The sequence below is a fragment of the Ambystoma mexicanum genome, chromosome 2q (assembly GCF_040938575.1).
Source record: "Ambystoma mexicanum isolate Mex_15411 chromosome 2q, UKY_AmexF1_1, whole genome shotgun sequence".
NCBI classification, from domain to species: domain Eukaryota; kingdom Metazoa; phylum Chordata; class Amphibia; order Caudata; family Ambystomatidae; genus Ambystoma; species Ambystoma mexicanum.
In genome coordinates, this window is record NC_090924.1 from 919342804 (window position 1) to 919631161 (window position 288358).

General features: G+C 46.8%; 1 long non-coding RNA gene across 1 annotated transcript; it reads left to right on the forward strand.

Moving 5' to 3' along the window:
- Positions 1–40522: 40522 nt before the first annotated feature.
- Positions 40523–205013, forward strand: LOC138569838 (uncharacterized). The gene is made up of 2 exons (XR_011303343.1): positions 40523–41195; positions 198891–205013. It is a non-coding gene; the product is annotated as an uncharacterized lncRNA (long non-coding RNA).
- The last annotated feature ends 83345 nt before the right edge of the window (positions 205014–288358 follow it).

The window sequence follows — 288358 nt, forward strand, 5'->3', positions numbered from 1 at the left end:
GCTAAGAAGGATGGCAGTGGAGCACAGTGTTGTGATGCAGGTTGTCATCACCTTTGGCTCCTAGATTGACATCCTCTGGTGGTCTGTCTGTTTAGTAGAAAGGGTGCATTGGTCGATGGAGAGGTTGCTTGAGAGTTGGTGTGTTTTCTGTTGTTTCCAGTTAGTTAATTGTGCATTGTGTCACTGGCAGAAGGAGAAAGTGGGACATCTGATGTTGATCTAGGCAGCTATTTCAAGAGGAATCTGGAGATGAAGAGCATTTTATGGGAGATGATGGGGCCACCTGCTATGGTTTTTGTCGATTGATTTGTAGATATTCTGATATCGTACATCTTTGCTTCGGGCAATATATTTGGACAGTAAATTGCACATTTTGTAGGCCATTTTTCCAAAATTTTCGCGGGGGGAGAACCCCGCCCCACACCCCCCTTTGAGTGGGGGGGGGCTAGCGCGCTGCGCTCGCTCGCTACTAAATTCGCTCTGGAAAATTTACGCCCCACCAACTTTCAAATTCACCAGCCGCCACTGTGTGCTCCCCTCCCCAATGCAAGGGATAGTTCAAGCAGTGCTTTGTTAAATGTTACCCCTCAAAATCAAGGGGATACCAAATATTACAACACTATATTAGCTGTAATATTTCGTATCCCCTTCAGAAAAAGGATGAGTTGGCTTCCAGAAGCTGTCAGAGTGTAGGCTTATGATGTTATCCCCTCCCCAATGCAAGGGATAGTTCAAGCAGTGCTTTGTTAAATGTTACCCCTCAAAATCAAGGGGATACCAAATATTACAGCACTATATTAGCTGTAATATTTGGTATCCCCTTCAAAAAAAGGATGAGATGGCTTCCAGAAGTGGTCGCAGTGTAGGCTTATGATGTACTCCCCTCCCGAATTCAAGGGATAGTTGAAGCAGTGCTTTGTGAAATGTTACCCCTCAACATCAAGGGGATACCAAATATTACAACCCTATATTAGCCATTATTTTTGGTATCCCCTTCAAAAAAAGAATGGGATGGCTTCCAGAAGCTGTCACATTAAAGGCTTATGATGTGCTCCCCTCCCCAATGCAAGGGATAGTTAAAGCAGTGCGTTGTTAATTGTTACCCCTCAAAATCAAGGGGATACCAAATATTATAGCACTATATTAGCTGTAATATTTGGTATCCCCTTCAAAAAAAAGGATGAGTTGGCTTCCAGAAGCTGTCACAGTGTAGGCTTATGATGTACTGCCCTCCCCAATTCAAGAGCTAGTTCAAGCAGTGCGTTGTTAAATGTTACCCCTCAACATCAAGGGGATACCAAATATTACAGCACTATAGTAGCTGTAATATTTGGTATCCCCTTCAAAAAAAGGATGAGATGGCTTCCAGAAGCTGTCGCAGTTTAGGCTTATGATGTACTCCCCTCCCCAATGCAAGAGATAGTTGAAGCAGTGTTTTGTTAAATGTTACCCCTCAACATCAAGGGGATACCAAATATTACAGCACTATAGTAGCGTATCCCCTTCAAAAAAAGGATGGGGTGGCTTCCAGAAGCTGTCACAGTGAAGATTTATGATGTGCATCCCTCACCAATGCAAGGGATAGTTAAAGCAGTGCTTTGTTAAATGTTACCCCTCAAAATCAAGGGGATACCAAATATTACAGCACTATGGTAGCTGTAATATTTGGTATCCCCTTCATAAAAAGGATGAGATGGCTTCCAGAAGCTGTCGCAGTGTAGGCTTATGATGGACTCCCCTCCCCAATGCAAGGGATAGTTGAAGCAGTCCTTTGTTAAAAGTTACCCCTCAACATCAAGGGGATACCAAATATTATAACTGTATACTAGCCATTATATTTGGTATCCCCATCAAAAAAAGGATGGGATGGCTCCAGAAGCTGTCACAGTGAAGGCTTATGATGTACTCCCCTTCCCAATGCAAGAGATAGTTCAAGCAGTGCGTTGTTAAATGTTAACCCTCAATATCAAGGGGATACCAAATATTACAGCACTATGGTAGCTGTAATATTTGGTATCCCCTTCAAAAAAAGGATGAGATGGCTTCCAGAAGCTGTCGCAGTGTAGGCTTATGATGGACTCCCCTCCCCAATGCAAGGGATAGTTGAAGCAGTCCTTTGTTAAAAGTTACCCCTCAACATCAAGGGGATACCAAATATTATAACTGTATATTAGCCATTATATTTGGTATCCCCTTCAAAAAAGGATGGGATGGCTTCCAGAAGCTGTCACAGTGAAGGCTTATGATGTGCTCCCCTCCCCAATGCAAGGGATAGTTCAAGCAGTGCGTTGTTAAATGTTCTCCCTCAAAATCAAGGGGATACCAAATATTACAACACTATATTAGTTGTAATATTTGGTATCCCCTTCAAAAAAAGGATGGGATGGTGTCCAGAGGCTGTCACAATGAAGGCTTATGATGTGCATCCCTCCCCAATGCAAGGGATAGTTCAAGCAGTGCTTTGTTAAATGTTACCCCTCAAAATCAAGGAGATACCAAATATTACAACACTATATTAGCTGTAATATTTGGTATCCCCTTCAGAAAAAGGATGAGCTTCCAGAAGCTGTCACAGTGTAGGCTTATGATGTTCTCCCCTCCCCAATGCAAGGGATAGTTCAAGCAGTGCTTTGTTGAATGTTACCCCTCAAAATCAAGGGGATACCAAATATTGCAGCACTATATTAGCTGTAATATTTGGTATCCCCTTCAAAAAAAGGATGAGATGGCTTCCAGAAGCTGTCGCAGTGTAGGCTTATGATGTACTCCCCTCCCGAATGCAAGGGATAGTTGAAGCAGTGCTTTGTGAAATGTTACCCCTCAACATCAATGGGATACCAAATATTACAACCCTATATTAGCCATTATATTTGGTATCCCCTTCAAAAAAGGATGGGATGGCTTCCAGAAGCTGACACAGTGAAGGCTTATGATGTGCTCCCCTCCCCAATGCAAGGGATAGTTCAAGCAGTGCGTTGTTAAATGTCACCCCTCAAAATCAAGGGGATACCAAATATTACAGCACTATATTAGCTGTAATATTTGGTATCCCCTTAAAAAAAAGGATGAGATGGCTTCCAGAAGCTGTCACAGTGTAGGCTTATGATGTACTCCCCTCCCCAATGCAAGAGCTAGTTCAAGCAGTGCGTTGTTAAATGTTACCCCTCAACATCAAGGGGATACCAAATATTACAGCACTATAGTAGCTGTAATATTTGGTATCCCCTTCAAAAAAAGGATTAGATGGCTTCCAGAAGCTGTCACAGTGTAGGCTTATGATGTTCTCCCCTCCCCAATGCAAGGGATAGTTGAAGCAGTGCTTTGTTAAATGTTGCCCCTCAAAATCAAGGGGATACCAAATATTACAACCCTATATTAGCCATTATATTTGGTATCCCCTTCAAAAAAAGGATGGGATGGCTTCCAGAAGCTGACACGGTGAAGGCTTATGATGTGCTCCCCTCCCCAATGCAAGGGATAGTTCAAGCAGTGTGTTGTTAAATGTTACCCCTCAAAATCAAGGGGATACCAAATATTACAACACTATATTAGCTGTAATATTTGGTATCCCCTTCAAAAAAAGGATGAGATGGCTTCCAGAAGCTGTCACAGTGTAGGCTTATGATGTTCTCCCCTCCCCAATGCAAGGGATAGTTCAAGCAGTGCTTTGTTGAATGTTACCCTTCAAAATCAAGGGGATACCAAATATTACAGCACTATATTAGCTGCAATATTTGGTATCCCCTTCAAAAAAAGGATGAGATGGCTTCCAGAAGCTGTCGCAGTGTAGGCTTATGATGTACTCCCCTCCCGAATGCAAGGGATAGTTGAAGCAGTGCTTTGTGAAATGTTACCCCTCAACATCAATGGGATACCAAATATTACAACCCTATATTAGCCATTATATTTGGTATCCCCTTCAAAAAAAGGATGGGATGGCTTCCAGAAGCTGACACAGTGAAGGCTTATGATGTGCTCCCCTCCCCAATGCAAGGGATAGTTCAAGCAGTGCGTTGTTAAATGTTACCCCTCAAAATCAAGGGGATACCAAATATTACAGCACTATATTAGCTGTAATATTTGGTATCCCCTTCATAAAAAACGATGAGATGGCTTCCAGAAGCTGTCACAGTGTAGGCTTATGATGTACTCCCCTCCCCAATGCAAGAGCTAGTTCAAGCAGTGCGTTGTTAAATGTTACCCCTCAACATCAAGGGGATACCAAATATTACAGCACTATAGTAGCTGTAATATTTGGTATCCCCTTCAACAAAAGGATGAGATGGCTTCCAGAAGCTGTTGCAGTTTAGGCTTCTGATGTACTTCCCTCCCCAATGCAAGGGATAGTTGAAGCAGTGCTTTGTTAAATGTTGCCCCTCAAAATCAAGGGGATACCAAATATTACAACCCTATATTAGCGATTATATTTGGTATCCCCTTCAAATAAAGGATGGGATGGCTTCCAGAAGCTGACACGGTGAAGGCTTATGATGTGCTCCCCTCCCCAATGCAAGGGATAGTTCAAGCAGTGTATTGTTAAATGTTACCCCTCAAAATCAAGGGGATACCAAATATTACAACACTATATTTGCTGTAATATTTGGCATCCCCTTCAAAAAAAGGATGAGATGGCTTCCAGAAGCTGTCGCAGTGTAGGCTTATGATGTAATCCCCTCCCCAATGAAAAGGATAGGTCAAGCAGTGCGTTGTTAAATGTTACTCCTCAAAATCAAGGGGATACCAAATATTAAAACACTATATGAGCTGTAATATTTGGTATCCTCTTCAAAAAAAGGATGGGATGGCTTCCAGAAGCTGTCACAGTGAAGGCTTATGATGTGCTCCCCTCCCCAATGCAAGGGATAGTTCATGCAGTGTGTTGTTAAATGTTACCCCTCAAAATCAAGGGGATACCAAATATTACAACCCTATATTAGCCATTATATTTGGTATCCCCTTCATAAAAAGGATGGGATGGCTTCCAGAAGCTGTCATAGTGTAGGAGTGTAGGCTTATGATGTACTCCCCTCCCCAATGCAAGGGATAGTTCAAGCAGTGCTTTGTTAAATTTTACCCCTCAAAATCAAGGGGATACCAAATATTACAGCACTATATTAGCTGTAATATTTGGTATCCCCTTCAAAAAAAGGATGAGATGGCTTCCAGAAGCTGTTGCAGTTTAGGTTTATGATGTACTGCCCTCCCCAATGCAAGGGATAGTTTAAGCAGTGCTTTGTTAAATGTTGCCCCTCAACATCAAGGGGATACCAAATATTACAACCCTATATTAGCCATTATATTTGGTATCCCCTTCAAAGAAAGAATGGGATGGCTTCCAGAAGCTGTCACAGTGAAGGTTAATGATGTACTCCCCTCCCCAATGCAAGAGATAGTTCAAGCAGTGCGTTGTTAAATGTTACCCCTCAACATCAAGGGGATACCAAATATTACAACACTATATTAGCTGTAATATTTGGTATCCCCTTCAAAAAAAGGATGAGATGGCTTCCAGAAGCTGTCACAGTGTAGGCTTCTGATGTACTCCTCTCCCCAATGCAAGAGAAAGTTCAAGCAGTGCGTTGTTAAATTTTACCCCTCAACATCAACGGGATACCAAATATTACAGCACTATATTAGCTGTAATATTTGGTATCCCCTTCAAAAAAGGAAGAGAATGCTTCCAGAAGCTGTCGCAGTGTAGGCTTATGATGTACTCCCCTCCCGAATGTAAGGGATAGTTGAAGCAGTGCTTTATGAAATGTTACCCCTCAACATCAAGGGTATACCAAATATTACAACCCTATATTAGCCATTATATTTGGTATCCCCTTCAAAAAAAGGATGGGATGGCTTCCAGAAGCTGTCACATTGAAGGCTTATGATGTGCTCCCCTCCCCAATGCAAGGGATAGTTCAAACAGTGCGTTGTTAAATGTTACCCCTCAAAATCAAGGGGATGACAAATATTACAACACTATATTAGCTGTAATATTTGGTATCCCCTTCAAAAAAAGGATGAGATGGCTTCCAGAAGCTGTCACAGTGTAGGCTTATGATGTACTCCCCTCGCCAAGGCAAGGGATAGTTCAAGCAGTGCTTTGCTAAATGTTACCCCTCAAAATCAAGGGGATACCAAATATTACAACACTATATTAGCTGTAATATTTGGTATCCCCTTCACAAAAAGGATGAGATGGCTTCCAGAAGCTGTCCAAGTGTAGGCTTATGATGTACTGCCCTCCCCAATGCAAGGGATAGTTCAAGCAGTGCTTTGTTAAATGTTGCCCCTCAACATCAAGGGGATACCAAATATTACAACCCTATATTAGCCATTATATTTGGTATCCCCTTCAAAAATAAAATGGGATGGATAGGATGGCTTCCAGAAGCTGTCACAGTGAAGGCTTATGATGTACTCGCCTCACCAATGCAAGGGATAGTTCAAGCAGTGCGTTGTTAAATGTTACCCCTCAACATCAAGGGGATACCAAATATTACAACACTATATTAGCTGTAATATTTGGTATCCCCTTAAAAAAAAGGGATGAGATGGCTTCCAGAAGCTGTCACAGCGTAGGCTTATGATGTACTGCCCTCCCCAATGCAAGGGATAGTTGAAGCAGTCCTTTGTTAAAAGTTACCCCTCAACATCAAGGAGATACCAAATATTACAACTCTATATTAGCCATTATATTTGGTATCCCCTTCAAAAAATGATGGGATGGCTTCCAGAAGCTGTCACAGTGAAGGCTTATGATGTGCTCCCCTCCCCAATGCAAGGGATAGTTCAAGCAGTGCTTTGTTAAATGTTACCCCTCAAAATCAAGGGGGTACCAAATATTACAACACTATATTAGCTGTAATATTTGGTATCCCCTTCAGAAAAAGGATGAGTTGGCTTCCAGAAGCTGTCAGAGTGTAGGCTTATGATGTTCTCCCCTCCCCAATGCAAGGGATAGTTCAAGCAGTGCTTTGTTAAATGTTACCCCTCAAAATCAAGGGGATACCAAATATTACAGCACTATATTAGCTGTAATATTTGGTATCCCCTTCAAAAAAAGGATGAGATGGCTTCCAGAAGTGGTCGCAGTGTAGGCTTATGATGTACTCCCCTCCCGAATTCAAGGGATAGTTGAAGCAGTGCTTTGTGAAATGTTACCCCTCAACATCAAGGGGATACCAAATATTACAACCCTATATTAGCCATTATTTTTGGTATCCCCTTCAAAAAAAGAATGGGATGGCTTCCAGAAGCTGTCACATTAAAGGCTTATGATGTGCTCCCCTCCCCAATGCAAGGGATAGTTAAAGCAGTGCGTTGTTAATTGTTACCCCTCAAAATCAAGGGGATACCAAATATTATAGCACTATATTAGCTGTAATATTTGGTATCCCCTTCAAAAAAAAGGATGAGTTGGCTTCCAGAAGCTGTCACAGTGTAGGCTTATGATGTACTGCCCTCCCCAATGCAAGAGCTAGTTCAAGCAGTGCGTTGTTAAATGTTACCCCTCAACATCAAGGGGATACCAAATATTACAGCACTATAGTAGCTGTAATATTTGGTATCCCCTTCAAAAAAAGGATGAGATGGCTTCCAGAAGCTGTCGCAGTTTAGGCTTATGATGTACTCCCCTCCCCAATGCAGGAGATAGTTGAAGCAGTGTTTTGTTAAATGTTACCCCTCAACATCAAGGGGATACCAAATATTACAGCACTATAGTAGCGTATCCCCTTCAAAAAAAGGATGGGGTGGCTTCCAGAAGCTGTCACAGTGAAGATTTATGATGTGCATCCCTCACCAATGCAAGGGATAGTTCAAGCAGTGCTTTGTTAAATGTTACCCCTCAAAATCAAGGGGATACCAAATATTACAACACTATATTAGCTGTAATATTTGGTATCCCCTTCAGAAAAAGGATGAGTTGTCTTCCAGAAGCTGTCACAGTGTAGGCTTATGATGTACTCCCCTCCCCAATGCAAGGGATAGTTCAAGCAGTGCTTTGTTAAATGTTACCCCTCAAAATCAAGGGGATACCAAATATTACAGCACTATATTAGCTGTAATATTTGGTATCCCCTTCAAAAAAAGGATGAGATGGCTTCCAGAAGCTGTCGCAGTGTAGGCTTATGATGTACTCCCCTCCTGAATGCAAGGGATAGTTGAAGCAGTGCTTTGTGAAATGTTACCCCTCAACATCAAGGGGATACCAAATATTACAACCCTATATTAGCCATTATATTTGGTATCCCCTTCAAAAAAAGAATGTGATGGCTTCCAGAAGCTGTCACATTAAAGGCTTATGATGTGCTCCCCTCCCCAATGCAAGGGATAGTTCAAGCAGTGCGTTGTTAAATGTTACCCCTCAAAATCAAGGGGATACCAAATATTACAGCACTATATTAGCTGTAATATTGGTATCCCCTTCAAAAAAAGGATGAGATGGCTTCCAGAAGCTGTCACAGTGTAGGCTTATGTTGTACTCCCCTCCCCAATGCAAGGGATAGTTCAAGCAGTGCTTTGTTAAATGTTACCCCTCAAAATCAAGGGGATACCAAATATTACAACACTATATTAGCTGTAATATTTGGTATCCCCTACAAAAAAAGGATGAGATTGCTTCCCGAAGTCATTGCCTTCATTTGGCAGTGCTTCCATCTCCTGTTGTGGGAGCTCAGGTGGTGCTCTCTCTGGTTGTGGGCGACTCCTGTCGATGTCTTGCCTTCGATTCGGCCTCCAGTCACCCTCTAGGTTTCTTTCCACCCAGCTCCACGCTTCTCTGGGATCCGTGAAATGCACTGTCGTACGGTTGTGGTATATTTTCAGTTGTGCTGGGAACAGAAGTCCGTATTTTATGTGAAGAGCTTGAAGGCGTTTCTTGAGTGGGTCGAAGGACTGCCTCGCTTTCTGAACCTCCCTGGTGAAGTCTGGGAAAAAGGCGATTCTGGAGCCATTAAATGTTATGGAGCCCTTAGTTCTGGCCATCTGCAGTATGGCGTCCCGATCCCTATAGTTCAGGAGATTTGCTATTACCGTGCGCGGGGGAGCTCTGGGTATTTGTCTGCCCGTTGGTGAGCACGTTCAACTGAGAAGAATTTTGATAGGGTCTTGGGAGTGAATAGATCCGCAAGCCATTGCTCTAGGAATAGCACCATGCTCGGGCCTTCGGAGTTTTCAGGCAATCCAAGGATCCAGATGTTGTTCCGTCTTGCTCTGCCCTCACTCTCTTCCACTCATTCTTCCAGTGCCTTGAGGCATGCCAATGCTCCTGTCATTTGGTGATTTACAGTCCTCAGGCTGTCCTCTGTTTCCGACAGGCGGCCCTCTGCTTCCCCGGTACGAGCCGTGAATTTTTGCAGCTCATGGCGCAATAGCGACACCTCAGTACTTATGCCATCCATCTTTTTTTCCATGGAGGTCCTTGAGTTGGTGATAGCATTCATGATGTCTTTAAGGGATATATTGTCATCCTTCGGTCCCAATGCATCGCCATGGTGCCCTGCTCCTGCGGGGGCACTTGGGTAGTGATTGTGTACTGCTCCATTTTGCTCTGCGTTGTCACGTTTTTGCCCTGTCTTTCCCCATGGTGGTCAAGCCAGTGTGGATTTTCAGTTGCTCCCTTCCCTCTCAGCCGATGTTTGTGCAGCTGTTTAGGTCAGTGGGGTGCTCGCTTCGGGCGCAACGATTCGGCAAGGCACCATCCAGTTGTTGCTGTTGGTTCAGGATCTTGTGGATACTGGTCAAGTGGTTCACCAGAGACACTTGTTCCGCCTTCGCAGGTGCACTGTCCAGCGTTTATTACCAAATGGTGCTGTCCGTGACCACTCGGCTGCGGTATTCCGAAGACAGCAGAGCCACAAGCCTTGGCTTCTATCTCGCTAGGGAGGTGCCGTTGTAATCTCTAACACCTCTTCCCTCCTTTTGGTTTCTCTTACGGTTTATATGCACTGTCCACTTCGTGGTTTTCTTCCCAGAGGTCCGCTGCGTAATCACCTATGCCCTCTCCCTCCTTTGTATTGTTGGCCTGAGGATTGGCTTGGTCGGCACCCTATCTTTCGGGAAGGAGGTGTTTCTATTAGTCTCAGTTCAAACGTGTGTCTTAGACTCGTACAGTGCAGGATTAGGGGCCCTGTTGCCGCTTCACGCCACGGACAAGCAGGCCAGTACTCCAGTTGCCTCCTTTCCTGGGAGACCTGCTTGTTTCAGTTGTCCTCAGTAGTAGTCTTTGATCGGGGCCCGTGATATCAGAATGTTGTTTTGCTCTCTCAAATCCCTTCAGCTTCTGAAGTGCGTGCTGCCACTCAGGTCGGCGCACCGGTTGTGTACAAGCTCGCCTCCCAGCAGGTGGTCGCTTTTGATAACGGTCTGGGCTCACAAGCAATTTTAAGTGTGTAAACCACGTTTATTGCTGCGTGTTATGGCGGCTAGGTGATGTATTCACAGGATATTAGTCTTATTGGGTTCACCTTGGACACTCAGCGCTCAGCCACATCACTACTTTATTGGCAGCTCGGAGCGTTGTAGATTCAGTGCGCAGTTCTCATTCACCTTATAACAGCCATGCCCTCAGCGTAGGCAGCTTACCTTCCATTCGCGGTTGCTTTGTGGAACGTGTGTTGGAATCCACGATTCGCGTTCCACTTTCAGGGTCCCACTGTGAGCGGTTGGGGTCCAGGGATAATTCTGCTGCGTATCGTTGTTGGTAGGCAGTTTAGCTTTTTTGCACCGTCTCTGGGTAGGAGACGTGTTTGATTTGGTTGCCCCCGTTCACTCCTTGTCGCAGGCGCTGCTCGCTTTGCTGTCGGCCTGGCTCTCCTGCAACCGGAGCGCCTTCAGGCAACCTTCCTCAGTTTGCCTGCTAGCTCGGGTTGCGTCGTTCCCAAGGGCCCACAGCAGCTTCTCGCAGCCTCAGGTGGGACCGCCCCATCGACCGCCGGGGCAGCAGGTAGGAGCCGAGCCTCGCTGGCACTTGGAGATCCCATCAGGGGGAGGACCCATAGCGCGGCTCATCTTGTTGCTGCAGTGATCAGGATCGTAACGTCAGCTGGTCCTTTCTGTCGTCCTCAAGCAGGGTTGCTCCACCTTGTATTGGAGCAGGGGATGCCAGTGCCCGCCTGCTTTCATGGGCGCGCTCGCCACCTACTCGAAGTTTTGTTTGGGGTGTGGATCACTGTTTAGTCTTCATGATTTCGGCCTCAGCGATGTGATGGTAGTTGCTGTCGCGGGGCGCTTGGTTCAGTGGAGCCTTTAACGTAATGCGCACCTTCCTCTTAGCTTGCAGTCCCGGCAGCCATCTTGTCTGGCATACGCAGTCAGCCGCTTCTTGATTCCCCAGCGCGTATCTCCGGAACCACACGTCGGTTCAGGTCCACAGTGCAGCGACCCGTTGCAGAAGGGTTCCGCCGCTTTTGGAAGCTATTTTTGTGAGTTTAACAACATGAACTGTCAGGATAAAGGCAGGATCTAGCTGGCGGACTGGGAGCAGTGAGGAATCATGTCCTCATTGCCCGCTTGCTGGCCACACCCCCCTCCAACCTTGGTGATTATTGAAGGTAAGGTTACCCGGTATATCGGGTGCTTTGCATCCGTTTACCGTGCGCAGCCCCTATTCGATGAGCCATAAACACATTTGGAGACCCTTTGCACACACCCGTCCATATTTCATTGTGGGCAAGGGGATGTTCAGTGACCAGTCCTCCAGTGGATCTGACAGATCCTTTGGCAGATCTACACCCATTTTGAGGTTAAAATCTCCTCCCCATATGCATTGCTCATTACGATTCCTCCTGTTTAGAAATAACTCATCAATAAACGCCTTGACTTTGGCTAACCTGTCTGCCTCAGCCTTATGGGGGTTGTTATAGAGGTTCAAAATGATTAACGTGTCCCCCCGAGAGGGTAAAATACGGAGCACCTGTAGGTAGTCCATGTTAGTCTCCGCTACCCTAAACCTACAGGTTAGGGAGGATTCAATCAAAATCGCCAGACCCCCATAACATCTTGCTCTAGCATTTTTTTCGCTGAGATCCCCTACGATGTGTAGCCATCTAACAGTGTGGTCTCCAAGGCCCAGGTCTCTTGCAGGAGAATGACATTGTGTTTTTTTTTATTTTATTTATTTTTATTGGTTTTATGAAACAACAGAGAACCTTCGGAGCAAACATGAAAGGGACTTGTGTCCCTATAAACCTTACACAAAAACAAATTAGATAATTCCCTGGTGTATACACCCTCCCCTCCCTCCTCCTCCCCACCCCCTTTCAAGGCACAGTCTCTGATCGCTGCTTTCACTTATACTGTTCAATCCATTGTCGGCAGTCCCGACCGGGCACTAGATCGTCGGAAATGGGACGATTCCTCTGAATTAAAGTCTGTGTTTTCCAAGTTAACTATTTGGTGGGGCCGAGTCACTGTTCTCTGGGAATTTCAACCAGTACTTTCCATGTTACTAAAAGCACTAAAGAACCCGAGCCATTCAGTCTCTATCAGAACGCTGGATCCCTGTATAGCTTCTGTGATCTTTTCCATAAGATAAATATCCCTGGCCACTGCCACCCATTCTTTCTTCATGGGGAGGCAGGTCCTTTTCCAAGTTCTAGCTCGACAGGCTCTGGCCGCTAAAAGTAAACAATGTGACAGGTGTGGAAGATTGTCCAACCGCTCATCCCTTCTTTCAAGTCCAAATAATACTAAGATTGGGTCTAGTGGGTGGGATCCTCCGTCCGCCTCTTTGATCCAGCTCAACACTTCTGTCCAATATGTGCACACTTTGTGACATGTCCACCACATATGGCAATAATTGGCTTTTTCCCTGCATCCATGCCAGCAACGGGGAATCACCGCTGGAAACATCTTGGAGAGTACTACCCGGTCATATTTCCACCTGTGAAGCAGTTTTATGGTGTGCATCTAATATTGACACGAAATTGAGGTCTTAAATGACCTACTACAGAGTCGCACCCATAAACCGTCCCCAATTTCACAGCCCATGTCCCTCTCCCATCTTGTTCTTAGACCCCTGGTTGCTCCTTCACGGCGGGACAAAAGCGCCGTATACAGGAGGGAGATGAGACCTTTCATATCTACATGCGTGTCCAAGACCTCCTCTACTGGGGTGAGTGGCCTCTGTATATGCTGCTTCCATTTCCCTGCCATGAATACCCCCTTCAATCTTAGATAGAGGAGTGGGGACTGCCTGACAATGCCCAATGCTTCTTCCAGTTCCTGGATGCTTATGAATGTATTTTCTTTCACCAACTGACCCACCCTGCAAAGCCCCGCTTCAAACCAGGACTGAATGTTTGTGGCCAGGGATCGCGTCCCTCACCGGTGGGGACCAAATGTGCCCATATTCACCTTCAATCCTGAAAAATGCCCGAACTCCTCTATCACCCGCAAGGCGGCTGGGACAGATTGGGCTGGCTGCCTCACATGGAGCATTATATAATCTGCATAGAGACCGAGTTTAAAGGTTCTGTCTCCCACATCTATACCCATCTCATCAGGGGACCCCCTCAGATATTCCACCAAAATCTCCATGGTCATTGCAAAAAATAGGGGCGAGAGGGGGCAGCCCTGTCGGGTCCCTCGCTGAAGATTAAATTTACATGATAGCCACCCATTTACCGTAACTCTGGCTGACGTTTCTGCGTACAGAGCCTTGATCGCTTGTCGGGCACCTTCACCGAAATCAAATTTCTCTAGTACCCCATGTAGAAACTCCCAGTTGACTCGGTCAAAGGCCTTTTCAGCATCTATGGCCACCAAGACTGGGTTGCCCCCCCGGGTGCTGCCTCCCTCATAAGATGGAGAGTCTTCTTGAGGGTGTCTGCTCCCTGCCTCCCCTGTATGAAGCCCACCTGATCAGAATGGATGAGCCTCGGAAGGAGGCCCTCTAGTCTTGTTGCAATTATTCTGGTGAACAACTTTGCATCCACGTTCAGGAGGGAGATTGGTCTATAAGATTGGCAGTCTGCAGGGTCTTTTCCTTCTTTGGGGATGACCGTGATTAATGCTTTCCCAAACGATGGAGGGGCCCTCCCTGTGGACATAATATTCGTGAACAGATCCGCCAGGAATCCGCCAGTTGGCCTGGAAATGCCTTATAGAAGCCTGCCGTGAACCCGTCCTCTCCTGGGGCCTTCCCCAGCTGCAAACCTGATATTGTCCGGAGGATTTCCTCATCTTTTATTGGGGCTTCTAGGGTGAAGACTTCTCCAGGTCTAAAGGTCGGGAGGGTCACTCCCTGCAAATAGGATTCTAATGTTTCCCCTCCTATAACTCCTTCCTTCTCGTACAATATCTCATAGAAACTGGCAAATTATCCCGCTATCGCCTCTGGGTCCGATCTTTCCCCCTCTTTCCCATTCTTGATCTTTGCCACCCATCTATCTGGCCGCTAGGCACGGAGCTTCGCCACCAGCCTGGCACCCGCCTTATCCCCTTTTTTGTAATATTTCTGTCTCAGGTGTTGGAGGCCTGCTACAATTTTACCCATCTCCATTTCTCTAAGTTCCTGTCTCTTGGTTTTGGTGATCCCCAGGTCTCTCTCCTTCTCTTCCTCTTCCTTCCCCTCGACTCTCTCCAATAGGCGTATCTCAGATCTTAGTTTGTGGGCCAAGAGCGTTCTAGTTCTCTTCTTGGCCGCCCCTTCACTAATCAATCTACCCCACCATGTAGCTTTAGCCACCTCCCATACTGTCTCCAAGTGAACCTCACCAGTGTTGTTTAACTCAAAGTACTCTCTAATGGCTGAAAACATCATCTGCTCTCTAAAAACCGCATCCCTCAATAGGAGGTTGTTGCACCTCCACAATGATTCCCTCGGTTTTAAACCCGATATAATAATGTCTGCCCAAACCAGGTCATGATCTGACCAGCTAACCCGGTGATGGTTACAAGCATCAGTTCTGCTCATATGCTGGTGTTCCAGAAATATATAATCAATCCTGGTTCTGGAGCCTGTAAAATGTATAGCATTTCATAATTGGGTGAGTCTTGTAAGGTTGTTTAGCGTGTTACAACACAGAGTACAGCACTACTGCACAGGATCAATGTGTAGCATGTTTTTTTTTTATACAGTACCACTGCATGGGTTTGGTGCATTGCTATGATGCAATTGTTTCAAGCTATGTGTTGCCAGTGTAACATGGACATATAAGTGAGGGCAGGTTATTCAGTCAAAAACGATTTTTACATATAAAAAGCAAATCATTTTTTTTTCACAGTTAAAAGCACACATTTGTACATTCAAAATGCGCACTATTTTTCACCTGAAATGCCTATGTTGCAAGAGACACATTTGAAAATTAATAAACTATCCTCATTAACAACTAACCTGATCATAACCCACTAATAATAATGTGTTCTTCAGTGCAACATGAATGGAAAATGACAGGCTCTGAAAGTCATTATTTAAATGCACATTCAGTTTTTTTTTTCTTTTTGCTCTGCTGTTCTGTCCACAGTAACTGCAGGAAGCAAAGACCTCGAATAAGCAGGAAATCAGTTTGGTTACAGTTGCAACTGTACAAGCCAAGCCATTGTGTGCAGAGGGTGGTTAGGGCATGATAGAATTGTATTGGTTAGGATCCTTTGGTAGGAGGTAACCAGAGTTTTCTTGTAGAATCTCGAGGAAGGAGCTAGGGAGAGACATCTTGACACAGCTCGAAGAAGGACTGGGTTGATAGCTGGGGATGCTTGATTCCTAAAGCAGATTCAACTTGGTTGCAGAGACTGGGATTTCCAGTCAACAAGTCCCAGTTTGAGCAGATGCTTGTCCTTGCTGGGTGAACCCCTCCAGAAGGCGACCAGCCAAAGAAGTTACATACTGAATAAGCCTGGTAATTATCTCACTGAGGTGTGGGGGCTGAGTGTGTACGAAAATATTCAGTCAGTGTAGGAAAGGAGATTCCTGTGCTTTACCCACGTGTTTAATGTTGCAAATTGAATTCTTGTCTCCGCCACTCTCTTCTCAGTGTATCACAAATAATGCTGTTACTGTGCTATTTCATTTATTTCTGTAAAGAGTGAGATCGTGTTTAAATGCAACTTTTATAATACACAAAAATATCTAAAAGCAGATGGGTGGTGTGTTTTATATTTACCAATACAGTGCTGATGATGTGGGGAGATGTTTAGACAGTGCAATTGTCATTTTTAAGGTAGCTAAAAATAAGATTTGGCTGCAGCTGTGTGCGCAATGTCATTCAGTATGAGCAATTATAACTAACTGTGTGTGTTATAGCCTTTTTGCTGAAGGTACATGAGTCAGCAAAAATAGAGACCCGGGACATAATTCACTACCGTATATAAGTTAGTGAAAAATACCACATGATAGCTCGCTGCCGTAGATAAGACAGCGAGAAATTGCCCATGGTGGCACACTAAAAATGAAAATGTGGTGTTCCTGAAATGCAAGCCTGAGCTCTCTATAGTGATTACACGAAAAATCTAAACAAAAATAAGGGGTTCTGGATATTGGGGCCACAAATAAAACAAAGGAATTATGCTCACCAAAATACCACCAACCACGCATGTCTGTGTACTGAAATAATGCATATCCACTGTATTATTATTATTATACATAACCCAATCTGAATACAAGGAGTGATTGTTGCTAAATTAATTTTGGCGGTAAGAAAATACCGCCAGGCCCCAAATCTACACAAAATACCCAACAGTCTCCCTCCAAAAATCTACCAACCTGTGGTTCCACATTAAGTCCAAGAACCCTCTGTATGGCTGCCCCCCCCCTACCACCTGTGGGGATCAGCTTCCCACTATGATCCAATCCCCGGTCCACCCACATGTTAAAACCGCCTCCCAAGAGGAGGAGCCCCTCAGCCCTATCCAATACCTCCCTCAGTACCTCCTTGATGAATTGCATCTGACCCATATTTGGGCCATAAATGGCTGCTATGGTAATTCTGGAGTTTTCCAGGTTTCCCGAGACCACCACCGCTCTTCCATCTGCTCTGCCCCAAACTGACGACTCTAGCCTAAGGTTTCTGCGGAGTAGGATCCCAACACCTCCCTTTTTGGTGGGGCCTGATGCCCAGAATATCTGGCCCACATGTGAACCTGGAATGCGCCTTTCTTCCCCTTTCACTGTTCTAGTTTCTTGTACTAGGAGTACACCCAGACCTGCATTCTTCGTTTCCCTCCCCAGGAGTGAGCGCTTTGTTGGTGAGTTAAGGCCCTTTACATTAAGCGATCCTAGCCTTAAAGTTTCGACCTGGCCCCTTTTCTCATTGTCTGTCATCGAATGACATTTTTGGATTCACACCTCTTCCGGCCATGTGGAAGCCGCTCAGCTCACTTCTTGAGTCCGATGAGCTGCCCTCCCCTCCAACATTGGGGCCCATGCACACCGAAAAAGAGGGTCTGGGAGAGTTCTCGGGCCCCCGCTCCCTCAAGCGTGTCTCGGAGTGTTTATATATGCCAGGTGTGGGGGGGGAGCCTGGCTTGTGATTTGGCTTCCTCTGGGCCTCCTCATTCCCCCGCGACCTCCTCACCTCTTCTTCTGGATCCTTCCGAGGCGAGGCGGCATTGGGCCGTGTGCTCTGTGTGCTTTGAGGCCCCCCAGCCACCGCCCGTCATCTGCCTCCCTACTCCGCAACAAGATGGTTTCAAGCCCTCTCTCTGCCCCACGGCACTGAGGGGTCCCCCGGGAAGGCCTCTCTCACTAACGAAGCATGGGGGGCACCTTTGCCTCTGTTCAGGGGGAACTCTCTTTCTCCTGTAGTCGGGTCTCGCTCTCGTGATTTACTTCTCCTCCAGGCACCGGGCTACGTGCGCCTCTGAGGGTCAGCGGAAGGCCTCTGGGCCACGATGGAGCCCGCGGGGTACCCTGTTCCACTCTTGGGTCTTCTAGTTGTGGGTTTTTTAAATCTCCACAGTGACTTCCCCTTTGAATTTTCCCCTGGTCTGGCTATATTCCAGGATAACAAGCTAGCTACCAAAGGGGCTGCTTTAGATAACATGTGTACCCCCCAATCTCAGGACCCGCCCCCCCTCACAAAGCTCCCAGTCAACTGGGCTGGGCCGGTCAGCCGTACGTCAGTCCAGATCTTCACAGGAGGTTAGGGCCTCATACCGATTAGCTAGCTCAACCCCAATAGCATGCGCCTCTCCCTTCTGTGGGGTCAATCTTTCTAACCCAAGGGTAATCTGTGTCCAAGAGATGGATACAAAGGCCCCTGTGCGTGGGGTAACTCTGTGCTTCCCTCCTCCTAACAAATTTGCTCAAGTGGTTCCCTGAATCAGCTACCCTCTCTGTACAACCGTAAAACAAATCCTGAGAGACCAGCCTACTATGGTTTTAGGCCTCTGGATAAATTAGAGTTGAACAAATAACAAACCATTGTTGCATCCGAGAAGGAAACCACTATGCAGTGCCCCTTCATACATTTGGGTTTTTGGCCTACCCTTCCTACCCTTCTTGCCATTAATATAAGGCTTGGGTCAATGCTCGGTCCAATCAGGTTGGTGTTGATCCAATAGGTCGTTTTATTCATTAGTGAAATAGTTAATTCAAATCCACACTTAGGGAGCCCCGGTACACCCATGATAATCCCCATAAGAGGGGCTGCTGCAGGCAGTACATTCAAAATGCTCTTCTACAGCCCTTCCATATGCATGTTAGCCCCAGTGTCCCCTATGAAAGTCCTAAAGCTTAAGTCGGACCTCCCAGTACCCGTAAAATTTGAATTAACAGTTACTGAGCTTAACTGTGTGGTTACTGCCTTATCCTTTGCCGGCATCACCAGCCCGCCAACCTCAGTGACCGGGCCAGGAGGGTCACCACTCAACTCCCCCACCCCGGATAGTATCTTACTGGCTTTGCCCCAACCCCAACCGTACTTATTTCTGCCACTCTTTTTGTTAGAACTCTGAGTCATCAAGGATAGCCAGTGTGTTCATTACCCCAGACTTAAACATCTGCAATGACTCTAGGATGGTCTAAAGGGGCTTGGGCTTTACATCTAGAAGTGATTCTAGCCAAAGCTTATCCTCCTCCCCCCTGGAGGAGGAATTTAGATCCTGTCTCAGTTCCCTCTCCGGGCTCCCACCCATATGGCTATTCACCAATTGATCCGTTACTACACACCCTCACTGTTAAGACACGTAATGATGGGTCCACACTGTGCAAAAGTTATAATTAACTCTTTATTGAGTTAGTAACAGCAACGACCCCCAGCCAGGGGAAATCTTCACAACTGACCTAGTGGAATGTGGAGTCCCCCAGATCCTGAGACTCCACATTCCAGGAGGTGATGTCAGTGAACATATTATGACAACGGTAACCAAGTTATGGATGCACACACAAGCCCATCAATACATAGACATTTAAATATAATAACTTCTAATATGACAAACTGTAACCTCTAACACTCACCATCCGGTGCCCCATCCCTAGTCTCACCCCCTCCCCTTCCACTTCCTTATCTGCCTCCATACCAGGGTGTAGAGGATCCTGAGGCATACACACCCCAGCAACTGCTCCTGTAGAGCCATTGCCTAACCCACTGTGCCCCCTAAGGCCCCCATCCCCTCAATACAACTATTTTTTTCAGTGGTGCAACCTTTGGGATTCCCTCCTGAACCTGAAATAGCATCCCATGTTGCTTTTCCAGTAACAGTAACGCGATTCACTATTTTGCTGGCCATGTCTTCCAAATACGAATCAAGGGAGTGTTGCAAAAGATGGGGCTTAACCTTGGCAAGCTCCTGGGCCGTTTTAATTTGTTTCGTTTTTTTGCCCTTTCTGTCAGTGCCCCCGGTCTCTGATCATCCCTTGCTTATGGTGGAAATGCACCTAAGAACAGTAAAATTGAGCCATTATAAAATTGGTTAAAAAGAGTAAACAGACTGCTAAAACGTCAATGTCTAAATGGTGACTATGCAGTGGGACCTTCTGGCATGCGCCAGAGCATAATAAACAAATGGTAATGGGTTGTTGGCCACAGAGGACCACAACCATCTGCGGGACAAATACAGCCACCCGCCACCCTGGATTGATAGCTTAGTAAGGACTGTTTGGCTCCAAAGGCAGCCACAACACCCACGGTCACAGATGGCCGCCGGCATCCAGTCCCCAGGAAAAACCTCCAGAGACCCAGAGAGGGGGGACAGGGAACGCCCGATGGCTCAAGGAGCAGCCTTAGTCTGTCTGTCTCCCCCTAACCCCACTCTCATAAACACAAAACTTGAAACAGTCAGAGGCATTGGAGAGCGATAGATTTCAGCGGCAAATCAATAGTCAACCAGTAGCACGGGAGAGATTCTAGCTTGGCACACTCCTCCTTATCCAATTGCCGGAATAAGTAAATAGCCACTCAGTTGTCTGGACGTACAGTAGCAGGCAAAAGTGGAGGGCAGTACAAATATATTTAAGTACAGTTTTTCAACAGTCTAGCTTTCACTTTCCCACTTTCGGGTTACAGGTTTTCCGCACTCCACTATCATGCGGAAGTACCAAAGTGCAGAGGGGTGAGGAAACCTGGGTTACCAACGGAGGTCGGCCAATGACTTACTTGTAGACCTTAGTGACTGGAGTAACCCCCTCCATGCCGCTCCACCACGAACCACCAATAACCACTTGTGCCTCCACTTCACCTCTGTGCAGCACTCCGCACTCATGTTAGGGTTAAATGCTCCTCCTTCACCTCACATGAGCATAGGCAGCAAAAACAGACTGGAAAGGCTGGCAGTCCCCCACCAATAATCACTTGTGCCTTGCCTTGACTTCACCTCCGCACCACGCTCCGCACTTGTGTTAGGGTTAAATGCTCCTCCTCCTCCACCTCACGTGAGCATAGGCAGCAAAAACAGCAGTAAATGTGCTAATCATCTTCATACCCAGTTTATAAAGGCTGGAGATTTCAACACTATTTTAAGCACCTCCCTAGGTAGATCCAGCAGAGTTGCTAGAGCTCTTTCATTCTCTGCACAGGAAATTCACAAGGGCATGTATGATTTTGAGCTTTTAGACCTGTGGAGGACACTCCATCCAAGTGATAGGGAATATTCATATTACTCTTCAGTCCATGAAATGCAGTCACGATTGAATGTATCTTAATCGGGACGGGACTGTTACATAGGTCTTGAGAGTGTATTCTGCTCCTCAGGACTCTATCAGAACACCCCCGCTTATTGTGGGCATTTCTTCTTGAGGAGAATGTGATTGAGCAACTTCTCTGGCATTTTAAATTGCATGCACTGTCGGTTGTAGCATTTAAAAGTGACATCAATGTGGTCATTAACACCTTTTTTTAAACTAATATCGGCTTGGTCCCCCTGAATATTTACTATCTGGGACACAGTCAAGGTTTATCTTCATGCTGCATATGCATAGAGAATGGAGTCCATAAGGCCATAAGGAGGAGTTTGACGGAACTCGAGGTAGAGATCAGACAACTTGAGATTGAAATGGATCAGGTCCAGCAATAAAATCCTGCTTCCATCCATAAAAGTTCAACTCGACCAATTCCGCTCACTGGCAGATCAGGAGGTGAAATTAGTTTCTGCCCTGACACAGACCCGAAATATGGAGAGGACGGAAGACCTGCCGCTTACTAGCCTTACTGTTGTGTTCTGAAAGAGCCATCACCTCTTTTGTTTTGCTGTAGTCGCCCCCAGTGGGACGGGTATGCACAGACATGGGTCCCGTGACTGCTGGGCCGAGAGACCCAAGCTACTCCTCACTGATGAGGCCTAACAAGACCAAAACATGTTTGTGGATGCTTGTGGTCTCGTGCAGAAGGGATGTGACCTAGTAGTTCAGGCTAGACTGCCCCTTTTGGGGTAGGACCAAGCCTGATTTGCATATGGTCTTTCCCCTTTTGTAATGGCTTGGCAGGCAAAGAACAATGGCCTGGAGGGTTGCCTAGAGCAATACCAGAAGTTAAGATTAATTCTAAACCTTCCAGCCATCACCCCTTTTGTTTTGCATTCTGAACCCGGGCCTACCAACATAGCGACCATATTGAACGATGAAGGGACACTTATGTCAGAACTGAGTGATAGTGTATATGTTTCATACTTCTAGCAAGACACTGTATGCTAGGAAGCATACACAATTCCCTATGGAACTCAAAGCAAACCTATGCGATATGCCAATGCGTAAGTTAAATCAGAGCACCCTATACTTTTAAATTCCCCAATCACGGAAAAGGATATAATGAATGCCATTGCAGCGCTACCCACCTCAAAAGTCCTGGTGTCGGATGGTTTAACGGCTGTATTTTTTTAACAAATTTAGTCCTAAAGTGTCCAGGCACTTGTTGACAGTCTGGCAAGAAGCTTTCCAGCAAGGCTCCCTCCCTCCTTCTATGATGAAGCCATGATTACGCTAATCCTGAAGCCCAGGAAAGACCCCACTAATTGTACCTCCTATAGACCCATAGCACTACGTGTGGTGGCATATATCTAGTTGGCAGATATGAACTCTTGTCAGGAAGTTCTGTGGATGAGGGGGCAGATAGAAAAAGGGGGAGGGCGGTGTAAGGAACTCCTGGTGGCAACAGTAAAGACAGACACTAGTGATCACAGTTCCAGGGTGTTTATTAAACTGTATGCAGGTTGGAAAAACGCCTAATCTAAACCTAAATCTAAGATAGGAGCAAGCGTCGACCATCAAACGAAAATAAGGCAGTCCTAGTGGCATTGTGTCAAATGAAAAAGGGCCTATACTAAGAAACCTATTGCCAAGCCTTCCAACTAATCGAAAAAGGGTGTGGGATAGTTTTCAAAAAAAGAAAGAAGTGTCACAAATAATATGTCAGGATATGGTAGCCTGGGTCTTCCTTGCCCACGTTTTGAGCACGGATTAAGGTGGGGTCTTGGAGCACAGCACAGTCTCGAGCTCTCCCAGCATGAGACGACAGTTCTGTTTTAGTGTATCAGGAGCCTCGATGGCCAAGTCTCTTATATCTTCAAAAAGTCTCTTGCCTTCTAGGGTGAGTAAAATAACAAACACAAAGTTCCTTTTCAGGTACCAATCGTTTCCACAAATCATATATACAGTCCCCTTTCAGTGGGTCTTGGGTGATGACTTCCACCCCGGGAACCCCTTCTTCTGGGCTTGGATCCTAAAACAGTTCCTATCGATATCAAGGACTTCAGTGGTTGAGTCTCCTGTTTCCGAGGGCCTGATAGGTTTACAAAAATGACCAACAAACGCAAAGTTCTGTTCTACGTATTCCTCAGGGGATGGCTTCACCCCTGGGTCCCCCTCTTCCGGGCGCAGACCCCTCGCTGCTTTCCGTCTCCCTCCACTGGGTTCACTATGGCTTATTTTTCAGGTGATGGCTTCACCCCTGGGTCCCGCTCTTCCGGGCGCAGACCCCTCTTTGCTTTCAGCCTCCCTCCACCGGGTTCACTATGGATTTCTCTTTGTTCCCAAATCTTAATGTCTTTTCTAACAGTTCATAGTGGACATCCCTCTACCAGGTTCACGTTTGTCAAAGCACTGTTTTTTGGGACTTTAGACTTTGTCCCCTCTTAGTCAGCATCACTCTTCCGGGGTCACTCTGTCCAACTTCACATTCACATTTACTTTCAATGTTTGCAGGATTTCCCCAGCATGGGGTCTGGCATGGATTCACATGCTCATGAATATTCCCCGTCGTCAGGCTGGGAATCCTCGGTAACGAAAAAATCTGTTTCAATTTTGTTTCTGAACTGTCTTTCTACTAGTAACCAATCACTGGTCTCTGGGTCATGCTGCCCCCAAACAATGACTGCCCTCTACCTAAGCCCCTCCTCTGGCAGCCATCTTCAGATTTTTAGCGCACGTTCAAGAGTCCTTGTGCTATAGCTCTCGAGCTTTTACTGCATTTTGCGTTTTTTCGAAGAGTTTACTTCCGATCAACGGGGACCCGTTTCGGAATTTTCTACGCCCCTCAAGGGCGAATTTTCATCGAGTTTTCACTTCTCGGAGGATTCTGGAAGACCTTTGAGGCCTACGCCGCGTGGTCATGGCCCAGGACAAGGGAAACACGACTCCAGGACCCAAGCTGTTCAGAAGCTGCCCTGGATGCGGACTACAGAATGCCTTCAAGGAAGATAAGCACTCCCGGTGCGTCTACTGCCTTTACAACCACAAATCGCACGTGGAGAAGGACTTTGCGTTTTGTAAGAACATGTCGGAATGGACAATGAGGGATCGTCGTACCCGACTTGCCAACTGGCTGGAGGGGAAAGCCCCGGTCGAACCAGACGGCGATAGCCGAGGGGGAGCGAGGCAGCGATCCTCCCCACAAGGTGAAGGCCTCAGGCGCGCCCAAAGTCACGAAGGCCCTGATTCACCCGGCTAAGGCCTCGATCGAAGGAGTCGTGGCGGCCCTGTCGAAGCCTGTGGAGGCTAACCCAGTAGAGACGACATCCAGGCCTAGAGTTTCCCTGCCACCCCGGAGGGAATCCTCTTTTCAGCCTATCAATAAGACCCCCGTGAAACCCCGGGTGGAGAAAGAGGGGGGGCACGGTAGCCATAACGGACACAGATACTACGTCTGAAGATGAGCTGGCTGGCATCGCAAAGATCCTGGACAAGAGATTTGAGGAAGTCCGGTCCTACGGGAGGGATCCCGACGAGGCGGACGTAGAAAGCGACGGTGGAGCCGACGAGGAGCCGCGGACTGTGGAGGAGACGGAGGACCCTACTCCCCAGCCGTCGCTCCCGTCGCAACTGGTGCCTATGCCACAGGACAACTCAGGAGCAATCTTGATGGCTATCCAGGCCCTGTGTACGGAGATAAGGACAAGATTGCCCTTAACCCCAGCGGATGATCCAGCAGCACCTGGACCGTCGGGAAGCCCACTGAACAAGCAGAGGTGAATCCATCCTCCCCCTCCTTTCCAGCCTTCACCTCCTTCCCCTCCACCGAGGGATGAGACTGGAATGGAGACAGTGACAACTGGGACGGACAACGACGGTGGTGACGACGGGACGGATCTCCCATCACCTCCTGCCCGGGCCTCCCCTCCCGACAAAATTGGCTCTTTCCACGCCATGATCGCCAGGGCTTCCGAGCTCTTCCAACTTTGTACCGAAGAACAGAAGAAGGAGGGCTTCCTCTTCCAGCGACGGGAGGTCAAGAGGGATTCTGTCCTCTCATTACCGTTACTAGACGACATCTGGGACGAAGGACTGTCGCTACTCAAGAACCCGTCCACGGCTCCTGCGAAGAGGGACCGTTATGAGAAGAAGTACCGGATCCCAGATTCCGCCCGATGTGCCTCAGAGCTCAGCCGTCCCCGTATTCGGTGGTCTGCGCAGCGGCCAAGAAGAAATCGGCAGGGGCGACGGGATCAGCTTCCACTTCCCCACCGGACGGCGAGGGGAAGAAGCTGGACGCCATGGGGCGACGAGTCATCTCGTCGGCGGCGACGACCCTCAAAGCGGCCAATGCCCTCGCGATCGTAGTGCGCTACAACAGGGAGCTGTGGTTCAAGATCGCTTCCCTCCTGGACTTCCTCGCAGACGACAAGAGGGCAGAAGCCCTTGAAATCCTGCAGAAAGGTGAGGTGGCTTCGGACAACGGCATCCCAGTGGCCACGGACATCACCGACACCGGCTTTCGCCAGATGGGCAACAGCGTTTGCCTTCGTCTGCGCGGTTGGCTTAAGGCCACCGATTTCCATCAGAACATGCAGACCAGGGTACTGGACATGGCCTTCGACGGGAACAACCTGTTCGGCAAGGCAGTGGACGAGTCACTGCAGGCCATCAAGGCGGACACCGAGACGGCCCGGGCCTTGGGTTCTCTCCAACAACGACGGCCACCCTTTCAGACCTCCAGAGGCAAGTCTCAAGGTGCCTCCAAAGGATTTGGTGGCGGTTCCGCGTCGTACCGCCAAGCGGACCATTCATCGTCACAGGAGGCCTACAGAGGCCGTGGCAAGGCCGGAGGACGTCGTCGTCGCCAGGGAGGCCAAGACGCCAAGGCCTTGGCAAAGCAGGATTGAACCGGCCACGGGATCGGGCCCCCACCGAAGCACCCCGGTGGGAGGCCGGCAGGTGAAATTCGTCACCGTGTGGGAGTCCATCTCCACCGACCGTTGGGTGCTGGACGCGCTGGGCCGCGGGCACACTCTGGAATTCCAAAGAAAGTGTCCCCGTCTACCACCTGTGGCCAGGAAGGAAAACCACGTCCCACAGCTACTTCGGAGGTACAAGCAATGCTGAAAAAGGGCGCGATAGAACTCGTCCCAAAGAGGCTCTAGGGGCTCCGGAGTGTACTCGGGGTACTTCCTCGTCCGAATGAAGACCAGTGGTTGGCGACCCCTCCTGGACCTTCGTCGTCTAAACAAATACATCAAGTCCCAGAGATTCCAGATGGTCACCCTCCAGCACGTGTTGGGACAGCTGGAGGAAGGCGACTTCCTATCGTCGCTGGACTTGGAGGATGCCTACTTCCACATCCCCATTCTCAAAGGACATTGAAAGTTCCTACGATTCGTGGTCCAAGGACGACACTATCAGTTCAAGGCCCTTCCCTTCGGATTGAAGTCAGCACCCAGGGTCTTCACCAAGTGCCTGGCACCGGTGGTGGTGGCGCGGCTGCGCCTGGAGGGGATCCACATTTACCCCTACCTGGACGATTAGCTCATCCGAAGCAAAGTCAAGGAAACTCACCGTCGATCACACAGCGAAGACCGTCCAACTGCTCACGGATCTGGAATTCTCGATCAACTTCGCAAAACCCCACTTGGTACTGTCGCAAGACGCCCTGTTCCTGGGAGCTAGACTCGACACAGTGGCACGATTGGCTTCGCGGTCGGAGGAAAGGACGAAGGCCATCTTGGGCAAGGTACAACGGCTGTTGACCATGGACGTGGCTAGGGTGAGGTCCATCAAGTCCCTACTCGGCATGATGTCATCGTGCATTTACTGCATGCGCCTATGCAGGTTGCTGATGCAACCACTGCAGGAGTTTCTCGACGCCTGTTGGATGCAAGCGGAAGGCAGCTTCAAAGACAGGATCTCACTCAGCGAGACTTTCCGCCAAGCGATCTGGTGGTGGGGCACCTGCGCGCATCTAGCGGCGGGCATGGACTTCCAGACCCCAGCACATCAGGAAACGGTGACGACGGACGCCTCCCTGGAAGGATGGGGAGCGCACACCGGAGATCTCCATGCAAGAGGCCTTTGGCTCCCGGAGGAGAGGTCACTACAAATCAACGTCCTGGAGCTCGGAGCCATGTTCTGGGCCCTCAGGTCGTTCCTTCCGTCCCTCAAGGGCAAGGTGGTAAGGGTCTTCACCGACAACACCACCACAATGTTCTACATCAGGAAGCAGGATCTGTAGCACTGGGCCGTTGCCCAAGGGATGTTCCTGGTACCTTTCCATCTGGCAGGAATAAAGAAAACCATTGCCAACTCACTCAGCAGGGAGCTGCGCTCGTGCCACGAGTGGGAGCTTCGGCAGGATCAAGTGGATCTCCTATTCCGACGATGGGGCAATCCCCAGATCGACCTATTTGCGACGGTGATGAATGCCAAATGCCAGAGGTTCGCCAGCAGGTTTCTCCAGCCGGGGAGCATGGGCGATGCCTTCTCATTCCCCTGGGTCGGCCTGTTCCTGTATGCGTTCCCCCCGTTGCCGTTGCTGCTGCGACTCAGTCAACTCAGACGGTCCAGGTGCAGGATGATCCTCGTCGCACTGACGTGGCCGAGGCAGATCTGGTTCCCGGATTTTCTGGACATGTCAGCGTCCCCCTGGTCAAACTACCAACGGAGGCGGATCTTCTCGCCAGGGAAGGAGACGCCATCCTCCATCACGACCCAGGATCGCTGAACCTGCAGGCCTGGCTCCTGCAGCACTAGAGTTCGGAGGGTACAATAACCCGGCGGACTGCAAGGAGGTGCTTGCTTGCAAAGGCAAGGGCGTCCTCGACTCTCAAGTGCTATGGACACAAATGGAAGAGGTTCTCTGTCTGGTGCCGTGCACAGAAGATTAACCCTCTGCGGATTACGGCCCCTCAAGTGCTGCCGTACTTACTATCGCTGGCCAAGGCGGGGCTGGCATATGCCTCCATCAAGATCCATCTGGCGGCTACCTCCCACTACACCAGAACTTCGGGGCGGTCATCTCTGTGGTCTCATCGCCTGGTGAAGGAGTTCATGAAAGGACTGTTCCGGTCGTTCCTGCCGGTGAAGGCCCCGGCCCCGGCGTGGGAGCTCAACATGGTGCTGACCAGGCTCATGGGGCCGCCATTGGAGCCTCTGCATTTGGCACCGTTGAAGTTCCTGTCGTGGAAGACAGTGTTTCTTGTGACCATCACCTCTGCACGACGAGTGGGAGAGATCCAGGCCCTCTCCTGTAAACCTCCATACCTGACATTCCACGAGATGAGGGTAGTGCTGAGGATGCACCCCTCCTTCATGCCCAAGGTGCCGTCGGACTTCCATCTCAACGAGCCTTTGGTGTTACCTGTTTTCTTCCCGTTGCCTTCGTCGCCGGCTGAGAGGACTTTGCACTCGCTGGATGTGGCTAGAGCGCTGAAGTTCTATGTGGACCGCACGAAGAGTCTTTGGAAGACATCACAGCTGTTTGTGAACTTTGGACCTGTGAACCAAGGGAAGGCTCTCTCGAAGGCTTCCATTTCCAGATGACTCTCCGGCTGCATCATGCACTGCATCATGCTCTGTCACCGGTTGGCAAACCGACCGTTACCTGGCTGTCCGAGAGCCCATTCAACCAGAGCGATTGCTGCTACCATGGCGTTCCTGTCTGGTGTGCCCCTGCTGGACATCTGCAGGGCTGCTACGTGGAGATTGACGCATACCTTCACCAGATTCTACTGCTTCGACCGGGATTCCAGGGAGGAGTCCAGAGTCGGCCAGGCAGTGCTGTGCAACCTGTTCGCCTGAAGGTGAGCCTGTTGAGGCGGTAAGAGATGCTTAATGTTGAGTTGTTGAAATGCTTAATGTTGAGCCTTGCCACCTCCCGTGGTTCTGCATGTGTGTACTGCTATGTATTCTTGTATTCATGAGCATGTGAATCCATGCCAGACCACATGCTGGAGAAGAAACAAGTTACTTACCTGTAACTGGTGTTCTCCAGCATGGTTCTGGCATGGATTCACATGTGAACCCTCCCCCAAACCCCTCTGCGGCTCTTCTCTTGGTCATACTGCCACTTTACGTGCTACCAAATCTGAAGATGGCTGCCAGAGGAGGGGCTTAGGTAGAGGGCAGTCATTGGTTGAGGGCAGTATGACCCAGAGACCAGTCATTGGTTACTAGTAGAAAGACAGCTCAGAAACAAAACTGAAACTGATTTTTTCTTTACCGAGGATTCCCAGCGAATCCATCCCAGACCCATGCTGGAGAACAACAGTTACAGGTAAGTAACTTGTTCCTTACTTCCCCTGCTTTCTTATAGTTCTTAGGTCAAAGGCTTTTGACTGTACAGGGATTTTGCTTGACCTCCTGTATGACCACTTTGAGCTATCTCGACAGCTCTCCTACGGCCTTCTGGTATCTGTAGTTTCACTCAGGGATCAATCAGAGTCGACCAGAGTTTCTCGAAACAGCACCCACGTGGTGCTGGTCCCCTTCTCCAGCTGGTCTCCCCTTTACGTATTTTCTTTGAACTTCTTTTACTTTCATTCATCACAGCCCGGTTCTTATCAGATTTTCCTTCGACTCACTGGCTGTGATGAACCGCTTGGTTTTCTTTGCAACTGGAGTCAAGGCCGGTACCATGGTAGCAGGAGTCTCCCTCGATCCAGTTTATCAGCGTCCATACGCTCGCTGTACCTTTGACATCTGCTGCAGGACACTTGGGCTATTGTCCTCGGTCTTACGATTCCTTTTGCAGAGGTTTCGCTGGGTTTTGTCAAGAAGGGCAAGGTTGTGTCGCTCCTTGTCTGCCTCTCGATGTTTGTCGCTTTTCTCCTCCTCTTGAACTGCCTGGTCTTGATAGCTGTCTCATTGTGCGGTCTGCCTCGCTCGTACTGTGCTCTCTATGCTCTCTTGCTCCCCTTTTTATCCCTCTGGAGTAGGGAAACGGCCGTCAGGTGTGTGTGATTCTGATAAATTGCCTGACTTTTGCCTGACCCTGGTATTCAGGTAAACGGCTCTGGTGTTAGTCCATTGTCTTTCATGTTGTGCGAATGTGTTCGTGTAGGAAAAGGGGGGGGCAGTGTTTTTGAATGTCCTACGGAAGAGGATGGGGAAAAGGTGTTGAAGGAAGGGGGATACCACGTCTCACCCGTCAGTGCCCCACTCCCACTCCCCGAGGACACCCCATCCAGGTGATCCTCCCTCACTAGTCCACACACAGGATCCAATAGCGATGGCCATGTCCTGGTCACCTGGACGACAGATCTCTGTGATTTAGCCAGGGTGACACCTTCCAGTTTCTCACAGAGGTTAAACAGGCATAGGGTGCAAGCTTTAATCGGCCACTGAGTGACTACTGTATGTTTTTTATGTTGAAGGGAAAGTGTGAAAGGGAATTGTATCTGGGCAATCACAAACAATGGGGGCTCTGCCAAAACTAAGGTGAGTTGGCAGTTAGTTGACAAGTTGTCCCACTGAGCTTGATCATAACCCTGGGGAGTGGCTTCATCTGAGGGTTTGACAACTGAGAACTAGGCCTGCCTCCCATCACAGTCTTCAGCTACAACCCAAACAGGCTCGTTTTGGGACACTGAGAATGCTAGGATCCCTCACTGATTGTTTCAATGTGTCCCTCCTCAGCACACGATGGAAGCGGCTACATCCCCCATGCACAGCCCCCACCCACTCACACAAAAACTAGAGCAGCGTCTTCTGATTCTAGAATAGGAATCTGAAGTACAGGCAAGTCCCAGTTCGGTCCAGAACCTTTCTACCACCAACCTCAGCAAGCTCTACCCCATGAGGCAGACGGGCAGCTGTAAGCCCAGTCTGCCGCAGGGTGTCCCTCTGTATCTGGTGGGTGATAGGGCACCGCTGCCACACTAGCTCAGGGAAGCCTTTCAGAAGCTACCCTGTACTGGTGTAGCAGCAACGTCCTATTTAAATGAAAAGCTCCAAGCTGCTGTGTACGAGCGGAGAGCTTATCACTTAAATAGTGCGCCGCTGCCACACCAGCATGGGCAGTTTTTCAAAGGCTGTCCCATTCTGGTGTAGCAGCAGTGCCCTATTGAAGTGAAAAAAGTCCTGCTCCCGTGCTGGAGCACCCAGAAGAAGGGACATTTGTTTTTATGAGGAGCAAATCGTAATATATTTTTCTGTTTTTCAGGGGTGGGCTGCAGGGGCCACAGCTCTTCCATTGTTTGGAATGGTAGGTATGTGCAGTGCATGTAACAGACAAATCAGAGCAGGCATATTAACCCTTTGTGCAATCTAACTGGGAATGGGAAATTCGGACCCCTAGGATACAAGTATTTCTTTGTAACAGAGACATTAACACCCCTGGCTATATTACAGGGACTCAAACTTACTTTTATCTCTTATTTGATTCATTTTTTATTTGACTTTTTATTTTAGTAGAATTATTTGAGTAATGATTACATTTGAATTTATAAGTTTTGGCTCCATGAGGTGGTGGTTTAGTTCCCCTCTGCATATGAGCCAAAATGAATGCCCTAAATGATGACTAGTAGATAAGGCGTCAGGTTCAGTCCTTACCTCTTTGCTTCTGGACTCCTTTGCTGGGAAGAGGTAAGGCCTGTCCTTTCAGGTAGCCACCATGCAACCCGATTACAGGATAGCAGGTAAGCACTACGGCTACCACGGGAGCCAGGTCCCAGGTGGGAAAAAACCTTGAGGGGGAAAAAAAACAAGGTGCTGAGAAGACGTTCCAGGTACATTTGTTATTCTGGGAATTTGTCTTTACAGGAACCAGGAACAAGTAGAAAACACGAGGTTGCAAGGAAAACTAGCGTTCCGCAATACAAAACAATTGCAATGTGAGAAGCCTTCTGAAAACCTCTATTTATTTATTTCCGGGTATCAGATGTTGCCGAGCATGTGAACGCGTTGATGTCACCGCGTGGCAAATGCGTCTAGGAGCCATCTTGGATCGGGACGCAATTTGAAAGCGGTTCCAAAATGAAACCTGATCAGATAAGCGCCAAGTAGGCGAAAGCATGACATAAGGGTTGGCAGAGACAGATACAGAGTCTGGCTTTTGTTTGGCTGAACTGTCTTTAGTCTTGGTTATCTGCAGTTAAAAGGTTTTGCATTTTGCATTATTCATTTCACCAAACGTTTTTTAGGATCAGACAGCAGGCGACCATTGCCAAACACAGTTTTCCATTGCTGACATTCGCCAGCGTCCAAACCAACCACAGTTGCCTATCCCCAAGTCAATCATTGCCAACCATGGCCCACCATCCCCAATCATAGCTAACCATTACCAAGCATCGCCAATCATGGTCAAGTCTTGCCGATCATGGACAGCGATTATGGACCACGGCCGACTATAGCCATCTGTTTAGCCAGTAAGGTTGTTCTGTGGGTTGAGTCCCCACCACAGAGATCTGAGGAACACCTCTAGACTGCACCTTTTATACTTTCAGGGTCTATCAAAGACCTTGAAATTATATGAGGTTAATGGTCAAGGTGTATTATTGAAGTGGCAAGAGTGCATTTAGTTTATGGAGGGTGTTTTGTCAAAGATTGTGTGAGAGAGACAGGTAGAGAGAGATAAAGACAAACACTTATGATGATGATAGTTTATTTATATAGCGCCTATACACAATGTGTTTCAAAGCGCTTCAAGGCAAGGGAGGGAACAAGGGAAAATACAATGACATTCTTACAGGCCATGAACAGCAAGGATGTGATATTAACTATCGTACTCGGCCTGACGACATTTCAGATAGTGCAAGAACTAAGACATAGATAAGGAAGGGAGGGGGAGAATGGGAAGGAAATGGAAACAGACAGGCGACTACCATACTAGGCCTGACGACATTTCTGGTAGAGCCGGAGAAAAACAAAAGGTGAGGGAGAGGGGTGCAGAAAGGGAGGGGAGGAACAAAACAAGCGACTATCATACTAGGCCTGACGACATTTCAGATAGTGCTGGAGGTGGAGTGGGGAGGAAAAAACAGTAATGGAAGTGTGGAGGAAACAAACGAGGTTGCTATCATATTAGGTCCAGGGACAATTCTGATAGAGTAAGTTCATAGAAGAAAGTAAGGGGAGGAGATAGGAAAAGGGAGAAGGGAAAAGAGGAGAGAACAGAGAGTAAGTAGCCAAAAAGAGTGGAGAAGCAAGAGTGGAGAGCGAATAGAATTGCAGAAGTCAGTAGTAACGCATAATGTTGCAAGCCAGAATACAAGATGAAGATGGGAACAGCATGATTCAGGGCCACCATGAGTACAAGATGCAAAGGAAACAGAGCGCAAGCAGGAAGGCACCAGGTGGGCGGGGCTTGCTAAGTGGTGAAAAAGAGCAGCAGGCAGGAAGGCACCAGGTGGGCGGAGCTTAGGCCAGGTGACCGAGATCCACTTGCACCTGCTCCCCATCTGCTCCCCACTTACCATTCCAGCACCCAATATGGCATCCAGAAAATCATCATGGAAGGGATAAACACATGTTATAAATATAATCCCCACCTGTGGAACACCACCAATCACTGGGGCACCCTTGAACGGCATTAATAAGCATGCCAATTAATCTGTTTTTACATACTGCCTGCGCCTGCTGAAGGCTTCTCCTTCTTAACAAATGTATGATATACACAGCCTATAAAATAGCTAGACTGGTAATATTGCTGTGGAGAGGATTAATACACTTACTACCGTGATCTCCATGTGAGCAGGAGTAGGTACAATTTTTATTTTATTTATTTAAAATATTTTCATGGTGAAACATATTCTAATGAGGCCTCACAGCGTTGACAACATTGGCAGCTTCCACTGCTGCAAGGTTGATGAAATAGGAACAGTTCCACTTTCTAAGAGTATCATCTGGTATGGAAGACTTTGCTAAACCAGGGGATTACACCAAGAACTGCACCAGAAGCAGAAAACTTTCTTTAACAAGCTTGTGGCAGTGGGGTTTGAAAGGGAAGGCTGTATCAATCCTACTCACTGACAAATAAGCCGGCAGGGCTTCTGTATTGATCTGCACAAAAGAGGAATACATCAGTACAGTACTCCACTCATGCACATCTTCTGAACTAAGGACGTGAGACCAAAGGACAAGCAGGAGAGAAGATGTGGCACTTTGCAGCAGCACAACATCTCTCTTATCTCCTGACTCAGGGTTTGAGCCCAGGCCATTGTAAAAGGGAGGCAACATAATGCGTGCCTGCTGCACCCATGCACCAAAGCAGTATCCCACTTGTGTTCGGAACTGAGGGCTTCTTACCTGCAGATGCTGTAAGGGGTGAGAAGCACAACCATGTATGCCTACTGTGTTGATGTTTCGGCACAGCATACTGTGTTGCCCGCAACGCTCTGCCCGACGCCACAAGGGCACGCCGTTCGTGGTTGAGGAGGCGTGTGAGCGTCTCGCAGGGCGCTGCACAGAAAAGCAGAGCGGCAGGCAGAGCCGTTGCTCCCATGGGGCTCTCCTGCTTGTGGAATGAACTACACTATGCACACCAGCCGGGTGTGATAGCAGCATAGGTACTTTATGAAGAATAATACTGTATCTTGTTAACAATAACAAGACTATGGGCCTCATTACGGGTCTGGTGGTAACCCTGCCGGTAAAACCAGCGGGTTTCCGCCAGACCCGACAAAAATTACCAGCACCTGATTTCCAGTAACACCAACCCCGGTGGCCGGGAAGTCAGGCGCCGGTAATTCTGTTTGTCCCCATTCCCATTGAGTCCAGTAGGACTCAATGGGAATGGGGACCAAGGAAGCAACATCACCGTTAATAACGGTTTTGGTGCTTCTGTGAAACTCTGCGGGCGGGACGGCACCTGCCCGCAGAGTCATACTGTGCCGGTCCGGTAACAACAGTGCCGGTAGGCTTACCGGCACCTCTGTTACCAGGCCGGCACAGTCGTAAGTCAACTTTATGTGTAGAAATGCTCATTTCTACACATATCTCTCAGGCATATTACCTCCATGTTCCTCTTCCTTGTCCCAGCACCTACTTTTAAGATATCAGCCTCTTTGACAGAAACCCTTCAGGTGTGGGCATATGAGGAGGGTCAAACAGCTTGCAGACTTAATTGCTGCTGTAAACACGCTACTGGTGTAATAAAAATGCTGAAGCCAGGTCTGCAGTCAGCCACTTAATTTATAAGCACTCTGTGTTGATTTCATTGAAGTGCTGTTAAGCACAAGCATTGGCAAAGCCAACAGTTTTGGCTTGTGTATAATATTAGGAACTTGCCGGGCACTGCTTAGATGCCCAGGTACTGCCACATTTTGCACCTGCAACTACCAATGGGCAGTTAATACCAATACGACTGTGCCTGAAAAGTGCCTTTGCCATGCCTACAAAAAAGACCAAACTGTTCGCATTGCTAATGCTTGTTGTATCAGTGTGCTCCGTCTTGTCGATGTTCCTGTTGCTGTCTGTCACAAACACACCTTGTACCCACCGACTTTCCTTATGTATTGCTGTTTGTGGTTGTTTTTATTAGTGCCTCTTTGATGGAAAATTGTATTTGAAAGGTTGCATTTCTTGATTTATGTAAGGAATCTGTGGCAGTATATGATGAGGATGTATCACTTTGTTGAAATTACTGTTCATGCTCTTTCTTGAATATAACATTTTGACAAAAAAAGTGTAGAACCTAATGGAGGAAGTCTTATGTGGTGTGTTAAAGCCCTTCAATCCGTAGGATGGGTGAAATGCACAAGGGTGGTTCATAAACTCATAGATGTGGCACCAGGGACTGTAAAGCTTCATATCTTGATCGGCTGGAGAACACCTGGACACAGTGGCGTAACGAGCGGGGGCTGGGGAGGGCACACTGCCATGCCACCCCACAGGCTCTTTTGAGAGCCTGACCGGGACTTTCGTCAGTGGGCCACCTCTCCTGTTCGGCACCTCAATGAAGGTGCCCAAACGGGAAAGGTGTCCCCCTGGCAGGACAATGTGTGCTGAGTAATTCCTGCTCAGCACAGTAATTGTCCTGGCAGCAGGACACCTTACCCTTTCCGAAGCCTTTGCCAGGATAATGTCCCAAGGAGCTCCAGGCAGCAGCAGAGGGGCTCGCAAGTTGCTCTGTGTCAAGAGCATTTCAATGTGAACCATTAGGCACTGATGGAAGGGAGGGTGGACTATTAGCAGGAACATTTGTCCATTTAGAAATATGCATGGGAGGGAGTGATCAGGTGTGAGACGGTTGCATATTGCTGCAGGATTTATGAAATAATGAGTATGGCTTTACCCAAGGGGGGTTTGTTAGGCTCACATTAATCTGCATGATGCTATTGTGACTTTGCATGCAGGATGGGGACAATAAAACTAAATCCATCCTCTTATTCCTCAACATATTTCTATAATGATGTATAGTTAAAGTTAATAATGAAAGGGTAGTTTCTTATGTAATGTGCTTTGCTTCCAAGGCATTGCTATAAAGTATTATGTAATGTGTGCAGGTTTACTAGGAAAACAACATCATTCCAAATTGAAGGAAAGGAATGGAAGATCAAACATTTCTCAAATTGTAAAACTACAAATGTGGTCTACATCATTGAATGTCCTTGCGGACTCAGATATGTTGGCCAGACCCAGAGGCAAGTCAACAAAAGAATTGGCGAAGATCGCTCTAGGATTCGATGTCGAGTCCACACAGCACCACTAGTCTCGCACTTCATGGAGTATCAACTTAGTGCGGATGATATATACTGGTGGATTGCAGATACAGTAGTCAACACCACCAATGCATCCAACGCGTTGAACAATAAGGAATCATGGTGGATTTTTAAACTTAAGGCTACTACTAAGGGTCTCAACGAGGCCATGCCAAATACCTTCAGATGACCGGTTATTCCCTACCCCTTTCACTAAACTCGTGGGGGGACCCACCACTTCTTTTCCTTCACACAAATAGGACAGTCCACTATGTGGCTGTACTCGAGCAATATGCCAGGTGTGCTATCAACGCCTGACCGCACAAGTACACATCATGTCCTCGTATTGTTAGGTGCTTTACATTTTCTATAAAGTGGAGCACTAACTAGCAATGTGCTTCCTTATGTACCATTCGTGAAAATGTACACGCAATCATTTCATGCAAAGCAATTAATGTTATGCACAATAAGAGTTTATTTGCTAATGGGTTTCATCCTGTGCCAACTTTGTCTTTCCTGCATATGCCATGGTTCTCTCCTATTTGGTATCACTTGTACATATATATACTGTATCATCATACGCACACCAATTGATGCTGAGCATAATTACTTTGAGTTTTGAAATGCTTGTGTCACTGTCTATTTTGTAAACAACACGCAGCCTACAGTCATCGCGGCAACAAACTGCCTTACTATTCAATCCATAAGAATCTACCAGTATGTGGGGGATGTACATCTGTGCCCTCCGTAATCGCAACCAACATCTTCCCTATTCAATATTCCCATTCACAGCCCACACGATAGAAGCTCTGATTCCACCCCACTACTTTAACGCCATATTACGCTTCGCGTAAACTGTTCGGTTACCATGCCAACCCTTGGACCGGAATGGTTTGTGCATGCGCAGGGGTACAGACACTTCTTACCTGCGCCTGCGCTGAGCGTACTTGCGACACAGCTCTGACTGTCTCTGTTCTGACGCCGGCTCTCGCAGCCGACCTCCACAGCCCAAGAAAGCGATCGACTCACTTTTCGGACACATAGGTAAGAGCGCCCTGCAGGGCTTGCCACAAAGGAGCCTGGGGTTTACTGCCCGTGCCACGGAAGCTACCCGTGTCCTAAGCTCCTGTCTTCTCACGACGGCACGATCCAACCCAACACGGGCGGGCGCCTTCCGCTCCTTGCTTTCTGAAGTCTCATAGCATCAGATTTTTCTGAATCTCTTTAGAGCGCCTTCTTGATAAACTGTACCCTGGTTTCTCATTTCCACGGTCCTGCAGCCACATTAAGGCGTGGCAAAATTCAGACCCCATAATCCTGGGAGCCCCACCAATATGTGGACCACCGCCTGATTGCCTTTTACAAACATCATTCATAAGGTCCTCGCACAACTGAACAGAGCCAAGAATCTCCAAACGGCTGCAAAACTGTGCCAACAGGTACTTGTATGTCAACTGTTTTAGTCAAGCATTCCACTACACATTAGTGACTACCATTTATTTACTCATACATATATGCTTTCTGTGTTTTTTAAAATATTTTTCCCAATACCCAAGTGCATCCAGCACACCAGTTACCTAGCGGCAGAAATCCCCTCCTACTGCTTGAAGAGGTCTGCCACTCATTTTTCCCAGTCCCCTGGTACCACCAACTGGAAGAAAACACCACTTTCTGATTACTGTCCAGGTCAGTAACCAAGTGCCAGCAAGCCAGTGGACAATGACATATTGTTCACTCACATGGTCTCAACTAGATTTTATTGCATGCCAGTATAACTAGCATCAGATTTTAACCTCCTAGACGAGCTCTACAATATTTTCTGAGCCCATTTCCCTCTTTTTCTTTTCTTTCCTTTGTTTTCCATATAGGGGAGACCAAGTCAAGACCCATGAAGAAGGCTTTCTGCCGAAACGTCACAGGACTACATCATTTTGAGGGCTTTATTCCCCCATTCCCGCTTCACAACTCGATCCGTTTCTAGTCGTTGACCAACGACTAGGTCCCTTTCCTTTAGGAGCCAGTAACAAATCTACCCAGTCTCAGAAAGAAAGTCTTTTCTCTGACACATGGTCTGGACTCCACACATCCCACATAGGTGTTTGCCTTGTGTTTAAATAATACACCATGTTTTGCTGCATCCATTGCATATCTAGGCAAATCATCAACGATTGTGCATTAATTTGCCTTGTTTGTTAATTTCCCTTAAGCATTTGCTATCTTTTCTTTGTTGCATTTGTTTAATAAGATGACTGTAATTTGATCCTTATGTACACCAGAAAATGAATTAGTTTCATGTTAGACTTAAATGCGGGAAAAAAAATCCCCCTGCATTCACTGACAATGGCTAAATAAAAAGCTAAAGTGCACCTTTGAATGGCTCCAAAGCTCGTCTTTTTTGTATATGTATGACAGTTAGCTTAAAGAAATAGCTTTTGCCATACTAAGCATGCTGAATAACTTAGCCTTGACCAAAATGTTTAGGTCAAGAGACTAAAAGTAAGTGGCAGGACGCCATCCCTTTCGTTTCAAGTATCATTAGCTCTTAAGTCCTTTCACTTGTTCATGAGCTGACCCTCCAGTTACATAAAGTATTATTTAAGCAGATGAAATGCAAAGGGAAACATTAATAAAAATCTATATCAACTAAAACTGTGAAGAAGTGCTCAGTTGCTTAAATTGTCCACATCCCAGTTTCACCATTTAACCAAAGTGTGTGATCCTGGGCAGACCATGTAATCAGACTGTGTCTTATCTGCAGCTCTGTAAGTGATTCACTTCAAAGCTTTATTATATCATGCTGTTATTTTTTTAAAAAAGCCTGACTTGCTCCATATATAACAATGCAATTTAGGTATTTTGCACCAGAAAATTATTTGCCACTTGGCTTACTTATGACAACTTATTCTAAAGTCAGTTGCATGGTGCCTCCAAGTATCAAAGACTGATGCTCCTTGAGATTTGCTTTCTGTGAAGTAATTTCTGTTGGTGCAATCCATATGCAAATTAGTTGATGTGTATGTATTTTGCCCCAGAGCGCCTGGACAGAGCTCTAATAGATGAGTTTCCTGCATCTGTAATGATTCTGCTCTTTTTCATTTTTGTTGTGTTAAAATGTGAGAGGCCACTAGTAATGTTAACAAAAAAATAGATTGGGGCAGGGGTGGGCGCGAATGAGACAACCTGGAATTGCGTGCACTGCATTTGAGGGGAAAGTAGCAGGCGTTTCACCCTGGCTGTCCCCCTCACCACATCTTGCAATGCTGAATACTCCACTTACAGGATAATATAGGGAGGCTTTTCATAAGATGTAACTGTCTTTTTTTTTTAAACCTTTATTTTATTTTGCTTGACACTGCATAGAGGGGTGCGTAGGGGGTACATACATCAACTTTTACAAAGATTATACAAAAAACCATGTACTTGCAGTAATATACATCTTCATGACAAAATCATAGTCGTTAATGACTGTTTATTATTCTGAGAGAAAGCTTTACATCAGCGGCTTCCTCAGAGTCAGCCTCGAGTTTTAATGCAAAGCTTTCTCTCAGAATAAACAGTGTTTTTATCTATTACAGCAACGTGCTCGCGCGGTGCTCTGCTGCTTATGTCCGTGACAGCTCGGAAGAGGGGCCACTGCTCAGGCGTAATAAAGCCAATCACCGATGAGCCGAAGACCGGATCGGTATGGGATACCAAATATTACAGAACAGGGGCACCCAGTCAGCACACAGGCTCATACATGGCCTTGGGGGCACCCAAGCCTATTCAATTGGGTAGCGCCAGTGTTGCCCAGTAGGGGCACTGTCGCGTTGGAGTGCCTGACAGGGCAGGCCCTCAACCGCATGGTGCTGCTGAATAACGACACAACATTCCATGGCTTCAGTCACTCGTAGACTGGAGAGCGGGAAGCCGCCGAGTCCTTTTATTTAGCATAGTCACAGGGCTACTGCCACGAACTCCTGGGAGATACCAAGCTCCCAACAGGGGTGACAAATTACACCGAGCTCTGTGTGGCTGTTCCCTACTTCCGTTTGCCTTTCTTCTGTGCCCACAGCCCGCTGCGTTGGCTCATTTAGTAAGACTGAGCCTGTGTGAGGCATGCACCAGAGTCTGTGGCTCCAAGGCAGGTGAAACAGATGAGCTGGCGGGTGTCTGGATGCTTTTTGCGGGTGACATCCGCCGAAAGCGAGTGAGTTCAGAGCTCAGCGCTATGCATGGCTATACAGTTCCCCGGATCTGGAATACACTTAAAGGCACGCGTTCTCGGTCCTTATCGACGACGCTTACTCTTTATCCTGCCTTCCAGTTCCATAAATGATCAAGGACATGTATGGGAGCATATTATACTCGGTGGGGCATCCTCTGCATCTGCTACCCAAAGGCGTAACGTGTAAAGACTAGTGTTGACGAGGCGTCGGTGGGTCCTTTCCTCTAATAGAAACTCTTCTCTACAGCGCATCAGAATAGAAACCGAAAAAAAGGTACGTTTTTTTTTAAGCAGGGTTTGAATTCAGGGTGGGCATCTTAAAGCAGTTTGTTTCCTTCTCAACTTTAACTGATGCCGGGCGGTTTATAGCAGCTAGTTATTATTTGTATGCCCGTGCCGCTGATTATTCTCTTTCTTGTTGGAACTAATGCTGCCACGCATTACTACTGAACTGCAAAGGAATCCGTTTTATTTTTCGACATAGTGAATTCAGAAGGCACATCATGTGAGCAATTGATATTGAGGAAAAGTTAATATGCTAGGGATTCAAATACCAAATCGCGGATCTGAAGGTACAAGACATGGCTGCTTTGTCTATAATGTTCACGGTCCTAACCTATTGGTATGTTGCTAATACTTTACATCTATAACAAATAGCTCCTTATATTTTTAGTCAATTGCCCATATTATGATTTCCAAAATCACTGGTTATGTACATTTTAAAATAGTGCATCTGTAATAACATGCACCAACTCATTTCAATTGAAACTTCATGATGGATCAATGTTTCACAATGTAAAGATTGTCATTACGACATTGTTGTGAGAACTGTAGTGACGCAGCCTCGCGAGAGCATGGCGTCAGGAGACAGCAATACGCATGCGCTCATCTTCCCGCGCGGAGACAGAGACGGTAACGAAAAAAAAAATGGAAGAGCAGGTGCTCCCATGAGTTGCTCCTGTTTGAATGCTTGGGCCTTTCTCTAAATTACTTAAAACTGCCATTGTACGGATTACGTTGTCCCTCGTAGTTCTTGTGAAGCAACAATAAAGCCCTTAAATTAACACCCCGTTGTGTTATAAGTGCAGCCACAACAGTACATATCTAGTCATCTGCATTCTGCTCTTTATAGTTTTCATTTCCATTATCAAATTCAGGGCTGAAAGTAGTAGAAAGCTGATAAAGAGCGTGTTGGCTACTCACATTACACATTTGCAAATGTAACATCTGTGCAAAACATGTTTTAAACCCCCCCCCCCCACTATCCCCCTTATCCAGTCCTCACAATGCATACCTGTCTACTCACCCGCTTTTGGTGGGTGACACATTTTCTGTCCATGGGTGTTAATGCAGATTTCACCCACAAAAGTGAAATCTTCATTTTTATCCACCATTTCTATTTGAAAAAGGTTGACAGATGGGTATGCTGAGGTAAACCCAAGTGTTTGGGCAGAATTACATTTTTGGTGTTCTGGGTACCATTATCTTTTTGCTGTGTAATGTGTTGCCTATTTCGGCCCTACAGTGTTTCTATAGCCCTAGAAGGGTTTTGTGGATTAGCTGGTGGCAGCTGTGATTTAGTTTTTCTACTCTGGGGTTCGGGGTTGTGTGTGTGTGTGTGTGTGGGGGGAGGGGGGGTTGGGAGGGCGGGTGGAAGAGATCTGCTTAACCTAGCTGTTGTAATGTAAGCAGTGGTGGAAATGGAAAAAGTGTGGTGGGGATCCCACAAAACAAGGGCTGGGGTGGAGGAGGAGTTGGGGGGGGCAGGGCAAGAGGGGGCTTGGTCTAGAGGGGGCGGGGCTCGTAGTGGACATCCAGCAATGCTGGAATACTTAAAAAAAATAAAAATAAAATAATAAGCGCCTGCGACGGCAGCATTGCCTTTTACTGCGGCTTCGCTACATGTACAATTGAAAGGAATCAGTTGTACATGTAGCGAGAATTGTGCATTACACACCAGTGCCAAAGCCACTGTAAAAGGCAATGCCTTCGCGGGCGCTTTTTTGTTTTTTTAAGTATTCCAGCGTGGTTGATGGGCTTGGGTGGCTGACTCTAGCCGGATCCCGAGATCCGGCTCCATATCTGGTGCCGGATCCTCCGAGAACCGGCCCAATGACCAGCACTGAATGTAAGTCTATTCTGGTCCTGTTCTACTGGCCATGGATGCATGCTGTTAGAATGTTGGTGAGTGTTATGATTGGCAGCTCAGGAGAATATTGAGTGAGTGTTGTGAGTGAGTGTTCCATGTGTGTAAGTTGGGGGCCTGAGCTGGTGATGTGAGGATGGCCGGTGGGTGTCTGTGTGACTAAGTGTCCTGTACCATAACTACAAGTAACTGGATCTGTACAATTTTATATATATATATATATATATCTTTCCTGGATTTACCTTTGAGGCTCCACAGCTGGTCTGCGTGCTAACCATTGAGCCCTAACCAAACTACGACACTAACATGCATAAACATGTATTGTTTCAACACTGTAATACAACCAGAGCAGATTATAAGTACAGTGGCTGTAACAGCTCAGAGTCCTGCTGGATCCAGACCAGTACTGTAATATGCCACAAGTCTAGGCGTGCCCCTGTGCTCTTGGAGTAAGACTCCCAAATCAATACCCTGTTTTTCAGTATAGACTGTAATGAGGCAGACCCAATGCAGGAGCAGAGCAAAGAGTTTTGAAAGCAATTAACTGAGGGTAAAGCTACAGAAAATTATCAGGGGTGCCGTCCGTGATAGCCTCTTGCAAGGGCTGCGTGATAATGGCATAATTCTGGATCCAGTTATGGCAGTACCTGCTTATCTCCAGTAAACTGCAAGAGCAGAAGTCCAAGCAAAGGGCAGGTGACTTGACAGAAACCAGAACACATGTTTTGATTCTTATCTGCATGAACCATGAAGGAGAGCGGTACAGACTTTTTTCTCTAAACTGTTCTCTGATCCTGTCGGAGCAAACAGTGAGATGAGAAATAGCTTATTTCTGTTCATCTGCTGCTGTATTTTGTGTCTGGGGAAGGGCATTATGCATGGATGTTTATTTTATTAGCATTTTATGAATGCAGAAGTAATAATGTTTATAACTTAGTTTCATTTGGGAGGTAGCCTTTTAACAAGACAAGGGATGCTTTTTCAGTGTTTTCTTACTTGCATTGCGCTAAAGTATTTTTGGGAGTTTCTGTATTGTGTTCATTTATCATAAAGTTGCTTCTATGTGGTGTATCCATACACCATGTGTTGGAGAACATTTTCCAGAAATGTAATAATTTGTTTGAAGCCAGACATCATGCCACACAACTGTTTTGGTTATGTTTTCTATTCATTTTTAATTTAAGTAATGTTCTGGTTGCTTTTGCATACTATTTACACTCTTGCTTGGGCAAATAATGTTCCCTCTTACAATTTAATTGGGGCATGGATTAGTATTCAATGTCTAGTTCAAACGTCCATTAAACCTTGACTTGGAATCAATGTCGTAAATGGTACTGTAAAGGGTCAGCAGCAGCAGGGCTCTTGCTCAGTGTTGAGTGATTTGTCATTACACCAGTAACGGTAATTACAGCAGGTTTCAAATCTTCAAGACTACACTTAAAACATCCAAGCCAGTGGAAGCGCTGTTCCAAAAGAACAATGAAATGGTTGCATTTGCAAATGAAATAGAAACTCAGCAAATAGAAACTCAGCAAAACATGTCCCTGCAGTGATAGTCCAGATAGGTATTTCAATTTTTATGTAGCGCTTCATGCAGGATTCCTTCAACTTCTAAGCACAATGATTTATTATTAGCTCAGCCAACAGTCAGTATACTGACTTCTGAAGAAGGATGTAAGTCTAATTTGGGTTAGCCAACATTTGACCATGAGATTAGATCTAGATTTGAGCATGTGCCTCTCTGCGTATCAACACTTGCATACCGTTAAGCACTACTAATTGCAGTCAATGAGGACTTTCATTAATCATTAAGAGACAATTCTTCTATCCAAACCTCAAAACACACAATACAAGTCATGTTTGCGTCACTGTATAATTGGCCAGGTTTGTTTGCATCTTAAAATTTAAAATATATACAGAAGAGCACAAATGTGCAGACCTTTGTAGAGAAAAAGGAAGGGCATATTGAGTAACATAGCCTTCTGTAATAGTAACATCCCCTTCTGCAACATGCTTTGGGAAGTGGACAAGCGGCAGCGTGGCGGGGAAATGGTGCACACATCGTTTGTTGTTCTAAGGTTGAATTACTTCTAATTATAGTTTACTAAATTGCTAATGTGCACAGTTTTTCAGATTTATGAAGCAATTAGCCTTCATATTTGAATTAGTTGATATTAGTGCTATACTAGTTATATCTATGAGCAGCTTGCACTCCGGAGGCAATTAACATTTCCTGTTCTATGTGGGTGGTGATTCCACTGCTGTTATGCTATTCTGTTCCTATTCTATGTTAGGAGAGCTTGGATCACTTACCCTCTGTTGGGCAAGTTCTTTGTGAGGGGAATTTGGACTGCTAAGCTTATGCTGTTTCCATTCTAAGCAAGTGTAGCTTGCATTTCTGATGCCCTTCATTTACCTGTTTAGTGTGGATGTGCTTGCACTGCTCTATCCCATGCAGTTATTTCTCTGTGAGTGGAACCTCTACTGCTGTGACCGACTTCTCTGTGGTAATCTTGTACTGTTGAGGCCTATGATATTCCCGTTACATGTGAGGAAAGAATGATCTACAGAGGTTCATGGCATACCTTTTCTATATTTGGAAGGTAGTGTGCACTGAATCCTATGTCGCACATGTTCTGTAGACCCATTCCTTATCTGTTCTCTGTGTGGCCATATTCTACCGTTGCTTAACTTGCGCTGATCCACTCTACCTGTTCTACATGATGGAAGCTTGCATTGCTGGTGCCATGATTTGCTTTTTCTGTTTGTGTGAGGGAAGCCTGATCAACTCCTACTCGGATGACCTGTTCTGTGTGAGCGAAAAGTTAAAATCTTTGTATTGCTCTTGTACCCATTCTTTGCATGCAGGAGAAGCTCACAGTGTTAATGCTTAGCTGTTCCTTTTGTAAGAGGGTGTTCGTTCTACTGCACACTGTTATCTGTTAATTGTGAGAGGAGCCCGCCTTTCTGTAATTTTGTGGACTGCTGCTGCATAATGATTTCCAAACAGTTAACTCTTTGGCAGAGTCGGCTGGATTCTCACATACCTTTTTGTGGAGGACAAAACACATTTTTACTCCTTTTGAAATTGCATTTAATCTCAAAGTTTAAAAATAGGAAGTAGACTACTCCCACCTCAAAATATTATCTGTAGCACTGAGTAAAAGTGACCAGAAAATAGCACTCTTCATGCATCAGGATACTGAAAAAGACACTGCAGAGGTCAATAACTGTAAAGAACGTGGTGTCAGAGCTGATACTTGCAAGAATATTGCAGGCTTTGTGACAACAGATGTCATTGGTTGCACCACAGTGTTCACAGCTCTTAGGTCTTGGACATATCTCCATGTGTTCGAGGTAGGGACAGGAAATATTGGGGTTTTACAGAGAGGTGATGGGGATCAATATACCTTGTTTTAAAATCTTGTTTAATATCGTGAGTATCCCTTTCTCTTCAGCTGGGCTTATGGGATATTGCTGGACGCATGACAGTGTTACATTATCGGGTTGTTACATCCATGGTGTAAGAATCGGTGAGGTGGCTAGCACAGCTTCAAAGGCTGTTCCATGGGCCATAAGCGGCCTGGAAAATGAGACAACCAGGGGAAATGCTGTGTCCTTTGGGTCTGCGGTAGGGGATGTAAGGGTGGGCAAGAAATGTGGCGCCTCAAGAAAATAGAGGGCGTCCTCAGGAAATGTGACGTTAGACTCTTCTTGCCTGCAATAAATGTTTGGTCTTAGTTTGGCCAAGATGTCCATCCCTAGAAAATTGGCCTAGCGTGTAGTTGCTTAAAAGGAAAGTTTGCTGTTAGGGAAGTGGACTAAGGTTCAGACTTACAAGGCCAGGCAAACTGGCAGAGTTATGGCTTAGCCTTCCACTCCCACCATAGAGACTATAGGCCGAATGGGATAGGGCAGGAAACTCAACGGCCTGCACAGTGTTGCAGAAAGCTCCAGTATCTACAAGAAGTTTGGCTGGTTTGAATAAAATACTGACTGGTACAAAGGGTGCTTTGTTCTGCAAGGCTAAGGTCATTGCAGTGATCAGAATCTCTGGGTCAGCAGTTTGCCATTATGGAGGAAACTGGAGGTACCCCTGACCTGATGATGGTTGCAGGGTTATCGGAGGGTACTGATTAGGGTTAGCAGCACCTACCACTGGCATTATATGGGGCTGAGACTGAGTTACTGTAAAACTCTTGGGCTGAGAAGTCATGCATTGTGGTTGTAGTCCAATTGGTTGGGTGTTCAATCAGCCAAGGTTAAGCGTGGAGGCCTGATATTGACGGCAGTTAGGACATTCCTCTTTCCAATGGCCAGGCTGTTGGCAATAGTTACATACTTAACCTGCTGAGCTATTGTACCAGCTATTTAAGCGCTCGCTGCTGCGATCCACTGGTCGCAGGTTTGAATCCCGGTACGGCCGACTCAGCCTTTAATCCTTCCGAGGTCAAAAAAATGAGTACCAATTACGATAGGATAGTAATAATTGTATATAAAATGTTCTATGTAAAGCATTTTGGATAAATGTGCTGTATAAATAACAGGTTATTATACTTGCAGGGGGGGGGGCAAGGTGTACTTGGGCTGGAAAGGATCTGAATTGGGTTGGGGTCTATTATGATCTGGGTTCAGGCCTCCAGATAAGGTACCTGGGAACCAGGCCTTTTTACGCATGAAAATCTTGTAAATACGACAACTTTATTATTTTCCTGTGTACATTTACACACAAGTTTAGAGCAGAGGGCAGAGCAACGGTCCGGTTACTTGACAGAAACCAGAAGGATTCTTTTGATTTTTATCTACATGGATGTAATTGCAAGCCATGGATAAACGCCTCTGAAACAGAATGTATTTCTCGGAGTCTTTAAAAAAAAAAAACTGCACACTGTGATAAAAGGAATGGTTTATATCCATTCAGCTTTTGCTGTGTTGCTGCTCATGGAGCAAACAGAAGCACTGTGCATATTTAGTTTCCTAATATTTTAGGATTGTAACATTAATAAGATGGAAAACGAAGTTGCAATTGAGAATTGATATTTTGAACAAATTATGCTTTTTTTCCCCTAGTGAAAGTAACCCAGTATTGCATTGCACAATTGTATCTTTCAGATTTTCTGTGCTGTGTGCAAAATCATGCGCAGTCAGATCATTTTTACACTTGTAATTTATGCTCTAATTATAAAAACAGTGTGTAGAATGATGACTATGCACAGTCTAGTTTACATCCATTCAAACTTGCAGTCAATGTGGTACATTAATATAAAATGGTCAGTGGCAGCAGAGTCTTTGCTCAAGGGTGAGTGATTGTCATTGCACCAATCTCAGGTGTTCTAGCATCTCACATCTTCAAAACTACAATTAAAACATCCAAAACCAGACTCTCCAGGAAGTGCAAGCGCTGTTCAAAATCAAACAAATTAAAATTACATTTGTAATTGAAATAGAAACTCAGCAAAACCGGTCCCTGTGATTATCCAGATAGGTATTTAACTTTATGTAGCGCTTCATACATGGTTCGTCCAGCATCTAGGCAATGTGATTATTACACCTCAGTTGATACTCAGTTAACCGACCTCTGAAGCATGTTAGCCAATAAGATAGCCGAGCCGGTTGAGCATCTGTTGCTGCAATCTGTGTGTGATCTGTAGGTTGCAGGTTCGAATCCCGGCAAGGCCAACTCAGCCTTTCATCCTTTCAAGGTCGATAAAGGAGTACCGACTTCGGTTTGATGATAATTGTGATAAATATGTTCCATGTACAGCGCGTTGCCAAAACGCGCTATATAAATAACCATTTAACCTTGACATTAGATATAAAATTTAGCATGGGGTCCTTGCTTCTCTGCACTGTTGTATCATAACATTGGCTTACCATTAGGTAGTAATAGCTGCAGGAAACGAGGACTTTCATTAAACATCAAAATACAGTTCTGCTCAAAACACGTAATACAATTCGTGCTTTACTATGTACTTGGCTAGGTTTTTGTGTTTTCAACATTAAAATATATACAGGAGAGCTCAAATGGCCAGACCTTAGAGAAATAATGAAAGGTGTATTCTGTCACAATGCAGAAAGCTGCTGCATAGTAATAATTTCCATACAATTTTTGCACACGTCGACTGGATGTCACATACATTTTACTCTCTTGCAAAGGAGAAAAGTCATTTTTACTCTCTTAAAATCACATTTACTCTCTGAGTTTAAAAATAGGGAGTAAAATACTCTCACCTCAAACTCTTATCTGGAGCACTGTGTGGGTTGTACAGTCAATCCCTATTGGGCCGATGATGGCCCTGCCCCGATAGTACAGGCCTGCAATCTGCATCTCGTGAAGAGTTAAGTCGGGGGCTCAGCTGGGTCCCCTTTGGCCCGAAATTTATTTTCTGGTGCTCATCTCATGACGCTATTGCGCGCACCGCAACCCCGTCCCCATTTCCTGATCTGCATTGTTGCCTCTGTATTCCCGCCCCCTGAGCGCCGTGAATGGGCCTTCAGCTCTATTTAGCCCCAACCCCCAGGGCGGACACCTTCCCAGCAGTCCCTGCAGCTAAAGGCCTCAAGACAAAGGGAAGGTCCTACAGAAGCAGCTCCAGATGGTGTCTACTGGTGTCAGCCGGGGAAGCAGGCAGCCGTCAACCAGTAGCGCCAGACATAGTAAGTGGGGTGTGGACAGGGCGCTGAGCCCCACTAAACTGGCCCCCCTCTCCGATATCTTATTTAATCCAACGCCCAGTAGCTTGTGGCCTGCGTGTACCCATTTGCATTTGGCAACTTTCCCCAGCTAATACACCCACCAAGGTGTACCGTTTTGCCAGCCATGTATCACATCTAGGAGAACTGTTGGTTGGCGACACATCACAGCTATGTGGATGGCACTCTAACTGTACTGGCAACTCTGGGCACATTTGTGATTGGTTGCTTGCGTCACATCTATACTGAATTGTAATTATTAGCTTGCATCACATCTTCACAGGAGTATGAATGTTAGCTTGCATCACATCTAGATAGAAATGTGAACATCTAGCTTACAGCACACCTAGATAGTAAAAAAAAAAACTCATCCCTCTGCATACACCGCTCAAACTCTGAACTAAACACAACCATATCTTCAAACCGCATTCACTTCACTACTCCAGTCCGCACATAGCCCCGCACAACAGCACACGAAAACTAGCAACCGAAAAAATACACCTCAGCAAATGGTGAAAACTGAATGGAAGCTGCCAACAGAACATCACAGCTCTTGCTCTTTCTCCCGCTATGTCCTACTAACTTACCCTACCACCTTGCCTTTCAGAGCCGCCAGGGGACCACTCCCATGGTGATAGTGCGCAGTATAAATATTATTTAACATTAACATGCTGCCGGTCAAGTGGCACAGCGAGTAGAGCGCTCGCTTTGACACCCGTGCAAACTCAGCCTTTCATCCTTCCGAGGTCGATAAATGAGCACCACACACCGTGGGTAATAATAAGCAGCGCTCAGATACCTGAGGGTTTGTAGCGCTATATAAATGCCAAATTATTATTATTATTAACATAACATTGTAGTGGTGGGCTCTTCCGTTTTTTGAAGCTGCAGGGCCATGAGTCTTTTGTTGACATCTGATTTATTTTTACTGTAAACATTCCAATAGTGAACTGCTTGAGATAGTATAGAGGGGTAACGTCACCTGGACCTGGCCTGGCTTGTAGGGGCTACATGCTTGTCACCTAAGTGACCCCAGAAATAAAGATTCGGACACCAGGGTAATAAAAGTATTTTAATAAATGTAGTGTGTGCTTTATTTATTTATGTGTTGTGTTGGATCAAACCATCCAGCCCATGTTGGGCTGGATGGAATATTTAATAGACAACAGAAGAGAAAACAAAGGAATAGAACTTCCCTCCCAAGAATGCACTGGGCAGGGGTGAAAAGAATCCAGTGCAGATTTGAAAGAAAAAGACAGTTGAAAAAAAGACACAGAAAGGAGAAGAAAAAGGGAGAAGCAGGGCCAGGAAGCACCAACAGTGGGCGCAGATGCGCAGCAGTGAAAGCGTCAGAGGCCGTCTGAAGTCAAGACGGCCACGGGTGTGGCAGTTAAAGCAGCAGTGTCACCACAGCACAGGGGGTGCTGCTTGAAGTAAAAAAGGTAGCATGGACCGCATGGCCCCCACACTAACTGGGTCGCCCAATGATTTTAAAGCAGGCCGCGGGTGCATGACGAGTGCGGGTGGGCTCCCAAGCCAGCAGGGCCCACCCACAAGATTCATAAAGGCCAGCGGGTGCCGCAATGATTATGGGCGGCCCCCACACCAACAGGGCTACCCGGAAGAAATCGGAGGCTGCGGGGAGTGGCGGCGATGGTGGGCGGGCCCTCCACTCGTGCAGGGGGCTGCCTAGAAAACAAAACAGCACAGGCTGCGCAGTGAGCATGGGTGGTCCCACGTGGTGGACGGGGCCACCTTCAAGAAAGAAGAGGGAAGGCCCCCATCTAGCATCAGGGGGCAGGGTCCAGCCAGCTCTGCAAACATCCCTGAAGCCAGCCTTCAGTGGGCTAGAGCCACCAGAGACAGCCCTAAAAGGTAATATGGAAGGGGTGACCGACTGGAGCAGGCACTCCATTGTGACATAGTGTTGTATGTAAATTTATATATGTATTATATGTATAGATTTAATTATTAAATGTTAACTTGGGAAAAGAAGAATAGGGATTATATAGAGGGCAGTATGTTATGTGGGGTTAAAGTTAAGTAAGGGAAGGATGATAAGTATCTGCAATGATATTAAATAGATAAAAGGGTCTACAGTGGAGGTACCCTGGCATGAGGTAGCAGGATAGTGTGGCGACCTGCCTGAGGCCAGCTAGCGAAATGGGACCACCCACAAGGGCCATCCTATGGCCTCACACTGCATGTGGGTGGTACCTGAGTTTAGGTAAGGGGTCTGTTGCATCAGGCTCGCTCACACTAAGGATCCTTGAGACCTTTCCAGGGAAGGGTGAGCTGTTGGGGAGAACTCCCAGGTATGCCAGAGGCATACTGGAAGTTTGTGGACTTGGATGGCTCAACACCCTCCCCGAGAATACATAGAGGACTCTGTCAACGGCAAGTTAAAACTGCGGTTTATTACTGACAAAACCAACAGGGATCAGCACAGGAACAGAGAATTATTCATGCACTTCTCGCTCTTCCTCTGCTCGCAGGCCGGTTTTACCCTCAAATGGCGTCAGCACTTTGTCACAACCTGGGCCCTTCTCGCCCTTCTCCAGAAAACCTATCGGGTCAGGTCAGTGGGTACTGATTCTATAACCTATACAGGGCACTATAGATGTTGTACTGCCTCTCGCATGTCAGGGGCTGGCCTGTTCCATTCCCAATTCACTAAATTCGGGAGGATAGCTCATGGACAACGTGCTTGCCTTGGAAGCAAGACAACACGGAGCAACACATGTTCGATACCCGGGTCCGCACTTAGAAACCTCTGGGTATTAAGCGTGTTATAAATAATCTATCATATTTTTGCAGTGTTGTGGGCTTATCATTGGTTCCTGCCCGTTGCTACCCACCCCTAGGGTACTAAACTGTGATTGGCTAGAGCTGACAACCCCAGGCCTGGGACTCAAAATGGTTCTCGGCGTGCTGTGTACCTTTTCAAGGTGATGAGACTTACTATGTGTCTGTTTTGTAACTTGTGTGCACCACCTTTGCCTTGTGAGAATATTCTCCTGCTCGGCGCAACACTTTTTGCATACTTCTTGCAGTTTGTGTCGGTATGCCCGAGTCCGGCTCTCCTTTCTCACCACCGATCACTGTCCATTGTCTGCTTCAGCTGTATCACATGTTCAGAGACCACGAATTTGAGCTCTGCAGCTCTGAATTATGAGGATTCCCTTTTTCTGCAGCTGGTCCCTTTGTCGTCTGGGGATTGGAATGTCTTCCATATTTCTTGACCTTGGCTGCGGTTTCTTTCCCACACGAATGGCTCCTTGTGCAGCCTGAATTGGCTCAGGTCATCTCTTACTCCTCAATTTGAGGCCTGCTGTAATGTTTCTAAACCTTATAATGCGGTTCCTACATTGTCCATGTTACACTACATTCTCTGAGTTAGCTATACACGGTTTGATCAGGTTCTATATATATATTCCTGTATGTCCATGTGACTATGTTCTCTACATGTTAGTCACACTTGGCTCTGTCGGGTCCTTATAGTTGCTTTTGCAGTTCCATAGTTATTTGCGTTTAAGCATCTGCAAGCTGTTGATCAGCATCTCTTGTCTGTTGCGGTTTCTGTGTTACTGCGTTTGGCTACTGACAAAATAATAAAAGCAATGACAGTATGTATATTTGTCTGTCCTCTAACTATAGAACTGTACACTCGTGTTCTTCATGTATTCGAGTGTGTGTCACGAATTGCGGATGGGCACTTTTGCTTCATGTCTAACCCTGCTATGTCGTGGTGTCTGTAGCGACTTCAGCAACATGGCTTCTTGGTGCTTTAGTCCATGCTGTCCATATAGGTGTCCCTGACCATGGGCTGCAGTTCTTCGTACACTCATGGATAGATCTGTTTCGCGCCTGGTCTGCATGGCTGGCTGAGGGGATACCTCTAAATGTATTTATCAATCATAGGCGCACTCGGGATTTGTCCAAAATAAAATGGGTGATTATAGTGTTTTCTGGCCTTCCGTCTTGTCATTAACTTGATGGTAGGGGTGGTGGTGGCAGGATGCCAACTCCCTCTTCAGTCCCTCCTCTGGTCGACCTGTCAACCACATCTTTATATGCAAAGTCCTTTTGCTCTTGGCTGCCATATCTTCATCATTCCTCCGAGGTGCCCATAGTAGTTTATATGATCATCAAACAACCAGTTCATGTAATGGCATACTCATTCAGGGTTACACCACACCCACTTTCCTTCATAGTACTTTGCATCGAATGGGTTGTCCAGCTTCATTGGTCCAAGTGGGAACAGTTTGCATTGCGCAATTCTCTCTTATTTTGTTTCTTTCCGCCACTATCTCCTCCTTTGCTCCTCCTATATTTACATGCATCAGGACCTGCATCCCGAAAGCCTTCTCTGCCGTTTTTCTTGCTCCTTGCCATCCATATTTATATCCCACACATTGAAATTGCTGCTAGTATTGATGCGCCCATTATCACCTTTAGTCTGTCTGACAGCTATGACGGCATGACCAAATGTATGCTATCCAGCTCTGATCCTTTCCAGTACCCTTTGCTGCGGCTCCCATTTTGGCTTGCATCTGCGATAGTTGCAGTACCGCTTTTGACAGTGTACTATTGTCCTCATCGTTGGCAGGTATTAACGTGCAACAGGAACTCCCAATTTTTGCGCAAACTCCTCCTTCCATAGCTGTGAGCCGATCCAGAACTTATCTATTCTGGAGTGCCACCAACCTTATTGGCCGGAGCTCTTCTTTTATTGCGTTGAACCCCTTCACTGTGGAGTTGATCGTCACCATCAGCTACCAAGGGGTAATTTGTAACCATTTCGCATTTGTTTACGTCTGTACGGATGGTATTAATGATGCGAAGAACATCTGTGTCCTGCTGAAGAGTCTGTGTTCTGCTGGTACTTCATTTACTGCTGTTTCTGATGCTTCTGTCATGATGCCTGCTCCCGAGGAGCCAGGTCAGGCCCAGCGTCCCCGGAAGCAGACTTCATTCTCACCAAGCAGGACCCAGCAAACCCCTATAGGGGCTCTTTGGACCTTGTCCTGGCGCCTTTGGCGCCAGGCTCATAAAAGGCAGAACATTTGGTAATGCTTGGGTGAACTCACCTGAGGCAGACCATGCTGCATACTCACCCGAGGCAGACCATGCTGTCTGAAGCTCCAAGCCAACTAAGGCTGGGGAGGAACTACTTTCTTTCAGGAACTCTTTTCTTACTCGGGTGGGGCCAGTGGAAGAACACTCACCTGAAGCTCTTCCAAGGCTATTTAAACCACGCCCGGATGGCCACACGTGCTTCGCGTTATTCTGCATCTGCAGCAGGACGCTCACCGAGTCGGCTCCTGCATCCTGGCTCCTGCCACGCCCGCCAGCACCCGGAACACCTGCAAGGAGAGAAAGGCAAGCATTAGGACATTACCTACCTTCATCCAGCATCCGGATCCTTCACTCCGTCGATCCTGCAAAAGAAAGTCAAGGGTTAGAAACGCATCTCATCGCTCCTGCAGCGTCGCTTCCACTTACCTTCACGTGGCGCTGTCTAGCTCTTCAGCGGTCATAGGCGACATCGGCTGCATCCCAGCACCTACGGAAGACAATAGTTAGAAGCGCTCCGCTTCTCATGCTGCCGCGCCGCTTCCACTTACCTTCACGTGGCGCCGGCAACCTTTTCTGCGCCCATAGGCGACATCGGTCGCATTCAAGACCTACGGAGAAAAAGGACAAAACAAGGTGAGCAACGAACTAATTGCAAAAGGACAGATTACTCACCTTAAGTCTTACCTGAATTTTGTTGGGACCTCAGTTCCCTTTTCGGGTCGGAGCGGCTTTTCTGGCTTTTCCGTACCCCGGCCCCTATGGGGAAATAAGACACACTCATTAAGGTGTCGGAGCAAACCACTACGGCACACCTTCATTAAAAGTACTCACCTGAGCTTACCTCGGCGAATCCATTCCTCCACACGGATTCCTCACCTAGTCCCTGAAAATTAAACAAAGGCCAAGGGACAAATAAGACTTGATCTGTGAATCTACGCGCCCCTGCGTCAGAAGCAGGATGGAGAGCTCGTCCATACAGAAATTAAGGGGAGAGTCTGCGGAAGGCACAGCTAGGGTTCGAGGAGGGTGAGAAGGGGAAAAAGGGGGGAATCTCACACACAATCTAGCAGACAGTTAACTCCCTTTTCCCATCTACAGAAGGATTATTCTACGGGCCAGACAGACGAGGTTTGGGGGTCCAGTCCATCTTCCAAGCACTACGCTTTACCGTGGAAGAAGTTGTAGCAGTCCAGAACGGGTCGGCACCTCCGTTGGAATCAGGGGAGCGTTACAGAACGCGAAGCCTACCAATAACTTCCTACCCAGGCGCCATGGAAACTTCCGAGACAGACCAGCTGGCCCAGCTATTAGGGGAATTACGGGCCGAAGTTCATTCCGCTCGCCAGGAGACGAATGCCCTCAGGAGGGAGTTAATTGTGTCAAAGGAACGAACTGAGGATCTTGCCCGCCACTGTTGCAGAGTCAAGCTGGTCAAACTCCTCTACCGAGTTCAGGGGGTAGTTTCACCCCCGTGGCGTCAACTAATCCAGTGCAAATCAATCTACCTGGAAACGTGCCACTGGCCTCGCCTGAACGTTTTGCTGGAGATCCCAAAAGATTCGCAGTATTTATGAATCAATGCCGATTGCATTTCCTCTGCAGACCTCGGGCCTTCCCGAATGACCAAACCAAGGTAGCCTTTGTACTTTCTTATCTCAGCGGCAGCGCAGCTGATTGGTCAATCCCATTGGTTACTCAAGATGACCCGATCCTTCAGAACTTTCAAGCCTTCCAGACAAGTATGGAAAGACTTTTTGCGAGGTATTCTCAGGGACAGGCCCTGGACAACGAACTCCTATCTCTACGACAGGGTAATCTGGACCTCTTAGCTTACATTGTGACCTTCAATAGGTTAGTTGTGGAAACAAGATGGCCCGAGGATAAGAGAATTACGCTATTCCATCGAGGTCTACGTGGAGAACTTAAAGATGTCTTGGCCCAGGTCGTAAATCCACCCCAGGACTGCTCGAACTATATTGACTTAGTGGTCCAACTGGATCACAGGCTTCAAAACAGAAAAGCAGATCGGTTCAGGTTTGAAACCCGGGTTTTTTGCCAAAGCCCAGGTTCACCCCAAGGGTGTCGATGCTACTGAACCTATGCAGATTGGAGTAGTCAAGGGACCTTTGACCCAAAGGGAGCGTGAAAGAAGACGGCAAATGCAATTGTGCCTCTACTGTGGAACTTCAGGACACTTCTTGCGAGACTGCCCTGTAAAACCGCCCAAAAAGGCGGTAGGAGCCATGGATAAAGATCTTGTAGAATCTGAGCCGGGAAACGACCACGCCCGACAAGCGTAGAGGTCCGCTTGCCGAGCTTAAAAACCAACTCTTTGACCTCGCACTTCACCATGCCAATGGTCCTCGGAAATCCAAAGCAGCCTGAACGTTTGCATGCAAGCATTGGCCTAGCTACCGTAACTCCTGTCAGTTTGCAAATACCGCCAGAGTACCAAGAGTTTCAAGACGTCTTCCAAAAGGAACAGGCCAATACTCTACCGCCCCACAGGTCATACGATTGCCAGATAGATCTACTACCCGGTGCAACACCCCCTTGCAGCAGGATCTATGCCCTTACCGAGCCCGAGAATCCTCATTTACGACAATATCTGGACCAGTACTTAGCCAATGGTTTTATTCGCCCGTCTAAGTCTCCTGCATCCTCGGCTTTATTCTTCGTACCAAAAAAAGAAGGCGATCTCAGAACTTGTATAGACTACCGCGCACTGAACCAGATAACTGTCAAAAAAAGATACTCTTTGCCTTTGATCCCTGAACTCCTTGACCAAGTGAAAGATGCCTGCATATACACCAAGCTAGATCTCCGGGGGGCTTACCATCTAGTGCGAATCAAAGAAGGCGATGAATGGAAAACTGCCTTCCGCACTAAATATGGGTTGTTCGAGTACCAAGTTATGCCTTTTGGACTGTGCAATGCACCGGCTGCCTTCCAATATTTCATGAACGATGTCCTCAGGGAACTCATCGATGTTTGTGTTATCGTATACATCGATGACATTCTTGTATACTCCTCTTCAGAATCTGATCATCGAAACCATGTCAGGGCAGTCCTCGAGAAATTGCGCCAACACAAACTATTTGCTAAACTTGAAAAATGTGTTTTCCATGTCAAGGAAGTCGAATTTCTAGGTTTTATCCTGACACCTAAAGGAGTCCACATGGACTCACGAAAAGTGGATGCTATCCTCAAATGGCCATCACCCAGCTCTGTAAAAGGTGTTCAAAGCATGCTTGGCTTTGCCAATTTTTATCGCAGGTTCATTCCGGAGTTTTCACGGGTGGTTCAACCCATCACTGCACTCTTAAGAAAAAATAAACGTTTTGAATGGTCTAAAGAAGCTGAGCAAGCCTTTCAAGAACTAAAAGCTAAATTTACTTCTGCACCCGTATTGAAACACCCGCGCCCGGATCTCCCTTATATCGTCGAAACCGACGCATCCAGTCTAGCTATGGGAGCTGTCCTTTCTCAAAAGGACCCAGAGACTAACCAACTGCATCCTGTTGCGTTCTGGTCCAGAAAATTCTCGGCTCCCGAGATTAACTACGCCATCATGGACAAAGAACTGTTAGTGATTAAATCTGCTTTTAAGGCCTGGCGACATTATCTCCTTGGCGCAAGACATACCATCACGGTGATCACCGACCATTGGAATTTACAGTACTTGAAAACTGCCAAGGCTCAGTCATCTCGACCGCTCCGTTGGGCTCTGTTTTTTGCTGAATTTGATTTCATAATCACCTACCGTCCTGGCTGTAAGAATGGCAAAGCGGATGCTCTATCCCGAATTGGAATGGGGGACACAGTCACTAACTCAGAGCCTGTGCCGATAATTCTCGAACAGAGGATCTTAAGTATGACTTCTTCACAATCGCTAGAAAATATCCAGACTAGAGTTAAACAACTCCTGGACCCAACAGACTTGCAGGACTGGGTTCAAAAGGGATCTGATTTTACTGTAGATAACGATTTACCTTATTTCCGAGGACGATTATTTCTTCCACACACGGATTTACAAAAGCTAGTTGTTTCCTGTTATCACGATACACTAATAGAGGACACCCCGGCATTGCCAAAACTAAGGAAAAGGTGAAAAGACAATTCTGGTGGCCTTCTTGGCGAAAAGATGTAAAATCATTTGTGATGTCCTGTGGTGTGTGCGCCCAAAATAAAGGCCAAAAGAAAAGACCAGCCGGTCTTCTTCAACCGTTAGACATTCCACCATCGCCCTGGCACACCCTGTCATTGGATTTTATTACGGACCTACCCCCCTGTTCAGGATATAACACTATTCTTGTTATTGTGGATTTATTCTCCAAGATGGCACACTTCATTCCATTAAAAGGTTTACCTTCAGATTCGGTTCTAGCTAAAGAATTCCTTGAAAATGTTGTCCGGTTACACAGATTTCCGTCTGTGCTGATTTCAGATCGAGGAAGCCAATTTATTTCCCACTTTTGGCGTAGATGTTGTCAATTGGCACAAATCGATGTAAGACTATCAACCAGTCATAACCCCCAGACCGATGGTCAAACAAAAAGAACGAACCAGACTCTCGAACAATATTTACGTTGTATGCTGCAACAATCTGAAAGTAACTGGAAAGACATTCTTTGGATAGCTGAATATGCATATAATAATTCTGTACACTCTGGAACTGGGCAAAGTCCTTTTTACACTTTATATGGGCTTCACCCTCGAACCTCTGACCTGGATCCACCTCATGATCTCGGAACACCCGCAGTGGACCAGCTGCATACCGCAATTACCAAAGCCTTCAAAGAAGCAACTGAACATTTACAACAAGCCAAGAAAAGATACAAGAAAAGTGCTGATCGGCATCGAAGTGAGGCACCTCAGTACCAGATTGGGGACCAAGTCTGGCTGGCTACCAGACACTTATCACTCAAAGGACCTCGAACTTTTAATCCCAAATACCTGGGACCATATTCCATTACGGCCATAATCAATCCTGTGGCCGTTAAACTGGATTTACCAGCTCATATGCAAATACATCCTGTTTTTCATGTGTCACTTTTGAAACCTGTGCAACCTGGAACCAGACTAATCAAGCCTCCAGAACCCATTCAAGTGAAGGGAGAACCTGAGTTCGAGGTGAAGAACATTTTAGATTCTAAAATGATAAGATCAAGGCTTTTCTATCTAATCGATTGGAAGGGTTACGGGCCTCAAGAGAGGTCATGGGAACCCCATGACCATGTACATGCTCCTCGGTTAATTAAAACATTTCAACAGACCTTCCCAGACAAACCAAAACCCCCGGGGAAAACAACCTTGGGAGGGGGAGTGCTGTCATGATGCCTGCTCCCGAGGAGCCAGGTAAGGCCCAGCGTCCCCGGAAGCAGACTTCATTCTCACCAAGCAGGACCCAGCAAACCCCTATAGGGGCTCTTTGGACCTTGTCCTGGCGCCTTTGGCTCCAGGCTCATAAAAGGCATCTGTCCTGGCGCCATAGGCGCCAGGCTCATCATGGCAGAACATTTGGTAATGCTTGGGTGAACTCACCTGAGGCAGACCATGCTGCATACTCACCCGAGGCAGACCATGCTGTCTGAAGCTCCAAGCCAACTAAGGCTGGGGAGGAACTATTTTCTTTCACAAACTCTTTTCTTACTCGGGTGGGGCCAGTGGAAGAACACTCACCTGAAGCTCTTCCAAGGCTATTTAAACCATTCCCGGATGGCCACACGTGCTTCGCGTTATTCTGCATCTGCAGCAGGACGCTCACCGAGTCGGCTCCTGCATCCTGGCTCCTGCCACGCCCGCCAGCACCCGGAACACCTGCAAGGAGAGAAAGGCAAGCATTAGGACATTACCTACCTTCATCCAGCATCCGGATCCTTCACTCCGTCGATCCTGCAAAAGAAAGTCAAGGGTTAGAAACGCATCTCATCGCTCGCTGCAGCGTCGCTTCCACTTACCTTCACGTGGCGCTGTCTAGCTCTTCAGCGGTCATAGGCGACATCGGCCGCATCCCAGCACCTACGGAAGACAATAGTTGGAAGCGCTTCGCTTCTCACGCTGCCGCGCCGCTTCCACTTACCTTCACGTGGCGCCGGCAACCTTTTCTGCGCCCATAGGCGACATCGGTCGCATTCAAGACCTACGGAGAAAAAGGACAAAACAAGGTGAGCAACGAACTAATTACAAAAGGACAGATTACTCACCTTAAGTCTTACCTGAATTTTGTTGGGACCTCAGTCCCCTTTTCGGGTCGGAGCGGCTTTTCTGGCTTTTCCGTACCCCGGCCCCTATGGGGAAATAAGACACACTCATTAAGCCGTCGTAGCAAACCACTACGGCACACCTTCATTAAAAGTACTCACCTGAGCTTACCTCGGCGAATCCATTCCTCCACACGGATTCCTCACCTAGTCCCTGAAAATTAAACAAAGGCCAAGGGACAAATAAGACTTGATCTGTGAAATAACTGGAAATCTACGCGCCCCTGCGTCAGAAGCAGGATGGAGAGCTCGTCCATACAGAAATTAAGGGGAGAGTCTGCGGAAGGCACAGCTAGGGTTCGAGAAGGGGAAAAAGGGGGGAATCTCACACACAATCTAGCAGACAGTTAACTCCCTTTTCCCATCTACAGAAGGATTATTCTACGGGCCAGACAGACGAGGTTTGGGGGTCCAGTTCAGTCCATCTTCCAAGCACTATGCTTTACCGTGGAAGAAGTTGTAGCAGTCCAGAACGGGTCGGCGCCTCCGTGGGAATCAGGTGAGCGTTACAGCTTCTGAGAAGTAATTTCCACCTCTTTACTCTGCTCCGTTCAGCTGGCTTGTCTTTCTTGTATGTTTGTTCTTCCTTCAGTGGCCTCTTCTTTCTTTTGTTAGTGTCCATTTTCAGGAATTCATCAAGCTTCACATCTTTTTGTGTCAAAACCAACAAAGGCATGTTGATGTGCACCAAAGAGCAAACTCATCCCCAATTGGGTGGCAGCTTGTTGTATGTCTTCAATCCGCATTCCCAGTAATGATCCATCCATACTGCTGTTCCTGTCTTCATAGCTGCGTTTCTTTTGATGCTTCTGCACCCAACATTCTCGCCAACTTCAACTTCACTGTTGTTCTGATAGCACAGTGCTGGTGTCTTCAGAGCTATTATCGGCATTGGTCCAGCTTCATTCTTCACCCATGTCAGTAGCTTGGCACTCGCCTCCCACTCCTTCAGGCACTTGTCGTTTTTTTGTTGTACCTTGTTCACTGGTGATTGTGCTAGTGTCAGTGCCTTGCTCCCTACCACTCCATCATTCCATCCATCTTCTGTGTACACTTAACCATACATGTGACGGGCTCTTTGGCCAGTATAAAAAGAAGGGGGGAGAAGGGACAGCCCTGCCTGGTTCTAGAGGAGATCCCGTTCACTCGCATTACCGCCTCGGGGGCCGTGTATAGTAGTTTGACCCACGGCATGAATTTTGGACCAGCAAACTCCATGCGGCCCATAATATCCCATAGGGCGGTCCATCCAACCGAATCAAAGTGTACTAGGGAACGGATGACCCCCATCATTCTGTTGGCCAGGACCCGGGCTAGGATTTTAGCCTCTCCATTAATGATTGAAATTGGTCTATATGAAGCGCAGGTGTCAGGGGGTTTCCCGGATTTGGGAATTATGATGATGGTGGCCTGCCTGAGGTCGTGTGGGAGCATTCCGTCAGTACGGGAGCATAGCAGCATATGGTGCATATAACCCACCACTGAGTCCCCAACTCGCCGCCAGGTCTCGACTGGGAAGACGTTCGAGCCTGGGGTCTTCCCAGCTTGAAGCTGGGCCAAAGCAGGGGCGGGTGCCAAGGAGATTAGAGACATAGGCATGGGGGGGCCACAGGGTGGCTGAGTGGGAATGGCTGGGGGGGGAGAAGGAAATCCAGTAGGCCGTTGGCTCCTTGGGTTTGTGTTGTGGAGGACCGACAGATTCCTAGGCAGCACAAGCTAGCACTGGACAGTTCGTAGGTCCGGCTGGGCAGCTGTCGGTGATCCACTTGAATAGAGGGGGCGACAGAGGTGGCCTCTCAGTGAGTAAGTACCGGGGGCAAACCCCTTCTCCTGGCCCTCGGCGGCTTCTTTTATGTCAGGGGTCCGACTGCTATGACGGCCCGTTCTTCCTTCTGTTTGAAGGGAGAGGTAGAGCAGTCCTGAGGTCTGGTCCGTGAGCCTATTGTTCACCCCCTTATTGCCCGCTGTGTTGTAGCTCTTTATACCAGAGTCTTCAGTGTGGGGGTGCCCGCCGGCCTGCTGAGCTTGAGGCCCGGGGCACTAGAGGCATGGGGGTCCGCAAAGCATGCCTGGGGGGCACTGTCTGTCTCTTGGCTTGTGGGTATCCAGAGGGGGGATGCCTCAACTCTGGTCTGACGTTACCCTGTGCTTGGGGTCTGCCAAGGCGGGGCCGCCCCAGCTGTAAGCAACTTTTGAGCAAGTGTTGCCGGTGTGCATGCCACGTGGGTTCTGGAAGGCGCTCCAGGCACATATGTCCCCCTGAAGCCGGTCTGTTAGCCCACAGTTCACCCCCTGTTGCCCGCTACAGCTATTGCCATTTGTGTTGGAGTATTCAAAGTGGGGGGGCGCCTGTTGGTAGCCGAGCCCAGGGCAGTGGAGACAGGAGGTCCGCTGTGTGTGCTCGGGAAGCACTGTTTGTCTCCTGTTGTCGCGGGTGTCCGGGAGAGGGATCTGGCAATGCGGGGTGCCTCCACTTAATCCGGCGCTGGTCCGTGTTTGGGGTCAGCGCAGGGAGGCCTCCAGGTCTTAATGGCTAGTACAGCCGATGTCGCATTCAGCTTGGGCTCCGAAAGGCGCTGCTGTTCGGGCGGGAGGAGGGGTTACAACAGCCCACAAAACCTCTGAGGGTGCGGGTGCCTCCGCCTCCCGCGACTGATCCCACAGCAGTTGTTCGTCCTACCCGTTCCGTGGCACCCGGGTCCTGGGTCTCGTCCTCCTGGGTCTGCGGGCGCTTGGAGCGTATGGACGGACAGGATGCCTACCGCCTTCAGTGCTAGTTCAAGATGGCGTTTACTCCGCTGACGTTCGTCCGCCCGATTTATTTATTTTTATTATTTTTTTATTTTTTTCACCTTCAGGGCCCTGATTTCGATCAGGATTGTAGCTGGCCTTGCCCAAGAAGTTCTGCCATAATATTGTGTTGTTTTCCTTCCGAAACGAGTGCTGGGGCTAAGGATATTTAAGGGTAATGTCGGCAACCGCCGAGCGCAAGCTCTACTAGTTCCTCATGCGCAGCTTGCGCGTGCGCAGTCTATGCTCGTATTCGAGTGTGTGTTTGTGTCACGAAGTGCGGATGGCACGTGTGCTTCATGTCTAACGCTGCTATGTCGTCGTGTCTGTAACAAAGTCAGCCGCATGGCTTCTTGGTGCTTTAGTCCAGGCTGTCGATATAGGTGTCCCTGACCATGGGCTGCAGCTCTTCGTCCACACATGGGTAGATCTGTACCGCGCCTGGTCTGCATGACTGGCTGAGGGGCTACCTCGCGACATATTTATAACAATCATAGGCGCCCTTGGGATTCGTCTGAAATAGAAATAGAAATAGAATGGGTGATTGCAGTCTTTTCTGGCCTTCTGTCTTGTCATGAACTTGACGGTGGGGGGGGGGTTGGTGCCAGGATCCCGACTCCTTCAGAGCTGATGTAGCAGGTCCGCATGTAGTTGGAGCTCACGCCAGAGGAATCCTATGGAATTAAAAAGGGGAAGTATTAAAGGGTGATTTTCTTTTAGATATTAAGAGGTGTCCTTGTTGGGATCCCTATAAAATTTACTCTGGTGTCTGTGTCCATTGGTATTCTAAGAACTCTGGGTGTAGCCCATCTCCTGTTAAAAGTGATTTTATTTGCTAGGTGCAGCACCCCTCCCTAAGCAGCGGGCCTGCGGGCAGAGCTGGCGGATTCCATGGGAACTGTCCCTAACCTAGGCCAGGAATGGGTGCTCCTTGGTTTGGGTTGGAGCCGGTAAACGGGGTTTAGAGGATTCCAAACCACATAGTTTTTCAGGATATCCTGAGATGCTCTGGGAAGGAGACCTTCCACAAAGGTTCTGACTATCAGCTCCTTTGACATTGTGAGTGGGTCTGTGAAATCTGAATGATCAATTTATACCTTCTGGGCATGGTCCAAGAAGTCTGCAGGGTGCTCATCTTTCCCTTAATTCAACAGCCTAACACATCAATGTCCAATAAGTGTAACTCGCCACCTGCTGCCTTACCGACTTGGAACACTGGGCCGCTAGAGTGGGTGCTGCAAAATCACCTGGTCCCTCTGCATCCACTCAGATCCCTTTAATATTAGGTGAAAATTGGTATGGTGTGTGCGTAAGGGAAGAAACCTCTCTAAGTGCTAAAAGGTCTCCTTGAGTCCAGGGGGTTAAAATTGTCTGCGGCAGGAATCTGTCTCAAAGGGGCAACAATATTCTGGCCCTTGGAAGGAGAAGGTTTTCACCCGTCATCCTCATCTGAGGCAGAGGAGCCCGGAATGTGTTGGCCTGACTAGCTGTGAAGGAGGCTGGGCACAAGACTGCAGCCATGTTAGGATTTTCCCTTCCTTAAGATGTCTGCGTCTCCGGTTAAAATCAGGGTCCTTCTCTGCAAATCTTATCATGGTCTGGAGAGCTTTGTCCGTTTTCTCATAGTTATGTAACCTGCTTTGGGCTTCAGCAGCCTTGCCCAAATCCCAGCGGGGCTGAATTTAGATGGCTTTGTTATGTGCTAAAAAGGCCCTAGCTAGCAGCCTACTGGCTTCAAACCTCAGAGCCTGGCTTGGCAGGCGACAAATGGTAAGCAGACATGCTATAAAGAGTCACAGAATAGTAGAGGTACTCAATGACTCCCCTGCTCCAAGTGCACTTCAGTTGCACTTGCGTTTGCTTCTGTTGCTTCTCTCTTCTTGTCAACAGACAACCAAGCGAAACAGCTCGGTGTTTTCCACATGGAGGCAATACGTGAAACTGCAAAAATCAGAGCCAGGATCCGAGAGGAGGCAAGCACTTGTGATGAAACCTCTAGGCCACACTAGAATGTAGTCAAGTATCACAAAACCTGACCAACAATAAAGGACGAATTAAGAGGGCACGAAGAAGAAAATGCTGTTACACTGGCAACAGGCACAAACTCTACCCATCCTCCCTGCCACTCAAACACGTCTTGCAGTACACCAACACAGGACCAAGAGGAAAGGAGGAGAAGGTAGAGTGTAGTCAGGTATCCAGTTAAATTATCAAAAAAATATTTTCGACATGCCATTTTGTAAAAAAAGAATTGCTGAAGAAAAAAAATTCGGAATGTTTTTTTTATTTTGTGAGTAAAAAAAAAGTGTCTATAAAAACAGGGGTTTGGGGGGGAACCCCCATTTTAAAAAATCAAAAAAAAAAAAACATTCACATTTCTTTTCCCGCCATTTTGGTGTCGGAAAAATGGCATTTCGAAAAATATGACATTCGAAAATGTCACTAGGAACCGTGTAGTCAGTAACTGTAAACCGTTACGTGCCGAGTCATGTGTTGTATCCTCGATCCACGGCACTGCAGCAGCTGCAACTTCGCGCAGGTTTCCCGGCAGCTTAGCTGCATTCATGATCCATGGCTCCACACAGCACTGTAACAGTGGCTGTGGCTTGGCGCTGCTTCTACCCTGTTCAACTCGGCGATTTGTGAGAGGTCAGAAATGTGAGACGGACACAAAGTTGTAATGTTTTTATGTTTTTAACATTACACATTTTATTGAAATAAAAGGGTTTGGATAAAGGCATTCCTATCCAAATGAGGGCTTCCCTGCCGATGAAAATCAAAACTAGGGAAGTCTGTGTCTTGTCCAATTTAAGCAAACTGTCCATGTGTCACAAACATATCTGACCCTCACACTAAAAATGAACAGCAAAATGTGCAAGGAAAATCTCTGCTTTAAACTCATAAAAATAATTGCAAAAATGAAGTATATGAATCCAACGGAACAATCCCTGTTTCCAGGGGAGGTTCCCTTTCCCTGAACTCTTTCAGGTAAAATATTGGAAAGGTTCAGGTGACACAATAGTTCTTTAAGAGCGGTAGAAATGTCTCTTTCATAGAACACTTGAATGAAACTTGATGAAAGTGTCTCTTAAAAACAAAGGATTCTTTAAGGATGGTAAGGTATCTCTTGGCAACTTAAGTAATGGTGATTTAGCACCTCTTTAGGGATGATGAAACATTGTCCTTTCAGACAATGAGTCCCCAAGGGTAGTGGAAATGTCTCTCTTGTACAACCGTTTCTTAAAACTGACAACAGATCTTTTCAAAGCAATTGTGGTTTTTGTGAGGATGCCCGAAAAAGTGTGTCTTCCACTTAGCAGCTTATTGATGAGGATTTCCTGGTATAATCCCCTGCCAGGAACTTGCTTTACAATGTCCTTTCATCTTTCACATACTTTGGCTGGATTACCTGGTATACTCCCCTTCCAGGCATCCCCCACTCTGGGCTTGGTAGATCTCTGGTATACTCTCCTGCCAGGTATCTTTCCCCTAAAGACTCACTGCCTGATGGAACACTTTCAGCAGGTAATTTTCAGCTCCTTTTGCTTCTGGGCTTGATAAATCCCTGGTGTACTCTCCTGCCAGGTATCTTTGCCCCCAAAATGCTCACTGCATGATGCTACACCCTCACCAGGTCTTCCTACAACCTTTCATTTCTATTTTGAGTGTAAAACAGTTCTTACTCCTTCACTGTTTTATATTCCATTGGCTTCAGTTATTACTTGTTCCAACTTCCCCCACATTGGCATCCCTTACATGGAATCTTGTTTGAGTGTTGCTTCTTAATTTCATTAGTAATGTTCATTGGCTTGTGGCAATGTTGGTTCCAATCTTCCCCATATTGACCTTTCATATATGAAGAGATTTACAGATCTTGCCTTTTAATTGCTTCATTGGATTAGTAATGTTCATTTGCTTTTGACAACATTTACTCCAACTTTCCCCATTTTGACATCCCTTATGTGGGGACTTGTGTAAACGTAGTCTTTCAATGTTACTTGGCGGGTATTCAAAACAGCTTGATAACTGCTTGTACGCCTGTCGGTGCGCCCCGGGCCTTGCAATACGCCAGGGCAGCCTCACCAGTGTTTCCTGGTGTTCCCGATCCTTGGTGTACTTCTGCCGCAGTGTTCGTGTGATGGGAAAGCTTCCCTGCTCTGCAGACATTTCTCATGTCTTCCCACTCTCTTCTCTCTCACTTGCTAGTGGGATGGTTGCTCTGCAGCATGACCACACTCCTGACAGCCTTCTCCTGGCTGCCGACTCTTCAGGGGTCCCCTTTCCGCACCTGGTATGTTGTTCTCTGTCTCTTTTCGCTCTGGTAGGAAACGCCTGCCTCCTCTAACATAGCTTGACCGCTTGTGTCTGCCTTCAGTTCTGCGTTGCGCTGCAACCGCTCTGCATTTCTCCTCTCATTTTCAAAAGCACGCCTTTTTTAAATGTCCTGCATAGCTGACTGGTATTAGCTTGGTGTGCTTTCTGCTCCACATTAACGCTTTTCTTCTCTTCCTCATCCCAGCACTTTAGGTTTTATGGGATTTGGACTCCATTGGAGATTGAGACTCTGTAAAGCTATAATGTTTTGGATTTTTATTCAAGTCAAGATGGTCAGACATAGAAGATCTGTCAATATTATGTGCACATGAAGTATGAATGTTATCCTGCTTAGGGTTCTGGCAAGAAGAGGTCTTTGAGTTTTATTATTAAAAAGATTAAAATACTGATAATGTGCCATCAAGAAATCAGGGATTATAGGATCTTCTTTAAATGGAAGAGGATCATAACCACGTCTCTCCTGATGGGAGCACCACATCTTCCGAACAGCCATCTCCTCCCATGTGATCCTTCCTCATAATACCATCCCAGGGTCAAGGATCATGCAGCCACTGCCGTCCCCTGGCCACATGGGGGGAGATTTTAGGCTTGGGATCAGTGATGACTCCACCGGATTCATCATTGTGTCCTCCACAGACCGATCAATGCCGGGCTTAGAGAAGGGAACCTTTATGGTGTCAAGCCACACCGGTCGGGTAGCAAATAATGAGCAGCAGCTTCTGACACACCAGAGGACAACCAGGCAATTATAGAGAGACAAAGACCGACCTCCTGCAATATCAGGTTTGGTTCCACCCAAAAGGGGCAACTCGGCTGGAACCTTTAGTTCACATTGCTTCTGCCCAAGCCTAAAAGCAGCCACAGGTGTGCTTTGACTTCATTGCACGTCATCAGTGAGGTGTAGCATTGGCCTCTAGGCACAGCAGACTCAGAACCAGGTCTGGGCATACCTGTTCATTATAGGGTGTATTTGATGAAACTGAAGATTCTATGTCAAGACCGGAGGCTCACATTTTGATTCTCTTTCTTTTAATTAATTATATAAGAAAGCTCAGCAGCAAGGTATTTTTGCACTTGCATCTAACAAAACTCATGTTGAAAGTGCATTAAACAAATACATAACCAAAAAACATTAAAGTACATATATGGTTCATAATATTCACAGTACAAGGGAAAAAAACTTCAAATCCCACGATGCTCCGAAGGTCATCAGTGTCCAATGTCACGTGATACTGCTCCTCCAATAAACAGTCTTGAACAAGAAACAGCTTCCTCTTTCTTTGCTGCTCACAGCAAGAGATAAGTCATTTCTTATTCAGAACTGTTTATCCGTCATAATATTTACCTGTTGTTCTTGATTAACATTGATTTCTCTCACTGTATTGAATGTGTATGTATATATATATATATATATATATATAGTACCATATTTATTATACGGCATTTACTTTTCTGTTTATTCATTGTACACCGGCGCCAGCTGCTTCTCGCTGACGTCGGTGTGGATGCGGACGCGACGAACGTTTAGTCGGAACAGATATAAATCTGTCCCTTGTCAGCGCGGCTACGGACAGTAAGCCGCGGTGCCGCGTAACATTTCATCTGCCTCCCTGGCCCGGAATTCTACGTGCGGGCTCCAGAGAGGATGTTTCAGCAGGGCGTGATGCGCCAATGAGGCACCAGGGGGAGCTCCCGCTCTCCCTGGTTCCTTTCTCGAGCTCTGGCGCTCGTACGAGCATTTCCGTCAGAGCGTATGACGGTTAATGCGAGTACGAGCACCGGAGCAAGCTTTTTCCTGTCACACTTCGTCAAGAAGATTAAAAAAAAAAAAAAAAAAAAAAAAAAAAAAGGAACCGTTAGCAGCACCACAGCACTGAGCTTGGTCTGCTTAGCTTCCATTGCAAGATAGTTAGTGGAGGTAATACTCCTAAAGTTTCACAGACTTTATTAATTGTTTACATAGATCTGGCATAATAAACCTCTGGGCCGGTGAGAGAAGGTGGTCAGCCCAGAAGAAAAAAAATAAATAAGGGGTAAGGTGATTTATCATGGCAGCACAATACAGTCCTCAATCAAACCAGGAATGGTCCGAGGGAGAGGAGGACGGTTGTTACATTGATGAAGTGGCTATGGAAAGGAGCCTACAAAAGGTCCTAGGATCCGCTGTGGAAAACAGCGTACAGAAAGCTGTAACGGGTATGCTGCTACCCATACAGCAGCGCTTGGAAGAAATGGAAGAGCGCATGCGAGGTGCTTCTCCAAAGAGAGGTAAAAAGACTCAAAAGAGAAAACACCTTACCCAATGGGGAAGTAGTCCGGCTCATAAGAGCAAAAGCTCTGTGACCCCCCCGAGCCAGTTGATACCTGCCACTGCTGCATTAACTGACGCCTTCTCCAGGCTGAAACATGCCTTAATGACCAGGGACATAACCCCTTCCCTTAAAAGACCCTCTAACACCCGAGGAAGGAAACAGGGGTGTTGGACCCTCAAGCCTGGACGTAGACAAACCGGGCACAGAAGATGAAGCAAACTCGGGATTATATGAAGAGTCATCACACACTTCTTCAGAAGAGAATTCCGAGATTTGGGATTTAAAACCCTCGACCTCGGGGAGTGCGGCAGCCCCCATCCCCAAGGCAAACACCAGGGAACAACGCCCTGCTGAGGGAATGTTCGACCCTGAGGATTTGATACATCCTAGGTCCACCGACTGGCAGCCATCAGTCAGGACAACAGAATGCATGTTTAGCAGGCTACGTAAGCCGCTAGAGAAAGAAACCAGAGCAAGACTCAGAGCTGAATGTCCACGCCCTGACATACCGCATAAGATGGCGATGACACCAGAATTAGATTCCAAGATAATCACCTTCATGGCAAAACATGTGAAAGACCCTAAAAAGAGCATAGACAAAGCCTGGAAGTCATGCCAGGATAAGCTATTGGACGTTGCGGGTCCCCTCGCAAAAATTCTAGATCTGGCAGAAGGAGCCTCCACCTCCTCTACTCCCATTAATCCAATCATCTTCCCCGGGTGGGGTCAGAGAGCCATTTGCTTGCTGGGAAATGCGAGCTGCACCATTTCCACCGAGCGCAGAAAAGGCATACTGTTCAAGATTGACGCGAAACTGACGGAATTGGCGAACACAGAGTCCGGCGCCGCCACGCAAGGGCTACTCTTTGGTGATCCTTTTATGAAGGAGATGACCAGATTCGTAGGCACTTTTACCGCTCCGGATAAGGCCCAGGCCTCCATTAAGGTTTTCTCGTCTAAGGTTTTCACCAGGACCGGTCAAGGTCAAGGTCGCTCTTCCGGCCGTTATGCCTTTGACAGAAGACCTCAGTACCAACATCAGAACACCTGGCAAGACCGAGCCGACACCTTCTTTCCCTCCAGAGGATGTAGCAGAGGGCGCTACTGGAGGAGAGGACCAAGGAACGGAGCTGAACAACCCCTAGGTCAGTCTAGCGATTGCAGCTCCAGCGCCGCACACGCCCATTGGGGGGAGGCTAATATTCTTTTCAGATGCCTAGGACGCTTTGTCAGGAGACACGTGGGTCAGGGATACAGCGCGCGGACTGCGGCTAGAGTTTTTCGCACAGCCTTTTCAGTTCAGTCCCCCTGTCTCAATAATTATGTCAGAACTAGATGAAAGAGCACTAGACAGCGAGATTCAGAGTCTATTTCAGAAGAGGGCGATTCGGCCCTGCTTGACCCAGGAGGGTTTTTCAGTCCAATTTTCCTAGTACGCAGGAAGGAGAAGGTAAGGCCTGTAATAAATCTAAAGGCACTCAACGAATTCATAGTATATCGACATTTCAAGATGGAAGGCATCCACATGCTCAGAGACCTTCGCAGACAGAGCGATTGGCTTGTGCGTCTAGATCTCAAAGACGCTTACCTCGCTGTGCCTATCCATCCGGAGCACATAAAGTATCTTAGATTCTCTTGAGATCACAAAGATTGGGAATTTACAAGTCTACCTTTCCGGCTCTCTTCAGCTCCCTAGGCATTTACCAAACTATTGAGACCCGTAGTGGCGCACTTAAGAGAGCAGGGCGTCCGCCTGCTAATTTATCTAGACGACATTATTCTCATGGCTCAATCTCGAGAGCTACTCCAGGAACAAACGAAACTAACCATAAACTTGCTCCACAGTCTCAGCTTCCTCATCAACTGGGAGAAGTCGGTTCTTTGCCCCGCCAAGAATATGGAGTTCCTCGGGTTCATTGTAGACACTCAGAATTCGCAGCTTTGTCTTCCAGCTGCCAAGATACATTCGACCAAAAGGGAAATTCGCAGGCTCCTACAGAGGGATGTCATCTCTCTACGGGAGCTAGCGAGAGTAATAGGCCTCCTGTCCTCATCCATTCAAGCAATTTTTCCGGGCCCCCTACATTACCGGGAATTGCAAAGACTAAAAGGCCAACACCTGAGACGCAGTCTCTCTTACTCTCAAAGACTGACACTATCGCCTCAAGCAAGGACAGAGCTAAATTGGTGGCTTTCGCACATAGAGGCCTAGAGCGGCAGAGCCATTTTCGGTTCTGCTCCGGATATCATCATAGAGTCGGATGCCAGCCGTTCCGGATGGGGAGCAAGATGTGGCGCAGCAGCCACTGGAGGGACCTGGTCTCCACAGGAGCTGGATATGCACATCAATTGTCTAGAGCTCCTCGCAGGATTCTTCGCAATATGCTCTTTCGCCAAAAACAAAGTGAGCTGTTGCATTTTACTAAAGATGGACAACCTATCTGCCGTGAGATACATAAATCATCTGGGTGGTACCAGGTCTTGTCCGCTAGCAGAACTCACAAAAGACTTTTGGCATTTATGCATGGATCACCAGATCTCAGTGACAGCAGAATATCTGCCGGGTCTCAAGAACGTAATAGCGGATTGGCACTCCCGCCATTACGCCGACTCCAGCGACTGGAGTCTCGACAAGAATGTATTTCTCCGCTTACAGCAACACTGGGGCCCATTATCCATAGGCCTCTTCGCGTCTCGGCTCAACGCACAACTACTAGTGTTTTACAGTTGGAGACCCGATCCGGCAGCATCAGCGACGGATGCATTCCTGCAGCCTTGGACGCAAGGGATACTCTATGCGTTTCCCCCCTTCTCAATGATAGCGAGGACCCTGGCGAAGGTCCTTCAGGACAGAGCAGAACTGGTCCTCATAGTCCCAGTATGGCCTTCTCAGATTTGGTATCCAGTTATTTGGGAACTTTCCACGGATTCTCCAATCCTTCTACCCCGGTATCAGGATCTCCTGTTAGATCTGTGGGGACAAGCTCACCCCCTGCTAGTTTCCAGGTTTCTGACTCTGGCGGCTTGGAGGATTTCAGGGCAAGATGGAGAACTCCGGGCATGTCCAGCAAGGCAATTCATCTCATTGAAGAGAGTTGGGCCCCTGCCACACGCAAACAGTATTCCAATTCCTGGAATACCTGGAGGTCGTGGTGCCAGGACCGAGGCGTGCATCCAGTTTCAGCGCCATTAGAAGAAATACTAAATTGTTTTGCCTCCTTAGTAGAGAAAGGTCTATCTTACAGGACAGTAAACGCATATCGATCAGCGATTTCTGCACGGCACAATTTCATACAGGGGGCTCCAGCAGGAGAACATCACTTAGGTTGTAGATTACTGAAGGGTATCCGTTTTACAGTACCACCTTCGTCCCGTTACAATAAACTTTGGGACATTAATAAAGTGCTCAATCTTTTCCTCTCTTGGCCAGCTAACGAAGAGCTATCGCGCACGGCACTCTCCGGCAAGCTTACTACACTGCTTTGTCTGATTTCTTGCAGGAGAGTATCGGATGTCAGGGCTCTAGATCTAGAGGGTAGGTCTTTTTCTCCGGACGGTATCGTCTTTCACATACGAAGGAGAACTAAATGTGATTCAAGAGTGATCTCTTGCCCGGCCTTTAGGGAACAGCCCAAGCTTTGCGTGTTTCAGTGTTTAAAAGCTTATGAGGAAGTAACATCTCCGCTTAGACTCTCTCCAAACGGGCAACTCCTCATAGCTATTCGCAAGCCTCATAAAGCGGTTTCGGCCCCTACCTTGGCTCGCTGGGTGCGTTGGACGCTAGCCCAAGCGGGGATAGATGCACTCCAGTTCGGAGCCCATTCAGTCAGAGGAGCCATGGCTTCAAAAGCCTTTCAAGTTGGCGTCCGTCTCGAGGACATCATGAGAATGGCTGATTGGGCAGGCAAATCGATATTTAAAGAATTCTACTTGAAACCAGTAGAGCAGCCTGCTTCGATAGTGGTAAGTAAGCTTTGAACGAGCATAATGTGAGCCTCCGCTCTTGACATAGAATAAAGATTTTCTATAATAATTTACTAGAAATTGTTGATTCTATTAAAGACACGGAGGCGAGCATTATCCCATCCTTCAAAGGAAAGCATGTTGTGTACTACTTTAAAGTGATGCTAGTATTGCTACAAACTGTCAGTTTGACCACTTCTATTGTGTAACAATAATAAGATCCTTTTCTCTCCCACCCCTGCAAGGGAACTAGGGTCGTTATACACAAAAGCTAACATATTTTAATTTTTTTCTTGATAGCTTCTACAGACAAGTCCACCTGATTTACGCATTAAGGGATCCTTATCTGGTTGAGCGTGCTTTAAAGTTTATCATCAAAGACAGCAAGTTCGCAGCCTCGGAAGAGGAAGTTGTTTATTGTTCAGGACTGTTTATGTGAACACCTATACACTTATTGGAGGAGCAGTATCACGTGACATTGGACACTGATGACCTTCGGAGCATCATGTGATTTGAAGTTTTTTTCCCATGTATTGTGAATATTATGAACCATATATGTACTTTAATGTTTTTTGGTTATGTATTTGTTTAATGCACTTTCAACATGAGTTTTTTTAGATGTAAGTGCAAAAATACCTTGCTGCTGAGCGTTCTTTATATAATTAATTAAAAGAAAGAGAAGCATAATGCTCGCCTCCGTGTCTTTAATAGAATCAGGAATTTCTAGTAAGTTATTATGGAAAATCTTTATTAATAGCTGGAAGGTGCTGAATGAATAAAAAACAACTGCGGCATTGCAGGCTGAAAAACAGTTGTATGAAGTCTTTCCCAGTGCAATGCCAGAGGCTTTGATTCATTTTAGACCATCCAGCCATCAATCTTCAGTTTTCCTTGAAGAGTTTCATCTGCTTATGTTATTCTTAGGTTCTCTAGATCAGTCGGTTTACCTGCCCTGGCCATACATGTACGTTTTGGTATTAGAAGTGGTATGTCTTCACGGGAAATTTAAAGGAAGATGCAGCATGGGTGAATTAGAGCAATGGTGCTGAGAAGTGCCTGTTTATTAATCTACAAAGCACCATTGGTTGTACTAACCTTTAATTTGGCAGCAAGATGTGCTGAAAGCCACTTTTCTGTCTAAAACCTATTATTGAATTAGTGCGTCTGAAATGCCAGGAGAATTCCGACAGAACAAGTTCCTGTTTCTACATTTTATGTGTGAAGTGTTGCTAATTATGAAAAAAAATCCAGTTTACACCATTTAAATGTGATTCAACCTGCAGAATTCACCTTTTAATGTCATAAGGTATTTGATAGAAAATAACAGTATCCTAATTGGCTACGCCAAAACTTGTTTTTATTGGTTCTTCGGTCTGTCAAATAGAAGTTAAACCTCAGGTCAAGTTACACAAGAACAAAAAAATATATTGGTGCTAGGGGGATTAGCCTACCCATCTGGAAAACTAGATTTCCTTATCAGCAATCAAAGTAACATATTGGACCCAGCCCAAAATGACCTAACATGTGCTCAGGGCTTACCAAAATACAGAAAATAGGCATAGTATAATTTTTCCATGGTCTTCAAGCTGATGAAATTGGAGTTGGTCAAGTCGCAGGGGAGGCCTGGTTTGCAGACCGTTCAACCCCACCAAAGCTTAAGGTTTCAACTTTGACATTATCCTGCCATGAAAGGCACCTGTGCCTTGGAAAATCAAACAAAGGGACCTCTGACAGCTACCCACATGATTCATTATGCCGACACAGGTTTTCATGTGCAAAGTTAAACAGAAATAAATCTGACAATTTAAATGACATTATTTGGTACTTAAAAATCAGATGTTGGCTATAACTTCCCAATAGTTAGGTTTAGCACAAAAAAGGTAGTTGTTCCGACTTCATGAGCGGACTACAAAATGAGGTCAAACACGATATTGAGACATGTATCTACAATTAATAACTTTCTATCATATTATTGCACACATTTGCACATGTATGAATTCAGCTTGATCATGGGAATCTGAAAATCCATATTTCCTTGGAGGCACGAGTCTTCTCAAACTAAGGGCAGTATAATTTTAAATGTGCTCTGCCAGCCAAAGACAAATCTCTTTGAAAGGCGGTAACTTGGCATGGGTATGTTTTTTCCCTGCTTTCAGCTCTTTGGTGTGGGGCAGAGAATATGCTTGGAGATTAATGAAGTTTAAGGTGGGGCTAATGCAATGCAGTCTCAGTGATGAAACCTGGGGAAATCACTCATTGGAGTTTGTGTTTGGAAACCTCTCCATTATTTTCTATGCACCACATATCTTCCAGCCATTTGACCAGGGTGGGGTAAATGAGTCCCACAAACCCAATTATTCTTTTTTTATTTATTTTTTTGTAATTGTATTCTAGCCGCAAGCAGCTTTTTACAGTCACATAACACATCGTTTAAAACACATCTATTACAACTTTTAAGACAAAAAAAATTTATTAAAATTCATAACATTATTATATGAAGTTCATCCTTTTGCTTGATAGACCATTATTGTCAATGCCTGCATTTTAAGTTTACAATTTAAATAAAATGTGATCAGGCAGTGTACCATCCCATTTAACTTAATAGGGAATTTATTTTTGGCTCTTCTCATGTTTCTTTCTTTCAGGAAATAGTTTCAATTCTCTGAGAATCTTCACAGTTTCGGCTCCTGTCCCGTCACTAGTCTTTCCCAGAAGGAGTGAGTTGTCAGCGACCAACTGCTATGCACAAATCTGGTCATCCTCAAAGTTCTGAGTGTCGCTTTTCCTGAACACTCCATCAATACATGTTTCAAATTTTGGACTCCTTGTGTACTGCACCAGGGACAGATGTTATCTGGACAGTCAGCCTTATGCCACATGTGTAGTATCTCTCTCGTTGGTAGGAGGTTAAGGCAGAATTTTAGGAAGTCCATTCTCCATTGTGGATTGGGGAATTGTCTCAAGTAAATGACACGCCAGCCTCTGGGCTTATCCTGAGAAGATAAAGACTGGTATAGATTTATTCCCCTCACCATGTCAATTGTTTTGAACCAGTCGTACCTTTTTAGGGCGGCTTTAACATTCAGAGCGTTCCGTATCAAATCCATCACATCTCGTTCCCATTTTAGGAGGATTGAGAAAACGTGCAGCTTGGGCTTGTTGTGAAATGGGTTGTCACAATTGTTAGCATTTCATTGATGTTCTCAAATAGATCGTTTTTCTGCAGATCTAACCCTATTGACCATGGATTTGCTCGGCTTGGCTCTGCCGGTGAATGGAGCTTTTTGCACACGGAGGCTTCGGCGGCTTAGAAGCAAATCTCTCGAGGAATAACGCAAGCCGTAGAGTGACAGCAGAGGAGTAAGGACCCGTAGACACGTGATTCCTTCCGATTTAGGGGACCGTTTTCCTTTGTCCTTTTCTTTGTCTATTTCCATGTCTATCCCGTGTATCCGACTGGATATGGCGGTTTTGTGCTCTAACAACAAGGGTTCAACTGTGGTGTGGAATAGGAAGACTGTCTATAAGTTTAACCAGCTCCCGTTTTTTCTCTTTGAAGGAAGCAGGTTTTGTTACCCATGATGGTGACTATAGGGATGGCGGCCCTGCCTCTACATGCAATTCTATTCTGTCTTGTATTCGTCAAGTGCGAGTCCATCATAGCCTGGGGAATGTGAGTGATGGCAGAATTTCTCAATCTAAGTCTCGTAAAAGGAGGGAATTGGTTGAGTTGAAGAGATTGGGACTGTCTGCCTTTGAGTATGATCTACACAAGCGCAGACTGCTTTTGAGACATGAGAACTATGTGAAGTATCTCAGGATGGATGCTCATCTTTTGCTTCATCAGTATATGCTGGAGTGCTTGTGTAAGGGCAATGCCGGCCATTTTTGGTTGTCTGTTAACAAGTTACTTGGGAATGCAAAAAGGAGTATGGACTGCCCTATAGATTTGGCTAGTTGGGTGTCATTCTACACTGAGAAATGTGCTTTACCTGATGATTTCAGGGTCTCAAAGGGTTCTGTCCTGGGCAATCCTGTCATGGGTCTATGTACTTGGAATAGGGAGGATATTGTGTGGGCCATTGGTCGGCTTAAGCCGTCCCGGGTGTTAGGCAGAGTTTGTATGCAGTACCCTTTGGGACCACTACACACAACTAATACTACAGGTGTAAGCAAAACAAACCTTTGGTATAAGTCTGTATCACACAGTTTTTGGTAGCGAGCTGAGCAGCCAGGCTTATCTCAAGAGGGAATGTGAGCTTGTAAGGGTGTTACACAAAAGTCAACAATTGCAAGTATTCAGATAGACACTTATACTCAAGGTTTCTTGGTAAAAACACTTATTAATTTATTACACAATCATTTATTAAGCATTCACTAAATGAGGCAACCAATATCACACAAAAAGTATACTACAATACTAATTACTAAGCAGTTGAGCTCCCTTGAAGTAGGAGCAAAATGCAATAGGTAGGCCAAAAATCTATGGGCTAGTGTCTTGTATAAGTAAAAACGGTTCTGGTATTTAAAACGAAAAAGTCTTTGCCACGGTTCTTAGAAGTAGTTCACGGAAGAAAGGTTTGTATGTCGGGTCACAAGCTGACTAGACCTACAAGTTGCCAAAGTTCCACAAACTTTCGCGGTGAGAGCTAAATTCTCTCGGTCGGGTTTTCACAGTACCTTATATTGAAGAAAAAGATGCAGCTGGAGACTTCTGTTCCCGTAGATCTCGCTGTTCCTGAGCCTCAGTCGTGGGGACAAGATGGAGGACGTTGAGGGACTCGTGCACTGCACGGGACTGATCACAAAGCTGGCAAATTGGCAAATCTTCGATTCCGGTTGCTGTTCTTCAAGCACACAAGCTGGTGTCCATCTCCCTGGTTAATCCTAACCAGCTCCGAGAATGGTATCCAGGTGGCTTACGAGTTGATTGGTCCTACCAACTCAAAGGAAGAAGTCGTCCTTGAATGGCTTCTCTGTCGAAGTGAACTTGGTGATTCGGACCTGCATCAGGGCTCCACCGGGCAAACCAACGGTCCAGTAGTTGCAGCAGCCGTCCTCTTCCAGCTCATCTTCTTCGGTTCTTTCGTTCCAGCGGTCGACTCTGCTTTTCAGTCCAAGAGACTCACCTTTTAAACAGTTTTCTCCCATTCATTCCAGCCTAGCTGACACTCACCCAGCAGGGTGGGTGTCCGTGCCGGACAGTCAGCCAGCCAATCACGCCAGAGTGCATTTGTGTCTCCTGGGACTCTTAAGTACAGGGAGTTTCGGGCACCTTCCTCTTCTCCTGCCCACCTTAGACACTCGGGCATCAGAGGCATTCTTCAGTCCTGAAGCCCGCCAAAGGTACAGAAACAAAGGGACCAAACCTAGTTTGGCGCGCAGAGACAAACTCTAGAAGGACCTTTCCAAAAAGAAATGGCGAAAAAAGAAGACCGGGACCTGTGTAAACAAAGGGGGCTTAGGTGCCATCTTGAAAAACATGGCTCCCGTGATTTTTAACTACCGGTGTTCACAGTCGGGGAAAAATCATGGTAGTTTGTTGTAAAACCACTGCCACCAGCCATTTCGATGGGAAAGGGTATCATTTGACTGCTGCATGAGTTTATAGACATAGGGGAGACTAGGTAACCCCTCCAGCAATCTATTGTAAGATAGTGTGTGCTGGATCTAGTAATTTAAAAAGACTAGTAAAGTCAATTTAACTTTACATTCGCTGGGAAACAGTAGTTCATCCCAGAGAAGGTATTTAAACCATGGGACAGCCTAGAAAGGCTTCCCTGTGTTACAGCACTGAGGGTGCTGTGTAACGCATATGAAAAGATGATGCCTATGGAGTTGTCTAAAAATCCATAATCAAAGAACACAAGAGTAAACCACACATCAAAATACATGAGAGAGTGGGGAAAAAAGGCTCACACTCTCTCCAGGTAAAAAAATCAAGTCCTCAAGATCCAGCAAAGTTGCTGGAGGTCTCTAAGGTGAAGGGAATTAGCACATTTTTGAGAATTCTCCCTAACACCGGGCCACAGGTCCGGACGGCATTCCTCCTTTTGTTCTTAAACAGGAACCGGACCTCTGGGCTGCACTCCTAAAACCTATATTGAACCATATTTTTCTATCTCATACTGTGTCTGCTTCTTGGGTTAAATCCATTATTGTACCGATTTATAAAAGGGGAGATAAACTGGTCTTATCTAATTATCGACCCATTGCATTGACTGATGCTTCCAGCAAGGTTTTCTCAATTCTCGTATTAAAGGAACTTTACCATGCAATCAAAGAATGCAATCTTTTTAGTCGATTCCAGGTGGGGTTTCGAGAAGAGTTGGGTACTTCACTCAATACTTCCATCTTGTCACATCTGAGAGACTATGTTCATCACTCTCAGGTGGGGGACGTTTATATAGCCTCACTGGATATGGCCAGTGCTTTTGATGGCATCATTAGGTCCAGGCTTTGGCAAAAAATGCTTTCCTTAAATATCCCCCATAAATTGGTGCAATTGATTGCCTTACTACACACACATACTACTGTACGTGTTCGTTTATCCGAGGATGGTGTCTTGTCGCCAGAGATAGATTCCCTTACCGATGTCAAACAGGGGTGTACCTTGACACCAACGCTCTTCAACCTATACGTTTGCGATGTTGAGGGACTGTGGCAGGGTCCCTCCATCACTCCAGCTAGTTTGGGGAGTGTGACGTTGGAGTGGATGGCCTTTGCGGATGATTTTATACTCTTTGATCGAACTCGTGGGGTCTTAGAGTGAAGATGCAGCTCTTTTTCAAATATGCCCAGGATGATAATCTCCTCCCTAATGCTTCTAAGTCTAAAGTCTTGGTTCTAACTCATCGAATTTGGTCAACTTCCGGTTTGGACTATGGGACCAGATAGTGTGGAGCAGGTCAAGTCTGTCATCTGTTTGGGTTATCATTTGATGAATAGGGTCAGTATTGATTATTGGAAAACCATTCTGGCTGATGAAGCTAAAAAGCTTTGTGCTCAAATTAAGTTTTTAAACCAGAAGGTCTGAAATTTCTCTTTACTGCCTTTGAGGCGTTATTATCTGGCCAAATTTGAGTCGATTATTTTATACAGACTTGACCATTGCTCCCACAATATGGGAGATATCTTAAACATTCTTGAGGGAAGGACTTGGAAGGACGTTTTGGGCCTTCCGATGGCTATACCTAATGTTATCATTAGACATGAGCTGTGTCTGGTGTCATTGAAAGCCAGGTATGTCTAGAGACAGCTTTCATTCTTTCGAAGAATGATTGACCCCCCTCCCCCCAAGAACTCCGTATATGATAACTTGAATTCTGCTATGCTTGATGTTACTGTTCCGTCCATTGGAGAGTTCAGAGATCGGATGCTTACCGTATTGTGTATTAATGGCTCTTCAGAAGTGTCCAGTAACTTGTTTTGGTGTCGATGTGTGGGGCACTAATATCTCTTTGGTTCTAGCTTTGAATTCTTTTCTTATTTTTCTTAGGTCTGAGCTTGATAAGAAAAATCTAGAAATGGGTATTTTTATTTGACTGGATTTGACTGGATTTTATTGATGAGTTTGTATTCCATTGGTAATTTGAATTTTTAAAATATTTTTTTTCTTTTTTTAGAAAGATCAATTATGTTTCTGCTAAAATTCTGTATATATTGAATGTATATGTCTTATGTATTTTATGAAACATGTTGTGTAAGGTTTTTTGTAAACTACATCGTAACAATAAAGTTTGTTTTAAAACTATCTGTCTGAAGAGGGATAACACTTTCCACTCAATCTTTTAGTTCAGGGACTCTTAATCCAGTGCATAGTGCAATGCTGTGATTGGTAGCGATTGGGGCAAATTGAGGGCTCCTTTCCACAGTTTTCCCTCTAATCTGTTCCAGTCAATACTCCCTCTGATTGGATTTATGTCTATTCCATAGGTAATAGAAGGTATGATCTTTCCTGTGTAGAATTTCACCAATGGAGTCAAGGAAAATGGGCAATAGGAGCTGAGAATCATTTTCATTTGTGCTCCCAAATTCAGCAGTTTATATTCCGGATCTTGCATCAAGAGCCCCCTAGTGGGAAAGCTTCTTAGTTTGAAACCCAAGCATATCACATCCATTACAACTGGAATTTGGTGTTGAATTTTACGATGTTAGATTTAGTGGGGTTGATCTGGAGATCGTTTTGTTGAGCATATGTCCCCAAGGCCATTAAAAGGTGCTGTAGCCCTATCGGCGTATGGTCTAGCAAGACAATATCATCTGCATAGGCGATCCATGATAGTTTCTTTTTCGCCACTTTTGGACTTGGCAGTGCCACACCATCCAAGCTTCTCGATAAATCTGCTAGATAAAAATTGAAGCGACAGGAAGCCAACCTGCAACCCTGCTTGACTCTTCTTGCAGTTTCAATGTTTTTGCTCAATCTTCCAGCTTTATACAGTCTGATTTGTAAGTTAGTGTTTTTATGTAGTTCAATCACTAATGCTAGGAGAGCACTTGGTACTCCCCAATTTTTTAGCTTGTTCCATAGTAGATCTATATTAACTGTGTTGAAAGCTTCGGAAAAGTCAATCCACGCCACATATAATGTATTATCTTTTTTTTTTTTAAGTACTTGATGGTTAATAAACTCATTAGAGCACTGTTTAGCATTGTTGACAAACCATTGGGAAAACCAATTTGTTGTTTTAACAAGCTGCCCTTGTCTTCTGTCCAGATTTCAAGTTCTTTCAGCACTATCCCCTTAAAGGTTTTACCGTCTGCATCCAGTAGAGAGATTGGGCGACAGTTCTTCGGATCTTCCCGATCTCTCTTCTTATAGATAGGAATTATAAGTGATTTCCCCCAGGAATCTGGGATTTGCTTTGATTAGATTACTTCACTAAATAAGATTGTGAGAGCTTCTGACCATATTAAGACATTGGACTTTAATATCGAGTTGGTCAGACCATTTGGACCAGCAGCCATTGATGATGATGATTCTTTAATGAGTTCTGTTATTGTGTTTTTGTCAGTGGCTAACTCCCAGTCTCCATTCTGTGAGTTCTCTTCAACGACACTTATAGTTGTTTTGAAATGGTTGCTTTGGTAAATCTGCCATACTTCTTAGTGGATTAAATGACTCTGAAGGTGGCTTTGCTCAATTAACATTGTGTTGATGATGCACCAGAAATTATTTGAATTGGGGTGATTTACTGCCAGCAACATGTGTTCTTCATTGTCTGTAGGCACATTTGTTTGTTCACCTTCGACCAGTTTTTGTATTCGTTTTTCAAGTTATGAAGAGCACGGTCATACTGTATTGTATTGAAATTCATTTTTGTGAGTTCATGCCTCACTTTTCTCATTTCTTTTTTCCTTGCCCATGTCATCAGAACACACAAACATATTTTTTATGAAGAGACATTACTTTTTTTCTTGTTCAGTCGCGTATCTAAATCCTGCAAAAAGTCTACACAGTTCTGAGGATTGCATAGTTTAGTGATCTGTTCCTCACTTAACGTATCAATGCAGTTTTCTAATTTCTTGTTTAACGTGGCCCTCCTTTTTCTAAAGGTGGCCGATCTGTTTCTACCATTGTTTACTTGCATCTGGTCATAGTGACTGTGTTTTGGCTACTTGCCACAGTCTATGGAGCCAATTAGCATGTTGTGGTCACTATCTTCATCTTGGACCCTTAAGTCCCCATGCATTGTTATCCCGACCCTAAAATCACATATGAGAAAGGGGAGTGGACAACATATGATGCATGTAGCCTTGTGGCTGCTTTGCCTAAAATCAGAGCCTTTGGTAACCATGCATTTTTATAGCTGACAAATACCTGACAGATTCAAGCCAGCCTTCTGAGCACCTTATGCGGACCTGGCTTTGCTTCTCTTTTCATTTGTGTTAGTTCTTGCGCTGGAACGAGCCTCTGTGGGCGCTCAGTAAAAATCCTGTAGGGTGCTTTAAATGGGGGATTAAGGGAGCCTCGGATCGGTCGGACCCTGCCGAGACTTTGGAGACTGTCGGAAGTCTGCCCTGGATAGCCATGCCCATTTCAAGCCTTAGGTGGCTAGCTAGTGTGAGGAGGGATGGGTGCAGCATGAAACGACCTTTGTATACCCTACAGGATCACTACATAAGATGCGAATTGGAGTTACAAAAACTTAATGGCAGGACATTCCACTTCAGTGAGGAAGCAGAATTTGCTTTAGTTTGGAGGATGAGGGGAGAAAGAAGAATTGTCGGTTCTTCTAGGCCAGTCAAGTTTAAAAGCGAATTGGCCTCAGTGCTCTAAAATTAGTTTTGGAGATTTAGTAAGCAGCGCAACATATCGAATGAATGGAGAATAACAAAAAGTGTAATACAAATTGCTGCTTGACTCCCACTAAAATGTGCAAACCGTACGCCAGTGTTATACAAATGCTCACAGTCGGCTGCAGATGTCAGTGACACCAACATATACTTTATTTTTCTAGTTGTGAACTAATGGAGTGTCAGGTATGGGTCATGTGAACGGTAGTTTTGCCAACTTACTTGTGTGGGTGCTCTTGGGGATTATGTGTGTAAAAAGGTCTTTGGTTTGTTTATAGGGGTGTCGAAGGGAGACAGATGATACTTTAATAACGTGGCTCTTCAAATGTTCTTACAATCAAATTCATTCCAATTAAAAGTTTAAGTTCTACCCGTTTTTTAATTTCAGACTACCCTCACAGTTTTGAATAACTGCAAGTTATGCATGCTCTTTGCCCTAGATTGCTTGCAACATATTGCATCCAACTTCTGATTTAAGTATGTGTTAACTTACTCACACTTTGGAAATTGAGGCATCAGACAAGGCATTACTTTCATAGAGGCTATTAGGCATGCTAAGTTAGAGGAAAATAGTGCTGTGTGCACTCTACATACATAGGTTCAGCACATATCAGCTTCTTGCTTTTTGTTATAGCTAAACTGTCAACTGTCCTTATTGAAAGTAAGCGGCTTGAAAGTAGCTGAAGCCTAACGCACTTTGAGCGGAGCTCTTAAGTATCCCATGACCATGCGTGCCAAGGCCATCCAGTCCTGCTTAAATGGGAGTTTGGGATTTGTAGTTTTTCTAAAATTCAAATGGGAAACAAAAACTGCAAGTCTCAGAATCCAAGGGGGGAAAAACGGGACTGGATGGCCTTCTCACGCCTGACCTGGGATAACTTGAGAGCAATGTTTGAGAAGTAATGACGCATGCGGAGAGAGTGGATGTGCCTGAAGATTCTTTTAAATTGTGGCTCCTGCTATGTGCGATTGGTAAGAAAAATTCAATGAAAACCTAGTAGTTTTACCATAACTTCCTTCTATAGTCCTGTCCGTTCCCCCTGTTATTTTTCCCTTTGTCAGTAATGGCTCTGGCACCACCTTATGCCTTCAAATCGCACAAGCCACCCTGTCCTTTCCACTCGTTGTGCAACCCAGTGGGACTTTAATAATTTAAGTTTACAGCTTTACACGTGTTTACCACTTGCTCAATGGTTCTCTCTCTCTGGGTGTTGCTCCATTTCCTAAAACGCAGAGCCTTGACAAGCCTTTTAGAACAGTTCAATTATTTCACATCGAAACTAAAACATTTTCCACACCCGCCTCCTTCCTCTTCTTCTCTTAAGCGACCTTTGCTCAAGGAAACGCTTTGATGGAATATTTGACATAACGTCGAAACTTTTCATGAAGTCAGTTTAGGCAGTCCCATGTGTTATATCTATTTGACTTTGTATCGACGGGTGGGTACAAGGAAGGAAAGAGAGGTGAGACTAGTCAATCCTCCATAAAGGCTTGACACTGCATGTCTTCTTCGCCATCAACTATTCCGTTTTGTAGCTGCTGAAGTCTGAGAAGGACTGTGTGGATGTTTAGTGTATTCAAAATTGCTTATTTACTGCATCGTTGTGCATTCCACGGAGGTGTTGACTTCGAAGGGGTTTGCTCGCCATTTGGGAGTGATTTTCGCAGCTCTGTAAATGATAAATGTCAGGGCAGCAGGACATAAAGACAATGTTCTATATTCATGCTTCTGTTTGTGGTGCCTTTCTCCCACCCTGCGTTACATGATCCCTGACAGAAATCCGTGGATACATTTGACAATGTACTTGTGTTGCTTCGCAGCCATTTTACAGGCTACAGAAAGGCACATGCTAATTAAAGCTGTCTCCCAGTTTTACAGCATTTATTTTTTCAATATTTCCATCTGTATTAATCCATATTTATTTTTGGTCCTATTATCTGTATTTATTCACATTTATTTTTTGCTTGTAAAAATAAAAGTTGCAACTAGTATTTTTCCACAAACCTTAAAATGAAGCGCTTGTATGCATGTAATGGCATTCTCCAAGAGCTGGAGAAGGGGTAGGAGCCGAATGTGACATGTGGCACATGCCACAGCGTGCCACAGCATGCCACCAATCTCTGGACTGGCTGATGTAAAATGTACAGTTTAAGGGATGTCAAACACATTCAACAAGTGGAAAATACCCTCTCAATCATTGTGGGATTGTTTTATATTAAAACACTTTCAGCAAATGCATAGTTTAAGCACTTATCATGCTCCAGCATTTCACCAATCTCGGGACTAGCTGATGAAAAATTTACTGTTTAAATGACTTCAAAGACATTAAACAAGTGAATATAAAGCCTCACAACCATTGCGAGATGTTATATATCAATTTTTTTTAAAAAAGAAGAAACAAATTAAATTTCGATAGCTCCCTTGAACTTACTACTCAAGGACTGCAGTCCGAAGTTCTACCATTACACCAATGCTTTAGATGGGAAACGTCTGGTGCTAGTTCTTATGACCTAATCAAAAAGCAGGGCCTGCAAGTCCCTTTACAGTGTCATTTCTAACGTGTTATGCCACCTACATATTTCTTTATATCTGCTTCAAATCCGTTTTTTCATTGCTTCAAATTTACTTCAGGTTTCTCACCTCTTAGGCTCTTGTCTTATATTTCATAACCTACAGCAATTGAATGGTTTAAAGCACTTGGAACTCCAGCATGCCACAGCATGTCACCACTCTCGGGACTAGCTGATGGCAAATGTACTGTTGAAATGACTTCAAAGACATTAAACAAGTGAATATAAAGCCTCACAACCATTGTGAGATGTTATAAATGAAATATAAAAAAAAGAAGAAATCAATTAAATTCAGATAGCTCACTTGAACTCTCTACCTCACGGACTGTAGACCAAAGTTTTACCATTGCACCAATGCTTTAGATGGGAAATGTCTGGTGCTAGTTCTTATGACCTAATCAGAAAGCAGGGCCTGCAAGTCCCTTTTTAGCATCAATTCTAACGTGGCATGCCACCTATATATTTCTTTATATTTGCTTCAAATCTGTTTTTTCATTGCTTCAAAAGTACTTCAGGTTTCTCACCTCTTACTTGTCATATATTTCATAACCTAAAGCAATTGAATGGTTGAAAGCACTTGGAACTCCAGCATGCCACAGCATGTCACCACTCTTGGGACTAGCTGATGGCAAATGTACTGTTGAAATGACTTCAAAGACATTAAACAAGTGAATATAAAGCCTCACAATAGTTGTGAGATGTTATAAATGAAATAAAAAAAAAGAAGAAATAAATTAAATTCCGATAGTTCCCTTGAACTCACTACCTTATGGACTGTAGTCCAAAGTTCTACCATTGCACCAATGCTTTAGATGGGAAACGTCTGGTGCTAGTTCTTATGACCTAATCAAAAAGCAGGGCCTGCAAGTCCCTTTTCAGTGTCAATTTTAACGTGGCATGCCACCTACATATTTCTTTATATCTGCTTCAAATCCGTTTTTTCATTGCTTCAAATTTACTTCAGGTTTCTCACCTCTTAGGCTCTTGTCTTATATTTCATAACCTACAGCAATTGAATGGTTTAAAGCACTTGGAACTCCAGCATGCCACAGCATGTCACCACTCTTGGGACTAGCTGATGGCAAATGCACTGTTGAAATGACTTCAAAGACATTAAACAAGTGAATATAAAGCCTCACAACCATTGTGAGATGTTAGAAATCAAATTTAGTAATAAAAAGCCTGTGCGTCACCTTGCGGCTGCTAGCTGTCTGTCTCCTGTGCATTACACAATATGGCCTGGGTAGAAGTAGAATCCTCTGACAGCAAGTAAAGCAGAGAAGGGCCTTCAAACATTCTGCAGGACCCTTCTCTGGGACAGCTGATGGAGAAAGCAGCATGGGCAGGTCTAGGGCCGTTATCCCATAAGCTGGACTTTCTCCTGGGCTGGGTCGTCTTTTCGCAAGGGCTGACAACTGTGAGGCCCAGAGCCTGCAAGAGACAATGGCAGGAGGAACATAAGGCCAGTGGCAAACCACTGTCCGAATCATGTAAAGGACACACAAAATAGTGGCATGCTAAGGGAAAGGCGTGATGGAAGGGACAAGGTGACATACCCATAGCTCTCAACTCCCATGCTTTTGGCGGGTGTCACCCGCCTTGTAAAGGGCTGACTCACTCGCCAAGCCTCCAGCGCTCCCATTCATTCCAATGGGCGTCTCATCCGCCAAAAACAAAATCGGGTGATTTCACCCGCCTTTGCAAAACAAATGGTTGAGACCTAAGCCTACCCCTTAGCCCACAGGAAGACCAAGAGGGCAATGAATGGGATTCTAGCAGCACTGAGAGTTCTCACCTTTCTGTGAGCTTGGCCACTCCTCATGAAGGAGAACCATGCAAAAGGCACAATAAGAGCGTTTAGAAATGCAGAGATAGTTCCCTGGTCGACCCCTTTCATCCAGACCTGCTACTCCACCCGAGATCCTTGGAGGGGAAGCCCCCACTTAAGGCCAAAAGGTACTTGAGCAAGCGACTGCGCACGCCTCTAAATAAGGAGGGGAGAGTCTAATTGAAGGCCCAATATCCCAGACCTTCTCTGCCGGATAAAGTAGCGGACACTCTGGAGGTGGACTCATTCATGGTGAAGCACACCAAGGACTTGAAAAGGGCATTGACCGCTCATGGATTGCATGCCAGGACACGCTCCCCGATTCCATAGGTCCATTGGCCAAGATCATTAAAATGGTGGAAGAGACCAAAGAGGCCCTGCCTATGGATATGCATATTCTGGCTAATTTGGCACAAAGAGCAGTTTGTTTAATAAGTATTAACAACTGTACCATAGCAGCGGAGTGCAGACGATTTTTAGTAAAGATCGACCTGAAACTCAGGAAGTTGGCTTCCTCTGAGGCCGCTGCAGCAGCTAAAGGGCTTTTGTCAAAGAAATGTCCAGATTTGTTAGCACCTTTGCTGCTGTGGACAAAGGTCAGGCATCGTTAAAAAGAGTGTTTGTGCCCTGTGTATCCGCCAGGGCGGCAGAGGCATCTCCGCCAGTCGCTGAGGAGGCCAGAGGCCCTATAGAGGAAACAACTGGTGACAGCAGGAAGACAGAAGGCTGGATCCTTCTTTCCCCTCCCGTGGAAGAGGCAGGCGTCGGGGCTGGCACTGCAGCAGCAGGTGAGAGTACAGTCGTATGCACACAGCGCAGCAGCAAGCAAAGCATTCCCGCGATAGGTGGTAGGCTAGCGATGCACCTAAGCGCTTGGGAGGAGCTTACCGTGGACTCTTGGTCGCAGAGACTGTGCAGTGGTGTTGTCTGTAATTTTTAAAGAGCACAGACAAACAAAACTGCAGCAACCTTTCACAATTTCAGAGTGTTAGGCATAATCACATGCAGTACCCTTTGGGAACACTACATGCAATTAAGACTACAAGTGTCAGTACAATTTCACCTTTGGTACAAGCCTGTACTACACAGTTATGTGGTAGCATTGGCTGAGCAGCCAGACTTATCTCAAGAGTTTAAGTGAGCAGTAGAACAAGTTACACAAAGGGACCAATAAATACAGTGGTTCAAACAAACACTTACTCAAGGTTTCTTGATAAAAGAATATACATTTATTTACAGTCAATTAGAACATATTACACTAGCAAAGCAGCTTAATATCATACACTAATACACCAAAATAAACAACCACTAAGTTACTGAACAAGTTCAGCTCCCCTGAAGTGGGAGCAAAATGGCACTTAGTTGCTTTAAAAAGGGGTAAAAAGAAAAGGCTATAAGAAATGCAGCCCAAACACATCCATAGGTAGGGTAAAGGGTTTCAGTTAACTACAACCAGCAATTCAATTAGATAGGCCTGGGGCAAAGTCAATGGTTCAGAGTCATTGTATAGGATAGCACAGTTCTTGTAGATAACGGTTACGTCTTTGCCACGGTTTTTAGAAGAATTTGGCTAGGCAAAAAGTTAGACAAATGTTTAGGGGAAGGACCAGCCTTCAAAGAGGGGAAAGTTTCACAAACTTTCTCTGTGGTCGAAAAGATTTCCGGACTGTGTTTGCACAGTACCTTTTTAAAGTGAAGAAGAGCTGTAGCGGAGGCAGTTGTTCCTGGCAGTTCGAGCAGACCTTGCTGTTCCTGTGCTTCAGTCATGGGGACAAGAAGGAGGACGTCAGAAGGTTCCTGCACTGCCCAGGGAAGAGGCCACAAGCTTGGATAAACGTCGGTTTAAGGTGTGAGTGCCTTAAAGACCACAAACTGGTATCCTTCCCACTGGCTATCCGGTTTTCCACAGCACTCTGTAGAAAATTCGATCAGGAGGGGACGGTTTCCAGGCGGCTTGTGAGTTGGTTGGTCCCACCAAACTCAAGGGAAGAAGTTAACCTTGAAGGGCTTCTCTGTCGATGGAGTTTCAAGCAATTCGGACCTGCAGCAGGGCTTCACCGGTAAGTCCCAGAAACCTGCTTTTAAACAGTTTTCCCCCATTCATTCCAGCCTGGTTGTCACTCACAAAGCAGGGTGGCTGTCCTTGGTGGACAGCCAGCCAGCCAATTACGTCAGAGTGCATTCAGGTCTCGTAGGGGAATAAGCACAGGGAGTTTCGGGCACCTCCCTCACATCCTGTCCACCCCAGGCACTCAGGCGCCAGAGGAGGGCTTCAGTACTGAAACCCGCCAAAGGCCAATGAACAAAGGGACCAAACCTGGTTTGGCGCGCAGAGTTAAACACAAGAAGGATCTTTCCTAAAAGAAACAGCGAAAAAAAGTCAACCGGAGTCTGTTTTTATAGATAGGTCTTGGGCGCCATCTTGAAAAACATGGCTTACCTGATATTTTGCTGCCGTTGTTCACGGTCGAGTAAAATCATGGTAGTTTGATCTAAACCACTGCCACCAGCCATTTAAAGTAGGAAAGGGTAACATTTGACTGTTACATGAGTGTTTTGACTCAGGGGATGCTAGACAACCCCTCCAGCACTCATATAGGAAGATAGTGTGTGCTGGGTCAGTAAATATAAAGAGACTAGAAAAGTCAATTTAACTTTACGTGCTCTGGGAGACAGTAGTCAGTCCCAGAGAAAGTGTTTAAACCTTGGGGAGTCTGAAAGACACCACTGTGCCACTGCACTGAAGGTGCTGTGTGACACAAAGAAAAAGATGATGCCTATGCAGTTGTTTTAAAACACCATAAACAAAGAACACAAAAGTAAAACACACACCAAAATACATGGAAGAGTGGGAAAAAAGGCTCACACTCTTCCCAGGTCGAAAAATCAAATCCTAGAAATCCAGCAAAGTTGCTGGGGGTCTCAAAAGGTAAGGGAAATTAGCACATTTTGAGAATCCTCCCTAACACAGAGGACGAACAAAGCCTCATGGACAAGGAAGTAGGAGAGTTTCTAAAGAAAAGGGTGATAAGGCCAGAGTAGCAGGTGCCGCAATGCTTCCTAAGCAATGTCTTACTGGTGAAACAGAAGCAAAAGGTCAGGCCGGTGAAAGCCTCAGACAATTTAACGCCTTTCTCGTGTACCGACACTGCAAGATGGAGGAAATCCATCTCTTTAGGGACATTTTGCAGAAAGGGCACTGGCTAACCTGCATAGATTTGAGGGATGCCTGTCTAGCATTGCCCATTCCTAAGATGCACCAGCAATTTTTAGAATTCCTCTGGTGATGGGAAAGGTGGGAGTTTATGTGTCTCCCTTTTCGGACTAACTTCAGCACTGTGGTGCTTCACAAAGCTACTCAGGAGTGAGACTGATTTTATACATCGAGGATATTTGTCTCATGGCGCAGGATCCGATGTGGCTGCTAGAGCAAATGGTCCCAATGACGGGTCTCCTACAGAAGCTGGGGTTTCTCATCAATTGGTAGAAATCCAAGACCAGGCCACAGCAGAGAATAGAGTTCCTGCGGTTTATCACAGACTCAAAGCTGGAGCACTGTCTCTGCCCCTGTAGAAAATGAAAGACCCTTTGAAACATCACAGTATTGACTTTCCATTAAAGACTAAACATTACTTGACAGTCTTATGTTTGCTCAATCACCTCTTCTGCATAAAAGTTCTTTTAACTAACTGATCAATTTTCCATCAATCATATGTCATAACAAGTTGCATTCGTCAGTAATTTTACAGTCACTTATCTAAGAAGGAATCTGATGAACCTCCAAGGGAACCTGACAGCAGGTGCGGACACTAAACAGGCAGACAACACAGGGCGGATCCCTGCCGGATTTGGAGGCGGTTCATTACAGGTTTTGTTCTTCGCTATACCCTGTTCGAGATGGAGTCATTCATTAGGAAGCTACAGCGAGACAGTGAAAGAAAGAGGAATTGGGGATAAGGAATTGTGAGGTGATAGGACCATAACGTTGTGATTAATGGACCAGTGTCATGCCCGAGGGCAATAGAGTTTCAAACTGCAAAGACTACATTGACACCGAAAATGTTTTTTTCTTTGATTTTTGTTTAATGTTTTTTTTCTTCAAGATTGCTGCTTGAGTTTTAATAAAGAATAGTATGCATAATACCAGCCTCTGTGCCTTTAATAGAATCATGACTTTCCTGAAAGAAAGTATGGACAATCTGGACTCTACCACAGTACTAACTGCCTCAATGGAGTTTACCATCAGACAGCATTTCTGTCTACTCCCTTTTTTCTGGCAATGTATTCCATATTGTGTCATGGAGTGCCCCCTACATTTCTCTGTCAACAGAGCTGCCGAGTCTCCCTAAAATCGTAGCAGTCTCTAGCAAAAGGAGACAAACGCCTGCACTCTCGTATTTGGGCAGGATTTTCTTTCTACATCTGCAAAGATCTTCAGCTGTGCCTCAGATAGTCCCTTTGTTTGTGGCAACACTGGGTTGAAGTAAGTAACACACTGCTGAACACAGTACTCAAAAGCACATGCTGGTCTGACTGGGGCTAAGCTGTGTCCTGTACACCTCGACTGCTGAATTTCCAGCTGATCTCAGTGGCAACTTTGGCTAAAGAGGGATAGATGGGATAGATAAGATTATCATGTGTGTAATTTCAGCACAGGTGGTGTGCGAGAGGCTACAGAGCCCATGTGATGGTCTGACATACATATTCTGGCACACAAACATGACTGTAGTGTCTGACAGGACCTATTCTTGCTTTGCTTCTAAATTTGATTAGAAACCACATCCTGCAGTCTCATATGAAGCACAGGTTAGGGTTTCTAAGCCAGAGCTTTCGTTTTTTAACGTTACATCAGGAAAGGAGAGGACCTTGCAATTCTCTTATTGATTTCATGTGCAAGTTCATCACTACCAGGTCGGTGCTGCGGACCCCGGTCAACGTCAAGGGATAGGCTTCACGGAGGGACTACTTTACCTTCATGTCTACTTTCCTTAAGCCTCAGCCCGAGGAAAATCCAGACACTTCCCAACAGACTGGTCCCTCTGTATGTCGCTGTGGCTCATATGTCTCACACTCTGCCCGACCTCTATTGTCCTTCAAAGGCATGCATGAAATGGACAACTGCCCTCAGGGCCACAGCTTTATGGAAGAAATGGCAGCAATTATATCGCTTTTCCCTTAGTCCATGTTGGCAAGAGAGTAACAATATTCTTATACTGCAGGCCCATGTGAAATATAGCTTTGTCTTAAAATCTATGTATCATATGTTTGTCCTTCTGTAGGCTGTTGATTTCTTGGAGTCATAGATGTGTGTGATGTGTTGCATTTTGATAAGTCGTTCATTTTGTGAGGCCCATTGCTTCCGAGTCACATTTTACATGTTACTGTGTGGGATCTCCGCAGTGGGTCAAAGAGTAGAAGAAAAGCATGACAGGGTTTAGTTAAAAACAATATTTCCAGAGACACATGGGCTAGATGGAGCCTGGGATCCCCTGGTATATTAAACAGGCCAGGCATTCCAGGAGCTACATAAGGAAAGAAGGAAGGCCCTTTACCCTGGAATAGGGGGTGCAGAGATTGGGACCTCCCAAAGCATTGATACGAACAGAAATGCGACATTCACAAATGGAGTGAGAGGCGTTCCTTGGTCTGTTGTGGTGTCGTCATGTCCACCTTTACATTTTTCATAATGCTATCAAGATCGTGATGGATCCAAAACCCCTACTGCCAATTTTCCAAGGGTCATTTCTTCGCACACCACTCCCATGGTGCTTGATTGCAACTGTCAGATTACATGGTCACTGTCCATTTCAAGGCAGTGGCTGGCAACCCCATGGACTACCTGCTGGTTTATCCAGGTCTTCGGGCGTCGACATCGGAGGCAGTGGAAGTTGAGGTGAAAGCTATGGTTAGCATGGTCAGATCGATGACTGCTGCTATTTAAATTCATTTTCAGCTGTGTGCCCATCTTGATTGTCCTGCTCCTGTTTACATTTGTTTTTAGCTGTGTGCATAACCTGCTTTTTATGAGAATGTGTTAACAAGCCCACCCCTCTGTACTTTTTCTAGTCTGCTACCGGTTCCCTCACCGTTGCTCAATCCCATTGTGCCTCTGTGCTGTTATTCCCCTCAGCCCTACACCCGCTACCCCCCTTCCTCTGCGTGTTCACTGTTTTTCTGTGCATATTACCTCCCCCAGCTCCCATTGTTTTTCTCCCAGTCTTGTTCCCTGTCCCCCCCCCTCTACCTTCTGCTCTCGCTGCACCACTGTGGCCTCGGCCTGGTTAAGTGTACCTCACTCTCTGCAGTTTGCTATGGCGCTATCTATCTCTCCTATCTTCTCAAACTGCTTCTCTATCTCTTATCCTTCACCCCTTACTAAGTCTGTCAGGAAGAACCTCAAGAAGGACATACTGAGCTCTAACCCAGGCCTTCCAATTGCAGGCACCAACGTCATTTCATCTGCTAGAGAGACTCTCACAGACATACTCTGTCGTTCCTCACCCGTCCTATGGACTCTCCATATGATTGCTTTTCTCTCTCCTTTCTCTTCTTCGCCCATCAATGGTGGCACCCGCTGGGAGGTCTTTCTTTCCCTCTCCACCTCCAGGGTCATCATCAATGTCTACTGCAATGGTACTATCATGGTCCAGGGTCCTCAACCCAACCTTCTACTCTTTGATCAGCTCCTCCCCCACCTTATCAACCTACCTCCGCCTTCTGCACCAGCTCCTTCAGCTGCCCTGGCTCCAATGCCAGCTGTGCCCACCTTGGCTCGCTTGCCACCTCCTAACTACCCTTCTACCCTCGCCATGGCTTTCTTGCCACGACCCCACACATTGACAACCCGTCTGCCTTCTCCTCTTGGGGGAACCAGTCACCCACTAACATGTATCTGGGCTCCCTCCTCACCCATTATGGTCCCGGCTCTCTTACCGGCCTTGGCTCCTCTGCCCCCTTCTACCTCTGTCCCTCAGGCACTGTCGTCACTTAGGGGGGCCCACTGTCCCCTGCTCCCCCCGGAAGTCTTTCACTGATTGCAATCTGCTCCACATTGCCATGGTAAGCACTCGCTCAGCTGTCAAACACTCCTCTGACATCTGCAACCTCCTTGAACTCCTGGATTGTGATGTTCTTGCCATCACTGAAACCTGGTTCAAGGATTGCTCTCACAAGTTTTGACACACTTCTTCCAGAAGGCTACACAATACTCTCTCTTCCTAGACCAAACAGACCAGGTGGGGGAGTAGCATTGATCTTCCCTGAGTGTTCCCTGTGTCTGTCATTCCCGCTCAGGCCTACTCATCCTTTGAGTGCCTGATCTGCAGGCTGTCCCTCTCTCTAAGCTCTTCACTGCTGCTGTCCACCTTCTATCGGCCACCTGGTCAGCCCTCCCTCTTCCTTTCATAATGGGCTGACCTGGCCTCCTCTCTCCTTTCCTCCTCCTTCTCATCTCCTCCTACTGGGTGATCCCAACATCCATCTCGACTCACCTGATTCCTTAAGACCTTTATGCAACCTTTGCGACTCTCCCTTTCTTTCCATATTACCGTCTGGCCCAACGCACAGCACTGGCCACACCTTGGATGCTCTCTTCTATCCCTCTCACTACTTCTCTCTCCTTGACTGATCATTTTCTCCTCTCTTCTCACTTGAAGCTCTCTTCTCCCCTTGCATAGGTAAGCCCGGCACTGCCTCCCGTCTACAAGGTCATCCGACCCATGAAAAGAGTCTCAGTAGCTGCCTTTGCCTCCACCTATTCTGCTCCTTCCACTCCTGCGACTGACTCCCACCCTGCCACAGCCCTCTCAAACTTTAACCTCTCTGTTTCCAATACTCTTTATATTCTTGCCTCTGTCATGAGGGTACGACTGAAGCCTACCAAAAAGTGCAACTCTTCATACGTACGACTCCAAATCAGCATCCGTTAAACACAAGAGCAGGGCAGCCAAATGGAAGTGGGATTCCTCTGGCGCACCCTCTGACAAACTGGCCTGGCGCCTCCTCCAAGGGCAGTATAGACTCTGCATCTGCTCCCAGAAAAGAGTCTTTATACAAGCCCGCATCTCTGCGGTATCCATTGACATGGACACACTTTTCAAAGTCTGCAACGAATTATCCAACCCTACCGCAGCCTCCTCCACCATTGCACCCACCCAGACAATTTGCTCGGCCCTGGCTGCACACTCACCTCAAAAACAGTGGATATCCTATCCTCCCTCTCTTCGTCACCACCTCATGTAGCAACATCTCTTGTACCGCCCTTGGCCACCTCCACCTCTCCCCTTCGTCTCTCTTCTGTCTCCCCTGTCACACCTGAGGAGGTTACTAGAAAAGTATGGTTTATGAAAGCCTTCTTCAAACAGGTGGATCCCTGTCCCTCCAAAATCATCAAGGACAACATTGACTCTCCCGCTCCAGCCTTGGCTGACTTCTGCAACCTCTCCTTCACCACTGGAGTTTTCCCCACCACTGCTCTTAAGCATTCTCTTGTGCACCCTCTCCTGGAAAACTATCGCCCGTTCTCTATCACTCCTTTCCTGGGCAAACTCCTGGAGAAGTTTGCTATTTCCCAGCTTACCCTCCACACTGAATCTGTTGGCTCCTTCCACAACCACCAGTCTGGTTTTAGACCATCCAGAGGCATGGAAACTGCTCTTCTGAACCCCTGTGAATATATGCTCTCAAATCTTGGTTCTAACTCTCCCTCTGTCCTCATTCTACTTGACCTCTCCTCTGCCTTCGATACGGTGACCCACAACACACTCATCGCACGTCTCTGTGATACCCTCGTCATCATTGATCAGGCCCTGGCATGGCTAACCTCCTTTCACTCCGACAGCCCATCCCAGGTGGAACTGGGATCTTTCCTCTCCCCTATCACTCCCTCTACTTGCGTTTTCCCCAAGGGATCTGACCTACCCCCCTGGATTTTCAATGGCTACATTGCCCTCCTGCCCCGTATCCTAGCCACCTTCACCTCCAACGTTCAGTGTTAGACGGATATGAGACAGCTCTCCTTCAGGCTACCCTCAGCCTCTTCCTCTTCCTCACTAATACCTGACTGGCCGCAATTCAGTCGTGGTGTGCTCCAAACGAACTCTGAACAGCATCCACAGTAGAATCACTCACCTGCGACAGCAATGAGGGTTTCATGTCCGTTTCACCACCAAAGGCTAAGGCTTCCTCAGCGGTGTACTCAGAGACACCCCTGGCCAGGATGGTCTGTAGCACCAATGGATTCTCATGGGCTACCACACCACGTCCTCCTCCACTGCATCCAGTGCCTCATCACCTGCACAAATAAAAAATACAAATGTTAATAGCATAGGCCACACACATAGGTATTACAATGTTGTCAGCCAACACATGAACCTGCCATGTCACACATGACTCAAATTCGGGCACGCACACAGTGTCAATGAAAGGGAAGGGGAGCCTGAAAGCAGATATGGATGCGTGTCAAAGAGCAAAATAACACATATACTGCATAGCACCTGCATCACACACAAGCATGTGACTGGCATAGTCCTTCCACAAACATGACCGATGCCAATACACAGATGGCACGTAGCATAGCCATGCCAGAATTGGCAACCAGCCTCAGATGGAAGTTGAATACTACTGACCATGAGCCATGTACAATGCATGTCAGATGACATTTCATGGAATTCACTATTAGAAAACACACATGTGTCACAGGGTGCAACAACGCTAGGGTGTTGTAATACAGTGAGGGCAGGCATACGGATTCAATAATGCTAGTGAATAGGCATATTGAAGGGGATAACAGGGTTTAGAAGTGTGTGGGTGCAGTGCAGTACATGGGTACGACCTCAACTATGAATAAAAATACAGATCCAGTAATGTCAATGTCGTGGTCTGATGGCAGTGTAAGGGTAAGTGCTGTCATCATGTGTAAAGTGTTGGTAGTGGGTTGTAGGGATACAGTAAACCCCCTCCCCCAAGGGCGGGGGGTGGCTGGGAGGCAGTGCATGGGTTGAAATGGTTGCTCAGAGGACCGTGTCGTAGCAGACAGTGTGGGCAGGTGGCAAGTGCATTCTCTCAGTCATCTGGGACTACAGCAGGGGAGAGGAGGACAGAAAGCACAACACATGAGGAAGCATCAGAAGTGCCTGCAGACCCGGAGAAGCTACACCTCCAGTTACATAGAGGCAGGGAGGTTGTACCAGAGGGAGGCCCCAGCTCAACACAGATGCGAACCACAAACTAATTTCCATGAGGAGCAACTGACCCTGAGGGAGTAAGAAAGGGATGATCAAAGACCATGAGAATGAAGTAAATACTGGAGGTAGAGTTGAAGGAATTGCTGGCCCAGGACCCATAGGGACTTGGTAAGAATGCACAAGGTTCAGGAATGAACACTCATAGGCACTGTGAGCCTGTGCCATCATCACAGTCCTAGAGAGATACCTTGCACCAAGCCTAAAGGACTTTTCACACAGTCCAGGACTGCCAGAGTTGCAGAGGGAAGAGTGTAGAATCACGGAAATCCTGGTAAAGTCCGTTGCAGTAGTCCACCATAGGAATTACCAGTTCCCTGGAGACCGTGAGCTGCTGGGGGATGGAGATGAAAGGGAAAATGCCTCTGACGAGGAGTAACTTGCAGGGTGAACTCACAGAGACGTCAGTCATGTGACGATAGAAGGCGACTGTTGAGTGGAAGATCATCACAGGCTATCCGCGACCACAGGTTGGAGCAAGAATAGGGCCAAGAGAGGCTGGACAGAGAGTGTCATGGAAGGATGGAGCAGGTGTGGTGATGAGGATTGCCTCTGTGTGCAGCACATGGTTTGTATGCAGTCTGCATGACAACAAGCACGTATCAGTCCAACATCACATGGGTCACACATGGCAGTCATGACAATGTAGCCTGAACTTGCAGACAATCATAACACATCACCCAAGCAACATACACATGGCCTGTACACACGCATCATCACACACCGGACATTCCCTCATACATTGGCAGGTCTCCCACGCCTTGGATCTGCTCCACTGCAATGAAATTACTAGCAATCTCCTCATGGCCAGTGAGTTCATCGTCCTCTGGTGGTGACCCACTGCCAGTCACCAGAGTAGAGGCAAACTTTGCAGCCAGCTTCTCTTTTGCTCGGTGTCGGTCATTCCAACGCTTCACAACATCACCAGCTGTGCACCTTTCATAGCCCAAGGCGCTAATATGGTCCGCGAGGCACTGCCAGTGGGTCATACGCTGAGCAGGTGTATGTGTGCTCCCTGCCTGCACCAGCATGCCACAGCCGTGTTCCAACATGTAGTCCACGAGCATGTCCAGTTCATCATCACAGAAACTCCTCTTTCTCGACGTGTGGGACTCCTGTGCCGTGTCTGGGGTCTTAACCTGTACCGCTGGAGCATCGCTTCTGCTTCTTGTGAGGTGGTGCACGCCCTGAGTGGCTTGTACCGCTCTGGTCAGTAGGGGCTGGAGTACAGGTGGACTGGCCTATGGAATCAGCCACCAATGTAACTACAGAAGGTCAGCTTCTGCGCCACACGTGTCTTGGCCTTAGTGACAAGGGACTTGGCCCCTGAGTCACACTGAGCCGGGACCAATCCAGTCCTGGCTGGGTGACCCTGAGCCAGGGTGAAAGTTGCTACAGCTGCCCCTGCAGCTTCCAGACCCTGGCCGGTATGAACAGCAGATGACACCACTGCTCCAGATCCCCGGGTGCTGGTGCGTGGGACTTGCACCGCACGTGTCTTGGCCTTCGGGATATGGAAATCAGCCATTGAGTCACCCTGTCCCTGTGCCGGGACCACTACAGTCCGGGCTGGCTGACCCTGAGTCTGGGTAGTGGTAGCCGCAGTTGCCCCTGCAGCTTCCACACCCTGGCTGGTCTGGACAGCAGATGACACTGCTTGTCCGGGACCACGGATGCTGGGTATGTCAGCAGCTGCTGCATCTCCCTGCCCCGGTTGGGTGGGGGGCATAGTTCTCCCTGCATGGTCCTGGAAACCTTGCCCACGTGGACCACCTTGGCCACCCTGGCCACGTCACCCTCTTTGGCCAGCTTGGCCACCCTGGCCACGTCACCCACCTTGGCCACCCTAGCCACATCGCCCACCTTGGCCACCTCTGGCAAGTCGCCCACCTTTGCCTCCCTTCCCACTTGTTGCCCTCCCAGTCATGGCACTGATGGACTAGCGTAATGGGAGGTGCAGGCAATAATTGTCCTGGGCAATTGGAGTGAGGGGGCAGGGTACGTGATAGAAAACGTACCACTGTGCGCCAGAAAGGCTCTATGTGACCCCTGGTGAAAAAATAACGGGTCGCGCAACGCCCAGGCACCCCAAAAACAAAAATCAACGTGTACGCGACCCCTTGATAGCCCACGTGTGAGTATAAAACATCCTGCAATACGCTGTGTCACCCAGCAACACACAAAATGCATTCACGAGGAACACGTACGCTACTATGAGCTCGAAAATGGGGTACTCGACACAAAGGGGCAACCACAATGGGAAAAATGCATACACGACTCACCGTCTGTCTCGTAGAATGAAAAAAATCACGCGCACGCGCGTGTGTATATAGGCAACTCCCCTCCCAAAACAAGAAGTATGCACTGCCATAGTAGTGAACTATTGGCGTGTGAACCCACAAATATATGAAGTTCAAGCATCCGTCCCCACGAAAACCACATACAGTGCACTGTCCTATGCAGACCTTTAACCCGATACTGAACGGCAATGCCCAACGTCCAGCGAGTGTCTCGTAACTTACGCGCTTAGGGCCTTTCCTCTTATTACACGCTGACGCACTGTTTCCACACGTGCGGAGTCACTCTGTTTCCAGCCGGCCACGCAAAAGAACACGGAAAACCCAAACTCCTGTCTACAAGGCCATTTACCTGCCTCCAACTTCCCGAGCTGCTTCCTATTAGCCATCTGCTGCTGCCAGCCCACTCTGTGTGCCTGCTGCCCATATGCCCTGCAGTTTGGTGCCTGCTCATCAGCCATTGCCAGTGATCCAGTTGTTGTGACCACCTCTGCTGATCCTGAAGACTCCCGACTGCCATACCACCGTTCCACAGCCCAGCCCAGGACCACCTTGCCCACCCACACCTGCCTCGGGTGTTGCCATGTCTGACACCACACCATCAGGGAAGTTGGCATCCTGGTGGAGCAAGTCCTGGGGCACGGAAGAAGATCTGGGGGGGGGCATCGTGGGTGCCATCAACGCGGAGGGGGTGGCACCCCACGACTACCATCATGTCCACAAGCTTAGTGGAAGACTTGAAGTCCAGGACCCACAACAAGGCCCGACCCCTCCTTAAGGCTGTTGATGATCGAGCGAAGCGCCGGGGCCAGTTGACCACCGACGTGATGAGGGTCCTGGAGCGCTGCTGCCCAGTGCTATACCCCCAGGTCTTGGAGTTGGTGCTCCGTCTGGAGTCGACTGGTAAGTGTTCATGTGTCCTTGCCCACCATAGTGCATGTGGACGTGTCGCTGGAGTGTGCACCTTGGACTTATGTCTGGCATGCCTCCTGTACAGATGTCTGTGTGCATGTCCCTGACAGTGCTGCATGTGAGTCCATTCAAGCGCGTCCCTCATCGATGGTGTCTGTGTTGCAATGTGTGAAGCGCACCGTCATGTAACGACGCGCACATGTTTGCATACCTGTGTCTGGTCTGGGGCATGCGAGAGGTGTGACACATGGGTGCTTATGTCACCATCGTGAACATGCATGGTGTGTACATGTGCGTGTATGTGACTGCCCAACACTCCACACGTATGTTACTTGAGTTCTTGATTTGTGAATGCCTCCCGCTGCTAATTTACCCTTGAGTGCACTGTGACGTGATAGCTCCATGGCCTGCCTCATGACTGTCGGGTGATGTGTGTGAATGAGATGTATATGTCCCATGATGTGTGTGATCTGAATACACAATTATGATCTTGTGTCAGTGCCTTGTCCATGGATGTGAATGTCTGTTGTGAATGACAGAAATGTTTGTGAATGTGTATGAATGGCACTTCCCTGTGTGTATTGGAGGGTGATGATGGTTGTGACCGTTGACCGTGCCACTGATGTACATTTGCATTGTGACAAACACACATACCCACATATGTTCAGTAGCCTGATGTTTGTGTTCTATGTTTCCCTATCCCCAGCAACGATGGAAGAAGAGGGTGGAGAAGGCGATGTGGAGCACCGCAGCAGGGTTGCCTCCACCAGGCACAGACGCAGGGCCCAGTCCTCCTCCCAGGTACCGTTACCTTCCGGTAGTGAGGAGACTGGTGCCGCGTCCACGACAACGGCCGCAGCTGCTGAGGGGAGGCCCAAGAGGGTGAAGTTGGTTGTGGGCACCTCGGCAGTGGGAGGGGACAGGTGAGCCCACACAGGGGCAGTCCAATGCGGAAGACAGTGGGGAGTCATCCAGGTTGGTGGTGGTGGAGGAGGAGGAGGCCACATCAGCCCAGCACATGGGGCCCGGCAGGGGTGATGAGGTAGGTGTGACTGGTGCAGTCCAGGATCAGGGGCCGGAGGCAGTGCAGGTCACCGTGGAGGGGCCTGTGACTGATCTTGTCCCTGGAACTGCGACTGCACCAGTATGCACCTGCGGGCATGCCTCAGGCCGGACCCATCTGCATGTGGCAGATGTATCCACGCAAATGGATCTTCCACTACCTGCGGATGAAGCAATTTGTGACGGGGTGGAACCGTTGCTAGCCGGTATTGCGAGGTGTACAGCCAGCATTCGTGATGATGTGCAGGCTTGCACATCACCAAGATGAGGTCCGTTGCCTCATTAACTGGCTAGCTCAGTTCCTGATCACGAATCTGGTACGTGTTCTGGCCACTGCTCCAACCCCCCTCCTCCTTTTCCTCCTCTGTGCATCAGTCGTCCTCCCTGCCGTCTTCTGCCCCAGATACCACCAGGGCCTCCTGTGTTAGTGTCCCAAACCTGGCAGCCCGTCTGGTGGAGATCACATCCCTGCCACAGTCGTGAGTCGAAGGAGGATCAGCAGAGGTTGTCACCGCAGCGACAGGAGCTATGGCAATGGAGGAAGTGCAGGCACCAAGCAGCAGGGCACATGCACAACGGCCCCGGGTGGTATCATCCTGGAGGCTATCCTTGTGGCGCAGGCACCAGGCATTTTGGCATCAGCAGGCTCAGGGTAGGATGCAACAGGACTCGGGGCGTTCATCATCAGAGGGGCAGGTATGGGCCATCGGGCAGGAGGCAAACGTGGACCTTACGACAAGGATGTCTTCCGTGTTGGAGTGTTGGGCCAGCAAATCGGGGCAGAGCAGCAGCGGGCATAGGAGCCATGGCCAGGGCAGAGAATTCACTGCGTTGGGCAGAGAGGCAGGCAGAGGTCCTCGAGGAGACTAGCAGGGAGTTAGAGAGGAGCATGGAGGAGTCCCTGCAAGCCCTCGAGGGGTAAGCCGAGGCATGCTTACTGGAAGTGGACACAGTGTTCATTGATGCCGTGGCGGAGACTATGAGAGAGCATGGTGAGGAGATGGACTAGCCCGCTGCCTTTGTATACAGTTCTTTAGGAGTAGGTTTCATTTGTTTTTTATTTTTATTTGGAGTTCCTGGACTTTGCTCCGCATCTTGTATATACTTATTTTTGTATTGTATTTTTAGGATCTTTCTACATGTTTTGGGACCATGGACCCTGGATCTTTGTAAATATTTGGATTTTAATTTGAACAGTTTTTTTAACCATGAAGGAATGGTTTTCACATGAAATGTGATTTCATTTGCACATACGTTAATGGACAAGGATCAAATTTTTGACTCTTTCCTTTTTTACATCACATTGATTTTGGTTTTCGCTTTCTTTTGGTTTTTGATTTGGTTCATTCATGTTTAATTTGTTATTTTTACTGTGTGTGACTTAGATACATGTTTTTTAATATAATTTTTTGATATTGAAATCGAAGTGGTATCTGGTCTCAACGGTTTTGGTGCATGTTTCACTCCTCCATGACTCATTTGTGTGTCTCTGCTGTTCACCAATGTTGTTCATGTGTGTGCACATGCCTGCATGTGTGATGTTAGGAATCACATGACATAGGGAGCATGACCAATAGATGGGTGTTGAGGTGCACCAGGGGGATGCAGCGTGTGGTGGCATTTTAGTTGGCATGTGCTGCGTGATTGTATGTTGTTCCAATGTGTTTTGGGGTGGGGGTCGGGAACAAGTAGCGGGGCCTGCCTGCGTGGTACGGTCACGGGTGATGGGGTGGTCATGTGGTGTGGGCTGCCTGCGGGGTATGCTCACAGGTGATGGTGGGGGCCCCATGCGGTGTGGGCTGCCCGCAGTGTATGTTCACGGGTGATGGTGGTGTCCCATGTGGTGTGGGCTGCCTGCAGGGTATGTTCAAAGGTGATGGTGGGGGCCCCATGTGGTGTGGGCTGCCTGTGGGGTATGTTCACAGGTGATGGTCCCATGTGGTGTGGGCTGCCTGTGGGGTATGTTCAAAGGTGATGGTCCCATGTGGTGTGGGCTGCCTGTGGGGTATGTTCACAGGTGATGGTGGCGGTTCCATTGGTGTGGGCTGCCTGCAGGGTATGGTCACGGGTGATGGTGGGGGTCCCATATGGTGTGGGCTGCCTGGGGGGTGTGGTCACGGGTGATGGGGGGGGGGCATGTGCTGTGGGCTGCCTGCAGGGTATGGTCACAGGTGATGGTCCCATGTGGTGTGGGCTGCCTGTGGGGTATGTTCAAAGGTGATGGTGGGGGTTCCATTGGTGTGGGCTGCCTGCAGGGTATGGTCACGGGTGATGGTGGGGGTCCCATATGATGGGGGCTGCCTGGGGGGTGTGGTCACGGGTGATGGGGGGGCCATGTGCTGTGGGCTGCCTGCGGGGTATGGTCCACTCTTGGGGTCTGGCTGTCCCGTGAGGAGGCGTCTGCTTCCAAGGGAGTTGTGCGTGTATCACGGGGTACGCGCGGGCCTTTTCACGTGATTTGGCTGGTGCGAGCGGGTTACACTCTGATTTTTCACACGATCACGATGGGGGGGGCTGTGTGCTGAGTCACGGATGGCGCGGGCCTTGTGCCGTATTGGGCATTTCACTGGCTTTTGCCTGCGCAAGGGGGTGTGTTGGGGGTGTTACTGGTGCTGCTTGGTGTTCATTGCGCCACGGCTACTGATGCCTCGGAAAATCAATGAATACGCGTGCCACGCAATTGCTGGTTTGCGCCACAGCTGGTGCATGCTCCTTCTCGGCTCGCGGCACTTGCTCTGCTTCTGCGCTGGATTATATGAATTGGGACCTAAATCGGAAGATTTATCAACATTTGTAAATGATGTTTTCATGATCGTGCATATACTCTGATATATAAGTTATAAATATTATCAGTAGGATATGGTTGTACTGTATTTATCACAGTTCGTACAGTCAAGTGTGAAACACATGAATTAATGTACAAACACACACACTTTACTATTGCGTCCATACTGTTTTGGAAAACATGTACACAACACATGTTTGACATTTACAGCATTACACAGTAATAGGTTTTGGATTGAAATGTTTTTTACATTTAGTATTATGCAAGAAAAGCACAAGATGCAAATACTTTCGGTAAATTGTTTCTATCTTACAAACTGTCATGCAGTTTATTTTAAGATGTAACAGAGCATCATTGAACCATGCGACAGTTCACATTAGAGATAGAATTTGACGCTTCCACGGAGTGAGACGTAGTGGTGTGGTGTTTAATGGGGCTAGTCCGGGAAGCGTGAGGTCTTGAGTTTGAATCCTCCATGGAACCTCTCAACTTTATTTTTAAAGAAGGATTATAATTGGCGCTTCGTATTTTATTTTTAAAAAGGAGGAATATAGTTTGAAAAACGAAGAGACAGACTTACCGTGACACGTGAAAGCTTTTTTGGGGCATGGCATGTGACACCTGCCAGTGGCACGTGTCACTTGTAGTGGTGACATGCAGTGTCACTGGCATATGACTACCCCTACTGTCGCAGCAATTTTACGGGCTAGAGAAAGGCACATGCTAATTAAAGCTGTCTCCCAGTTTTACAGCATTTATTTTTTCAATATTTCCATCTGTATTAATCCATATTTATTTTTGGTCATATTATCTGTATTTATTCACATTTATTTTTTACTTGTAAAAATAAAAGTTGCAACTAGTATTTTTCCACAAACCTTAAAATGAAGCGCTTGTATGCATGTAATGGCATGCTCCAAGAGCTGAGTTCTTGAATATGGATTGTGGCTTCATGTGCATCTTAAAAATCAAAGGCCTGCTATTTCTGCTGACAAGAGAAACATCTCTGCAGTCATCTCTGCTAACGGAACACCGCCCCCTTTTTGCATTGAATCAGCCCACCCCCCTAACCCTCGCAAGTTACCTGTGAACTCTCCTGCCTGCACACCGTCTCCTACCCCCTGCCCGCTCTCCATATGTCTGTACCTTCACTGTCTCCAACTGTTACTTACCTGGGTGCATTTTCCATCTTTGCATTCCTCCAGATTGTACTGATTTCTATGCCGTGTGGCTGTTTTGAAACTAGGTGTGTGAAATAACTCCGGTAAGCATGAAAGAGGGGTTAACTGAAGCTTTATTATTTGACAAACCCCAGCGCCCTGCAGCTCCAACCCCCATGCAACAACTGTAAGGAATGTGGAACCTTGGACATAGGTAAACAGTCCAAGGTTCCATTACAACACATCTCCCTCCCATACAAGAACAAAAACAACTAAAGAATAACAGGTAGACATATGCTAAGACTTAAACTAGTAACTGAATGAACAAAGACAACTACACACATAAACAACACACACAACACATACCCCCAAACATAAACGTAACACTCCCTGACACCTCACCACACCGAGACACCCCCCCCCCTTCAACCAACTGATCTCCACTCTCAGAATCCCACAGCACATAGTCCTTGAACTTGATGGGAGGCAGCCTAATTCTTGTGGGACGAGCACGAACCCCGTCCTCCCTGGGCTGGGCCCCTCCCTGATCCCCTTGCACCAGCGGAATGAACTCTGACTGTACAAGAGGAATGGAACCCAGAACTGGCCCCTACGCCTCTTATGTCACCACCAATGTCACCACCACTTATCCTTCCTTCACTTGTACATGGAACACCGAAAGGAAAACCACCAACTCCATCTAGAATCACAGGGCTGAAATCAGCCCCCCCCTTAATCGTTCAAGTGCCATGGGTCCCCCCCCCCCACTGCCAAGGCCTTTTTTGGTGATTTCGGTATGTCGCCATTCAATGCCTTGTAACTTTTTTGTTACCTGAGATATCGTGGCCAAATTTGGCCCCTTTTTTTCCAACCTGTAGGCGGTCGTAACGCCACCCAAGGCTGTCATGTCATGCTGCTGCTATTGGGACCATCTTGGTGTGGGAAGGGGTGTGGGTAGGGGTGTGGTGTGCTCTTTTGTGCTGCATGTCTCCATTGCATGCACCTGTGCTGATTGTGTCCACCTGTAGTTGATGGGTACACTGCTCAGGTCTCTTAACGGGTGCTTTTCGATGCCGTTATTAGCGCCATGCCGGTAAGGGGTTTTTGGGTGTTTTACATGCCGCTAATACCATGTCCGCATGGCTTGTGATGGCCTGGTATTAGCGCCATGGCGCTAATTCCGGCCTGGGGGTCGCGCGCCCGCGGCCTTGCCGCTATTAGTGGCACCGTAATTAACGGGTGCGCAGATAGCGGTGGGTCCGGGTCGTGATTGGCTTAGGGAATTAACGGTACCGGTAAATCTTTACCGGTACCGGTATTCCATTACCGCACAACGTGTAATGAGGCCCTCTGTGTTTTTTCAAAAAATGCCAATAAAATGATGTACAAAGAAGCCTGTGGTTTTTTCCTTGTAAGAGCTAGGAACAAAAGGTTTGCTGTGCTGAGTTCCCCAATTTCCTGGCTTTCAAAAACAGGTTGAGTGGAAATGAAAAAAAACATTTTGATGTGGTTATCAACCGTTTTGTGAAAGGTAGGCGATTTTGGCCATTTTTGCCAATTGGACATGCGTGGACGGAATGGAAGAAAAGGGTTTGAAAGCCGAATTGGAGGACAGAAAGGCATACATTTCTGAAAAGTAGCCAAAATTCCAAGTTTAGGAAGGGGTGATTTGCGCAGGTCGGGCAACAACTAGGTAGGGGAAAGTGCCATAGTTTGGGGGAAAAGCAGGAAAATTACCCAAAAAAAGTGTATATGGTGGACATGGTTGGCTTGGTACGGCAATGGCTTCTATGAATTTTGAGAAAAACAATGCTCCACTACATTCCCCGACTCTTGCAGTTAGGAAAGCACACATTTTTTGTAGTGTTTCACCAAACAAGCGATACCACAAGCCAAACACTGAACCATGGTACACAGGAGTTTTATGCTTACGGCCTGAACAGACGTATTTAGCATGTGTAAATCAGGAAAAACAATGTGGTGAGGAACGGCAAGCATGCATTCTTTGAAAGAGCACAGCCAGACCATTTCAAGGGTAGGTGACTTGTGCAGGTTACAAAAGGTTATGGTGCCTAAAGCAGCGACTAAATGTAGGGCACATTTGGGAAACGAAAGGGTTGTGTGACAAAGAGCACATCAAATGGGTCAAAACGTTATGAAAACCACACAGACACAATAAATGTCTTACCTTCCCGTGTTCCCACACGTGTCCCGATGAAAACGGTACCTCACATGTGTGGGTGCACCTACCTGGGCGCCAAGGGGAAAGCCGAAAAGACCCCTAACCCCAAGTCTTTTCCGACAGCTGAATTTCACGATTTTTCCAGACAGGCACACCATACAGATATGGCCTAGGGTGTCCAAGCCACCAAGGAAAACAGGGAACCCCATGCATTTCCGAAAAGAGGACACCCGTGGGAATCCGCAGAGGTTTGACTTGCACAAACCGGCCCAGAATGTATTACCCAGAAACCCCGGCAAAGTCCAAAATGTGGCAAAAACCCCCCATTTTCCGCACATTTCACTCGGCTCACCCACCGAAACACGCCATCGCCAACAACACCTGGCCTACCGTCCTTTGTTCCCACACGTGTCCCGATGAAAACGGTACCTCACATGTGTGGGTGCACCTACCTGGGTGCCAAGGGGAAAGCCTAAAACACAGGTAAACCCACTTTTTTCGGCACAGCATCATTTCAGGAATTCTGTGTCATGGTCATGAAGTCAGTGGCACAGGCATGCAGGGGACGCATGTACAGGAGACCTGGGTGGACACTGGCTCATGAACAAAAGTAAACAAGAACATTCCATCCATTAAGCACTTCAGATGCATTAACCTTGAACATTCCATCCATTAAGCACTTCAGATGCATTAACCTTGAACATTCCATCTATTAAGCAGTCACAATTGTATTCTTGGGTGTGTCTGCAAATTGATTCACAGCTATATAAGCTGCCCTGATCCTCAAGATAGACGCTTTGCGTTATTCGCTTCGCGTAACGCTCACCATCACCTGAGGTCAGACCCGCTTACCTTTGAAGACCCTGCTTCCTGGACATCTTGCTTCCTCCAGCATACTTACCAACTGGGGGAAGCTGTTCTTACCTGTACATCTCTTCAGCGAACCGAGCATTCATCTTTACACTTTCCGGAACGCCGATATCTTCATCTTGGCACTGCAGCACGACGCGCTCCATCGTTGACAGCAGCGCCTGCAAGGACAAGCGGAAGACAAGGTTAGACATCGAAAAAACAGTCAGTTTAAGGTCGTGCTTCGCCATACTTTGTGCTTTTCCTTAAACCATCACTTACCTGCTGTAAAACGTTGCAGTAGCATCAATCTTCGATCCGGCCGCATCTCGGGTCTCTCAGCTGCATTGAGGCCCCATTTCCATCTAAGGGAAGAAAACAGACGAGAGACATTATTGTGGGCATAATGAGCAACATATAAAGACATTTAAAAGAATTAACCGACTCAAAAGAGCTCAAGAGACACTTACCAATCAAAAGGAGAAGCCTACCTGCAGCCGGACTGGACTAATCCTTATAAGGGATCAGTGAAGGAACTAGATCCCATTCAACACGCCCCTGCCAGAAGTAGCAGGACGGAGAGCTTACCTTCCATAATTCACAAGTGAGCTTTATGGGCCGGCGTATGCTCACAGAAACCGTACTTTGGGGAGTCTCCACACAGGAGCAGTATCTCCATGTACCACTGCTCACAGCTTTTCTACCGAGGGAGAGGCCTGAAGGGGGTGATTCAAGTTCGGGGAGGGCTGCAACCGTGCCCTAACGCCTCCACAGAGACCAGGTGAGCATAGCATTCTGCTCATGCGTACACCCTACAGATTTGGGCCTAGGGTGTCCAAGCCACCAGGGAAAACGGGGAACCCCATGCATTTCCAAAAAGAGGACACCCGTGGGAATTCGCAGAGGTCTGAGTTGCGCAAATCGGTCCAGAATGTATTAACAGAAACGCCGGCAAAGTCAGAAATGTGGCTAAAAAAACACCCCATTTTCCGCACATTTCACTCGGCTCACCCACCGAAACACGCCACCAACAACACATGGCCTACCGTCCTGCATTCCCACAGGTGTCCCGATGAAAACGGTACCTCACATGGGTGGGTGCACCTACCTGGGCGCCAAGGGGAAAGCCGAAAAGACCCCTAACCCCAAGCCTTTTCCGACAGCTGAATTTCATGATTTTTCCAGACAGGCACACCATACAGCTAAGGCCTAGGGTGTCCAGGCCACCAAGGAAAACGGAACCCCATGCATTTCCGAAAAGAGGACACCCGTGGGAATCCGCAGAGGTCTGACTTGCGCCAATTGTTCCAGAATTTATTACCCTGCAACCCTGGCAAAGTCAGAAATGTGGCTAAAAAAACCCACATTTCCTCGTTTGGGAAATGCATGGGGTTCCCTGTTTTCCTTGCTGACTTCGACACCCTAGGCCCAAATCTGTAGGTTGCCTACATGAACAAAATGTGCTGTGCTGGTGGTTACTAGTGGGTTACCCTTTTCCTTTTGTGCCCCAGGTAGGTGCACCCACACATGTGCGGTACCGTTTTTATCGGGACACGTGTGGGGATGCGGTAAGGTAGGCCATTTGTTGTTGGCAGTGTGTTTCAGTGGGTGGCCAGAGCGAAATGTCTGAGAATTGTCTTTATTTCCAGCCAATTTCAGAGACATTTCCCTCTGTCCACTCACCGAAACACGTCGCCAACAACAGATGTCATACCTTCCCGCGTTCCCACAGGTGTCTAGACGAAAACGCTACCTCACATGTGTGGGTGCATCTACCGGGGGGCAAAAGGAAAAGGGTAACCCACTGGTAACCCCAAGCCTTTCGGCACAGCACATTTTTGTGTGGGAAACCTACAGATTTGGGACTAGGGTGTCAAAGCTAGCAAGGAAAACAGGGAACCCCATGCATTTCTGAAAAGAAGACACCCGTGGGATTCCAAAGATGTCTGACTTACGCAAATCGGCCCAGAATTTATTACCCAGAACCCCCAGCAAAGACGCACATGGGAGAAGGGTGCCCAAGACCAGGGATATTACCGCCGATTTAGCTGGACCTCTGGCTGCCCTGCGTTACAGCTTCTCCCCACCAGGGAGTCCCGGCAGTGTGCCAATACCTCCCTGAAGGGAAAAGCTGTAATGCAGACTAGCCACAACTCCAGGACGGTTGGAGGTGATGTCCCTGGCCTTGGACATCCATGTACCACGTGGGTGTACCGTCCCCTAAGCACAGCGGCAGCTCCAGGGAGCCCCGGCAGGATCCCCATTCCTCCCCGGAGGTGACATCTGTAACGCAGCACAGCCAGAGGTCGAGCCTGGGCTTGCAGACGGACAACCCACATGGGAGGGAACCGCTCCCAGGGAAACACCAATGTTCTGCTGGCATGGGGGGCAATTTGTGGCCTGCCCCTGTAATTGTGTCCCAGCCCACCAAAATATCTGCCCAGACGGCCCATTCCCACCCACACCACCAACAATCCAGCCCCAGTTTCACCCACCCCACTGACAGTGAGCCCTAGCCATAGAATAATAAAAAACAGTACTCGCATAACGTTGCAGCTGCTCGCTTAGAAAAAGCTGTAAACAAAACAAAAAACATATGTTACCTATGGTCACACCAGCAAAAACAAATCAATATTTTTCAAGCATGCACCCCCTTGCAAGCCATCCCTGGTGGTCTACTGAACCTCACCCCCCCCCCGTGAAAACCCATTTGCCCCTCCCTAAGGGCAGATATCTGTCCCCAGGAGGGCTGCATGAGGTGCCCCCCCACACTCCATTTGGGGTGGGGGGAGAAGCCCACCTCAAAATATTGGACAGCCCCCCAATGGATGGTGAAGTAGGGTTTGGGCACCCTGGTGGCAGATTGGCACACCATTGTGCCCATCTGCACCAAGGGAAGTTTGGTAAACAAAGCAACAAATTGAAAATGGCAGGCTGCACTTTAGGGGGGACTGAGAGGCACCCTAAACTGTCGGAAAATTTTGAAATGTAATGGGGGGGGTGCACCTCTCCTCCCCCACCCCAATTGGATGTGCGGCGTGAGGTACACACCCCCTCCATTTGGGGTTGGGGGGGGGGAGGCCACCAAAAATTGTGGGCAGGCCCCCAGTGGGGGAGGCAGTAAGATTTGGTTATCCTGGGGCTAGATTGGCACACCAATGTGCCCTTCTGCACCAAGGCAAGTTTGGTAATCAAAGAAAAAAATTGAAAATGGCAGGCTGCACTTTAGTGGGGGGGGAAGGATCCCCCGACAAAGCTGGGGAATTTTGTAATGTGAAGGGGGGGTGCACCTCTCCACCCCCACCCCAATTGGAGGGGCGGCACATCTCATGTAGCCCTCCCTGGGGGCAGATAAGGGGGGGTTTCCTGCACTACTCCCTGGGCTCAGGTGTCCCTTCCTAGGAGCAGATATCTGGGCCCAGGGAGGGCTGCATGAGATGGCCCCCACTCCAATGCGGGTGGGGGGGGAGTGGGTCAACGCCCCGTCACAATACAAAATCCCCCCTCGCTTTGGGATGCCCCACAGCCCCCCTAAAATGCGTTCCACCATTTTCACTTTTTTCCTTTGGTAACCCAAATCCCCTTGGCACAGAGGGGCACATTGGTGTGCCAATCTGGCCTCAGGGTGCCCAAACATTACTGCCCCACCCACTGCGGGGCCTGTCCCACAATTTCTGGTGGCCCTCTCCCCCCTTGCCCCAAATGGAGGGGGGGTGTATCTCACACAGCCGTTTGTAGGAGGCCCAGGGAGGCCTGCACGAGGTGCCCCCGCCACCCATTTGGTGTGGGGGGGAGAGGGCCACCAAAAGTTGTGGGACATGCCCCCCAGTGGGTGGGGCAGTAAGGTTTGGGCACCCTGGGGCCAGATTGGCACACCAATGTGCCCCTCTGTACCAAGGGGAGTTGGGTTACCTGCGCCCGATCCGGGAGCAGCAATGCTTACACATAGGGTGTCCTTGGAAAGGGGAGAATCTCCCCTTTCCAATGACACCGCTACAAAAAAATCCCTGGTGTCTAGGGTCCCCAACCCCCTCCGCCCCTTCCCATACTTTATTTTTTCCACTTTTTATTTTCATTTTATTTATTTATTGCCCCCCCACCCCTGGGGGTAGATGGTCACCCATCCACCCCCAGGGGTCTCCATACATGTGGCCCTATGCTTTGGGGCCACGGGGGGAGGGGGCCTGCTTACCTAGTAAGCAGCCCCCCTCCCCCATACTACAAAGACATCCCTGGTGGAGAAGCTCCCCTTTCCAACAACACCTCCACAAAAAAATCCCTGGTGTCTAGGGTCTAGGGTCCCCAACCCCCTCCCCTCTTCCCATACTTTATTTTGTCTGCTTTTTTTCCATTTTTATCCCCCACTCCTGGGGGCAGATGGTCACCCATCCGCCCCCAGGGGTCTCCATACATGTGGCCCCATGCTTTGGGGCCACGGGGGGGAAGGGGTGCACTTGCCTAGTAAGCAGCCCCCCCTTCCCCTGCACTGTAAAGACATCCCTGGTGTCTAGTGAGCACTGCTGCCCACGGATCGAGCGCCCTGCGCCCGTTCCGTGAGCAGCAATGCTTACACAAAGGGTGTTGTTGGAAAGGCGAGAATACAGCCGGAGATCGAGGCAGAGGGAGAAGGGCACTCACCTTCTCTCTTCACCGCGGCAGCCGAAAATGGCTGCCGCAGTGAATTTACTTTGTTTCACGCTGGCATGCATTACGCACGCCGACGTGAAACCGAAGGTAATCCAGCCCCCTGGCAGTGAGGGGGGGCTCCCCTCAAATAGCCCGGGGGTTGGATTAAAGTTTTGAGCGATCACTGCTTTGCAATGATCGCTCAAAACAGAGTGCCAACAAGGACAAGCTATCTCGTCCTTGGCACGGAGTACGTAATGTCAAGGACGAGGGCTTAAGTACCACAACTCTCCTAATACTCCACCTGGAGGCATCATCCAGTACCACATACCCTGCACCAACCTTCACAACAACACAAGGATCCATGTACACACTGGCCTCCTTCAGCACAAACCAGGGATTTCTGACATGCACATGATGACCCACAGACACAATGAGGCGCCTCTTTCCTAGCTGCCTCTCACTTGCCCTCTCTGGCCGCAACCGCACCCTTTCCAAAACTTCCACCATGTCCACCTCCGAATGAATGCCGCCTCCCAAAGCAGCAACCCTCATTTTGGAACCAGGTTTCCTGCCCCTCATGAGTTCAAAAGTGAACAACCAGTAACCACCGAAGGTGTGTGCCTGTAGGCAGACAAAGCTTCGGACAACACTTTGCTTCAGCACAAACCATTTGCCACCGCTAACTGTATCGCAGCCTTGACGAAACGGGTAATTCTTTCCACTAAACCATTAGCGGATGGATTATATAGTGCAGTCTTGTGATGCCTTATTCCCAACTCGCTCATAAAGTCTTGCATGCAACCCGCTACAAATTGCACTGTTATCTGTCACACTGCTGGCCGGTACTCCTTCCCTGTCAAAAACTTTGCTGTGAAACGATGCAATCTTTCCGGCAGTGACCATCTCCAATGCCGGGGCCTCCACCCAATGTGATGTATAATCAACTAACAGAACGATGAATCTTAACCCTCCGCCCAAGAAATCCATGGGACCCATAATGTCAACCACTACTTTAGACCATTCATCCTCCGGAATCTCCACAGGAGACACAGCCTGCGCTTTAGGTACCTTACTTTTGTCACTCACAGCACATGCTGTGCAGTCCCTTACAACCATTTCCACCTCCTTGTCCATCCCAGGCCACCAGTACGAATCCCTGAACCTTCTCTTTGTCAATGACCTCCCCAAATGTCCTTCATGCGACAAATTAACTAACCTGGACCTTAAACTGCATGGGGGAACTAACCTCTCTCCTCTTGCAACACCCCACGATCCTTCTGATAACTCGTGCCATACATGCTCTTAGCCCTTTTCTAACACCCTCTCACCAAACCCGGATACTCCACCCCTCAGGCCCTCTGTTCTTTGTCAAAACGGGACCAACAGCACACTCTGTTTCCCACTCATCTTTGTACACTGCAGGAAACACACTGGCCACTTGTGCATTTTCCTCCCAAACCTCCTGGACATCCTTACTCTCACTGGCTGAACTAGGCAATCACAATAAACAATCTGCCACCACATTTTGCACCCCTGGAATATACTAGACTCTGAAGTTGAACTCCTGTAAGTCAGCCATCCATCTGGTAATCCTAGGAGAAACTGAAGACATCCTCTTTGGCGTCAACACATGCCCACACCGCAGCCAAAGTTTCCCTCTCTATGACAGCATACCACTGCTCAGTGTCTCTCAGCACTCTAGAAGCAAATGCTATGGGTTGGCATATCCCGTTCTCCCACTGTTCCAGCTCGGCACCCAAACCCACGTCGCTGGCATCTACGGTTAGCACAGTCTTATTACTGGGACTGAATGACCGTAGGGATGGGGCATGATCCATATCACTTTTTAAATCCACAAACTCTTTTTGGCATCTCTCAGTCCACTCAAATCGGGCACTTGTCTTTAACAATGCTCTCATGTTCACTGTTGTTTCTGCGTACAAGGGAATTAACCTTCTGTAATATTCCGTCATTCCTAGAAATGATCTAAGCTGCTCCTTGTTCACAGGAGCAGGTGTCTCTCTCATCACCCTCACCAACTCTTCCTTGGGACATATTCCCTTCGCATGCAGCGTGTGACCCAGGTACGTCACACTCGGTACACCCACATGGCACTTCGACCACTTCACTGTTAATCCACTCTTCTTCAGCACTCGCATCACCTCAATTACCCTTTTGTCATGTTCCTTGCAATCTCTTCCCCCACACCAATATATCATCTTGGAAATATTCAACACGAGGGACACCGCCAAATAAGGTTTGCATGAGCCTCTGAAACACGGCGGATGCTGATGCTAACCCAAAAGGCATACGACAAAAAACAATACGCCCCAAAAGGTGTGACGAATGACGTCGGGGCACGTGAATCTTCGCGCAGATCTATCTGGTGGTAAGCAGAAGATAGATCAAATGTGGAGAAACATGTTGCTCTTCATACAGATGCCAGCAGCTCGTTGATATTGGCCATGGGATGGCAGTCAACCCATATATTTGTGTTGAGTTCCGTTAAATCCAAACACATTCTTAGACTTCCATCCGCCTTGCGCGCCAATACCACTGGTGACAACCATTCAGAACACTCAATCTCTTCTGTTATACCCGCTTCTTTAAACTTCGTGATCTCACTTTTTAATCCATCCCTGGCCATCATAGGTACACTCCTCACTTTGTGAACTTTGGGCACAGCACCTCTCTTTAGGACGATTTTGTGTGAAAAGCTGTTAAGACTACCCAAGGGAAAGCCTCTCTGAGACTCTCAGCCGTTCTGATCCCCTTGCTTAGTGTTCCTTCCCCGCCCTCTACACATAGCACGGGAACTGGTTTCCCGGGGCGTATCTCTGTCTAAAGATGTTTGCTCTTCCCAACCCAGGACAGTGTCCCCCTTGTGGGCAACATAGAGCTTACCCTCCACAGTGCACCCCCTGAACTCAATCCTGGCCCACTCATACCCCAGCACCTTTATGAGTATGCAACCGTGTGCATAAGGATTTATGTCAGAAGGAATCAGGGAGGACACATCCTTACCATAGCTCTTGATGTATAGTTCTGGAGACATCATGGTGTACGGGGACCCTGACTCTACAAGCATTTGCAGCTGGACACCATTAACCGCTAGAATGGCCCACAGCCTTTTCTTCTGCGCACCGCCCACATGCAATAACCCCCCTTCTCGCGCAAATTATCACGCACTCTGTTGTGCACTCCATCGCTGACATAGCCAATCACACCATCAGAATTCCATTTGGGATCCAACATTCTCACTGTGTGTCTGTTCTCGACAAGTGTTCTGCATATGCGAGCAAAATGCCCCCTTTCCTTGTACCTCCTGCACTCCACATTCCACGCTGGGCCGTCCTTGTTTCCTGTAGCGTGCCCCCTCCAACCACATCTCCTGCACGCTTCTCTCGTAGTAAATGTTCCCTTGTTGTCCCTGGAGGACAAGTTTTGTCCTCTGTTAGGTCTCCCCTTCCCTGTACCAGCACTCTTCTTGGCCACTACCGCTTGCACCACAGTACTTTGGTTCTCCCTTTCGTTCTTTTCAGTCACTTCCTGCCCACTTATTTGCGACTCTTCGATAGCCCCGCTATCTCGATCACCTTCTCAAGTGCCAGATCCTTCTCAATCCACAGCCTCTCCCTCACCATGGCGTTACTAGTCTTCATCAACACATGGTCTTTTATGTACTCTTCCAAAACGCCTGTGAATTTGCAGGTGGAGATCAGTGCACGCAAGGCTGTTACGTATACGTCTATGCCTTCCCTCGCGCCTTGAGCTCTCGAAAATAAATGGTACCTTTCTAGTACTATGTTTGGCCTGTTACCAAAATGCTCTAAAAGTTTCTTGAGTGCGGTCTCATAGACACTTCTCTGTCACCCGGAACACGCACGTCCTCTCCAGGGAGGTGTCTAAATATGTATAGTCCCTCCGTTCCCAAACAGTTCAACAGTGCTGCCTCCTTTTCATTATCATCGTACCTGGCCCCTCCTGCCGCTCTCAGGTACACCGTGAAAGTGTCTATCCAGAGGTCCTATGCTATGGGAGGCTCCCCTGGGTTAGGTAAGAACGCAGGTGGGGGACGGGTGTTGCTCTGCTGCATTCTTGGGTGTGAGGATGCTGCTAAATCCACACCTTGCACTCCTTTTTACTTGCTCTATTGTTGGGATGGTCTGTGCTGTTGTGCACCCGGTGCTCTGCTCCGCTGCTCTCTCTTCGTTGCCCCACTTATCAGTTGCGGCGGTGGCGCCTGGGAGGTGGTCTTTCGCTGTGGTCCCCCGCCTTGTTCTTGTGCGATGACGGGGACCCCTTGTCTGCTCCCTTCTGCTCCCTTGCCTCCACCGATCAGCAGAGCACCGGCTCAAAGGCAGTCTCCCAAAGCTGCTGGGTGAAACTTGTTGAACGGCTGCAGGGCCCTGGTCGTGAAATGGGGCTGCACGCATGGTTTTCTTCGGCTGGGGTTTGTCGCTGTCGTCGTCCAGGTCCTCGCCTCCAGTGAAATAAGCATGAAGGAGTGGTTAAATGAAGCTTTATTGTTCAACAAATCCCAGCGCACTGCAGCTCTAACCCCCAGCCAACAACTGTAAGGAATATGGAACCTTGGACATAGGTATACAGTCTAGGGTTCCATTACAACAGTGTGCGTTTGCCATCTTTGCATTCCTCCATCCTCTATCTCATATGTGTGCTCAGACTTCCTCTACTACCCTCTTATTCTATATCCTGTCCTCTCCGACCCTTTTCCTCCCCCCCTCTCCTCTTATATGTCACAGCACTTGCACTATCTGAAATGTTGTCAGGCCTTGTTCCCTCCCCTGCCTTCAAGTGCTTTGGAACACTGTTCCTTGTGTATAGGCGCTTTACAAATGACCAATAAATAAATAAATGTAAACATCTTGAAAAGGAAAAAATTACATCTTAAAGATTTTACGTTTGTTACGTTCCACAGCCACTGGCCTGGAAGGGATGGTTGAATGTCTATAGATGTAAGCCAGAGACCTTAATTTCTGCTTTTTGTCTGTTTCCTTTCCATATTTATTTGTTAAAAAACAAAGTAATTTACATCTCTATGTATAAAAAAATTAATAAAAAAGTAAAACCGGGTACCTTAATTATAGAACACAGCGTTTTAAAGACTGCCTGGTAAGCCCCCAAAATTACATAGAGGTTCTGGTGCTAGAGCAAAGGAAGCACAACAACGAAAATAGACAAAGTAAAGGCAAAACCCAGGTTTATTGACAACAAAATAAAGCAGGGACAGCTATACACTCAGACAAATCTCGAAGCTCTCAGCATGCTTATCAAAAACAACAATTTTTAAACTATGAATGTGTCATCAACAACGTCATCATACACTTACCGTTAACCAATCCCCTCATCCCGTAGGTTTTGGTCAGGGGATTGACTACATATACATTCTATAAGGGTTACATTTATGATTGGGTAACAATCTGATGGCTCCTCCTGAGACCACCTGTAATTGATAAACGTAAAAATACATCTGTATAATGGTCTGTTGGTTGGCCTAATACACACTAGGTGGCTTAACGGTGGGGGTTTTGATTGGTTGGCTTTCTCCTGACCAACCTTCGACAAATGACAGGTCGTCAAGACATACGCCAGACCGGAGTGATTTCCTTTCAATTAAATAAGATACCATCCCTTATTCCTAGGCCATGAGGCAGAGTAATTTCTTTGCAGTTGGCCTTGTGTGGTGCCTCGTGTCTAGGAATATGCATGAGGAGTGAGGCAGATGTCCTATTTGTGTTAGTTGCTAATGAATAGACTGTGTTCTTCAATTATGGGTCACGTGTGATGAGACCATGTTTGGAATTATTTCACCCTGCATTTATTGGAATTCTAGCTAATATTAGTGCAAGCGTTATGGTTCCTTTTACCACTGGGGATACTCTTGAGTTATTCATTATGGGGTCTTGGGTTAATGATTCACTTTCACCTTGCTCACAATGGTCGGTTGTGCTTTTCCAAACTTGAATTAGACGGGGAATTGAATTGAATTGATATTTTTATTTATATCGCACTCATACACAGGTGTTTCAGAGCACGACCAGGCAAAGGGAAGGGAACAAGGGAGAACAAAAACAGCGATCTTACTAGGCCCAGTGAGATTAAGTGCGCGCAAGTGCATGGGGAAGGGAAAAAGGGGGAACTATTATGTCCTGGGAACTATTATCTTGAGCCTTTTTGTGCAGCGTTCTTATCCTCCCTAGTTTCTTAAAGGTGGCTCTGATTACCAGCTACTGCCTGAACTCTGCACATATCTGTATTTCTGTGATTTAAGCATCTTAAATTCTCATGAAGTCTTGAGGCCTTTTTATTAACTTAAAAGCGTGCTGCGGATTGGCCACCAGGTGGCGCGTGATGGAGGACATTGCTTAGAACTCCTCTCTACCCGAGGTCCCTCTTTCAAGCAAATGTGCCCCCATTCATTTGCCCCTTAAACAGGGACTCTGCAACAACGTTCGAGTAGTGGACCACTGAGAGTGTACACTGGGCGAAAATCCGGAGACAATTGTGCAGAGTAGAAGGAAGAAACCCTGACCTGTCCGAGAGGCCCAGTCTCCGCGGTGGGAATGCGGTTTGCTAACTGCCCACATCAGTGAGATAGACTTCTGGCAGGACTCGGTCCGGCACCCCCGGTGGTCAGTTCTTGCAGAGGAGAGACTCCTTAAAAAGCCCAGATTGGTGGCCTCAGGGTGCCATCACAGCTCCGACACCGAAAAGGAATTTGAGCGCCCAACTCGCGCACCGCGGTAGCCCACGGCCGGGAAGGCCCTGCAGCGTTGTGTGGTTCATCTCCCTGCTGACCCTGGAACGCGGGCCAAATAGAGCGCACCAGAGGTAAGCGCCAGCCCTACAGGAATAACAAAGATAACGGGGGAGCCCCGCAGTCCCCTCGTACAGGAAAGGGGCCCTGAGAGCCTCACCCGTGATACAGACAACACGAGGCGTAGGCCGTGGCAGGAGCAACCACCAACCAGCAAGAACACACTTCATAGGTCCCGGACGGCCCCGCTGTCTGAGATAGGCACCTGACAGTGCCGGGCCAGCTCGGACCAGCCTAGTCACCCACATTCGGGAGCGGCAGACTCTCCCCCCCACCCTACCTCACCCCACAAAGGCCTGCACTGTCTACGAACTCGCGGGGGTAGACGTTCTCTGCACCCGCATCCCATTGGCCCTTACGAGTGCCCCGACCACCTTTGTCGCTCGTCATGGTAGCCCGCGGGGTGCATGTGGGGAGGGTGCCTGCATGAGGCACTAACGGCACCCAGGTGCTACCAGAAAGATAAGGCGCCCACTAACGTGAACAGCAACTGTGCTTGCACCACAGAGCCACTAATGTTGTGGAGTGCCAAAGTGACTCACACACACGCCAATAACCCACAGTGAAGAACACCAGCCTGCAACACCCCTCAAGGAGAAAGGCAACATCCACAGCCTTAAAGCTTCTGCATATAGCACTGTATATCCGTAATACAAGCATTCAGTGACACTGATAACCCGATAAATCGCTGGCCTAGCACAGTAGCATCAACTAGATCTATGATACATTTACACAACAAAGGGGGTTGAAGGCCCTATAACATGGGGCGCGTGCCGGATTTGCAGCTACAAGTCCCCCACTACGACGTGGGATTTACAGTAGACCGGACCCAGATGAGATATAGCGGTGCTGCCCCCTCCAAACAACTAAGCCCGCTTGCTCCAGCAAGGACGTAGGGCTGCCATACGCACTGTGTACACACTGCAATGTGGGGATGGGCTCCCCCTGCGCCAGACCCCAAGAGGTATACCTGAGCACAAAGCCCCAAGAGACCGGACAGAGCATAAACCAGACCCCCACTCCCACCTGAATGGCGAGGCACTGATAATCCCAGACTGGCCACAGCCCTGAACGGGGTGAGCCACATTGGATCGAGTGGTGGCTACGAGCATAAGGAATAAGCCAATGGTATGTGGCCCCCGCCTGCTACGGGCTGGCAGAGCTGAACAGGGACACCTGAGAGCGACCGCCCCTCACAACTTTTCATCCAGAGTTCAACCACACAACTGACATCTGGCAGAATACACGGCTTCCCACTCCTGACCACGTGCACAGCAACCCCCACACGTAGAAGTTTGGGAGACCATTGCGAACCAGCCTAAGTCCCTGGAATATGCATGAGCAAGATTAATTGTTGCATGGATCCCATAAACAGACTGCCAGAGTTTGCTTATCCAGAACAAAGTGAACGCTACGACCCACGTAGAAACAAAGCAATGGCAGCAAGAAGCCAGGATTCAATGGCTACAAAAGGAGACGTTGCATTACTGTTAGAAGAGATAAGAGGCATGCAGGCCGATATTGGTGGCAAAGTGGACAAGATCAACGTTAGGCTGGACAAGATGGAAGAGAGGCTGCAGGAGGTAGAACATAACCATTCATCACTAGACATCTTGGAAATGCAAATGGATGTATGACTAAATGAAATAGAAAGACGGGAAGCAGAAATGGTCCTCAAGATGGACGACTTTGAGAATTGAGAAAGGAGGAACAACCTTTGCTTTTTTTTTTTTGATAAAACATTTTATTGTTTTTCATAACATGGTCGAAACAACCACAAACCAAGAACACAAAAACCAAAAGAAAAGGACAGCAAAAGCAATTCAGAACAGCATCCCCAGTCAAATCTCTGCGAAATATTAGTGTCACCGGCCCTCAATGTTCTCCCCCCCCCCCCCCCCCCAGGCCTGCTCTCCAGCCGACCATACAATGACCACAAGCGTTCGGCCCTCAAGGCCCATATTCTTCCCATTTCCCCCATATTTTAAATGCTTTGGTTGGGCATCCTCTCGTATTGTAGATCCGTCGTTGCATCATGTCACATGAGTCCATATCCAGTACCCGCTGCTCCAGTGTTGGGGGGTCAGGGACTCCCCACTTTTGTGCGATGTTACATTTCATATGGGCCGCCGCAGTATTCAAAAACAGTTTTTCCCATTTATTGGAGTCAGATTCGTCAGGCACCCCAAAGACTAGGACCCTGGGGTCCAATTCGATGGAGCGAGTGAGTGCCCTGGACAGTTCTGTACAGCAAGCGTTCCAGAAGGCGCGGATCTGGGGGCATGACCAAAGGTTATGAAAGAAAGAGTAGTCCTGGGGTAGAACACCGTGTGCAGGATTTTAAGCTGCACCATCCTCAACCTGGATGAGATGGCCACCTCCCGCGGGTGCATTAAAACCTGTACCCAGTCTTCTGGATCTATTACACCCACATCTCTTTCCCATTTGGTCTTCAGTCGCAATAACTCGGGGGTAGCAAAGGATGTGATGGCTTTATAGAGGATGGACGTGCATTTGGCGGGGATGTATGCTGGCAGTATATTATGTTCTATAGGTGTGTAGTCGGGGATCGCCTCCTCCAGAGGTATATAGGTTCTCAGGGCATGGGCCAACTGTATAAAGTGGCACCGCTCGGTATTTGGGAGTTGGAATTTGTCCTGCAAGTCTTCGAACAAGATTAACTTCCCATCTCTCAGGATATCTTCTACCCTCAGAATTCCCGCTCTCACCCAGCGTGCCCACGGTTTAAAATTCTCTATTTCTTTTAGGTTGCTATTGTACCATAGGGTTTGCGCTGAGGTAATCTTGTTCCCCCACCCAACAAACACGTGTGCCTGCCTCCAGACGATGGTGGTGTGGGACCCAATTGACGGGATAGAGGGCCGTTGTGGGGACTGGTATAGTAGATGTATTGGATTTGTGCATTGCATGGCATTCACCTCGGCCTTCATGTGAGGTAGTGCCTGGTTCCCGTGAAGCAGGTCGTTGACCACTACGAGTTGTGAGGACCAGTAATAGGTTTGGAGGTGGGGTACTCCTATCCCTCCCTCCCAGATAGATCTCTGCAAAGTGCTCAAAGCAATACGTGACTGACCACCCCCCCAGATGAGTTCCCTGAGAAGGGTTTCTATACGGTTGAATTCGGAGGTGGGGATCGTGAGTGGGGCGTTCTGCAGAACATAAAGGAATCGTGGAAGTGCCATCATTTTAAAGAGTGCAGCTCTGCCCATGAGAGTCAGGGGGAGAAGCTTCCAGTGACGGACGTCTGCAACAAACCGGTCTATAATCGGCTGGAGATTGTGCTTTGCGTAGGTGGTAAGGTCACTTGTTATCCAGATTCCCAAGTATTTAAAGCCCTGCCTTTCCACCTGGTACGGGCAGTCCGGTGGGCTGGCCTGTTCTCCCCCTTTCACCGGGAAGAGTATGGATTTCTTCCAGTTAATTTTCAATCCGCTAAACTCCCCGTAATCCACACGCATCTGGGTTACCAGCGGGCAATTCCGAGTCGGTTCTGCCAAGTACAGCAGAAGGACGTCGGGGTACAGGGATATTCGGTCTTCGTGTCCCTCAGGCCATCTAAATCCCATCCATGCCCCGCTCTGACGGAGCCACAGGGCCAATGGTTCAGTCGCGAGGGCGAAAAGGAGGGGGGAGAGAGGACAACCCTGTCGCGTACCCCTGCCCAGGGGAAAGGATCGGGAAGTCCACCCGTTCACCCTGACCTCTGCCTGTATATTTGTGTATAACAGTTACACCCATCCCAGAAAGCCCTCTCCAAACCCCATGCGTGCCATAATATCCCAAAGGCTAACCCACCGTATTGAATCAAATGCCTTTTCAAAGTCGATTGCTAAAAGGGCCAGTGGAGTGTCAAGGATAGGAGCCCGTTCGAACGCCAGGTGGAGTCGGCGAAGATTAATTCGGGTTGATTTATGAGGCATGAAGCCACATTGATCTGGGTGTATCAGGATGTCTGTTACCGGCTGGAGCCGGTTGGCTAAGAGCCTGGCCAAGACTTTGGCTTCGCCATTAATTAACGAGATCGGCCTATAACAGGTGCTTTTCTCCGGGGGTTTGTCCAATTTAGGGATAACTACAATAGTAGCCTTACATAGATCCGGTGGGAAGGAACCCTGGTCTCGGGCGCTCAACAGCATCTGGTTCCCCGGTGCAATTCCCGCCACACATCAGAGTCCCAAGGCAGATACAAAGTTAGACAGCCTCGTAGGGCCATTTGGGTTACGGTGTCCAAGGTGGGATCAATCCATGGTGTTTTATATCACATCATTAAAGTCTCCACCCGGAAACCACTTATCGGGTTGATACTTGCCCAACAGGGTTGTCAGCTCCTCCAGGAGTTCCTGCCCCAGATCCGGTGGGGAGTAGACTGAGACAAACCCAAAGCTCTCCATCCAGAGTGTCCCCAGGACCAGCACGTAACGGCCCCTGGGGTCCCTCTCCACTTCCTGTAAGGCAAATGGGACGCGCTTATGTATAAGAATAAGGGTGCCCCTGGATCCCATGGTATACCCCGCATGGAAGGCAGTCCTGTAGTTGGTCCTCTGGAAAAAATTATAGTGTGAACCCGCTAGGTGTGTTTCGGTAAGCAGGGCCACATCCGGCGAGTATCTACTGAGTAGTTGCTTAACTAAGCTTCGCTTAATCGCAGACCCCATCGCTTTCACATTCCAGGTTAGGACTTTAAGGGATCTGGGACGTGTAGTCAAAGGCGATTGAGATTGGTCAGGTGCCATCTAACAAGAGCGTGAGTGGGACTCGCGAATTAATTACGGGGGTAGAATCCCGGTGTGTGCCGGTGTAGTGTAAAATCAACAGTGATTGGTGACTGAGATGCTGACCGAGCGTGCAATGGTCCCACTGACCAGGAACCACGTCACAAATAACACTTCCCAACTATGCCCTCCATCCCCCTCCCCATACTCCACCCCAACACAAAGTACCTGTCGCCCCAACATAGCTGACGCTCAAAAAAGGTAGGATGTCAGTGTAACAGTCCCCGATTGAATAAGCTAAAGAAAAAATTGGGGGGTGGGGGGATTGATGACTATCCCCAAGTGCGAGGGCTGTGTGCCTCCGCTAGCCGCTTTATGAAAATGGAGATGCCTTACGTGAGTTACTGTGAACTTGCACTGCACAGTCCAGAGTTCAGTTCCTTGCTTGCCGGTAGATTCTGATTCTACGCCGGGGATCCGGTTGGGGGTCAGTCCCCCTCGTCCGCAGGTCGTTCCGGCGAGGGTTGTTGGTCTGGTGCCGGGGGCTGATCTGCCAGAGGTCTGGATCTTCTACCCCTGTTAACTCGAGGTGCCGACCAGTCCCCTTCAATGTGCTGCTCTGCCCATCGCCAGGCCTCATTAGGATCATTAAAGTGGACCATTGTGCCTTTGTGGTATATTTTCAGCTGGGCAGGGAAAAACAGGCCATATTTGACTCCCAGCGCTTGGAGTTGTCTTTTAAGCTTTTCAAAGGACTGCCTCGCTTTCTGCACCTCCTTCGTGTAATCTGGGAAGAAGGCTACCTTAGAGCCATTGAAGGTGACCGTGCCTTTGGTTCGTGCTAGTTGTAACAGTGCGTCGCGGTCACGAAAGTTTAACAGCTTTGCTATCACCGTTCGGGCGCCGGGCACAGGTCTTCCTGTGAGCATTCGATGTGCCCTTTCTATAGAGAAGAATTTAGAAAAGGCTTGCTGGTCGAAGAGGTCTACCAGCCACTGCTTCAGGAAAAGCTCCATACATGGCCCTTCGGTTTTCTCGGGAATGCCAAGAATCCGAATGTTATTGCGCCTGGATCTTTCCTCTCCTTCCTCGACCCTAGCCTCCAGGATCTTGAGCTTGGCTGAGACTCCTTGGAGTTGTTGTTGCATGGTATGTAGCCCGTCTTCTGTGGCAGAAAGGCGCTGTTCTGCCTCTCCAGTGCCTGCTGACAGCTTTTGTAGATCGTGTCGGAGGAGGGATACATCCAGACTTATGCCGTCCATCTTCTGCTCCATTGATGAACGGGAGTCCGCTATGGCTGCCATGACATCCCTTAGGGAAAGCACAGACGCAGAGTCTGCATCCTCAGTGGGCAGCGGTTGAGCTTCAAAGGATTGTGATGGTGGAATCGTGTACTGATTGATTCTGTTTTGCGTAGTGGGCCTCCTAGTTTGGTCTTCCCAATGGCTGCTACCGGATCCTGCAGGCACGCTTTTGTGTCCAGGGTCTTGTCCCACCACTCGAGGGGCTAGCCACACAGGGGCATTGCACAGGACGATATCCGCTTGACAGCGCGCTGTCAGAGTTAAGGAGCCGCTTCCCTCCGAGGTGGGGGGAATTGCAAATCGGCACCTCCCTTATGGCAAGCCTTCAGGCGATGGTTGACCCGGGTGTGATCCCCGCGCCTGCGTTTGCGTAGGACTCATCGCCCCGCACTGCAGGTGTTGATGGACCGAACCAGGGGGGTTCCGTGCCCACGGACGAGTTCTGTGCGCTGGTATTCCACTTCGTTTTCTGACCCCCTCAGCCGGCTCAACTCGGCGGTGGGGGACCCCAACAGTTCCTGTTTATTGCGGCGGAATCAAACCAGTCCCATGCTCCTGTCAATTGTTGGAGGCAGTAGCTGTTGTAGAAGAAGGGTGGCAGTCCATCCGTAGGTTGTGCACACAAACACACCCCGGCACACCCACCGCCCTCCAGCGGTCTCCTGGTGCTGGTAAGGCTGTCCAGAGTGGGGGGGGGGCCTAGAATCTGTTGTGGCCTCCCGTGTGCCAAGTGCGCCCCGCGTTTCTTCGGTGGCTAGGGGCCTCAGTCGGCTCAGTGGAAGGATGTTTTTCGTTATAAGTAGCTTGTGTCATACGAGCGTGGGATACTGCTGGATTGCTCATGGTAAGCTGGTCTCGTAGCACTCGTCGCGTATGGTCTTTATTACACTGTTCTCCGGTTGCAGCCCACGCGGGTGCATCGGCCAGATGCGCGGCGGTTCCTCGGGGTCGGAATCAGGCTGGGTCCCACTCGCTGTTGAGAGCGCCGGAGCGGGGACCCCAACTCCGCGTATGAGGCTTCCCGGGCGGGGAGCCAGCCAAGATACGCTTCGCGCCGGGGCCACTGTTGCAGGAACTCACCGGTAGCACAGCCTTCGCTGCCTACGGGTCGTTGCGGCGGTGCTCGGATGAGCCCTTCCTGTTTCCCGCATCCGGATAGGGTGGCTCCAACCCTTGATTCCACCGGCTCGGAATCCTACGGGTCCTCGCCTTTGCTGCTTCGCCCCACCAATCCTCCGAACACCGCGACCCGGGTCTTCGCCACCGATGGAGGCCGACAGTCGCCGCGGGGAGCCTCGGTGCCCCTGTAGTAGTTGCAGGCTGCCGAGGTCCAGGCCGCCCTGGTCCACACTCAGAGCGCACCCGTCGCTCCGGCGGCCATCTTGGTTGCTTGTCGATGGGTGTCGGTGCCACCTTCCCTCGCTCATATATCTGCTGCCCTGGCGCGTTACGGCCCGATTTTAGTCACAAATGTGCCCCAGGATGCCGCGCACCGGAGGGTGTATTTTGGGGGACTGCATGCGTTATTAAGCAGGCGTCTAGATCAGGATGTCAGGCCATGGCGGCGGGAGCTCCGTTGGCACACGTCTACCTCATCGCACAGTTGGCCACGCCCCCCAACCTTTGCTTTTTCGGAATTCCAGAAAAGGAGGGCGAGACAGAAGTGGACCTCAGAAGCACAATCCACCAAACGTTGAAATGCCTTTTCGAAGACAAATCGATAGATATTACAAAGATTGAGAGCCGGAGGTCTGGCGGGGGGCCCAAGATCGGTGTTAGTACGCTTTCACAACTACCCTGACAGGCTCAAGATGCTAGAGAGAGCAATATCGAAAGGAGCGGTTCCAATGGGTGCAGCTTGCATCTCTATATTTCAAGACCTCTCATCCCTCGCTCTCGCCAAACAACGCTTGTGTCAACCCCTGACAAAGTTGCTGAAAGACAAAGGGGTGCGATACAGATGGGGATACCCCTTCACAATCACTTGTGAAATAGACTGGTGGAAGCATAAGCTGATTACGGAAGCGGAAATCAAAGACACCATTCGAGAACTGATCGGGGAAGTAGATAGCACCCCAGGAAACAGCAGAGGGGGCGAGGGTGACATGAGATGGAAAGTGAAGGGACCCAAGAGAAGAAGAATACCAGGCGCAAGGAAATTCATGGAACTCCATACGTCCTCGCCCAATGCCCCTTGAAGTGGCCTGTGGACCTACCTGCGATGCGATGCAGAGAGGCACGCAAACGAACAATCCCACTTATGGATTACAGAGTGTAAGTGACACTGGGATCAGTGGCCGTTAGACCACCAAACTATAAACCGGCCTGTGTGGGCCTGGTAAGTTGTGATGACATTAACAAATTTGAATGTTTTTGCAAATGTTAGAGGTACTCCTCTAAGGGTTGAATGTGAACAAATGGGGGGGGGGCACCAGTCATTGAGATGATCAAAGCAAGGGCCTGGGTATAGGGCCTAGCTGGTGGCTCTGGCTCACCTAGTGACGCTAACTGGGAGGGACCGGGTACCGCATGGGGGGGGATGGGGATGGAAGGGAAGGGGGTGGTGGGGAGAGGGGAGGTGTCCGAGACAAACTTACTTAGCGAACTGACTCAGGCAGCAGCATACATCACAGTTGCAAACATGGATACCAGGGGACAGAATCTGCATGAGGCTATGGGTGTAGAATGCAAATGACACACATGGCAAATACAATGACAACTCTCATTGGTGGATGTCTCTGTGTAGGCACATTAAATGTAAAGGGATTAAATTCACCCACAAAAAGGTCCTTAGTTGCAAGAGAGTTCAAAAGATCTAGAATCAACGTACCAGATCTCAGAAGGGTGACAAGCGCAGAATACCTAGTCGCCTCATAAGCGGTGCATACTGGAGTTTAGGCATCGTTAAAAGAGCAGGGGTTGGCATCCTGATACGAAAGGGCTTACGGACGGAGATCAGCAACACATGGTCGGACACAGAGGGCAGAACTCTTTTAGTCTCAGGACTCTTACAGAACATAAAGGTCTCTTTTGCCACAGTGCATGCTCCCAACCAGGGGCAAAGGAGATTTTTGCAAAGGGCCTGTAAAAAAATAATGGGGAAGGCACAGGGCCACCTCATTTTAGGTGGGGATTTCAATGTATGGATGGATGCTACACTTGATAGACAGACCGGTGGGGAAACACGCCGCAAACTCACGGCCCAGGGAGAACCTGAGCTCTGTGCAGCCTGAGAGCTTTACGGCATTAGAGGGACAGTTGGAGACACTTGCACCCACAGGAAAAAGGCTTTACTTTCTACTCTACTCCACATGGTACTCTCACGAGGATCGACTATCTTTATGTGTCAAGATCTATGGGAGGTAATGGGGGACTCACACATTCATCCGATCTCCTGGTCAGACCACGACATGGTGTCATTAGATGTAAACTGGGAAGGTCTGTGCCCCCGTACCTCGAAATGGCTCTGCAATAACACATTATGCAAGGATTCAATCTTCAAAGAAGAGGTAGAGAAAGAAATTAAATAATTATTTGACACCAATGACACAGGTGAGGTGAAAAGGACCATAGTGTGTGATTCGGCCAAGGTCACATGGAGAGGTATCATTATTAGAGAGGGAGCACGCACAAAAAGAGAATACACACTAATAGAGAACAGGCTCAGGGAAAAAATAGTCGATGCAGAGACGCGTGCCCAAGCCTCCCCCAAAGACAAGCAACAGCTCCTCCTAGAGGCCAGAGACCTAAGAGAAGAACTAGAGTTGCTTGAGGAAGGTCGCATCGTCCGGAATCTGCAGTTCCTCAAGCAGAAATTTTATGAAAAGGGGGGATATGACTGACACCCTCCTCGCTGCACGACTAGGCAGACAGCAAGCCAAAAGATGGGTGACTGAGGTAGAGGGGGCGGATGGTACAAATAGGAGCACTCCGGAAGGAATTCAGAGGCCTTTGCCTCATTCTGTGAAACTTTATATAGCAGTGAAAACGCAGCACCCGCAGGTGCCATTGACCAATATCTAACAGAATCACACCTCCCTTCTTTGTCCAAGGCAGAAACCACTGCCCTGGAAGCCCCGATTACAGGAGACTAAAAACAGCTATTAGCCGCCTTAAAATGGGGAAAGCACCAGGTGATGACTGTTTCACCCGAGGGTTTTATAAAACATTTTCGGCAACTTTAACCCCATTCCTGACAGTACTTTTTAACGACATTCTGGAGACTGGAGGAGAACCCGATACCTTCGCCCATGCCCTGCTCACGGTGATACCTAAGGGAGGCAGAGACTCCAAATGTTGTGGGTCTTATCGACCAATATCTCTCCTAATATACGCTGATCAGGTGGGGTTTGTAATGGGACGCCAGGGAGCTGACACCATGAGGAAGACACTCCACCTAATAAATGTAGCCCATGGATTGAATGAGGATCCAAACCTCCTCTCCATAGACGCCGAGAATGCATTCAATAGGGTGGCATGGGACTTCCTGGATGCAGTGATTGTGAAAATAGGACTAGGACCAAGAATCTGGCAGGGTATTAGAGCAATCTACTCCTCCCCAAAACCTCTGTAATAGTCAATAAGGGCCAGTCCAGATGGTTTAATTTAAGGAGAGGGACTAGACGGGGATGCCCCCTGTCCGCATTATTATTCGTGCTTTCACTGGAACCACTTGCCCAAAGACTTAAGACTAGACCAGCGGGTGCAGGGAATTACAGTCTGGGACGAAACATATAAGTTAGGGCTATACGTAGACGACATGCTGCTCCACGTAATAAACTCATTGTCCTCTATTCCAGCTACAATCAAAGTGATAGAGACATATGGTCGACTAGCGAGGCTCAAGATAAACACAGGAAAGTTAGTCCTATTCCCCATAGACACAAAAAGAGACAAATACACTTTACGATTTGACCCGCTTGGTATGAAGGTCAATCTACACACATTACGATATTTAGGCATCAATGTGACCAGAGATCTCACAGGGTTAAATGAGGCCAATTTCCCCCCTCCCACCTAATGGTAGACATAGAGAAGGACCTTGAAACGTGGAATCGGCTCACGATCTCCTGGATGGGACGACTTAATGCTATCAAAATGCTAAAATTGCCCAAAATCCTGTGCCTTTTCCAAAATGCTCCCCATACAAATAAACAATGCCTATTTCAGAAACACCAAAACCTCTGTGACACGTTTGCTATGGCAAGGTAAAAAACCCAGGGTCTTGCACAGGCTTCTCCATCTACATAAAGACCATGGAGCAGTAGGGCTACCGGACATATACTCCTACTATAAAGCCGCGCAAGAAAGGGTCCTGATCCCACACCTTAGACTACGGAAAGACTTACAATGGGTGGGTCTTGATAACTTCCACCTCTGACCCGCTACAGTGCGTGAATGGTTATGGGTCCCCAGATAGAAGCTACTGAAGAGAATAAGAGATCACCCCATACTTGGAACCCTATGGAGTATATGGCGGCAGGGTAAAGGCATGAAGGGCGTCACGACATGGCCCTCACTGCTGGGACATCTGTGGGTTCCAGGAATCCGGGACGCCATCCCAGACCCCACGAGATACCAAGCTTGTTACGTAGCCGGACTAGAAAGGGCAGGTTAGTTATGGAAGGCGGACTCCTTCCTAACAGTACAGTAACTTGAGGAAGCATTGGGGCTTGGGTCACACCCAATATTCCTATACCTTCAGCTTAAGGGGGGGGTCATGTCCAGAGAAATATGGAAGGACAAACTGCAAAGAGAGCTTTCGCCCTTTGAGAAAATACTGGACACCGGCAGTAGGGGGTTAATAGGCACACTCTGTAGGACACTAATAGAAACAGATCGATCCCCATCGGATAGACTAAGGAAGAAATGGGAGGGAGAGATGGAGAGGGAAATACCCACGAACACCTAGCTCTACATATGCATAAGGACTGCACAAACATTGATTGCTGCTCAATATAAACTCCATGGCGTAAAACTCTTACATAGATGGCAGTATGACCCGATTAGGTTGGCTAAAATGTACCAAGGAGCGAGTCCCCTCTGTTGGCATAATTGTGGTATGAAAGCCAACTACTGGCATATGTGGTGGTGGGGATGTACGGCTGTCCAATCATATTGGGATGAGGTCCTTAGTTGGATCAAAGACCTAGATGGAGTGATGAGAGAAAAAGCACTACTGTTAATACTGTTTGGCTTAGTTGAGCAGGACGATGAACGTATTACATTTCCGAAGATGGCACATGGTTTGCTCCTTGCCGCTAGGGCCTTTCGCACCATGTTCTGCAAAAGAGCATTTCTCCAGAAGAAAACTGAATGGGTAAACGTAGCTCGAAATTTATACCGTATGGACCGCCTAACCACAGCCATTCACTGAGATCATGGCTCCACTGAAACAGAATGGGCTGACTTTTGTGCACGTTATGAACAGTGAGACATCACATGTAGTAGGATTTGATTACAATGCAACATTTATGAGCTGAGATTCTCCACCCATGCAGATACATATGCGGAAAAAGATGTGATTTCTTCCTAATATGTTGAAGATCCCTTGTGTAGTTGTACCAAAATGATACTGATTGTCTGAGTTCGAAGTGAAATGTGACAGGGCCTCCCTGAAGATTGCTGAGGCATGAAAGCACGCTAGGAAGAGACCACCTTTGGACTGTTTGAGCTTGCTGCCGCTGGGACCCAGAGTAGCGCCTCTGCCACCCTTCCTTTTTGTTTGAATATCTAACTGGAGACTGGGGCTCCAGAGGTGCTGCACTGGCGCTACACATGCCTGAATTTGAAGTGCCATACTGATGGAAACTCCCGCCATCTCCTCACTTAGGGCTAATACTGAAAAATGGGGAAGAGTTGGATCCTGGCTGGCTCCACACTACAGTTACCAGAATAAAGGGAGGGATAAAGTTTTGAGTAGACATACACATGTGAAATCAGTTTGGTCATTTTTCTGACATCCTACTGTATACGCACATGATAAATTGTTTGTTACGTATGTACTATGTGATTTTGAAAACTCAATAAAAACCAAATTTAAAAAAAAGTGTGCTGTGGCTTCCATTTTGGAAAAGATGGCTGCCCATTACTATTGTGTTTCTATGTTAGTAAGCTATCTTCGTGTGTTGTTCATGTTGCATTCAGCTTATACATTGATTATGTTAGTATTCTTCATGTCTTTAAGGATGCCATGTTAATATTCCTCAGGTATGAATGCATATTTCAACTAGTTTGTGGATTCTTCATGGTGAGTGTATATTTGCTTCATGCACATGTAATATCACAACATTAGTTTGGTTTTACTTGTGACCTCTTCAGCTTTTAATTGTGTTAATCTCCTGCTGTACCTGCTTGGGATATGGGCAGTACGGTTGTCTTAGTGAGGAACGCTTCTCACCTGTGCGTTATTGGGCCGGGGGAGGGGCAGTAGCTATGGATGGCGTGCTCATCTGGCTCTCAACCGCATGAAATAATATCTTGGGTGTCCTTAAAATGCATGGTTTGAGACTTTTGTTTACTGGTTAGAAGACTGTTGACAAGACTGAAGCAGGTTAGAAAACTGTCTCCGGAAACCAAAAGGAGTTGGTTAGCAACTGGCACATCAGCGGTGGCCCATGATTACTCAACAGTAAACCCTTACCTGGTGAGGGCTGAGCATTTTCCAGCCCAAAAAAAGGAGTGGCTCAATTTATAAATTCTGAGTGCTGCTGTGTCAGTGTGGGGAAAACATGACAAGGGTGTTTGTCTCCCCCAACTTTTGTGGCACACAATTGTGTCCCACTCACTTAAATGTCATGTCCCCTCCCAACATTTTCAGCGAAGTTACTTCACTGTGCTCAAGTTCACACATGGCAATGGTGTTCCATGGTTAGAAGGAGGATGTGGGACTTTGGATCGTCTGAACAAGGCAAATATAGTTGGCATGCTCTAATGCACTAGGTAGAGGGTTTTCACGTGATTCTGTTTGCTTGGTGGCAAGGGACTTCAGAGTCTGGCTACTAAATAGTGTAACATTTGAAATGTTGCACGGCCTTTGCTAAACAGTACTAAAGCAGTCCTAATTCCCATGGTGGATCTGAACAGAATGAGTTACCAGTGTGGGCGCAAATGGTGCAGAATCCCATCAAACAAATGTCCGGGCAGTCCAGGATTACCAAATAGGCACCGGCCTATGGTTCCTACTCCTTTTAGGGGGCATGCAACAACGGATCCAAATAATATTGATTTGATCTTGAACGAAAATTGCAATCAAGGTTTCTTACATTGTTTCCAAAAGACAGAAACAAATAAATCCACTCAAAGAAATGAAAACTTTACATTAAAGACGCTATAGAAACAATACTGTATTAATGTAATGTACACATTAACAGCTTAAAGTAAATAAACCAGAGACATCAGCTTCACATAAGCTTGTCTCTTAAAAGCTCATCTTCTGGCAGCTGTCAGTTTGTATAACAATCTGGTGCAAACTACATACAAGTAATGTACGAGTAATGCACAATAGTGATGGTCATCTCCACTTTAGCGGCTGACGTGCAGACTACTTAGTTCAATGTTACCCACTAGAGTGCACGCACAAGAAACCTCCAGAAACAAAGCTTTCTGTGAGTTAGTGTTTCGCGAGAGTTCCTGCCGACTTCAGACCCTGGTATGTAAAGGATTCCAATTGGGCGTCACACACCGGACCAGGACTCTTGCCCTTATCCTAGGGTGTAGCGCTCAATTAAAATGCTTTTTCTTTATTTTCTATGAATTAAGATTGAGCTGGCACGGGAATTTCCTCCCGGGGGTCCCACCAGGCTCGGTTCGTCACTGGGCAGACACAGGCTACGAGTTGTTGCGTGATGTGTTTGACCAGGGTATATTTGTTGAATGGCCCGATCTCCCGTTGCCCCTGAGGAGTGGCCAGAGTGTATGGCTTCAATACGCATCCCTCCGCAGGACCCTCAAGCGTAATTATCAAACGTTCCCCGCGTTGCCACTGGACGACCCTGCTATTAAGGAGCTCACCTCCCCTGGGCCCACAAGGGGTAAAATCTCCAGGTTATACACGATGTTACAATCCAGATCTGTCCCAGACTTCGCCAAACTGAAGCGTGTGTGGGGGGTAGACCTTGGTGTTGAAATGTGGGATGAGCGCTGGGTACATCTATGCAAGCGCACACATCGAGTGTCATTCAACTCCCGGCTTAAACTCATTCAGTTCAAAGTACTACATAGGTTTCACTACACCCCGATCAGACTACATCGCATGTCCAGGGATCACCCTTCCAGATGCCCTAGATGCTGCCGGGACGATGCCGACTACATTCACATGATTTGGTCCTGCCCTCGCCTCTCACATATTTTTGGGAGGCAGTTTGCTCGACAGTGTCTGCTGTGCTTAACCATCCCATTGTTCCTTCCCCGGTGGTATGCCTCTTTCATGACCTCCCAGGCCTCTCCCGTGATTCCAAAAAATTAGCCGGCCTCTGCCTGCTACTCGCGGTACGCTCCATTCTGCTCTGCTGGCTTCGCCCCTCACCTCCCACACACGCCCAATGGCTGAGAGCGGTCACGTGGACCTCGGACTCTGAGGAAACCTGGTCCCATATGCAACCCGCCCACTCCAGGCCTAGGAATGTCTGGCTCAGGTTCCGCTCTTACATGTCCGATCTAATCGCGACACCGGAAACCTCCCCCCCGCCTACTTCCCCCCACCTGCTCGGGTCCTCTCCCCTATCACATTCTTCTGTTGCCCTCTCCATGCTGTGATTGTACCCATGATTGTGTTACTATGTGAAGTAACCTCTGTGCACCTACATTATGTATACTGTATTCATATTGTAATGGCTGACGCTGTTCGCTTGTGTTTTGCTGCCACACTGAATAATAAAAAGAAGTTTAAAAAAAATAAAAAAAAAAGATTGAGCTGGCACCCAACCCGTCTCACACCCCCTTACAAATACCCCGGGTCACAATGAACCATGAACCATGCCAGTGGGTGGTAATGCAATATTTATTTATTTTAAAATTCAAGTAAAATCACACAAATGTTTATATTGGGCAGCAATCACCAATGGGGTGATTAATTACAATGTAAACTGGTGAAATACACTTGGCTGACCTTCTACTAGAACATATCCAAAGCACAGATGAATAGGAGCAAATTGACTGTTTGGGTAGATAGCACCCGAGTTAAGATTTCCCCATGCAATGCTCCCTCAAACCCCAATTCATTAAATTTTGAGTGGATAGAAAGGAGCAGCAAGTAGTCAGGGACATTAGGCAGCAAACAGAATTAAAATCCCTCACAAAATAAGAGGGGAAAAACCCTTTGCAATTGCATAAAACGACACTCGGAATTGACAAATAATTAAATGAATGTGCGGTTGAATCAAGGAGGTAAATATGATTTATCACAGTATCAGCGATGTAATATCACTAGCAACTACAAGGCAAGGTATCATCAAAGGGCATACAGTTCAGAAAGCAACTTGAAAGTAAGAACACCGTGTAGCCAAAATCACGCATTGAAAAGTTGCATTTTACACTTTTGCAGTTTTAAATGTCAAAACAGTTTTTAGAAAAAACAGGTGAAATAGACAGAATTGGAATGCAGTTTTTTGGCTGGGTGATAGATGCACATCACCGGGATAATACAGAAGTGAAAGAGTGACTCTAGCTGAATAACTGGATGAAATTTTCAATGTGGAAGAAGATTTGGTTTTGGGAAAATAAAAGCAGTTAACAGAGAAAATCGCTTTGGAAAGAAAGGACACGTTTTACTTAAACTAGATTATCAAGAAGATAGCGCTGCCCATGAAACAGGTTAAGTGACCGTCTTAACACCCTTCACGCCGCGTGTTTCTTTATGTGGAAATTAATTAAATTATTCAAAATATGACTAAAGATCTATGCAAGATAGAGATGAGTAGAAGAATGGCGCTAACGCTTGGATATCAAGGACAGGATGCACAGAGAATTCAGACAGTTTTAAACAAGTTACCAGGGTATGGATAGGATTACTTGGAGAGTGGAACAAAGACAAAGTATCAATATGGGGTATGCTATGTGTGGCTATGGGATGGGGAAATACTCCCAATCTGCACTTCAGTTTAGGATTTGGGACAGCCAACCGGGTTTCTGGACAGCGAGGCAATATCTGGTCACGGTCACAGCGGCGGGCTGTCCTAACAGAAGACAGCTGGGCAAAGGTCTGGTCACGGCACAGCGGCATGCAGGTAGTGGGGCAAAAAGCCGGTCTGGTCACATGATACTCTCAAAAAGGGTACCACAGCGTTTTCCCCCTTCTCCCTCAGTTAGTGGGATTTTGTTATAGGATTTAGTTATCAAGTGTGGTTCTGAACCAACTATTCCTTTTCTGACAGTGGAGTCTGGAATTCGCAGGGTGGATCTGGAATGTCGATACGGAGGCGCTGGAAATTCAGGAAAGAGTGTGTCCCTCCTGTGAGCTTCCCCCCTTTATTTATAAGGCGGGTGACATCACAGGATTTATTGTTGGGCAGAACTAAGCTAGACCTACCCCTAAGAACCGGATAGGTCAGCCTATGTTGGTCGCCTCCTCAAGGAGGGCGACTCAGTTTATGGGGTTGTGTTTTATGAGGTACAAAGCCATCCCACAGTCCTTTTTGCCAAAAATCAATCTTAACATAAATCACACATTTATACAGATGTTGCACTTTTGCAAATTACATAGGCAAATTGCATATTTCATACAGAACATGGTATTACAACTCCCAGGTCTGTAAAACCTTATTTCGCCCTTCTAATAATTTTTCGCGATTTTTAGTGGGAACTGCTTCAACCAAAATTCCACAATTTTAGATGTGTAGATATTATCATAGAACATACTGCCATTAATTTTTAACATTCCACCATATGTACTTTTCCCATGATTCACATTTTCCTGGCGTTTGTGTCCCATACATGCTATGGACGGCCACAATATCTTGTTTTGAAGCCACAAAAATTACATTTAAACTATAAAACATTTACATTACTGCGTTGTCTGGTTGTATAAATAACAGTCTTAAAGTTTGTTCATCAAAAACCGTCTTTTAAGCCAGTTGGGCTGGCCCTTTGTCCTCCACTAAGGCCATTTCTTCCAAGGCTACCACCAACTGTCAGTTTAGCCCAGGGATGCCATGGAGTTTCTTAGTTTGCGTGAATGGTAGGTGTCACTTCCAAAAGTAACACGTTGGTGTCCCAGAATCTATTGTGTCAAGCTGGAGCCCAGACAGAAAGTCTGATGGGCGTGTTCTATTCTTCCTCTTGGTCATTCAAGGTTTCCAGGGGCACAAAGTAACACGTAGGTGTCCCAGAAATCCATTGTGGCTCCTTTTGGGGGAAGGCCACTCCTGTTGCCAGCACACAAATGTCCTTTGAAGCAAAGCCGGAAACCTGTTTAACTGGTTCCCCAGTAGAGCCAATGCATTTATTTATTTAGTTTTCCTGAGCCCAAAAGGCAAGGCTGTGGGAATAAATCATTATCTTAGATCTTAACCAGACCCCCCTTACATTTCTAGGCAAAGACAGGGCCTTATTCAGCATTACACCTTTAAAACAGATATTATTCTTGTTTGCAAAAGCACATTTTGACACATAGTGAATTCTGATGGGATGTCCCTTTCAAATTCGGTTTTCCCTTCCATTTGGATTCCAAACATTGTTTGCAGCCCTAGTCAGTTTCTCTTACACAGCAATCTGTTCAAAGCACAGGTCCACTGAAATTGAGATATGCACAGAGAGCTAGGGATTCTTTTGAAGTGTTTATTTTGACGTTTTGTAGCATAAAAGTCAACCGTTTTTTCGCAAGGCTGAAAGTAAAGTTTCTGGTGATTTCCCAGATCTTGCCTGAAACAGCCTGTCATTCAGTGGGAAATGCTTTCCTTTGCTAAAGCACAACTGGAATATGGCTGGGCATAGTGGGCCTTACTGGATCAGAACTATATATTGTTTACCAGATGAGAAAGAGCATCTGGGCGCCATCATTTTAAATGTAAAATATTTCCTTTTTCAAAGGGAAATTTTGAACTAGCAGCAAAGTAGCGCTGCTTTTCAATTCTCTTCTTAGGTGCACCTAAGAAGACTCACTGGCAGCCTTTCTCATTGTGCTCATGTTCCATCTTGCCCCATAGGTGCTTGGCAAGACGGCGCAGCCATCATTTTGTAGCTGTAAAACGCAGTTTTGATGCGAGGCATGGGTGCTCAAAGGAGCCAGCACAGCCATTTTGCTGGTAACAGCTTAAGTGCAGCTTGGTGATGGAGGGGAATTCTGTTGAGTGGGTAAATGTACCCCACAGGTAGAATATTTGCGAGTAGAAGCTCCGAGATCACTGACGAGTATATATACCTGATGTCTGCTTTACTGTAAGTTTACTGTTCTGAGTTATAATGAAATTAAATAATACTTTATTTATATCGCGCTCAGACACAAGTGTTTCAGAACGCGATCAGGCAAAGGGAAGGGAACAGGGGAGAGCAAAAACAACGATCTTACTAGGCCCAGTGACATTGAGAACGCGCAAGTGCATGGGAAAGGGAAAAGGGGAAAGTGCACGGAAGGGGGGAGAAGTGGAAAGTGAGGAACAGAGGAGAGACAGAATTAACAATAATAAGAAAAATAAATAAATACATTTTGGCGATAAACAGTGGTAGTGTTGCCAGCAAGTGGAAAGTGCTAGTTTAGTCAGATAGGGTATATCTGATAAGTGCAAGAGAAAAGTGGGTGGGGGAACTGTATGGGTACAGATACAGAACCCAGTGCCACGGGTGGCCCGGAGGCAGTGCAGGAGGGTGGCAGGGTGAGCAGGTACCTGGGCCCGAAGGACAGAGGGTGGCCAAGTGCATGGTGCCGAGAGAGAAAACAGATGAACAGGGGAGAATAGGGGAAAGGGCAGAAGTGAAGAGGAAGATCTTGAGGTGCTTCCGGAACCAGAGATCGTTTTCCTCAAGTTTCAAGGTGGCAGGTAGGCTGTTCCAAAGGGAGGCCTGAGCCGAAGACAGAGATCTACCCCCAGCTCGTTTCTTTGAAAAACGACGGACACTGAGGGAGTTAGAAGTAGAGGAGCGAAGGGCTCGAGATGGGAGGTATTTACCGAGGGATAGTTGAAGGTATTTTGGACCCAGACCCCAGAAAGCCTTGTGGACAATGCAGAGGGTTTTAAATTGAATTCTTGCATCCACTGGGAGCCAATGAAGGGATTTCCGAGCTGGAGAGATACGATACCAGGGCTTGAGGCCAAGGACAAGTCTCACAGTCCTGTTCTGGATTAGTTGTAAAGGGTGGAGAGTGGAGGCAGGTAGATTTAGAAAGAGGCTGTTACAATAGTCCAGCCTAGAGAGAACCAGAGCTTGGGTGACAGTGAGATTCTGAGGGTAAGAGAGGAAAGGCACAGTGCCTCTGAGGAGGTGCAGTAAGAAGTTTGGCTTTTTAGAGACATCAGACATGTGTGCAGAGAAAGAAAGTGTGGAGGCAAATATTTCCCTGAGGTTCTTAGCCTTGCAGGTAGGGGTAGGAGAAAGGCCAAGGGAGGCCGGCCAGAGAGTGAGGGGAAAGGATGGTGAACGTGTACCAATGAGAAGGATCTCAGTCTTGTTGGCATTTAGACAAAGATCGTTGGCGGCACACCAATTTTGAATGGCCATTAGGCAATCGGAGATGAGAGAAGGAGAAGAGGTGGCTGAAGGAAGCCTGAAAATGAGTTGGGTGTCATCAGCATAGCACTGGAAATCTGAAAAGAAAATGGAAATGCAGTAGGCGAGAGTTGCCAGGTATTGGTTGAAAAGCCAGGGCGAGAGGTTAGACCCCTGGGGAACACCGCAGGTAGACAGGGAGATAGATGATAGGAAGGACCCAAGTTGTACCTTGGAGGGTCGATCTGAGAGGAAAGAGATCAGCCAGGCCAGAGAGTGATCAGTGATACCCAGGTCGTCACGGAGACGGTTGAGCAGGGTGGTATGGTTGACCGTGTCGAAAGCAGAGGAGAGATCAAGTAGGATGAGGACAGAGGGAATGTTAGAGTCAAGATTGGAGAGCAGATCTTCACAGATGTTTAGGAGAGCAGTTTCCGTGCTTCTGGCAACTCTGAAGCCAGATTGGTGGTCATGGAGAGAGCCAACAGAATCAGAATGCATGTTAAGCTTAGTGATGGGCAGCTTTTCCAGAAGTTTACCCAAAAAGGGAGTAATGGAAATTGGGCGATAGTTAGCCAGACAAGAAGGGTCAGCTGTGGGTTTCTTGAGAAAAGGATGCACAAGGGAGTGCTTCAGAAGGGAGGGGAAAGATCCAGAGGCAAAGGAGAGGTTGCAGAAATCGGCAACGGCTGGAGCAAGGGTATCGATGTGATCCTTGACGGTTTTAAAGGAACAGGGATGGACTTGTTTTGATGAGGCTTTCATAGATCGGACTAGGCTACCTCATCAGGGGATAAAAGGGGAAAGGAGGAGAAAGAGGGTGGGGGTAGCTGAAGGAGGGTCAGCAAGCAGAGACAGAGAGGGGAGAAGTGGGGGAGGTGAGGAGAGGGAGGACAAGATGTCCTGGGTTTTAGAGATAAAGTGAGAGGCAAGGGCATTGCAAAGAGCCTGGGAGGCGAGGGGGGAAGGGGAGTGGAGACTGCAGACTGCAGCAGGTTTTTTTAAAAAAAACAATTTTTATTTGTTTTTTAACACTTCATTATACATCACATTTAAATCGTTTTACAGCTTGTGTTGCTCTTACAGTTACATTTCGTCCCCCCCTCCAACTTCTAACTCCCCCTCCCCCCAGTCTACATCCCGCATCGCTCTCACCTCCTCTGGCATCTCAGCGTTGTGCACCATTATTCCTCCCCACAGGCCTATCGCCCTCCAGGCTGTCCCGGTCTGTTGTGGATAGTGCTGCTACTAATTGTCTCCAGGCAGCCAATGATACTGTACCCTCTTCCGCCTCCCCCTTCGTCATCTCTTGCCACACTCTTGTTTCCATGTTTGCCCATTTCTTTAGATCTTGCCACCAGACAACGGCTGACGGCCTTACGCGCGCCTTCCAACTCATTGCTATTCTGCGCTTGACTAAAATATACGCTAGGTCTTTTAGTTTGTTTATGTGTTTGGCTCTGCGTGGTGTAGGGGATCCCCCCAAAAGGCATGCCCAGGGGGGGCAGGGGTGCTCACATCTGGGTTAATATCTGTTCCTGCCATGATTCGGGACACCCCTCCACCCCCCCAGAATCCACCGATTTCGGGGCAAGACCAGAACATATGTACCATTCCTGCTTTTACTTCCCCACATTTCGGACATGTCTGTATAGTTTTGTGTTTGAACTAAGCTATTTTCTTTGGTGTCATGTGTTCTTTATGGGTTACACATAACTGGATCTGTTGCAATCACTTGTTTCTCGATACCTTTTTATGGTATCCTTGCACTCTAATCCAAATCCTTCTTCCATTACTTCACCCACTTCCTCCTCCCAGTCTGCTCTTGTTTGCACAATTTCTTTTCCCATCCTGGACATCAGCAACTCATATATACGGGAGACTTCATGTCCTCCCTCCGACACATCATAGAACGATTCTATCACTGCATCTCGTTGTCGTGTTGGCTCCCCTTATGCCAATCTCCCCTTCACTATTCCTAATAGCCTTAAATATGTGATATGCTGTCCCCAGTGTAACCCTGTATCCTCCTCCAATTCCTCAAACTCCTTAGGTTTCCCATCTATCCATACATCCCCCACCCGTGCTATACCCACCGATTCCCATTTTCTTATAGCCTAAGTTGTTCATCTACTCTCTCCAGCACCACCAGCGGTATCTGCAGGGAGCACTGGGCTGGATTGTCTATAAGTTGGCATGCACTCCACCACAATTCTCTCCCCAGACCCAACAGTCTTCCTTCTCTTTTTCCCCGTTATTTCGGCAACCACATTCTTTCATTCATAAAGTAAGGAGTACTTTCGACACCCAACGATTTAGATTCCAAGTTTGTTCTTCCGATAGCCACCTCGCTACATATTGTAGCTGGTTAGCCAGATAGTACACTTTTAAATTTGGCAATCTAATGCCTCCTTGCTCGTATGAGTTTTGCAGCTTCCACAATGCTATTCTATTCCTTGAGTTATGCCAGAGGAACCCCTTGCATATGCTCTGTAATTTCGAGAACAATCGTTTGGGTATTGCGTGTGGAATGTTTGCAAAGTAGTGTAATAGCCTGGGCAGCACCACCATTTTTAGTAAAGCCGCTCTCCCCACCTTAGCTAATGGTAAATTGACCCAGAATACCATGCTCTTTTCTATGTTAATTACCACCTTTTCAGTGTTATGCTTGTGTTCTTCTGCGGGGTCATGGTAAATGTCTATACCCAGATATCTAAACGTAACAATTTCCCAAGTGACCGGCAATACCGGCAGCTCTTGTTTAGGCGTGCCTATATATCTCCCTAGGGGAAATATACTTGATTTTTGTGGATTGACCGTTATACCGAATAGTCTTGCTGATCGTGCCATTACTTCTAAGATGTATTGCAGGTTGCCTTCTGGGTAGCGCAGATACAATAGCATGTCATCCGCGTATAGTGATATCAAATGCTGCCCACCCTTGATGCTGATTCCAACTTCCCCATATTGTTGCCTCAGCTACGCTGCTAAGGGTTCTAGCGCTAGAATGAAGTGCATCGGGGACCACAGGCACCCCTGCCTAAGGCCCTTACTTAGCTGCCATTGTTTTGAGATATTAGGGCCCGTTTTCATGCGTGCTACCGGCTCACTATATAGCAATCTCACCCATCTCAAGTATATGGGCCCTACCCTGTATTTCTGCAGGACCGCCAGTAGCCAAGGCCATTTAACTGAGTCGAAAGCTTTCACCGTGTCGAGTGAGACTATTGCTGCCTCATGCGAGTTCCCTTGCTTGTAATCTATGACATGGTGGAGTCTCTGCAAGTTATCCGTTATATTCCTATGTGGGACATACCCCGTTTGGTCTGGGTGTATCAGTTTACTTATGACTGCTTTCTAGCCTATTGGCCATCGCTGCTGTCAGGATCTTGCTGTCCTGATTGAGTAATGAGAGGGGTCTGTAGAGCCCACATTCCGTGTCTGGTTTATTGGACTTCAGGAGCGGGACGATAATCGCCTCCCGTACCGTCTCGGGCAGTGTACTTTTGCTGAGCGCCTCGTTGAACATCGCTAGCAGTGGGGGGAGTAGCACCATCTTATACTTTTTTATAAAATCCGCTTGGGAGTCCGTCTGCCCCTGGGGCCTTGCTAGAGGACTATGACTTAATGACTTAATGACTTGCTCTGCATCCTCCGCTGTTATCGCGAGTTCTAAGCTTTCTCTTTCTGTCTCCCCGAGTTTGGGGAGTGTGATCTCTGTTAATGCTTCCCGCATGTCTATCTCTTCCTCTACGCTGGAGTCTGCATACAGTCGCTTATGGTATTCTAGAAAACATTAATTGACCCCTTCCTTGGTCTCCCATAGCTACCCGTCTAGCCCTTGCATTGCTCTAATAGTCTGCCTGGCCGTTTTGCTTTTGTATAGCCAGGCTAACAATCTGCCCGGTTTGTCTCCTTCTGCATGTTGCCTCTCTATATATTTCTGGTAGCTTCAATTGCCCAGTCTCTCCCAGTGATTTTTGCATTCCTGCTCTGATTGGGTCATAGTCTTGGCCTCCTATAGGGTTCACGTGCCCTTCCGCTTCTAATTTCCGTTATACGTTTTGCAGTTTGCATGTTATTACATTTTGCAAACCCTTGGATTTATATTGAATAAGACCCTACGGTTAGTAATGTTTCATGATACACGCCCAGCAGTACATGTAGACCTATATTTAATAATTAAATACTAAAAGATCCTTCAACATTTATTTTCAGATTTCATATGAGTGACAACATTGAAAACGGAAAAGAACTTTATAAAGAACAATAGGCACCAGGCCCTGAGGACGGATTATATCCGAAACGCGTCGGCACACATACAAAGGAGCCTATTAGAGTCAAACTATAGACTTTGAATGTTTATGGAAATGTGATCACATTCTTGCGTGACAATAACACAACTATGTACCTCACCACCACATTTTAGTGGTCTATATGTTAATTTTTGAATTGCTAATTTTTTGAATTACTAACTTTTGAATTGTGAAAACTGTGATGTCAATGGTGTGTTAGAATTGACGTTCCTCTTTATTTACCTTTGCATACTAAAAAATGAAAATTGAAACTAGTGGAGCGTCTGTTTTTTGGTAAAGGATATCTCCGCATATATACATCTCCTGCTGGAAATGAAATGATTATTTACCAAACATAGTGAATCTGTACTGTAATACTTGTTATGTTGATTTCTTGTCTCAGAACACATTTGTAAGAGTTACTATGGGAGTTACGTCCTCTCAAGAGTGCGCTATGGGGTCTCCTGTTAGCAATTGACAGGTTTTGTTTCATATTTAAACCCTTGGATTTAGCCATTGCCGCTCCTTTCATTACCACCTTATATGCCTCCCATAACGTCCCTGCCGAGTCTACACTTCCTGTGTCGTGTTTAAAGTACTCTTCTATCTCCACCATCGGGTCTTCTCAGAACGCTGTATCTTTTAATGACTCCGCCCCGAGTCTCCATGTAGGGATCCTGGCTCTGGGTGGCCTGATCCGCCATGTGCGTAGCATGATCTGATAGGACCATTGCTTTATATTCCACTTGCGACACTTCCCGTATCAAGTCTGTGCCAATGAATATGTAATCCAGCTTTGTATAGAGGTTTTGTGGGGCAGAATAGTGTGAGTATTCTCTGTCGTGTGTGTGGCACTCCCTCCATAGATCTACCAAACGAAAGGCTTGTAAAAGGGTAGTAAAGGCTTTGGCTGCAGGGCTCGGGTGTGTCACTTTCTTGTCGGACCTGTCCATCAATGGGTCTACAGTACAGTTAAAGTCCCCTCCTCAGACCACCGCTCCATCAATGCACGGGCTGACCGTTGTATACAGAGCTCTAAAGTAGGCCCGGGGTCCTGGTTCGAGACCTAGACATTGATTATGATCTTCTTTTTTCTCCACCAACCCCCTTATCAATACCATCCTTCCTTTTTTGTCTATGGTGGACTGTAGCAGCTTAAACGGGACATGAGGTGCCATCCATGTTATAACCCCTCTGGCGTACGCTGAGTAGGTCGCTCCTATGGTTGTCCCTTACCATTTCTTTATTAGAACATCTTGCTTTTCTTTGGTCAGATGAGGTTCTTGCACCAGTGCTATATCTATTTTTTGTCTTCTCAAATGCATCATAACCCTATTTGGTTTAATATAATTATTCAGCCCGCGCACATTCAGCTCCCCCATCTTATCCATCGTCCAGGCCTCCCATCTCCACTCCACCTCCTTTCTCTCCCATCCTGATGCTCGTCTGTAGGCTTTTCCCCTTGCAACTTCCCCAACTTCCCCAATCCCCCCGTCCTCCCCTCCCTCCTGACCCAACCCTAACAATTGCCCAGCTCAAAAAACAGAATCTCCGGCATCCCTGCTTCTCCCTCCTTTTACGGCCCATTGCCTTTACTTAGAGCTCAATAGGTGGATACTGTGCTACCAGTATTCCAACCAACTAACCTACTGGGGGTAAGAGCAATTACAGTGTAACTCCTGCATACTGCTAACAGTCATAAGCCTTATGGCTTAGTTTACGAATGGTCTAAGTGTCTCTGTTGCCAACCCTTGTGTCATCTCCCCCACCCCTGAGGTTTATGCATTAGGGTTCCCTTCAGCGTATCACTTATCATTCTCCTCGCCGTCACGACCCCGCTGCTCTGACCCCATATTCTGGGAGTCCATCCAACTATTTACTTCTTCCGAGGTTTCGAAAAACAGAGCTCGGTCCTTGTGCAGCACCTTCATCTTGGCAGGATACAGGAGCAGAAACTTGAGTTGGGCTGCACGCAGTCTTCTTTTCACCGTTGCTTTTGTACCAAAAAGGTGTAGTCCGGGTATGCTATGACAGATGCTGACGCTCTGCTGATGGTGCCGCCTTTCTGAAAATGTTCCAGTATTCTCTCCCTGTCCTTGTAATTCAGTATTTTGGCTATTATTGGCCTCAGCGGGGCCCCGGGTTGCGGTATCCGCCTCAGTGCCCTGTGCGCTCTTTCCACTGTGAATCCCTGGGAGAGCCTGCCCGCTCCAATTTCCTGCAGTAGCATGTCTTCTATATAATTAGTCGGGTTCTGTCCCTCTTCGCCTTCTGGTAGCCCGATGATCCGAACGTTGTTGCGCCTGGCACAGCCTTCTGCTTCTTCCACCCTGTTTTCTAGATTCTGTACTTGCTGTTTCAGGTATGAGATCTCCGTGGTGTTGTCCTTGCAGCCACTGGTATTGGCCTGCACCTACTTTTCTAGCGCCCCTGTGCGCTCTGACAATGCTCTGACGTCTTGCCTCAAGAGGTTCATGTCTATCTGCATTGCATCTATTTTAAATTCCAGGGACGTCTTCAATTCCACTATGGCAGCCAGTATTTGTTTGTCCATTCTATCTTGCGTGGCTCCATCTGTTAGCTCTTGTGGCTGCGACTTTGCCCCCTCCGTCGCTTGCGCGAGTCTGGTAAACGTGTCCAGGGATGTCTGTTTTACTTTCTCTTTGTTTGCTTTAGACGACATCGTCCTACCCCTTAGGTTCCTTTGTATTACTGACATCCGTGGCGGCACTGGGTGCTTCTGTCGTGCCCAGTAGGGGTGGAATGTCTACTGGTGTTCTTATGCAGGGTCTTATCTATATATCCTCCAGCTGTGTCTAACCTTCCGTGTCTAAATCACTCCTCCAGTTGCCGTGACCTCCTTTCAAGAGCTGTAGTTAGAGGCCTGTTTGTATGGCCTTTGTACGGCCGCACCACCTATTGTCTGACTCCGGCCTTTACATCTAGTTGCGACTCCCTGCTTATTTGAGCTCCTTCTCTTTGCTTGTGCTTTTGTTTCGTTCTCGCCCCCATTTTCTATTCCTTTTGCTTCTTTCTCATCCCGCCTTGGGTGCGACTGAACGCGGCCTAGCGGCTCGTCTCCCCTTCCGTCTAGCTTTATTGCTCTCTTGTCAACCAACTTCGGGGGGGGGCTTCTCGGGAACTGCTTCCATGAGCACTGCTTCTGCTCAATCCTAGGTGCGAGGCCCTCTTGATTCCTTCGTGCTCTTGGGTGTCGCTCCTTCGTCTCTGGTGTCCTTCTTGTACCGGTCTTACTGCTCTTCAAGCAAGAAAGCTGTGTGCCTCCACCTGGCTTTATGTTCTTGTTGGGCCCACCGATCGTGCACTTCCACTATTTGTACCCACTTGTCCGCTTGTGTGAGAGGGTCCCATACAGTTTCACCTTGCAGGCCGGCTGAGTCTGTCCACCACTCTGTTATCTCAGCCAGCTAACTGTACACTGCCGCTCCTGTGTTCTTATTGCCTGTACGCCGTCAGGGCTTAATGGCTCACTCTGCTGTGCCTTTCTTCCTTGCTGTCTGGTATTTCGGGGTTGTAGTACCTGCAGTCTCGCCACTGCTGCCCCGGGATTCTCTCTATGCAGAGGGCCCCTGTAACTGTCCGTTGGTCGCCTTCCCACTTAGGGTGCAGGATTCTACACCATGGGTGCTCCGTTGGCCTTCTCCTTGCTGTATTAATGGTGTTGTAGGAACCACTGTTTACCCTTCCTTAGCACTGCCGCCGCTCCATGTATCCAACCGTTTTCCAATCTCTTGCGGGTTGTGGCCTTTCTTTTTCCCTTCCTCGTTGTTTAATTTGCTCTGTGTGGCCTTTGAATGTGCACTTCTCCTGTCCGTGCCCCCTTGTAGTGGGCTTTGCTATCTCCGCTTAACCCACTGCACCGTTCACTGCGGGGATGCTTATCACTGCGGCCGCCCGATTAACCGTGCCTCCTCTGGGTATCTCCTGATCCGGCATGATACTACGGTAACAGGCTTCTGCGCTACTCCGGCTCCATTGTGTCCCCACGGGCGTTGCTGCTTTTCGCCTTACGCAGTGCATCGAGTCAGTTACATGTGAAGCGTAGGGCTCCGATTCCTGTCCCCTGCACCTCTTATGCCGAGCCTTTGTGTAGGTCCCCGGCGGTCCCCATTTTTTTCCTTTGTTCTCGCAACTCTGCCAACTTCTGCAGCTTCAAACTCAGCTGCCTGCTGTCATTTTTCCACACACTTTGTACCGCAGCGTGCCCATATATTTCCACCAGCAGTTACTTCAGAGTCACTTCTTGTAAGCAGCTTAGATAGCCCATTTTCATCCGGATCAATGTTGGATCTGCAGGAGCATCCGAAAAGCACGTCCTAACTTGCAGCCATTTAGCCACGCCCCCTGCGGCAAGGTTGGCCAGCTCCTTGCAGATTTTAAAGAGTTCGGCCGGGTTGTTAGATGCCGCGGAGACACTGGCTTGAATGTGGACTCTCTTCTTAGTGCGGACAGAGAGTCGGTTTTGCCTTTGGAGCAGGCGGCAGGCCAGTTTGTCAGAGGATGAATAAGAAGCCCTCCAGTTCCTCTCAGTTGCCCTGCACTTACGTTTAAGTGTAGCTAAGTCGAAGTCATACCAGGAGTTGCACTTGGCTTTGGACTTCAGTCGGATCCTCATGACAGGGGCAAGAGTATCAGAAATAGACTAGTAGAGAAGGGACAGGGCTGTGTCAGGGTATGAGTCAGCCCGGGGTGGAGGGGGGAGAAGGTGGCAGCGAAAGCCTCAACTGACACGCGCTTCATGAGCCGGATGTCTGAGAATGTGGTAGAAGTCTTGGGGTAAGCTTAACTTGGGGGGAGGAGATTGAGAGATGAGAGGAGGCAGGGTTCACTCCAGGAGAGAGGAGAGGTTTGGGGAATAGAGAGGGGGAGGCCAGAGGAGATCAGGACATTAAGTGTGTGACCAGCAGAGTGAGTCGGGCCGGAGGGGAGGATAGAGAGGGAGAGAGGGAGAGGGGAGAGTGAATCATAGAGGTCGCAAAAGAGCACAGATGAGGAACAGGAAGAATCAAGATGGATGTTGATGTCACCAAGGAGGAGGAGTTGAGTGGTTGAGGCCAGTAGGGAGGAGGCGAGTTCAGCCCACTCAGAGAGAAAAGTGGTGATTTGACCAGGGAGCCGGTAGAGAGCAGCAACAGTAAGAGAGTGACTAGGAGAGAGAGAGGTCCTGCAGACAAGGCATCCGAAAGAGGAGTAAGTCTGAGTGGGGATGATGGAGGCAGGAATCCACTCAGGGAAGATCAGGGAAGATGATTAAGTTGAATTAACTTCACTGTCTAATTTAACAGAACAAATCTATCTTGTTCAGGCACTTTTATTCATTTTTGGCTGAGACTTAAGAATTCTTTAATTTTCTTGAACAAAGCGTAAATATTGTTTGTTGTCGCTCACTTGCCATTATGGCCACTGAATACAACGACTTGCAAATGGTAGACTGCCAAGATAGCCTGAAAGATTTCACCCTAAACAAATTGAGGAAAGTGAATATTTAACGTTTTGTTGGTTTATTAAAATGTAAAAATATATATTCTTGTTTAATAAACATTAGTTTCGTGAAATGCAACTGGTTTATAAAAATGTTGGTTGGTAAAATTAAAAACGTATTAGGAGATAATTTGCAAGGGGGCCCGGAAATTTCAACTTCAGAGGGGCCTCCATAGGGTTTAATCCACCACTGCGTCCGGGCAATGAGACCTGCCTTCGTTGAGGTGTTTAGCATTATTCTCATCAAGAACAAAGTTGCCTCTACGAATAGATGTCACAAACTACGGAAAAATGCACTCTTCAATGCTGTGAAGTGAGTGATGGCGCAAGGAGTGTGCGTTACAATACTAGCTAATTTTTGCAGAAACTATACACAACGACTCACTTTTTCTGGTGTGCCGCAGAGGTTGGTTGTATGTTCTCTTTTGCATAGAGGCTGCAACCCACTGTGTTTTCTAGCATGAACTTTCGTAGGGATAATTCGGAACAGCTTTGACAAGAAATGAACAGGGGGAAAGGTGAAAGGTGAAAAGTGAGTCTGTGAAGGGCTAGTCACGTGATGGGTCATGGTATGCATATAGGAACGTCTCTGAGAAACGAGAATGCACCCATGCTCTGGGTGAGGGCACTTCACATCTCGTGCTTTCAAAACATTTCTTCTAGGCATTAAAGTCCAGAATTCCTGGAAGAAACCATTTTACAAGACCGAGAAAGTTAGAGGAACTGTCAAAAGAGCAGATTGAAGGGCGCAATGAGCTGAACAGAATATCCTTATAACATAGGCGGAAGAAATGTTGTTGAGTCTGTGCTCTCCTTTTGGATGGACAGGGTGGATGGTGGGGATTAAGTGTTAATTCTTCCTGAGCCCCAATCACATGCATTCGGAAAGGGCTTAGACTTTCATGGGGCAGCGCAAGTTGCTAAAGTATGTGCACTACTCCGTTCTGATTACTTGTTCTCTGTTTACTGTCCTTTACACGTTACTGTGGTGCAGTGAGATGAGTGCTGCGTAACACTGCCCGTATGTTTTGTCAGATTACAGCTTGTTCTGCTTGATGTCAGCAAGTGGGTCTATTTACGATATTGGTAAACATTTGCCTTTAGTTTAGGCAAAGGGATGTTTTAACCCGTTTAGCGGTTGCAGGGGAGGGGTTCATGTACAAAAGAAGTGGGAAAACCACATTGATGGCTACAGCGGTCTTGTGCTTCATGGAGCTTCATAAGGAGCGTCTGCAGTGAGTGGTTAGAAGTATATTTCTGACCACCACTGCCTTCATTTTGAATCCCTACTCTTCCCCTAAACTGCTAACTTGATCAGTTTTTTGGTTTTCAGTATTGCCATATTGGAAATTGTCTTCTCCATGTTTTTGCTGGCAGTTTTAGAAGAGTTATTGTATCTGTTTAGCTAATCTTCCTTTTCACACACATGCTGATCTTTATGACTCACCATGGTTTCATAACACGCAGAAATGTGGACCCGTCTCTAAAAGAGAGCATATTTTTCCATAATGACACCTCATTTAGTTATACGGTGACTTGCCTTGACCCTCTCTGCCCCTTTCTAAATTAACTACATTTAATTGGTGGTTTGGAAGCTGAATAAACGTCCCTTGTGAAGACTAGATTGAATACTGGCCTTGTGTTCAACAGCAGCTTCCTTGTAATCATGTCAATGGTGAGTAGTCAGTGTTTGCCCCTTGAAAAGTAAATTTGGGATTCAGGAATAGAAACGCTGAGTAACGGGCATTTGCACGCATTTCGAAAAAGATTTTCAATTTATGCTTAGTTGTTGGTGAAGGTAATACTTAGTGTCTTCTAGAATACAACCCATGCCTGTAACTTTACAAATCAAAGACTAAATTGAATGTTATGCTGTTGATCCAAAACCGTAGTGCTATCAAACAAACACGTTTTAGTGGGCTAGTAGTTTGATTCACCTTGGATGTATGTCGTACAACAAGACATTGGGAAAATGCAGTTAAAAATGATTCGAACATATGTGAAAATTCAGCCAAGATCACAACTACTAAAAACATACCAGAAGACATAAGTAGGAGTTTGTGGCATACCTTTTGAAAAGCATGTCATAATTTGAATAGCCACAGATGTCTTCATAAAGATGGGGGTGTTCATATGATATGTACTTGCCACCTGCTGGCCGCACTTCTTGTTGTTGTTTTGATCCCAAGTACAGAACTACACCTTCCCCTTTCCCCTGGCACTTTTCCTCTCCCCTACACTTGCGCAATCTCAATGTCATTTGGCCTAGTAAGATAGTTGTCTCTGTCCTTCCGCTGATCCCCCTTCCTTGCCTCATTGCGACTTGAAACACTTGTGTATAGGCGCGTTACTAATGCCATATATATCATATCAAAAGTTGTTTTTGGTGTAGTGGGGTGGTATGAAACGACTTTCTTTGTGGTTGGCTCATTACAAAACAATCCATGAATACTGCTTTCCTATTGTGTTAATATTATGTTATTTTAATTGTTTTAGTACTATATCAATGTTGGAAGATATGAAAAAAGTAGTGTGAGAGGCAGCTGCTTCCTTACTCTGAATTTGCGCTCCTCAGTACTGCATTCTGATCCCATTTTCTCTGACTTTGAAATACAGTTGATTTTCCTTAAAGCCCTGAAAGACTATTCCAAGGTGTCCCCACTATGGAAGTCATGCTGATATTTGATTTAACAACATTATGATTACATGTATTCCGAATGTTGACTGACCAGGCGGCAGCTTAAGCCACAAGCTCCTGCCCCCTGCTTTACAGATATTTTACAGATATTTAATTTAACATGAATATAAGCAAGAAGAAGATTGATGTGGCAAACAACCTTATCCCTAAATAAAAAACAAAGCAGATAAGATGGAGGAGACTCCTGGACCCAAAGATATCTATGCTCTTTTGCTGAAAGTGGCACAGGACTTGGAGAAGTGAAGTCCACATTGACAGACCTCTCCTTAAATGTGTCTACTTTGGAAGGTAGAGTTAATAAGATTAAACAGGAGACAGGGAGTCAGGTAACTGAGATTTCGGGCAGCTGTCATGCCTGCAGTGACATGAAGATGGATCTGGGGAAATTACAAACTAAGAGCGTGGACTTGGAATTGAAAGGCAGACTTCATAATTTACGGATGGTGGGTCTGGAAGAAAGGGATGAGTTTGACAGGTCTCTGGAGACTTATGTTAAAAGTGCCCTGTTGGAGGTGTATGGACCAGGGATGCTGCAGGCTTTGGATGTAAATTATGCCTACAGAGTTGGGAGGTTTACTCCTACTAAACCCAGACAAATTCTGGTGGTGTTTACCAGGGTGTGCACCAAGGAGAGGGACCTGAAGGCTGCAAGGGATATGAGCCATTCGATGTACAAGGAGAGACCCATGGCCTTTATTCCCTGACTTTCCAAAAGAGGTGGTGATACTGAGGAAAGCCTTTGGGGAGGCCAAGAGGGTGACGGAGAGGGAAAACATCAAGGTTATGCTGGTCAAACCAGCCATTCTCAAAATGTTCCTGCATGGTGGTGTCAGAACCATGGAAGACCCAAAGGAAGCCTTGACTTGGATTAAGGATGCAGACTTAACGGCAGTGTAGTAGTAGGACTTAATGGAGACAAAATGACCCTGTGCACGGTAACGGTCTGACGGCTCCTTGTTTGTTTATTGTTGATTTTTCTGTGTTCGTGCTCATGAGGCCGTTCTCTGTGTCCTCTACTACTGAATGAGCTTGGGGAGGACGTTTGTGGGTACCTTTATGTGATGTGCAGAGTCTTGTCGACGGCAGGGACTGGAATGGTGCTGCCCACCGCTCTGGATTTATGGGTGCCATGCTTCTCGTGCTATATGCGCAGGAGCTGATGTACTTGCAGTGAGTGCGCGGTGGCAAGGCGTTCCCTGCTTTAAAGTTTCTGTCCTGGCTCGCTTTGCATAATCTCTCTTGTCACATTAAGTCAGATGTCCTGTTGAGTAAAGTGAGGCATTGGAGACTTGTTTCTTTCTCGATTTGGCAGCCTGCTTCAGCGCTGCACCCATGGATACGATTTAGCCGGCTCTGCTATCAGGGTACGGACACTGGCTTCCATGCTCCTAGTTATTCCTACGCCACAAGCTGGAATGTCAACAGAATTTATGGTTTAATTTTTGCAGCTATCCCAAGATGGAGCTGAGAAATTATAATATGTGGCAGTCATACTGTGCTCAGATGGACGCAGGGTGACATTGCGTGCAAGTTCAGGTCAACGACAGCCTGAGCTCTTTGTTGACCCTGAGGATACACAGGGAGTTATTGTTGCTCTTGAATTGTGTGGAGAGATCTACAAGCCTTGATGGATGCAAACGCATCCTTCCACGCAAACTTCTATGATCATAATCCTGTACTTTGTTGGTTTGGGGAGCCGGCTTGAGGGGCAGATATATTGGCTCTATGATTGTGGCTTTTGTGGTTGCCTTTCCCTCACCCTTGACTGGCCATTATGCTGACATGGTTTGTGGGTGCAGATCTTGGAGTAGATGGGGTAACCTTTAGGTGCATTGCTTGAGTGTCTAGATACTACGCTGGGGTGTGTCATATGTGTGATAAATGTCCTAGTACAGGATGGGGAGCCAAAGGGTTGGGGAGTTGGGCTCCCGTTATTGGTTTGGGTTGCTGGGATACGTGCGTTCTGGGTTGTAGGGGTGTTTATCTGGGTTTTGTTTTATAGGCAATGGTAGGAAAGGCATCAATTGCTTTTTCAGTTATTAATTTAAATAATACATGGACTGCTTTTTGCTCTACACTCTTTAGGAAGTCTGGTGACATAGGTTTGCTGTGGTGTTGGTTAGTTTTAGCACTAGTTACTTTATGGGGGGGTTATTTGTGTTAATTCTTTTCTGTTTCTTTTTCATTCCTTTTTGTCCCTTATTCAGGGTTATTTTGACCTTCCATTGAGGGTGACGGTGTGAGTGGATCTTTGACTTTGCAAGATGCCCTACCGGTGATCTCATGGAATGTGAATGGTGTGAATAATCCGATGAAGAGAAGAAAATTCTGTCCCATCTAAAACATCTTCGGGCTGACATTGCTCTGTTGCAGGAAACCCATCTAACTGACAGTGAGGCCCAGGAACTCTGTAAATACTGGGTACGGCAGGTTTTCCATTCTTCCTGTTCAACAGGTGTGATGATTTTGCAGAAGAATAATTTTTTAGGGATGGTTGTTTCTGTACATAAGGATATTGATGGGAGAATTGTGCCTGTGGTGTTGAAATGGCAGGGTTCTACAATTGCAGTGTTCAATATTTACACCCCCACATGCAGAAATATTGAGTTCTTTGGGGGGGGGTCAGTCAGCACTTAAAAGATCTGGGAGTTCAGCACCTGGTGTTTGGTGGGGATTTTAACGAGGTCCTGGAACTGCCTTTGGCCCGTAGCAGTAACTGGCACTGTGGAGAAAGTAAGGGGAATAGGGATGCTTTGAAGTCCTTGATGGCAGAATTCAATCTGTTAGATGTTTGGCGGTTGGAACACCCTAGTGGGAAGGAGTACAGCTTTTTATCTGGGGCGCACATTTTTTATCACACATTGACAATATTTTGACAACCGGGTATGTTGCCCAGAATTTAATTTCGTCTGAGATTGAGAGTATAATCATCTCTGATCATGCTCCAATTAAACTTCTCGTTCCTGGAAAATGAGTACTGTGATATTGGGTTATGAGGGTGTGGTGGATTTGTTGGTGCGACATTTAAATGTGTGATGCGAGGGGTGGTAATGAGCTTGTCTAGCAAAATGCAGAAGCCTCAGTCGTTTGAACTGAAGTCTTTGGGAGCTTTAATTAAAACTTTGGAGAAGAATTCGATGGTTACTCCAGATGAGGTTATGAGGAGGGAACTCATTAGGTTCAAGTATGACTTTAACAAATGTCTGAGCAACGGCCAAGCAGACACTGTTTAAGACCAGGTGTGCATATTTTGAGAAAGGTGAGAAATGTAGTTGTCTACTCGCTCACCGTTTGAGCACTATGGAGGGGAGCAGGGCTATAGGTGCTATTGAGAGATGTTCCGGGGGTGTAACATATGACCCTTCCTTGATTAAGAGTTGAGGGATTACTTCAAGACTGTTTATTCTGAGGACCTTATAGCCACACGTTTCTTGGATGCTTTGCAGATACCAAGTTTGTCGGGTGAGGAAAGAGTGGCTGTCGACTCGGACTTTACAATAGATGAACTTAAGAAGGCGGCATACAGTCTTAATTCGGGGAAGTTTCCTGGACCGAATGGGCTCCCAGCAGAGTTCTGTATGATCATGCCAGATAGTGTATTTGGCCTTCTTAGGGATATGTTTAGAGTGAGCAGGAACAAAGGTGTGCTTCCTGATTCTGTTCGTCATTCCACCATGCTAACGTACTCGCCCCCTTCATTACCTCGTTCATTAAGGCATCTTTTAATTCTAGTACTGTACCTACCAATTTAAAAGACGCCTGGGTACTTCCATTACTAAAAGAAACATCTTTAGATCCTACTAACCCATCGAACTGTACCATTTCTGCTAAAAATTCTGGATCGTGCAGCATACCTCCAGATACAGTATTACTTGGAAACGAACAACCTATCAGGCCTACGACAATCAGGCTTCAGACCCAGGCATGGGACTGAAACAGCGCTTATCGACTTAAAGACACAAATTTAGATCCTAAAAGATGAAGGTAAATCTGCCCTATTATTACTACTCGACTTATCGGCAGCATTTGATCTAGTAAACCATGAAATATTATGGAAACATTTGTCATCTGCCGCACACTTCTCAGACCAAGCTAACGCATGGATCAAATCCTTCCTCAGCAACAGATCAATGAGGGTCTTCGCACCCTCGGCTTCATCATCACCTACACCAGTGACTTGTGGAGTCCCCCAGGGATCATGTGTGTCCCCTTCCCTCTACAACGTATTCACCAAACCTCTATTTGATATACTTGATTATCTGGGTGTCACATAAACCAATTATGCGGACGACACCCAGTTACTCATCCCTATCACTGGTGACTACGCTGCAGACTGTAAAACTCTCAACGATATTTACAGTACTATTCAAATTTGGATGGCTAAGCACGGTTTATGCTTAAACGATGATAAAACCGAACTACTCCTTCTCGGCTCCTCAACAAAATTGAACAAGCTAGGATCCCTCTTCAAATCCTTCAATATTGACAATAACATCATTAAAGTAGCAAATGACGTTAAAACATTAGGAATTTACATCGATTCAGCACTATCACTTACAAGACAAACCAATGCCTTAGCATCATCCACAGCATATACTTGCAAGCTTATCACAGCTTGCCGACCTTACTTGACTACTCCTAACTGTATCTCAGTAGGATAGCACTAGTCCTATCCAAGTTTGAGTATAGCAATGCGCTCTACTTAGGAACTTCCCAACAAAATATCAACAAAATGCAAGTCATGCAAAATAATGCTGTCTGATCTGCATGTAATATACCAAGAAAACAGCACATCATTGCAACTAGACAGAATATCAAATGGCTTAATATCAAACAAAGAATAGACCTTAAATCACTCTCACTCACTCACAAATGCCTTACTTTTTAAAAATGTTTTATTACATTGTTTTAGTTGATAAGTCAACTTTTTCAATAATAACATATTACATCAATCAGTTACATTATATAAACAAGCATGCATGAAAGTGATAAAAAGGCTAAATCAAGTCAGTAGATGCAAGAGATAGAATTAATCCAATAGCAGCAATTTGGTTTCAGTTTTTTGAGTGATTAATTGACAACGTATATTTTAGGTATTTAAAAAACAAGCATAAGGTGAATTTAACAATATATAAAAGCATACAGTGATCAATAAAAGAATGAACTTGTCATTAGATTCAGACAATTAGAAATGCTCCAATAGCAGCAATTTGTTATCGATTTCTGAGTAATCCGATAACATCGTAGATTTTAAGTATTTAAATTCAAGCATATAATGAATTTGATGCAATCAATAATCAGCAAAGTTTTAGATGTATTAAACATTTCGACCCACATTTGATCTTTAGTTAAAAGTAGTCTATCTTTAAAATGTTTTGAAAAGTAAGATTTCCTTATTTCAGAAAGATTAGGGCATTCAATAATCAAATGATATATACTTTCAGGCTTATCCTCCATATTACAGAATCTACAATTCGTACTGATTTGCTTATCCTTTGCATACAAAGCAATTTTAATTTTAGTAGATAGAAGATTTAATCTCAGGCGCAAGAAAGTATTCGCGTACTGCTAACCAGGAAATATTTTAAGATACTCAGGTATGTGATTAGGCAGTTTTGGTATAAATGCACCAGATTTAAAAGCTGCATAGGTTTGTGATTTTTTACATGTTAGGGTCCAATCATAATTATACAGTTTAAGTTTAGCTGTATGAGGGAAGTCCATAAGTAAGTCGGAAGAAATATTTGCATCATTCAAAATATCAAGGCACTCATTATTCCATTTCGAGAGAGGCGTTAGATTTTCCTTTTCTATGAGATTTTTTAGAACAGGAAAGAGATTTCTCGTGACAGGGGTTTAAAGTAGAATTTTTCTATACAGTGAAATCATTGCCCATGATACAACCACTTTTAAAGCGATCAGTCCAAATTCGTGCCTAATAAGGGCAATTGGGATAGATTGCAGGACTGGTAGAATAGGTTTCCAATAAATACTTTCAAGGAAGTCCCAATTAGGTGATTTTTCCATAATTTGCCACTTACTACCATAAGTAATTATTGGCATTACTTTCTGCAAGTAAAACTTCCTTGCAGGTAACCAGGAAAAAGCTCAGTATTTTCTTTGTATGGCTTTAGCTTGAGTGGCTAAGAGTCTCATTTTTGGAATGCGTTTCTCTTTGTAGGGTTTGTCTAATGGGTCAGAGTTAATATTAACACCTAGATATTTATATTCCTTTGTTTTATCCAATGTATTTCCAGCCAAAGTCCATTTAAAGGTTTGTCCAGATTTTTCTCGGAGATGATGAAAAATTAGAATATTTGATTTTTTGGTGTTAATTTCTAGTTTATTCTCTGTTGCATATAACGTTAGAGCCGATAGCGTTCTATGTAGGCCAATTGGGCACCTATCAAGAAGGACCAAGTCATCGGCATATAATAATAAGTATGGAATATGGAAGGTACCTAGTTGATGTGAGAACGAATGGATCTTATTTAAAGCACTAAAAAAAATCACTAATATAAAAGTTAAAAAGAATAGACGCAAAAGGGCAGCCCTGTTTTAAACCCGCATTAGTAGCAATTGAGTTTGAAAGTAGGCAATCAGTGGAGAGTTTAATCTTAATACCAGTGTTAGAATAAAATTGAAAAATTAGATAAAAAATATAATAAGGACATTTAAGATTCTGTAATTTATTTCATAAAACTTATTGAGATATAGAATCAAATGCTTGTTTAAAATCAATCAGCGCCACATAGATTGGTTGCTTGTTTTGTATGGCTTGAGTTTTAATAGCTAGATAATAATCAGGTTTAGGGCAGTAACAATCCCGGGAACAAATCCTGATTGATGGATATCTGTTAAAAAAAATTTCCAGGCACGTCTAAAAGTGCAATGGGGCAATAGTTGGCTGGATTTAGACGATCATCCTTTTTAAAAATGGGGATTACAATAGCCTTTTGCCATGACAGCGAGATTTTCTTGGACTTAATTACTTGGGAAAATATTTAAAATAAAACTTCGGCCCAGGTCTCAGGATTCCTTTTTTATGACAGCATTTGTTAGCCCGTCTCGACCAGGAGCTCTAGAACTATTTAATCTTCTGATTATCAATAAGATATCCAGAGAATCAAATTTAAATTCAGATAAGTCTGCAGAGTCAGTATTTAAACTAAAAATAACAGTTTACGGCTTAATCAATACATTTTGGAAATGAGACGTCCGAGTATTCATTAATACAATTCAACTGAGTAGACTTATGAGCATTCGACGGAGCATAATTTTATATTTTCCATATTTCGCCAGTTGATTTGGTGAGGAGGGCTATAATGATCATTTCTGCATCATTTTGTTTTTGGTTAATTCTATTCCGATACTTGTTTTTTAAATTTCTTTTATCAATAGGTTTTGAATTGGGGGGTAATAATCTTATAGCTTTACCTTTTCCAATTTTAAAGTATGGACTTCAGAGTTCCAACATTATTATTATTATTATTATTATTAGTATTATTAACAGTGTTTACGATAGAAAGTTATTTTTCCAAGAATTGAATTAGTTTATGCTATTATTTGGATCAAATCATTATAATCTAACTGGTCTTCTAATTGATTGGAGACCGTCCTCTGGTGCAAAATAGCTACATGGCGTGATGTCCATTTGAGGAGATTACCTGCACTATTTATATCAACATTTGGTTTATAGTATACTAGAGATTCTACCAGATGCGGGAGACATCGAGTCTCTAACATGTTGTGATCACTTTTGGGCGTTGCGATGAACCGAAATGCTTCAATGAACCTATTAGCGTTACTATATATAAAAACATAGTCCAAAATTGAAGAAGAAGCACCTCTCGACCATGTTGGCTTAGGCGGAATATCATTAGAAAATGTACCATTTGAGCATTGAAAAATCTCTTGTGTTCATTAGATTTATCCACTTATCAGCTCTAGTGTTGGTTGAAGTAGGGGACACCTGATATAGTTATTATTATTAAAATCACCTAGGATAATGGTATTAACGATGCTAGGGTCTAATAGAGTTTGATCTAGAATATGATCTATCTTATCACTAAATTGCTTGGCAGATGGAGAAGCTGGGTTCCAATAAATATTTATGATCATGGTTGCTGGCTAAAAAGGGTGATTTGGATTGTTAGTACGAATAATCACAGGTTGTATTCCTGACTCAGGACTTGGCCAAGGGTCTATCGTCAGACATGAGTCATGTCTTGCAACTAGCAAAAGGCCAGAAGCGGGTCTGCCTTTGGTGGCTTTAGAGGCTGGTACTATGGATACTTGATGATCAGGCCAGATGGGACAAATCATCATTCATGTTTCCTGCAAGGCAACGAGATCATAATTATTTAGTAATAAAGGTTTCAAAGAGATAAGATGCGAGAAGCAAGCATGTTGTTTTGGGGGGTATTGCTAATGATTTGAAGCAGCCTTTTGGGTTGCAGATTATATCCAACTCCATTTTGGTTGTGGTGGTTGAGGAGGAGGTCTAACAGAGCTATTGCAATTGCAAGCAGGTAGCTTCTGTTAGGAGGCCTTTGTCAAAGAGCAGATGTCTCTTTTGCCAAACATAGTTTTTGATTATGTGAGAGGCAATAGTCACGTCAACAATATCTTGATGTGCCGGAATAGGATAACTTACTCGTGTTATATCTGCAGAGTTGATGTGTCTTAATTGAGGAATTGCTTGAAATATTGTCAAGATGGTATTTCTGTTTGGGAAGGGATCAGAATAAACTCCCATCATTGTAAATCTTAGGGATTCATCTTTGAGATCATCGGATAACATTTCGTTTTGACTATTCATATAAACACTTTGTTCACTGGAGTTTGAATGTGCCAGGATGGGCAATTTTATAATGGGGTTATTTATCAGAACGACATCCTCAGATTTGTCCGATGGAATACGGGGCACTGATGCCAGATTTATGGTTTTAGGTGGCGAGCCTTTTCAAAAAGTGACTCTTTTAACCAGTTCTTTCTGTTTTTCCTCAAGAGTCATACATCTCTTAGTGTTGTGATCTAAATTAACACAAAAGGTAGGTGTAGGCACCGGCTGCTTATCTTTTTGATGATGCAAGCTAAGATGAATGGTTTCAGCCATTGATATATCGTCGTTTGAGTAAACTGACATATTCATAAATTGTTCATCAGTATTAGTGTTATTTACCATTGGAGCGCCATTGGTCAAGTTGTCAGCATTTGAGAGAGGCGGATTGACAATAACAGCCTTACCTTTAAATGACTCAACACTTATGGTTGGAGGGAGGGCTTCAATGACTGGAGTTTCATGGCTCGCCTCCTTATTTGTAACCGGGGAGTTAATTCGTTGGTCTTCATCCACCGAGATGTTAGCCACACATTTTTTATTTTTTGATTTGTTTTGTTTTTTCTTAGATATAGATTGATTTTTTTTGTTTTTTATTTTTAGGTTGATTTGCCGATTTAATTTTGATCAAAGTTACAGTCCGAAGTTCTTATTCTATTCCTTTTTCGCTTTCTTTGCTTGTTTTGAGCAGGGCGATAAAAGATATCATATAAAGGCTGAGCAGTTTGATCAATTTGCTCAGCTATAGGGGATTGAGGGGTTGTAGGAGAGTTGTTAGTGGACATAGGGGGATACATTTGGCCCTGGGGATTTGAGCTAGAGCCATGATCCTCCTGTATAGTTTCCGTCTCACCTGGTAGAATATCATTCATGAAAGGTGTAACAGCAAGGCAAGTGTGAGTTGAAATAGTTGCAGTTTCAACAGTTGTTTCCATCATTGCTGGTAAATTAGAAACAATCCAATAAAGTTTTTTGATTAGACATAGAACCAAAGATTGCTGAGATTTTGCTCTCGAATCTTAACAGTTCATATAGTTTAGTCATCGTAAAAATGGTTGTTTTAATAGCAGTTAGAGCAGGCTCAAGAGCAGGGTTATTTATTGCAGGAAATCCAAAGGACGGACGAGGCATAGGTCTTGAAAAAGATGAAGGAGAAGAAGGGGATTCAGATAAGGAAATAATGTCTGCTGGACAATCGGTGGGAAACAGTTCTGGAGAATTTGCGAGTCTGGATGCATTCGGCGTGGGTAATAATCCCATCACATCTTTTTGGTTATTCAGGTCATCGTTCGTCATGGGAATTGCTTGGGTAGAATGAGCTATTGGAATGAGTGGGATGGGTGGGTTGTTTAATGGTAAACCTTCTAAATTCCTTGGGATGTAGGGCGGACGATTTAGAATTTGAGAGTAAAGAGTTGGAGGAGAAGGTGGTATTTTAGGTTGGTAAATCGGTGTAAAGAAGCTTTCTTCAGCAGAAGATGGAACTTGTTCAGGAATGCAATTGTGCATGGATTTGTCCAGAATGAGATGTTGTTTACAGGGATGAGAGACTGTAGCAGGAAGAATAATAGAAGATCCAATTGATGGTGGAATTGGGGCAATTTCAGGACTAGCATTAGGCGCAGCTGTATGGGACGTGAAAGTGCCCAAAAGTGGAGAGACATGAAAGCCTGGACGGATATGAACAGGTAGTTGTGGAGCAAAATGAGGAGGCGGGTATGGCATACCAGAGGTTAATCTGTTCATTTTTAAGTACGAGATCGTTAACAAACTTTGTGGTTCGATCACCTACTTAATACGTTATTTGGAGGAAGTACCCAATTTCAAGCAAGTGAGGGCCCAGGAACCCAGAAAAAAACACAGCAGCCCGCTTAACTAAAACAAACAGAATCGGGCGCCAACCATCAGCTACATGAGGACAGGAATCCACCTGATGACAACAGACACCCCCCCAAAACATAGGCGCGTGTCAGTCCCTCAGCCGAGGCCCACACTCGCCAGAGAACAGACAAAGCAAACGAGGGCCCGGACAAGGCAGCTGGGCACCGCCCCACAGAATAAGCAAGGGGAGGGTGCTAAACCAGTCGGGCGGTGATGCAGAACAGAAGTCAATGAGCAGCTTGAGCGGAGGCTCAAAAATCAAATAAGTGAAAAGTAGGTGAGAGTGCAAATACGTACCTAGTGAGCGCCGAAGTTGACAATTAATAAAAATAACCTTATCAGCATCAGACTAGATATTATGTGAGCTTTACAATAGATTTCATGCAATCGGTTATTTACATACATATGCAAAAGTAGAAATAGAAACATAGACAGGGTAATTTGTCAATGTATATATACAGATTTAGAAAGAAACCTGCTTGTGGGAAATTTTAGAATAGAGACTTGCACCTCAGCAACCAGCGCGACAGCAGACAGTACTCTATGGTACTCTGCTTGGTGCGCACCGATGCCTTAATAACCAGGCACCTATATTCATATGTGACACCTTCTCATGCCACTCACCCTTTGTGATCCAGCAGATTAGCGCAACCTCATTGTGTTGTCATCCCACGATTTAACCAACAACGTGCTGGTGGAGCCAGGTTCCCAGTCCTTTCTGTGAAAAAATGGAACACACTCCCCATCTCCATAAGAGAAGAACCTTCCTTCTCTCTCTTCCGAAATAAGGTCAAGGTTTGGCTCATCCAGCAAGACCTCAACCCACCCTCCCCATAAAACACGCCAATTCAATTTCAGGATGCTTCCTCACTGTCATTGCTGTGTACTTATCTTCTGTAAATTGTATAATATCTGTTCCTAGAATAGTAACACTTATAGTGTCTGTATATATATGATTATGTAACTCACCTATCTGTGTTTTTCCCCTCACCTATTATCATGCCCCATGACATGTATTGCCTTTTTGTACAGCATTGATTGTGAAACATGTAAGTTTACAGCGCCCAGTTGACCCAGGGCATGGCCGCGTTTTACAAATAAATAAAATACAAAATACAAACTTGCAACTTGCACTGCTCTCTCTCTCCCGTTGGATGCGGAGAAGACATTTGTTCGGGTGAAGTGAGAATTTGTGTTTCTAACTCTTGAGAGAATTACTTTTGGGCCTGGGTTTCTGGGGTGGGTCAAGTTAATATATTCTTCTCCGACAGAGGCTTTAATGAAATTGCATTTGCTCAAAGAATTGTGAACTCGGCAGGGGTCCCAACAGGGTTGTCCTCTATCTTATCTCGTTTATTTTTTGTTCAGACTTTGGAGCTCCTCGCCGGTGCTATTAGCGATAATGACGGGATTGCGGGTGTTCGGTTCGATGGGGTGATGCAGAAATCGTGGTTGTATGCTGACGACCTGTTGTTGGTATTACAGAATCTTTCAGTCTCAGTACCGTCCCATATGCAAAAGATTGAGAAATGTGGAACATTTTCTGGCTATAAAATAAATTGGCTCAAATCTGAGGCAATCCCTTGCTCGACAACCTGCTGGAAATTAGATCTGGTTATTCTTGGATTTCGTTGTTGTTATGTTACATTATGTCATATGTACTTGAGCGCTAACCTACACCACCTCGGGCATCGAGCCTATGAGGGTAAGACTGTAAGATGGGAGCAGAGTGAGAAGGAGAGCAAACAATCGGGCAGAAACCAGCACGGTTTTAAGAGCGTGCCTGAATGACAGATGCACATGGATGTTGCGCAGAGAGTGGGGGAGAGGGTTCCACAGCAGAGCCACTGAGATGGAGAAGGATCGACCTCCCACACCGGAGCGCCTGACCCAGGGGACCGAGATGCACAACGCAGTGGCTGAGCTGAGTGACCGCGTGGGAAAATAACACATTAATTTCTTTTGGTATTCAAATGTTATGGAAGGCCCAATGTACAATGCAGATAGCCTTAAATATGATCCAGGAAGCTATATGCAGCCAGTGCATGGATTTGAGAATGACATAGGCTTGAAAGGGGGCCGCAGTGGCTAGTGGAGTCACAAAATTCTGGAGGATTTGGAGGCAATGAAGATAGCCTGGTTGGGCAAGATAGAGGGAATTGCAATAATCAAGAGAGCCAGAGATCAAGGATGAGACAACTAAAGGACGAAGAGGAGAAGGGAGAAGGGGAAGCACTTTCTGCAAACCCCATAGCTTAAAGTGAAAATTTTGGCAGGCCGTGCTCAATTGGGGCAGCATGGAAAGAGAAGCCGGGCATAACCCCCATGTTTTTAACCACTGTGGAGGGCGGTGGTAGGGGGCTGAGTTCGGGAGGCCAAAAATCAGCAGTTCAAGGTGAGGAGTCAGGAGGGGCACCAAACAATAATAACCTCTGTCCTTTCGCCATTAAGCCAGGGCCAGTTGTGGCTAATCCAGACGTGGATAGTGGAAAGACAGGAGGCTGTAGAAGGGGGGGCAAGAGCCAACTGCATCAGGATCTTACTGTCTTCAGTGTAAGAGTAGCACCGGAATCCGAAATCCAAAAGAGTGAATGAGGTTGATGAGAGGTTGGATGTATACATTAAAGAGAAGGGAAGAGAGGGGAGAGCCCTGGGGTATACCACAGGGGAGAGGAGAGGAGGGGAGGGGAGGAGAGCAGAAGTGAAGAGAAAGGAGAGAGATTGAGATCGGTTGTAGCGGAAAGGGATGAACCAGTCCAGAACCCCACCGGAGACCACCACCAAATAAAGTATCTGAATGAGAATGAGAATAGCGTGGTCTATGGTATCAATTGCAGCAGAGAGATCAAGGGGAATCAGAACTCCAATACCCCCCCCCCCCCCCCGATCTACTATCTGCACCAGGTTGTCAACAGCAGATACCAGTATGTATTTTGTGCCCTGACCAGGACTGAAACCTGACTGAAAAGGGTCCTGGCAGTGGGAATCCTCAAGAAATGAGCAGAGAAGGGGTGTGACAAGTGTCTCCAACAATTTCATGGGGAAAGAAAGAAGGGAGATGGGACGGAAATTCGAGGAAAGAGAAGGTTCCAAGTTAGGCTTTTTAAGAAGAGGGATAACCAACATGTGCTTCAGTGAGGGTGGAATAACACTATTTGGCATCAGTTCTGTTCCTCTAGCGCAGGGTCCCCTTTTCTTTTTTAAAATGTTTGTTTTTTGCCCCCCCCCGACTCCAATCTTCAGGAAGTGGAGGACATCGTCGTCAAGGAGGCCATGGCGGCCAAGGCGGCAAGGCCGCGGCCAAGCACGACTGAACCGGCCGTAGCGTCGGGCCCTCACCTGAGCTCCCCGGTGGGAGGCCGGCTGGCGAAGTTCATCAGCGTGTGGGAGTCCATCTCCACCGACCGTTGCGTGCTGGATGCCCTGGTCTGCGGGCACACTCTGGAATTTCTAAGCAAGTGTCCCCGTATTCCACCTGTGGCCAGGAAGGAAAACCACGTCCCTCAATTTCTACTGGAGGTACGAGCGATGCTAAAAGAAAGGAGCCATCAAACTCGTCCCAAAGAGGCTCCGGGGTTCCGGAGTGTACTAGCGATACTTCCTCGTAAGGAAAAAGACCAGCGGATGGCGGCCCATCCTGGACCTTCGTCGTCTAAACAAGTACATCAAGTCCCAGAAGTTCCGGATGGTCACCCTCCAGCACGTGCTGGAACAGCTGGAGGAAGGTGACTTCCTATCGTCGCTGGACTTGGAGGATGCCTTCTTTCACATCCCCATTCTAAAAGGACATTGAAAGTTCCTTTGATTTGTGGCCCAAGGGCGACACTATCCGTTCAAGGCCCTTCACTTTGGATTGAAGTCTGCGCCCAGGGTGTTCACCAAGTGCCTAGCACCAGTGGCGGTGCGTCTGCGCCTGCAGGGGATCCACATCTACCCCTACCTGGACGATTGGCTCACCCGAGCAAAGACAAGAGCACTCGCCGTCGTGCACACAGCGAAGACCGTCCAACTGCTCACGGATCTGGGATTCTCGATCAATTTCGCGAAATCTCACTTGGTACCGTCGCAAGTCGCTCTGTTCCTGGGAGCCAGACTCGACACAGTGGCGCGATTGGCTTCTCCGTTGGAGGAAAGGACGAAGGCCATCCTGGACAAGGTGCAACGGCTGTCAAGCATGGACGCGGCCAGGGTGAGGTCCATCAAGTCTCTGCTCGGCATGATGTCCTCGTGCTTCTACCTTGTGCGCCTGTGCAGGCTGTCGATGCGTCCATTGCAAGAGTTCCTCGACGCCCGTTTGATGCAAGCGGCGGGCAGCTTCGAAGACAGGATCTCGCTCAACGAGACCTTACGTCAAGCGATCCGGTGGTGGGGCTCCCGTGCGCATCTGGCGGCGGGTATGGACTTCCAGACCCCGGCACATCAGGAGACAGTGACGACGGACGCCTCCCTGGAGAGATGGGGAGCGCACACCGCAGATCTACACGCAAGAGGCCTTTGGCTTTCGGAGGAGAGGTCACTTCACATCAAATCAATGTCCTGGAGCTCCGAGCCGTGTTCTGGGCCCTCAGGTCGTTCCTTCCGTCCCTCAAGGGCAAGGTGGTGAGGATCTTCACCGACAACAACACCATGATGTTCTACATCCGGATGCAGGGAGGCACCAGATCCCCACCCCTATCCAAGGAAGCCCAGGATCGGAGGCACTGGGCCGTCGCCCCAGGGATGTTTTTGGTACCCTTCCATCTGGCAGAAATAAAGAACACCAGTGCCGACTCACTCAACAGGGAGCTGGGTTCGTGCCACGAGTGGGAACTGCAGCAGGATCAAGTGGATCTCCTATTCCAACGATGGGGCAATCCCCAGATCGACCTATTCGCGACGACGACGAATGCCAAGTGCCAGAGGTTCGCCAGCAGGTTTCCCCAGCCGGGGAGCATGGCGATGCCTTCTCCTTCCCCTGGGACGGCCTGTTCCTGTATGCGTTCCCACTGTTGCCGTTGCTGCTGCTACTCATCAATCAACTCAGACGGTCCCAGTGCAGGATGATTCTCATCGCACCGGCATGGCCGAGGCAGATCTGGTTCCCGGACCTTCTGGACATGTCAGCGTCCCCCCTGTCAAACTGCCGACGGATGCGGACCTTCTTGCCATCCTCCACCACGACCCGGGGTCGCTGAACTTGCAGGCCTGGCTCCTGCAGCACTAGAGTTTGAAGGGTACGATATCCCGGCAGACTGCAAGGAGGTGCTTGCAAAGGCCAGGGCGTCCTCGACCCTCAAGTGCTATGGACACAAATGGAAGAGGTTCTGGTGCCGTGCACAGATTAACCCTTTGCGGATTACGGCCCCTCAAGTGCTGCCGTACCTACTGTCGCTGGCCAAGACGGGGCTAGCTCATGCCTCCATCAAGATCCACCTAGCAGTGATTTCCCACTACACCAGAACTCTGGGGCGATCATCTCTGTGGTCCCATCGCCTGGTGAAGAAGTTCATGAAAGGACTGTTCTGGTCATTTCCGCCGGTGAAGGCTCTGGCCCCGGTGTGGGAGCTCAACGTGGTGCTGAGCAGGCTCATGGGGCCGCCATTCGAGCCTCTGCATTCGGCACCGTTGAAGTTCCTGTCATGGAAGACAGCGTTGTTGTGGCCATCACCTGCGCACGACGAGTGGGAGAGATCCAGGCCCTTTCCTGTAAACCTCCATACATGACATTCCACGAGACGAGGGTAGTGCAGAGGACGCACCCCTCCTTCATGCCCAAGGTGCCGTCAGACTTCTTTCTCAATGAGCCCTTGGTGCTACCCAGTGCTCCAGATAAGATTTTGAGGTGGGAGTATTTTACGCATGATTTTTGAAATTAGAGAGTAAATGCAATTTCAAGAGAGTAAAAATGAGTTTTCTCCTCTGCAAGAGAGTAAAACTTATCCAACATATACACCCAGTGCATATGTAAAATCAGACCCGTAGACAAAAAGAGTTGTAGCTCAAAGTTCTCTGGCTTGCCTTTAACCATTTTATTACACTTGCGGAAAATATTCTGCCATGAAATAACTTGTAAGTACAAGTGCACACATCCAGAGGTGCACTTGGGGTACAATTTAGACAGGGCTAACCCTTCAAATGTTGGGAGAAGCACTAACTTCAGAGACGGTGGAGGGGTGGCAAATTTACTTGTGTAAGGGCATTCAACTTCTTACTTGTAATGAGACTATTCTAGTGCAGCTTCAATGTTACAATCAGTTAACTCTCTCTTTTAAGTCTGAAACACCCACTTCTTGCAGATCCTAAAGGTCCCAGAAAGTGTCCAAATGGCAGATGGTGTGCAATGAAAGACTCAATATCATAGCATAACAGGGACATTGCAGAGTGGGGGGCAGTACTCTGGACGGCCCAAACCACTTCAATTGCTGGGAGCAACAGGGGAGAAAATATAATGTTGGTTCTACCACAGTCTGCTATACTAGAATTTCTGGTGCGCTGACTGGCTGGTGGTACTGTCTGCCTGTCAAATCCAGTGTTACGAGATTGGAGGCAGGCCAGTGCAGCAATAATGCATTTCTTTTTTTTTTTTATTAGCTTATAAAAACCTTTAAAATAATGCATTTCCATGCGGCAGTATTTGAGCTCCTAGCAGAGGAGCACCCGCGTACACCAATGTGGTCCTACACTTATTAAAACTGTCCTATTGTAGTAAGGGTGTACACGTAATCATTCATAAGCACTCCATTTTTTGCAGTTGAAGTTAGGGTGAGATTACAATATTTGCCCAGGATCACACACTTAGGCTAAACAGCGAAGCAGGGATTTTAACCCACTCTTTCAATTTGGGCATGGCCACTTTCTTCCATTCCATACTTAAAAATATTTAAGTTTTGGGTGTCAAGACCTACAAAAATACTGTCCTATAGAGTTTACTTGCAAAATACCCAAATTGCATAGTAAAGCATCATGACAACATGTAAATCCTTATAGCAGCATGTTGGGGAAAATAATATCACTGTACCTTTATTTTCCACATCCTGAATGGAAAACGATATGATGCAAAAGAAAAATATCCTGATTTAGCCACTTTATTTTCAGCGCTATAAAAACACACCAAAAAATAAGTTGTGCGCATGACACACGGTAACGGGGGGCATGGGGACATAGAGACAGTCAAGGGGGCGGGGGGACATGACACGGTAACGGGGGCACGGCGGCAGAGACAGTCGCGGGGGAGGGCAGGCATGACACGTAACGGGGGGAGGGCAAGAGGGCACAGAGACAGTCACGGGGGTTGGGGAGTGCATGACACGGTAACGGGGGGCATGGGGGCAGAGACAGTCGCGGGGGAGGGCAGGCATGACACGTAATGGGGGGTAAGGGGGCACAGAGACAGTCACGGGGGGCGGGGGGAGGGAGTGGAGGCATGACACGTAACTGGGGGCATGGGGGCACAGACAGTCACAGGGGAGGGAGGGGAGCATGACACAGTAACGGGGGGCATGGGGGCAGAGACAGTCGCGGGAGGCGGGGGAGGGAGGGGAGGCATGACACGTAACGAGGGCATGGGGCACAGACAGTCACGGGGGCGGGGGAGGGAGGGCAGTCATGACACGTAACGGGGGGAAGGGGGCACAGAGACAGTCACGGTGGGTGGGGGGAGCTAGGTCAGGCATGACACGTAACGGGGGGGCAAGGAGGCACAGAGACAGTCACGGGGGAGGGAGGGGAGGCATGACACGGTAATGGGGGGCAAGAGGGCACAGAGGCAGTCACGGGGGGTGGGGGGAGGGAGGGGAGGCATGACACGTAACGGGGGGGCAAGAGGGCACAGAGACAGTCACGGGGGTGGGGGGAGGGTGGGCAGGCATGACACGTAACGGGGGGGCAAGAGGGCACAGAGACAGTCGCGGGGGAGGGAGGGGAAGCATGACACGTAACGGGGGGCAAAGGGGCACAGAGATGGTCACAGGGGGTGGGCGAGGGAGGGGAGGCATGACACGTAACGGGGGGCAAGGGGGCACAGTCACAGGGGTGGGGGAGGGAGGGGAGGCATGACACGTTAACTGGGGGCAAGGGGGCACAGAGACAGTCACGGGGGGCGGGGGGAGGGTGGGCAGCCATGACACGTAACGGGGGGGCAAGAGGGCACAGAGACAGTCGCGGGGGAGGGAGGGGAGGGATGACACGTAACAGGGGGCAAAGGGGCACAGAGATGGTCACGGGGGGTGGGGGGAGGGAGGGGAGGCATGACACGTAACGGGGGGCAAGGGGGCACAGTCACAGGGGTGGGGGAGGGAGGGGAGGCATGACACGGTAATGGGGGGCATGGGGGCAACAGAGAGTCACAGGGTGGGGGGGCGGGCTATGCTGCTGATGACAAAGGAAACGTGTTTCCCAGAGTCACAGCCCCCCGAGACACACAGGCTGCGTCGACAACACTCTGGTGGAGTTCATCAGGGACACAGCCTGTGTCTCAGGGGGACTGTGACTCTGGGAAACTGGCAGTTGGTTGATCATCCGACCCGAGCAGATGGATTTGCTTTGGAAGAAACAAAATACTTTGAACTGGTTTCAATTGCGGTTTTATTTCTCTGACAGCCCGGACCATGCGAGATTCGATCAGATAGCGGTCCGGGCTGTCAGACAGAAAATAAAAATGCAATTGAAAAGCGCCTGCAGCAGAAGGGCGGGTTGCTTACCTGACTGGTGTCACCGCGATTGTGGCCTCCTCTCTCAGCTTACTCTACAAATGAAAAAACGTAGCAGAAGGACACGTGCGTTTCTGGAAAGGTCTTCCAGGGCCGAGGGGGTGGGTTGAGCCCTGGATTAGGATACATGTCTCAGAGAGACTGTAGCAAGGGAAGGGCCTGCCTGCCTCAAGGCAGGAGCTTGCTACAGTGCCATCTAGTGGTGGAAAGTATGCTCTTTTTAATTAATAAACACAGCATACATGGTACGCAGTAGAAACAAAAATCATGCGTATTTCCCATAATTAGATGCGTAAATAAGCACGATACGCACCTTATCTAGAGGGCTGGTGTTACCTCTTTTCTTCCCGTCGCCTTTGTCGCCGGCCGAGAGGACTTTGCACTCGCTGGATGCGTCTAGAGCGCTCATGTTCTACGTGGACGGCACGAAGACTCTTCAGAAGACATCAGAGCTATTTGTGAACTTTGGACCTGTGAACCAAGGGAAGGCCCTCTCGAAGGCTTCCATTTCCAGATGGCTCTCCGGCTGCATCATGCACTGTCACCGGTTGGCAAACTGACCGGCCGTCCGAGAGCCCATTCAACCAGAGCGATTGCTGCTACCACGGCGTTCTTGTCTGGTGTGCCCCTGCTGGACATCTGTAGGGCTGCTACATGGAGGTCGACCGGGATTCCAGGGAGGAGTCCAGAGTCGGCCAGACAGTGCTGCGCTACCTGTTCGCCTGAAGGTGGGCCTGTGAGGAGGTAAGAGATGCTTAATGTTGAGTTGTTGAAATGCTTAATATTGAGCCTTGCCACCTCCCGTGGTTGTGCATGTGTGTACTGCTATGTATTCTTGTATTCATGAGCATGTGAATCCATGCCAGACCCCATGCTGGAGACGGAACAAGTTACTTACCTGTAACTGTTGTTCTCCAGCATGGGTCTGGCATGGATTCACATGCGAACCCTCCCTCCTACCCCTCTGCGGCTCTTCTCTTGGTCCTATTGCCACTTTACGTGCTACCAAATCTGAGGATAGCTGCCAGAGGAGGGGCTTAGATAGAGGGCAGTCATTGGCTGGGGGCAGTATGACCCAGAGACCAGTGATTGGTTATTAGGAGAAAGACTGAAACAAAACTGAAACTGATTTTTCCTTTACCGAGGATTCCCAGCCTGACGACGGGGAATATTCATGAGCATGTGCATCCATGCCACACCCATGCTGGAGAACAACAGTTACAGGTAAGTAACTTGTTCCTTACTGGACCCCGGAAGAATGGACAAGTGTGGAATTATTGATTCAGATGTATGCTGGGGATGTGGGCATAAGACCAGCACTTTGGAGCATATGTTTTGGGATTGCCAAAAAGTACGTACTTTGTGGCATGATGTTGCAGCTGTGTTCAATGGGGTGTTGGGAGTGAAGGGGTCAGTAATGCGAGATGGACAACGATGATTGATCAAAATATGCCATTTTATTACCAAAATAAATAATGTAAAATGCCTCACTATCGCTACTCTCCTGAAGATGTCCCTGCCTAACCAAAGTTAAAGGGAATCATTCTTACACAGGATATCTGGCCCTTGCACTAATCAACAAATGCAAAAAGCAAATATATGACAATACAACATAACATAAACCGCATCCACAGTTTCTTAATAACCTTCTAATGTCCTGGGTAAATACCCTTCCCCAGGATTCAAGGTCACTTCTGCTAATGTTCAACCAGTGAAAGAAATGAGGAAATCCTTGGAGGAAAGACAGTCTCAAATCAGTTCTTGATGTTTCAAGTAAAAGTTTGTTAACCGCAGTTCCAATGATGGCAAATCTTTTCTCCTTGGTGAAATATCAACTGTCCACTTCCTCAAAATATCACCAATGGTAATCCCAGCCACAATGCTTTGTCACCACTTCAGGAAGATTTGCCACAGTTCATAAGAAATGCAATCTTTACAACTGTCAGTGAGACACAGTTCTTGGTTAACAGTATTTCATTAGTTAGTTTTAGAATTCACAATGGTATATTTTTCAGGATGACTTCACAGTGCTGCTGCTTCCACTTCAACAACTTCACTTGTATTTAATTCATCATGAGAACAATCCGCTTTTTCTCACAGTACTCCACTTTGTTGAGGCTGCTACAATATTGCATCTACTGACAACCAGATATATCATCAAAGCTTCTGCACTTTGGACTATTACCACAACTTCAGTGATTTGTACTTCTAGATCGGCTTCGACAAGTTTCACTTTAAAGTACTTCTACACCTTCAAGTAGGTACTCTTCCTCTGAATAGCTCTCTTCAAAAGGGGCGGCCTTTTTGCCTTTCTTGTCTTTTTGCCACAATATCAACTTGGATTTGCCTCTATGATCCAGTTCTGTCTTCCACAGGCTTAGGCAATACGGGTTGTGTCAACTTCAAAATAATCTTTACAAGCTGCCAGTTTCCCTTCCCCATCTGTACCTTCACCTTTCTGCCAGCTACTAGCCCAAGTAATTACCCAGAAGCCTTGATGCTACTGTCTTAGCGTTGGGTATTGCTTGCACACTGTTATCTTAGGCCATGTTGAACTGATGTTTGCTTCCCAGTAACGGTTAGATCGCTAATTAGCTCTTGGAAAGGCTGTTTACACTCATAATGTGGGGAGATTCTTGGCTTGGGCAATGCTTACTCACCTCTTCAATGATAGATACACTGTTTAAGTATTTAACTTCTTGTAGATGATAGAGTTCAGTCTGCCTTTGCAAATCACAATTCGGGTGCACGTGACCACTCTTTAATCTGTGAAAACTATATCAAAGGTATCGCCAATTGTTTTATCAAGGTCAGGTATTCAGTAATGGCCTCCTCAACGTTCACTCTTCTTAATAAGTGACACGCGACCACTCCTTCAGGTAGATAGTATTTTAAGGGTTTGAAAATGGGTTTGAAGCAGCACTTGCTTTTCACGCAAGTAAAATGGCTTTTCTAATAAACGCGAGTGCTACTTTTCTATTGTTCAACTATCACAGTTTCAACTAACAACTTCAGCTTACTTTAAACCATATGCAAGTGACTAGGGAACTGGATACTGTTGCTGGCACACGTTTAAGGAGCACCTCTCGCTCCTGAGACCCATGGCTTGACAACTGCTCCTCGCCTCGGTCTACGACATGTTCCCTCCATGGCAATCAGGCTCACATGGGGGAAAGACAGCCTCCCTGCATGCCATCATGCATGCATAACAGAAACTTGGCTTCACCAAGCAGCAGGACCCGCTCTGATGCTTGCCTTACCCCCCGAAGTACAATATTCTCAGAGAAGATAGAACCTACTCTCGAGGAGGCGGCTTAGCCATCATCGCTAAATATAATCTCACCATAAAAATAGAAGCGCCTTCACACACCAAATCCTACGAATCCTTAACCGCTAAACTCTTAACATCATCCTCTCAATCCAACAATATACACCTCATCCATATGCCACCAGGTCCCCTTGGAACCTTTGAGGAGGACATCTCTATGATCCTTTCAAATAACTGAAAAAAACCCATCGCAAGCCATCCTTCTGGGAGACCTGAACTTAGGTTTCAACGACCATAAAGATTTGCAAGCAACCAATATCGCCATTGTCCTCACAGAACTAGGATTTACCCAAAGAATCTCACAACCCACCCACGAAAAAGGCTGAACTCTCGACTGGGTAGCTGACCATAACTAATGTAACTATTACTGATGTCACCCCACAAATCTGGACAGATCATGCGCTAATAACCTTCCTCCTAAATGAAAAAACTACCCAACCTAAGGAAAATATATTAGCTCCCCCCTTACCAACTAGGAACAAAAAAAATATAACCACGGACAAACTGTTACCACTAATCCTCCCAATTGTAAACTCCCTACCTGAATCACTAAACCCTTCAGCTCTTGTGAACAAATTCAACTCAACCATGGCCAAAGCCTTGGACACTATTGCCCCTTTGAAACTGAGAAAAAGTAAGCCCAGCGCACATTTAAATACCTGGTTCACCCCTCACCTTAAGTCCCTAAGGATAGAAAAATGCAGGTGTGAATCTGCCTGGTGACTAACTATCTGAGACTAATAAAGCAGCTCTCATCAACGCCTCTAATATCTACAAAAACGAAATAAGGAGAGCTAAAAAAGAGAGCTTTAACAACAGAATAGTGCTGGCAAAATCCGGAAACCAAAGAGCTATTCATTATACTAAAGGAACTGGAAACCCTATCCCTGCTCCGGACAACTGCGACAAAAACAAAATGTGGTGCTCCAACATGCAAAATCGCTAAACGACAAAATTGCTACACTTCAAACCAAAATTGAGAAAAAGAAACACAATATTCGTCCTTCAACCAATCAAAGAGGTAAACTACCCATCTCCACCAAACCAGAACTAAAATTCAACTTCACTAAAGTAAATATTTTAGAGATTGAAAAAATAATACTTTCGCTCAAACCATCCAACTGCTGAGGTGACATTTGCCCAGCCCAACTGATAAAAGATGCAGCCATAGACCTAGCCCCATTTATTTCTAAACTTATTAATGCTTCCTTTGCATCAGGCACAATACCAGACAACCTCAAACAATCATGGGTCCTCCCCCCTCCTTAAAAAGCAAACTTTGGACCCGTCCATCCCGACTAACTACAGGCCAATTACAACGGTGCCATTTCTGTTAAACATACTAGACAGAGTGGCTTACCAACAGATCCAAAAAATACTTGGAGCTGCATCAACTATTAGGTACCAGACAATCAGGTTTCAGACCTCAGCACGGTACCGAAACCACGCCTATCGATCTCAAAACCCAGGTCAACGAGTTGAGAGACCTTGGAAAAACAGCCCTACTCCTCCTACTGGATCTCTCAGCAGCATTTCACTTGGTGGATCACGATATGCTCTGTACCCACCTGTAATCAGCGGCCCGCTTCTCCTCACATGCCATAGCACAGATCAAGTTGTTCTTAAGGGGCAGAACTATGAGGGTTTTCTCTACCTCTGCAGCGGTTGACCAGTACCTATCACATGTGGCTTCCCCCAGGGCTCCTGCGTCTCTTCGACCATGTATAACATTTTCACGAAGCCCCTGTTTGATGATCTGGACATTCTGGGTGTCACCGACACAAACTATGCAGATGACACTCAGATCCTCATCCCACTTTCGGGGGACTATGAACAGGATTTGGCCTTGATGAATAAGATACACCTCATCATCCAGACATGGATGGCCTGTCATGGTCTATGTCTGAATGATGACAAAACGGAACTCATCATACTGGGGAATACACAAAGGGTCTAATAAACGCACGTTGCAAAAAATCCAAACCTTGCAGAACAACGCCCTCAGAGCCGCCTTAGGAATCCCAAGAAGAGAGCATATCTCAGATGTCAGAAGACAATCTAATTGGCGCTCTACAGCTGACAAAATTAAACTCAAAACAGTATCCCTAACTTTGAAAAGCATTAATGATTTAGCCCCCAAATACCTAATAGAAAGGTTCAAAAAAAGAACTTCCAATAGACCTACCAGAGAAGCATATACCAATCACCTAGTTGTGCCCCCATTTAAATTGACCACTGCCGGAGGCAACAGCTTCCCTGTCAAAGCGGCCCAGCTGTGGAACTCCCTCCCAACTTCTCTAAGGTCTGACCAATCTTATCTACACTTCAGACTTAACTGTATTAAATGGCTCAAAGAAAACGACCTATAACTGACCGACGCCAGGACTACTCACGTCTGACCCATCTGTAAATCCGCAACTGAATGCATACTTACATGCTCATCTCCCCTGCTTACTCTACCTTGCTTCTTGACTTTCAATGTATACTGTGTATACACCTCTGTGTACAAAGTATTTGTGTTAATTTCTCCTGTGACTACTCTGTAATGTGCAACTGTAACTTGTAAGCTTAAAGTATTCTTGCACACGCGCCCGGATACCTTCGGGTCTGGCGGGCGCTATAAATAAATAAAACTACAAACAAACAAACAAACAAATCCGCTACGCAGCCCCTGCACTTCAGAGTTTAGTGGAACAGGACCCTCCCAGAACAAGCAGGTGAAATTGTTCTCCCACTTCTTCTTGGTTTGCCATCTTTGTGCCTTCTTCCTGCTTCTAGTGCTGCAGCTCGTACTTCAGTCACAGCAGCTCCTCCCAATTGTCTGCACCTGAAGGGGCCTTTTATGCCTCCCAGGTTCCTTTTAGGTGTGAGCTGTTAGACTTAATTGCCTGGCTCCTGCTACAGCAGGCCTCTTCAGCCCTCTTCCTCGTCCCAGTACTCATGGGATTATGGGACTTGTAGTCGCCTTCAAGAAACTTAGTTCTTTAAATTCTTCAACTTGGCAAAGAGACATCAAAAGTGTGGGATTAAGGGGGGCATTAAACAGGGGAGTTTTCACAGACTTCCTGGCCTGTTTACCCTCACCCCTATGTGATCCTCCCGCAGTACACCGCCCCCAGGGTCGGTCGGGGTCAGGAAGCATCTGCCTTTCCCTGGCCACCTGGCAGGAGACTTTAGGCAGTGCTTTAGTGAGGGATTCATAGGATTCTTCACAGTGGACTTGGAGTATGATTTTACCATGTTGATTTTAGGTGATGATTCCACACTAGAGGACTTTCATTATCCATAGAAGTGTTTTGTTTGTAGGGCTGCTTTAGTAGCAAAGATTATCCTGTAGGAATGGAAGTCCCCTACTAATCTAGTTAGGTCGTGTGGCTGCAGGAGCGGTATGCTCTATCCCTGCTTGAGAGGCTTATACGGAAACAGCAGAAATAGATCAAGATTTTTGAAGACATTTGGTGAAGATGTTTGGATTTGTATCTTGCTTGAATGGAGGGTGAGTTGAGGTTTTATTAGCTATGTTTCTGTGGGCATCTGGATATGTACAGGTGATGGGGATGGTTGTAGGGGATTGTTTTTATTCTTTTTTTCTTGTTTCTTTGCTCTGAATTTAATCTATTTTGATTGTGTCCAGTATCTTGTATATTTCTATAAACTGTCAATAAAAAAGTATGATTACATGTTGATCAGTATCCTGGATCTGCATTTGATGCCTTACCATTCCTTGTACAAGATGAACCACAAGGGTTGGGAATCCCAGAGGGAATCTTCACGCCAGAGGAAGCAAAATTGAATTAACAAACGGTACGGTGTGAAAATAATGAATTTAATTCATAAATTAGTAAAAATGAATTGCTGTAAACTCGGATAAAAAATAATTAAATCATAAATCACATAGGAAGTCAAATAGGGATATCAAAAGTATAATTTAATGTCTCATGATCCATAGAAAATTGCAAAAATCAAGAAATCAACAGGTTCGATAAATCCAAAATCTCCTCAAGATAGGGAGAACATTGCTCAATTATCCAAAATACACAAGCTAAACTAAGTCGCTGAAGCATATAAAGGTCGATTAGAAGAGACAAACGAATTTTTTGTTTTCAATTATAAGCCTGGTTGGAGGCACTTATGAACATGTCCTCCCCTCATCTCCCAAGAGTTTGGTAAGTACAACGTTCATGCAGTCTGTGCAACCTGTCACAAGCTGGGGAAAAGACTGGCGCCACCACAGGGTTCGCCTCAAACGGACATAGAGGCGTCATCGCTTCTCAAAATGAAACAACTCCTCCAGTCAAATGAAGAGGCAGAGCCGTATTCCTTATCTCATCATATCATTCGCCTGGCGTATAGCAGCCAATCCTGGTGACATTTTGTCCATTTTGAAAAGTGCTGTTATATGTCATACATGTAATATATTCCCCCAGAATGCTTTACTTTGTGTGTCCTAAATGACGAACCTTAAGCTTGCAGGTCAGCATAGACCACCCCCACACCTCTTGTTTCCTAGATGTTAACCAGTTGGTCTGTTGCCTCCCAGAATGGCTCATATTTGAACAAGAGCCTCAGACGCTTGTCCAGTGTGGCTCAGCAACACCCAAGTAACTCCTAGAGCAGCACATGACCTAACTGAGCAAGGGAAGTTCAACGACTGGAATATAGATAAAAATAGCTCCCTGAGTGGAAAACGGATGAGCATTATGTACTGCTGCACATTTGTTTGAACAACACTTTCTTACGAAAACATAGCTTTGTGGCTGTGCTGCATTGAGGTGCTGACTGTTGTTCTTTTTTAGTTTTGTCTATTAGGCGGCGTTGTAAGTGCTCTCTATAAGATCAATCTGTTGGCATGTGTCGTGAAGATGGAATAGGTGGGCTGTGTGGAGTGAAAGACACAGCCTGTTGGGGGGAGGGGGAGTTGGATTTGTACCCACCCATGTTAGCCCCATTTGCAATTCCCATTCACCATCTGCCCCTTCCTGACAAAATACCTTTCCCCCACGCCAACACCTGGGATCGCTTTAAGCTACCTCTGTGCAATGTTATTTCTAAGTAGTACCCTCAAAAGTAATGCCCCAATTATTTTACTTGTGCTTCGCGGTAATAAAATGGCCTTAACCAAGTGTGCTTTAAACCACTTCATTTATAAAAAATATGGGTGCCTTTTCTTCTTTTCCTCTCTCTGAATTACTGTTAAAAACAAGCATTGAAAGCCAGCAGTTTTAGCTCTAGTGTATGCGTTAGATAGGCATGTGTGAGGCATTTCCGTCATATGCCCAGATACCAACACACTTTGCCAGCTAGAGCCAATGTACGGTTGGGCAGTACCATTATTGTCTTGGGAGGATAGCTCAGGGGCAACACGCTTGCCTTGGAAGCAAGTCGTCACAGGTTCGATCCCCGGGTCTGAGCTTAGAAACCTCTGGGTATTAAGAGCGTTATAAATAACCAATCATAATCATGCCTGTCCATTACCTACACAAAAGTCACAACAGTTGGATTTGCCAATGCTTGTTTTTCATGTTGTCCACCCCGTTTAGTGAGCCTTGGCTCCAATGTCTCAACCTCGGAGTGCACAAAGAGGTGTATGGGCGGTGGCTTGCCTGTCTGCGGATGCAGCATTACATTAAGTTTAGCTTTACCCTCATTCTGACTTGCTATCACTAGCTAACTCTCGGTTCTTGTTTGTAGGTCCCGTAAATGTATCCGAAAGGTGCGCAGAAGAGTCGCCGCCCAGCCATGATGAATAAACTTTACTATTATAAGGGGGTGAGTGAGATTTTACTTGTCCCCTCGCCATATACTAGGAGCCCAGACATGAAGGATATTTTATTGTTTGAGCACCTGGAGTGCTGTGTTGAAGGGACATATATTGGTCTCCAGAGACACTGCTTCGGAATAAGTCCTTGAAGCACGTTTCTTCGATGCACTTAGTTTTTGGTGTCTTTTGTTGTGAAAGTCTCTTGGGTTGGAGGAGTTTGGGTGGGGTGTTCCTTGTTTTTTTATTATTCCTTGGATGGGTAGCATTCATAGCTTGAAAGATGGGTAGTTGACAGTACCCGCCTGGGTTTAAGTATTTGTTTTCTGCAAGCCGTGTTCAGGGTATTCTGGTTTGCTTGTTATAAAAGGGGAGCTTTGCATCTGTTATATGGTTTCTTTTGGGAGTATTACTGCCCGTCGTTTTTGGCTAGATGGCCACCATTGGGGCTTCTTGGTCCATTGTGGTTAATTGGTCAATGGAGATGCTTATCTGGTCTTGCTAAGGAGGTTCCTCGGTGGTGGAATGGGTTAGTATAGGGATGGAGGGAGGCAGGGAAGGAGGCAGAGAGGAAAAAAACAAAATCGTACAGACATGTTTGCTCATTCCCAGTTATTGATATGCTACCCAACTGGGTTGCATCGATCTGGGAAGCCGCCCTTCTTGATGTTGTAAGCTTTCTGAATCAAACTTAAAGGGGCGTGCTTATTTAACAATCTTTTTATGCCTCTTTCAGTGCAAGGTACTTTAATGGCAACAAAGGTCTGCCGACACTAAAAAGCCCCTTCTTCAACGAGTATTGGCAATGCCAACAGTTTTGGGTTTTGTGTGGACATGAGGGTGGTATTTGCCAGGCACTGCCTTAGAGGTACTAACTGGGCATCAATCCTAGCAGCTGCACAATAGTCCGAGTACCTGGTCATATAGTAGCTGTGCCTGTGGAATGCCTATCTAATACCTATACACACACACCAAAACTGTTGGCTTTGCCAATACCTGTTTTTAACAGGACTTCAGGACGCACATCCTACTTGTAATACAAGTGGCTAGCCACATTTGGCAAAATAATTTTTATTTCATCTGTAGAGCATTTACGCCATTCATCCCAACAGATGTGAGGTGTATCGGCCACTTTTACTCCCTACAAATAGGCAAGTTGTCCCCAAAAAGAAAAATGCAGAGTAAAAATACTGCCAACACAACATAGGAAACAGACAGGAGCATGTCCACGGCTTTCACCCACACAGCTCTTCATGTTTCGACCAGTAGTACATGAAGAACCTCTACTAGTATTATTGCCTGATCTGAAGATGTACACATTTTTATGTGCATGCATAGAAATATTTGACAAAAAAAATCTGTTTTATATTATAATTGTTCTTTTATAACGCTCTTAATACCAGCGAATGGTTTCTAAGTACGGGATCGCGATTCAAACCTGTGTTGTGCTGTGTTGTCTTGCTTCCAAGACAAACGCGTTGCCCCTTAGCTATCCTTCTTCCCCAACACATGCTCACTCGCTTATGAACTTTTATCCCTAAAAATCATTTTACTCCCAACTTAAAAAAATACGGAGTAGAATACTCGCACTTCAAAATCTTATCTGGAGCACTGAATTCAGCCATTCATTCTCAGATCATTGCTTTGAAAAACACTGTCAGGAACTTTGAGCAAAAAGTCTGATGTCACTTCTTGATAAAGCTAGCTCAAGGAGATCCCAGGAGGGTGTGTTTTGGGTGGGGAGGGGCAGGATGCCGGTGAGAAGAACCACACGGTTTACCATGGCCACAGACCGGTAACGGGTGGGTAAATAATCAAACGCCTACTGTTCGTCCCTCATACACTATCTCCCTCACAGTTGCACGCTAGTGCAGTAGTTTCGGCGTGTCGGGTGGCCAAATTTTACAACCCTCAGTGTTTTCCTAGAGGGCCTACTCATCCATTCTTTTTTAAACCAAAACATAAATTCATCTGTGCTGTTATTGGTCGCCATCAGCAAAGCTGTTGTCGCCTTATGGGATGCACAATGTCGTCTCTTACCAAGAACTGTCTGAAAACCCCCTGGAATGCATAGAAATCTCGCTACATGTCAGCGGTCCGACCTACAATATTGGCAACACACTGCACCTACTGTTCTCTGCATCCCCTGATATATCATGTCAACACCCAATCACACTTGATAGGATGTACCACGTTGCCATACCTGTTTAAACCTCCCATACTATGCTTAGCAACTGGCAGCTAAGATTTTCTCTGCGTTGGTTTTTTATTCAGAATTTAGCATCCTGTCTGTTTACACTTTGAGGTTTACACACTGTTGATTTGCTCTGTGCGGTTTGAAAATGGATCGCTTGAACTTTGATTCTTGAACTGTGATATGACTTGAACTGCAACTGGATCATTTACACCCTGCGATATTTGCGCACTGCCGGTGTACGCCATTATGGGTGCGCTGTGCTGGCCTGCATCTTGATAATCACAACCACAGATCTTTATGTTAACCTCTGAGATGTCCACAGTATATGTTCCCCATGCTCGTTCCACGCTAGTACCATGAAACACCTCTCCAAAAGTATTGTTGCTAATTCTGGACCATGTGGAGATTTGAACCACAGGTTATGCCATTTTTGTAACCGTCTGTAGTGTGCGCCTATGGTCACTTCATTGCAGGATTCTGGCTGCATCTGCAGTCGCTTGCAACACTGGTTTTTTCTTTGCTATCACCAGGGTCTGTATTCTGCCACCAGATGCCATGTGTGAGTCCGTTCAGTCGGGTTTGGACATGGCTGAATGCGTCAGCAGGTCCATGGCGGCAAGCACCGTGATACGCAGGTTTGCGTGGTTACGGAAGTCGGGGTTTGCTCCTGATGTGCAGTCCCGGCTCCTCAACATGCCCTTTGACAGTGAACACCTTTTTGGCAACAAGGCTGACGAGAGCCTCGAGAGGTTGCAGACCTCCAAAGCTGCAGCAAAGTCGTTGGGCGCTGCAGTTAGCCAACTTCCGCCTTTTCGTCCTAGGGGACAGCAATGGAGGGGTGGTTCCTTTCGCTATTACTCGTCAGGTAAAGCGAGAGGAGCTGGCAGTCAAAGAGGCCAACGCAGGGGTACCAGAGGTGGACGACCGGGTACCCGTGGTGCCAAGGCCGCTCGGGCAGTTGCCTCTTTGCCCTCATGTAATGCCACAGCCGCTACCTCTCAGTCATGAGGCCATGTCCCATGGTTCGCCGGTTGGGGGAAGGCTGGCGCAGCATCTTGTAGAGTGGCGTGCCATTACTTCAGATGTGTGGGTTCTGGAGATCATAACCCACGGCTACTGTCTTCCCTTTCGGCAGAGGCCTCACGACAATCCACCGGGGAACCTCTCTTTGCAGAGTCCGGATCCGCTCCTTGCGCAGGAAATTCAAGCCCTACTGGAGAAAGGCGTCATAGAACTGGTGCCTGTAGCGGAGAGAAACAAGGGATGGTATTCCCCTTATTTTTTGGTTTCAAAGAAAGACGGGGGATTGAGACCCATCATGGACTTGCGCCGTTTGAACAAACTCCTCAGGAAGGACAAGTTCAAGATGGTTACCCTCTCTCAAGTCCTCCAGGCCCGTCAGCTTCAGGACTGGTTGGTGTCTCGCGACCTCAAGGATGCTTACTTCCATGTGCCGATCCATCCCAAGCACAAGAAGTACCTGAGGTTCGCGGTTGTGACTCGCACTTTCAGTTTCGAGTCCTGCCGTTCGGATTGACCTCCGCCCCGAGGGTTTTCACCAAGCTCATGGTGGTGGTGGCAGCGCATCTCGGGCAAGGGGGGGATTCACGTCTACCCCTACCTGGACGATTGGTTGATCAGGGGGAGCTCTCCCGAGCAAGTCCTGGATCATCTGTCCGTCACCTGCCACTCCCTTCACAGGCTGGGCTTCTGCCTCAATTTAAAGAAGTCCCATTTGACGCCAACACAGCGGCTCCAGTACATCTGAGCAGTGCTCGACACTTCCCTGGGGCAGTGTTTTCCTCCCCAGGTGAGGGCTCTTCACATTCAGCAGATGGTGCACAAGTTTCAGTATGCCCAGACGCTCCCAGCGTTCGAGTTCTTGAGGTTGCTCGGCCTCATGGCATCCTGCATTCTTCTGGTGCCAGAGGCTCGCCTGCGGATGAGATCTTTGTAGTGGGTACTGAAGATGCAATGGTCGCAGTCCTCCGGCAGGATGTCGGACCCGGTTCAGGTGCCGCCCTCGGTCACCCGGGACCTTCTGTGGTGGGCAGTCGAAGGCAACTTGATGAAGGGGGCTCTATTTTGGCTTCCCTGGTCGGAGGTGACGATTGTGACGGATGCATCCCTCACGGGATGGGGAGCTCATGCCAACGAGCTGACAGTCAGCGGTCGTTGGTCTCCGTCGGAGTCCAGACTCCATATCAATCTGTTGGAGCTGAGGGCCATCAGGCTAGCCCTGAAGGCTTTTCTGCCGACTGTGTGAGGAAAGAATGTCCTGATCCTGACGGACAACACATTGGCCATGCACTACCTCAACAAAAAGGGGGGGGGGCAGGGTCACTTCCTCTGTGCAGGGAGGCGATGCAGCTCGAGTTCTGGGCCATCCAGCAGGAAGTTTCGATCTCAGCAGTTCATCTGGCCGGAGACGAAAACGTGACGGCGGACGCTCTGAGCAGGCAGAGCACGATCTCTCACGAGTGGGAGTTGGCTCAGGAGATTCTCCTGGAGATCTTCGCCCTTTGGGGGACCCCTCAAGTGGATCACTTCGCCTCCAGTGTCAACCGGAAGTGTGAGAGGTTCTGCTCGCGGGAATTTCCTCCAAAAGGAGCCTTAGGAGACGCGTTCGTGGTCATTCCCGTTGCTGTACGCGTTTCCTCCAGTCCCCGTCATCCCGCAAGTGCTGCGGAGGTTACGGAAGTTCGGTTCCCGGATGATCCTCATTGCTCCGGCGTGGGCTCGGAGGACGTGGTACCCGGACCTTCTCGACTTGTCCATCTGCCCTCCACGTCTTCTTCCCTACCGAGACAATCTGCTCTCACGGAGGGGGGTCAGGTTCTCCATCCAGAGGTCAGATCCCTCAACCTTCACGCTTGGCTTCTGAAAGGTTGAGGTATAAGGATTGGGACCTCCCTGAAGACGTGATGGAGGTGTTGCTCTCGGCCCGACGGCCAGCAACAAAGTCTCTGTACCGTTGCCGTTGGCGTAAGTTCTGCGACTGGTGCAGAGTTCAGAATGTGGATCCTTTTGCATGTGACATCCCCATGGTTCTGTCCTTTTTACTTTCTTTGGCCCACAGGGGCTTGCAAGTGGGTACCATTAAAGGTTACCTGGCAGCGCTGTCCATCTTTAAGCGCTCGTCTGAAGAGTGTTCTTACTTTAAAATCCCTTTAATTTCACAGTTTCTGAAAGGACTCATAAATGTGTTCCCTCCGTCACCTTTCCTGGTGCCCGGTTGGGATTTAAACCTTGTTCTATGGATGCTCCGTTTGAGCCTTTGCATTCTTGTCCTTTGAGGCTGTTCACTCTGAAAACTGTGTTTTTGGTTGTGGTTACTTCCGCTCGCAGAGTGAGTGAGTTACAGGCACTTTCGGTTAAGCCACCCTTCACTGTATTTCACAAGGACAGGGTTGTCCTTAGAGTTCGTCCTTCTTTTCTTCCGAAGGTGGTTTCGGAATTTCATTTGGCCCAGAAGGTTGTTCTTCCGGCATTCTATCCTCCTCCGCATCCTGGTAAGGAAGAGGAGAGGCTCCATAGGCTTGATCCTAGGAGAGCTTTAAGCTTTTATGTTTCACGCATGTCCCGGGTCAGAGTGGACGATCAACTCTTTATTGGTTACGCTGGAAAGCGGTTGGGACAGGCTGTGACGAAACAGACTTTGTCTCGCTGGATTATTTTGGCCATCTCAGAGTGTTACCGCTTGGTGGGTAAGGACCCGCCGGCTGGCTTGCGGGCCCATTCTACCAGGGGTATGGCTGCATCTACTGCCCTGCAGAGGGGTGTTCCTATTCGCAACATCTGTGATGCAGCCACCTGGGCTTCTGTACATACATCTGTACGTCACTATTCCCTCGATTCCATCCGAGGACAGGATCTGGCCTTTGGCAAGGCGGTCCTTTGCTCTGCTATTTGATTGGCAATTCTAAATTTCGATTCTAAATTCTTTCCCTCCTCCTTGCTCTGGTACTGCTTTGGGAGTCTGTCATAGATATGGAATACGTCGGAGGACCCAATCCCCTTGAAGAACAAGTTACTTTCTTACCTGGTAACGTTCTTTCGATGGGATGGTCCGACGACGTATTCCATATCGCTCCCTCCCTGCCTTCCCTGCTGCAGAATTTCTTTTGCGATTGCAGCTTACGTTCCGCAAGGCTTTGTCTCTGACTGGCAGTTGACTAATGTTACACGTTCTGGGGGAATAAACTACAACTGAGGCTACGGGCGTCGTGCATCCTACTTATCACATAGGATGACGTCGGACGTCGGAGGAGGTCCTCGACGACGGCGCAGCGACGTCATCGACGCAGGACGCAGACGCCCAAAAAAGTTTCCAAAGCAGCACAGATGTGGTGATTACCTGTCATAGATATGGAATATGTCGTCGGACCATCCCATCGAAAGAACGTTACCAGGTAAGAAAGTAACTTGTTCTTCTGCTAGGAAGAAATACAGTTGCGCATGCTTAGATCTACTGTGGACACTTGATGGGGGTCGGGACCAGGGGGTCGCATGCTTATTGAGGAATGCAAAGGTGTGGGGGTCGAGTCACTGGTGTGGGGGCGGGCTCCGGCCTGGATGGGTGGGGGTTAGAGGCCTATTTGCACTTTAGTGGAGATGAACGGACACAGCGCAGAGCTTGGTGTTGTCTCGCGCTCTTGCAGGGCACATTCCATTGAAAGATAAAAAATATTTACAACACTGAGGGGACGAGGGGGAAGTGGACTTCCGTGCGAACAGAGCTCTTGCAAACCCATTGTGTTATACAGTAGTTGGGCCGTGTGACCTTCTGGGCCGAATACAAAATAGAGTCGAGGGCTCTGAACCTTTCTAGTGCCGTGCATCTACTTCTAAGATCTTCTGGGCCTTTACATGTGGCCTGATAATGCAGTTTGTTCCCCCCTTGTATATTATATCACCATGGCGTTTGTCTTATTTGGAAACGTCTAGGGGGTGGGATAGGCTAGTTTCCATCCCAACACCAATTTAGCTAGCATCTTACCGGCTCACAGATCGCAGCTACTGTTTAACTACCTGCTACAGCATGTAGCAACATGTTGGGATTCACAACTTGCCTTTCCTTCTGCACTCACTTTCTTCCTCTTGCAAGTGCTAAGAGGCTGCCAAAAGCCCCTCTTTATTAGACCCTGTTACATTTATCTTATTGCTTGCTTTTTAGGCGCTTGTACAGTAAGTAAAATATTCTTTCAAAGCGCCCACAGGGCAAAGGGAGGGAACAATGGAGTGAAACCCATTTAAAAGCACAATATTTAAAAGCAGTGGAGGGGAAGAAAGAAAAAGGACGCACCTACTCTGCCTTGTGAGCTATATCGTAACATGACAAGTCATGACATACATTGCAGTATATAGCACGACATGACCTGTCAGAGATAATAGTAAAACATAATTGTTCCCATTGGACTATCCATATAAACCAATTTTTTATATTTCTTGTCACTGTTTTTCAACTTATCTCATTGGTTGAGGTCACATCTACATTAATAAAATACACTGTTGCTCACACACTAAAGGTCTGAAGACATATACGAAAGTGCATCCAATAGTGCAGAAAAAAGAATTGAATCTAGAAAACCACCCGGCCATCCCTGTTGGGATTTCACCTGAGCATGTGAGAAAAAATCTATGTATACATACAATGCTAACTAATCATTGGTAATTCGGCAGGCTGACAAAGGGGGTGCTATTGTGATTTTGAACACAGAGCACTATTTCGACGAATGTCTTAGACTACTGTCTGACGAGACTAGTTACCAAAAGATGTATTTTGATGTATTCTTGTTGTTAAACTGTAAAGCGCTTTGGATTAAAGCGCTATATAAAAACAATAAATACAGATACAAAAGATAGCACATAATCCGAGTGGTAGACTTAAGATCATTACAACAAAGGTAGAAAAAGCAGTAGAAATGCACTTGATCTGCAAACAAGAGGGAGATTACTTGGTGAGAGAGAAAGCAAGGGTACCCGAATTTTACATACTGCCCAAAATCCACAAAAATCTAGAAAGAAACCCTGGCAGACCCATTGTTTCAGGTGGTAACTCCCTGTTAGAAGCTTTGTCGAAATTTGTGGATTTTACCTTGGACCCTTTATGCTCAGGATGAAAAGCTATGAACAAGACACAAGAGATGCTATTACCAAAATAGAGGAATTAGATTTTAACCCCATCAAAGACCTTCTAATATGTCTCGACATCCAGTCGCTATACACCAACATTCCCCAAAGAGCGACCCTGGAAGTAGTGGAGGAAACTTTGCTCAAAAGGGAAGATGACCACCCGGTTAGCAACTTATTCATTCTGTGGTGTACGGAACTGGCTTTGACAAATAGCTTTTTTCAATTTATGGGGCAGTTGAAATTAAGCGGCCATGGCGCCTAATCTAGCAAATCTATATGTTAATATGTTCGAACAGACAGTTGTAGATTCAGATATTAATCCCTGCAAAGGGAAAATAACCAAGTGGCTAAGATACATCGATGTGTTCATGGCCACATCGAAGTCAAATATTTAGATGTGACCTACTATCAGAAACCTGGACATTTATTAGTGAGACCATACGTGAAAGCCACGGATAATAATGCCTTACTGCATTATACCAGTCCCCATGCTAGCCACGTCAGAGACAACCTACCCTTATGCCAATTCTTGTGATTAAAACACAATAGCAGTATCAGGGTAGCCTTTGAGGAAGGAGCCGACACACTAATCAATACATTGATTGCTCGGGGATATACCCGCAAGTGAGACAAACGGCCAAACAAGCTTTCAACAACAATAGAGAGGCACTTTTCGAAAAGAAGACGGGAGTTGACCAAGACAGAAAGGAAACCCACCTAGTATTTGTGAGTACATTTAATAACCTATCATCTAAGGTAAAAAGTTTTATGAACTGGAGGAAGGTTATGAGCATGCCAGCCGCATTGTTAGCTTTAAAACAAAATTACAAACATAAGCAATATCATCGTGAATAAAAACAGATCTAAGGGATACAGACACAACGTACCCCATGTGGTAGGTCATCACCCTTGTGGGAACTGTGTAATGTGCCATCAGACCAAGAAGGTGTTATTGGTAGACCCAGGTCTAAAACATGAGTGGGTGTTGAAAGAGCACACTAACTGCAATACAGAAAATATTATTTATAGGATTACTTGCCCATGTCCCTGTATTTATATTGGGAAGACTAATAGGAAGTGTAAGACAAGAATGACTGAACACAGAAGCTGCCTTAAAATAAAATCGAATTGATACCCTTAGTTAAACACTTTATGGAGAAGAAACATGCCTTTACTGAATTTAAGTGGATTATTCTGAAAAGTAAAAGGGAAATCACAGGAAGATGTCAACAGAAAATTGTTAACTTCGACCAGAAACATTTTTTTGGACCCATAGCCACATAAGAGGGCTCAATGAGAATATTGAGTGGCATAATGTAACATAGGCATTACCTGTTCATCAATCGCAGAGTACACTTGGTTTTGATGGTGACACATTTACGCATCCTATCTGCGTTACGAGATGCTTAACGTAGCCATGGTGTTGAAATGTCTAGGAATGCTTGGGTATCATACCCATACAATGTTATTACACTATACAAATTGTATTGAGATCAGTTATTTGCACTGAAGGGTGGATGGTTTACAATGCTTTATGTGTTGCCAATAATTATGCTTAAAAATTGCATTATAACCCTGTGGAATTGTGGGAGTTAGTGCAGATCAATTCATAATGGTTCATTGAGAAGCTTGTTGCGAGGGGATGTTGAAAATCTTGTCCACTAATATGTCTGGCATAGTCATTTAGAGTATGGCAGTGGTGTGGCAAGTCATGTATTGATTGTGCATATGAGGGACATCTTGTCTTACAACACAAATACATTAAATAATCATACACTTCCATGGCGTATAGGGAATCATAGTTGTTCCACAGTCCCCCCCCCATATCTTGGGTGTATTTCCAGTGCACCGTCAGAGCAAGTGGCTACAAAAGCGACAGGCTGTAGGGTGCGTAGTGACGGCAATTATGTCATCGTGTAATTCGATGACGCCACCGCGTGGCGTGATGATGTCACTGTGCTGATTATAAATTGAACGCGGTGGAAATTGGATTCTCCTGCGTTTTCAGTAAGGTCATCATCCACAGAAGAGAGGGTAAGATTTCTCACCAATAAATAGGGAAATACAAATCCAAACAGTTTTTAAGCCCCAGATATATCTAAAGGTATTGCTTCATGGATGATTTCAGGTCTATTAAGGGGCAAAATGGGCAGCAAATGCGCTTGGTTAATAAGTGATTGTTGTGCGTGTTCATTATGTGGCGATAGCTGCAGACCAATGCAAAGTGGGGATTCAGCCCCAAACCCCAAAACATGTAACTGGTATCAATGCTTCACTGGTGTTGTGCTTATCCATCAATAATGTTACTACTTTATTTAGTTTCAAAATATGCCATTTAATAGTAAAAAAATTGTTAAAGTGTATCTAAGTTTAACGGCATGTGTTTCGATCCTCTGTCGTTTTCAAGGCCTTGCACTAGAACAGTTCATCTATGTGTTACAGTTGTTCAAACCATTACCATTGAGGATGTTGAGAAGAATGAAGGGTAACAAAAATAAGAAAAAAAGGGGGGAAAAGAGAAAGAAATAAAATACTATTTGTGAACTGTTTTATCAATATCCATGTTGAGAATGCAACATTTTTCTCAAACTTTAAACACATGACATAGACAATCGGTGTCCCAAAGTATTCATTGGTCCATTTTGGATATTTTGACAATACAGCATGATTGTCCTATTAATGCTGTCAAGCGAGATAGAGTTGCTCACCCCCACCTGTGCCCATTAAAAGTGTATCAATTACACCAATGCTTATTCACGACATTAGTGTTTGAAGATTGGTTTCCCCATGCAAAGTGCGTCTTTAGTGCTTATTTGATAATAAACTGGCCCTTAATGGGGGCTCACCAAATAGTCTCTTCCTTTTGGGTGCATGTGTTCGATCTAATGTCTCAGAAAGCAATTAAGTGAAACATCTCTTGTTAGCTAATTCATTATTGACTTCACGTTTCAATTAATCTCACCTTAGGTTCCGTAAGGACATAACAGATCTTGGCGCGGCTTTATATGTTTCCTGGTGTCTGCTTGGGTTATTAGCTGATAATTATCAGCATCTGGATGGGTTAAGATTAGTAGCCCATTGTTATTCGTTGAGTCAATCTTTTTAAATATTGAGTACAGAATGAATATAACCATGTACTAAGAATTCATGCCCTGTAAATCTAAGCATTTACCTATGTCATTATTAGTCTTCGGCGCAGTGTTTTAAACAGTCGGTTCAGCGTTCGGCATGGCATTCGCTCATGATTGCCATTTTGGAACTTTAAATAACTTTTCAAGTATTCGGACAACGTATTGACGTTCACTGAACGTGTTAGTCTCTCTTAAATTGTCAACGTCTTAAAAACTAATATTGGTCACGAGTATCTATTCTGGGTTATCCTATGTAATTAGTTTATCCACTGAGAATAGTAAATAATAAAATGTATGTTGCAATAAATTAAAAATCTAAGTTGGTCCATCTGTCTCATTCTAAAGTGTTGCAATACACTTTCCACATTAAGTGTCTGGCTGTGATTAGTAAAAGTATGATAATACTAATACACTGTCAAATGCAGTTGGATACACATATACGCGATTAACCCTGATTCTATAGTGTTTCAAATTCCCTTACTGTATGATAGTTACTACATACCATATGTTATGCAATGGCCCAGATTACTTGTAGTGGATGCCAAATAGATGATAAAATGTAACATATGTGTGCCTTTGTTGATTGATTATACATTATACCTTAACATGTCGGGGTCATTGACTTATGTGTCTTTATTTATAGACATTGTCTGGGTGAGGAGCTGTATGTCAGATGTATCTATTAGTACATTTCTCTATACGGTCAAGTATCAACAACATTCAATATTACACTTCAAATTCAGAAAGGAAAATGTGTGCGTGATAGATGCTCTAGTTAGCATTGTGTTATGCCTAGTATCAATGCCTCATATAAAATACATGTATCATGAATTTCTAATGTTCCAATATTCAGTTAATCTTATATTACTTATTTTATCTGCCCTTGTTTGAGGTCACATATAAAAGTTGACTTATACCTGATGTCACATCATAAGAATACATTCATTTCATGTTCTCAAACAGTGTAGGTAACATATCATTTTTGATTGTGCCTGTCTCAACAAAAGCTTCCTATATCCCTCACGAATACCAGTCATTACTTTGCGTAGACCTATGAAGCGTATGTCATCTTTGTTGTTGATTTGATGATGTTCCTGCCAGTGAATTGCCAGAGGCAGTCGCATGTCCTGTGAATTTAAACTTGACAAATATTCCCTGATACAGATGCATAACTCCGTTATGGTACTGCCCACATAAGTGCGACAACAAACACAGATGATGGCATGTACCTCAAACTTAGATCTGCAATTGATAAGATCCATTATATGAACTAGCATTCTATCAGAATGTGTATATTGATTCGTATCGGGGTGTGCATGTTTGCACATGCTGCAATTCCCTCATTTATAAAATCCTTCTGTACGTGGTCTCATCCATGTTTTGGTTCCCAAAAACGGCGTAACCATAGGTTTAAGAAATGAGGGGCTCACTTTATTTCTAATCATGTGTGCCTGTATCTATGTGAAGTTAGGTTTATCACCTGTGTATTCATCCAGATCTTTGTCCATCTTTAGTATAGGCCAATATTTGTTGACTATACTAAATAACCGATTAGTATCATCTTAATATTTGGTAACTATACAGACATTCCGATGTTTATTTACCTTTTCAACTGTTTTAGGTTTCAATATATCCTTGCGTATGACATTCATGACTTTGTTCTGTGCTCGTGAAATGTATTCGATACTGTATCCTCTTTTACTGAACCTCACTCAAGAAATCGCACTCAAGCTTAAAATCCATATCGTCACTGTAGTTCCTGCGTGCTCAGAAAAATTCCCCCGTGAATATGTTGTGAATAGTTGAACTCTTGTGACAACTGGAGGCAAAGAGGGTGGCGGCACCCTCAGTTTGTTTCCTGAATGTTTTGCTTGCTATTTTTTCATCCTTGATATAGAGATGTAAATCTAGGAACTCAATATTAGCAGGATTACTATGTCCCGTGAATTCCAGACCAAAGTTGTTATCATTCAATTGTTCAATAAACAGAAAGAATCCGAAGTACCTTTCTATATCACTAGAATATCATCAATAAATATTTTCCAGATTATAATTTGTTGTTCATACTCCAGATTGGAAAGTACATGAGTTTGTTCAAACTGTCCCATAAAAAGGTTAGCTAAAGGTGGAGCATATTTTGCCCCCATCGATACCCCTTTAGTTTGTAAGTAGTCATTTTGTTGAAATAGAAAATAGTTGTTGTTTAGGGTAACCCTAAGGCACTCCTTTGTCATTTCTATGTGATGCCTATTTGATGCTGAAAAATCAGCATATGTAAAATCAATTGCTTTTATGGCTAATATGTAATCAATCGACGTATACAGTGATTTTACATTGAGTGTTACTAGTACATAGTTTGGTTGCCATGTGATAGCTGATACTAATTGTAAAACATGAGTCGAGTCTTTGATATAAGATGTTATTAGCACAACTTTTTGTTTGATCAAAGTGTCTATTTGTTTAAAGTTTGAGAAAAATGTTGCATTCTCAACATGGATATTGATAAATAAAACTGTTTACAAATGTTATTTATTATTTTTTTCTCTTTTCTCTTTTTCCCACCTTTTTATTCTTATTTTTATTACCCTTCATTCTTCTCAACATACTCAATGGTAATGGTTTGGACAGCTGTTTTTACCAATGATTAAATTGTAACCCACAAAATCATCTGTTATAAACAGATAGATTAACTGTTTTAGTGTAATGCCTTGAAAACGACCAAAGGTCGAAACACGTGTCGTAAACTTTGATACACTTTAAAAATGTATTTACTATTAAATGGCATATTTTGGAACTAAATAAAGTAGTGACATTATTGATGGATAAGCACAATACCAGCAAAGGATTGATACCAGGCCTACTAAGGGAATAAGTAATCTCATTTGGAACCTGACTTGTGACTAGGAGATCGTACCTAGAAGTAAGTTATAAATACATATAAGGTTGTGATGGAGATAGATGGAAGATGTAGGACTTATCACATCTGGCTCCTTGCTATATGTTTTTCAGCCCTAGAAATTGGGAGCCACAACTAGAAGTGTTTAACCTCCATATTGCTACTTTGAGGCATCACTATCCTTCCTAATTCTCCTCTCATTATGAGGTAAGACGACAGACTTTTTTATGCTAATTAAGACAGAAATAAGATTGGTCATAAACAAACGGTATACACTACTGTGGTGTAAATTAAGTGGGTGATGTTTTTATCCCTCTAGGTGAGGCTAAACAAGACAAGCTGATACCCATCCTGACATAGGAAAGACAGCTACAGCAACACAAAGGGTTGCAGTGTGTTTGGAATTTGTCCTCTCCTTTTCTTTCTCATATGCAAATTGTTCTACATGCCGATTTTCTGGTTTGATTCATGTATACTGTTATTGCTTCTACTGTTCCATGTTTGATGTGTTTTTGTTGTTAACTGTAAAGCACCTTGGATTAAGGCGCTATATAAAACAATAAATACAAAATACAAATATATACAGCTATACCTCTCAGGTAGATAAATGGACACTAACCTGATACCCTTGGGGGAGGGGTGGGAGGTAGGTTGGATTGTTAGATCAATTACTTAGAATTTATTGTGTCTCTTTTTCCCTTACAGATCCTCAGGATTACAAAAGGATTTAGTTTTAGATACACACAAGTTTGCCCCTGATGAATGTCTGGTAAATTCAAGCCATACAGGACAGAAACGTATAAGTTGGGCTACGAGAAACATAGCGTGACTTGGGAGTCAAGGTGACCGACGCTATGCATATTGACTTGCAAATCATTGGGGAAAAGTATTATAATTTTTTTAATATGAATTGATGTTCAAAGTTGTCATATGGACTTTTAATAATTGCAATTTTCTGAAGTATGGTGTGTATTATGTTTGTTTACAATTGTGTTCTTGAATTGTATAATAAAGTTGAGTTTTGTACTTTGTAAGAAATTAAATCCCATTTGGAAGAGCAATTATTTGTTTCAAACTTTTCTAAGAGGGTTATGAGGATGCTAGTAGTGACAATTGCCCTAGGACCTCTTGTGGTTTATTAAAAAAACTAATCCTATAAAACACCTTATCTTGTACTAATACAATTAGATTTTGTGCTCTGATTCAGTCACTGAACATCCCAATATTTCTGACTTAAATCAAAATCAGGGTAGTCGACATATCATTGATGTTTCGGCGAATGTGTTTGATGAAAACGCCCAAACTAGTAGGGAGGTACACGTTTGAATTTTGGAAAATGGTTCGCAAATAAAATGTAAAAAAGTAGGAGCCCTCTTAGTTCAACATTTTTTTGTTGAAAAACAACATATGCCTGAAGAATTTCTTGGTGGATTCTCGAGGAAGTGCCTGCATTGTACATTGTGGAAAGAGTCCTAATTCATAAAGAGTCTGAATGGATTTTTATATTACAGACACATCTCGAAGGACTAAATGAGCTATTTGAACCTGACTGAAAGGAGGGTACATAACAATAATCGTTTTTTCCACCTTCCTCTCTTTTTTCGTGCTGTACTCTGTATAACGTGAAGAGCTATAAGCAAAGAATTGGAATAAAGCTACCTTGAGGTTTTCGGGTATAACATTCTAATGACTGGATAATGTATTCGTAAAATAGCATTTTGAAAAGGAGCCCGACAACACACCTATCCACCCAAACCTCCACGGATGCCGCCAGCGGTTGCAGCGGCACGCCGTGATAAACTTGCCCCGCCCCATAACTCCCCGACGATCGTACATCACTCTTCCGTCCCGCCAGAGCGCTCTTCCACTGCTCAGGTTCTCAATCTAGGGAGACCACTGCTGGCGAGACCAGCCAATCGCTTTGGACTAGGAAAACGACATCGAAGATGAACACCCTCTGAATTTAAGGTATGTATACCTTGTACCACGTCTGTGGACACAGGCCCGGCCACCTATCCATGCACTTTAGAATGCAGGTATGGCTATGCAAATCTGGTCTAGCAGCTTGCATAGCTGTCCACACTGAAACCCCTGACGTATCTTAACATCTCTGCCATTAGTATACAGCGACAACATACAAAAGATTTCGGTCTAACTGGGCACACATACAGTGCCTAGCTCTAGCACTATATACTAAACCACCAACAATACCCGCCAACGTGCCTGACCTCTGGGCTGCTTACTGGAGCCTAGACAGCCCACCTAAGTCCTAACCTGACAAAATGCACGCACGTATCTTAAAATTTACTCTTAGAATCTCTCACACATGGACTTCGGTCCCCGAAAGCATTCCAACCACAAAGCGCATGGAGGCCATACAAATGGGGAAAGGGTGCTGCATAAATGACAAATACAATACAATACACCCAAGCCATGATAGAAGATGTTAGATCCTTTGCATTAGAAAGGCATTGCATATGCCAAAAAGAGTATGATTTCTTGAATGCAGAAAACCCTCGTACCACAAACTTCTTTGCCTTACCCAAGGTGTATAAATCAGTGACTGATCCACCAGGATGACCAATTGTGACAGGGCGTAGTTCAATATTGAGCCACTATGCCAATTTGTCTATCATTTTTTACAACCAATTTGTGTGGAGACAAGAACATACTTAAAAGATAGTACCTAAGTAATTAACATCTTTCAAGATAAACTGTTTGATTCTGCTAAGGAATTAGTTGTCACTCTTGACATTACGTCGCTCTATACGAGCATACACAAAGTGAGGCGATTGAAGTAGCTTGAGGTTTCCTTACTACTAGCACACATATACAATCTAGTGTTAATGGTTCATCATTGAACTCTTGGCTTTTAGTTTAGAGAAATACTAATTCGAATTCAAGCAAAAATATTACCTACAGGTGACTGGTACGGCTATGGGTGCATCTTTCGCCCCTAGTTTAGCTACCCTAGACATGGCAAAATTTGAGGACACTCGCATCTTTTCAAACAACAATGTATTTGGCAGCCACATGAAAGAATGACTCAGTTATATTGATGATATTATGATCTGGGAAGGTGATGTGAGTTCCCTCAAAGCCTTTTGTGACTGGTTAATCTCTTGTAAAAACCAGTGAGCATTACACACATAAAAATGTTTTTTTCTCGGCCTTGAAATTCGAGTGGAAAAAGGTAGGCCTAATATGCAACCTATTTAGAAAACCTACAGATCGCAACACCCTACTGCAATTCCAGAGTTCACATCCACATCATACTAGAGCAAATCTGCCGTATCGTCAGTATCTGTGGATCAAAAAGAATTGCATGAAGCCAGAAGACAGTATCCGGCTTCCCAGTTAGATAGCAGACTAAGAGAAAGAGGATATCTGAAAAAACGAATTGTTCAGTCTAAAAGAAGAGCCAAATACACTTCACGTGAGATGCTGTTCACCACCAAAGATAAACTGCAGGCACAAGATATTGTAACGTGTGTTTCCACTTTCTGCCCCTGCCCTAACACTATTAAACTATTAAACATGTGATTAATGTATTCTAGCATTTGGTAAAAGTACACGTGCCCGAACCTCAAGTCCCACGATTTGCACTTGGAAGAGCAAAAACCATTATGGACCACCTGGTCCATTCAATAAGAAGTGAAACCAAAGATTGTGGAATTTGGAACCATTGGTGGGCCACTTTCTTTGTGCTACTGGCACAGCTTGCAAGTATATGATATGATATGTCATTTATAACGCACCTGTACACAAGTGTTTCTAGGCGTTGGAAAGGTAACATCATTTAAAGTCAAACAAAAGAGACTGGCATCTGAGAACAATGACCAACTGCAGAACCAGCATGGTGGCTTATTGTGTGAGACGCCCGTGCAAATTTGTTTTATGTAGGACAAACTAGTAGGGAGGCACCAGTTAGAATTTTGGAGCACTGCTCGCGAATAAAATGTAAAAAGTAGGAGCTTCCTTAGTTTAACATTATGTTGAAAAACAACATACGCCTGAAGAATTGTTTTGGTGGATTCTGGATAAAGTACCTGTATTACACAATGTTGGGAAAGAGTCTCAATGGATTTTTAGATTGCAGAGATATCTTGAAGGACTAAATGAGCTATTTCAACCTGACTTAACGAAGGGTACATAACAATAATAGTTTTTTCCACCGTCTACCCCTACCCTTTTTTTCATGCTGTTCTACTCTGTATAACTTGAAGAGCTATAATCAAAGAATTGGAACAAAGCTACCTTGAGGTTTTCAGCGATTACATTCTAATGACTGGACAATGTATTTGTAAAATAGAATTTTTTAAAAGGAGCTCTACAACGAATTGTGAAATATTTAGGAGTTGTTAATTTTGTAAAACAAATGAGAATGAAATCTGAGTTGGAAAACTATATTCATGTAAAATATACAGATGTTGCTAATTACTGAATCGATTATGTGTCAAAAAAGCATGATTATGTAAGACAGGGAGTTGCACTGGGGATGCTTCTATGAACAGAAAATGGCTAAAATATTTTAACACAATGTACGTTAGTTAAAATACATGAATATCGTGAATAATAATGGGAACTGAAGTGGCAATAATGGTTCATAACGAACTGAAGAATTAGGTTTTAAAAGAAAAGCAGAAATAATAGAACGTGTTTAGAATATCCATGCTCTTACCATAGTGATTACAATAGGACCATATGACACGTATAAATAAGGTACATTAGCAATATACAACACAATACCTTTATTGTGTGCTTTGTTGCATCAAGACAATCTGAAGATGGCACCCATTAAAACTAAATGTAAGGGTATATTAGAATGCCGGCCCATTTTTCTGTTAACTAAGTGAAGGTTATGCAAACCGAGAGAGAGATCCGGGGAATTTGGTGGTCATAGATTGGAGAGGCACCTTGTTCTTAGAGCGACAAACGAGACCCTGATGAGTATTTTGTAAATACATTGATGGATTGGGTATTAGCAAGTGTCCCCTATTATAATAAAGTAATGAATGATGTGCAAATCTGGAAATCCAAGGTAAAATAACAATAAAAAAACGAATGTGAGAATAATCTGTATTCCGAAGCTGAATATAAGAAAGATAAACAAGCATGCTGCGAAAATACGAGGAAGGTATGGTTGACGACGAAATACCATACCTTAATAACCAATTCCAAGATGGCACCCATGATTTCTTTCCTTGTGGTACTAGCGACATTGCGGCTTGTTGTAAAGAAAAGAAGCCTTTGTCTATGTTGCTGAAGGGCTTACTTACCAACCTAATTTAAACATTTGGCATAACGTAATGATCCTCTCTTTATGCGAAAAAGGATGCCGCGGGACTGCACCCCACGAGCATATATGGGTGGAAGCATGAACTCTAGGTGAGTTTGTTGGGTTTTTTTTAAATTAGTAGTGGTATATTCCTGGTAGGGCTATATCAACTTCCATACTATTAGGAGGACTAATTGTGTATCCTCTGCTTTCTTTTCTTCTCTTCCTTGTCCTGGTAGTGTTTAGTCTCCAAATTGATCTAAAGGCGAATTGTATTCCATTGGTATTCCCCCTAACCCCCAAGTGAAGAGGATGCCATTCGATTGTAACCCTTTGAGCCTGCATGACTGGAAACTAATACTTTAGGTGAGACTGTAGTGCTTTTTGAAGGGGTTCGAGTTATAACCCGGGTAAAAAGCTATACTGGGCTTACACAGGAGCTGGCGGACTCACTGTTTGTCCTCTCTCTATTCTCTATTATCCATACATTAGGTAGTGGCGAACAACAGTGGATACAGACAGCCGTAAAACCTTTCCACGCTGATACAGAGAAGCTAAAAAAAAAAGACCCTATGATAGAGATAGAGGGGTCACAGCATTCATAATATAAAGGTAATTATATTATTACTTTTTGGAATGAAAGAAAGGAAGCAATTAAAATGAAAAATGTGATGACAACAACAAGAGTTTGTTTGTCTCTGTCACCCACAGTAAACATCAAGATAGTGGGAAAGGAAAGAAAACCTGAAGTGGCTAATATGGTAATTGTTTGATATTTTATTTATATCGATATTTTATTTATATCGCGCTGAAGTGTTTCAGAGTGTGATTGGTGTCCCCATTGCCTACATGAGGCTGTACTGCTTCAGGATAAAATTACGGGGACTAGTTCAGTCGAGGATATACCATTCTGCCAAGAATCAAAAGAAATGTGCAATCTGCTGGTTATGTAAAAGTGTTGCAAAAGAAGAATTGCATTAAAATGCTAATTTTAGACATTCCTAATTAAATTTTATAGATTGATTTGGTCAACATTAAACATGAACAACAATTGGGTGTAATGCCAGGAGATTGAGAAAAAGTGGTGAAATGTCCTGACAAAGGCATTTCCATGAAATACATACGCCAAAATGTTAATGTGGCGTTGACTACCCTAATATTGATTTGTCCGAAATATTGGGTTGTTTAGTGATTGAATCACAGCAAAAAATCAAATAGTATTAGTATGACATAATGTGTATCAAATGATTTAGTTAGTATGTGTATGTCTAGATCCATGTTTTCTTACACCCTCAGGTGTAATCCCGATGGGGATGGCCGGGTGTTTTTTCTAGTGTTTGATTTCTGGTCTTTGGTGATTTAGGATTTTGGATTTATGTCTTCATAATTGATTCAATTCTTCTTTCTGCATTATTGGCTGCACTTTAGTATATGTCTTTAGATGTTTGTTTGTCAGCAAAAGTGTAATTTTATATGTATATGTGACCTCGACCAATGAGATAAGATGCAAAACAGTGAAAAGAAATAAAATTATTGGTTTATATTTGTCAGATGGGAACAATTTATTTGTAACTATTGTATATTGCCCCCTAATTCCCATTGAGTGTATAGCAGCCGTATAGTATATCCGAGATAATGATATGACCTGTATATCATGACATAAAATGTATCATGAGATGGTATAACATATCGTGACAAGTGATTTGCATGTTTAATTGCATGCCTGCAGTTCTCACACTGCAGAATTGTGACAAGATGATTGAAAGCCAGCAAAAACGCATCAAAAGTTGGAAGCGGATAGGAAAAACCGGCAAACGGCTGTACAATCAAGTAAAAAAATGTTTTTTTATAATTGCATTACCACTTTGATTTAACATGGTAGGAACACACTTAAACAGGAATTTACTTTTGGGCAACATTTTTAATAATTATCTGTCTGATCATTGTATGTGGAGATGTTATATTTATTTTAGAATGTTCTTTGTTTCTCTTACAGATTTTGGAAATTCCCACTAAATTCCCTTCTCTTTGTCCTATGTGACCTTTACAAAAGGTAGCTTACCTGGCCTTCCAATTGCACGCTATGAGTATTGTTCCACCCAATTACCACTGTCTTTTGAAGGTTTTCTGCTGTTAAAGATGTCCTGTAAATCCACAGTTGGTATCCACTCCAAGATTGCTGTCTCACTTTTAATATTTATAAAGTTTGATATTTTCCCTTAGATGGAGATAGACAGTGATGCGATAAATATGTTGAAAAGATGCAAGGAACCCAACTACATATAGACATTCATTTTGGGGCTATGACTGTTACTGGGAATCTGGTCACTGCGAATTTCCGAGAAGGTCTCTTGCTCTGCTGTTTTAGCCTCTGTGGGCTCCGGGAAACAGGCTTTTGTTTTCTCAGTCTTTATGCTGTGAAAAAGGCTGACACAACGCTAGGTTTCAGTGTGTTACCATGGGGTATTAGGACTTTAAAAACCTGAGTTATGTGCCTGAGGGAGGCAAGTCTATTATGAGGGATGAGTGTCTTTAACGGCCGATATAGGCCTCCGCTGAGGCTGAAAGAGTATTAGCAACCAGGCTGTCCACCTATGTGTTAAGAAGTGGAGGACTGGCCTAGAGTGAACTCTGGAGATTTCCCTGTGTGCCTTTAAAAAGCCTCTTTCGAGGGGATTGGGTCCTCCGACGTATTCCATATCTATGAGAGTAATCACCACAGCTGTGCTGCTTCGGAAAATCTTTCGGCGTCTGCGTCCTGCGTCGCTGAGGTCGATACGCCATCCTTGAGCACCTCCTCAGACAGCCAACGTCACTGGATGTTATAAGTAGGATGCACGACGCCCGTAGCCTCAGTTCCGTTTTTTCCGCGAATGTGTTCACTTCGGAGATCTCGGCGCGCCTAGACTCTTTAGAGTTTGTTCTTTATCGGTTCTTCCAACCTGTTCGTTTGTGTAGTATATCCTTCGTGATGTCTACCTCGTCTTCCACCACGCGTCCGGGCTTTAAGAAGTGCGGGGACTGTGGGTCCAAGATGTCGGTGACGGACTTGCACGACGCCTGCCTATGGTGCCTCAGGGAGGGCCATGACACGGATGATTGTGTCGACTGCCAGTCGCTTACGTCCAAAGCCTTGCGGGAGCGCAAGAAGAAACTGTCGGTAGGTAAGGTGTCCAAGCCACAGAAGTCGAGGTCTGCGGGGCTTTCGACGGACGATTTGAGCGGCGACTCTCCGCATCGTCGTCAGAAGTCCAGTGGGTCTCGGTCCCGGAGTAGGTCCCGCCATTCCTCAGCCTCTTCGAGACACTCCCGGAAGCGCCGTCATCGGTCGCCATCCTCATCCGAGGACTCCGCCCATCGGCGGGTCACTTATCCCACCAAGCATGCGACGCCGGAAGAATGGGCTTCCTTCGGTAAGAAAATGCTAGCGATTCTCGAATCGCAGGGCACTGGTCTGTCCGCGCCTCCGAGTCTGGTCGGTCATGAACGGTCGAGAGACACCGCTCGTACGCCTTCAGGCTCGGGTGGTCGGCACGATTCGCGGGAAAGGTCCCGCTCGGACAAGGGGAATCGTTCTCGTCATGCCCGTTCCAGGGCCCGGTCCTCGACGAGCTCGAGACCGTGTGCATCTGTGGTGTCTTCGAGGAAGACGTTGACGTCTGTAGCGCCGAGGTTGTTGACAGACTTTTTTGAGGCTCCGCCTCCAAAGAAGTTGTCGACGCCATCGGCGCCCAGGCTGTCAAGGGACACGCTCGGGGCTCCGCCCTCGAGTCCTGTGTCGATGCCGTCGGTGCCGCGTTCGGCGTCGACACAGATTCACTCGATTCCCTCAACGCCTTTCGAGGCTGTTTCGACGGGGGTACCCCGGGGCACGGTGGAACCCCCTAGAAAGGTTCTGGCCAAGGTCAAGCATGGCTTTGTTCCCCATTCTGTGCCCTCTTACCGCCATCTTGAATACATTTCAGAGGTGGATGAGGGCTCTGATGATGGCATGGTTCCTGATACGGTGCCAGATGAGATTCTCTTGGGCCATAGCCAAATTGAGGACCTGTGTCAGTCCCTGCACGACGCGAGTGGTCTGGACACCTCTCCGGAGGTGGAGTTTTGTAGGCCTGAGCCTGGCACTCATGCCGACTCCTTGTACCGGCACCTTATGTCTAGGGTCACAGAGTACTTGGGGTGGTCTGCTCCCCCAGGGGATTTTCTTCAGGATGACCTTCCGGATATCCACGACCAAGGTCCACCCACTGACCAGGTACTGCCGTTCCATATGGCTCTACAGAGGAGGGTGGCGGCGGCTTGGACTGCTCCCGAGAGTCTCCCGGCAGTGGGCAAGTCTTTGCCGCAAAAATACCGCCCAGCCAGTAGCGACCCCTGCTACTTGACCAAGCACCCCACTCCGGAGAGTTTGGTGGTGCAGGCGGCTACGGCCCCAGCAAAGCAGGCGTCGTATCCTACCATCCCTCCTGATAGGGACGACAAGCGTTTTGATGGTTGGGCGAAGAAAGTGTTTTCTTCAGGGGGTATGGCGCTTCAGGCGGCCAACTCCGTGTGTGCCTTGTCTCGTTTCACGCACACTCTGTGGAACTGTGTTTCCTTAGTGGCTGAACATATTCCCGAAGGGGACGAACGGGATGGTTTCCTTGCTATGGTCCAGGATGGAAAGGATGCCATGTGTGAGGCCGTTCAGTCGGGTTTGGACATGGCAGATTGCGTCAGCCGGTCCATGGCGGCAAGCAACTTAATACGCAGGTTTGCGTGGTTGTGGAAGTCGGGGGTTTGCTCCTGACACCAACTCAGAGGCTCCAGTATATCGGAGCAGTGCTCGACACGTCACTGGGGCAGTGTTTTTCTCCCCAGGTGAGGGCTCATCACATTCAGCAGATGGTGCACAAGTTTCAGCTTGCCCAGGGTCTCCCAGCGTTCGAGTTCTTGAGATTGCTCGGCCTCATGGCATCCTGCATTCTTCTGGTGCCAGAGGCCAGGTTGCGGATGAGATCTTTGCAATGGGCACTCAAGCTCCAGTGTTATCAGTCCTCCCGCAGGATGTCGGACCCTGTTCAGGTGCCGTCCTCGGTCGCCCAGGACCTTCTGTGGTGGGCCGTCGAAGGCAATCTGATGAAGGGGGCTCCTTTTTAGCTACCCTGGCCGGAGGTGACGATTGTGACGGACGCATCCCTCACGGGATGGGGAGCTCATGCCAACGAGTTGACTCTCAGCGGTCGTTGGTCTCTGTCGGAGTCCAAACTCCATATCAATCTGTTGGAGCTGAGGGCCGTCAGGCTTGCCCTGAGGGCTTTTCTGCCAACTGTGCGAGGAAAGAATGTCCTGATCCTGACGGACAACACAGTGGCCATGCACTACCTCAACAAAAAGGGGGGACAGGGTCACTTCCTCTGTGCAGGGAGGCGATGCAGCTCTGGTTCTGGGCAATCCAGCAGGAGGTTTCGATCTCGGCAGTTCATCTGGCCGGAGACGAAAACGAGACGGCAGACGCTCTGAGCAGGCCGAGCGCGATCTCTCACGAGTGGGAGTTGGCTCAGGAGATTCTCCTGAAGTCGGGGTTTGCTCTTGATGTGCAGGCCCGGCTCCTCAACATGCCCTTTGACTGGGGAACATCTTTTTGGCAGCAAGGCTGACGAGAGCCTTGAGAGGTTGCAGACCTCCAAAGCTGCAGCGAAGTCTTTGGGCGCTGCAGTTCGACAACCTCCGCCTTTTCGTCCTAGGGGACAACAATGGAGGGGAGGTTCCTTTCGTTATTACTCATCCTTTGGTAAAGCGAGAGGAGCTGCCAGTCAAAGGGGCCACCGTAGGAGTGCCAGAGGTGGAAAACAAGGTACTCGAGGTGCCAAGGCCGCTCGGGCAGTTGCCTCTTTGCCCTCAGGCAGTGCCGCAGCCGCTTCAGCTCAGTCATGAAGCCATATCCCCTGGTTCGCCGGTTGGGGGAAGGCTGGCGCAGCATCTTGTAGAGTGGCGTGCCATTACTTCAGATGTGTGGGTTCTGGAGATCATAGCCCACGGCTACTGTCTTCCTTTCCGGCAGAGGCCTCACGACAATCCACCGGGGAATCTCTCTTTGAAGAGTCCGTATCGCCTCTTTGCGCAGGAAATTCAATCCCTGCTGGAGAAAGGCGCCATAGAACTGGTGCCTGTAGCGGAGAGGAACAAGGGATGGTATTCCCCTTATTTTTTGATTTCCAAGAAAGACGGTGGATTGAGACCCATCATGGACTTGCGCGGTTTGAACAAACTCCTGAGGAAGGACAATTTCAAGATGGTTACTCTCTCTCAAGTCCTCCAGGCCCTTCAACTTCATGACTGGTTGGTGTCTCTCGACCTCAAGGACGCTTATTTTCATGTGCCGATCCATCCAAAGCACAAGAAGTACCTGAGGTTCGCGGTTGGCGACTCGCACTTTGTTTCGGGTCCTGCCGTTCGGATTGACCTCCGCCCCGAGGGTCTTCACCAAGCTCATGGTAGTGGTGGCAGTGCATCTCAGGAAAGGGGGGATTCACATCTACCCCTACCTGAACGATTGGTTGATCAGGGCACGCTCTCCCGGCAAGTCCTGGATCATCTGTCAGTCACCTGCCACTCCCTCCACAAGCTGGGCTTCTCCCTCAACTTAAAGAAGTCCCATTTGACACCAACTCAGAGGCTCCAGTACATCGGAGCAGTGCTCGACACGTCACTGGGGCAGTGTTTTTCTCCCCAGGTGAGGGCTCATCACATTCAGCAGATGGTGCGCAAGTTTCAGCTTGCCCAGGGTCTCCCAGCATTCGAGTTCTTGAGATTGCTCGGCCTCATGGCATCCTGCATTCTTCTGGTGCCAGAGGCCAGGTTGCGGATGAGATCTTTGCAATGGGCACTCAAGCTCCAGTGGTATCAGTCCTCCCGCAGGATGTCGGACCCTGTTCCGGTGCCGTCCTCGGTCGCCCAGGACCTTCTGTGGTGGGACGTCGAAGGCAATCTGATGAAGGGGGCTCCTTTTTAGCTACCCTGGCCGGAGGTGACGATTGTGACGGACGCATCCCTCACGGGATGGGGAGCTCATGCCAACGAGTTGACTCTCAGCGGTCGTTGGTCTCCGTCAGAGTCCAAACTCCATATCAATCTGTTGGAGCTGAGGGCCGTCAGGCTTGCCCTGAGGGCTTTTCTGCCGACGGTGCGAGGAAAGAATGTCCTGATCCTGACGGACAACACAGTGGCCATGCACTACCTCAACAAAAAGGGGGGACAGGGTCACTTCCTCTGTGCAGGGAGGCGATGCAGCTCTGGTTCTGGGCAATCCAGCAGGAAGTTTCGAACCCGGCAGTTCATCTGGCCGGAGACGAAAACGAGACGGCAGACGCTCTGAGCAGGCCGAGCGCGATCTCTCACGAGTGGGAGTTGGCTCAGGAGATTCTCCTGGAGATCTTCGCCTTTTGGGGGATCCCTCAAGTGGATCTCTTCACCTCCAGTGTCAACCGGAAGTGCGAAAGGTTCTGCTCACGGGAATTTCCTCCAAAAGGAGCTTTAGGAGACGCGTTCGTGGTAGAGTGGTCTTACCCACTGCTGTACGTGTTTCCTCCAGTCCCCATCATCCTGCAAGTGCTGCGGAGGTAACGAATTTTCGGTTCCCGGATGATCCTCATTGCTCCGGCGTGGGCCCAGAGGATGTGGTACCCGGACCTTCTCGACTTGTCCATCTGCCCTCCGTGTCGTCTTCCCTACCGAGACGATCTGCTCTCATGGGAGGGGGGGGTCAGGTTCTCCAACCAGAGGTCAGATCCCTCAACCTTCACGCTTGGTTTCTGAAAGGTTGAGGTATAAGGATTGGGACCTCCCTGAAGACGTGATGGAGGTGTTGCTTTCGGCCAGAAGGCCCGCAACTAAGTCCCTGTACCGTTGCCGTTGGCGAAAGTTCTGCAACTGGTGCAGGGTTAAGAATGTGGATCCTTTTGCATGTGACATTCCTGTGGTTCTGTCTTTTTTGCTTTCTTTAGCCCACAGGGGCTTGCAAGTGGGTAAGGTTAAAGGTTACCTGGCGGCGCTGTCCATATTTAAGCACTAGAGTGTTCTTATTTTAAAATTCCTTTAATTTCTCAGTTTCTAAAAAGGCTCACTAATGTGTTCCCTCCGTCACCTTTCCAGGTGCCCGGTTGGGATTTGAACCTTGTCCTCAAGTTTCTGATGGGTGCTCCGTTTGAGCCTTTGCATTCTTGCCCTTTTGAGACTGTTAACTCTTAAAACTGTATTTTTGGTTGCGGTCACTTCCGCTCGCAGAGTGAGTGAGTTACAGGCACTTTCAGTTAAGCCACCCTTCACTGTATTTCATAAGGACAGGGTTGTCCTTAGAGTTCGTCCTTCCTTTCTTCCGAAGGTGGTGTCGGAATTTCAATTAGGCTAGAAGGTTGTTCTTCCGGCATTTCATCCTCCTCCACATCCTGGTAAGGAAGAGGAGAGGCTCCATAGGCTCGATCCTAGGAGAGCTTTAAGCTTTTATATTTCACGCATGTCCCGGGTCAGAGTGGACGATCAACTCTTCATTGGTTACGCTGGTAGGCGTTTGGGACAAGCTGTGACTAAGCAGACTTTGTCTCGCTGGATTATTCGGGCTATTTCTGAGTGTTACCGCTTCGCGGGTAAGGACCCACCGGTCGGCTTGTGTGCCCATTCTTCCAGGGGTATGGCTGCCTCTACTGCCCTACAGAGGGGTGTTCCTAATCGTAACATCTGTGACGCAGCCACTTGGGCTTCAGTCCAAACTTTTGTACGTCACTACTCCCTCGATTCCATCCGTGGGCAGGATCTGGCCTTTGGCAAGGCGGTCCTTTGCTCCGCAATTTGAATGGGCATTCTAAATTTCTGTATTCTAAATTCTTTTCCCACCTCCTTGCATTGGTACTGCTTTGGGAGTCTGTCATAGATATGGAATACGTCGGAGGACCCAATCCCCTCGAAGAACAAGTTACTCTCTTACCTGGTAACGTTCTTTCGATGGGATGGTCCGACGACGTATTCCATATCGCTCCCTCCCTGCCTTCTCCGCTACAGAATTTCTTATGCGATTGCAGCTTACATTTCCGCAAGGCTTTGTGTGGTCAGACTGGCAGAAGACTGGTGCCACATGTTCTGGGGAAAAAACTACAACTGAGGCTACGGGCGTCGTGCGTCCTACTTATAACATCCAGTGACGTCGGCCGTCGGAGTAGGTCCTCGAGGGTGGCGTATCGACGTCATCGACGCAGGACGCAGCCGCCGAAAGATTTTCCGAAGCAGCACAGCTGTGGTGATTACTGTCATAGATATGGAATACGTCATCGGACCATCCCATCGAAAGAATGTTACCAGGTAAGAGAGTAAATTGTTCTTTGCATGGATACCCTCGTTTCTGCTCCTCTTACCCACTCTCCCACGCACTCGTCCATCCCTTTAAAGCAAATAATTTGTTCTAACATTACCAGTTTGTCATTTATTAATCTTGACAAATATTGTATTTCAGTTTTATAGTTATGTTTAACTACATTTTAGTCACTATACAGGCACAAATGAGCTTTACATTTTTTTCAAAATGTTCTTGGGTGGAGAAGCCTCCCAAACCATACGCTGGGCTCCATTAAAGCTTGGAAATTTTGGTAACACATTTGGTATTTTTTAGTTGAGCAGAGTTCAACTGTCATCTCCACTCCCTCTGAACTCTGTCCCCTCAGAACTCCACCCACACCCTGGCCCTCCTGGTATCCCCTTTAAAAAAATGTTTTTACCAAACTTGAAACTCTTCATCCAAATCAGAGTTTATACGGCGGTAATTGCTGCCAGGCAAAACCAATTCCTGCATGCAGAATTTCCCACATGCAGTAATAGAAAATCCACATAGAGTCCTATGGGACTTCGAAATGGGGAAGAACTGTCCGCATGACTCGGTGCCTGATTTACAAAAAGGTTTTAACAATGGAAACACCCATTGAATCAGGACCTGAATTACCATAACCCTGTTACCGTTTTGTCTTGTATCCAGAGGAAATGCTGCAAACTCTTTGTTACACCCTTAAAGTTGTTGGGGCTCACTCGCAAGGATGGTCCCACTTTGAGAAACATTTCCAGGGCCACGTTTTCTGTGAGAGTTACAGGTTTGTGCACCAAATACAATGCTCAGAACACGAATATCTTTACAACAGAGAACAGTTTAGACATGACTGCCTTAGACATTAAAAGGCGACTGGCAGAGAAAGCACAAGAGATCCGCTACTGATCAAGAGTGGCGCTGGAAATGTAGGTTAAAGAGCGGGAGGTACAGCAAGTCTGAAAAACATTTAGGAAAAGAAGGGATAACTTCTTCTATCACGCCATGAAAGCAGTCCTACTGTAGTCACACGTTTATCCACAGAAAAAAATTAAATGCCATCAGTGGTGGAAATGTAAAAAAAATGCAAAGGGGATTCCCACAAGGGCCAGGGTGTGGGTGGAGTTCTGAGGGGATGGAGTTCTGAGGGGGCGGAGGCATTGACGGTTGACCTCTGCTCAAAGGAAATATTCAAAACAATAGTTTAAAAATTGTGCAATTTCTTTCATGCTGCTTCTTTCCTAACTCCACACTGCACACCAATTCCACTTTTAAATCACTTCTGTGGCAGTGGTGCACCCAATATGTTATCATTGCCACTTTAAGATCGCTTTGGAATCCCATTGCCATAAAAATAACCTGAGAGATGAGATTTTCCAATAACTACGCTTGCAAAGTATAAATGGTGCTCACCTTTTAAACCCAGCAATCTATAGTGCAGTATTCCCTGTAAAACAAAATCCAAGTATGAGATATGTGCTATGATGACAATTTTATGTGGTCTTGTAGGTAGGCGTCAGCAATGGGAACGTGACAATCTGGATGAAATCCTGGAAGCCAAACACTTGAGCAAGCTTGGCAGCCTCAAAAACACCCATGGGGTGTTGCGTCTACCCTCTGAAAAAAGCAACACTGTGCACCCACATGTATCCATTCCTTGTGCCCTGAAAAGCAGCACATGGCCACAAGCGGGGGGAAAAATAACCACTCCAGTCTCCAGGATTGCAAGATCTCTTGGCACATCCTGGGCAAATATTCTCGACTCACTTGAACTCTCATCATCTCCCCTCTTCACTCCTCGTTTGGCATTCAACAATACTCTGCTTTATAAAGATGGCTTGAAAAGTACACGCATCATAATAAGGTACTGCACACATGTATAAATCCTTATAGAAACATGTTAGGCAAAACTTTTAAAAGTGTGACATTATTCCCCCCATTTTGACTGGGAGACTACAAATACCAGAATCTGTCAGCAAAAGGCAAAAGAATTGCCTTTGGGGTTTGAAAATGTACTTCCAAGACTTCTAAAAAGGTAATGTGTGCAAAGGTTACATGTTTATGGTTCAGTGTTTTACAAATGCAGGGTTAATGTATGATGAAAATATTACAATATACCAAAAAGAAACACTTTTTGGTGTGTTAAATATGAAAGTCTAAAAATAATGTAGCTCAATACAAAACTGTTTTGTGTGATATAATTGAATTGGCCTGGAGGAGGGCATAGATTTATGCAGCTAACTGGTGCTTTCTGTGTGCTTTCTGAAAGGAAATGTCCATTTGCATTTCTTAACAGGGAACCATTAAGAACGTCTTGTCCAAAACAATAGTCCCTTACATGAGCCGTGATTTTTAAGGGTGCAGGAATAACACCTTCCCGGAAAGAGGTGTTAACAGCGGTAGTGAGCATAGGGATCAGATCAGCCGAGATTGCTTTAAGAAGGGCCAAGGGGATAGGGTCAGCAGGAGAGGCTGATTTTAGGCGCCCAATTGCAGCTAGTACGTCAGGCTGTGAGAAAACTGGGAAATCTGACCAGCTGTCACTAGGGGGGAAGGAATCTATAGGGGTAGGGGATACAGCTGGCAGACAGGCACCCGGCCGAATGTTCTTCCGGATGTCCTTGATCTTAGTGAGAAAAAAGGAGGAGAGAGAGTCACACAGGTCTTGAGATGGTGGAGGCCTAGGGCCAGTTTTGGTTGTGGCAGAAAGAGACTGTACCAGCTCAAACAGGGCCCTGGGCTGTTTTATAGCTGATTCCACCTTATGGGAAAAAAATACTTTTTTATTTTCATTAACAGCTTTAGGATAAGCTGATAGGGGAAGGCGAAAAATATGCCTAGCTTCCGGGGAATAGTCAATGCGCCACTTCCTCTCGGCTTTCCTACATACAAGTTTAGCAGCTTTAAGCGCTTCTAAAAATCAGGGCTCAGAAGGGAGATTTTTTGTTTACCAATTTTTAAAGGAGCAAGCATATCAGCCTGTGTTCAAAGTAGACTGAACAGAAACATTTCCAACATCTTTATGGTTTGGAACACTGAGTTTTATTTTATGTTATTAGTTGTCAGCAGCAAAGTTGTTGAGCTTCGTGCTGTAATCCATACTCTGGTTCCAACAGATGTGGAAAACCTCTCTGCCATTAGATTGAAAGTGACAAATAACAGCTCCGATTGATTGCTATGGAGGCAGGGATCTCCTTTGTGAAGATGAGGTCTACCGTGTGGTTAGACATATGTAGAAGCTGCTCTGTGCCTTTGATGTGCCTGTACAGGTACACATGGTGCATGGGTGTTAGAGGGCGAGGAGGCATAAAAAGAAGGTGCATGCACACTACTACATTGAGCAGGTATAGTACAGAACAGATGTCTTTTTACTATTTCTGTGCTTAATGTAATACTGTGCAAATCCTAACTTGCACACGTTTTTAAGCATTTAACGATATTTGCTAGGTATATCCGTATTATGTTAGTACTCAAATGACATTGCATTTTGTCATGGGGCTATTGAAATCTATGCATGTTGCAAAATATGCAATTTAGGTTGTGTACACTATTATCCAATTTGTAGCAGTCTGAATGCCGCTTATCTACACGGCTGCCGCTGGGGGTTCCCTGTAGGTAAAGTGCTGTAGTAAATGAGATCCCTTGCAGCAGATGCAATTTTGTCTGCAGTGGTCCACAGAGGGGGCAGAGCTTCAGGAGCAGCACTGCAGGATAGTAGGTATAGGGTCTAGAGCTGTGCTCGAGAGAGTAAGTGCAATGGAGAATAACTGGGGGGCAGAAACGAGGTGTTAGTGTGCGGCAACAACCAAGAAAAATATGCAGGTGCTCCCACTAGAATTCGTCACTAAACCGCTGCAACGCATCGTTGTGAGGAATAGTCTTCCTTTTTAGGTCTGTTACCAGAAATTGCGTAATCTCGTGTTGGCACCTGTACACTGCAAAGCGTGTTTCAAATGTATGGATAATTAAGTCTCGTGCCTGGTGTGTCTCTTTGGTGGAAGAATGGAACGATGCGGTCGGTGTCATGTTGCCGCTCTTCCCTGTTGTCTACCCATTTGGATCATTCTGCAAGGACGATTGTCCCTAGTGCACGACACTGTAACGATTTGCGACAGCACCGAGTCTCCAAGGCAGGCAGGCGATTGGTATCACTTTTATGATGGCAACTGTTTCAGCACGTGGAGTGGATGAGCTTTAAGATTTGTTGGCCTCAATGCCGCATTTTCACCAGGACGAGATGGTACTGAGAACCCGTCAGTTTTACAGGCCGAAGTCTTTAAGAACTTCGTTTTAACCAGAATGTTTCACTTCACACCTTTTTTTCCAAGCCCCACATTGAAAGCAGTGTGCATGCTACTCGGTTTTTATGGCAGGAGAGCAAAATCTTCTTAAAGTCAAAGGGCTCTTTCAGGAGTTGGCCGGTATCCCTGCAGTAAATCTGCCGGAATACCGCCCAATGCAAAGCAATTACTGTTACCGCAACTTGGTCTGGCGATATTACCGCCAGATCACAAGTGACAGGCATTTGCGCTGCAGCAATTGCCCCGGAAATGGGCGGAAAGTCTGTGCATTCACCTCCAGATCATAGCTGGAGGTGAATCCTCCAACTTTCACTCAAACTCTGTATTGGGCGTTGCGGTAATGCAGCGGTAATAGCGTTACCGGTGCATTTTTTACCACACCGCCCATCTCATGATGAGGCCCAAAGTCTTTTCACTAATCAGAAAGCCTTTCAGTGACAAATGACAGGCCCTCATATGGCACGCACCCATGTAATGCTGCTGTCACTCTTTGACTGGTATCTGGAGTAGTGGAGCGTTACTTCATTCCTTCTGAAAAAGGCCTTCTTGCTCACATGTTAAGGGCCAAGTAGGTGTCTGAGGTTAGTCAAAGATTCACGCCATGGGGCTTTATTATCAATGCAGGGATGCGAGTGACTCCATCAGCTTTTTTGCAGGCATCTCTGGATGAACACTGACTGCAGAGCTGGCACCTGTTTTGGTCAGACCATCTTGCATTATCTCTCCCCCTTCCTAGGTTACTTCTTTTTGGAAATCTCTCAAAAGTATGGGGTGGGGCATCAAGTGACCCTCTCCCACTAGCATTTTTGTGCCTCTTTGCTCCCCCACTGTCCCTCTTGCTCCTTTCCCTTCCCATCCCTTTTTGTTTCCACCTTTTTTCTGTATGCCAATTTTCAATATTGCCTTTCATTTGCTAAACTTCACTTAATTTCGTTATCCTAGCCTCCTACCGTGCCAGTAAACCGCATATATTGATAAGTGCAATTCCTTTTTTATTTTTTCCGAAAATATTGTTTTCAGAAACTTCTTGACTCACAATAAAACTACACAAAATGTTCATTTTTAGTATACATATAAAAAGGCATAGCTTGTGTATTTTGGATATGCCCAGTAAAATATGAGCTTAGTCTTCATCCATTTCCTATTGTAATTTGAGTTATAAGTTTCTACAAATGACTCCAACGTAATGCTACACACTTCACAGTTTCATTTGATGTTCTATAACCAGATCTAGAAGTTCTTCTTAAAAGGTTGTATTCTGAATTCCAAGAGGCCTACTTGAGCCATTGTTTATTTCAAAATACTTGTTCTAATATCTTTGGAAACACAAAGCTGAAGGCAGTATCTTAATTCAAAATAGCCTAGCTCAATTATTTCAAAGAAGATAATTTTGCAAAACTTGTCTCAAGTGTATTTCATGCAAATGTTTGTTACACAGTGAATAGCAACAAGTTACAAGAAAATGTGCCTTATCTATACACAGCAGCCTTCGAATGTAATGTCCTCCCACATATTCCTCCTCTTTGATATTCAATATGCGCTTTAGCTGCTTCAGAATATTTTTTCGGCAAAGGGTGATGTGCGTCGATGGCGTCGACTCGGGCTCCCTCGAGGGCCTCTGCCTCGAGGATGATGTCATTGAAGGCATATATAGCATGGGCAGCGCCCGTTGGCTTCAGTTCAATTATTCCGCGAATGCTACCGCTTCGAGAAATACGGTGCGCTTCTTTGCTTTCATAACAATTAATTGCTTCGAGAAATCGAGTATGTCTTCTTTGTCGATACCGATTACCCCGAAGACCAGGTTCAAGAAGTGTCGAGATTGTGGGTTGAAAATGTCATTGACCGATATTTGTTTATGGTGCCTCGGGCGAAGCATAACACCTCAACTGCTCCAAGTACAGGTTGATGGCAGAAAAGGCCTTGAAGGGACGAAATGGGAAATTGACGGTAGGTCAAAACCCCAATGCATCTAGCCTGACCAAAAAACCTTCGACCAACGAGTCGAGAGGCGACTTTCTTCTGAGGAAGAAAGTTAAGAGGTTGAGATCGAGGAATGACGCACACCACTCTACATCGTCGTCGAAGTCCAAGAAGAGGTACCATAGTTCGCCTTCATCGTTGAACACTTCCCCTGAGAGGGTATCTTGCCCCACAAAGAAATCGACTCCTGCCGAGTCGGAGACTTTCAGAGCAGAGATGCTAAAAATATTTGAAAAACAAAAGCGTCCAAGCCATGCTCCTATCGCGCCTTCCAAAGAAAGGGCTCGACCTAAATCCTGCACGCCCTCGAGCCCGGGATGAAGGCCTGATCCTCATCGGGAGCCGCTGAGGCCTCGATCCGATGACGTATCATTGAAGGATCGGTTGAGCTGAAAGCATAAGTCGATGTCATTGACTCCAGCTGCGCCTTTGACGCCAGCCAAGCCCTCATCGACATCCAATCGCGCGCAATCGATGCCAAGCGCCCAATCAAAACCTATGGCACCAGTGAAATAATTTCGACAGTTCTTCCAGCGTCTAATCTATTATTCATTGAACCCTTGATGCCTTAAAACACTTATGCACCTTGATCAAGGAAGGACTATTTTAAGTCCCTTACCTCAATATATGAGAAGAATGAACACTCAGATAACGAGGCACCGTTTGGCCTCCAGTTTGGTATGCCTAATGTACCAGAAAGTTTTATCTCTGAGGAATCAAGGTTGAGAGACCTTTATGACAACCTGCAGACGGCCAGGGGTGTGGACACCTTACCTGAGCTAGAGTTTGGAAGACCAGAGGAAGGGGAGCATGCTAATGCTTTGTATAGACAGCTCCTGTTCAAGGTAGTGGAGTACTGTGGGGTACATTGACCAGCCCAGCAGAACTCCCCTACATCACCACACGACATCTCGGCAGTCACCAGCAGAATGGCTGCGCTGACTCTGTTGAGCACTATTGCCTTGCATTAAAACTGTGCTTTGCAGTCTCCAAAATAATGGCTGCGCCGTCTTACCAGCCACACATGGGGCAAGATAGAACACCCTGAGAATGGCTGCCAGTATTTTCTTCAATTGCACCAAAGAAAAGAATTCAAAGGCAGCACTGCAATGCTGTCAGCTTAAAACCTTTTCACTGAGAAAGAAAATATTCTGCCTTTTAAAATGACTGCGCCCTGATGCTCTTTTTTCATTTGTTCAGCAGTACACAGTTCAGATCCAGTGTGACCCAGCTATGTCCTCCATATTCAGGTTGTGCTCCAGCAAAAAGGGGGGCATTTCTCATTGAATGACAGGCTGTTTGTTGAAAAGAAATGCCCTTATTTGGAAAACAATGCTGGCCCATTTGGGACAAAAGACTGTTCTGAATTAATAAACTTTAAGACTTTTATTTCTGCAACCTGGAAACGCAGGAATGCAAAAGTTTAAAAGTTTAAATGTACTTTTTGTGGCATTAAAACAAGATATTGTGGCTTTCCCTAGCATGTATGGGACGCAAACAGCAGAACAATGTCATTCACTGTAAAAGTGTACATGGTATAACTTTGAAATTTAATGCAAACATGCGTTGTGATAATAGGTACACATATATACATTTGTAGATTTTTAAGTGAAATATTTCCCAGCAAAAATTGCGAGAGATTATTAGAAGGGCTAAATAACACTGTATAAACTTGGGAGTTGGAATGCCATGGTCTGTGTGAAATATGTAATCTGCCTGTGGGATTTTCAAAAGTGCCACAACTGTAAAAAGGTGCATTTTTGTGTCATAACTGATTTTGGCCAAAGTGACTGTGGGATGGCTCTGTACCTCATAAAAACACACCCCATAAAACTGAGTCCCCTCCTTCAGTCCAATCTGCTTCGACATACATAGGCCGACCTATCCAGTTCTTAGAGGCATGTCCAGCCAATGCCGACCCCATAGTATAATCTTGTGATGTCATCCGCCTTATATAAGGTAGAGCCTCACAGAGACAAAGGAGACTCTCTTCTGAATTTTCCAGCTCCTGTATCCAGACATTCCATATTAATTCTACAAGATTACAGATTCCACTGCCAGGCCAGAGCATAGCTGACCCTATCGAGGCAGGACCATTGATCCAGAAAAACCCCACAAAAAAATCCCAAGAGATTCAGGGAGAAAGGGGAAAGGTGGCTGAATCTCAGTGGGATTATCCAGTGCTGCCTGCTTGCCCGCTATCCGCTCTATCCAGCTGAGATGCCGCTGTGCAGTAACCAGACCATTGCCCAGCAGTTTTCTTCTGGGAGAGCTTGCCGCTGTGACCAGTGACCAGATATTGCCTTGCTGTCCAGAAACCCGGTGCGCTGTCCAAATACCCCATTGAAGTGTTTGTTGAGAGTATTTCCCTTCCCCAACATCCACAAACTGCATCCTTTGCTCTGTACCTTGCATTAGGTTCCACCCCATAGAAATCCCATACTGCCTTAGCAGAAATCCTTAAAACTGTCAGAATCCACTGTGCATCCTGTCCGTGATCTCCAAGTGTTAGCGCCATTCTTCCACTCATTTCTTTCTTCTGTAAGTCCTTAGTACTATTTTAATTAAACTAATTCCCACACAAAGAGCCACACGGTGCGAAGGGGTTACACTTGCAAATTAACCTGTGTCGCGGGCGGCGTCTCTTTTCTAGCCACTACAATATAGTTTCTGTAAAACTCGTCCTTTCCTTTTTAAACCAATTTTTCCCTGACCACTGCTTTTATTTTTAAAACTGAATTTCCATTCCCATTGAGAATCTCATCCTGTCATTAATTTAGTCACTCTTTCACTTGCATATTATCCCTGTGATGTGCATCTGTCATTTAGCATAAGAGAAAACACATTCCGATTCTGTCTATTTCACCTGTTTTTCAAACCGTTTTGACACTTAAACCTGTGTAAATTAGCAAATGCAATTTCTATGCGTGTGATTTGGCTGCACTGTGTTGTCACTGCAAATTAGATTTTTGAAATGTATGCCCGTTGTTGGTACCTTGCCTTGTAGTTGCTAGTGTTCATACATCCCTGATACTGTTATAACTCATATTTACCTCATTCATTTAACCGCACATTTAAATGAAATATTTAGTATTCCTGAGTGCTATTTTATGCAATTGCAAAGGTTTTAAAATCCTGCCTCCAATTTCGTGGGTTATGGTCAGATTTTAATTCTGTTTGCTGCCTAGTATAACTGACCCCTTGCTGCTCCTTTCTATCCACTCATTCGATTAATAGGGGTTGGAGGGAGCATTGCAGGGGGAAATCTTAACTTGGGTGCTATCTACCCGAACAGTAAAGTTCCTCCCATTCATTTGTGCTTTGAATATGTTATAGTAGAAGGTCAAACTAAGTGTATTTCATCAATGTACCTTGTAATCATCAGCCCATTAGTGATTGCTGCCAAATATTAAATTTGTGTGATTTTATTTGAATTTAAAATAATCAATAATAAAGAATCAACACTCTCCATAATGACCACAGTAGAGATAAACATGGCTAGGCAGCACCTTCTATTTGTCAGAGGGGAGTGGGCACAGCAAGATGAGGAAGTCTGGCTAGAAGAAATGATGCAACAGGTCACCGCCATGGTCATGGATATGTGGCAAGACGGTGGCCCATTACATCAAGCTTTGAGCGAGTTGTACATGACCCCAAAAATTAAAGAAGGGCAGGTTAAAGTGGTCAAAATCACAGCCTACCATTATCTCCATATTGGGATTATGTAGAAGAAATCTGAAGAAAACAGAACTCTTGCGCAAAACCAATCTGAACGCTTAACTCAAATCCAGACTTAGCTAAAATTAGTGGAAGAGAAATTGCAAAAGATTCTGAGGTCCAAGTTGAGAACTACATCAAACAGCTAAAAGAGGACTTGGCTCTACAACAGCAAAATAATTCAGACCAGAAGGCCCAATTAAATGCATTAAGAGTGCAGTGTCAAGAAAAGGCTGACTCTTTCAAATTAAAACAAGTGAAATACAATGACATCAGCACAGAGCAAATAGTCACTTTACAGAATTGGAAGTGGAAAGTAATACATTAATTATGAAAGAACTGTACTTTCAATCAAAATTTGATGAAGAGCGCCAGAAATTAGGCGCCATAATGCAACAAAGGGTTAACCTGGCTGAACAAAGGGGCGCACTGTATCGGGAGAAAGCGGCCCTATACCAGGAAATGTGTACACTAAAAACCAATCTGGAGAGAAGGGAGTCAGACCTTCAGGGACTGACTGGCATGAAAGAAGAATGTTGGACATAGGAGACAAATGGAACTCGAGTTAGATCCGGCCATAGAGGCTCTAAATGTACAGAAAAAGGAGGTTTACCCCCTGCAACAGAAATTGTCTCCGTGTTCCCAGACCATTCAGCTAGCGCAAAGAGACAATGAGGCGCTCTGTGAGGAGAACAATGGACTCCACAAGCAGTAATACATTAATTATTGGACTCCACAAGCAGGTAGCAGCTCAAGAGCAGGTCATAGATGCCTGTCAATCCCTGATAGCCAATCAAAAAGCTCAGACTTTTGCCTACGATCAAGAGGTAGGGCTGAGAAGGAGAAACTAGGGAGGTTGGAGAAAGGGTATGCCAGGCTAAATCCAAACTTGAGGGACCCTGCACAAGTAGAGAGGGACAGGGCAACCCCTGATCAGTGTGATACCCTCTGTACTAAGGGCCTCAAACCTGCTTACCAATTTGTATGCCCAGGGCACTGCTGACTTCATGTCTACTGGTTCATATGAGCCAGAAAACCATGAGGATGTCAGAATTAAATAGGCCTAGCATGATTGAGCTGACAGGTTAGCACCCCTCAGAAATTGATGGACGGGCGTCCCTGTATGAATATAAAAATATTATGGCTGATGTCTCTGTCCAGGAAGCCTCCTATGAGGAGAAAGTCGGGGAATTAGATCTGCAGAAGCACTATCTCCAAAGGGACCATTTGGTTCGATTTGCAGAAAAACAGCATGAAAGGAGGCCTCAAAAGAGCATTCTGAAGACCACCCAATCAGGGCAGTGGGGGGAATCCTCTACCAACCCTGAAGCAGGGAGGAGTCAGAAGACTCCTCTCCTGTGCGCCACATGGGAGAAGAAACTAGGCCCCACCATTCTATGAGCCCCTCACAAGCTCACAGAATCAGGGAGCACCTAGTAGATCATGAGGGGACCTCAAAAAGTAGCGGCTCGGAGTCTGAGGGCGAGTGGACTCGTGACGCAGCAAGGGAAAGCAAATAAACAGATGAGAGTTCTGGTGAAAGACCCCATTAGGCAGATCAAGGCTATTAGGAATTTCATAGCACTGTACCACAAAAATGCAAAATATTCTGTCTGGGAGCACCTGGAACTCTATGAACAAATGATGGACACTTTTCACATCAAAGATAGCCAGAACTGCATAGATTATGCCAAATGGACGTTCTCTCCGGAGCACTCCAGCTTCTTTGCTGGACTGGAAGATCAAAACCATTCAAGGTGGTCCACCTACAAGGTGGCCATTTTGAAGCACTTTTCCACCCACAGAAACCCCGAGCAGGCTTGCTAAGTGGCCTACAATTTGCAATGCAGGGAAGATCAGGCCCCAAGAGAATTTGTGCAGGAGCTAAAACGCGCATTTGCAGAAACTACCAAGCAGGTGCACACTAATTCCAGAGAATTCATAACCACTTATTTTCATGCGCTCCAAAAATACATAATGATCCAACTGGTGAGGGATTTTCATGACAAAGATCCCTGGGTAATGGAGCAGGCTACCCAGATCTATGGGTTCCAAAAACCTGTAGAAAATAAAAACCAGATAAAACACCTCAAACCAACCAACACCCCCGCTGCTGCTAAGGTGGCGCAGGTGAAGGTTGCCCCCATTATAGACCTAGAAATGGGTGGGGGCCTAAAAACAAACCATCCCAAAATCTGCCAAATCAGAGGCAAAGCAGGCCATTGGATAAATCGGCAACAGGTGGCAGTCAGGGAGGTAATCCTACCAATGGGGCCCCTAACTCTCCTGATTACATAAGCCCCAGATATAATGGCAACTGACCTATCTTGCGGTATGTATGGATTCCCCCAACCCAAGGGGGGGGATCCAACCAGGCAAGTACTGCCCCAGGCAACTTCCCTCCTAGCTGCCCTCAGGAGGGCAGTAATCCCCCAAACCCTGGGTTAAGTTTCTTTCCCCGGTATCTACCAAACCCCACCATGCAGGACAACTCTCCTTTCTTTTCCTGCTTTCAGGAGTCCAGACCACCCAATCCGGGAGAGGGGAGGCCAAGGGTGGAGGGTTACCAAAATCCCCAATACCCAGGATACTCCGGGAGAGGGGATAGTTATCCTTCCCGTGAACCACCTAGGTATGAACGGATGTCCCAACTGGAGGGCAAGGTCCAGAACCTCACGCAGGATCTGAGTCGCATGTTGAGGGCTCAGCAGAACCCTCAGATGAACATGGCGGCTCAGAACCCCTCAAACCAATGGTCTGGCAACCCAGAACAATGACGGGGAGAGAACCCAGACAACTCACCAGTTGCAGAGGAGGAGGCACGGGAGGAAGGGGGGTGTAAAACCCTAGAGGAAGCTTCCTTCCTCACCCGTGAAAAGCACCAGGACACCCCTGAACTGGAACTAAAATCCTCTGCCCCCGAAAATCTGCAACCCGGGGAACAGAGGGTGGGTAGGAGAAATAAAGAAATTAAAAAGGCCCATTTTGTGGAGGAAGTTAGTGTCCTCCAGTTTGAAGGGGAAGAATCCTTGGAGGATTCTGGGAAGAAAATCTTCTCTTTCAGTGATGGGGGATTTCCTCGCAAAGAGAAATGGGTCCCAAGAGATTTGAATGAAGACTGGGTGGGTGGGGGGACTGATTCAGAGTCACCCACCCATCCCTGAATCCCAGAATTGTCATCCTGAGAAAAAAGTATGAATCGAGGGATCCTCCCACAAATTGGTTCTAGTGACTGCCACCAGGTAAGAGGGGGCACCACAAAGCTAGGGGAAAAAGGGGATTCCAAAATCCCATCTATTTCAGGATGCCACATTTTTATTACAGATTCCTAGACTCTGGCCCAGAAAATTGTCCAAAACTCTACCGTGTCCAAAATAAAAAAATTGACCACCCCGCTTTCACAAAATGCCCATTACCTTTGCCCGCTTGAGGAGAAGGAGGGGCGATTCTATGCCCCTGTTCAAGGGCAATGCACATTTTCAGCACTGGTGGACACTGGATCCCAAGCCACTCTTCTGTCTAAAAGGCCCTTTGAGCAGCTAAATTCAGGAACGGGGCAGAGACACAGATCCCTCTGACCCCTCTTCCTGGACAACTCCAGAACTTCGCAAATGAAATTCCTGTCGAGGGGACTGCGGATCTGGAAATAAAGATTGGGCGCCATAAGGTGAAACACCCGGTCATAGTCGTAACTCCAGAGGGAACCCCCTGTCTATTAGGGAATGACATCCTTCACAGGCTGACTCCCCTCATAGACTGTGTGAACAAGGTCCTCTGGACCAACCGGCCAATAAAATTAAAACAGTGCGTCAACCATGTTAGTTTAAATGGCTCATGCTACATGGTTAAACAAAAATCTGATCATATTGAGTTTCTGTCAGGATTAGTCAGGCGAGTACAAAGGCAGCGAATATGGCAAGGGAAATGTGCACCCAGGAACTACGACTCAGGTATGCTAGAACCCAGGAGTGCAAATAGAGTGTGACATCAAAACCAATATACGAAAAGGGATGTGGGGTAAGCACCTGACCGCGAGGAAAGTCGGCAAGCGCCTTACCCCCAATTGCTGTTACAGGTACTGACAGCGCTAAACCCACGTGGAGGGCAAGCAATGACAGGATCTGTGTACTAACACTCTTGATGGTATTACATAAGGGAACTTAAGAACTGTACTCACGAGGACGAGATAAACCTCTTGAATGTCAGCTAGCCCACGAATCCTGTTGAAGAAACTGGGACCCCGAAAGGCTAGAACAGCAATGGAAGGAAAACTAAATACCTAAATGGGAATAGTTTTACAAAGGTAGCGGGCGCCCCTCTCTCGCAAGAACAGACATGATAACCTGTTCAGTGGTTATTAACCACTTGAGAGTTCGCAGCCACTGCTTTTACTCACTGTGCCTTTCACAGATGGGAAATATCCATTTGCATATCAGTCTTTGTCCTGCCCAGGGGCAGTCCAGCACCGAAATACAATGGCAACTCCAATCTGAATGAGAGTACCACCAGCAACCCCATACACGTGTTTCACCCTTGTTGGGGATCATCAGTGAGGTGAAGCTGATGCCTCTCTAAGCACAGTGAGAGGGAGACCACGTCTGGTTGCCCCCAGGAGACCTAGGGTTACCAATCCCAGGTTCCTTAACAAATAGTTTTACAAAGGTAGCGGGCGCCCCTCTCTCGCAAGACCAGACATGATAACCTGTTCAGTGGTTATTAACCACTTGAGAGTTCGCAGCCACTGCTTTTACTCACTGTGCCTTTCACAGATGGGAAATATCCATTTGCATATCAGTCTTTGTCCTGCCCAGGGGCAGTCCAGCACCGAAATACAATGGCAACTCCAATCTGAACGAGAGTACCACCAGCAACCCCATACACGTGTTTCACCCTTGTTGGGGATCATCAGTGAGGTGAAGCTGATGCCTCTCTAAGCACAGTGAGAGAGGGGCGCCCGCTACCTTTGTAAAACTATTTTTTAAGGAACCTGGGATTGGTAACCCTAGGTCTCCTGGGGGCAACCAGACGTGGTCTCCCTCTCACTGTGCTTAGAGAGGCATCAGCTTCACCTCACTGATGATCCCCAACAAGGGTGAAACACGTGTATGGGGTTGCTGGTGGTACTCTCGTTCAGATTGGAGTTGCCATTGTATTTCGGTGCTGGACTGCCCCTGGGCAGGACAAAGACTGATATGCAAATGGATATTTCCCATCTGTGAAAGGCACAGTGAGTAAAAGCAGTGGCTGCGAACTCTCAAGTGGTTAATAACCACTGAACAGGTTATCATGTCTGTTCTTGCGAGAGAGGGGCGCCCGCTACCTTTGTAAAACTATTTTTTAAGGAACCTGGGATTGGTAACCCTAGGTCTCCTGGGGGCAACCAGACGTGGTCTCCCTCTCACTGTGCTTAGAGAGGCATCAGCTTCACCTCACTGATGATCCCCAACAAGGGTGAAACATGTGTATGGGGTTGCTGGTGGTACTCTCGTTCAGATTGGAGTTGCCATTGTATTTCGGTGCTGGACTGCCCCTGGGCAGGACAAAGACTGATATGCAAATGGATATTTCCCATCTGTGAAAGGCACAGTGAGTAAAAGCAGTGGCTGCGAACTCTCAAGTGGTTAATAACCACTGAACAGGTTATCATGTCTGTTCTTGCGAGAGAGGGGCGCCCGCTACCTTTGTAAAACTATTTTTTAAGGAACCTGGGATTGGTAACCCTAGGTCTCCTGGGGGCAACCAGACGTGGTCTCCCTCTCACTGTGCTTAGAGAGGCATCAGCTTCACCTCACTGATGATCCCCAACAAGGGTGAAACACGTGTATGGGGTTGCTGGTGGTACTCTCGTTCAGATTGGAGTTGCCATTGTATTTCGGTGCTGGACTGCCCCTGGGCAGGACAAAGACTGATATGCAAATGGATATTTCCCATCTGTGAAAGGCACAGTGAGTAAAAGCAGTGGCTGCGAACTCTCAAGTGGTTAATAACCACTGAACAGGTTATCATGTCTGTTCTTGCGAGAGAGGGGCGCCCGCTACCTTTGTAAAACTATTTTTTAAGGAACCTGGGATTGGTAACCCTAGGTCTCCTGGGGGCAACCAGACGTGGTCTCCCTCTCACTGTGCTTAGAGAGGCATCAGCTTCACCTCACTGATGATCCCCAACAAGGGTGAAACACGTGTATGGGGTTGCTGGTGGTACTCTCGTTCAGATTGGAGTTGCCATTGTATTTCGGTGCTGGACTGCCCCTGGGCAGGACAAAGACTGATATGCAAATGGATATTTCCCATCTGTGAAAGGCACAGTGAGTAAAAGCAGTGGCTGCGAACTCTAAAGTGGTTAATAACCACTGAACAGGTTATCATGTCTGTTCGTGCGAGAGAGGGGCGCCCGCTACCTTTGTAAAACTAAATGGGAATAGTGTTTACAAAATAGTGAGGAAAACATAAGCATTCACACAGGAGCTAGCTACTACCGCACACCACACCTAATAATCAAAGGGAAAATAAATGCAGAAGTGCAGTGGAAAACATGGAATGGATCCTCTAGGAAGCAAGGATCAGGAGCAGGGAAAAACGAAATAACCTATGCAAACTTCTCCCTACCCCTCCAAGGAAAAGACAGGAAACTAAACTAAGAGGAAGGCTAAGGCAAATGGGTAACAGCAGCAAAGGACAGAGTCAAAGAAATATAGAACACAGACAAACTGGGCTGCATCTAAAAGGGGAAAGCACTGAGAATTGCTGCCTGCAAACAGAGGAAGACAAAAAGGGAAATCAAGGGAGCAGAAATCAATTAGCGCATGAATCCGAAATTCAGGGCGGAGGAAACAAGAAAACAGGAACAAGGAAGTAGGTACAAAGGCAAGGAACCAGGGACTAGTCAAAAACAGGAACACTGCAATCGATGACCAGCGCTGGACTGAAGTAAGACTGAGGCTTTTAAAGCTGCTTAACGAGCACACGCCTCGGGTGTGCTGATTGCTGCACCTGCCGCCACAGCTGTTACCTATCCTCCACCCAACCTTGTGTTGCAAGGGTGGAGGTGGAGCAGTGGGCCAGGCATTCTGGGAAGCATAGTCATTTGGTTAAAGAAGCATGCTGGCTGCTAAAAACCTGGAATGGATCCGGAAGGGAAGTAGCTGGGAAAATAGGGATTTAGCGCTCCCAAATCATCACAGCACTGTAGCATAAAGTTCGGAGGAAAAGTCCAGTAGGGAATAAACCCCAAATCATGCCCCCAAATGGTGGGAACGGGAGCGAAGGGAGCGAGTCGTGACAGTTTCATTTCCAAAATAATTAAATACCTGACGTTACAGTAATTGCTGAAGGACAACAAACTGGTGATGGGATCTCCTCTCCATTCCTGAAAATCAACCTGCCTTCCAGTTTCAAGTGGCATTCCACACTGGAAGGAAATACATTGAAATTGTATACCGTTTCATAATCTGAAAATCCCAATTCTATAGTCAAAAGTGATGAAAAACCAGCTCAAAACTTAGCTCACATTCAGAAAATTAGAAAACAGTTGTTCCTCCCAATTGAGTTAAATGAGGGGAAGGGGTCTGTTCTGGCCAGAGTGTGCTTGAACAACAGAAAGAGCTTCATCAGCGAAGCCAAGTTCAGAAATCTCCCAAAAGATCCAACCATTCCCACATTTAAATTGATCGATGAGTGGGAAATGAGCCTGGAAACTCCCAATACCAAATATATCCTGCCTAGCAGGTGTATGCTCAACATTTCTATAGTTGACAAAAGCATAGAGCATAATTGTTGGGTCGTGCGAGATGCACTGATGCATTCTATTTAGGCATTGACATTCTCAATCGGTTTGCAATTGATTTGGACCTGATAAATCACAAGGCCTGGCCTGACTAAGGGGCAATCCCATGGGCTTTGATGATTCTGAAAAAGCATTTCGGTCAGCCCAATTGCTGCCATATGCAGTTGAAGTTCAAATTGCAGAGGAGGTCACCATCCCAGGACGGACCAGACAATTCCAACTTGAATTAAAAATTAAGAGGACAGAAACTGCAAAATTCTGACGCCTATGTCCATCTCAATGTCCATCTCCAACAGCAGTAGTTGGGGTTAAACCCAACACCATTAGTCAATGTAGAACACAACACCATTGCAATATTGATGGATAACAATGACCCCAGGAGTATCACCCTGGGCGCAGGCTCCATTACTGGAATGGCGGTTGATGACTGACATTTTTCCATGGATCTAGGAAATTAACTGATGGGATCAATCCCCAATGACTGCTATGACAATGACAATAACATACCACCAGACAGGATCTTCACCTGGCAAGGGGGGAATTTCCTGGTGTACTCTTCTTGCCCTTACGGGGAAGAAGAGGTGACCTTTGACATCAGGAAGGATGAAGTGATCTTCCAGGTCCATAATGACTGCCTCTCCTACCTGAAACCCTCTGTCCAGGTCAATACTCTAACCAGAGACCTCTCCACCCAGTTGGAGGAGGCTGCTCTATAGCGAAACCTGAAGTCTTTCCAGGCTTCAGGCAGGTGGTTGAAGAGCGGGTCAACCTCGCTGATGCCTGTGAGACTGAGGAGCAAAAGCAAAAGTTGAAACAGGTTTTCTTAGATTTCCAAGATATCTTTGCGGTGGGCTCGTACGACTGTGGTCGCGCCGAGATACATACTACCACAATTCCCATGGACCCTGGAATGACTCCAGTATTAGTGAAGCAATATCGCTTGCCTCTCGCATCTATGGAGTCTCTGACAGAAATGATCAAAAACCTTGAGTACCGTGGGATAATTTGTCCAGTCCACAGCACCTTTAATAATCCGGTGCTGGGGATTTAAAAACCAAATGGCCAATGGAGGCTTTGCGCAGACCTTAGAGAGCTGAACAAATGGGTCCACATGTCCCGATGGCCTCTTCCCTACATTGACCAAGGGCTGGCCCAGATCCAGGGGTCAATGGTATATAGCGCTATTGACCTGACTAATGGATACTGGACTGTGCCCGTCAGTAGGGAGGACCAATACAAGCTGGCCTTTACCTTCGAGGGCAGCAGTACACGTGGACCCGGACTCCCTTCGAATACATGAACTCCGGCAACAAATTCAACATCTTCTTACATAAGGCCATGCCCGACTTGGGTGAAAGGGGTAACCTGGCCTATGTGGATGATGTCTTATTTAAAATCTCAACTGTGGAGGAACACATAGCGCAAATCCGTTACGTTCTGACCCAGTTGAGGGTTGCCGGAGCAAAACTGTCCTTCCAGAAGGCACAGTAGTGCAGGACCCGTGTCAACGTCTTGGGACATGAAATAACTCCTGAGGGTCTTTGTCCCCAGGAGAAGAAAGTGGAAACACTATTAAAACTAAAAGACCCCACAACTCTGTGTGGGCTAAGAAGCCCCCTTGGACTGACTAATTACAGTAGGAAGTTAATTGAGGATTACGCAGAGGTCACAAGACCCCTGATACATCTGTTGAAGGGGGGGGGGTCAAGTGGGAGTGGGGTCCAGAACAAGCCAAGGCAGTAAAACAACTCAAAGGAAGTCTCTCAGAAGCGCCTTGTCTGCATGTCAAAAACGAGTTCTCCTTGGAGACAGGGTTCTCGAATACATGCTTGACAGCAGTATTATATCAAAAGCATGACAAGGTCAATAAAGTCTTCTCCTATGCAAGCAAGACTTTATCCTCTGTGGAGAAAAAATTCAATGATTGTGAGAAGGCACTCCTGGCAATGGTGTCGGAATTGAGAAATTACCACCCGTTCATCCAGGGGGAACACATCATAGTGGAGACTCCACACCAGTCTTTGCAATACCTCCAAAGCAACAGAATCCGGGCCGGAAATGTGAGTAAGTCCAGAATTACTTCCTGGATTCTGTCAATGCAAGGCTTTCCTGGGGGGTCAGATATTGCCAAAACAAGAAGAGTCCCCTTGCGCAAGGTCTGGCTGACTTGCATGATTGTGCCAGAGAAAACTGTCTTGAGGACGAAAGTCTCAAAACCCAGGACAACATGGAGGCATACCTGAATTCCCCGCACAAAGTCTATGAAGAAGACAAGTGCGAGGGAATGCCCACAGTCTAGGTGGACGGGTGCTCCTACCATGTTGACAACAACGGGAAAAAGGAACTGGTGGCCAGCGTTGGGAATCCCTGGATCAATGATGCCCCGGAGCCCTCCGCTGAGTACAAAATCGGACCCTGCAGTAGTCAAGTGGTGGAACTGATGACAGTTCATCAGGCCATCCTCACTGCTGTCCAACACCAACTCCACAAACTGGTCATAATCACTGGCTCAGATTATGTCCGGAACGGGTTCGTGGAGCACCTGGTCAATTGGAAAACCAGATGTATGCTATTTGCTAATAACAAACCACTCAAACATGGCAAGCTAATACAAAATATTGATGATCTGGTCACCTCTAATGGGATGACTATCTATTGGAAGAAGATTAAGGGTTCTTCCAGAATAGAGGGGCCAGATAAAACTGGAAACGACCTGGCTGATCACCTGGCCAAAACCAGAGCCATCCAGGGGGATCTCCTTGAGATCAAGTCCCTGTTGGGGGAAATCCAGGTCACTGCTGTCACTAGGTCCCAGACAAATGCTCACAAGGAACTCTCAACTGCCCAGTGGAGTAAGGAGACCCCAGATGCTGATTTAATCACGGCACAAAAAGGGGATCCGATTATTGGGAAATGTTATCAACACATTGAGGACCCTGAGAACTTTCCTCTGACGGATACCGATTACATTGTTTGTTGGTAAGGAGATCCATCTCTGGTTGTGACCAGTGGGTGGTACCTACCTCATTCCGAAGCCTGATGCTAACTCACGCCCATGACGCGACCACAGCCGGTCATCAGGGGTTTCACACTACTCTAGAAATCTTGCGGGAGGTTGCATACTGGCTACACATGGGGCAGGACCTCGACCAATATTTGAAGGGGTGTCTTCTGTGTGCACAATTTCAGTCAAGTTCACTCGCACACTGAGCTCCCCTCTAGAAAAGGGGGATGACACTGCCTTGGTCAGATTTACAAGTAGATTTCATCAGGCCCGGGATTCGCTCTTCTAGAGGGAACAAGTACATGTTAACAGTAACATGCTTGTTTACCAAATGTGTGGACTGTCTCCCGGCCCCAAATTGCAAGGCCGAAACAGCAGCTGCCCTGATGATCAACCACATCTTCTCGCGCTTTGGCCTACCCCAAAGGATTGAGTCGGACCGAGGAAGTCACTTCACCAGCGAAATGATGACAAAGATGTTGGAGAAACTTGGGGTAAAAAGGAAACTTCATATTGCATACCACTGTCCTCTAGTGGGGGAGTTGAGAGGTACAATAAAACAATTGTGAGCATCCTAAACAATTTTGTGGCAGATTCTGGGCAAGTTGGGACATCTGATTACCGCTTGTCCTGATGGCCATCAGATCTACCCCATCCTCTGCAACCAAAATGTCTCAATTTGAGCTAATTACTAGGCGAAGGATGGTGCTACCTCAGCATCTGCTCTATAGAACACAAGAGCAGACACTGATAAATGCCTCCACAACTCAATATGTTGAGAATCTAAGAAAACATCTTTAGCATGCTTTTGTGCGTACGCTTAGCGGAATCTGGCAAAATCATTAGAGTGGATGAAGACGCAATATGACTTAAAAACAACCAAAAAGGAATACCAACTAGGAGACAGGGTCCACTTGTATAATTTCCAAAGGAACTAGACCAAGGAGCCGAAATGTCTCCATTCCTGGGCCGGTCCTTTTGAAATTGTAGATAAAATTTCACCTGTTGCTTACAGAATTCGCATCCCCAAAGGAGAGCTGTCAGAAGAGGAATGGGTCCACATTAATCATTTAAAAAAGTTGTCACCCCACTCACCCTATGCAGCTGATTGAGGAGCCCAAGGAAGGTCAAATAGAGGAGACCCCTGGAGAATAAGAAGCCAGAGAAAGAAAAAGCAGAAGGGTATAGGTAGGTACATAGGTATATCTACCTAACGGGGTACTTTTCTTCACTACCATTGCAAAAAAGGCATCACAAAGCATGGTGTGAATGTGGATAGTTATCTTTGACTTGTTAAGTAATTATTCGTTGATGTGTTTAAGTTAGACGCTCCATCTTATAGCGATTTTGCGATCTTGCAAAATGCCGCGAAAACGGCCGTTTTGTGCAAAAACAGCATCTTTAAAAAAACAACCTTTTTTTTACATTTTTTTTTAAAAAAAGTAATATGTAAAAAATACTGTTTTAAAAAAAATAATACTCGGGGTGCCAGGTCCTCAACTTCTTTTTTTTTTACACAAGAAATGAAATGCGCTAACACATCTCATCACTTGCGCCCCAAAAAAGTGCAGCCCAATCCACAAGGGACACATGAATGGGCACATTATATATGAGCGCCCATTCAGATGGCCTTTTTCACCGCCTTGATCAAATAAAGTGGCGTTTCTGTCAATTTAAAAGCGCATCCCTCATTTCCAAGCAAGATGCACTTTTAAATGTGCTGAAATTGTAGGCAACCCTATGTGCATGTGATGTGGGGCTGCCACTGCATGACAGTCTTTCCTGACCCTGTCATGCATTTCTTTTAATGTATGAACCGCTGCTGTGTCGCTTGCATTTCTGTTCCTCAAACAGGATAAAAATGCATTTTTTGGGTCGCATTTTACAGTGGCAGGCACCTGGAGGGCCTGTCCCTGTGAAAGGCGCTGGGAGCTTGCAGAATATTCTATTCAAAGTACTGCCCATTTTGATGACAAAAATCGATCGAATTTGACCTATTTCGTCCAGTACTATTCGATTGATTTTTATAAATACTGAACATGTGTTGCGGGGGTGTCAGCCGCTCCCCATGTTCAGTATTTTTGGTCTGTGGTGGTTGCAGAAGTGTTTTCCCCTTTTTCCTCAAAATTGGGAGGCGGTGACAGAAAAAAAAAGAAAATAACGAAAAAGGGACCCTGCAGAGTCGGATCCGACTCGCGTTAGAGGGATGGATCTGGCACAGCAAGGTTGCAGGGGAAGCGGCAGCGACCAAGCAGTTAAGTGGGGGGGTGGGGTGGTGGTGGTGGTGGTGATAGGTACATTTTGGGTTGTTTGGCTGAAGTGCGAATCAATTTGCAGTGAAATTGACTATGGTCAAATCTGCCACAAATAATTACACTTCGGTCAAACAACCCAGAACACCATTCAAGGCAGCTGGCCAGCGCACAATTTGTGCTACAGCTCAAGCCTGTGGAAATGCGCCGGTCACCTTTGAGAATAAGGTAACCTGCTCATTTCCAAAAATGGGTTGTCTAAAAATAGCATATCCTCTGTTCTTTTTTTAAATGCCCCATTTTTTGACGAACTGGGTCAAAATCTACATTTAAAAAAAATAAAGAAATGGTTACACTATGAGAGAGAGGGAGAGTGATGGGTGAGATGTGAAGTGATAGGCAAGAAAGCAGAGGGAGAGCAGTGGGTCAGAGGAGGAAGCGCTGCACAAGAGAGCAGAGGATGCAGTGATGCGGTGGCCCAGAAATCTGAGAGCGAGCAGAGGTACAGAAAGTAGAGGGAGCGTGTGGTCAGTGAGCCAGAAAGCAGAGAGGAAGCGGTTGGCCAGAAAGAGGCAGTGAGCTGCAGATTGGGGAAAAAGGATGAGAGAAGAGTGCAATAGAATGGGAGAAAGGATGCAAGATGCAGAAGCAGCACAAAAGAATGAAGGACTGTATATTGCGGGAGGAATTGTAGAGTGCAAGGTGTGAGTTGGGAGTATGATTTGGAGTGTGGCAGGGGCTGGGCAGTGCAAATTGTGACTTTACAGTGTGACATAGCACGTGAGTATTTGTATGACAGAGTGAGAGGTTAAGGAATGCAAGTTGTGATGGAGAGTTGGTGACATGTGTGTTGGTGAGAGAGGTGTGTGGGTGTTTGGGGATTGGAGAACATAGAAGGGGAATATTTTCAGCATTACAACTGATAATGATCAATTTAGTTAATACTATTAAATGGGCATGAACATTAAACCAGAAATGTAGCCAAATAAAACGCTGTTCTGCCAAGCCAGAGGCATCTGGGACTCTTCCTATTAAATGAATACAAAAGATACATAATAATGATACCCTGGTTCTCTTGTAGCCGTGCACTCTGCCTATTTCCTGCAATGTGGCAATCTTACACCCTCCAGTTAATATAAAATGTCCTGCAAAAATGCCGCAATAAATAAAGGTTTGTGCCGCAAAATTTGCCATTTCATGCCACAAAATCCTGGAAGATCTGTTAAGTACTGTAATGAATGTAACGCCTGTTTGTCCCACTGATGTCAACCTTCCGGGAAGATGGTCAGTGGGAAAGTGTTGTAATCTGTCTTTATCTATCCACTAGTTAGTGTCAATTCCGTCCTTCGTAGACAAAGGAGGACCCGGAAAGGGGGTGACGCTCCACACTCCAAAGGGAGGATCGTGGCATACCGCTCCCTGATGGAAAAAAGAACTCTGCCTGATGAACCCCACTCTGCCCAACTTTCTCTCAACAAGAAGTCTCGGTTAAGAAGGGGGGGATCTGTGGGGTACATTGGTCAACTCAGCAGAACTCCCCTACCTCACCACACTACATTTTAGCAGTCACCAGCAGAATGGCCGCGCTGGCTCTGGTGAGCACTATCGCCTTGCATTAAAACTGCACTTTGCAGTCTCCAAAATGATGGCTGCGCTGTCTTACTACTAAAAAAACGTTTTTGGAGAATGATGCATAGATGATACATATATCATTTGTTGGTTAGCTATTTTCTATATATATTCACAGGCTGTCCCTTTTAGGGCTGACCCAATCCCTGTTTGGTTGACTGTTGTTTTTTCTTCAGGTATTACTTCGGAGACAAAGTTGATCAATTCTCCATAGTCCATTCTGCATAGCTAAATCCACACTCATTAAAAATCAGGTAAGGTCAGAAAAAGTGGGTAGTCTTCTGAGATTCAATTTGAATTATATTGTGTCTGAATCTTATTCCTTAAGGCATAATCTGCTCCTGGATTTGTTGTCTTTGTTTGAATAACCAGCTAGCGCGATTGTAGTCTTGGGGAGTTGACCTTTTTCTGATGAAGGTGTTGTAATGGGACCCTGAGTTGCAGAGTACAACAGCTTTGGGAGCTAAAAATCACTCAGTGATGAAGAACGAAAAGGTGTGTTACACATTTTTTGCTTTGCTGCTAAGTGTCCTTATTATTCTTTTATGGACATCTTTCAGGCATGAGACGGCTCATGCCTGGCGAGGTCGACTGTTTTCAATGATCATGCAGCCTCCTCCTAGGTGGTGTAGTGGATCCATAGAGAGGCAGCTACACACACGGCATCAAGGATGCAAGCTGAGAGAAACGATAAACTTTTTTTGTGGTAAAACGTAATTCCTTAACGGCTGCAAAGTAACTAGGACAAATTGGTCCAAATCCAATAAGCGCTTGGTGTGCTTCTGCCCCATCTTAACAGCCACACATGGGGCAAGATAGAGCACCCTGAGAATGGCTGCCAGTATTTTCTTCAATTCCACCAAAGAAAAGAATTCAAAGGCAGCACTTCTATGCTGCCAGCTTAAAACCTTTTCCCTGAGAAAGAAAATATTCTGCCTTTTAAAATGACTGCACCCTGATGCTCTTTTTTCATCTGTTCGACAGTACACAGTTCTGATCCATTGCGACCCAGCTATGTCCTCTATATTCAGGTTGTGCTCCAGCAAAGAGGGGGGCATTTCTCATTGAATGACCGGCTGTTTCAGGCAAGTTCTGTGAAATAACAAAGAAACTTCACTTCAAGCCGTACAAAAAATGCTTTCCTTTTTGCAACAAAATGACACAGATAAAACCTTCATAAGAAGCTTTCTCTCTCTTTGCTCATGTCTGTTATATTGGACCCTCGCTTTGAACAGATTCCTGTCTAGTAGAAATTGACTATCGCCATGGAAATGCTCGGAATAAAGATACTAGGTAAAACCGCATTTGAAAGTGACAGTAAAGGAAAATGAACCACATTTAAAATGGTGCTTTTTACAAACAAGGAAATGTCTGTTTAAAAGTAAATTGTTGAATTAAGGCCCTCACCTTGCATAGAAATGTGATGGAGGTTTGTTTTAACCATATATATAGGATGTTTCATCCCAACAGTCTTGCTTTCAGGTTCAGTTAAAAAAAAAAAAAAAGAAAGAAAGTTACTGTGAAACCAGCAGGACAGGTTTTTAGGCCCTGGCTTCAAAGGACTGACTACAGGATCTACCACCCCACAAGTCTGCCCGCATCTGGTGCATATGAATAGGCAAGTGTGATGCATCTCACACCCTCATCAGACTCTGTGGCAGTGCTCCAGCTGGGTACAATGGATTTCTGGGATATATAGGTGTGACCTTTTTTAGCAGCATCTCCCCTCCACTCAAACTGAGGAGCTTCAAAGACAAATCCATGGAACGCAGGTCTAGTGCCTGACAGTTGGCTGTGGGTTGAGAAAAATACCCTTATTTGGAAAACAATGCTGGCCCATTTGGGGCAAAACACTGTTCTGAATTGATAAACTTTAAGACTTTTATTTCTGCAACCGGGAAACGCAGGAATGCAAATGTTTAAGAGTTTAAATGTAGATATTGTGGCTTTCCCTAGCATGTATGGGACGCAAACGGCAGAAAAATGTAATGCACTGTAAAAGTGTACATGGTATAGCTTTAATGCAAACGTGCTCTGTGATAATAGCTACACATATATAACATTGTAGAATTTTAAGTTAAATATTTCCCACCAAAAATTGCAAAAGATTATTAGAAGGGCTAAATGATACCGTATAAACTTGGAAGTTGGAATGCCATGCTATGTGTGAAATATGTAATCTGCCTATGGGATTTTCAAAAGTGCCACAACTGTCAAAAAGTGCATTTTTGTGTCATAACTGATTTTGGCAAAAGTGACCGTGGGATGGCTCTGTACCTCATAAAAACACACCCCATAAAACTGAATCCCCTCCTTCAGTCCAATCTGCTTTTAGGGAGGAGGCAACATACACAGGTTGACCTATCCAGTTCTTAGAGGCATGTCCAGCCAAAGCCGGCCCCATAGTATAATCCTGTGATGTCATCCGCCTTATATAAGGTAGAGTCTCACAGAGACAAAGGACTCTCTCTTCTGAATTGTCCAGCTCTTGCATATCCAGACATTCCATATTCATTCTGCAAGATTCCAGATTGCACTTCCAGGCCAGAGCATTGCTGACCCTATCCAGGCAGGAACATAGATCCAGAAAACCCCACAAAAAAAATCCCAAGAGATTCAGGGAGAAAGGGGAAAGGTGGCTGAATCCTCAGTGGGATTATCCAGTGCTGCCTGCTTGCCCTGCTATCCGCTCTATCCACCTGAGGTGCCTCTGTGCAGTGACCAGACCATTGCCCTGCTGTTTTCTTCTGGGAGAGCTTGCCGCTGTGACCAGTGACCAGATATTGCCTTGCTGTCCAGAAACCCGGCGTGCTGTTCAAATACCCTATTCAAGTGATTGTTGTGAGTATTTTGCTTCCCCAACATCCACAAACTGCTTTGCTCTGTAACCTGTATTAGGTTCCACCTCATAGAAATCCCATACTACCTTAGCAGAAATCCTTAAAACTGTTAGAATCCTCTGTGAATCCTGTCCGTGATCTCTAAGTGTTAGCGCCATTGTTCCACTCATTTTTGTCTTGTGTAAGTCCTTAGTACTATTTTGATTAAACTAATTAATTCCCACATAAAGAGCCACATGGCGCGAAGGGGTTGCACGCAAAGTAACCTGTGTCGCGGGTGGCGTCTCTCTTTTCTAGCCACTAAAATATAGTTTCTGTAAAACTTGTCCTTTCCTTTTTAAACCGATTTTTCCCTAACCACTGCTTTTATTTTTAAAATCGAAATTTCCTTTCCCATTGAGAATCTCATCCTGTCATTAATTTAGAGTCACTCTTTCACTTGCATATTATCCCTGTGATGTGGATCTGTCATTCAGCATAAAAACCCGCATTCCGATTCAGTCTATTTCACCCATTTTTCAAACCGTTTTGACATTTAAACCTGTGTAAATTAGCAAATGCAGTTTCTATGTGTGTGATTTGGCTGCACTGTGTTGTCACTTCAAAGTAGATTTTTCAACTGTATGCCCGTTTTTGGTACCTTGCCTTGTAGTTGCTAGTGTTCATACATCCCTGATACTGTTATAACTCATATTTACCTCATTCATTCAACCGCACATTTAAATGAAATATTTAGTAATCCTGAGTGCTATTTTATGCAATTGCAAAGGTTTTAAAATACAATTTTGCCTCCCATTTCTTAGGGGAAGGTCAGATTTTAATTCTGTTTGCTACCTAGTATACCTGACTCCTTGCTGATTAATAGGGATTTGAGGGAATATTGCAGGGGGAAATCTTAACTCGGGTGCTATCTACCCGAACAGTAAAATTGGTCCCATTCATTTGTGCTTTGGATATGTTATAGTAGAAGGTCAAACTAAGTGTATTTCATCAATGTATCTTTTAATTATCACCCCATTGGTGATTACTGCCCAATATTACATTTGTGTGATTTTCTTTGAATTCAAATTAAATAAATATTGTATTACCACCCACTGGCCTGGTTCATGGTCCATTGCGACCCGGGGTATTTGTGAAAGGGGTGTGAGACGGGTTGGGTGCTAGCTGAATCTGAATTCTAGGAAATTAGTAAAAGTGTGTTAATTGTGCGTTGCATCCTAGGATAGTGGCAAGAGTCCTGGTCTGGTGTGTGATGCCTGATTAGAATCCTTAACAGTACATGGGGTGGAGTAGGCCCCCATTACCATTCAAACAGTATGATCTGACATACATCCTGGATAATGGTGCTCAGTCAGATCCTATATTACATTTTCACAATGCTCTGCAAAAAAGGGTGGCAGAGAATTGGTAAACACCAGAAACCAAATCATCTGTGAATACAAATTTTACCAAAATGAACCGCCCTTCCAGTAGTGACCCTGACTACCTATCAAAACACCCCACTCCAGCGAGTCTGGTGGTACAGGCAGCTACAGCAACGTCTAAGCAAGCAGCTTGCCCTACCATCCGTCCAGATAGGGACGACAAAAGAGTAGATGGATGGGCAAGGAAGGTATTTTCTGCAGGGAGTATGGTGCTTAAATCAGCCAACTCCACATGTGCCCTTGCAAAATTTAGATTCACTCTATGGGACTGCATTTTCATGGTGGCAGAGCACATTCACGAGGGTGATGAAAGAGACGGGTTCTTAGCCATAATTATAGAAGGCAAAGAAGACATGTGTGAGTCTCTTCGGTCAGGTCTGGATTCTGTGGTCAGCATCAGCAGGGCCATGGCTACTAGCACCGTTATATGCAGATTTGCATGGTTGAGGAAGTCGGGCTTTGCACCGGATGTGCAATCCAGACTCCTCACCCTTTTGGCAACAAGAGCCTTGAGAAGTTGCAGACCTCAAAGGCGGCAGCCAAATCTGTAGGTGCCACTATTAGGCAGGCTCAGCCTTTTCACCCTAGTGGACAGCCTTGGAGGGGTAGATCTTTTCGCTAATACTCCTCAGTTGTAAGAACGAGGGGAATGGCTGGTCAAAGAGGCCAAAGAAAGTTCCCTCGTGGTGGAAGAGGGAGAGATGCGAAACTAGCACATTAGCCACCTCAAAACCTCCCTGAGGTCTTGAGTGACAACTCACCACTGGGGGGAAGACTGTCTCAGCATCTATAAGAATGGGAAAAGTCAACGCTTTGCATTCCAGTCTATTGGTGATAGAACCTATTGCTTTGCATAAGGTGGAAATATATATTCAATCTCGTATATCAGCATATTCATTTTCGGGCTAAATCCCGCGTGGCAGCTAATCCATGTATTAGCTGCCACGCGGGATTTAGCCCAAAAATGTATGAATAGGAGTTTCTAGGTATTGGGACCATTAATGCTACAGACAGGATGAATTCTTTGGAAAACTAAAATCTAATGCATTCTAAAAATCAATATTCTGATATAATTTTAAGGGAAAGCAATACAATATTGAATATATATTTCCACCTTATGGGAAGCAATAGGTTCTATCACCAATAGACTGGAATGCAGAGCGTTGACTTTTCAAAACAAAATTGGCAATAAGTTGAAGCTATAACGGGATGAGTGTCCAGCATAAGCTAATAACAGCGAAACTGACTGATGAAAGAAGTTGCCTTGAGGACGACCCAGTTCGAAACACGTGTCGGCTGTGACAGATTCAACTATAAAAACTGATTGCGCAAATTGCACTGTTATGAAGGCTTATCATTACTGAAAGAATCTTTAGGACACTAATGACCACTGCCATTGCGCGGTATATCAGCCTTTAACTTTATCACTCCTGTAAACCTCTGAGAGGGTTAGGGGTACCTCCTAATGCTGATACTGCTGCAAATGGCACACATATAGACTAGCGCATCCTTCCTAGGTTACACCCCAACCATTACATATTTGTAAACTTCGAGGAGGTGATGTCCACAAACCAATGAAGTGATGTCCACGAACCAAAAGCTGTCTGGTGACCCCCCTTGCCTGACTACCGACCTATAAATCACCTCTTCCTTGGGAAAACTCATGTAGAAGCTGGTCATCCCCCAATTGACCCATCACATCGAAATGGCCGGCTGCCTTCATGACCACCAGTCCTGTTTTAGGGCAGCCAGAGACACTGAAACTGCTTTCCTGAATACCAGAGAAGACCTACTCTCTAGTTTGGTAACTCTTCTCCTATTCTGATCCTCCTCGATCTCTCCTCTGCATTTGAAACGGTCAACCACTCCATCCTCATAAACCGTCTCTGTGATACCCTAGCCATCACAGACAGGACACTTGGCGTGGCTTACCTCTTTCCTCTCTTAACAGACCCTCCGAAGTTCAAATGGGTTCTTTTCTCTCCTCCACCTCACTCTCCACCGGTGGCGTCCCTCAGATTTCTATCCTATCGCCATGGCTTTTTAAGATCTACCTGACCCACCTGATCTCCACCTACTCTCACTTCCAGTGTTACACATACGACACACAGCTCTCTTTCTGGCTTCCTTCCCCTACCACATCCTCCTCTTCCTGCCTTATACCTGTCTGTCTGATTGGTATTCAGACATGGTGCTCTTCCAATGATCTCTGCCCCAGTGCCAGCAAGATAGATCCTTCTCATTGGGACGCCTGCACCTCGGTTTCCCCACTCACTCTCTGGCCAGACTCCTTGGGTCACCTCCCCTCACCCACATGTGAGGCAGAAAACCTTGAGATCATCTTTGACTCCTCTTTCTCCTTCTCGCCACACATCACAGACCTTGCCAAGAAGTCCAATTTTCAGCTTCACCTCCTGAGTGGCATTATAATTTTCCTGACCTTCCCCCAGAAGCTCAATGGGCCTCATTACAAGTTTGTCGGTCCGGTAACAACGGTGCCGGTAAGCTACCGGCACCATTGTTACCAGGCCGGCAAAATACAAGGTCTGCGGGCGGTTGCCTTTCAGCCCGCCAGGTCTGACCAGGCGGGCGGAACGGCACCCGCTCGCAGACCTTGACGGATGCACCGGCACCATTCAATAATGGTGCCGGTGCATCCTTCCTCCCCATTCTCATTGAGTCCAATGGGACTCAAATGGGAATGGGGAGTAATATTTACCGGCGCCTGGGAATGGGAAATTACCGGGTCTGCCGGGGCTGTAATTCCCTGGTAATTGCCCATTCCCGGGCATCTGTAAATTCATGACCCCGGCGGCAACCAGCACCGCTACCGCCAGGGTCGTAATGACTCCCAATGTCTCCAGAGCTCTAGTTCTCTCTAGGCTTGACTTCGGCAGCAGCCTCTTCCTCAACCTTCCTCTTTCCTCCTGGCGCCCCTCCAACTAATCCAGAATAGAACCGTAAGACTTATCCTTGACCTTAAACCCATGGTCTGCATTGCTCCAGCCCTAAAATCTCTCCACTGGCTCCCAGTGACTGCAAGAATCAAATTCAAAACCATTTGCATCATCAACAACGCTGTTTGGGGCTTGGGAACTCTCGACATCCAACTTTCCATCCCGAATTACCGCCCAGCCAGAATCCTTCGGTCTTCTGGCTCCAACTCTCTGCAGGTCAAACGGTTCACCAAGAAGAGAGTGGGAGGTAAACCCTCTCCTCGGCTTGTGCCTCCCTCTGGAACAGCCCCCCTTCAGACTTAAGCCCGATCTTCTTAAATTCCGGAAACATTTCAAAACCTTCCTTTTCTCCTCTTCCTTCTCTCGCCCCCTCCTGTGCTAAACTTTCCACCTGCCGCTGCGACTGGGGTCAGGTCCCTTCAGAGTCATACAGAGACCAGACCATGCCTTACCAGTCCCTCCCTGCATCCTTTCCCAGCACTTGCCCTCAGGCTCCCTTTCCCAGACTATCCCATCCCAGTCATCCTGTCCACTGCACTTTTCCTCCCCTCGCCCCCTCTTTCCCCTGGCACTAGCTGCCTTGGCCTGAATAGCACTTGCCCACCCGTGGGGTTCCCCCACTCTTGCACTTCACCCTCTGCCTGCTAACCCCGTGCACTTATTACCTCGCCATGCACTTGCACGGTAGTATTGTCACAAGGCCAATATAACTGTTTCTTTGTTCTTGTTGTTTTTCTTATGATATCCCATGTTCCACCCTCCACTTGTCTTGTGGCGCCTGGAAACACATGTGTATAGGCGCCATACAAATGTCCAATAAATAAATTAATGAAATCCTTGGGAAATATAGAAAAAAGTGAATTCTCCAACTTGCAAGTGTTTCGATGGATTTCCGACCATAGTATTTCTAGGTATGAGTATGTATTCCATTCAGATGTCAGCCTCTCGATCAGAGCCTATCCGCTGTTATGTTTCATTTGTGCTCACCCAGCTGTAATAAACAGCGTTACTTTTTGCCTGTTTGTTCTACTTTTTGAGTGTGTGGTTTTTATTATGCTGTAATTGGTGGACCCCTGACTACTTTTTGGAGGCCCCAGCGAAATATCTCAGTCCTCATCGGATCACTGAGGGTATCAGGGTCGCCGTACCTTGGGGCGCGGGTCTGGCGACTGCAGACCTGTTCACTGTGCATCATCGAGGAGGCTCTACCGACACTGAGTTCGCAAAGGTCTGCCAGGTCCCGAGCGCTGTCCTGCGCTCAGTGGAAGGGTGAGCCAGCGGTGTAGGCTCAGTGCCGAGGGGACTCGAGAGCACCCAAGACGTGAGTATAACTGTACAAGATGATGCTGCACAATAGTGCATGCCAACGGTGGGGGAGAGATAAATTCTTTTTGCGGTCTATAGGACGCATACTCTGAGATGGGAGGACGATCGGCTGTAGTAGTGTAGATATTAGAGCGTACCACCCGATGGGGAGTGTGCGCTGGTGTTGGCACGCCTGCGGTAGAGCAGGAGTGGCACGTAGTTCAGGTCATTGTATATTTGCGTCGTTGTGTTGGTTTCTTTTGAAGAGAAGCACACGTGTGTGGTAGTTAGTCATTCAGTAGTGAGGGTTTGTAGTGGACGAGTCAGCACCAAGAGGTATCTCGTGTAAAACAGCAGGCTTTTGCATTTCAACAGCAGGAGTGTGCTGGTGATGCATGGTTAGACACTGGACATTCTTGCGCTAACATGGGTAACTGTGAGACCGTAGAGAGGGCTGATAAGTACTAGCAATGAGTGAGTGGTCGGGCCTGTGGAGAGGGACATTGCCAATAAGTGGAGTGTCTGGTAGGGCCTGTGGAGAGGGTCAGAGTGAATATTGAGAGGAGTGAATGGGAATAAAATGGGGGAAGAGTTGGGAGAACAAAAGGAACAAGGAACACAGGGTAGTAGAATAAAAAGAAAGGAAATAATGGCTTATGTGGACAGCCCCTTAGACCACCTGTGTCGCAAATTGCCCCAGTATCGCGATAAACTATTAAAATACAATTAACAGTGGGCCGGGGAGACTGCAGGGCAGTGTTTCCATGTGTGGCCAGGGGAAAGGACAATTGTCAGTAAGATAAAAGAATATGTTCTCGTACCTATTAATGAAATATAAAGGCACTAAGCTGAAAAGCAGGCAAAACCTACTGGGTCTCTGGAAGTTATACAAATAGACCAAAGGGGAAACATTGAAGAAGGAAGAAGAAATGACAGAGGGAGGGGGTGGTCTGAGCTCCACGACCCTGCCCTATGGCTTATCTCCCACCTTGCGACCAGCTGCAGGGTATACTAACCCTCAGCGGCAAACCTCAAAGGGAGACGAATGTTACACATGCTGGGTGAACGAAAATATCTAGCAGACATTGAAAAGAATACGCACCAACAGGTGGATGCATTATTTAGTGAGGTGGAACGGGTGATAGAGGAGGAAGTGAGGAGAAAGAGCAAAGGGAGACAACATTTGGAATCAGGCTGGCTATAATTTAACAATTGTCAAGCACATGTCTGGGAGGTTTTACGGAGCATGTATCAAGTTATGACCTTGGGGGACAGTGATGGCTTACAAAATAAAAGGTGACAATGACCCACCTGAATATATAAAGCAAGTTCAGTATTTATGGGCCCAAGAGTCGCGAAGGTCCTGGGACGAATGCATACCATTGTTCTATCACATACTAGTAAAAGGACTGTCAACACAAGTACAGGCCTCCTTGGACAAGGTAGTGCTGGCCCGAAATACAAGACACAATAGTACATTACTGTTAGAGGAAGCAGGAAAGTGAGACACAGGCAGCCGAGAATCCAGTGAACGCAGAAATGAGATGAGCACATAAGAAACTGGGCAAATACACCATGGAAGGATCACAGTGCCAGCCACAGGGAGGGTTTCCCGAAGAACAAACTCCACAACAAGGAGGGTACATGCAGCAGCAGTATAGACCACAATGGGGAACACCACCACAGGGGGATTACATGCATTGGGAATACTTCTCTTAGGGGGGTTAGCGAGGAACAAGATGCAGGGTTTTCGGACCATGCACCATATGTCAGAACATGGACATGTGGCTTGCACCTGTCCATTTATGCAACAGGCAAAGGCAATCCAGGTAGCACAACAGCAGGGGCTCCAGTGGCAGCAGGTGCAGTGTCCACCAGGGCAGACACAACCAGCGCAGATGCCAGCACAGCAGGGAGGAGTGCAGTCCCAAGGAAGGACAACCGACAGCGGGGTAACGATCCCAGCGATGGTCGAGTCACCCATAGTAGCAGGCGGAACTACAGTGGTGCTAGGGCGAAACGTGGTGCCCCATTACCCTGGGGTCCACGTGGTAGGAGGGAACTCTTTCCCCTTCCCACTGAATAACACACAGCATTAGGGGGGCCCAGAGAAAGCCAGAGTGTGTCTAGTCCTAGCAGTAACTGACAACCCCAAAGAGGAACCTGAGCTAGCAGTGAAAATAGGACCAAGAGAGTTCTTGTTTCTCATAGATACAGGAGCAACCCAATCTTGCATCAGGGAGGGGGGGTTCCCATTATCTAACAAAGTGATTGATACTCAGGGCTTTTCTGGGGCGGTGGCGCGATTTACCATTAATCATAAGGACACAACACCTCATAGCTCCCTTACTGTACTCCAAAGATGCACCCATCAATGTCTTGGGGAGAGATCTGCTCAGCAAACTAAATGCAACCATATCATTCACAGAGAAAGGGATGGTATGCTCCACGCCCAGCATTTACTATGTCCAGGTAGCACCTCTTCTCTTGGCAGCTCACGCGCAAAGCACCTTGCTAGCACAGCCACTATACCACAGCATGTTCCTGTATGGGGGCTGACATTCTGCTAGGATGGGTCACGGGAATACAGGGGTGTTCCAACTGGCTTCGGATTTCATATTCGGACCACAGTGCCAGAAAGATGATTTAAAGGGGAAAATAATGGTGTTACAGCTGGAAGAAGCAGTAATACGCAAAGACATGGTGATTCTGTGTAGAACAGACAATGACAACATGGAGTGGCAGACAGTGCTGTGCATTGACCCCACCATGACAATTACAGGAGTATTGGATGAACAGTTGTTCGCCGATGAGGAGGCGGAAGGGAAGTGTTGTTCCAAATACAGATATCTTGTCCATTTCAGATATTGGAAAAAATGGTGCCCATTCTGACACAATTAGTGAAGAGGTAAGATAAACACACAGAGGGAGATCTCAAAAGGATGCCGCATGGTTTGTGGACCAAGGGATCTCACGTGTGGAGGTACTAAAAGGGATTGGGACAGTACAAATAGAAACTGAAACAAGGGGCCCTGCTGCCCAAGGCAAAACAATACCCATTGACCAGAGAAACAGATGAAGGGATATACTCTACTTTACACGCATTATGGCAGCAAGGCATAATTCAGACATCATCATCAACCTGTAACACAGCAATCAATCCGATAAAGAAATCAAAGGGCGGGTCATGGCGTTGTATCCAGGGTTTGCGCCCCCTAAATGAAGTGGTGGAAGCCGAATTTTCTGTAGTTCCGATCCCCGCCACCATATTGTGCAATATCCCAGCGAAGGCAAAGTACTTCATAGTCATTGACTTGAAAAATGCCTTCTTCTCTTTACCTTTGCACCCAGACTCAACATATCTGACTGCCTTCACATATCGCAGAACTAGATTTGAACACACATTTGCCCCAGGGGTACTGCGAATCACCCAGTATTTTCATGATACAAATGGATGTATGCAATGTGCAAACATCAAACACTGTGATTCAATGTGTTGACGATCTGCTAATATGCAGTGAGGTGGAAGAAGAGTGTAGAACAGACTCAGTACATTTTTTGTCACTACTTGCAGGTGGATAAGGCAAAATTACAGTATTGCCTAGAAGAGGTTATGTACCTGGGCAAATAATATCTATTGAAGGGCGTAGAATAACACCTGAAAGGAAAAGAGCCATTCATTCCACCACCCGCCCACGAATAGTGAAAGAAATGCAGAAGTTTCTAGGTCTGTGCAGTTATTGCAGAGCATGGGCATTTGATTATGCCACATTTACTAAACCCCTACTGCAGGGCCTTAAGGAAGTATAAAAAGAGAAGAGGGACATAAAATGAACATCTGAAATGAATGAACTTTTCACAGTACTAAAAGACGCACTGGCACACCTACGCCAAGGCCTTTGCTTCCTTCTACTCACACCTTGAAATGACGAAAGAACTTTGGGAATTCTCTCTGACAAACAGTGTTTTTCTGTTCAACAGTATATACTACCGACAAACAAAGGGCATTGCAATCGGTGCAACATACGCACCTGCAGTGGGCAACCTGTTTATGAATCACTACGAACAGGTATTTGCATTTGCCAATCCGGACTTCAACTGCCACATCCACAAATAGTATCGGTACATTGATGATGTGCTTATGATCTGGTCAAGCACATCAGACCAGCTTGAAGCTTTCAAAGATTACCTGAACACCAATTTTTTCGGCATCCAGCTAACTGGGGCACAAAGCTACGACACCATTGATTTCCTGTACATCAGAATTCCTGCAGACGCTGAATGCCTACACACCACAACGTTCAGAAAACCAAATGAGGTGTACCCAGTACTTTTCACCACAAGTTGTCACAAAGACTGTCATTGAGAACATACCTAAGGGTGAATTCATTGGCACCAAAAGAAATTGCAGTAATGACACTGCTTACTTATCTGAATGTAAACTCCTCAAAGAGAGGTACTCGTACGTCCCGTCCCCTTTCCTCCATACTTTTGGGACATTCCGTCCTGTGGGATGGGACCGGAGCACTTTTGTAAAATAAAGCATCAAATTGAAAATGCCTCCTTCTCTTTTTACGTGGGGTAATGCACACGGCCGTATCCCCGCCCTCCTTAGCTCCACCCCGCGCATCGCCCTTCAGTCCTTTTCTCCGCGCAGTCGGGGCTGGACGCACTAGCATCACCGGGAAGACCTTATTTTTTCCTTTCCCGTTGTCCTTCTCTCCTGCTCCGGTTCTGCTGTCGCATAGTCCTCCGTTTATGTCAGAGCGTCTGGGATTTGCCACTTGTTCCTCTTGCGAGCGTCGCTTTGCTAGGGCGGATCCCCATTCTCTCTGCTTGGAGTGTCTGGGACCAGATGACCATTGGGACTCGTGTTTCTTCTGCAACTCCCTTTCGGTCCGGCCACTTCAACGTTGTCTTCGTAGGTGGGAGGAAATTTTACAGAAGGTTCCTCCATCCCATTTCCAACTCTTCATCAATGAAAAGAAAAGACGCCCGGTAAGTTCTTTACTTTTCAGGGCACCCCGGCCAGGGGACTCCTTCTCGGGGTCCTCCAGGTCCAGGAAGGGCTTCAAAAGCTCTGCCACCGGGGTTATCCCTGAGGTGCCTCGCAGGCCTAATACGTATACCAGGGTTTTCTCTGAGGGTTTCCATGAGGGGCCTGCCTGTACCGGATCACAATCCGAGGTTCACCGATCAGGTGCCAATAGCCAGTATACTTGTGATGAGGCGGTGGATACCGGAGTTCGCTCTGAGGTCTCCTTGTTAGGAGCTTCCCGCACAGACACCGGGGTGCGCCCTGATGCCTCTGTTGATGCTTTCTGTACTGAACCATGGTTCGAGGCCCCTCTTGGGGGAGCTATTTAGACCGGACTCTGTTCCGAGATTCCTCTTAATGAGGCTAAGGTGTGTAGCAACAGAACTGAGAGGCCTGTTAAGCTCTTGTCTGTGAGGTGGATTCCTCAACTTTCCCGCGCTCGCGGTGTTACCGGTTCTGTTGAGAGGGCACAGGGAGAGGTGGTCGACCGTAACTCCTCTGTTACTGGCTTTGCAAAGGTTCCTCCTTTGGAGGCTAATTCAAGTGGCAAGATGTCCAGTAAACATCCAAGGCCCCATAGTACCGGCTCTGCCGAGGTTCCTTGTCAAGGCTAAAATATCAGCCAAGCCCCCGACCAGTTTGTGGTCTCAACTGCCTCATCACATGTGACACAGTTCTCCTCAGATGTTCACAAAATGGCGGACGTTCCCGCGTGGTCTACAGTGGCCATTTTGGATTCTTCCCTCACACCCACGCTATCGTCGGCTGGTGCTGGGAAACCTTCTTTTCGGTAGACAACCTTTTCCACGCAACCGTGTGAATCTGTTCTGCCCTTCCTATCACTAGTGTTCTCGGATGCCACTACCACATTCAGTGTCGCTTCCTCCTACATCTGCCCCATTGGTCTATGTAGACCCGGTTGGTGGCAGGCCCTCGTGGCAGCCCTTTTCACTGCATTCGTGGGGTTATGCTCCTCATGAGAGGCCTCTGCCCACTCCAGCGCCTAAGGTCTCGGCAGAGGATGCCTTTTTTGGGAAATGTCATAGTCTTATGAATTCTGATCCCATGAGGGAGTATTTAAGGGCCTCTTTAGGAAATCTGCCCTCAGACTCTGTTGCCTGCCCCGACAGTTCCTGTCATGGCACCTGTCGCCCCGGCGGTAGCACCTCCTCTGCCTCCTGGCCCTCCTCTGGCTCTTCCGCCTCTGCCTCCTTTGTCACGAGTGGACAAGTCTCCAGCAGAGTGTGATGTCAATCTGACACCTGTTGCGGCACAGTGGGGGGATCCGGATGCTCCAGACGACCCTTTGGCAGATAAGGATAGTGAAGACCAGCGCCACTCCCTCAGAGCATTTCACGATCGGGTACTGGACATTATGTCACTCCTGGACATACCAGTGCCTGAGGCACCCGCTCCGAAGGAAGGGGTGCTATCAGGGGCGCTAACATTGTCTACACAGGAGTGCAGCGGCCTGTTCTTTCAGAGGGACGTCCTGGCCGAGGCCCGCAAGATCTGGGATAAGCCCTACACCGTGCTACACATAAATAAAAGGATTGACGCCCACTACAGGCTTCACACCTCTGAGGAAGTAGCCTTGGCGTCCTGTCTGCTCTCGTCCTCGACGGTGGTAGCGGCCGCCACTCTGCAATCCAAGCCGGCCTCTGCAACTTCCGCAGCTGCGGCTCAGGTTCTGTCCTAGGAGGACAAATTACTCCATTCCTTGGGCAAGAATATTTTTGCCAACTCTGCGCTGCAGTTGTGTCAGGCTAACAGAGAGCTCATTTTAGCGGCAGTGAATATGAAACTGTGGAGGGATTTGACTGACTTCCAAGAGTTCATTCTGGCTGACAGACTGGAAGACTTCAAAGGCGGTCTATCAGACGCCAGGGTGTTGGCGCAGGATATGATGGAGGCTGCGGCACACCATGTCGACACCTCGGCTCGAGGCCTCATGCTGGGGGTGGACACCTGTCGTCAAGCTTGGCTTCATGCAACAAAGTTTTCGAAGGAGGTCCAAGATAAAGTTCTCAACCTGCCTTTTGATGGCAAAGAGCTGCTTCATTCCAATGGATTGTGTCCTCCCACGTATTCCTCATTTTAGATATATCCTTACATTTAGGTTTTGCCTCGGAAAATGTTTCCTCTCTCCAGCACAGGGCGCTCCACTCGAGGCGGTGACATCGATGTCCCTCAGTGGCCTCCGTCGAGTGACGACGTCATCCGTAGTATAATTGCCTGGAGCACGCCCGTTGGCTTCAGTTCCATTTTTCCGTTAGCTTCGCTTCGGATCGAATATAAAACAGCGCTTCAGTCACGGCAAATTATGTCGTCTTCTTCGAACCCGTCTACTCCGAAAACGGGGTTTAAGAAATGTCTAAGGTGCGGAAGAAAAATGTCGCTGACCGACCCTCACCGTAACTGTCTTTGGTGCCTTGGGTCCGAACATCGGATCGACGACTGCGGTTTGTGCCAATCTATGACCCATAAGGCCATGAAAGTAAGACGAGGTAAACTGGTGGTGGGGGAGGAATCCTCAAAGTTTTCTTCGAGAGGGAAGAAAGACTCGGCTGAGTCTTTGGTAAAACGCCATAAAAAATCCAGATCGAGGAGTAGATCAAGGAAGTCCTCTTCTTCTTCGTCCAAAAAGGCGAAGAAGAGATGACACCAATCTCCCTCTTCTTCTTCTTCCTCGACTTCGGAGGAAGTTATTTCTTGTCCAACTAAACATGACTCCCCTAGAAAGTGGGAAGCATTTAGAGAGTCGATGATAAAAAATATTGAGAACGCGGCCCAGACCCCCTCAAAAATGTCTGTTGAAGGTCATGCCTCTACTCACAAAAGAAGTGACAGAGGAAGGTCTAAAACTAGAAAATCCGACAAGAAATTGTCGAGGGTGTCTTCTAGGGACTCTTCCCAGACACCTGAAAAGACAGACCTTAAGAAAAAGACTCTAGACATTGATACGTCTTTAAAGACCTCGACGAAAACATCTTCAAAGCCTCTGTCGAAGGCTGTCGAGTATAAAGGGTCGTCGACCCAGCAGAAAAAAGTCACGTTGAGTGCTTTATCAACGACCTCGAAGACTTCTTCGACGGCGTCGAGTGTTTAGAAGGCTCCTTCGACAACGTCGACTGCCTCGAAGATTCCTTGGACAGCATTCATAGTGCCTTCAAAAACATCGAAGAATACCTCGATAACATCGAAGGTAACGGCCACGACTTCAACGCCATCGACGCTTCTGTCGACGTGATACCAATTACAGGGTTGAAACCTATTCCTGAGAAAGTATTTCACCCAGAAAGCAGACATGATTTTTTCCAAACTATGTCAGCCGTATATGGAGAAATGTCCTCAGAAAATGAGGAGGATGAAGAAGAAGATGAACCTAAAGTTTCATCAGCAGGAGTAAAATATGGTACAAGAGAAGTTCCTGAGGAATTAATCAATCCTCAATCAAAAAGCAGGATTTGTATGAATGTTTACAGTCTGCAAGTGGACTAGATACGTCCCCGGAATACGAATTTGAAAGACCAGATCCAGCGGAACATGCTGATTTGGGTTACAGAAAACTTATGAATAAAGTAACAGAGTTTATGGGATGGGGTAGGAATTCACCTGTATATCCGGATGATGATATGACAGATATTTTGTCAGGAGGTCCTCAACCAGATCCCATACTTCACTTTCATATTGCCCTGCAAAGGAGAGTAAATGCTGCTTGGGAAAGACCGGAATCTATTCCAGCAGTAAATAAAAAATATGTGGCAAAATACAGACCTTGTAACTCTGATCCAAAGTATTTGAGTAAGCATCCTTCTCCTGAGAGTCTGGTAGTGCAGGCAGCCACATCAACAAAAAATGATGCATACCCTACAATTCCCCCCAATAGGTACGACAAAAATATAGATACATGGTCGAAAAAGGTCTTTACATCAGGGAGCATTGCTCTAAAGTCCACCAATGTATCTTGTACGCTGGCTAGACTCTGTGGGACTGCATGTCAGCGGCAGCTCAACACATCCCGGAAGGAGAGGAACGTGATGGTTTCCTTTCCATAATTAAGGATAGTAAGAAGGCTTCGGGAGAATGCCTTCAAGCAGGTTTGGACACTGCTGACAGTATCAGCAGGTCCATGGCGTCTAGCACAGTGCTACGCAGATTTGCGTGGCTAAGGGAATCCGATTTCGCACCAGATGTTCAATTTAGACTTCTTAATATGCCATTTGACGGCTTGAAGTTGTTTGGCAGCAAGGCAGATGAAAGTTTGGAGAAGCTGCAGACCTCCAAGGTATTGGCAAAGTCACTCAGTGCCGCTATAAAACAACCTCAGCAACGCCCCTACACAGGCTCATCTTCCTGGAGGGGTCGTCCTTTTCGTTATTATTCCTCAATTGGAAAAGGAAGGGGACAGGCCAGTCAAAGAGGGCAAAGGAAATTTCCTCAGGGGCGAGGAAGAGGTGCTAGATCCGCCCCGGCAGCGGCATCTGTCCCTTCAGCCGCTGCTGGAGCTGCCGCAAAACCACTCTGAGGTTTTGACTCACAAGACCCCAGTGGGAGGCAGGATCTCACAGCATCTGAAAGAATGGCGAGGCATTACTTGAGATGTCTAGGCACTGGAAACAGTATCCTAAGGTTACTGCCTTCCCTTTCTAAAGAAACCTCAGAATCACCCACCGGAATACAACCCTACCAAAAACCCAGATCCGTTCTTGTTGCAGGAAGTTTTGACCCTGCTACAGAAAGGTGCAATAGAACATGTACCTGTAGCGGAAAGGAACAAGGGTTGGTATTCTCCATACTTCCTCATTCCAAAGTTCCTCATGAAGGACAAGTTCAAGATGGTCACTCTTTCTCAGATCCTTCAGGCTCTCCAACTTCAAGACTGGTTGGTATCATTGGACCTTCAGGATGCTTACTTTCATGTGCCAATCCATCTCAAGCGCAGAAAGTACCTGAGGTTCGCGATTGGCAACTCTCACTATTAGTTTCGAGTTCTGCCATTCGGGTTGACCTCCGCTCCAAGAGTTTTCACCAAGTTGATGGCGGTAGTGGCAGCGAGTCTCAGAAGAGGGGGGATTCACGTCTACCCCTATTTGGACGATTGGATGATCAGGGCACGTTCTCCAGAACAAGCCCAGGATCATCTATCCAAGACTTGCCACTTCCTTCACAAACTAGGGTTTTCTCTGAATTTAAAAAAGTCAAACATGATACCATCACAAAAGCTCCAGTTTATTGGAGCAGTCTTGGATACTTGTTTGGGCAAAGCCTCGCCTCCCGAAGAGAGAGCTCACCACATTCTGCAGATGGTGACAAAATTCCAGAATGCCCAGTATCTACCGGCCTTCTATTTTCTCAGGTTGCTCGGCCTCATGGCATCCTGCATTTTTCTGGTGCCAGAAGCCAGATTGAGAATGAGATCCCTTCAATGGGCCCTCAGGACTCAATGGTACCAATTTTCAGGGGAAATGACAGATCCTTTACAAGTCCAACCATGGTAGCACAGGATCTACAATGGTGGGCTTGCAAGAAACATATCCTCAAGGGAGAATCTTTTTGACAACCATGGCCGGAGATAACAGTAGTAACGGACGCCTCACTCGCGGGGTGGGGAGCTCACACCAACGAGTTGACAATCAGCGGTCGTTGGTCTCCATTGGAGTCCATCGGAGTCCAGACTACACATCAACCTATTAGAGCTGAGGGCAATCAGACTAGCTCTGAAGGCCTTCCTGCCCTCTGTACGGGGAAAGAATGTCCTGATAATGACGGACAACACAGTGGCCATGTACTACCTCAACAAGAGAGGAGGAGTAGGGTCACTGCCACTGTGCAGAGAGACAATGCAGCTCTGGTTCTGGGCAATACAAGAAGGGATCTCTCTATCTGCCATTCACCTAGCAGGAGAGCAAAACACAGCGGCAGATGCTCTGAGCATGCAGAGCTCAGTCTCCCACGAGTGGGAACTAGCTCAAGAAGTCCTTCAAAAGATCTTCACCCTTTGGGGGACCCCTCAAGTGGATCTGTTCGCGACCATTGTCAACAGGAAGTGCGAACTGTATTGCTCAAGGGAATTTCCCTCGAGAGGAGCTCTAGGAGACGCATTCATAGTGGAATGGGAATTTCCTCTTCTATATGCGTTCCCTCCAGTCCCTGTAATCCCTCAGGTAATCAGGAGGTTGAGAAAGTCCAGGAAAACCATGATCCTAATTGCCCCGGATTGGGCCAGGAGAACATGGTACCCGGACTTTCTCGACATGTCCATCTGCCCTCCAATACGTCTTCCAAAAAGAGAGGATCTTCTCTCGCAAGAGGGAGGTCACGTTCTCCATCCAGAGGTCAACACACGCAACCTTCACGCATGGCTTCTGAGAGGTTGAGATACAAGGATTGGGACCTTCCGGATGATGTTATGGAGATTTTGCTTTCGGCCAGAAGGCCAGCAACAAAATCCTTGTACCGGTGTCGTTGGAACAAGTTCAGTAACTGCAGGGATAAGAATGTGGATCCCTTTGAATGTGATATTCCAATGGTATTATCTTTCCTGTTATGTTTAGCTAATCTGGGGCTCCAGGTTAAGACAATAAAAGGATACGTAGCAGTACTATCTATCTTCAAGCGCTCTTCAGAAGAAAAAGCTTATTTTAAGATATCTTTAATAATACAATTTCTTAAAGGTTTGAACAATGTTTTCCACCAATACCCTTTCAAGTTCCTGTGTGGGATTTAAATTTGGTACTTACATTTCTGACATGTGCACCATTTGAGCCTTTACATTCTTCTCCGTTAAGGCTTCTTATGTTAAAAATGATACTTCTAATTGCATTGACTCAGCCCGCAGAGTAAGTGAGTTGCAGGCACTTTCAAGTGGTCCTCCTCACACCATGGGCCTCATTACACGGAAGGCGGTAGGGGATTACCGGCACCAGTAAGGGCACCGTTGCCGGTAACCCCCACCGCCCTACTACGAGGTCCCTCAGCGTGTCCCGTCCTTAACGTGTGGTCAGACCACATGTTATGGACAGGACCCACTGAAGGACTTCAGTGCAAATAAGGTACCGCAAAGGTACGGTTATTTGCTCCTTCCCCATTCCCATTGAGCCCTATGGGGGCTCAAATGGGAATGGGGAATGGTTCCCGGAATGGGGACTTACCGGTCCCGCAAAGGTCGGAGTAGGCCGGTATATCCCTATTCCGGGAACCCGGCCTCCGATGGCGGTAATTAGCTATTAGCTAATAGCGCCATGGCTACCGCCTTCCGTGTAATGCAGCCCCATCTTTCATAAAGACAAAGTTGTCCTTTGAGTCAAACCCTCTTTTCTACCAAAAATAGTTTCAGACTTTCATCTGTCACAGAAAATAATTCTACCTGTGTTCTACCCTCCTCCTCACACAAGTAAGGAAGAGGAAAGACTACATAGGCTAGATCCCAGAAGGGCTCTTAGCTTCTACATCTCAAGATTGTCAAAAATACGTCAGTGTGAACAACTATTTGTGGGATACACTGGTCGTAAATTAGGACTGCTGTAACCAAACAAAGATTATCAAGGTGGATAATCTTAGCCATAAAAGAGTGTTATAGGCTAGCTGGAAAAGATCCCCCTGAGGGTTTAAGAGCTCATTCAACTAGGGGCATAGCAGCTTCAACAGCACTTAAGAGGGGTGTCCCTGTACAAGACATTTGTGCAGCAGCCACATGGTCATCCATGCATACTTTCATCAAACATTATGCTTTGGATTCAACTACCTCTCAGGGAGGTCTATTTGCCAAATCTGTACTACATTCGGTACATGAATAAAAAGACAACTGTACTCCCGCCTCCAATAGAAAACTGCTTTGGGAGTCTATCTAAGATGAGGAATACATGGGAGGACACAATCCATTCTAAGAACAAGTTACTTACCAACTGTAACGTTCTTTCGATTGGATGTTCCTCCCACGTATTCCTCATCGACCCTCCCATCCTACCCCACAGTACAGTTTACGTGGTTTACACTCTAAATTCTTTCAGGGCTTGGGTCAATGAGAGGCACGCCTTTGTTTATAATACATGGGCTCTGATGCACGAAAAAACAGAACTGAAGCCAACGGGCGCGCTCGAGGCAATTATACTACGGATGACGTCGTCACTCGACGGAGGCCGCCAAGGGACATCGACGTCGCCGCCTCGAGTGAAGCGCCCTCTGCTGGAGAGAGGAAACATTTTCTGAGGCGAAATCTAAAGGTAAGGATATATCTAAGATGAGGAATACGTGGGAGGAACATCCAATCGAAAGAACGTTACAGTTGGTAAGTAACTTGTTCTTCAACAGATGACGAGCTCTCCAAGACTAAGGCGAGCAAGCAAACTGCCAAGTCTCTGTCACAGCTAGTGAAGCCTCCAGTCAACGCTCAGAGATCTTGTTCCCAGTCTCGGTCCTCCTCAGGATTCAGAGGGTTCCAGGACTGCAGGTCTCGTAGGACTGATCCGCCGAGGGGTAATTCACGTCGAAGACAGCAACGAGGTCTGTTTTTTCTCGGTCTTCAGCCTCCACTTCAGGGACAGGTAGTCTCTCTGCCGAAAAGTCTGCAAAATGATATTTTTTGGCACTTGCACGAGACTCCAGTGGGAGGATGAATCTAGTCTCATCTGGAGGCGTGGCAAACGATCACCGATGACCGGTGGGTTTTGTCCATCACTTGAAACTTCTGGATCTCAGGGCAATCGAACCCTAGGGGAACGAGGGGAGGGCTTGTACTCCCGTCTGTTTACAGTGCCAAAACCTCACCAGACTGGCCTACGCACCATTCTAGGCCTTTCCCAGTTCAACCTTTCTCTTCCCCAAGAGAAATTCAAGATGATTACGCCATGCCAAATAAAGTCCTCTCTTCAGAAGGGCGACTGGCTCAGCGTTCTGGACTTTCAGGATGCTTATATGCATATCCTGATCTGGAGCCCGCATCAGAAATATCTGCGGTTCTCCCTGGGAGAGGAGCACTATCGGTTTCGAGTGCTCCCTTTTGGTCTCAGCTCTGCGCCGTGTGTCTTCACAAAGATGTCAGTCATTGCAGCTTTTTTAAGGCTACAGGGTATTCATGTGTATCCATATTTGGACGACTGGCTTCTGCGCAGTCCCTATCTGGTGAAAGCCTCGAGCAATCTTCAGTCTCTCCTTCATCTCCTGTTCAGTCTTGGGCTGTCGGTGAACTGGCGGAAATCCTCCATGATGATCTCTCCGGACCTGATATTCCTGGGTTTCCGTTGGAACACGATCGACTGCAGGGTGTACTTGATGGTGGACAGAATGGCGGATCTGTTAACCATGTGTCAAGTCTTCATTCAGTCAGAGCATGTCCGCCTGGTGATTCCAGAGGCTTCTTCCCCTGGCGCGTCTCCAGATGCGACTTACACAGTTGGCTCTTCGGAGCTCCATGCTCCAGGCAGTGGACCCGGACACCAAAATGATCCCAGTTACACCCTGCATGATGACAGATCTCCTTTGGGGGTCTTCTTCCAGCAATCTGTCGGTGGGTGCGCCTTTTCAGGAGCCCTTCCCTCAGGTGACCATTACGATAGACTCCTCCATTATCGGGTGGTTGCTGGAGGACAGACAATTTCACATTAATTATCTGGAACTTCTGGCGATTTTCCTGGCACTCAAAGCTTTCAAACCAGGGATTGTGAACAAGGCGGTCCGCATCCGCACTGACAATGCGGTATCCATGTTTTATGTCAACAAGCAGGGGGGTACCAGGTCACCCCTCCCCCCCTTGTAGATCATTCAGATTTTGGAATGGGCCATTCAGCACAGTGTTTAGCTGTTGGCGATACACATTCCAGGCCAGCTGAATGTGATGGCAGACTCTCTCAGCCGGCGAGCGGTGGTCAGCTACGAGTGGGACTGAATACGGAGATCCTCTCCAATCTTTTTCTCCATTGGGGTACTCCAGAGTGGACCTCTTTGCAACATCATTGAACAGGAAACTTCCTCTTTATGCCTCCAGGAACGGGCTCAAAGCTTCTTCCCTGGGGGATGCTCTTGAGATTCCATGGCACAACATGAGGGCCTATGCCTTCCCACCTCTTCCTCTGATTCACTGGGCGCTATGCAAGCTCAGGAACATGTTGAATTGCACTCTCCTGTTCATAGCCCCATGGTGGCCAGCCAGATTCTGGTTTTCGGAGCGTCAGCATCCGTCAGACTGCTCACCGATCAGGCTCCTGCTGATTCCCAACCTGCTTCACCAGAGCGATCAGATGTGGCACCCCTCCCCCCAATCGTTCAGCTTGGCGGCCTAGTGCCTGAGTTCAAATCTTTAGAAAGCTTCACTTTGCGGATAATATGCGTATCATCCAGGCGGCGAGAAAGCCTTCGAGGTCTCAGTATAGGAACAAATGGCTCCGTTTCTGTCACTGGTGTTTAACAAAAAAGCTGGACCCCAGAGAAGCTGTCATCATTACTGTTTTGGCTTTTATTTCTCATCTGGCAGCTTTGGGCATGCATGTCTTGTCTAGTAGGACTTATTTGTCAGCTATTGCCGCTTACCTGTCCACGGACACTTGCTCCTTTTCTTTGACAAACCATGTCATTAAAAGGCACTTTGCAGGACTAATGCATCTATATCCACCTGTGTGCAACCGGCGTCCCAAGTGGGATCTGAATGGGGTCCTTACTGCTTTATGCCATAAACCCTTAGAGCCCATGGCTACGGAAGACTTGAAATTCATTTAATTGAAAATGGCCTTTCTGATTGCGGTGACATCGGCAAGGCATGTATGCGAGCTTCAGGCCTTGTCAGTAGAGCATCCATTCCTCACCTTTCACAAGGATCAGGTTGTCCTCCGGACCAATCCTTCTTTCCTTCCAAAGGTGGTATCCGATTTTCATCGGAATCACTCTATTTCCTTACCAGTCTTCTTCCCAGAACCGGCTTCAGATGCCGAGAGGGTTCTGCATAATTTGGATGTAAGGCCAGCTCTTAAGTTTTGTTTGGACAGAACATCTAATCTTCGGAGCTCTTCCCAACTGTTGGTGACCTTCGGAGACCCGAAAGGAAAGCCGGATTCGAAAGCAACTATCTCCCGTTGGATTGCTTCCTGTATCTCTGAAGCTTATACCATTCAGTGCCTTCAGTCTCCGAAGGGAATTCATGCCCATCTTGTGCGGGGCAAGGCAGCTGCCATTGCCTTCCAATAATATGTTCCCTGGGAAACCATAGTCAAAGCTGCTATATGGGCTTCCTCATCTGCTTTTGTGAAACATTCTTGCTTAGATCTGAGATCCAGGGCTGATGCTCAGTTTGGGCAAGCTGTTCTTTAAAACCTCTTTCAATAAAGGAGTTCCATCCACCCATTATTCTGTAAGGAGTTCTTGGTAATCTCTAAAAGTATTGAGGAAAGGGGACAGGAAGTAGGAGTATAATAAAGTTACTCACCGTAGTGACTACCTTACTCCTAGTCCGTAGTCCCCTTTCCTCCAAACGCCCGCCCGCTGTCCCCTCTAATAAGTATCTTCTATTATAGCTTGAAGGGTCTCAGACCTGGCAATAGAAAAGGACTGAAGGGCGATGAGCGGGGTGGAGCTGAGGAGGGCGGGGTTACGGCCGCATGCTGTACCCTGTGTAAAAAGAGAAAGACACATTTTCAATTTGATGCTTTTTTTTACAGGACGGAATGTCCCAAAAGTATGGAGGAAAGGGTACTATGGACTAGGAGTAAGGTAGTCACTACAATGAGTAACTTTATTATTCATCAACAGAGGTTTTCCAAGCAAAAACCATGAAACGGCATTAAGAACAGCCAAATCTACTAACAGGACGCCCTTCTTACCCCCAAAGCAAAGAACAACCTCGGGAAGGTCCAATAAGATACGTAACTTGGTATAGCCAAGACAGCTACAAAGTACAGCAAATTCTGAAAAAACACTGGCACCTACTTGCAATTGATGAAGACATCCACAAATGGATACCAGCTAGACCACAATTCACCAAGGCACCAACCCTACGAACAATACTTAGCCCATCATACTTGGCACCAGAATCCAAATAAGGCGAACATTTCTTTTTACTATGGGACTCGGTTAATACACGATCTGAGTGTCAGAAGTATAAACAAGCAGATATATACAACTCTATAAGCAAAAAACCACAAACACTGGAAGCCTATGTGATCAAATTTCCGGTGGCAAAGCACCGAGATCTATTCATTAGATTCAGGCTGAACATCTGGCATACAAAAGAAGTCTTAGCCAAATGGAAGTTAATTCCATTGACTAAAAACTTCTGCCACTTCTGCAACAACTCCCAAGAACCTGAAACCCTGGTACATTTTATAACTGAATGCCCAAATCTCCTTCAAAGTAGAATTAGACATTTCAAGCACTTTTTTGAAGGCTATTGGGGCTTGACGGCAAAACGATTGTGGGTCCTTCTTTACAATACTGATAAGAATTCAATAAGTCTTGCAATAGTACATTTTCTGATTTTATTAAACTTGGAAGATAGTTGGATCAAGGAAACAACAAAAATAGTATAAATAGAAAGAACGGACACACGATGAAACATTGTATAACATAATTGCAATATTATGTTTGAGTTGCAATAATGGAAGTTGGGATGTGTTAATGTGTAATTGATGTTTTACCCTTTGTCTGATCAACTGAAATTGTAATCTTTGTAATATACAGTGAAAGGACCACTATGTAAAGTATTAAGTTGATCATATGTATAAGCTAGATCTTTATATGATGCCTTGCACATATGTATGCAGGATTGTATTATCATTTTTTGTTTCCTTTTCTCCTTTTTTAATTTTCTTTCCTTTTTCTTCTTTTTTTTTTCTCTTGATTTTGTTTAAATTGTTTTAAATTTTGTAATCTGATATATTGAAAAGTTGATTAATCAACTATATAAAAAAAAATACTTGCCACCATTACAACAGGCAAGTCTCTGAAGCGCAAGCAGCTGGCTTCTACAAATGCGACACATGCTCTATTTACTCACATGCCCAAAATGCAAAAGCGTTTCACTTCAATGACACACACTGTCACTGGATTGAGCACTTAATTAACTGCAAAACAAAATGTGTTGTTTACATAATCCTTTGTGTTTGTATACTGATGTACTTTGGGAGCACCATAAGAAAACTGAGGACAAGAATACGCGAACATCTCAGCCTCATCAGCTCCCAGGACACCAGATACCCACTGGCAGCACATTGGCAAGAGAAGCACCAGCTTGACAACAAATGTGACATCCTCTTCATTGGACTCAAATCGGTCAAATGTGACAGAAGAGGAGGAGACGGAGTTGATTGAGACAGCGAGAAGCCAAACTCGTATGCAAATAGAGATGTCAACAAGGGTCTTAATACAGAACATGAACTGAATGTTTTTCTATGAACTATGACCTTCTCCTTGTCTCCCCCCTGACATTTTCTTCACCAACTCCTTACTTTCCCACACCACAACTACACCACACTGGCAGCCTTGCCTCTGAGCCACACTCCCACCTGAGCCCCCAAATACAGCCTCGTTCGTTAAGCCCCTTGCGCTCCTTCCCCCATACCTCCCTGGGCCCAATTGAACAGGGATACAACAACATGGGCTCTTATGTAATGCTAGCCCTTCCATGACACTGCGCATGCCTCTTCAGACCCAGGCATACAATTAAGCGAGTATCGAGTCTTAATTATCAAGCCGTCTGCGTTTCGGCCGTCATGCCTCTCTGGGCATTTCTGACCCATAATGCCCGACGAATGATACCCCTTGTACAGTACCAAAACAGCCATGACACTCCGCACGCCATTCCAGACCTGGGCACCCGAGCCTCCTACATCCCCGGTCCACCTATGCTCAGCAGTCATTCCTTGAAGCCAGCATTAACCTGCTTGCGACCAAAACGGCAGACTCCGCCCCACATTTACACATGTTACACCATGTGAAAATCACTCCTTGCAACCAACTTGAATACTCCCATGCACTGGTACTTTTAATATTTAAGTGTTCCACATTTAAGCACCACAATTCATTAGAATCTGTTCTTCGCTTGCCAATTACGCTGCTTTTAGGCACCTCCAGCACTTATCAGCTCACCCACCAATCAGCAGCCAGCTGTCAGACCGACCAATCGTGTGAGACAACTCATACTATTTATTTGTAAACTAAGATGGCGGCCCGCATCGAAAGATCGCCGCGACAGCACATCTATTTGCAGTGACCTCCTTGGCCTGACGGGTAATTGGGCCCCAACTGGAGTTGAGCAGGTTCACAAACCCTCATATCCATTCAAGGCCTCTCGAGTTACCGGACCTGTAGACTGTTTACCGACCGGCAGCTTTTTACACATGCTTCCTCGCTTAATTCCACCAAGCAGCTTTCCATCCTCCACACTCCCCTGCTCCCCTTAACACATGCTCTTTTCCCCCTTCGTTAAGAGGACATGCATAACACAGGACTACCAACTCCTGCTCCAACACTGATTGTTGGGACCAAGCGCTCGCACGATCAACGTCCTCTGCTATTTCCCCACACTCGGACGTGACATTAAGTCTCAAGACTTAACCACATCTCATGCAGGTCTCATCAACACGACCCAGCACTCATCAGCCCACACTGCCCTGCTCACCTACATGACAGTTTCACGCTCTTACCCAAGTTTGTGTATGTTTTATCAGTACGACCCAGCGCTTGCCAGCCCTTACTGCCTTGCTCACCCAGAACCCCACAGCAGGACGGAGCTCCACACTCTACAACCCGCTCCCCCTGACACTGCATTTAACTTCCTTTCCCCACTATCAATTATTTACCGATATATATTATTTACCATCAAGTATTATATGCCACATCTTTTCATACTATCATAAAGCAACAACTATCTTCATATATAATATTTTTCAATGGACCCAAAGCGCACGGCCACCCATCCAACTGCATAAACCCCCCAATCCACTCTGACCAACTGCCGTTGTGAGCATCTGACCTGAGCTAACAATCGCAACCCTGTGCCTCCCCTGCCCCACCACGCTTAGCGCTCTCCCTGACATGAAATGCTCCCTGCACCGTTTGTGGCACCCAGCCCTGGCAATCCAGTCACCAGGCCAGCCCCCACCCCACCGGGTCCACACCAGCCCTGCTGGACAGTAATTGCATCCTCTTCCCCTCCCCGGCCCATCAGGGCCACACGTTAACTTTACCAATCACCTTATATGCTTTACCCCACAGGGGGTGGGGGCATGGCCGAGCACCATGCTATGAAGACGCACACAGCGGGAGCTCCTGTGGCGATCTGGCCTTTCATCCTATTAATTGGGTGTGAGATCCTGATTTTTCCCCAGATTGCTGTATGCGGGTTGCGCTATCTGACAACCAGTCTCTGAGATTGCTTGGTGAAGAGCAAGTGATTCTCACAGGCGGTGTAAGTGATCCTCACAGGGGGTGCCTGCTTGCGCCACGCGATGCTAATGGCCCCTTCCAAGATGGCCACAATGGTCTGAATTCAGCGGAGCTAGGGCTGTGACAAACGCACAGTGGCTGCACACCAAGAACTGGTGGCGAATTGTGGGCCATGGCGCTCCCCGCCCTAGAGTCCTGCTGCGGGGTGCTGCTGGCCCAGGCGCTGTGGCGGACGTGGCAAGTGGTGGGCTGCATCTGGACTGGGAGCTGCGACGGGTAGGTTGGGAACTGTGGTGTGGGCCCGTGAGTCCATGCTGACTGTAAGCCCAGGCAGGGGCAACAGGTTGGTCTGGATCCTTTATCCTTTGTGCAGTGGAGTCTGGGGACCCATGCTGGCATGGCATCCTCGCTTCCCCTCCATTCACACCACCTGCCTCCAATTGATTACTCTTTCTGTGAGCACGGGGGGCTGGGATGACTGCTACGGCAGAGCAGATCACAATCTGTCCACTGTGCCTCTGAGGAGCCAGTCCACTGTGCACTGCCCCCATCACTGCATTGATGCAACCCTTTGCCCATCCTCTCAGTTGACAGCCAACACTCCTTTGCTGCTTCTCAGGTGCAGCCCCTGTTCGGCCTCCCAACCGACAGCCAACTCTCCCATGTCTTCTGGCCTTCTGAGCTCTGTTAACAGCTGCTTGCAGTTGGCTGTGCCCTATGTGACTTTGTACTATCTACTCTGGCAACAGTGAACAATTGGGCAGCCCTTTGGAACTCCTGGCGATATTGATTGCACGCACTGGACAGCCCCGGCTGCTGGGGCCTCCAGTGCTGTCTGGGGTGTGGCTCTGGGGTTACCTGTCTCTGTATTGTGAGCTCCAGTGAATTGGCTGGGTAGGACCCCTGTGTGGCACCTGGGAATGGTCCTGATGCTGCGACTGGGCTGCTCTGTCTGTGACCAAGCTTGAGCGTCACTGCTTATAATTGTGTGGAGAGACCCCACAGGGCTGGTTCCAGTGGCAGCCACAATGCCATCTAACAAGAGCAAGGGGTCTCTAGGGTAGGATGACCACACGTCTTGGTTTGGCCGGGACTGTCCCGGTATTTGGTGCTCTGTCCCCCTTTCTCAGGATTATTTTTCCATTGGAAACTGCAGTGGTCCCGGTTTTTTGTAGTAGGTCTTCATAGCTGGCAGGCAGGAATCTCGCACAGAAGAAATGCTGCATTTTACAACTTAAGATAGTGTTAGTTTGTGATTAATTATAATATGTGTTTCTTTGAACAGTAACACTTAAACCCCCTTCTCCTCCAAACGCAACTGAAGTGTAGTGCTTTGACAGCCACTTTCAAGAGGCAGTCCTACTTTTATGTTAGTTGCCCTGTCCCGGTTTTTTACTTTTTAAATCTGTTCACCCTCCCCCAGGGGCACCGTCTTGGACTCGTTTGCAGCAAAGACTCATTTGAAGACCCCTGCTGCCACTACAGACGAGCCTGGTCCTCCCACCTTGACTGCCCAGGATCCTGCACCCAAGGACAGAGTTCTGGTCGCCATAGCGGCACTGAGAGGCTCGCTGGAAGGCAGAAGTGATGAGATCAAGGTTGACATAACCCTACTGCGTCAAGACGTGCGTGCACTATCAGAGAGAGTGACGACCACTGAAACCACCTTGGCTGACAATGTGACCGCCACCACGAATCTAGAGGCAGCTGTGCGGGATCTGGAGGTGGGTAACACTGCCCTGGAATTGCGTGCTGTTAAGATGGATTTCTGAACTCTGACCTGGAGGGGCAGAGGTTCAGAAGGCCAGCCTAGTTTCTTGGAACAGGGTAACCTCTGGACAAGCCATACCAATCAGGGTAGCTAAGGCAGGCGGTCAAGACTAAGTCTCAGGAGGGGTGAGGGTGACTGAAGGACCTCAAGGAGCACACAGAGCAAGGACACTTACAAATTACTCCAGACAGGTGTTATATCAAAAATATAGATACATTTATTACAAGGCCTTTGTAACACAGACCATAGCAAAAGAATCACAGTAACACGAAGTAAACAACACAACACTATCAATACAATGTATATACAAGACCATTGGGGTCTAAAGGGTTCAATGCACAAAATATGTCGACAACCTAGATGGGAAGGAGACAGGCAGTGCAAATAGTCTTTAGGCCCAGTTCAACATCGTAAATAACTAAGAGCAGTCCAAGCCCTAAGAAGAGAGGAGCCTTGTGCTCAATAGTACATGCAATGCAAACGCACGCGGTTGTTCCAATGGACAGAACAGGGTCTCTTCAGGGATCTCTAGCAGCTCGGGAAGGTGGATGAAGCGATGCAGAACAAGTTCCCACTATTCAAGAAGGACCTCCACTTGAAGGCAGAGGCAGTTCGAGAGTTTGGGATGTAGTCGCTATTTCACAATAGCAGTGGAAAGGAAAGGGACTCCAAGGGGCCACTCGTGCTTAATAATGGGCCCTTGCTCTAGGGGATACCGGTTGGGGTATTGAGTACTCACCGGTCCCCGATGGAAGCAGGCCCAAACTTCGGCAGGTCAATCCACTTCGCTTGCAGGTTTGAATACGGCAAAAAGGACGCCTCGGCACCTTTTGGTTCCTGATATACAGCGATGTTCCCAAACAGGACAGTGGAGATTTCTCTGCTCCGGGTGGATGAATCGACCCAGTTTCACTGCAGCAGGCTTCAGGGGCAAGATGGTCACAAATGCAGCAGACTTGCAAAGGAGGTTGCCGCGGCAGGGCAACTCGGTAACTGCATTTACTCCGGTCCTGGCACACTCGTCTCACTTCAGACCTGGTCCTGGCACACTCGTCTCACTTCAGACCTGGGAACGCCAAGTGTACGAAATTCGGTGTGAGGGTGCTGGGGACACAGAGCTAGCAGTATACCAAGTTTCGAGGGCCTCCTTGAAACGGCGGCGGTGACAGAGCAAAGCAACTGGGTAAGCTGGTCAGTCCACTGGTTGGCCCAGGGACACTTCCGAGAAAGCTTACTTGCAGGGTTTGATGAAGGTGGCGAGAATAGTAGGTCCCACTATTCCAATGGGTCGAAGCATCTTCGCAGACCTTCTAGGACGACCAGATGCAGACGGGTCCCACGGGACGACAGCGGGCTCAGGGTGCCAAACCTTCCAGTGGGTCACCAGCGGTTCCTCAACTCAGCTTTGTAGTTGCAGGATACTTGGATCCTATCCTTTGTTCAGTGAGAACTCAGGAGATCGACATAGTAGTGGTGTTTTCAGCCTCCTCTTATCGAAAGTTCCCTTCGTGCCAAAACGGAGAGGACTAGATGGGAGATCTGCTCACAAACACACATTTCATACGTGGACCAATAATGGACCACGGTGGTCCCAGTCCTTCATGGCACTCCAGACTCTCTGGCACCCAGGATGTGTATTGGAACCAGACGTTCCAGCCCACATCCTGGAGGCACGCACACAAGGCATGCAGAAGCCTGCGAAAGCATTGGGATTCGTGGGAAAGTGCATGACCAAATAAGGACTGACCCGGGTCGACTCGACCTGGGGCAGGTGAAGGGGCAAGATGGACAAAGGACAGGACAAAGAACCTTTTCGTGCCAAACGCGGTTAACATGGCAGAAAAGGGTTAAAAATAATGTCAAAAGATAGCTGCCACCAGTCCTGTCCATGACACATCTGCACAGTCCATAAAACGTCCAGCGAGAGTATCTAGGGCTTTTGGAAATGACTATAGACCCAAGTGTACTGTATGGTAAGATACATTGCACACTTGTTACATGTTGCACAAAGTTGCAACATGAATGGACGAAGGGAAACAAAGTCTCCCAGTACTGACTGTCTTAAGGGCATGTCAGTTTCCCCATAAAAAGTGAGCTAAAGCCCAGAGGAGTGCAGCTGAAGGCTGTGCTTCTCTGGCAAAGTTAATCAGTGGTGTATAAACAGCAGCAAAAAGTTTGGGGGTGGGCACATGGAGGGAAAATTACATACAATTATGAAATCCTTCCTAACACGTGCGGAGGGGAGATCATATACAACAACATCCCGTTGCTCGGTTTCCCAGACGGAGAGGAAGGCCACGACCCAACTGTGTTCATTGAAAACCTCCTCCTGCAGACAATCTTCCCAGGCGAATTGTCCCAGGGATTCACAATTGAGAGGACACATTGCTTGCTGCAGCGGAGACCCCTGCCGGGAGCTAACCAGAGACCTATAATTGCACGGGTCCTCAACTTCAGGGACAGAGAACTTATATTGAAACACCCCAGAGAAGGTGGATCCATCTGTCGGAGCAACCAGAGGCTTTCTCTGTTCCCTGGTTATACTCTCCTAGTGCAGAAGAATCGTAGCATTTGTGCCGACGAAGGAATGGATTAGGCTCCATGGTCTTCAATACATGCTGATTTTTTCAGCCAAATTGAAAATGCTTTATAAGGGGGACACCCTCTTCTTTGATACCGCAGATGAGGCCAATGACTGCATGGATTACAATGGGATGGTGGACTGCAAGGGGGGGGCGGAGCAGTGGAAAAGTCTGATAGGAGGACATGAACTGTTGACTGGATATGGCTATCATTATCGGGCCTTAGGATGCTGATTTGCTGCCGCAGTTCCTTAACTATGCACCCTGAATCGTTGGCCGACGTCGGCTGTACTGCCGGAGGGAGCTGCGTTGACAGTTACCGCGTGTGACTGGTCTAGGCCCCCACACGCTACCAGTTTCGGGTGAGTCCCATTCACTTGGCACCTGCCACCTGCCTCTTCAGTGGAGACCTCTGTGGGAAGACGTCAGTTTGGCCCAAACGGCACTGCTCTGTTGGACCAATGTGTTGTCAGGACGTTCCTGACGTGTGTATTTCCTGTTGGTTATTTTGGTTTTTCTTGTTGGTTTCCTTGTTCACGGGCATCTTATTGGGAGAAGCTGAAAATGTCAGGTGTGTTTGAGAAATTAGGTGTTTATGGCTGATGGTAACGTTTAGATACCGAACTGGGACGGTGAGGGAGGTGTAGGGGAGGGGGGCGGATGCAGCCGCTATGGCCATGATTAAGGTGCTGACGTGGAACATCAGGGCTTTGAACTCCAATATTTGACCAAACAGAATTAGATTGTATCTGCGCTGATAGAATGTTTTCATAACACAATTACAGGAGACCCATCTGGTGCCGGCTGATCAGGAGAGGGTTGCTGCCAGATGGGGTGGCACATGATTTGGTTCCACTTACTCAGGGTATTCTAGGGGGTCTTGGTGTGGATTGCTGCCTCTGTCTCCCTTCAACTAATAGGCATTGATAAAGATAACAAGGGCAGACTCATTGTAGTGCATGGCTTTATTGAACACAGGTAGGTGTGCATAATGCATTCCTATTCTCCCAACCACGCAAAGACCATGCTCCTTCGCTCATTGGGAAGGAGGCTGGCTGATATGAGAGGGGCTCGGTTTCTGTGGGGTGGGGGAACTTTTAATTGTATACTACACCCTGCAAGGGACAGATCTAGCATCTCACACTCTAAATTGTTTCCTGCTTCAATAGCATGGAATGCCGTGTTAGAGAACCCGTCACTGGTGGATGTATGGAGGGGGTCTCCATGAGGATGATCGGTGCTATTCATATTACTCTGCGCTGCATATGCTATACACCAGAATTGATTACATCTTTGTTGGGAGGGAGTATGTCACCAAGTTCATTGACGCAACATACTGTGGCCGTACAATATCAGACCATTCCCCACTGAGTGTTCACTGGGTCTGTGCTGCAGCCCATCCTCTGGTGCGGACGGGGCGTATGCTAGCCGGAGATCTTATATCAAACCTTTAGGAACCATATAGTTGCTGCTCTGACTGAATACTTGGAGACAAATGTGGGCATTGCCACACGATGGGAGACTGTGTGACAGTCGCTCAATGTTGTAGTCCAGGGTGAAATAACTGCTAAAGCAGGTTGCATTAGGAAAACCCTGTGAGGGGAGCTAGAGAGCCTGGAAACCGTATCCACATACTCGAAAATAGTGGCATGCTGGACGCAAAGACAGAGGCGGAATTTCTTGCACTGCGGATTCAATGCACCTCTGCATGGGAGAGGCTCAGCAAATTTGACTATGGCACTTCCACCTCCAGGTTGCACGCAGAAGGAGATAAAGCAGGTCGACTACTGGCATGGTTGTGTAATCTTGAAAACCCTCAGGAGCCAATCACGACGGTCACAGGCAAATGTGGCGAGACATGCCGTTCACAGGCAGGGATTAATGACACCTTTAGAGCATTCTACCGCACTCTATATGGGCAAGGCGAAACTACTGACATGGATGTGGTGGCGTACACGTCCCAGATTATGCTTCCTAGGCTAGATAAAGAACAAGTTGACGCACTGGATGAACCGATAACTGTGGGTGAGATTCTGAGTGTTAGTTATACAGTCCCTGAAGTCTGAGGGGGGGGGTTAATGCCTCCCCTTCGATTTTTATAGGGAGTACAGGGCAACCCTGGACCCAGTGCTGCACAAGGTGTTTGAGGAGGCGTTCGATCAAGGCCAGTTGCCGCGCAGCTTGATGGAATCGATGGTGATCTCAGTACTTAAGTCATGGAAAGACCCCAAACTATGCTGGGTTCGTCTCTGGGAGGAACACCTCCATGAACCTCTGAGGACTGCAGTACATTAGGGACCAGGCATCTCATCAGGAGGAAAATTGCACCGTCGTATTTGTCATGCGCCGCTTTCTCACCTGGCGTCTTTGGCCCCGCTGCCGCTTACGGACTTCCTAATTTCCGTCACGTTGATGCTACGTTCACTAAACGGTCTAGTCTTTCTCCGCTAGGATGACCGTAGCGGTATTTAACCACTCCTCTCCCTGGGTCCAGCGCGTTGCAACCTTCCACGGTCAGCTGCTTTTCCTCGCGGCCGCGGTCTTGCTACACGCTGTTTTCCTCTTGCTCCTCGAGCCTTTCCTCTTTCACCTCTCTTACTCTTCCCGGTCCTTCTTAGGTCCCCGCCTTCTGTTCTCTCCCTCCTTCCTACTTTCCCTCCTTCGTGCCCAGCTTTCTGCCTTTGGCTTTGTTTACTTTCGCTTCCGGTGTATGCTGGAGTGTACATTTCCTACTGGGTCCTGTTGCTGCCTTCTCCCGTTGATCATCTGCTTACACGCCCAGCTACCATCAGGATACCTGCCGGTTCCAGGGTTTTTTTGCCTATTCTGGCTTTTTTCCCCCCTTTCTTGTCCCTCCCGGGAGGGGGACACGGTCAGGGCGCATTTACACGCTCTCACTGTGGCTTCCTCTTGTGGGAGACACGCTCAGCCTCGGAAAAAAGAAAAGGACTACACGGCACATCGAGCGCTCAGCCCAGTTGAGGAGGATTTTGACTCCACAGGTGAGGAGGTTGAAGAGATAAAAGAGGGTTCTACAACTGTATTCGAAGTTGGTGCTGACAGTTTGCAATGCCTCAAACAACAACCATGGCAACTCCTGAGCAAGTGCAGGAACTAATTGCTGCAGTACAAAGCCTCTCTCTAGAAATGCAAAATATAAAAACCGAAAACAATCTGCTAAAACAAATGGTAGCAGTGAGGGAGCCCCCCAACACGGATCTGCCTCCTATGCCTTTGTCTTCGGGGAAGTACGATGGTTCCCCCAAGACCCTGAAAGAATTTCTTGACGCTTGCAAGGTGTATTTTTCTTTCAGAACCCGCACCTACGCCTCTGATCATGCCAAGGTTGGATTCCTGGTGTCTAATATGACAGGGAACGCTCTTGCTTGGGCCACCCCTCTAGTAACCGGAAATGACCCTGTCCTACAGAATTTCGATGCCTTTATCGATTATGTCAAACAAACCTTTGAAAGACCCGAAATCTCAATGGCAGCTGGTGAAGACTTGATGGACATTCGTCAAGGACAAGTTGATGTGCTGTCTTATATCTCCTCCTTTAAGAGATTGGCCATGGAGACGGGTTGGTCTGAGCAGTCCCAATTTATTCTGTTCTGCCGAGGTCTTAGGGAAGAATTAAAAGATGAGATGGCTCATTTTCCTCGGCCTACTTCCCTGCAGGATCTGATGACGGCCGCCCTTCAGATGGAGTTCAGGATGCAAGAAAGACGCCAAGAAAGAAGAAAGACGCGTACCTCCTTTTCAAGGACCTCCTCACCACCTTCAATAGCGCTCAAACCTCACGATGAGCCCATGCAAATCGGCACTACTCGCCGTTCTCTTACGCCTGAAGAAAGAAGGAGGAGAAGGGAACAGGGCCTATGTGCCTATTGTGCCTCTGATCGCCACACGGTGCATAACTGTACTGAACTTACCAAGAAACCGGCGGAAAACGCAAACCCTCGAACCTAGTTGGGACGGGTTATCGAGGGCAGTCTTCCAGTCCCTACGTTACTATGTCTATTGATTCCTCGAACCCTTCAGAAGATTCCCGCCTGATGGTTATAACGGTTAAGGTTACTATCAATGGCAGCCCGGTAGAGACGCTGGCTCTCTTGGATTGCGGTGCCGCAGGGAACTTCGCTGACACCCTTTGGGTTGACAAAGTAGGTGCTTCACGGATAGATCGCGGACACGGCCAGAAAGTAGAAGGTGTAGACGGCACACCTTTGAGCTCAGGACTCATTGTTCAGACTACCGAACCCCTTCCTCTAACTATATTTCAGCATTCAGAAGTCATTACTTTTGACATCATTCGAGCAGCCCATTTTCCCTTAATCTTGGGGATTACCTGGCTGCGACAACATAATCCCCATGTCGACTGGAAGTCCAATAGTTTGCATTTTTGTTCCAGTTATTGCCAGACACACTGCTTTCAAGAGGCACATTACCAGGAGGTAAAAATATCTCCCACTGTTCTCCCCACGAGTAGAGGGGTGCATTCCATTGACAAGATATTGGAAGAATACCCTATGGTGTTTGCTGAATCCGCCCCCATGGCATTACCACCTCACAGACCGGAGGACTGCTCCATTGAGCTGATACCCAATGCCCTAGTGCCATTTGGCCGAATGTTTGCCTTATCCAAGACTGAAAAGGACGCTTTACGAAAGTATTTGGATGACAACTTGTGCAACGGTCTCATCAGACCCTCTAAATCCCCGGCGGGTGCTCCCTTATTTTTTATTCCAAAGAAGGATTCCAAGGACCTCAGGCCATGCATCGATTACAGGGGACTCAATAAAGTAACTTGCAAGGACAGATATCCCATGCCCCTCATTCCTGACATATTGGAATCAGTACAGGGAGCGACAGTTTTCTCCAAATTGGATCTGCGCAATGCTTATCACTTACTCAGAGTAAGTCCAGGAGATGAATGGAAGACGGCCTTCAGGACACCATTCGGTCTGTACGAATACTACGTTATGCCCTTCGGACTGGTCAATGCTCCAGCAATATTTCAAAGGTTCATAGACCGAATATTCTCAGATTTATTGTTTATTTCAGTAGTAGTTTACCTTGACGACATACTTGTTTTTTCACAGTCTATGTCGGAGCATCTACTGCATCTCACAGAGGTCCTGGAGCGCCTTAAGAAACATCATTTATTGGCCAAACGTGAAAAATGTGTATTTGGGGCATCTTCGGTCCCGTACTTGGGGTTTATCCTCTCACCACAAGGAGTGCAAATGGATCAAAAGAAGGTCGAGGCTATTCTCCATTGGCAGGCTCCTTCCTCAGTCAAAGAGGTTCAGAGATTCCTGGGCCTGGCTAATTTTTACAGGCGTTTCGTGCCAGGGTTTTCCAACACTGTTCTACCAATTACAAACTTGTTGAAGAAGACATCTGTGCCTTTCCTCTGGAGCCCTCAGGCTGAAGAGAGCTTCCAACTCTTGAAGAAGAGCTTCTGCAGCGCTCCCATCCTATGCCAGCCGGACCAAAACAAGCCTTTTATCGTTGAGACAGATGCATCTGCCGCAGCTATAGGAGCTGTTCTACTGCAAGAGCATGACAACGCGGAACACCCAATAGCGTATCTGTCTAAGACTCTCACTACTAGTCAACGGAATTATTCCGTAATTGAACGTGAACTTCTGGCCATGAAAAAAGCATGTGAAGTTTGGAGACACCTCCTACAGGGGTGCAGCCACCCTTTTGTAATCCGGACTGACCATAAGAATTTACAAGTTCTACAGTCTATGGAGTGCATCAATTCCAGACAAGCCCGATGGGCGCATTTTTTCTCACAATATGACTTTACCATCACTTATATTCCTGGAAGCCAAAATGCTTTGGCAGATGCCCTGTCCAGGAAGTCTCTCTCCTCCCAGGTTGCCCCATCCTGCCCGGAGAAGAAGTTTCCCAGAAACCGCATTGTTGCCACTATCTCCTCTTTGTTTCAACGGATAAAAGAAGCCGTCTCTTTACATCCAGAACCCCGCGGCATGATTCAAAAGGAAGGTTTGTTCCTGAAGAATCAGAGGATCTGGGTACCATCTAAACCTCTTCAGAAAGACATATTATCCTGGTGCCATGATCATCAGACGGCAGGCCATAGGGGACAGGCGAGTACCTTGGACTTGATCAGTAGAGCTTTTTACTGGCCAAGTTTGTCGGGAGATGTTAAGCGTTACGTCAGGTCCTGCAGAGTCTGCTGTCAAAGTAAAAACAACACAAAAAAACCCATAGGTTTGCTGCAACAAGATTCCATCCCAGAGCGTCCGTGGAGTCATGTATCTACTGATTTCATTGTGGACTTACCTTTGTCTCAAGGATGTTCATGCATAATGGTGTCCATCGACTCCCTCACCAAGATGGCTCATTTCTCTCCACTCCCTGGTATACCAACTGCCGATGCTATGGCATTGGTTTTCATTAAAGATGTGTTTCGACTCCATGGTCTCCCAGACAAGATAGTATCAGACCGAGGGAGCCAATACGTCTCCAAATTTTGGAAATCCTTATGTGCCGCTCTTAATATTCACCGTGCATTATCATCAGGATATCATCCCCATACCAATGGGCAGACAGAGCGGTTAAACGCTACCTTAGAACAATATTTGCGCAGCTACACCAATCTAGAACAAGACAACTGGGTGGATATGCTGCCGACGGCGGAGTTCGCATATAATAATGCCAGTCATTCCGCAAGCAAGATGTCTCCTTTCTATTGCTCATATGGATTTCACCCCCGAGCCATCATTCCCCATTTTTCCTGCAAACCTGCACTTCCGGCGGTAGAGGAGGTACTACTCCGTATAAGGGACATCCAAGACAAAGCTAAGGTGAACCTCAGAGATAGCCTCCAGGCATATAAGAGGCAAGCCGACCGGCACCGGCAGGTAGTACCTGGTTGGGACGTTGGCTCCAAGGTGTGGTTATCCACCAAATACCTTCCTAGATGGTCTCGCCCGTCTAAGCTGTCCCCCAGGTTTATTGGTCCCTATCTCATTACTGCCAAGATTAATCCAGTGGCCTTCCGCCTAAAGCTGCCACATTCTCTTAGGCGAATTCACCCAGTGTTTCACGCATCTCTGTTGAAGAGTGCCGAACAGTCACTAAGGGCTCGCCCTTTTCCCATTCTCTCTCACTCACCTGATACACCTGAGTATGAAGTATCCAGGTTGCTGGACTCCAGGTACCGCAAAGGGCGCCTGGAATACCTGGTGCATTGGAAGGGTTTTTCCCATGCTGAGGACTCTTGGGAACCAAAAGCACACATCCATGCTCCTGTCCTTCTCCGGAAGTTTCACCGTTTACATCCCGGTAAACCGGGTGGCCTGGGCCTTGGCGGGGGGCATGCTGTCATGCGCCGCTTTCTCACCTGGCGTCTTTGGCCCCGCTGCCGCTTACGGACTTCCTGATTTCCGTCACGTTGATGCTACGTTCACTAAACGGTCTAGTCTTTCTCCGCTAGGATGACCGTAGCGGTATTTAACCACTCCTCTCCCTGGGTCCAGCGCGTTGCAACCTTCCACGGTCAGCTGCTTTTCCTCGCGGCCGCGGTCTTGCTACACGCTGTTTTCCTCTTGCTCCTCGAGCCTTTCCTCTTTCACCTCTCTTACTCTTCCCGGTCCTTCTTAGGTCCCCGCCTTCTGTTCTCTCCCTCCTTCCTACTTTCCCTCCTTCGTGCCCGGCTTTCTGCCTTTGGCTTTGTTTACTTTCGCTTCCGGTGTATGCTGGAGTGTACATTTCCTACTGGGTCCTGTTGCTGCCTTCTCCCGTTGATCATCTGCTTACACGCCCAGCTACCATCAGGATACCTGCCGGTTCCAGGGGTTTTTTGCCTATTCTGGCTTTTTTCCCCCTTTCTTGTCCCTCCCGGGAGGGGGACACGGTCAGGGCGCATTTACACGCTCTTACTGTGGCTTCCTCTTGTGGGAGACACGCTCAGCCTCGGAAAAAAGAAAAGGACTACACGGCACATCGAGCGCTCAGCCCAGTTGAGGAGGATTTTGACTCCACAGGTGAGGAGGTTGAAGAGATAAAAGAGGGTTCTACAACTGTATTCGAAGTTGGTGCTGACAGTATTGCTTGATGCTATTAAATCATTTGACTCAGTCTACTGGGAATGGATCTACACAGTGATGCACAGAGTTGAGTTTGGCCCAGGATTTATATGCTGGGTGCGATTGCTATACTGCCAGCCGGTGTCCAGGGTTCGCACTGGCAAACACATTTTACCTGCCTGGGAGATTCTACGAGGCACCAAGCAAGGTTGTGCGTTGTCTCCAATGTTATATATCTTGGCAGTAGAGCTCCTCAGGGTGTTCCTGTGCGCAGAGTTTGGCAATGCAGGTGTGTGGGCTGGGAACTGAAGATACCTGATCTCGCTATATGCCGATGACGTACTCCTATATTTATGCGAGCCAGAGCATAATTTGCCATTAGTCCCGGAGGTGTTAGATAACTTTGCAGGCATGTCCGGCATTAGATTTTCAAAGGATAAATCTTGTATGTTCCCCCTGGCTTACCTGCAAAGACTGGATCAACGGGATCTGCTGCACCTGGGTCTGAGATGGAAGGCCCAGGAGTTTCGATATTTGGGGATTTGCATATTACACTTGGCTGAGGAGATGCACGTGCGCAATACTGTCAGGGCTCTTGGCGGGGTGACATGATCTATGAGTTTCTGGTCCCGGCTCCCTCTATGCTGGTCCGTACTGCTCGTCTACTCTATTATTTTGATAATGTGCAGTTCGTTATCACAGTTTTTTTCAGATGGGCTGGGTCTCTCTTCAGGGGCTTCCTCTGGGGTGTGGGTTGCAACAGGATTGCGATATCCGCTCTATACCGGAGTCAGGAAGACTGGGGTATACGGCTTCCGTGACTTTAACTTTATTACCTAGCAACGCAGTTGAGATCTGTCGTAGGGTTGTAGGCTTATGAACCTCTGCGAGACACTAGGCTCATGATGGATGACATTTAACCGGCCACACTGAAGGAAATGATGTGGATCGATGAGAAATGCATTGGCATTAAGCCTCACATTCTAATGTTGGGTAAGTCGATCAGGGCCAGGACAGCCCATCTGCTTTGATTGGTGATGTTTATTCGCCTCGTCTGCCCTTGCCGGCCAATGCCTGCCATGACTGTGGTGATCTTCTGGTGGTGAGGCATTGGGAGGCGGCTGGTGTATCTGCGTGTGGGGATATAAATGAAGGAGAGGTCTTTACAGCCTTTGATGATTCCTGCGATATTGGAGAAACACTAAAGTTGGCCAAGAGGAAATGGCTCGACTGGCCAGCAGAACCATACCCCTGCAAGATTCTGACGGTGCTGTACGATGTTGAGGATGTCTGGAAACCGGTATCCCGACTACCCAGTGGTCTCCTGTCCACGACAGGAACTGGTAACTTAAAGGTTAGAACGGCTTGGGAGTTGGACTTTGGGCTAGATTTGGAGGACAAGTAGTGGGAAACTGTGTTACTCTTTGTTAGTCGGATTCAGACTGCTACAGCTCAATGTCCTAAACCGGACATGCATGCCACCTGCTAGGATTGCCAGACTTAATAGCTGTGTTTTGCCAGACTGTCCGTGATGTGGAAATGCTCCTGCTGACCTGCTGTACGTGTTCTGGGGTTGACCGAAGGTGCAGGCTCTCTGGAGCTATGTTCAATCGACACTTGAAAGGGCTGGCATAACTAGATTCAAGTGGTCACCTGCTGAATGCTTGTTGGGAGCATATGGCAGGCCGCATAAAGTGAGGCATGTAGTTAAACTGATGGACCTGGCATGTGTCCTTGCGAAAAGAAGAATTGCGCTTGCTTGGAAAGAGGTGGATGGCCTGAACCACCAGTTGTGGCTGAAAGACATGCAGCGGTGGAGCACTGCTGAGACCGTTGTGTGGCAGAGCTATGCGGGCGGGCCTTAGGGAATGTACCACCAATATTGAGGCCTGGAATGTTCTCCTACTAGCCATGTTTGGTCTTTCTAATGACAATCCCCATGATTCCCACAACTCCTTTTAAGCTGAATTACTGGGAGACGGTAAGGTTGTGGTTGCTACCTCTTCCTGAGTGGTGCCCCCAGCTTCTGCAGATGGCTGCTCTGACCCAGCCCTTCTGCACTCACCGGGTGTAGGTGACCTCCTGGGGTCTCCTGGTTCGCTCTCATGACACCAATGTTATACTGTATTTGACAGACAGATTCCCGTTTTGTTTGCTTGTTGGCTTTGTTGCTATTTTACCTGTACCTTGGTGCTATGACCGCCTGCTATTCCTCCTGTAATGTGAGGTAATTTATATGCCAATAAACAGAATTTGAAATATAAATGCTTTACCCCACAGGTTGTTAATCAAGAGAGCCATCAAGTCAGAGCTCACATTCTACACACACTCCGCTTGCTATCTAACACATAAGGAACCACATTACTTTCGAACCCTTCTTGGCTCCACTCAGCCCGGTATCCACACTGTCAACAACTAACACACTTTTCCCCTTCCTTCCAATTTTCTTCTCGTTCTACTTTCCTTGTGTTTCCTTTGTTTGAATATACACTGGACATTACTTGCATTCATGAACCCTACCATGCTTTCAGTCATGTCTACAAAACTTTTCTGGAATCAACTCCTAAATGTCTCAACTTGATTGTGCAATCGTCAACTTTGTATAAATCCTCACCTAATATGGTCACACTAATTGTTATGTATGATATGCAATTGAATATAACTGTTTCAATCGCAACTTGCAGCAGCACACTTGAATGTCACACAACCACTACATCTCTACTTTGAACATGGGTTACATACTTACTTGGGCCCTAACACACAGGTAATGATGCACTATTCGTAATGTATTTCACACGCTACCTTGCCGCCACAGCCTTGAAAAAGACCCTTGTTAGGTTGAAACACGTGTCAACATAAGTGTTTAATTAAATCGCCTTCAATATACCCATTAACAAGACTGGGTCTTCATTGCTTATAAGTGCAGTTGCACTCATGGATACTAGCAACATCCCTGCCCCAGCACCTGGTTTGAGTTTGGTTCTTCCACAATACCTACTTTGCTCTCACATTCAGATGGCTCAGTGATGATGGCTGTCCTCACACAAAAAAGCTGCAGGGACATCAACCACTAGCTTACTACAGTGGAAGCCTAGACCCAGTAATGCAAGGACACTTGCCTTGCAAACAATCACTTGCACCTGCAGTGTTTGCAATTGAGAAGGCATCAACGATTACCAGGGGGTGTCCCATAATATTGTAAGTGGAACACTCATTATTCACCATTCTAGAGAAATCCGAAAGTACACTAACTACCCAAAGAGCATTGTGATATGAGGTCATATTAACCAACCCAGCCATAGAGGTGGTAAGGTGCCAAAGTGTAAACCCAGCAGTCTACCTAGCAGAACCAATAAAAGAAGGGGATTATATACATGATTGTGCAGTGCACATAGACGGGTAAAAGAGGAAGAAATAGGAGCAGATATGGCCTATATTGACGGGTCATCAAGTATTGACCAAGAGACAGGAAGGAGACATACTGGTGTGGCAGTAGTGTGCTGTATAAACAGTGAATATGTAATGGCATCTCAACAGCGACTACCTTTGCATTATTCAGCACAGGCAGCAGAATTAGTGGCGATGATAAGAGCACTAAAAATGATGGAGGGGCATGCAGAAACATCTTTTCTCACTCTATCTATGTCATGTCAGCTATTAATTCAGGACTGGCACGGTGGGAAAGGATGGGTTTCAGAAGAAGCGACATGCAGTACTACTAAAATAATTAATTGAGGCCCTAAAGGTTCCTGTAGAGGTGGTGATAATAAAATGTGCCGCACACACAGGAAAACAGGACAGGATATCAATGAGGAACGAAATATCCAACAGAGCAGAGAAAGCAGCAGCATATTTACCAGAGGGAGGGGGACTTCCGAGGTACCCCGGAGAAGGGGAAAAGGTGCCACTCATACGCAGCAGAAAGGAAGAAGAGTAGGTAGGAAGAAAGGGTGGCACTTTTTAACACAATCCCCATAGTACACATAATAGAATTACAAGGAGAGGTACCAAAATAGGAGAAAGAACTGTGGATATAAAGAGGATGTTCATTGTCATCAATGGACCTGATTTGGTGGCAGAATAGCACAGGGAACCCTGTAATGCCCAGAAAACTAATAAATGTAGCTTTAGAACAACTACATTTCCCCACCCATGCGTCCAAAGAAAGCATAGCTGCAGAGCTGAGTGAGGGATGGTACGTTCCAAACATGCGAGTGAATGAGTTAATGGGAAATTGTATTGTTTGCAAACAGTTTCTGTTTGGCATACTTTAGAAATTTGGCAGGGAACAATACCACGACCGGAAGGGCCCTTCCAGCACTTGCGTATCGATTATATTGACAGACAAGAAAGATGTGCCTCCTACAGGTACCTAATCGTAGTGGTCTGTTCATTTTTACATTGGCTTGAGGCGGGGGCCAGGTGCAAAGAATAATGCGAAATATGCTGTGAAGTTCCTAGTGAGGGAAGTATTCCCAAGAAGTTTATGTGTGAAGATAAAGCCACATAATGGCTAACAGTTGGCCAATGATCTATTTGAGGAGATAACACATCTCTTAGGGATCAAACACAAACTTTGTACGGTTTACTGGCAGCAGGCAAACGGAATTGTGGAGAGAATGAATGGATTACTAAAAGAGCGTTTGGCTAAGCTAACTATGTGCTGAAATTGGCTTTTTTGCCTTCCTCTTGCACTTTTTGTCCTTCGAAACTCACCTTCTGCAGAGCACCATCTTACTCCGCATCAAATTGAAACGGTAAGGAGAATGCATGCGCCAGTCCCTCCTTCATGTTCAATTTCAGATGCTAACCCTAGCTAAGAAATCAGACTATTTCATTGAAATGACCAATGTGCCTTGCTACATCTCCAGCCAGGTCCAGTAATCTACAAGTGAGCGAACCAACATCGAAGAGTGTGCACAAGTCCAGCAAGCACTTCCACAAACACAGCCTATTTCTCCAGGGGACAGAGTATTTATCCAAAATACAGCAAGAAAGTGGAAGGAGCCTCGGTTTTGTAGTCCTTGAAGTGGTCCTCTCAACACCCATGGCGTGAAAATAAAAGAACGACGTGCATGGATTCACCACTTGGACGTTCTTCTCGATACCAGCAGCATATCGGGAAGTGGAGGAATCACCTGATGGGGAGTATCAGCCAAATTACATTAACATTTTGTACTATAATAATCTGTTACAGAAGACCTGCATCAGAAATAGAGGATGTATGAGGGAAAAGAAGAGGGGGTGGGATTAAAGAGAAGCGTGGGGTAAATATAAAATATTTGAATTGTGCTCCATCTTTGTTTTCTGTCTCCTCCTTCTTTTCTGGCATTTAGCACATAAGGATAACGTGGGCCCAACAGCTGGTGGTGATGGGGAGGCACACACTAAGCGAAGTATAACTAACCCAAAAGAATTCTACAGAATTGTTGGGGAGGGAGTGGACCTAGCCTCAGAATATTTATGGTATGGGGAAATGAAGAAGGTGGGGTGGGGAGCAGCAATGGTACATGCTATGTGTGCTCATTCATCCCACACCTCACAGGAATGCCGAAGCAATACTTGCCACAAGAGGTGACAGCAGAAAAGGGAAGATGTCTAGTATATATGACTTTGTGCAAAACTAGGGGTATGTTCCAGGGGCATACAGTGGAAGTAACGTGGTTTGATGGGGGGGAGGAATTGTATGAGGACAAATTCATATAGCTAAAAAGTATGGCCCAGGGGGAGAAGAGTAAGCACCTGGTCCTGGAATATGTACCAGAGAGGGCACAAAAGGGAAAACAGCGCCCACTGTCCAAAAAATAATATACTCTAATAACTCCACAGGGTACGATGTGCCATGGTGCCACACCAGACTCTTGATACAAATCCAGGGTTCGGTGCTGTACAATGGAAAATGGGAAAGGGGAATGGCACAGTGCTGCGCAGAAGGACTGGTGGGTTTAGAACAAAAGGGTGGTTAGGAGAATAAATACGGGATGTAAGAACATTTGGTACAGTTATGTACATGCTTTAACATAGATAAACAGAAATCCACATCTAGAAAACATAAAGCCGCTCACACAGTATTCTTTGTGTTTCAGGGCAAATGGAACAATAATGCTGGTGATGAATATCAATTGCAGGAGGGCGATGGACATCACAGCATTGCTAAAGGGGACTGCAGCTGTGATGGACACCTGGTTGGCGTGTGGAACGAGAGCATACACCTAGCTATCACCAGACTGGAAGGGGGTGTGCGCACTGGTAATGCTCCGTAACGATATTGAAGGCATTTTGGATTGGGAACAGCTTCTCACCACCACTTCAAATGAAATGATGCATAGCCTGATCAATTATGCAAAAGTCAAACATCTACGACTCGTTCAGGAAATAACTCAGACCAAAGAAAAAATTGAAAAACTCAACATTCCGGAGAAAACTTTCGAAACTTACGAGATTCTGGATGAAATAATCGACAAATATTCCACAGAAATCAAATTATACTCCTACGTCCCGTTCCCTTTCCTCCATACTTATGGGACATCTCTCCGTCCTGTGGGACGGGACCGGAGAACTTTGTAAAAAGCATCCACATTTTTTTCAAAAATGTGTCCCTCCTCTCTTTCCTGCGCAGGGCCCGGCATGTGGCCATAACCCCGCCCACCTTGGTTCTGCCCCACGCATCGCCCATCAGTCCTTTTCTCTGCACGATCGGGCCGGACGCACTTGCATCCTCGGAAGAGTTTTCTTCCCTGTTTTCCTCTCTGGCTCTCGCTAGCATTCGTTTACTAGTCTGTCTATGTCTTTTAAACTAGATTTTCCAGACTGTTCATCGTGTCACCGTCGCTCCGCGGGGGCGGTTCCCCATCCTCTTTGTTTAGAGTGTTTGGGTCCGGAACACCGTTGGGACTCCTGTTTTACTGTGACTCCCTTTCGGTCCGGGCACTTCAACGTCGGTTGGAGCGGTGGGAGGAGGTGTTCGGACAAACTCCTCCTTCTCATTTTCAGGCGTTCATCGACGAGAAGAAGAAACGCCCGGTAAGTTCTTTACTTTTCAGAGCACCCCGGCTGGTGGATACCTTCCTGGGTTCCTCTCGTGCCGGGAGGGGCGTTGATCGCTCTGTTACCGGGGTTCGCCCTGAGGTGCCTGTCGGGCCTAATAATTCTATCAGAGTTTTCTCCGAGGGTATCCGTAAGGGACCTGTGTTCACCGGAGTACGCTCCGAGGCCCCTCCTGTGGGGGCTGTTTGTAGGGCCAGTTCTACTGAGTCGTGGGGTACCGGAGCTTGCTCTGAGGCCGCTCTTTCGGCTTCCCTCAAAAACAAAACCGGGGTGCGCCCCGAGGCCTTGGCTGGGCTTGAAGTTACCGAACGGATGTTCGAGGCCCATGCCGATAAGGCTTCTACCGGGCCTTGGTCCGAGGTCCCTCGTACAGAGGCTAAGGCTACCAACAGTTCTGAGGGGCCGGGCAAGGCCCTGTCAGTGAAAGCGGTTGCTCGCCGTTCCCGCTCTTGTGGTGATACCAGATCTGTTGAGGGGGCAAAGAAGAAAGTTTCTTCTTTTACCGGCAGTGCCGAGGCCCTTCCTTCGAAGGCTCAGTTGGCAGTTGGTATGTCGCAGAAACATTCCAGGCCTCATAGTACCGGCTCTGCCGAGGTTCCTTACGTTAAGGCTAAAATTAAGACCCCTGACCCATCGACGGGGATCCCTGCCTCACTTCCTCATGTGCCGCAGTTCCCCCTCAGATGAGGACAAAATGGTGGCCATTCCCGCCACGACCACGGCGGCCATTTTAGGTACTACCCCTACAACTACGCCATCGGCCCCTGGTGTAGGGTTCGGTCCTTTGGATGATCCTAAGGTCCCTTGTGCGCATCCTTACCGGACGGTTTATGATTGGAACACCCGGATGCCTCTTCCGCACAATGTTTCATTGCCCGCGGGGGCGGCTCCCTTGATTTATGTGGATACGTCGGTGGAGGGGCCGGTGTGGCACCCTTCCCAGTTACGTCCCTGGATTTGTCCACCTCATGAGAGGCCTCCTCAGGTTCCGCAACAATCTCCTGAGGATGCCTTTTTCAGTAAATTTCAAGCGCTTATGCACACCGACCCCATGAGGGAATATTTCAAAGGGTTTTTCAAGGAGATATGTCCACCTGTGCCTCCGGCCCCACCCATTCCTCCGGTGGTCCCGCCAGCGTTTCCCTTGCCCATGGTGCCTCCCCCTGCACTTCCGCCTTTGCCACCATTGTCCCCAGTGGACAAGGCAGTGCCTGACACGGCTCAGCAGGATCCTGACCTGTCAGGTGACCCTCAAGGCGATCAGGACAACGAGGACCTTCCCCGCTCTATCAGAACCTTTCATGACCGGGTAATGGACATGATGAGTTTCTTAGATGTTCCGGTGCCCGAGGCACCCGCTCCGCAGGAGGGCGTGCTTTCTGGGGCGTTCACCTTGTCTCCCTTGGAGCGTACCGGCCTGTTCTTGCAGAAGGACGTTCTGGCCGAGGTCCGAAGAGTTTGGGAAAAGCCACACTCGGGACTTTTTGTCAATAAAAAGATTGACGCGAGGTACAGGCTGCATTCTTCGGAATTAGTGGCCTTGTCGTCTTGTCCGCCTCCCTCCTCCACAGTGGTGGCTGCAGCTATGTTGCAATCCAGACCTGCAGCATCCTCCTCCGCGATGGCTACTCAGGTCTTGGGAAAGGAGGACAAGCTCCTGGACTCCCTAGGGAGGAAAATCTTTGCCAATTCGGCCTTACAGCTCAGGCAGGCCAATGCAGAATTGATTTTGGCGGGAGCTAACATGCGGATGTGGAGAGGTCTGTCAGAGTTTGAGGAGCACATTCCGGTCGAGAAGTTGGAAGATTTCAGAGGGGGCCTTTCCGATGCCAGAGTCTTGGCCCAGGATCTCCTGGAGGCTGCGGCTCATCACGTAGACACCTCGGCTCGGGGCCTGATGCTTGGGGTTGATACCTCGCGTCAAGCGTGGCTGCATGCCACTAAGTCTCCGAAGGGAGTGCAAGACAAGGTTCTGGACCTTCCATTCGATGGTAAGGAGCTTTTTCACTCTTCTACTGATGTAGAGCTCACCAAAACCAAAGATAGCACACAGACGGCTAAATCATTGTCTGTTCTGGTTAAAGCTCCTTTCAAATCCCAAAGACCGTTGTCGCAAAGTCAACCTTCCTCTGTTTTTAGGGGCTTCCTCGACCGCAAATCTCGCAGAGTGGATACTCCTGCGGGGAATAACCGCCGTAGACAACAGCGTGTGCGGTTTTTCTCCCGCTCCTCAGCCTCCTCATCAGGTTCAGGTGGCACCACCACCGATAAGCCTGCCAAATGAGGGTTTTCCGCGCTCGCACGAGGCCCCGGTGGGAGGACGCATTGCGTCTCATTGGGAGGCGTGGCAGACCATCACAGAAGACAGATGGGTCTTGTCAGTCGCTCAAGCAGGCTTCCGCTTACCTTTACCCCCTACCCCACCCCTCAACCCTCCTTTTCAGCTGTCGGGCTCACCCTCCCTCAAGGCCGCGGTTCAGAAACTTCTGCACCTCAGAGC